We start from the raw sequence: 288,358 nt of genomic DNA on the forward strand, positions 1-288,358 counted from the left end.
ACCGCCCCTAAGGTATGGTGATAATAACAAGGATTTTACATCTATGAAAGCTGTTTCCATCCAGCACATTTATTCATAATGCTCTGTCAGAGAGTACATCAAACCTGCTGTAAAAGTTAAAGGGTGATTCCAAATGAAAGACAAAACTGAAGAAATTTTCGACATAGCTTATTAGCTTTTTGCTTATATTGGTGCCATTGCATCAACATATTGGACAGTGAGTGTGTGGGAGGGATATATAACCAGGGCAGAGACTTTTCTGAACTGTTTAAAGTGGATCTTTCAGTAACTTTAAAGATTGCATGAATTATTGACATGTTACTGTATAGCTCCACCTTTAAAAAGCAGTTCTTAACCACTTCCACACCAGGCCAATTCTGACATTTCTCACATATATGTAAAAGTCACATTTTTATTGCTAGAAAATCCTTTAGAACACCCAAACATTATATATTTTTTAAGCAGAGGCCCTGTAGAATAAAATGGTGGGTGTTGTGATTTTTTATGTCACAAGGAATTTGCGCAGCAGTTTTTGCAACGCAATTGTTTTTGGAAAAAATAAACTTTAGTCAATTTAAATGCACAAAAACTCAAAATAATACCTAATTGTTTGGTAAAATATAAAAGATGATGTTACACTGAGTAAATAGATACCTAAAATGTCATGCTTTCAAATTGCGCACACTCATGGAATGGTGTCAAATCATGGTACCTAAAAATCTCCATAGGCGACACTTTATAAGCCTTTACAGCAGGGGTGGCCAACCAGTGGCCCAGGGGCCACATGTGGCGCGTGGAGCCCTCTGATGTGGCCCGCAACCTCCTTTTGGTAACTTTTATTCCTATTACAAGTAATGTAAACATCCCTTCTAATATAAAAAAAGCATGACAGGTCCTCTTTAATGTGAGATCCGGGGTCAAAAAAATCTGAGATCTCACATTTACATTTAAATGCAGTAAAAGAAAATGAATAAAAAAAAAAAATTTTTTTATGAAACAAAAATTCCCCTTTAAGATCATTGGGCAGAAGTGATGTTTGACGTTGCTTCCATCATCCAATGGTATGGAGCCGAGTGGGGGCCATCTTTCCCTCACTCGGCAAAGGGAAAGGACCTGATCGTCTCCACCGATACCGACGGCTCTTGTAAGCAGTGGAGACCACTGGGGAGCGGCGGGGTGGGGGCACCTCTCCCCCTGCCGATTAAAGTAATCTCGTGGCGAATCCGCCACAGAGACCACTTTTATCTGAAAGCAGACCACCCACTGTTTAAAATGATACCCGGGGCTATGTGCTGCCATAACAATGGTATTCATGTTAAACAGCCGCCATATAATGACGGCGGGTGGTCCACAAGTAGTTAATCAGATGCTTGTTCAAGCCTGTAATGGCTTCTTTACATGAGACCGAAACCTGAAGTTACAAAATCCTCCTCGCTTCTGGTATCTGATGTCACATAGTGGGAGGAATAATACCAGTTCCTCTTACTGTGTCTCAGGAACTGGATGACACCAGTCACTTCCATTCTGGGCTCCCCAATTGGGAGAGCCTGGTAAGGGCGGCGGTGAAGGGAGGCGGGTGGAACCTCCTTCATCTGCCTGTAAAAGTAGTCTTAGGCTAGGATTACTTTTACATTGAAGGGAATCACCAGCCCTAAAAAAATTACATCTTGATCATTGCTGCAGCAATGACCAAGAAATCACCCTTCCAACCCAGTGACGTACCAGTACACCTAAGGATGGCATGTGGGTAAATTCTATTCAAGTGACTTTGCCTAGGCTCAAGTGATGTCATCAGTCTGCTGCAAGCAGGAGGAAGCATTTCCTCAGTCTCTCCTCCCCCAGTGGTCAGTAACTGTATAGCAAGTCACAAGGTTTGTGAACAAGAACTGTACAGGCACTGGAATTGATATGACTGTTTCATCTTTGAGCAAGAATCTCAGTCCAAGAAGATGGTGACCACCAATGATGCCTGAATAAAGGTAGCACTGTTCTTCTGGGGGGTATAGGAATTGTCAGGGGGAGTACCATGTGTTTTTTGTAAAAAGTGTGAGACCCATAGCAACCAATCAGGATTAATCTACTAGCCTAGTTTTGACTAGTAAATTGTGATTGGCTGTTGTGGTTTACTGCACTCAGCTCCTTGAGTCATATATTATTTATGGGGGGGGGGGGGGGGGTATAATGGTATTTTGTTTGCATCCCTGCCCAGCGTAGTCAGAGTTAATGTTGTCAATCTGGAGACATGTTCTAGATCAGATCTCTGCACAGGGGTTATTTATTTGACTGTACTTCGAACCTCAATTATTGCTGTAACTGCCTTCCCATCCGGATTGTCCCTGAGTAAAAATAGACTGTTTAGTTTGCTAATTAAACTGACCTTTCTATAAGCAGATGGAATAAACAGATAGGATAAAAAGCTGATTCCACCTCAGAGTGAACCCTACACAAGCCTGGAGAAAAGCCTGTTTACTTATTTATAAAGCAGAACTCCGGACTAAAACTAATGACAGAGAGCCCCTAGCATACATATGAGTGGAAAACCCTAACAAGGAACTTCCCTTATTGGCTTCTTTCAGGTCTGTTAATATACAATCAAGAGGGTTTTGTTATGTCTGTTCAATAAGTACAAAACAATTCCTGCCAGAAATCCTGTGAGCTTCATAAATTCCTGTGCATAGGGTGTGCAAAGGCTTACCGTTTGTTTTATTTTAGCTAGCAGCTGCAACTTGAGTTGACAAGCTTGTCCCCTGCTAGCATGCTGCACAGATGGAAGCAGTGGTATCTCTGTTGAGGTCTGATGCACAAGGGTGGTACAAGGGGGGGTGGCTGCCCCGGGCGTCTATAGCACGGGAGGTGGAGGGGGCTCTGCTAAGAGAGTTTCTGCAACTATTAGCTGACAGAAGTAGTGACAGTGGCATCACTACTCCTGTCAGCTTAGTGTTGTATGATATATGCCTAATCTGGAGAGGAGGAGAGAGCGGGCTGTGCTCTCTCTCCTCTCCAGCTTCACTCTCCTGTCACTGTAGCGCTCTTCCATCGGGAACATAAAATCAGGACTTTACAGTTTGCTTACCCTATAGCCCTGAGCTCCCATCCAGTGGCATCCCCGAGCCGCGATCCCAATCCCCTTCAGCAGCAGTATTTCTCCCGCCAGCACAGGCAGGTTTAGAAATCCCCCCCCCCTTTGGCGTCTCTGCCCTGGGAGATAAATTACCTTGTCCCGTCACTGCTGATGCAGCCCTGCTAAGTCAGAGCCAAAGCTCACGAATCAGCAAGGAGTGTGAGGTGTTCAGAGCTGTGAGTCTGAGGACTTGTCCACACCTGAGCGCTGGTCTGTATTCATCTCTGCATGCTTAACACAAGGGCACATAGAAAACAATTGTTCTTTAAGCATAGGTGTGTGCAGCATATTGCATTAGGGTTTACACCCCAGAGCACAAACACGCATGCGTGTATAACAGAGCAGTGGATGGTGTCAGTAGAGCAGAGATTGGTGCCACTAGGGCAGTGGACAGTGTCAGTAGAGCAGAGATTGGTGCAACTAGGGCAGTGGACAGTGTCAGTAGAACAGAGATTGGTGCAACTAGGGCAGTGAACAGTGTCAGTAGAGCAGAGATTGGTGTCACTAGGGCAGTGGACAGTGTCAGTAGAGCAGAGATTGGTGTCACTAGGGCAGTGGATGGTGTCATTAGTTTTTTATTTTTATATTTTTTTTAAATCATTTTTACAATTATTTTTTACAATATTATTTTTTATTATTTATTTTACAATTTTGTTTTTATGAGCACCATAGTTTACTGTGCTATTTACTGGCCCCTTCCCCTGCTCTCCATCCTAAAACATCCCTTGTGGCAGACGACGGGGGAGGAGGGAAGATGACAGCACTGCAGAGGGGAGACAGGGGGCACCAGAAAGCAGGGGGAATAAGTACCACACTCAGAACACCCTGTGCGCATGCCTAGGTGTGCGCAGCCTATTTCATTAGGGTGTGCCCCCCAAAGCTCAAACACAGAGCAACAGAGGCAGGGGCTGCGGGTGTACACATATCATGGATGTGATGCCATGCTTTGCAACCATGGCAGAAATTACAGAGTGCAAAGCACATGTGAACGAGTCCTTATTTTTTTTATTATTATTATATATATATATATATATATATATATATACAGTATCTCACAAACAATCTTTTCATGTGACAACACTGAAGAAATTACCCTTTGCTACAATGATACAATGTAAAGTAGTGAGTGTACAGCTTGTATACTTGTATTCCCTCATACTGGTCACTGGAAGTTCAACATGGCACCTCATGGAAAAGAACTCCCTGAGGATCTGAAAAAAAAATGTTTGCTCTACATAAAGATGGCATAGGCTATATAAAGATTGAGATTGCCAAGACCCTGAAACTGAGCTGCAGCCTGATGGCCAAGACCATACAGCGGTTTAACAGGACAGGTTCCACTCAGAACAGGCCTCGCCATAGTGGGCGTGCTCAGCGTCATATACAGAGGTTGTCTTTGGGAAATAGATGTATGAGTGCTGCCAGAATTGCTGCAGAGGTTGAAGGGGTGGGGGGGGGGGGGTCAGCCTTTCAGTGCTCAGACCATATGCCGCACACTGCATCAAATCGGTCTGCATGGCTGTCATCCCAGAAGGAAGCCTGTTGTAAAGATGGCGCACAAGAAAGCCTGCAAGCAGTTTGCTGAAGACAAGCAGACTAATGACATGATTTACTGGAACCATGTCCTATGGTCTGATGAGACCAAGATAAACTTATTTGGTTCAGATGGTATCAAGCGTGTGTGGCAGCAACCAGGTGAGGAGTACAAAGACAAGTGTGTTGTGCCTACAGTCAAACATGATGGTGGGAGTGTCATGGTCTGTGTCTGCATGAGTGTTGCCGGCACTGGGGAGCCACAGTTCATTGAGGGAACCATGAATGCCAACATTTACTGTGACATACTGAAGCCAAGCATGATCCCCTCCCTTCGAAAGACTGGGCCACAGGGCAGTATTCCAACACGATAGCGACCCCAAACACACCTCCAAGACGACCACTGCCTTGCAACAGAAGCTGAGGATAAAGGTGATGTACTGGCCAAGCATGTGCAGGACCCTATGGTTAGGTAGGTTCTAGAGTGAGGATTTTTGTTGGCAGAGTAGGTACATTTAGGCAGGCCTAGCTGGTTGCTAAGCCTGTTTTTTTTCATTCTGGGCTGGAAGTGGTTCAGGGTAGCAGTTGGTGACTCAGAGGCTGCATCACTTCACTATCACCTCCCTCTTCCTTCTAGAAAGTGCTAGAAGGAGAGGAGGGCAAGAGAGGTTGGGCTGCCTGGGGTATCTTAAGGAGCCTTGACAAATCCCCAACTTGGATTGGCAGGGGGCAGGCCTCCTTAAATACCTGGGGTCAGCCCAGCTGGGGAGGAGTTGTCGGGTGGAAGAGCTGGAGTGAGAGAGTGTGGAGGCTGTCGGGGGCCCATGCGGAGCTCCTCAGTCTGGGGGGGTGACCCTGGGCTAGGGCTCAGGTGCATCCAGGAGGAGTGACGAGATCCTGGAAGTAGAGGCACTTGAGAAAGCAAGCGGGGGACAGTGGGAGAGAATACTTCCAAGAGTCTCCAGGTAGGAATACTCGTCGCAGATGGGAGGGCTGGTGAGCACAGTCGGGAGGACTGGGGAGACACGCCTGAGAGAACTGGTAGATTGCAGTTAAGATGGGTGCAGAACCAGAAGTAAGGACTGTGGAAAGGGCAATGGAGAGAGGTCATTGCAGCCAGGCTATCTGGCAGGGCCTGAAGAGAGCTATCTGGGAGTGGTAGCTAAAAAGAGGATAGCTAGCACCAGAACTATTTCTAAACCACAGGGGCCCATCATCCCTGCCCGCAAAAGGCAGTTCATTGAGGCCTGGCTGAAGCAGTGTCAGGCCTACCCATGCAGTGCTAGCTAGCCTGAAGGAGTAACAGTCTCCAGCAAGTGAAAATGCTGGAGGAGGAACAGTCTGCAGCAAGTGAAGTGCTGGAGGAGGAATAGTCTGCAAGCAAGGAAAGTGCTGGAGGAGACTGAAGTAGTACTATGTACAGGGAGTGTACATAGTTTGTCCCAATTGATTGTTCTAAAATTCACCAATTGATTGATCTAAAATTCGCCAATTGGTTGTTCTAAAATTCCTGGGCATCCCATAATTCCTAAATCCCCATCCAAGTTTAATCCCCTCAAATAAAAAAAACAAAAAACAAAACAAAGCAAAGCAATGGACTGGTCTGTGTCTTTGAAAGACTGAGTATGGATGTCAGGCTGGGCAGTGTGACAAGTGAACCACAACATTCAGCAACCCCTACAAGGGCATGGCTAAAACCTACTGAGCATCTGTGGGGCATCCTCAAATGGAAGGTGGAGGAGTGTAAGGTCTCTAACATCCACCAGCTCTGTGATGTCACCATGGAGGAGTGGAAGAGGACTCCAGTGGCAACCTGTGAAGATCTGGTAAACTCCATGCCCAAGAGGGTTAAGGCAGGCTGGAAAATAATAGTGACCACACAAAATATTGACACTCTGGGTCCAATTGGGACATTTTCCCTTAGACCCCTTTCACACTGGGTCATTTTGCAGATATTACGCTAAAAATAGCGTCTGCAAGCCAACCCGAAACACACTGTGTCTCCAGTGTGAAAACCCAGAGGGCTTTCACACTGGAGTGGTAAAACTGCATAGCATACTAGCTCATTATGAATAACTTACCTGAGATCGAAGCCCCCGAAGCTCGTTCTTCATCTATGCCGCTGCCATGTATCCCGGAGTGACTTCCGGGTCTCGTGGCTCCGGCGCTGTGATTGGACGGAGCCGCGATGACGTCGCTCTGGCGCATGCGCATGTGAGCCGTCGTTCGCCTTCACTTGCGGCGTGCCCATATTTTTGCAAAATATCTCCTTAACTGTGTAGGTTAAGGAGATATTTCTTGGACCTACAGGTAAGCCTTAATCTAGGCTTACCTGTAGGTCAAAGTGGTCTGTAAGGGTTTACAACCACTTTAAGCCGTCCAGTCCAGAGGAGCTCTGCCTTCGCCTTGGTCAACATCACAGAAACTGAGACACTCTCCTGCAATCCTGTTCAAGACTTGCTTTGCTGACATCACTTCTGGCCTCAGATCCTGCTTGCTGTTCTCCTACATTGATCCCTGACTTCTGGCTTGGCTGACTATCTGTTCCGGTAACTGAACTTTTGCTATGTTTTGACTATGTGTGTTGTTTTTACTTTTATTATTAAACAAGTGTGATTTAACTGTACTTCTGCCTCAGCCTAGTTTCACGGTTTCTGACACCGGAGCTGTAAACTATTGCAACACATAGACAGGAAGAGGACCAGCATCCCTGCAGTGAAGATTTTCCAGGATCTAGCTGCCTGCACAGCATGAGCCATACTTCATTAAAGGTAAGTCATGTGACTAAGGCTGGAAGGTTTTGTTTATAATTTTCAAATTCAGAAACATTGTTAGGGCAAAAAAAATGTCAGTGGTACCAGTTAAATACTTGGGGTGTCACTGGGGCAGGCAGCAGTAATAGTAAACACATGGAACCCCCGGATGCCCAGCCTTCTCTAATCAGAGGTGACACCCAGCCACACTTACACATTAAGCCAAGCTGATAAACGCACTGTACATCTGACAAGGACAGAAGGATCGCAGCGGGACAAGGAATGGAAAGCTTGCTGCCTGCTTGTGATTCACAGACTGATACAAACTCACCCACAATCAGACTTTACCATATGTGTCTTGCATAGGATTTCTAAACAAGCTGATTTTCTTTGTCATTTTGTCAGCTTTCATTTTTCATATCTGAGAAGGAGAATCAGCAGTGCTCAGCAGTGCGGTGCAAATCACATGCGATGTCTAACATCGCACCAGTGTGAACCCAGCCTTAAACTTGCATATAATAATCTTTTTTCTTTTTCCTTTTGGTTTGTTAGAAGTTGTAGAGGGTGTATTTAGAGTATTGTTATTGTATTTAGTTATTTGTGTTTTTTTTTTTATTTGTTATTATTATTATTTTATTTAAAAAGGATCAATTGTTTATGATGTTTTAGCACACAAAATGCCTTTCTTTGGATCAACTGTGGGGATAAGGTTCTGTATATGGAGGTTTCTATTTATTTATTTATTTAATTGTCCTATTCATTGAACAAGATAGTCCTTTCTCTTTTTTCATCCTGACTAATAAGTAAAATGTCATCCATTTAGGTTTTACATCCACTTTAAGAACCCATTTGCACTAATGTGTATTGCAGTACCATTTATTTTGGCAGGCACCCCAATACACTAAACCCTGGTTCACACCAGTGTGGCTTTGAAATCGCACTACCATGGCGCAATTCTGAAGCCGTAGATCAGTGAAATTTGCACCTCTGATTTCATTGCTACTTCGTTTAACAGAAGCCTATGCAAGTCGCAATGAAATTGGAAAAAAAGTAGTGCAGGAACCTTTTTCAATGTCACTGCAATTTGAACGGTTCCATTGCCGGCAATGGGATACGACTTGTCATGTGATTTGGAACTGTCAAATCACATGACAAATCGCACCGGTGTGAACGAGGGCTAAGGGCTTGTTCACACATCCTTTGATCTCTGAAGGGCAATCAGAGTGTGTTCAGATTGCTCTTCAGAGAGCATATGACAGGCAGTGAGGAGGTGCTGTATCGCCTACTCACTGCCTGCTTTAACTCCTTGTACCCTGCACTACATACCTCCCAACTGTCCCTGATTTGGAGGGACTGTCCCTTATTTGGAGCAATGTCCCTCTGTCCCTCATTCCTCCTCATTAGTCCCTCATTTTGGTCTGATCTATAGTTGTATATGTAGCACTGATCTCCGAAGGAGCTGCTGGTTTTATTGGGCTTACCGTTACCTTCTTGACCTTGTCTCTATCTAGGGTTTCCCCTGGTAGATGGCCCAAAGAAATGTGGAAACTAACACTGGATCTTCTTTTAGGTTATTTATTTGAAATAGAAACAAGATCTCTCAGTTTAGGGTACAGGGTTAGGAGGAAGTTCAGGTACTTTTGGACTGCAAAAATAGAATGTCTTTATAGAAAGGAATCCAGAGAATAACCGTTTCACAGCTTGATTTTCACAACCTCTGGATAGACCTCCTCTCACTGGGTCTAGCAGCCAGTAGGGTGTTAAATAAAGAAAAATCTCTGCCACAGACTTGAATGTGAAATACTTGAGAAAAGTCTCTGCCACAGACTTGAATGTAACCGAGGGATATAGACAAATTTAGAGAACTATCATATGGTACCAGTATCTCTCAGACGGTGATACTGTATGAGAGTAGATCCATGAAATGTCCTCCAACTGAGCCTCCAGGCTCCTTCAGAGAAACCAGAATTGTGCATGGCCTTCTCCTTAAGAGTCCCCCTTCTCCAGTTGCTGGGCCTCTCCTTAGATGAGATGGCACCGGACCACCTTTGAATCCTCAGGCCTCCATATCCATTCAGGCCTGTCCCTGCACTTACTTCGTCTCCGACTATCCAGCCCCGAGACTTGGAATTGCATGGATCCACACCCCAGGCCAGGAGGGCCATGTGCGCTGGTCAGGAGGACCAGGACCAAACAGACAGAAAAATCTTCTGGGCCAGAACCCCAAAGCACATCAAGTCAGCACCTTAAATACCACCTCCCAGAGTGCACATCAGGAGAATACTCCCACTGGGCTGGTTCCAAGAAAACTTGGCACCCAATACACCCAGCTAAACTGTGTTCTACCACTTGCCGGCGGTGACAGCGACACCTGCTGCCAAGGAGAACTCAGTGCAATCCAACCAGACTGCTACTGAAGCCATAATTTAGCAAAATTAGCCCTAAAACCCAACTGTGGTTTCAGGAACATTCATTTTCAAAAACATATAGCGCTAAACCTTTCATCCAATTTCTAAATTGCTGCATTTGTACATTTTAAAGCCATTATGAAGGAATAGTAGTGGTAAAAAAAAACACTTGTGGATTTAATTAACCTTTTTTGGGTTAATTCTCCTTTAAGAGGGTGTGGCAGGGGGCATGTTCTATGCTTACATACATTTGCTAGTAGGTGTCCCTGATTCTCATCTCAAAATGTTGTATATATATATATATATATATATATATATATATATATATATACATATATTCTGCCTTAGGCAAGCAAAAACTCAATGCAAACTTTAAACGGTTAATGGTGATAGCAGCACTCCCTGATATTGCACACAAATATCAAACCCAATTGCATGAAAAAAGGGTTTGCGCTGTCACATATAGAAGCGATATTAAATCCCAACAAACAACAAAAAATAAAAGCCCAAAAGTGTTGTTTATAAGAAATCCACTTTGGGAAAATTCTTGATGAATCCAAAGTACACAAGCCACCATGTGAAAAGGAAAGCCGCCTACCAGCATTTAGATGAAACGGGATCCCATATGGATGGAGCTCCATCCTGCGTGATCATTCAGCTGTCAATGCCTCAAATATCTCCCATAAAGATATGAAACCACAGGATGACTCAATCCGGTCTCACCAACACAGTTACATACCAAGGAAAGGACAAAAACATCCGATAGTGAGTATGTTATTTTATTACAAACAAAACTAAAAAGGTACTCACAAACATAAGCGCTTATGTGCATTAAAATACCACACCACTCAGTGAAGTCATGTTGACATCTGACGTATATTTCATTCAATGGAACTTCTTCCTAGGGCATCAGAGGTGCAACCCTTTTTTCATGAGATTGGTTTTGATATTTGTGTGCAACATCAGGGACATAGAGGGACAAGGTCAATAAAGACATGGATGAACATGTTTGGGGTGGAGGACCTTGACTGGCCTGCACAGAGTCCTGACCTCAACCCGATAGAACACCTTTGGGATGAATTAGACTGCAAGCCAGGCCTTCTCGTCCAACATCAATGTGTGACCTCACAAATGCGCTTCTGGAAGAATGGTCAAACATTACCATAGACACAATCCTAAACCTTGTGGACAGCATTCACAGAAGAGTTGAAGCTGTTATAGCTGCAAAGGGTGGGCCAACTCAATATTGAACCCTACAGACTAAGACCCCATACACACTATACAACTTTTGTTGTTTGATTTCCTTTACCAAAACCATGTAGTCCGAGGGTCTTCCTGATTGCATACAACTTGAAACTCAAATGCCCTGTACACACGGTGGGACATTCCAACCACAAAATCCGTCTGATTTTTTCTGACCGATTTTGTCCAAAACTGGTGTTGCATACACACGGTCGGACAAAGTTGCCAGAAAAGCCGATCATTCGGGAACGTGGTGACGTTCGCTGCGTACGACGGGACTTTGTAGAGGCTAGTAGCCAATAGCTTTGGTCTCCTAATTTGATCTGAGCATGCGTGGCACTTTGTCCATCGGAATTCTCTACAAACAATCGGAAAAAGTCTGATCAGATTTTTTTGACGGGAAATTTTAGATCCTGCTCTCAAATTTTTTCCGTCGGAATTTCCGATGGAAAAAGTCTGATAGAGCCCACACACGATCGGATTTTCCGACACTTTCCGACCGTGTGTACAGGGCATTAGGCTGCTTTCACACTGGGGCGCTATTCAGGCGTTACAGCGCTAAAAATAGCGCCTGAAAAAAACCGGCCCCTTTCACTCCAGTGTGAAAGCCGGAGGGCTTTCACACTGGAGCGATGCGCTGGCAGGACGGTGAAAAAAGTCCTGCTAGCCGCATCTTTGGAGCGGTGAAGGAGCGGTGTATTCACCGCTCCTAAACCGCTCCTACCCATTGAAATCAATGGGACACCGCGGCAATACCGCCGGCAAAGCGCCGCAGCAGCGGCGCTTTGAGGGCGGGTTTAACCCTTTTTCGGCCGCTAGCGGGGGTTAAAACCACCCCGCTAGCGCCCGCAGACCGCCGCTAAAACGACGGTAAAGCGCCGCTAAAAATAGCGGCACTTTACCGCCGACGCCGCTCCTGCCCCAGTGTGAAAGCAGCCTAAAGGTTTGACCTCGTATTATATGGTTTTGGTAAATCTGAAGGAAAAAATCTACAGAAAATTGTAAAGTGTGTACCCAGCTTAAGATTGGAATGCCATTAAAGTTCATTGGCATCTAAAGGCAGGCTTTACAATACTTTTGGTAATATAGTGTGTGGGCGTGTGTGTGTATGTACAGTAAGTGTGTGTGTGTGTGTGTGTGTATATATATATATATATATATATATATATATGCACAGATTCACAGATGTATTTAGGACCCCATGTCCTACATCTGACCTCAGAGCATGGGACAGCGGATGTTAGATGGTAAGCTCCTTTGGCATCAATTATCTATAGAGATTTTCATCATATAATAAATAAAATATTAATACTGCCAGGACTAGCCAAAGAAAGGACTCCTTGTTCGTACACAGCTGTGCCATAGCAAATGATAATTGATTGACAGGTGGTCCTGGAAGTCCTGCATCCTCCAGAGGTACCCATGTCACCCATACCCAGAAAATGCCAGGAAACCAGAGGCAGCCCCACCTGAAATGTGGGAAAGGAAAGCAGCTTCCCTAAATAGGGGGAGTTGTGTGTATTAGGAGGGGGGAGCTGGGAGTGAATCTGGCAGCTAAAGAGACTCAGTAATTGCCCAGATCCTTCAAATCGGAGCTGTCACCGGGAGAGCCGCTCGTTAGAGGGAACGGCGCCGCTTGACCTCTCCGGTGGGTTGTGGATGAAAGGCAAAGATCGGAGGAAGAGTAGAGATCCGGGAGGAGTACCGAGCACACCGACACACATCCACCCGGGGGACGGAGGAGACAAGGAGAGGACGGAGGAGACAAGGAGAGGACGGAGGGGACAGTCCCACTGACAGCCGGATACTTTGTATTCCCCAATACAGCGTGCGGCCACCAGCCCGATCACTTCTGTGCCGGAGGAGATCCGACTTTCCTGGAATTCCTCTGACCATCTTACAAGACTGACGGCACATTCCAAGTCATCCATCTGCTCCGATCCCCATTGAATGGCTGCAAGTGGAAGATCCCCCCCTGGGCACCTCTGGCATGGGAAGGAATGACCCCCCTTCTAATCACTGGCTATGGTTTGGCTCATAAGCCTATCTTGGCATACTGGATTTAGCCAAGGATGCCTTTGCCTACCAGGTCAGGGTTCCCCAGCTCAAAGGTGAGTTGACACTTCTGGATCTGTGTTGTCTGCTGTCTCTGATTGCTAGGGATTGGACAGTCTTGTCCCTGGAAAATCGTCCAGGGTCCCGGTTTTTTCCCAGTATCATACACATGTGGCTGGAATGTGGGTTCTCACCAGCAAAGTGTCCCTGGAAATGATTAGGGATAGCATTAGGGTTCAAATGTAGAGTTATGATTACATATGGTTCAGAATGATGGAGAAATTAGAGTTGAGGTATTCAAAATGTCGGGGTGTTGATACTGGTTGGAACTACAAGTCCCACTGTGTCCTGCCATAATACCCCCCATGGTAATGTTGGAGCTAGCTGTGATCTGTGTCCAGACAGCTACAGGTTAGATCTGTGTCTCCAGGAATAGGAGTTAGACTAAAACTGTTTATTTCAACCATAGATCCTCAATGTGGTGAGGAACCACAAGTCACAGCATGACCACTACCTTATGCTTTATAGAGTATCTAATATAACCTATACAGTTTATTCTACAAGTTTGATCTATTGTCTGTAGAATAGAATTTGGACTTTAACTGTTTATTGCTTTTACTGTATATTGTTTTAAATCCTCAATGTGCTGTGGAACTACAAGTCACAACATGGCCACTACCTTATGCTTTATAGAGTATCTAGTATGTAGTATATATAGTAATCTATATAGTTTATTGTACAGGTTTGATCTAGTGTCTCTAGTAATAGGATTTGCACTTTAACTGTTTATTGCAACCATTAATCTTCTGTGTGCTGAGGAACTACAAGTCACAGCATGGCTGCTACCTTATGCTTCATAAAGCATCTAGCGGGACATATACAGTTTATTCTACAAGTTTGATCTAGTGTCTTTAGTAATGGGGGTTGGGCTTTAACTGTTTATTGCAACCATAAAGCCTCAGTGTGCTGATGAACTACATATCACAGCATGGCCCCTACATTATGTTTTAAAGAACATTTAGTAGGACTTATACAGTTTATTCTACAGGTTTGATCTGGAGTCTCGAGAAATAGGAGTTGGACTTGAACTGTTTACTTCAACCATAAAGGATAAATGTGCTAAGGAACTACAGGTCACAGCATAGCCACTACCTTACGCCTTATAGAGCATCTAGTAGAACCTATACAGTTTATTCTACAGGTTTGATCTGGTGTCTCCAGGTATAGGATTTGGAATTTAACTGTTTACGGCAACCATAAATCCTCAATGTGCTGAGGAACCACAAGCCACAGCATTGCCACTGCCTTATGTTTTATAGAGCATCTAGTAGGAGCTATGCAGTTTATTGTACAGGATTGACTGGGTGTCTACACAAATAGGATCTGGGCTGTTTATTGCTACTTTAAATCCTCAATGTGCTGAGGAACTACAGGTCACAGCATGGCCTAGTGAATGGAGGAAAGGGGATTGGATGGCGTGTCAAAGATGCCATGGTCCTTATAGTGAATCACATCAGACAACTAGAACCAGTAGAGTTCTGGACTGATCTGCCGGATGAACAGTTTTCTTCAAGCCCGCATCTGTCAAAAGACTCAAAGTCTTATCATGCCACCACTGTACTTGTACCCAGAGCCGGGACAAGGGGTGGGCAGGAGGGTAAGTTGCCCCTGGCGCAATGGTTTATTGCAAGGGTAGGGGGCACCCTGACCCTAACCCTAAGGGAAAGGGGGGCACAGTTTGGCATCTTTGCCCTGAGCACTGGATAACCTTGTCCCGGCACTGCTTGTACCCATTTGTGAATCAGAACCTCAAGTAAGATTTTTAACATTTTTGATTTGCCAAATATGCCACTGGTTGTGCCGGGCTTAATGAAGCTGAGAACAACACAATGGTACATCAGAAGTAGACCTTCCACAAAGAGGGTCACATTAACATCGGGGACTCAGAAAGGTGGGTGTGATATTGGGGTGATATACAGATTAGACGATGGGTCAGGTCTAACTGACGGATCAATGGGTCAAACTGAAAGCTTCCATATCCCTAATAACTATAGAGATCAGCATATCTTTAACATTTTCCTGACCTTATACTACCCAGTATATGACAGAGCTTCCAGCGTTCAAGATTTTGAAGACAGTTCCTCTTTTTGAAGCAACTTTCTCTGTCCCTCCTGCCTGCGTGACTATCCCTTTTAAAATGTACTGTCTACCTGTCAAAAGGATATATAGTTCTCTAAACTACTCATCCACCCTTCAGTTTAATATGTCAGTCATTTTGTAAATGTTAGCATTAAAGTAAAGTAGTAGCACTAAGAGCTCCAATGGGTTTCTGAAATGATGGCCCTGTGATTGGGGTTTCCCAAGGCGGTGTCCTTTTCCCATCTCAAAAAGTTATCATGCATGGCGGTTATTTATATTTATGTCTGAGACTCAATGAGGAATGGGATGTGCGCTGTTGCTTCTACACAATACAGTACAATCTCCTTAAAGCTGGCCATGCACAGTGCAATCTGATTGCACAGTCTCTGTACAATCTCATTTAGATTTACCAAATCAATAAAAAAACTAGGCCTGCCCAAACAACCCATTAAATTTAGATCTAGTCAGACAGGCTCTTGCATTACGCAGATGCTGCTAAATCCAAAGGATCAGAACAGATTGTAACATGTGCGTTCAGCTTTAGGTAACTCGATGCATTTGAACTCTTGATGAACTACAAGTCAGATCATTCCATGTCATCCCATGTCTTTCATATATTGTGTCTAGGAAGGAAGCATTCTTGTGCTATTAGGATGACAGGCTAAAGACAGCCAGAGCATTAGCAATTTATTGGTTTTGGATGATGGACTATAAGGCCCAGCACAACTTAACAGCTCCAGTATGTCACACATTAACCACCATCTGTGTGCAGGCTCTAGGTTAATGGAGAAATGGGAGCCACGCAGCTGCACCTGCGGAGGAGCTACAAGGTTCATCATGCCCTACTTAATCCAACAAGATGTGCATGAAGAACGGGAGTCAGCATGTTCTGAGACTTTGAATTTTGCAGTCTGTTGAGAAACTACAAATCACAGCATACTGTACCAGCACACCACCTATAAGACATATCTATAGTAAGGCCCCATGTTGACGGAGGAATCATAGTTCTCTGTTTCTGGTTTGCAGATATTGTTCTTCTTTTGGGACTAAATCCACCTTAGGCCCCTTGCACACAGAGAACCTATCTGGGCATGCAATCCTATCAATTTAGTGCTCCAGAGAGGCACAGGTGCAGCATGCAGCCCGCTCCTTGCAGTCTGTCAAAGTCTATAGCAAGTCGAAACATACTGCGGCTGAATGGGGTTGAGTGTGGAGTTTAGGGACCTATGCTTTCAGGGAGTAATGTCCAAAAAGCAGAATACCATGCATTATTCTTGAATATATAAAGCCCTAGACTGGTGTACTGTTCAGTAGCACTCAGCCCATATAGTGGCAGGATATTTCAGCCTCTCATCAACTTTGGCACACTGCAGGCAGCAACCTAAAATACAGGGAGTGCCCGCACAGCAGCTAGATGCCCCGTGTGAATGGGGTCTTAGTTGTTTTTTTTTTGGCAAAACATTTGTGTACAGATATAAATAAAAAAACACATTATAAATACGCTTTTTTCACTTTTTTATAAGTGATCACATTCCCTCTATTCTCAGCTGCATAAGAGATGGTGGGAGGAGAAGCAGCACACTGAGCTTCCCAGCGAAAGTGCTGTGCAGTAGGGGGCGCCTCAGGGCAAGTCTGATCATTGGAGGAGAGCAGGCATAGCTAGAGAACTGACCATGTGTTCTCTTGCTTAGTGTGGTCAGATTTGAATATGAAAGCAGAGGGACTAGCAGGAACTCCAGAGATTTCACAAAAAGAGAACAGGATACTTTCTCATATATGCACATGGTACAGCAGGCACATATCAGAAATATGAAGTGACGGGGTAGCAAACGCTTGCGGTAGCAAATGCTAACCACCAAAGGTATCATTGCAGTTGCTGCTTTGAAAAGCCACTATAAAGGAAAAGTAGTTGTGAAAAAGAGAATTGGTTTAACCAATCATTTTTTGGGTACTAAATTCTTTGTGGATCCATGGCTGGAGGTGTGACAGGGGTGTATGCTTTGCCTGCATGCTTTGGGCTTCCCTCTTTTACATCTTAAATAGTTGGTAAGTAGGGATCTGAGGCAAGAGGTATGTACTTGCACCCTCTATCTGCTTTCCAGCCCCTGTCCTCTGTAAACTATTCAGGGTACCATTTAGAAATCTGGATAATTGGATGAAGAGAGTATGAAGAATCTACTCGCTGCACAGTTACATAGTTCAGTTGAAAAAAACAAATAACATATCATGGTATAGATCTGCACACTCATACCAACGCTCAGTACATTCGTGTATATGGACTGTGAAGACAAAACCAGCACATAGTACTCCATCCTCCTTCTAGCACTGATGTATATAGATCAGTTTAACTTGTAAATGATTTTTTTACTGCATATTTCAGAAAAAAGTGGAGAGAAAAAAATACTTATTTCCTCTGGTTAAGTTCTTGCTGTTTGATGTCTACTGTACATCATAAATATATAAAAGTCTGAGCAGGACTATTAAAAAACAAAAACAAAACAGAACACATTTTATCTTTTTTTTGCTGATACCGGTCATTGTAGGTGTCTGTAAAATGCATGAAAATCTGGTCATTAAGCATTACTGGCTTGTCTGCTTTTCTTTTGCAACAAGTGTAAGCAGATACTGTGAGGGAGATTCGATAAGACATTTGCCGGATATTTCTGGCAGTGTGGATGTGGTTGGAAGCCTTTAGCCAAATTCATAAAAACCCGGAGACATTTTTATTGTTAGCACTGATATGTGTGACAATCTAGTCTTTTTTTTTTATCACACTTTCATATTGCAGCAGATTAATAAATAAAAACTGCTGTATCGGTGATCAGAAAAATGAAGCTAATTGAAACCTTTTCTATGTTGGAGAACTTGGAGTAAATCATTGATTGTGTTGCACATGTCATTTTTGTGTCGCATCTTTGAGACAATTCATTGACAAAATTTGTCTGAAAGTTCCTCTAGTACACACTTTCTTTACTCTCCAAACTTCTCAAAATAGCTTTTCCGCCATTTCACAGGAGAGGCAATTGCAACAGTTCTGACAGTTATCCATCTTAGGCCCCCTTGCACACAGGACATCTAGCCCTTGTGCGTGCAATGCTTGCGTCTTAGTATGCACTGGAGGCACAGGTGCAGCATCCATCCCCACTACCTGCAGCCTGTCAAAGTCTTTGGCAGGCTAAAATACGCTGTAACTGGACAAGGCTAAAGGCTCTATCTATGTTCCAGGCACTTATCCCTGAAAGCATAGGGCCCTGAATGTGTACTTCTCAGTAGAGCATTCAGCCCCATTAGACCACAGGAGAATCAGACCATAGTTATCACACACAATGCAGTAGTCCGGCACCCCATGTTCTGACCTCTGAACACTGCTCTAATCAACTCGCTCACTAAGCAGAAGGGGCTTAATGGGACTTCTAACTTTGCTATTGGAACAAAAACAAGGAGTGCTGGATGGACTTAGGAGTGTTTGGGGATCTAGGAGTTATATAGCCTACAGGTCTCCAGCTTCTAAAGAATGACAAGTCACAGCCCGACCTGCCAGCCCTTTTCACTTGCACTCTACAGTGTGTCTGATTTAGGATGGAGAGATAATGTGCAGGTCCACATATTAAGGGGGCTATAAAACCCAAAGGTGTATTTTAGTTATAGGTGGAGCTTGGCGGCCTGAGTCACTTACTGGCTTCTATATCTCTCTGTGCACAGTAAACTCAATTCCCATCCCTCTTGGAGTCTCACTACTCTTGCTATAAAAAAGACATTCCTACTCTTCTACCGTAATCAATCCAAAAGGTTAAAGCAAAGTAAATATAATTGTCTGTGTGTTCCCACCTCCTGGATCCTTTCTCCCCCCCCCCCCAGGCCATTTTAAACTGGCATCCCACAGGAATGTGCAGGTTCAAACCCATGTGCTCCAGCATGATTTCCATGCATTCCCATGCGGTGTGTTTTGACAGCCCATGAAAGGGCTGCAAAGTGCACTGGTCAGTGGAACAAGTAGTGCTTGCACTACTTTTAAAAACGCACTGCACCAAACCGCATAGTACTGCCCAACGCATTGTGTTTGGGGTACCATTAACAATACATTGGCACCACATGCAGAGAGCAAGGAGAGAACATTTGCCTGTGGTGCTGGAAATGTGCATGGGGCACACCTTTCTCATACCGCGTTCTGGTATGAACCATATATTACCTTTATACAAATTATTTTTGTTTCTCTTCATTGTTGAACAATAAGCATTGTAACATTGTAAAAGTAAACTGTAATGCTGCGTACACACGACCAGACTTTTTGACAGCAAAGGTCCGACGGAACGAATCCGCCGGACACTTCGATCATGTGTAGGCTTCATCGGACCTTTTCTGTCTAAAAATCTGACGGACTTTAGAAATAGAATATGTTTCAAATTTTTCCACCGGAACCAGTTCCTATCGAGAAATCCATTCATGTGTATGCATTCGTGTGTATGCATTCGTGTGTATGCGTGTGTATGACGGACAAAAACCAACGCTAAGGCAGCTATTGGCTACTGGCTATGAACTTCCTTATTCTAGCCCGGCGTACGCCATCACGTTCAAATCCGTTGGACTTTGGTGTGATTGTGTGTGTCCAAGTCCGTTTATTCGGAAAGTCTGTCAGAACTCTGCCGAAAGTCTGTCGGGAAGACCGTCGGACCTAGTCTGACGGAAAGTCCAGTCGTGTGTAAACGGCATAACTTTTCTTTATTTGAAAATTTCAGTAAACATGTTGAAGAGGAAGGCATTCAGAAACTCAGTATACTCATAAACAGTATGAGTATAAAATAGAAACTTAAACAGACCCTGGCACTGGACCATTCATTTTTTTTCAACTTAAAGAAGCCTCAATGTGTAGACATCCAAAAAAGAGTAGGAGTTGGGCAGCATAGACAGTAATTAGGAGAGGAGCATGGCAGACAAGGAAGGAGGGGGCTGTGTTCACATTATCTTCACATGCGGCTCCCAGCAGGGGTCCGGTGCGTCCCCATTCAACGTTTCAGGTCCGATTTCAGCACAAAGATTTGGTGGAATTCGGAACTGAAACAGACCAAAAGACGCACAGGGCTCCTGAGCAAATTCACACCGGAGCTGCTGCGGAGATATGTGAACTGGCCCCATAAAGAGCTGGTCAAAATCTCCTGCTATTGCGAATTGTGTGAAACCAGCCTTAAGGAACTGACTCTTCTGTAGTAGTCAAGTTTGCTAGCCAATTCATAGACACATTACAAGTGGATAAAACATTGTTTATGACAGGGAAAAACAGTGGAAGAGCTTAAAATACTTTTTCTGTGCATTTACCTGCAAAAGTTTGTGTCATGGTTAGCTATCCTAAATCCTGGTCTCTTGAATGTCACTCACCTATCCCCTGCCTGGCAGGGCATTCTCTAACTTGTAGTCAATTAAGAAATGGTTGATCACAGAAAAGTAGAGCCTAAATACACTTTCCAACAGTTCTGCCCAACCTACAACACTCACTATTCTACAGGAGTCTAGTTATTAAATAACTGGCATTCAGTATAGCTTCTGTAGTTATGTCAAATAACATGTAGCAGGCTTAATTCACTAAGCTGTATTTATAAAACATTTGTTGGATGAATGTCACACACATTTGTGCAGGCTATGCGTTTTTGGCTGTAATTTCTATAATAGATTAATTCCTATGATCATCAGCTACATCTAGTGGCCAGAAAGTGGTATACTTTCTCAATTGAGGTAGTTCAGAAAACAATTATGTATTCTGGCCACTAGATGGAGATGACGATCATAGGAACAAATCTATTATAGCAGTGATTCTCAACCAGGCTTCCGTGGAACCCTAGGGTTCCTCCCAAGGTTGCTAGGGGTTCCTTCAGCAATGGGCAAGATCTTTTTAGCTATCTGTAAGGAGGTAATTCTTCCCAATGACCACAAGTGTAAGGACCATTCTTCCCACTGACCATCACACTATTGTATCATGAGTTGTAGATTTCTAATTTTTAGCAGGGGTTCCTCAAGACCGGAGAACTATTTCAAGGGTTCCTCTGTGTTGAAAAGGTTGAGAAAGGCTGTATTATAGAATTGAAAGTCAAAATTCATGTAGCCTACACTAATGTGTGTGACATTCATCCAGTCAATTTTATTTTTAAATAAACTTTGAGTTATATACCATAATGATGGGTATTTTCAGCCATACTAAGCTTACATTCCTTAAAATAAATGTTTCTATGGCAAATAACGATCATTATAGCTTAGTGAATTGTGCCTAGAGTTTATCATTTTATCTCAAAGTGCAGGATTTTGTGACACACAGGATGGACCTGCATAGTAAAGCAGTTAAAGTTGAACTCTAGACATTTATAAAAGACACAAATTAATACATTTTGTAGTTATTAATACATCAGTGAAAGTATTTTTAAATATAAGAAATGTAAGTACATGAATTTGGGTCACTACCAGTCTCTTACAGTTCCTGTATATCAGAGCTCAGACTGGAAGAGAGAGAAACAGCACAAGCAGCCAATCTGTTCATTTGCTCACAAGAAGCTAATAGAAATTGGGAACAAAGTGACAGTGATGAGCTCATTACTGTGCTCTTTCTCCTTTCACTTTCCAATCACAAGATGGGGGGGGGGGGGTTCAGGATGACCTGGGCTCACAGTAGGAGGCTTGAAAGATGATGGACATTAGACTGAGGACATCTAGTGGAAGAAAAAAGTACTACAAAGAACATCTCAGTACTGAAGTGCAGCAAAAACTGTTTTATTTTATCTTTTAATGGGGTGCCATTTTAATATTGTTACTTTTGGTTGGTGTTCTGCTTAGGGTAAGCCAAGGAAACATGTACATTAGTCAACCTCTTAGCTGGAAAAAATAAATATTAAATGTTAGGTGGAAAAAATATTTAACAAGAATTAGCAAATATTTTCTTTTTTTTTCCCCTGGAACTTAGTAAATAAATACTGTGCATACAAAACAAAACATTCCATATAAAGGAAAATATTTCTCCTTTTGGGTGGAGACCAGCGGGTTTAATCTCCGCAATCTTCATTTAGATCTCAGAAACTATCAGAAAGATTTCATTGTGTTCCCTTCTGAAAGCTGGAGTCCCTGTTATTTGTTCATTGCACAATATAGATTATCAAAAGAAATAAAAGGATTGATAGATAGACAGATAGATAGATAGATATTCCTGAGCACTATGTAGTGTACATGTAGAAAGTGTTTTATAACAGAACATGGCATCCGCTGATTAGACACAAGACTGCTGCCGGAGGCACCTTCTGAACATCACCAGCCGACTTGTGTTCTAGTTTCATCCAGAGATCCAGCACTGTGCCTGCACCTCCTAACACACCTCTCCCCATATACATTGCCTTTATTTCTCTTTGTGCTTTCACACTTGATTTTACTTCTTATAGGAGGTAGCCTGTCTATCTATCTGTCTATCTATATATAGATAGAGAGCTACACTACCTATATGCAAATAGATAAACTGGATAGATCAGTAGATAGATAGATAGATAGATAGATAGATAGATAGATAGATAGATAGATAGATAGATAGATAGATAGATAGATAAGCTCCCATCTATAGGAAGTAAAATACATATATGCCACATTTTAATAATGATGACAGAAAGAAAGAAAGAAAGAAAGAAAGGAGAGCCAAAGAGAGACATACAAAGAGGGAGAAAGAGGATTACAGTGAAGGAAGTAAGTGAGAGGGGAATATAGAAAGAGAGAGAGAAAAAGAGAATGGAGAGAGATAAATAGGGATGGAGAGGAGAGAGTGATCATGGGGAATGGGGGGGGGGAGAGGTGTGAGATGGGGGGGGCAGAGAGAAAGAGCAGCGAAGGGGGAGAATGAAAGGGAGAAGGAAGGGGAAAAGAGAGGAGATAGTGAGGAGAGGAGAGAGAGACAGGAAGAAAAAAAGAGGAGATAAAGGGGGAGAAAGAAAAAGAAGGGGGGGGAGCCAAAGAGAGACATAAAAAGAGGGAGAAAGAGAATTACATTGAGAGACAGAGAAAGTGAGTGAGAGGGGAATATAGAAAAAGAGAGATAAAAAGAGAATGAAGAGAGAGAGAGAAAGAGAGCTAGGGATGGAGAGGAGAGAGTGAGAGTGGGAAATGGGGGGGGGGGAGAGAAAGGGAGGAAAAGGGGGGGAGGATTGAGCTGGTGGGGCAGATAAAGAGAGCGGGGGGTGTAAGGGAGAGGGGAGGAAAAGGAGGGGAAAAGAGAAGAGAGAGTGCGGAGAGAGAGAGACAGAAGATAGAGCGGCGGGGGGGGGGGGGGGGGGGGAGAGAAGGGGGGGGGACAAGAAGGCAGAGAAAGAAAGGTGCAATAAAAAAGAGAGAGTGAAAAGGTACATAAAGAAAGGGAAAGCTGGGAGATTAGGAGGGAAATAAAAAGACAGGGAGGAGAAAGAGTGGAAAGGCAGAGAGACAGAGAATGGGGAAAAGGAGAAGGATAGAGAACAGAGAGAGAGAGAATGGGAAGCTATATATTTTGAATCCTAATTTAGTGATTGCCTGGGTCCTCCAATGTACTATTTTTTTTGAGGTTTTCTATAACTACAAACATATTTTAGTTTTGTATACACACAACTCTGGGATTCCATATTGGCTGACGTCACAGAGCATCATTACCAAAAGGAAATTGCGCCATTTCAGGTTGTGGTCTGAGTGTAGCCAAATATATAAGTAAGCTATTACATCATGATAATTGAGTGCCTGTTAACAACCCATTGGTTGCTATGATGCTTGCTGGTGTTTTGGGTTTTGGCGTACCTTAAAGAGTAACTCCACTTTTGTTGAGAACAAAAACATTCCACTATGGTTGATCTATGTACATTGCAGGGATTTTAACAAAATATGTTGCAGAGTCCTACCGTACAGAACAGCTCCAGGTTCCTGTATTGCATTGAATCTTACAGAAAGATAGATTTATTTTTTTAAATTTTTTAGCATTTGCTATTTTTTCCCACAAAGGCAGGTGTTACACTTTAATAAACTAGGAACATCCACTATAGAAAGAAGTCTTGTTTTTCCACTTTTTACTGATTCGCTCTTCATCCATAAAAACTGAATGTCCAGCTGGGAAAATGTCATGCTGAAGGGCGCAACCTACTGGCCACTTCCATGAACATCAAGCAAGCCTTAAAATACTAGTAAAAAGCTATTTTTTGGCAAAAATAAGTAAAATCAGTGGTAGATAAAATTCAAGATTGTGGTGATGCTTTATGAAAAAAATAAAATAAATATGAATTAATTGGTTTCCTATTAAGCATGTTTGGGAAACATTATATGTGTAAAAGTATGACTTCCAGCACATCCTAAAACAAAGACTAGTCTGTATATAATGAAACAATGTGTTAATTCCAGTAAAGGAAGACAAGACAGTATAGTATAGTAAAGTTTAAAACCAAAAGCACTTCGTGTATTGGGGGGAGCTTTTAAAGGTGCGATAACAAATGATTAGTAAGTAACTCAGTTCTTCAGTCAGTCCTGTGATCCATACATTTCTGTTTTGAGCACTGATCTGTTTCTGAACAAGAATGGCATTTTACATGAACCATCAATGCAACATTGCAATTAAATAAATATATATATATTTTTATTATAATTATAATAATAACCATTTACAGCCAGAATTAAAACATTACGTTTAAAATCTATTAATTGTTCGGTATTAATTATGAAAGATGTATACCACCTATTGTATTGTTTGTCTGAGGATAACTCTCAGAGCTGGGAGTTGGAGATGACAGGCCCCCAAACAGCAGAAGTCAGGTGGGAGGCTTCTTTACTGTGTCTCGCCACCCTGAGAGCCAGCCTACTTAACTTTGTAAAAATAAATATGGAGGCAAATATATGTAGCCAGATGTAGGGTTACAGCAATATGGAGATGGAGGTATTGCCAATTATTATTTCTCCATCTAATGTGATACTGATGTTATGCTGCACCATCCTCCACCAACCAACAGAGGGAGAGCTAAAGCAAGCTCATTGCCTTCTATGCAGAATGTTGAAAATGCTGGGAGTTATAGTTTAAAGAGGAACTGCAGTCTGCTCACATAATTTGTAATAAAAACATCTTTTCAATTTTAAGCTTCCCTCCAACCACTTATTATATGGTTGCATATTATTTTATATTTACTGTGCTTCTGTATTTGCCAAATATTCTGCAGAAATCTCCCTCTACTGAATCTGGCTGCAACCATTTTAACTATGGACAGTTGAAGCTGCTACCTGTTCACTTCCTGGATTTACACAGACACACAGAGGCACACCTCCAGCTCTGTAGCCCTGCAGCCCTCATTGGCCCTCTTATGACTCCCCCCCTCTTTCTGGCAAACTCTCACAAGATTATTGTATTGGGGACAGACTGAGCTGGGGGGGGGGGGGGGGTAATTATTGTATTGGGGACAGACTAAGCCGGGGATGTAATTATTGTATTGGGGGACAAACTGGGCTGGGGGCGGGGGTGTGATTATTGTATTGGGGGACAGACTAAGCTGGGAGTGTAATTATTGTATTGGGAACAGACTGAGCTGTTGGGTGTAATTATTATATTGGGGACAAACTAAGCTGGGAGTGTAATGTATTGGGGACCAACTAAGCTGGGGGCGGGGATGTAATTATTGTACTTGGGAACAGACTGAGCTGGGATGGCTGTGATAATTGTATGCAGAACAGACTGGGAACAGGGAGTGTAATTATTGTATTGGGGGACAAAATTAGCTGGTGGGAGGTGCAATTATTGTATTGAGGACAAACTGAGCTGGGGGCAGGGGTGTAATTGTTGTTTAGGGGACATATTGAGCTGGGGGGAGTATAATTATTGTATTGGGGACAGATTGAGATGGGGGAGTTTAATTATTGTATTGGGGGGCAAGCTGAGCTGGGGGGATAATTATTGTATTGGGGGGCAAACTGAGCTGGGGGGTCTAATTATTGTATTTTCAGACAAACTGAGCAGGGGGGGTGATGTAATTATTATATTGGGGGACAGATTAAGCTGGGGTGGGGGATTACTGTATTGGAAACAGACTGAGCTGGGAGGGAGTAATTACTGTATTGGTGACAAAGTGAGCTGGGGGAGGGGGTGTAATTATTGTACTGGGGGACAGACTGAGCTACTGGAGTGTAATAATTGTACACCATATTGTACATTACATACGCCTGCACTATATACACGATATTGTACATTACATAGGTCTGACCAAAGTGTTAATTGTCTAAACGGCTGGTGGTTGCTAATCAGTCCCTGACTATTCTTCTTTATACTAGGCTCTGATAAAGTTTTTGTTCTCTGTCTTTTTACAGTATGCATAAAATCATATGTAATGGCAGGATTTACTTTTATAAAACTGATTGAGTTTTATACATGTCTGTGAGACTCTTACTTGTGGCACAGCAATCTAAGCAAATTTTATGGGTAAAAAAAGGCTTTTGTTTTTTAACCATGCCCTTTTAGGCCCCTCCCACTGTAAACATACTTTGACCACACCTACCATCCACTGCTGCTCTCGCAAAGGTGTCCCAGGTCTTTTACAACCTTAGCAGCACCTCTGGCACAATGAAAACCATGGCTACTGTTCATCACAACACATTAAGTAAACTACTAAATAAGTTTTCTCATCAGCAATATAAAGCAGTCTCGTGACTTCTATTAGTGTCTGGCTGCGCACTGGTTAAAGCTTGTAGGCAGAGTTTTCATTCCCCTCTGACTGTCCTGACTGCATGACCCCTGACCATTTGTCTGGGCAGTGCTGATTGGCCACGTGCTGATCACATGCACCCTCCAAGAAAAACAAAAAAACTATCTAGCAATACACACCAAACTGAGCATGTGCAGAGTGCCTCCTAGGACTCTGTTCTATCAGTAAAAGAAGGGGAGGATCAGAAAAGACAGGATCACACAGCCTTTTTACACCATGCGGAGTATTAACCCTTTAGGTTCCACAGTGAGTATAACAAGCGTGCTCTACTGCATATACAGACTGATTATACTGTTGTAAGTTTAGTAACACTTTAATGCAGAAAGTGCATTAAGGTAAAAAAAAAACCTTTACCGTTTAGAACAACTTTAAGGTACAAAAAAAAATCTTAGACTTTAGAATCACTTTAAATTTGAATTCCAAGCAGATAGAATAACTCCAATTTAGTCCAATTAAGGACTTATTAAAAAAATAAATTCTTAAACGTATCTGATGCTAGGATAACTTGAATCAGTTATTGCTGGGCTGTCAACAACCATTACAGCAGCACTGGCCTTTTACGTTAGAAAACCCAATGTGTTTTGCAACCTGAGCGTCATGGCTGCACTGGTTCTTGCCCCTGTCCAGTCTGCCATGCAAGACAGCATATTTTTATTGATATGATGCTCTCTTATGGTGCAAGACCCAGCTTGTGCTTTAGAAATCATCATAGCAATTTGTGTCCTCTCTTAGAGCGGACATCAAAGCCTCATACACACGGTATGATTGTTGGCCAACCAAGCGCCTGACTTTTGTCAAGAGGGCGAGTGCTTGGATCTTGTCTTGCAACATAGTGGCGTACTACAAGGAATTTCAGCTCTTAAGCGCCACCCTTTGGACCCCTTCTGCTAATTTCGTGTTTGGTGAGCATTGATTCCGAGCATGCGTGTTTGTACTTTCGACTTTTGTGTGACAGATTTGTGTACTGGCCATACGAAAATCTGATGCCAGACTGTTGTCCGCCGAAAATTTACTAGCCTGCCATCCAACATTTGTTTGGGTGAAAGTTGTACAGCAATCGTCAAAAGGAATGTACTAATGGTAAGATTTTAGGACAACAGTCTGTAAACAGACAATCCCCAGCCAACAATACAAGGCTTTAGACTCCATGGACATGTGAACTTACCATTTGAGCTGAGCTTGTGTGTGTGTATTTTGTTTTCATTTTTTATACATGATCACATAATCAATGTTCTCAGCTGCATAAGGGGTTTAGAGAACTGGGGGTGGAGACTGCCGAGTGGAGTCATGTCAGAAGGAGGCAGAGAAACAACAGCACGCTGATCTTCCCAGTGAGTAGCTGTACAGGGGTCGTGTCAGCATAGGTCTGACCACTGGAGTACAGGCAGGCTGTGCTCCAAAGTAGAATGCAAAGCAGAAACTGGACATGCTGGAATGAATGCGCTTCCATGCTTGGCATGGTAAATTGGAAATAGGAAAACAGGATCACTACATATTTCACGCAAAGGAAGCCATGCAAAGTAAACAGGATACTTTTTAATACAAGTACATGCTAACCCTGACACATATCAGAAATATGAAATGTTGGGGTAGCATACAGTTTAAGATCTACTTTATTTACTTATGTGATCTGACCTCTATTAGAACTTTTCAAGGATGAAGTACTATACATATCCTGGAATTCCAGTAATTTTTTGAGAACCGGAAAGTAAAGATATTTATGAATGTGACCGTGAATAGGTGTTCCTGGGTTGCTGTGATTATCCTTTATGATCCTCCCCCTTGGGGTGATTTTTATACCTGACAGCTACAGTATTTCTTCTTTCAGACATATGGCCCGTTACTTCTGATATTCATCCCATACCTCCTAGGAAAGCATAATTGTGTGAAACGCGTCGAGGGATATTCCTTTTTCCATGGTATGCTATGGTTAATGGATAGCATAGGATATCTCTGTATTTCTGTTGAGTAATTTTAATACTTGGCAATACAAGGGAACAGTGGCGGTAATTGGATACCTGCATATGGGGATATATGTAATGTTAAATCACAAGTTTATTCTTTACATATGCTGTAGCAAATGCTTTTTAATGTATACAGTTGATATTTTCAACCCTTATGAATAAAATATTTGTTTAGTTTTTTTATGCTATTTGTGTTATCTCAATTACACTTTAAAAAAGTTTGTTTTAAAACATTTTTAAAATGAATAAAAGCATTCATTTTTAGACAAAAAATTTTAAACACAGAATTTCACACAAATAAATAAAACTTGTATGTAAAAATGTGCAAGCTTAAAAAAAAAACATAAATAAAAGAATTATAATAAATCAAAATCAAAAAATCTCCAAACTTTCTAAACAAAGGGCCAGTTTACTGTCCTTCAGACTTTAGGAGGGCTGAACTGTGACCAGTGAGAAGAGAAAAGGTCCCAATATCAGTGGAAAGAAATAATGCCCCATTTTTTATTTCAGTGAGAGTAATTGTGCCCCATCATTGATGTTATTGGGCCCCATTGTTTGTGTAATTGATGGGAATTGTGCCCCATCACTGATGTTATTAGGCCCCATTGTTGGTATCATTAAGAGATATTGTGCCCCATCACTGATGTTATTGGGCCCCATTGTTGATGTCATTAAGAGGAATTGTGCCCCATCACTGATGTTATTGGGACCCATCATTGGTGTCATTGAGAGGAATTGTGCCCCATCGCTGATGTTATCGGGCCGCATTGTTTGTGTCATTGGGAGGAATTGTGCCCCATTGTTGGTGTCAGTGGAAGGAAATGTGCCCCCTTCATTGGTGTCAGGGGGAGGAATTAGGCCCCATTATTGGTATTAGTGGATGAAATAAGGCCAAGGGCTGGATAAAAGCAAGCAAGAGGCCGCATCTGGCCACAGTTTGGAGGCAACAGCTTTAAACCATTGGCAACTTATGTCTCTGACCATTTGCATGGAGTTCCACACCGCCAGTCCCTGGCTGTCAGTCTGGCACATGCCAGTGTTGTGCAAACAGACGGTATAAAGCCATCCTAAAACATAAAAAAAAAGAGCTAATAGACCAGTTCAATGAACCTACACAAGTCTCCTTCCCAGCACACAGCACACAACAGCTCGATAAACAGCAACAAGCCAGGACAGACGCCGCGCAGACTAATAACACGTGCCTAGAGCCAAATTTGTCATACAAACCAAATCTTAGCTTAGACGCAACGGCAAATGTTACAGTGTTCCGTGATTTCTTTCTGCTATTTTTTTTTTCTCTTCTGAAGAAATGTTACATAACCGATCATTAGTGCAAATTTACTGCAGAAGCTGACTGTTTTGTAAATATTTGTAAGCAGGGATACAAACCATCGAGGCGCATACAAGAGTCAGAAAGTCAGACACATTTTTTTTTTGCCATTCGCGGGAGCAAGACCGTAAAAAGGGGACATATTATGATAACCAGATTTTCTAGGGATGAGTCCTCATTGTAGGAGGACTTTTTAAAATAAAGAAATAACGCTCAGCATACAATGCTTTAACACAAGCAGAAAGGCTGTTATTTTAGTCATGTGACTGTAATTTTTAAATTTCATTATACTTGGGTGTGTTAGTTTTCTGAATTGAGCCATTTGTCTTTAATAGATTTGTCACTTCCATAGTTTGTGAATTGTGAAATAATTTTGCCTTGCCACCAGTAATAAGGAGCAATCCTTTAACCAATTTTCCTAATATACTTGACAATATAAACCTGAAAGATCAAAAAAAAAAATCTGACACTTGAATGTTAACATTAAGTAGTGTCACTTGGAATTCAATGGTACGTGTAGCGCTACCCCCAAAAAAGCCACTGGATTTCAGGCCTCCCCCCCCCCCCCCACAACACCCACAGCCAAGCAAAAAGGATTTTCCATACTCTCTCCAATGGCTCAGTAATCAGTCCAGGGGATTTATGTTTTAAGGTTTATTGTAGAATGATGAACTTGGATGGAGATTAGGGATATGAAAGATGTCCAGAACTGAAGAGCTCCAAACCTCAAACAAACAGTTGACCTGCTAAAGTCTCTGGTTGCTATAAACTAACTCCAAACTGAGAGCTGTACACCAGTAGAAGTTTTGCTGCAGCTGGAAAAACTAACAAAAGTTCCAAAAGTTAAGGTTGCGGATGCAGCTCCAGGCTGTATTGCAGGGCACCTGGCTGTTCTTGACCGAAGATAGAGAAATTGGGGTGCTCCTGGATGTCTTGCGCTGCACTAAAGCTGTCCTCCACCAGTCCCAGACATGGTAGGCATTGCATTTCACTGACCTCTCTGTGGCTTTTGGTGTGATGGCTGGTATGTACTTACTCAGTCCCTTTAAGTAGCTCCTAGAATACAGGAAGCTGCTACACAGGCTGACTCTGGCTCTGCTTGATGTTTGCAGCTCAGCCTAGCTGAGACTGGGCTAAATGAAGGCTTGACACTTCCAACTATTCTCTCTCTCTTGTTCTTTCTTCTGCACTAGGGGCAGAGCCCCCGAGCATAGGAGTCCCCTTCAGATGACTGGATCCTAAACTCTGCTCCCAGACTGTCAGGCTCCTGAGTATTTATGGGTTGTTTCCCCACCTTCTGGGTCCTGCCTCCCCATGGATTGGTGGAAACTTCATAAATATTCAGGCTGCAGCCTCTGTACTTCCCCCCTCTAAGTTCTAGAACTATCCAGGAAGTTTCAGAAGACAGGGGGAGGTAACAGAGCCACAGACTTTGACGCACTAGCCAAACTAAATCTGCCTACACTAGCAACAGTGAGGGTGCTACATACTTGTAAGATTTTCTGATGACTTTTTATCTAGCAACATAGTTAGCTTAAGCTCAAGTCAAGTACCTTTGCCTAGGCTGAGATATCCTTTTGCTGACCAGGCCTCCCTGCAAAGGCGGATCCAGAGTCAAGTCTCGGGAGGGGCACTGCCAAAATTCTTGCTCTTTTTCTGTTTATATTGCAAAAAATTAAAAACGCAGAGATTATCAAATGCCACCAAAAGAAAGCTCTATTTGTGGGGAAAAAAGGACATAAATTTTATTTCAGTACAGCGTTGCACAACCATGCAATTATCAGCCAGTCAAAGTAACGCAGCGCAGTATCACAAGAAATAATCATACATAATGGCACACATGTATTTTGCGATTTGTCACATGACATTCATAATGTGCATGGATGGACGGCGGCAGCAGGGATTTGGGGGGCGGTTCCCACAATACATGGGCTGCTACATTTGTATTGCTGCCCCACACAGCAGATCAGGGGGTCTGTGACTAGTAACCTGTGGCTGACCATGTTGCTGCTTCCAGAAAAGGGTCATCACCTTGCTCAGCTGCAGTGTCTTACCAGCAGGGAAAGGGGAAATAATTCTTCCCTCTCAGGCTCCCTCCAACTCGTACTCACCGCCTCATGATCCCTTCTCATCTCCCTCAATGTCCTTTGTAGCCTCCTGGTGTTCTCTCCCCTCCCCCTGTGCATGCTGCGGGCTACAATCAATTCTTAGGCAAGCACCATTTTTCCACTGGTACTTGGGACTACATATTCCATGATCCTCTCCTGCTTGGACAGCTCCCTCTCATTGGCTCTGGCCAGGGCCAATGAGCAAAGGAAGAGAGCAGACGAAAGGCAGTGTCTGTGTGAAGAGGAAAGGGAGGGGGAGGAAATCCCCCTGCAGCTGAAGGTTATATCCCTTCACCTAGCCTGTCAGTATCAGCGCCGCTGCTCTGTGGATCCTGTGGCAGCGACAGCTGGTAGTATGTCCGCATGGGGGCCAGACATGGATTATAAAGCTGCCACCTGATGGGGTTGTACTCAGCCAATTGTGGAACTACACATGCGATGTTCACCACTGGCAGCACACTAGCACATCAGCCTTTTTCTGGGGAATCAGAGCGTTGACTATCCTCTCCCCAGCTGCCTGACCTGTTCTCCAGCAGCTCCTCCTCCGTCAAGTTGGCTCAGTCTGAGAGTGAGACTCCCTCCCACGTGACTCACTCAGACTGACGTCACTCGTTGCTAGACGCCAGGCGGCCCAGGCGTTAGCAACGAGTGCAGGAGAGAGGCTCCACCCACCGCTGTTCCTCATCCTGGTCAGTGCTGGGCGTAATGACAAGTAGAGTCTCTCTCTCTCTGCGCCGCTGATCGGGTTATGTGAGAGAGACTCGGGCAGCGGAGGCAGCGCAAGGGAGAATGTGACAATGACATGTCACTGCTACTATTTCGGGGGGGGCAATTGACCTGTTGCCCCCCCCCTGGATCCGCCCCTGCCTCCCTGTGTGCTCTCCTGGTCACCCCACAGCACTGCTAACTTCCCCTCATCTTCCGCCAGCTGCTGCGGGAGATTGTTTCCTTTAACAGCCCTTTCCTTTTCAGGATGTACTTCACTGAAGTATGATAAAACTGTATTTACTATGCTCCAGTTTGTGAATGAACAGGGAAACTGAGCAGAGCTCCTCCTGTTCATTCATTCTGTGCAGCTGAGGCTGCCGAGATGGAGATTGAGGACTGTGTGCTCAATCACTTTCTCTGTCTCAAAAGTGAGACACCTGATATTTCGCCAACACTGACACCGTCCAGTGCCCTACTAACACCAGCCTCCCACTGCTCTACTGATACTGCCCACTGCTCTACTGTTTGATACTACCCACTGGTCTATTTACTGACACCGTCCACTGCCCTACTGAAACCAACCTCTGTCCTACCAACGCATCCACTGCTCTACTGACACCATCCACTGCCCTACTGACACTCTACCCACACCATTCACTGCCCTAGTGACACTGTCCACACACCATTCACTGCCCTAGTGACACTAATCACACAACATCCACTGCCATTTTTTTGGGAACATGTAAGAAAAACTCAACAGGCTAATTAGAAGATCAACTTCTGTACTATCAGCCTGCCCATACTTGGATCGAAATTCAGCTGGTCCCTACTGCCAAATGTTAATCCATGTCTGACCACCCTTAGAGTTAAGGTTTTTCTTTCACTTTAAATATATTTTCAAAGAGTACCTTGTTCCCCTCTCTACATTATCTCACAAAAGTGAGTACACCCCTCACATTTTTGTAAATAATTTTATTTCATCGTTTCATGTTACAACACTGAAGAAATGACACTTTGCTACGATGTAAAGTAGTGAATGTACAGTTTGTATAACAGTGTAAATTTGCTGTCCCCTCAAAATAACTCAACACGCAGCCATGAATGTCTAAACCGCTGACAACAAAAGCGAGTACACCCCTAAGTGAAAATGTCCAAATTGGGCCCAAATAGCCCTTTTCCCTCCTTGGTGTCATGTGATTCGTTAGTATTGCAAGGTCTCAGGTGTGAATGGGGAGCAGGTGTGTTAAATTTGGTGTTATCACTCTTACTCTCGCATACTGGTCACTGGAAGTTCAACATGGCGCCTCATGGCAAAGAAGGGCATATGAAAATAGAACTGTTGCTCTATGTAAAGATGGCCTAGGCTATAAGAAGATTGCTAAGACCCTGAAACTGAGCTGCAACACAGTGGCCAAGACCATACAGAGGTTTAACAGGACAGATTACACTCAGAACAATCCTCGACCAAAGAAGTTGCGTGCATGTGCTTAGCATCATATCCAGAGGCAGTCTTTGGGAAATAGACATATGAGTGCTGCCAGCATTGCTGCAGAGGTTAAAGGGGTGGGGGGTCAACTTGTCAGTGCTCAGACTATACGCTGCACACTGCATCAAATTGGTCTGCATGGCTGTTGTCTCATAAGGAAGCTTCTTCTAAAGATGATGTACAAGAAGGCCTGCAGACAGTTTTCTGAAGACTAGCAAACTAAGGACATGGATTACTGGAACCATGTCCTGTGGTCTGATGAGACCCAGATAGACTTATTTGGTTCAGATGGTGTCAAGTGTGTGTGGCGGCAACCTGGTGAGAAGTACAAAGACAAGTGTGTCTTGCCTACAGTCAGGCAAGGTGGTGGGAGTGTCATGGTCTGGGGCTGCATGAGTGTTGCCAGCACTGAGGAGCTACAGTTCATTGAGGGAACCAGGAATATCAACCTGTACTGTGACATATTGAAGCAGAGCATGATCCCCTCCCTTCAGAGACTGGGCCAGAGACTATTCCAACATGATAACAACCCCAAACACACCTCCAAGATGACCACAGCCTTGCTAAAGAAGCTGAGGGTAAAGGTGATGGACTGGCCAAGCATGCTCCCAGACCTAAACCCTTTTGAACTTCTGTGGGGCATCCTCAAACAGAAGGTGGAAGAGCGCAAGGTCTCTAACATCCACCAGCTCTGTGATGTCATCATGGAGGAGTGGAAGAGGACTCCAGTGGCAACCTGTGAAGATCTGGTGAACTCCATGCCCATGAGGGTTAAGGCAGTGCTTGAAAATAATGGTGGCCACACAAAATATTGACACTTTGGGCACAATTTGGACATTAAAAAAATGTGAGGGGTGTACTCACTTTTGTGAGATACTGTATGTTTGCTCCCTGTAATACTGCATTACTACTGCATTAAACAATGCTGTCAATCTAACATTGGGTGCTCACAGACAGGAGAATGCACATAGATGAGCTTATCAATGTGCTGCTGGTCTTTCATTGTCCAATCCTGGGCTAGGGTAGGTCAGTGACCAAGCTGTACTGCTTAATTATAGGGAAAATGTGAAGACAGTGTCCCACTAGATAAATCATGAATGCCATGCACATAAGGTGATCATTTTGTATTTGACCTGTATCTTACAAGCAGAGAAATTATAATAATAGGGAAACATGTGACTTTTGCCCTTAGTCCATTAGAATGGAGAATCCGACCTTCCTTGCCATGCAGACAGCTGTTGAGAGGGTAGGCTTGAGGGAAAAAGCGACAGGCAAATTATGCCTTTGCTGCCTATGACAAAGAAATGAGCAGTCATTGGAACTGGCTTTCTAACTTTTGGATTGTCATGCCTCTTCCCTTGAGAGTGATTAGCAAAAGGACATCTGTCTCACGCCATAGACATGAGTTTACTTTAACTAAATGTGAATGATGAAAAAAGCTAGATTGACTGACTATCTCTTGCTTATGGACAGCTTTGGACTGATTACAATTGTAAGATAGAGGATAGCAAATTATATTCTAACACAGTTATTGCCTCTGGCTTCAATACTTTCTGAGTCACTGACCTAGAACAAGCATGCATTAAATGAAGTCAGAGCACAATCGAATTTCAGATCTGCATACTTGTCCAGGTCAGTGACCCAGAGAGTACTGAAGCCACTGAATCAGCGTGACAGTTAGGAAACGAATACTTTCAGAAGTAAGTCAGCAGTGGCAATCTTAGCAAAAGATTCCTAGACTGACTGTGTGACTATAATATGCTATAAATGGGCACCAAAAGGTTCCCTGGAAAGAAAATAGTAAATAGTCACCTCTTCACCTGTCTACACCATCAAATAGCAATGTAATGAAAATAAACTGCTGCCCAAAGACACTTCAGATTCCAATGCAGTGGGTAGTGTCTACTTTATTGCCGGCCAAAAAACAATTCAAAATCAAACACTTAAGTGCCGATTATTTTGGTCCTCCACATTGCTCAATGCTTCAGACTGATGGCCCCTACATCACTGCTGTGTCCTGTAATGATGTAAGAAGAACACCTATGTACTGCTGCTTTACAAATACTGGGCTCCATTCACAAAGCGGTATGTTTCCCCTTAAAAAAATGTGTTAGAATACCGCTCAGCGTTTTCCCAAAAATTTTTTTGGCGTTCACAAAAAAACACTACCAAAATAACGCATGAGTTATTTTATGAAGTTTTGCAGTATTTTCGTAGTTAAAACATGTGGTAATTTATTGCCTTGCACTAGCCGGTGCATTTATTTACATTATTAATAGGTGTTTTAACAACAAAGAGCGGATGGCCGCCGCATCCTTAACAACCAATGAGTCATCAGCTGTCAGCAGGGTTCCCCGCTGACAGCTGAATGTAAACAAAAATAATTGCCGGCCTTAAAAAAATCTGAAAAAAAGGCGTGTGTTCCCCTCCCAAATTCATACCAGGCTCTTAGGGGCATGTGGCCTGGTATGGTCCAGAGGGGGGGTTGATTGTCCCCTCCTTTTCCTCGCCTGCCGGGCTATATGCTCAGATAAGGGTCTGGTGTGAATTTTGAAGGACCCCACGCCATTTTGGTGTGTGGCTTCCCTTCTAAATCCATGCACTAAAGTGGTAAATTTCCCAATATGATGTGAAAAGCAATCCTAGTAAAAGTGTACAAATATACAACACAAAAGTATACCCACTGAAGTGAGAATAAAGGCTTAAAAAGTTTGCGCATAACATATAACCAACAATGTAAGTCCAAAACCATTAGTAATGATAGTGTTATCCAATGTTCAATGAATAATCCACTCGTTGTGACCTCAGTGCAAACACCTGATGAAGTCACGTGGTTAGGGATGATACGTGTGGTGAGGAGTTAGGTGACATCATGGATGAGTTACGAGGATTAACGGCAAGTTGTGTTCCTTATATGCCGGATATGCTGATTTTAATGCAATGTTGCAAAAGTGTGTTACATGTGAGTGCAATATTTACTTTTAAATAAACTATCGGAAGTTTTAATTACTACACTATGGCAGTCTATCTGTGGTCTTCATTTCTGTCTAGGAAACACACAGGTGATGAGAGGGATTGAAAAAAGAGAGAGGAGATACTGTTGGCGAGGAGTGCTGCCCATCCCCTGATAAGTGCATAGATCTGATTATCCCCATATTGGGGAACAAGCGCCCTTAGACCTATGTTATAGGTCTAGTGCTAGTGAACAGTTACGGGTGCATCCTTACTTTCACTATTTGATGGAGCACTAGAGAAGATTTAACAAGTCTTACAGCATTGGGATTGGGGCTACATAGCACCAGTAGAGTTTTTCCTTATAAGTGCATTCAATGCTGTAGGTGAAGGAACTGTTTGCACTGAAGTCACAATGAGTGGACTATTCATTGAGCATTGGATTTTACAAGGGTCGGTTTTCACATCATATTGGGAAATGTACCACTTTTGCACATAGATAAATTACTACAAACACACAGCATGTTTTGTTGGCAGCACAATGGTTTCTGGTTATATATCCCTTCAAAATCCATACCAGACCTGAAGGGACTCAGTTTTGTTTTGTTTTTTCTTTTTTTCTTTTTTTTTAAATTATGAGAATTTTTTTTTATACTTTCAATGAATATGTGACTTCAAAGATGGGCTTTATTGGCACCAAAATCAGTTAAAACTTGGTAATTTGATTCACCTAGACAATGTTAAAAAAAACATATATGAAAAGAACACAATACAATTCACCCAATAACATCACATACAGTGGTGTGAAAAAGTGTTTGCCCCCTTCCTCATTTCCTGTTCCTTTGCATGTTTGTCACACTTAAGTGTTTCGGAACATCAAACCAATTTAAACAATAGTCAAGGACAACACAAGTAAACACAAAATGCAATTTGTAAATGAAGGTGTTTATTATTAAAGGTGAAAAAAAATCCAAACCATCATGGCCCTGTGTGAAAAAGTGATTGCCCCCTAAACCTAATAACTGGTTGGGCCACCCTTAGCAGCAACAACTGCAACCAAGCGTTTGCGATAACGTGCAATGAGGCTTTTACAGCGTCCTGGAGGAATTTTGGCCCACTCATCTTTGCAGAATTGTCCTAATTCAGTTACATTAGAGGGTTTTCGAGCATGAACGGCCTTTTTAAGGTCATACCACAACATCTCAATAGGATTCAGGTCAGGACTTTGGCTAGGCCACTCCAAAGTCTTCATTTTGTTTTTCTTCAGCCATTCGGTGGTGGACTTGCTGGTGTGTTTAGGATCATTGTCCTGCTGCAGAACCCAAGTTCGTTTCAGCTTGAGTACACGAACAGATGGTCGGACATTCTCCTTCAGGATCTCTTGGTAGACAGCAGAATTCATAGTTCCTTTTATCACGGCAAGTCTTCCAGGTCCTGAAGCAGCAAAACAGCCCCAGACCATCACACTACCACCACCATATTTTACTGTTGGTATAATGTTCTTTTTATGAAATGCAGTGTTCCTTCTACGCCAGATATACTTGGACACACACCTTCCAAAGAGTTCCACTTTTGTCTCATCGGTCCACAGAATGTTGTCCCAAAAGTCTTGGGGATCATCAAGATGTGTTGTGGAGAAACTGAGATGAGCTTTGATGTTCTTTTTGCTCAGCAGTGGTTTTCTCCTTGGAACTCTGCCATGCAGGCCATTTTTGCCCAGTCTTTTCCTGATGGTGGAGGCATGAACGCTGACCTTAACTGAGGCAAGTGAGGCCTGCAGTTCCTTGGACGTTGTTGTGGGTTTTTTTGTGACCTCTTGGATGAGTCGTCGCTGCGCTCTTGGGGTAATTTTGGGCGGCCGGCCACTCCTGGGAAGGTTCACCACTGTTCCATGTCTTCGTCATTTGTGGATAATGGCTCTCACTGTGGTTCGCTGGATTCCCAAAGCTTTGGAAATGGCTTTATAACCCTTTCCAGACTGATAGATCTCAATTACTTTCTTTCTCAATTGTTCCTGAATTTCTTTGGGTCTCGGCATGATGTGTAGCTTTTAAGGATCTTCTGGTGGACCTTACTGTGTCAAGCAGCTCCTATTTAAGTGATGCCTTGATTGTGAACAGGTGTGGCAATAATCAGGCCTGGGTGTGGCTAGAGAAATTGAACTCAGGTGTGGACAACCACAGTTATAGTATGTTTTAACAAGGGGGGCAAACACTTTTTCACACAGGGCCATGATGGTTTGGATTTTTTTTCACCTTTAATAATAAACACCTTCATTTACAAATTTCATTTTGTGTTTACTTGTGTTTTCCTTGACTATTGTTTAAATTGGTTTGATGTTCCGAAACACTTAAGTGTGACAAACATGCAAAGGAACAGGAAATGAGGAAGGGGGCAAACACTTTTTCACACCACTGTACAATGCATTGTATATAAGGATGTTTCCAAGTATAGTGACCATGAACGAAGGCCACATCAGGGTAACTTTATATTTGGGAGCCAAGGATGAATATGCTCTACGTGTTTCGTGAATACTCGCATCTTCAGGAGCTTTAGTTACAAAAATTCTAAAAGTGAAAAGGCAAATCATTACACCCATATAAAGACATATACAATATCTAATCTATAACAATGTTTGCAACTAACACTTACAAAAAATAGAGATGTGTCTGCACACATCAGGATGGCATGGATGGAGGCCCAACCACACACCATGGTCCCTAGGGAGACTGTGAGGCCCGGCTCAATGGTGGAGAGGACCTAGCTCACAGTTGGCATTTCAATTCATCTCAAAGCTGTTCAGTAGTGTTGAGGTCAGGACTCTGTACAGGACACTTGAGATCACCCACACCATATTGATTAGACCATGACTTTATGGAGCTGGCTTTGTACACAGGGGCACAGTCATGCTGGAACAGAAAAGGGCCTACTACAAGGTTGGAAGAACACAACTGTCTTTACTGTAGCATTATCAGTACCTTTACTGGAAATGCCTGACCTCAATCATTTGGAGGGGTATCCATATACTATATGTCATACAGGTAGGTATGATGGTCAGGTGTCTACAACCAATATGTGGCATTTTAGTGAGTAAAAAAAAAACAGATATTAAAAGCACAAATTTTAAAACACAAAATAAAAATATTTAAAATGAAACCATTATATTTTCCCTTTAAAGAATTAGTGTTCACCAGTTTTTATGTCAAAAAGATGCCGGAGCTACTGTACGTTTCATAAAAAATAAAATAAAAAAATACCTATCCCTTAAAAATAGCACTTAGGTGTCAAAATTGACAAAGGGGACCCTGCTTCACTAGAATGTAATGTTATAAAACGAATACAGCTATAAAACTCAGAAATACATTAATTTAAAACTGGATAGAATGATGTTCTGCAATCTGAAGAAGAGAGAATCTTTTTCTCTTATTGTCATTATGTTCACCTGTGACAGGCTCATAGTATTAGATTTAACAACGCTCGTCTCCCTTCAGTGACCTGGAGAGACTGAAGCACCAGATAACAGCTGCAGAAAGTTTTGGTCTTCATGAAATCCTTATAACAGAAAGGCCTTGTTCCATTAGAATGTCACCGCATGTTATATCACCTCTTACCTCACCGTTCTCTAAGGTCTATGTACTTGTCTTTAGTATGTCATTAATGGTTGAGCTGTCATAAACTATAGTTCTACCAACATTCTGGATGCCTCCTATAGGTTTTATCTAAAGAAGGAATCATTTATTAGAGTGCCTGACTCAAGAACTGTCTATATTGCCCCACAGCAAAATTCATATCCAAAAGTGCCCGGGAACATGACAGCTCAGGAATGAAAGTTTGAGTTTCCATGCCACGGGGCAACTGAGACAGTTCTTATGAACGGCTTCTCTAAAATGAAGTACTCTTTGAGGAGCGATACTTGTCCTTATAGATGTGATTGATTTCAGAACGTAGTGCTGAACTTGCAGAATGAATTTTCCAAAAATATCAGTAGATAGAGAGTGTATGAGAAGGAAAGAGAGGATTTTGTGTTATTAAGCGCAGTTGCCACTGTTCTAAAGAAAATAGAGATAATATGGGATTATAAATCCAGAAAACAATAAGGGGTCTAGTTATCAAAAACTTGATTTGGATCACTGGTTGTGCTCAGGGCAGCCATCACAACTGTAAGGGGACCGCCGGGGCAAAAAGAAGGTAGGACGGGTGAATGTGTATGTGAGGGGCTGCCATATATATATAGGTTTGTGTATGTGAGGTGCTGGCATATATACAGGTGTGTGGGGGGTACTGACATATATACAAGTGTGTGGGGGGTGGGGCTCTGACATATATACAGGTGTGTGGGGGGGGGCTGACATATATACAGGTGTGTGGGGGGTACTGACATATATACACGTGTGTGGGGGGGCTGACATATATATAGGTGTGAGGGGGGGCTGACATCGGGGGAGGGGGGGGGCTGAGTGCGTAAAGGTGAGGTGGCCAGTGTGCGGATTCGGTAGGATGGCCCGTGTGCCCCACCAGTGATCTGCAGAGAAAGGCTGCTGTGCTCTGCATTAGAGCAATGATCTCTGCAGTAGTCTGATATGCACCCTGCGAGTCAGATCTAGAGATCTCCAGGTAGCAAAGCTCACACTTCCCAAACTCCACACTCTTCTTAAAGGCTTTCTGCACTCTTGCTCTGAGCAAAACCCCCTGGCAGACTTAAAGTATACAGTGCCTTGAAAAAGTATTCACACTCCTTGAAATGTTCCACATTTTGTCATGTTATAACCAAAAATGTAAATGTATGTTTGCTCATTCTTCTTTGCAAAATAGCTCAAGCTCTGTCAGATTGACTAGAGAGTGTCTGTGAACAGCAATTTTCATATCTTTCCACAGATTCTCAATTGGATTTAGGTCTGGTCTTTGACTACGTCATTCTATAACACATGAATATGCTTTGATCCAAACCATTCCACTGTAGCTCTGGCTGTATTTTTAGGGTCGTTGTCCTTCTAGAAGGTGAACCTCCAACCTCGTCTCAAGTCTTTTGCAGACTCTAATGCCGCGTACACATGACCGGACTTTCCGGCAGAAAGGGTCAGACGGAATCATTTCATCAGATATTCTGATCGTGTGTGGGCTTCATCTGACTTTTTTCTTCAAAAATTCTGACGGACCTAGAAATAGAACGTGTTTTAAATCTTTCCGACGGAATCTATTCCTATCGGGAAAACCATTTGTCTGTATGCTGGTTCAACGGACCAAATACGACGCAAGGGCAGCTATTGGCTACTGGCTATTGAACTTCCTTTTCTAGTCCCATCTTATGTAATCGCGTTGGAAATGAACTGACTTTGGTGTGATCACGTGTAGGCAAGTCCGTTCCTTTGGAACTCCGTCGGAACTCTGGCGCAAAGTCCGTCAGAGTTTATTCTGATGGAAAGTCCGGTCATGTGTACACGGCATAATAGATTTTCTCTTAAGATTGCCCTGTATTTGGCTCCATCCATTTTCCCATCAACTCTGACCAGCTTCCCTGTCCCTGCTGAAAAAAAGTATCCCCACAACATGATGCTGCCACCACCGTGTATCACGGTGGGGATGATGTGTTCAGGGTGATGTGCAGTGTTAGTTTTCCACCACACATAGCTTTTTGTTTTTAGGCTAAAAAGTTCAATGTTGGTCTCATCTGACCAGAGCACCTTCTTCTACATGTTTCCTGTGTTCTCCACATGGCTTCTCACAAACTGCAAACGGGACTTATTATATCTTTCTTTCAGCAATGCCTTTCTTCTTGCCACTCTTCCATAAAGGCCAGATTTGTGGGGTGCACAACTAATAGTTGTCCTGTGGACAGATTATCCCACCTGAGCTGTGGATCTCTGCAACTCCTCCAGAGTTACCATGGGCCTTCTTGGCTGCTTCTCAGATTAATGCTCTCCTTGCTCGGCCTGTCAGTTTAGGTGGACGGCCATGTCTTAGTAGGTTTGCAGTTGTGCCATGTCTTTCCATGTTCAGATGATGGATTGAACAGTGCTCCGTGAGATATTGAAAGCTTGGGATATTTTTATATAACCTTCTTTAACCTTCTCCACAACTTTATCTCTGACCTGTCTGGTGTGTTCCTTGGCCTTGATGATGCTGTTTATTCACTAGGGGTTTCTAACAAACCTCTGAGGGCTTCACAGAACAGTCTCTATTTACTAATTAGGTGACTTTTGAAGGCAATTGGTTCCACTGGATTTTAGTTGGGAGTATCAGAGTAAAGAGGGCTGAATACAAATGTATGCCACACTTTACAGATATTTATTTGTACAAAATAAAAATTAAAAACCATTTCTCATTTTCCTTCCACTTCACAATTATGACCCACTTTGATTTGATCTATCACATAACATCTCAATAAAATACATTTACAAAATGTGGAAAATTTCAAGGCACCATATGTAAGTTTACGAACTGGATGACCTTTTGGATAGGCTTTGGCCTTATGTCGATGGCAGCAGTTTGACATCAGTTTGAAATGTTTCTGAGATCATTTAGAATTTATTGACAGGTGCATGTGACCTGCAGTTGTCCTCTTTCTGACCTGCATTTGACCAGTTTCAAGTAGGAAAATAAAAGCCTGTCAACACAGGCCCATAGTTTGTTAAAGCAGTGTGCATCAATAAAGCAGTAGTAAACTTACAAAAAAAAAAAACGTTCTGCCTGCATTGCATACTAGCAATATAAAGACTTGGGCTGCCCATACATTATACACTTCACCTTTAGATTTACCACAACCATATAATACCAGGTCAAACCTAAACGCTTTTAATTTGTATTCAACCAGGCAAGCCCTTGCACTACATAGTTGAAGGTAAATCTAAAGAAGAACTAGCTGCACAATTAGGTCATCTAAATGTAGCTTGTATTTGCTCTAGTATCTGAGGCTCTTAAAATCCAAACTGCAGCCACCTATGGCAGACCCTGGTACCAATCCACTGAATGGCTGATGCAGCTCTGGTACTCATTTCAGACATGGAGCCACAGAAAAAGGTAATGTTCCAAGGTTAGAAGTGCACCAATGATTGACATGCTGTCATGGTATGATAGATGAGAGCAGAGGGTTGACACTCCACAACAGGAACTGTCCGAAAAAAGAACCTTGAGGCAGGATCACAAGGTATTAAGATAATGAAAGCTGCATATTTAAAAACTGAAAAGAACTTTTCTAAATTACATTAGGATGTTAAAGATTCTGAGATTTTAGTGACTGGGTTTACACAGTGCCGGCTGATGCTCAAAAATTTTGGGGGGCGCAAATAAACTGAAAAAAAAACATCAATTGCAACCACTATGCCCATCAAACGGAGCTACTGTGTCCATCAAGCGCAGCCATTGTGCCCATCAAACGCAGCCACTGTGCCCATCAAGCGCAGCCACTGTGGCCATCAAACGCAGCCACTGTGCCATCAACGCAGCCACTGTACCCATAAATTGCCACCACTGTGCCATCAAATGCAGCTACCATACCCATCAATTTCTGCCAGTATGCCCATCAATTGCCGCTACTATGCCCCATCAATTGCTGCCAATGTGCCCATCAATTGTTGCCAGTGTGCCCCATGAATTGCTGCTACTATGTCCCATCAATTGCTGCCAATGTGCCCATCAATTGCTGCTACTGTGCCCTATCAATTGCTGCCAGTGTGCCCATCAATTGCCACTATTGTGCCCCATCAAAAGCTGCCGGTGTTCATCGCCCGGTAGTCGGGACTTACCTGTCTCGCCGCGGGTCATGGTGGTGTCCCCCGCGTCCATGTTCCTCGATGTCTCTGGTCCTCTCTATCAGGCGTCCAATCACAGCACCTGTTGTTTCAGCCAATCAGGTGACAGGTAACCAGACCCACGCACCTGATTGGCTGAGAGGCAGGTCAGTGTTAGGAAAGTGATTTATTCGTTTTCCTAACACAACACTAGTAAGCAGCAAACGCACAGCATTGCACCCGCTGTTTACCAGCTTAGAAGCCTATTAGAGCCTATGGCTCTAATGAGGCGCTTCCAAAAAAACTGCCGCTGTAGTTCAGATGCCCGGTGCCCGACAAGGGGCCGGACACCTGAATAGGGGGTGGCAGCGGTGACCATAGAATGCAATGCATGAATCTATCTATGGTGAGAGCGAGGTGATAGGAGAGAGGGGGCAGCGCTTCCATCTTCTGTAATGTCCAGTAAAAAGCTGGTCACGTTTAACAGTGCAGTGTGGGTTTAGCAGCTCTTCCCATTGGCTGCTAAGGCGGCCGAGGGGAAAAAGTAATGTGGAATGTTTTAAAGAGGTTGCAGTGGATTCCAGATTGCAAGTGAAGAAGGACTGCATCAATCCTGGGTGGAGATATTTAATGAGTGGACCAGGAGAACCAAATTGTTAGGTATTTGCACACCAGTCTGAGATTTTCTTTTCATTATATTTCATGTAGCAAATACTTGAGTGATTCTGCATTTGGTCTCAGATATATGGGGGGTTGGGGGGGGGGGGGGGGGGGCTCCTCCAGGCTTTACTTTTCCCTGTTGTAGGAACATGCTGCACCTGTTTGGATTGTGATATGTTTAGATCTCGGGACTTAAGACTGAGTAGTACATATATAGCATGAAGTGGTTGAGTAGCTCCGCCACCATTTGCAAGATGGAATCCCAGAATTCTGTAAACAGGTGCCTTCTTTATGTTTTTGTTTTAGTATTTGTTGCATATGCTATTGTAGCCCCTTGAGGCCTAATGGTGACCTCCAGAGTTAGGAACAGCTGACATCCTTCTGTGTAGAGTGGGTTACAAGGCATGGTGGGTGTAATGCAAGATGAACAGGTGGGCTCTAGACACTATTTGAATGTAAAGAGATTTATTGTCTCTTAAACAGAACTGTAGGAGAGAGGGTTAAGGCCAGGACACCCTTAGGTACATGCAAAGATAATTGACAGACTCTGAGACTTCTATAGGCAGACAGCTATTCAGGTGAAGGCCTTCAGCCGGACACCACTTCTGTATAGGTAGGACCGCTGTCTCCTATGGCAGCAATTTTGCAGCTGTAACTAATGACAATTGAATTCAACTATTTGCAACATGAACAGTTCTTAATTTACCCCACCATCGCTCACTGTGGGTCTTCACTTAACAAACTCCAAGTCTCTGTCACTAGACTTCAGATCCACTAGCCACTGGATCCCCTGAGCTCTTCCACTGTTAGCACTCAGTATCTTCCTCAAGTGTCACCACCCCCCCCCCCCCCCCCGCTTCCTTGCTGGGTCCCTGGCTTGACACTCACAGATACTCTTCATGTGTCACCCCCACTGAGATGTTAGGTTCCTGGCTTGACACTTACAGATACTCTTCATGTGTCACCCCCACTGAGATGTTAGGTCCCTGGCTTGGCACTTACTGATGCTCTGCAAGCATCACCTCTGCTGTCCTGCTGGGTCCCTGACTTGGCACTTGCTGAAGTTTTCCCACTTCTTCCCTGTCACCAGCTGGCGAGAAGTCTGCTCTGGTACTGGCCTCAGCTTACTCACAGTGGTCTCCGGTAACAAGGTGGTTGGTCCCTTAGTGACGACAGCTTCCCCTCTACCTCCGACCACAACTGGTTCCCTGACCAGGTGGAACCTTTACTTGTGGCTGGACTACAAGCCAGCAGTATCCTACTCTGCTTCTCCTGCTTCTGGATAGGCCCTCAGACAGCCTAGTAGTCAGATGTCCCTGGGATAGGCAGGTCCACGCAGACAGCCATCCAGGTGGCACAGAATCCCGATCACCTGACTCCACGCAAATAAATAGGCTCACTCAGCAGGCCAAGGGACCCAAGAAAATCCTTGCCTATTGGTTGAGACACCCCATTCATTCCTAGTCTGTCTTTGCTATGCCCTTATCTTATCTAATGTTACCAGCTACAATGCCACCTAGTGACAGAAGAGAGAAGTGCAGCAATTCCAGAATTAGGGGGAAATCAATTGATCTCCTAACAATTGGCCAAGGAAACAATCGCCTCGCAACTAGATTTGATAGCAACCCTGCCTAACATCAGGCTGCTACACTATTTATTTTGGTGCTGTTGTTGCTTTAATTTTTCTGGCTGGTGCTGTGGGGATCAGGTTATGTATAACCATACTTTCCCTGTCGATCTGTCACATCCTCTGTCTTTGAAGGGATATATATATATATATATATATATATATATATATATATATATACACACACATACACATACACATACACACACACACATACACACACATACAGTTACCAGCCACTTTATTAGATACACCTCTCTAGTACCAGGTTGGACCCCCTTTTGCCTTCAGAACTGCCTTAATTCTTTGTGGCATAGACTCAACAAGATGTTGGAAACACGCAGTTGCTGCAGATTTGTTGGCTGCCAAACCATTAATCTCCCATTCCACCACATCCCAAAGGTGCTCTATTGGATTGTGATCTGGTGATTATGGAGGCCATTGGAGTATAGAGAACTCATTGTCATGTTCAAGAAACCAATGATGAGATGATTTGTGCTTTGTGACATGGTGCATTATCATGCTGGAAGTAGCCATCATAACATGGGAACACTAGCCATAAAACAAAAATACTCAGGTCTTGGCAGACCAGGCAACTGTTTCCAATCTTCTATTGTCCAATTTTGGTGAGCCTCTGCAAATTGTAGCCTCCGTTTCCTGTCCTTAGCTGGCAGGAGTGGCAGCTTATCTGCTTCACGGTTCGATGTATTGTGCATTAAGAGATGGTATTCTGCATACCTTGGTTGTAACGAGTAGTTATTTGAGTTAGGCCGCGTACACACGCGGGGACTGTTCGCTGAAACTTTGTTCGTCAAACAGTTGCCGCAACAGTCCGCTCAAAATTTGCATGAGCGGACTTGCCCACACACGGCACTTTTTGAGCGGACTGTTTCAGCGAACTGTTTGCCAAACAGTTCGCTCAACTTTTGAAATGAACGGACTCGCCCACGTAAGGCGGAGGCAAGTCCGCCCATTTCGAGCACGTGTACAGGTAGGCGGGGCCCGCGAAGGAGACGTCGCGGGCACCGCCGCCTGGAATGGACTTAAAGGGACACCCAACGCCGAAAAAAATTGGCGTGGGGGTTCCCCCAAAGTCCACAACAGACCCTTGTCCGAGCACGCTACCCGGCCAGCCAGGAAAGGGGGGGCGAGCGAGCGCGCCCCCCCCCCCTGAGCCGTACCAGGCCGCGTGCCCTCAACATGGGGGGTGCCTTGGGGAAGGGGGGGCCGCGCGGCCCCCCCACCCCAAAGCACCTTGTCCCCATGTTGATGAGGACAAGGGCCTCTTCCCGACAACCCTGGCCGTTGGTTGTCGGGGTCTGTGGGCGGGGGGCTTATCAGAATCCGGGAGCCCCCTTTAAGAAGGGGGCCCCCGGATACCGGCCCCCCACCCTATGTGAATGAGTATGGGGTACAATGTACCCCTACCCATTCACCTGTGAAAAAAAGTACAAAAAAAAACACAACACAGGGTTAAAATATTTTATTGCACAGCTCCGGGGGTCTTCCGTCTTCGGGGGTCTTCTCCGGACTCCTCCGCTATCTTCTTGTAGCTCTTTTGCTAGCGGAGGAGTCCGGCTTTCTTCCTCCCCGCCGCCGGCCTCTTCTTCCGACTTCGGGGGTCTTGTCCCCCTCTTCGGTTCTTCTGCCGGGCCACCGCGCCTTCTTCTAGCTCTTTTAGAGGCGGTGGCCCGGTCTTCTGTCGCCGCCTTCCGTTCTTCTTCTTCTTCTTCTTCTTCTTCTTCTCCAGGAGATGTTGACACGTCGCTCTCTCCGGCCGGAATGCCAGAGCCGCGCTGTGCTGCCACTTATATAGTGCCAATGGGGCGGTGTCACATGGTATATGTCACATGGGTTGGTCACATGGGTTGATGTCACATGGGGACTATGACATCGTAAGGGGGCGGGGGTCACCATGTGACATCAACCCATGTGACCAACCCATGTGACATATACCATGTGACACCGCCCCATTGTCACTATATAAGTGGCAGCGCAGGGCGGCTCTGGCATTCCGGCCGGAGAGAGCGTCGTGTCAACATCTCCTGGAGAAGAAGAAGAAGAAGAACGGAAGGCGGCGACGGCGACAGCGGCGACAGAAGACCGGGCCACCGCCTGCAAAAGAGCTACAAGAAGGCGCGGTGGCCCGGCAGAAGAACCGAAGAGGGGGACAAGACACCCGAAGTCGGGAGAAGAGGCCGGCGGCGGGGAGGAAGAAAGCCGGACTCCTCCGCTAGCAAAAGAGCTACACGAAGATAGCGGAGGAGTCCGGCGAGAAGACCCCCGAAGACGTAAGACCCCCGGAGCTGTGCAATAAAATATTTTTTCTCGTGTGTTGTGTTTTTTTTTGGGGTACTTTTATTTTACAGGTGAATGGGTAGGGGTACATTGTACCCCATACTCATTCACATAGGGTGGGGGGCCGGTATCCGGGGGCCCCCTTCTTAAAGGGGGCTCCCGGATTCCGATAAGCCCCCCGCCCGCAGACCCCGACAACCAACGGCCAGGGTTGTCGGGAAGAGGCCCTTGTCCTCATCAACATGGGGACAAGGTGCTTTGGGGTGGGGGGGCCGCGCGGCCCCCCCTTCCCCAAGGCACCCCCCATGTTGAGGGCACGCGGCCTGGTACGGCTCAGGAGGGGGGGCGCGCTCGCTCGCCCCCCTTTCCTGGCCGGCCGGGTAGCGTGCTCGGACAAGGGTCTGTTGTGGACTTTGGGGGGACCCCCACGCCGATTTTTTCCGGCGTTGGGGTTCCCCTTTAAGTCCATTCCAGGCGGCGGAGCCCGCGACGTCTCCATCGCGGGCCCCGCCTACCTTCACACGCGCTCGAAATGAGCAGACTTTCCTCCGAGCGGGAACAGTTTGCTCATTTCGAAAGTAGCCTACACACGGGCGGACTGTTCGCTCAAACAAAGTTTCAGCGGACAGTTTTTCGGAATTTCCGAAAGACTTTGTCCGTCAAACTGTCCGCTGAAACTGTCCGCTGAAAGCCCACACACGGGCGGACTGTCCGCTGAAATACTGTTCAGCGGACAAAGTTGAGCGAACAGTCCGCCCGTGTGTACGCGGCCTTACTGTTGCCTTTCTGTCATCCCAAACCAATCTGGCCATTCTCCAGTGACCTCTGACATTCTCTGTAAACCCTAGAATGGCTGTGTGTGAAAATCCCAGTAGATGAGCAGTTTGTAAAATACGAGCCCGTCTGGCACCAACAACTATGTTAAGTCCCTTAAATCCCCTTTCTTCCCCATTCCGATGCTCGGTTTGAACTTCAGCAAGTTGTTTCACCACATCTAGGTGTCCAAATGCATTGAGTTGCTGCCATGTGATTTGCTGATTAGCAATTTGTGTTACCAAGCAAATTGAACAGGTGTACCTAATAAAGTGGCCGGTGAGTATATATACAGGGGACCACCCTTGGAGAGTCTAGGCCTGTGCAGTAGACCAGATAGGACCAGTGTTGTGATTTAGCTCTTTTTATTTTTTGCCCATCTCTTCAATGGGCCTATTCATGTGTATGGGCACCACCAGTTTTCAATAGCACCTATTTTGTATACCTCCAGAGACAATGTTCTAGGCAACAGCACAACCAGATGCACAGCCAATGTTTAATATTCTACCTTTGTACCAGTGGTGAGATAAGAATTGTATATTTGACTAAGCCCTTGTACACACGGTCGGACATTCCGACAACCAAATCCGTCGGACAAAGTTGTCAGAAAATCTGATCGTACTTAACGTGATGAAGTTATTTCGTTAGGACAGGACTATGTTCAGGCTAGTAGCCAATAGCTTTGGTCTAGGAATTTGATCTGAGCATGCGTGGCACTTTGTCCGATCGGAATTCTCTACATATGATCGGACAAAGTCTGATCGGATCATGTTGTTGGAAAATTTTATAGCCCAGCTGGAAAACTTGGTCCATCGGATAGTCCGACGGAAACAGTCCGATGGAGCCCACACACTGTCGGATTATCCGACAGCACGGTGCTATCGGACATTGTCCATCGGAATGTCTGACCATGTGTACAAGGGCTAAGTGTATGGGACTTGTCAGTTCATTTCATGTTTTAAGTACAGAGAAGACTTGAGTCACCAAGACCTTTTCTGTGTCAAGTGTAATTGTGTATCACAAGAACATTAACCTTGGAAGTTAAAACCATTTAACCCTCCGGGTCAAGATGTAATGTACTATTGAGGGACAATGCATTCAACCTTCTGGGTTGGGACATTGGTATCATAGGTTTAGGAGACGAGTGACTGTGGCGGATGTCAACAGCCCTGATTGTGGTGGAGGACTGGTATGCTTTTTGCCCTTCACCTTGCTTCTGGATCTCCGTCTTGGAGCATGCGACGGTGCAGTGTTAGTCTAGACCTGGCCTGTGGTTCAGGAGAGTGAAGCCTGACATATGTGCACAAGATGTGGTGTTGGGGTTAGGTGCAGTGGGCTAATGAAGAGTGTGTCATGTTCTGAATTGCTGTCGTAAATGCTATTGAGTACAGTGAGAGGCCAAGATAACAGTGTCCCTGAGCTTGCTGCAAGAAAAGGTTTCTTTTCAGAAAGTAGCAGGGTGTGGACTGAGGACTTACTACTTAATATGGCTTGTATGTATATAACCTGCCCCTAGGGGGTGACCTCCTTACAACACGTCCACCAAATGTGATTAACAAAATATCAATTTGTCTTCAACCCCCAGAGCACAAAGGGGAATAACCTAGAATGTATCCGGCAATTCTAGCTGGCAGTAGGTATCATTGTGTAAGGATTTTATACTTATTCTCCACAGCCAAGTCCTGTCTTCTTCATCCAGTTTGAATCCCATATCAGAAGCTCATTTCTGGAGGTGATTGTTTTTTTTTCAAGACAGGTTCCCATTAAGCATGGCACTTCCAAAATAAATGAAAACCATTCGCATTGCAAGTAAAGTGCTCTTCACTTCTACCCTCCTTGTTGCATCACCTTTATTACTAGCGTCCAGGTACTCTTTATTTTTATACCTGAGTGGAGAAGACTCTGATGTCACCTGTTCTCCAGCCTTTGTTATCCACAGCCTAGTAAAATCTCTTAACATGCCAATGTTGGCTATGGCAGGGAATCAGACAGTTTCAACAGTTTCTACAGACAAGCATTGCTTCAACCAGACATTTATATAAAAAGTACCCGATGTTCTCATGTTTATCAATGTTTTTGTGAGTGCAGCTCTTATGTTGCTGTACGATTACTCTTAGGGATCTTTTTTTTTTTCCTTTTTAGAACTGCAGGCTGCGTGTAGACAAGTACACTTTAATTTATTTGATGACTTGATTAGTTGATTAGTGGTGTTTCCATGGCAACCCACGATTAGCCCCATCACCGATTTCATCGCCTCCTCATACTCACACTTCGGCATACATCTGTGACACGTGAACACTTTCCGTCTAATTAAAGCTCAGATTATCGTTACACCTAGCTGTGCTTTTGAGTAAACGTAAAGAATATGGATTGTGCTCTGTTTCTGATCATGTTATTATCACTAGTATGCAGGAGGTGTCATTCTATGTTAGTCTACAGACAGTGATTATACCAGTGCATTGAGACCGTTATACCAACATTCAGAGACATTAAAAGATATCTCTAGGCAAAACTTTTTTTTCTCAAGTTTTGGATACAATGGAGAAGGGTTAAACTCTCTGCTGAGTTTTTATTGTATATGTGTCCCCATTAGGGAGATTTACCCCTCTATATGTACTGGATACCATTGTCACATAGAAAGTGTGGGTTGAAATCCATAATTTTAGAGTTGTCCCCAAAACAAGAGGTGAGGGAAAATCTTTTACTGGGGACATGTATTCTGGGGACAAATGTCTAAAATGGGAATTTGTCTCACTTTGAGAGATGTACGCTTACTGTTGTGTCTCTGGGACAGGAAGTGAACAAAAATATACATTTCCCCAATGATTCACAGACATCAAAACGAAAACAAAAAAACATGGCAGGGGTTTTACCTTAACAGCATTATTACCATATACAATTTTTATATAATAATATACTATTATAATAAGGACTAGAGCATAGGGGCAGAATATAGGGACAAACTATATGGACTAAATTACTAAAGTATAGAGACATAATACTAGAATATACAGAAAGAGTAGCGGGAAAAGGCATAGGGACTAGAGTATATAGACATAGTATTGGGACTAATCTTGGGACAGAGTATAGGCACTAGAGTATAGAGACAGAAGATTAGGACTAGGGTATAGGGAAAGAGTATTGGGACAGAGCCTAGGGAATAGAGTATATAGACATAGTATTGGGACTAAGTCTTGGGACAGAGTATAGGCATTAGAGTATAGAGACAGAAGATTAGGACTAGGGTATAGGGAAAGAGTATTGGGACAGAGCCTAGGGAATAGAGTATATAGACATAGTATTGGGACTAAGTCTTGGGACAGAGTATAGGCATTAGAGTATAGAGGCAGAAGATTAGGACTAGGGTATAGATCAGGGATATGCAACTAGCGGACCTCCAGCTGTTGCAGAACTACAATTCCCATGAGGCATAGCAAGACTGACAGCCACAAGCATGACACCCAGAGGCTTGATGCGACTTGTAGTTTTGCAACAGCTGGAGGTCTGGTAATTTCATATCCCTGGTATAGATAAAGAGTATTGGGACAGAGCATAGGGGCTAGAGTATGAAGACACAGTACAGGGACAAGCGTGTAAAGACAGAGTATAGGGACTAGAGTATAGAGACACAGAATTAGGACTAGGGTATAAAGACAGAGTACAGGGACTAGAGAATAGAGACACAGTATTTGGGACTAGGGTATAAGGAAAGAATATTAGGACTAGAGTATTGGGGCAGAGTATTAGGACTAGAGTATTGGGACAAAGTATAGTGACACAGTATAGGGACAAGAGTATAAAAACGAGTATAGGGACTGGAGCAGTGGTCTCCAAACTGCGGCCTGGGGGGCCAGATGGCCCGTTCACTTGCCTTTATCTGGCCCTTGAGGCACTATTCCACCAACTGACACCAATGATGGAGCACTATTCTTCTCGTTGTTCTAAACAATGGGGCCCTATTCCTCCTATTAAAACCAATAAAGGGGCATGGATATTAGGGCATTTTAGATTTCCATTGGCCACAGTCCAGCCCCCCTAAAGTCTGAAGGATAGTACATTGGCCCTTTGTTTAGAAAGTGTGGAGACCTCTGGAATAGAGTATAGACACACAGTATTAGGACTAGGGTATAACGAAAGAGCATTGGGACAGAACATGTGAACTAGAGTACAGAATTAGAGATAGAGTATAGGGACTACAATATAGGGCGTTATTATAAAAAAAATTCTATGCTAATTTAAAGAGACAGTGCTATCACTATAGTAGTATGTAAATATACTATACATGTACCCAAGGGCTAACTGCATTCGAGTATAGAGACAGTTATATTAGTGTACTATAAAAAGAGAGTAATAACACTATATTAATGTATACAGGCAGGAATAGTACACCTATATCAATTCTATATACACCTAAATTGCATTCAATATATAGAGACTAACTGCTGTCTACTACTGCACAGGGACCATAAGATTACTATAATAATATACACATTCTACTATGACAGTGTACAGAAGGATTCCCATAATGCTTTGGAAGTAGGGTAGTACCTGCACATTGGTAGCTGATCATTTTTAGTAGGACTTCGCCTAAGCCTTATATGGATATTATGCGCATAAACTGGAGGCACAGGTTACTGGCTTGGTGATTCAGATTTTCATCCTGACATTAATTTTGGGTACCTGCCTCTTCTTTTTGCTCATCCCTATAGAGCCCAGTATCAACTTCCTTGCATCCAAGCCTATAAAAAAGCAGACCAATCCATTACGTGGCCCTAAACCATGCCCTTAGTAGCTGCCAGAAAGGGGGAAGCATGGATCAAGTGACAAGAGGCTATAGTCCTGAAAACTGTGTTGAATTTAGCTTCAAACTCTATTAAACTCACATCAAGATACCGGTACTTGTTTTTTGAGATGCTCCTTAAAACTGATGATAGTAGTGTAAAAGTCAAGCTTGCAAAAAGGGGTAAAATAAGGAAACAGACGTCAGAATTATCTGAAGCACATAAAATAACTCAGAATCCTTTTAAAATTCTGTTTATTTGAATTTTTCGAGAGCTTTAAATGTCACTTACATCTTTCCCATAATGGCTTCAAATTTGCTAATTACTGCACAGCAGAGCAGAGAAAAAATTGTAATTTATTTTTCCCCTGTTCTAATTCAAAGGATTAGCCTCCCGCATAATAGTTATTTTAATCCAAATAACAGGCACGTTAAAAAAAAAAAGAAAAAAAAAAGAAAAACGAGGCAATGCATTTCTGTGTACACAGCAGTTAACATTAATTGCTGCCGATTCTCGTTGTCAGCAGGACAGTTACAAGCTGGACAGATCAATGACATTAATAGACCAAAGACTTAAAAACCCATGTCTGGAACTACAGTATGTATTGATTACCACCAAGACATACACAGAGCTGTCTCTATTGTCGGTGGAGCCTTGTGTGATAGAACCATAAGTTACTGTTCAGTTTATCTTATAGTCCAGCTGAAAAATGTTCATGTTTTGTAGCTATGATACATATTACATGGTTACATACTTTCTAAGGAGTTTTTTTTTTTTTTTACCTTCCACTGGATTCATTTTTTTCTTTATTTTCACCTGGGAGATCCAGACAGTCACACACACAGGACACAGGGCCAATCGGCACTGAGGGTCAGGGGTCCTGCAGCCTCATAGGACAATCAGGGGAGAATGAAGACTCCTCCTACAAGCTTTAACCAGAAACTGATAGAAGTCACACGACTGCTCTAACTGCTGATTTGAAAAGGTATTTAGCAGTTTATATTTACTAAAACTATTGGATTTCCATGTTCTGTGTAATGTGGGAGAGCAGATATAGTAAATACAGGGTCCTGGGTTTAGTAACACTTTAAAGCTAAGCTCCAGTCCTTCCCACCGGCACCCACACAGTCATTTTTAAATGCTTGTTTATTCTAAAGCCCCGTACACACGAGAGGACTTATGTCCGACAGACTTCCAAAGGAGTTCCGCCGGAGTTCCGCTGGAGTTCCGCCGGAGTTCTGACAGACTTTTCGGCCGAACGGACTTGGCCACACACGATCACACTAAACTCCGACGGATTCGAACGTGATGATGTACGACCCGACTCGAATAAGGAAGTTCATAGCCAGTAGCCAATAGCTGCCCTAGCGTCGGTTTTAGTCCGTCGGAGTAGCATACACACGAGCGGTTTTTTGGAGGGGACCGGGTCCGGCGGAGTTCCGTCGGGAAAATTTGAAGCATGCTTCATTTCTAAAGTCCGTCAGACTTTTGCGAAGCTAAAGTCCGTTGCAGCCCACACACGATCGGATAGTCTGACGGACTCGGTCTGACGGACTTTGGATGTTGAAAAGTCCGCTCGTGTGTACGGGGCTTTAGGAGCAAGGAATAAGTAGAAACATTTCCATTGGTATCCTTCCCACCTTACGACTAGTCTTTGAAGCCACTTCTCTTTAATTGTCATGCAGTCGCACCCTTTTCTACTTCATTATGTATAATGCAGGACCAGCAGTCCTGTATTGTAGGTGAGGATATTGAGAACCCGGCCAGTGCGGCCACATACTGTGGGTGGAGGAGAGCACCGGCTGTCAGGGAAAAGAGGAATACAATTTTCATTGCTCTACTTTTAAACCACCAATAGGCTAAACAAGCATTTGAGAGATTTTTTGGTGCATAGGAGGGAGGCCCACAAAACTGATACTAATATATGAGCTGCTTGGAGTTCAGATTTAATGAGCCTTGTTAAAGAGGACCTGTACTATGGAAGCTGTGTCCAAAAAGGAAGCATAATGCCTAAAAGCAGGGCTTTTTTTCAGCGGGAACGCAGTTCCGGCACCTCCAGGACTGACTGTATGTAATGGCAAGGGGTGCTGGGGTGTGCTACAGGGTATTGATGCTCACTGCTGGGGGATCTATTCTAGCTGGAGGGGATCTATTTTTGAAGGGGGGTCTATTGTTGCTGAGGAGGTCTATTGTTGCTGGTGGGGGACAAATTGTTGCTAGGGGTGGGTCTTATGTTGTTGGGGGGTCACTTGTTGCTGAAGGAGATCTACTGTTGGGGGGAGGGGTCTATTGTTCATGGCTGCCAGAGAGTCTATTAATGCTTGCTGTGCAGAAATCTGTTGATGCTGCCGGGAGTCTATTGTTGCTGGGGGGGGGGGGGGTTGTTATGGGTGGTACATTGTTGTTAGGGGGATCTGTTGTTGCTGGCTGAAGGGGATCTATTTTACTGCTTTTCTTGATATCATTACCAAATTACATACAAATTACTTAGCACCACAAAATGATACTTGATTCTGTATTGTCTAAAATGGGTGGTACTGGGAGGTGGGTAGGGGATGGAACTAAGGGATGGTGCTCGGAGGTGGGTAGGGGCGGGGAAAAGGGGTGACTCGGAAAAGGGGAGTTCCTGCACCTATTGTCTGAGAAAAAATTGCCCTGCCTAAAAGCATTAGAGACTGGTCATCAGTATTGCCTGTGGTCTCCCCTCAGCTGACAATTTTCCCACTGCTGACTTACCATGCTTTGTTTTGCACAGTGCCTCTCTGTGGAGGCAGCCATTTTGGTAGAGGCTGGGCTGTTTCCTCATGATAGAGCTACCAACCCGATTACTGGTTAATCATGACTGATGGAGGAAACAGAGCAGCAGGAGGGTTGGAGGAAGCACAAATCCACAGAATGAAAGCAGCAGAAACTGAGATATTCTTATACTGCAGGTATAGCTTCCTCTCCAGCAAGGAAAACCATGAGCATCAAAAGTAGAGACATCACCAAATCTCAGTTTTTGGAAGAATAAATATACAGTGCCTAGAAAAAGTATTCACACCCCTTGAAATTTTCCACATTTTGTCATTATACAACCAAAAATATATTTTATTGGGATTTTATGTGATAGACCAACATAAAGTGTCACATAATTGTGAAGTGGAAGGAAAGTGATAAATGGTTTTCAAATTGTTTTAACAACAAAAATTTGAAAAGTGTGGCGTGCATTTGTATTCAGCCCCCCGAGTCAATACTTTGTAAAACTACCTTTAGCAAAAATTACAGCTGCAAGACTTTTTGGGTATGTCTAGAGAGTGATTTTTTTTACCATTCTTCTTTGCAAAATAGCTCAAGCTCTGTCGGATTGAATGGAGTGCATCTGTGAACAGCAATTTTCAGGTCTTGCCACAGATTTTCAATTGGATTTAGGTCTGGACTTTGGGCTATTCTAACACATGAATATGCTTTGATCTAAACCACTCCATTGTAGCTCTGGTTGTATGTTTAGGGTCATTGTCCTGCTGGAAGGTGAACTTCCCCCCGGTCTCAAGTCTTTTGTAGACTCTCATGCCCCATACACACGTCGGACATTCCGACCACAAAATTCCTCTGATTTTTGCTGATGGATTTTGGCCAAAACTTGTCTTGCATAGACATGGTCGCACAAAGTTATTGGAAAATCCGAACGTTCGAAATGAGGTGACGTAGAAAACGTAAGATGGGATTACGTAGAGGCTAGTAGCCAATAGCTTTCGTCTCCAATTTATTTCTGAGTATGCGTGGCACTTTGTGCGTCAGAATTCTCTACACACAATCAGAAAAAGTCAGATCGGATTTTGTTGTCGGAAAATCTTAGATCCAGTTCTCAAACTTTTTCCCTCAGAAATTCCAATGGAAAAAGTTCGATAGAGCCCATACACGATTGGATTTTTCATCAACATAATCCGATCAGACTTTTTCCATCATAATTTCCAACTGTGTGTATAGGGCATAACAGATTTTCTTCTAAGATTGCCCTGTATTTGGCTCCATCCATCTTCCCAACAACTCTGAACAGCTTCCCTGTCCCTGTTGAAGAAAAGCATCTCCACAACATGATGCTGCCACTGCCATGTTTCAGGGTGGGGATGGGGTGTTCAGGGTGATGTGCAGTGGTAATTTTCTGTCATACATAGCGTTTTTCTTTTAGGCCAAAAAGTAAAATTTTGGTCTTATCTGACCAAGGCACCTTCTTCCACATGTTTGTTGTGTCCCCATGTAGATTCTCGCAAACTGCAAACGGGACTTCTTATGACTTTCTTTCAACAATGGATTTCTTCTCGCCACTATTCCATAAAGGCCAGATTTATAGACTAATAGTTGTCCTGTGGACAGATTCTCCCACCTGAGCTGTAGATCTCTGCAGCTCCTCCAGAGTTACCATGGTCCTCTTGGCTGCTTTTCTGATAACTGCTCTCCTTGCCCGGCCTGTCAGTTTAGGTGGACGGCCATGTCTTGGTAGGTTTGCAGTTGTGCCATACTCTTTCCATTTACAGATGATGTATTGAACAGTGCTCCATGATCTGTTCAAAGCTTGGGATATTTTTTAACCTAACCCTGTTTTAAACTTCTCCACAACTATATCATCCTTGACCTATCTGGTGTGTTCCTTGGCCTTAATGATGCTATTTGTTCACTAAGGTTATCTAACAAACCTCTGAGGGCTTCACAGAACATCTGTATTTATACTGAGATTAAATTACACATAGATGAACTCTATTTACTAATTAGATGACTTCTGAAGGCAATTGGTTCCACTAGATTTTAGTTAGGGGTGTCAGAGTAAAGGGGGCTGAATACAAATGCACACCACACTATTCAGTTAATTGTTTGTAAAAAATATTGAAAACCTTCTATCGTTTTCCTTACACTTCCCAATTATGTGCCACTTTGTATTGGTCTATCACATAAAATCCCAATAAAGTACATTTACGTTTTTGGTTGTAACATGCCAAAATGTGGAAAATTTCAAGGGGTGTGAATACTTTATACTACTCCATTATTTTTTTTGCTTTCTGTAACCCCTTTGATGAGATTTGACTTCATTTAAGCCTGGTACACACTATTAGTTTTTTTCGTTCAACCCTGCAGTTTGAACAGAAAAAAAAAACTGCCGCTGTATTAAAGCAGAGGTCCGCCAATTTTTTTTTTTTTTAAAGTCAGCAGCTACAAATACTGCAGCTGCTGACTTTTAAAATAAGGACAATTACCTGTCCAGGGTGCCGATGTCGGCACTTGAGGCCGACCCATCCCTCGGTCCTTGGATGCTGCCACCGCCATCTTTGGTAAGGGCGGGTTCCCATGCGCGAGTTGCTCTGCGCAATCCGATTGGTCCCTGCTGTCTCTGGGACCCGTGTGCCTCCTAGCAGACAGCGGAGGTCTATGCCCAGAAGTGGGGGCAAATACCTGTATTAGGTGCCAAATGTGACACCGGAGGGGGGGGGGTTCCTTAAGCAGAAGTTCCATTTTTGTGTGGACCTCAGCTTTAACCATGCAAGGTTATTTTAGCGATCTCCCCAGCTGAGCAGGGGAATGCCCCCCAGCAGAACACTCTGATCTGCGCTCTTCACCATTGCCGGAGAGTGCTGATTGAAAGTTGGTCAGGTTCTGGTTTTCCAGCATGCTCGCCCTAGTGGCTGGCTTCTGTCAGACAGACCAACATACAAACTGTCAAGAAAACATGATAGGGTTCTAACCTTTCCTAACCCTGTCGAAAAAGAAAAAAGAAAGTTTTGGCTGTATTTGAGCTTTAATGGTATATTGAAGCACATATTCAGGAATTTCATGTATCCCTGAGTTGTATTGCCATCCATGGTAGTGCTTTCTGGTCTGTTGTAGTTGGTAAAAAAGGGTCATGTGCTTTTTTAAGCACAGTAGGTTGTGTTGGCAGTGTATTCATTTTAAAATGGCCAGCTTTAACGCAACGCTTAAACCCTGTTTTGAGATTTGCAGGAGCCGGTGCTGTACCCTTTATTTATATTTGATTTGATCAGCAATTTTTTTAGATCCAAGCCTTCGGCGGTGTATTCAGAGGACTTCTCTAGCACATTGTGCTTAATGCGAAAAGAAAAAGGAGTTGGGGCTTTAAATGAGGCAATGAGTGGGTAGGTTCATCTGCCTCCATCCCAATTATATATCATTTAAAAGAAGGGGGTTGGGTGGGACTTTGTATGAAGCACGGCTAGGTAATAAGGTAGCCAATCACATGATGGTAATTCCAAAGTAATAACATGATAAACAATAGTAACACCTTAACAATTTATTAAACATCATTCACAGTAATGATAATAGATACATTCATGATTAGTAATTACAAGTTCCAATTCATAATAAAGATAATGATGTATTAATAATGATAATAATTGATGATAAAATTCATGTTATTGAATCTCAGGAACACACGATTGCAATGGTGTAACATAAGGCTGGGGCTCTACGTGTTTTGTGGAGATGTCCACTCGTCAGGAGCAAGAGCAATTGGGATAGATCTATAGTAGAACAGAAAGGCAGAATGAACAGGTGTTTGACACATGGGGGACTAAGGGCAGAGGAGGGATAGAAATTCCCCAATACTCTTACCTGTATATGAATCGGATATATAGCTTGTAATAATGTAATGCACGACTGAAGGCACCATGGCAAAACAGGCATCCCATGGGAGCTGAGGGCGCAAAACCATGGCTGAGGCCAAGGAAAGTATCAGTGATAGTGTGGTCCCCAATTAACAAGTATTAGCGCAGACTGTATTTACAGTGCCTTGCAAAAGTAATCCCCCCCCCCCAACTTGGCTTTTAACCTATTTTGTTACACTACAGTCAGTGCTTTTTTGAATCTGAATTATATGTGATGGATCAGAATACAATAGTCTAAGTTGGTGAAGTAAAATTAGAAAAATATATACATAAATGGATTTTTCAGAAAAAAAAAAACTGATAATTGGCATGTGCGTATGTATTCACCCCCTTTGTTATGAAGCCCATAAAAAAGCTCTGGTGCAATTACCTTCAAAAGTCGCATAATTAGTGCAATGATGTCCACCTGCAATCTAAGTGTCACATGATCTGTCATTACATATACACACCTTTCTGAAAGGCCCCAGAGTCTGCAACACCTAAGCAAGCGGACATCTCCACTAAACGCGTAGAACCCTAGCCTTATGCTACACCATTGCAATCATGTGATCCTGAGATTCAATAAGATTAATTTTTTCATCAATTATTATCATTATTAACATCATTATCTTTATTATGAGTTGGACATTTTAATTACAATACATGAATGTATCTATTATTATTATTGTGAATTATGTTTAATAAACTGTTAAGGTGTTACTATTGCTTATTATGTTATTTCTTTGGAATTACCATCATGTGATTTCATACCTTATTACCTAGCCGTGCTTCATAAAAAGTCCCACCCAACCCCCTTCTTTTACATTGTGCTTACTGTATGGAATCCGATCATAGCCAATTATCTAAGGAAAATTCTTTCTCCATTGTTCCTACTGAAACTTTGCTACCTTTGTAGTTCCCTGGTAGCCATGGCGGCTGCTGCGCGGGACATACCGGGAGTCAGCTGTGATCTCAGATCATAGCGCCTCAGCTTTCAAGACGACTTTCCCTGTAATGGCTGCTAATGATAGAATTTCTGGCTCCTCAGCTCTAGCTTCCAGCACACAATTACGTTTTTATCATTGTGTTCCATCTTTAAAAATATAACTGCGCCTTCGCAAACACATTGTTATATACAATTGCTGCACAGGTCATTTTCTCATTTAATGTTATTAAAATTCTGAAGCCAGTAAGGGAAAAATGTGAATTTCAGTTTTTTGGCACCATGGTAAAAGTGCTCTGTGTACTTTCCAGATATTTCATCTCCCTGCTCATGTGATTGGCCCGCTGTTTTTGTCAGATGTCTGCATTAAGTTTTAGAGCTCGTAAACATTGAGCTTAAAAAATTTCACTTTATCAGGCGTTTGGCTTTTTTTATTCTTCCTGTAAATGCACCTCTATGGTAACTTAGGTATCCATGCATACACAGGCGTTTGCACGCGTATTATAGAAAGAGATGTTTAGCACTTAAAGCGTAACTCCACTTTTAGAAAAAAACATTCCCCTCTGAATGATCTATGTACATTGCAAGGATTATAACAACCTTTGTTGCAGATTTCTAACTTTTGTTAATCTAAAGAAATATGTGTGTTTGTCTATGCCTCTTTACTAAGTGGGTCTAATGGGAGGGGTTTCATAATTAACTGTCAGGTGTGCAGCTGCAGGGCACTAATGAGGAAATCTGCTGGGCCTGTATCCCTTTAGATGTGTTCCTATTGGAAGTGTCTCTCCAAAAATCACATTTTTGTTGCAGGGGATGCCTGAAATCTGACTTGCATTTTATGCCGGCCATACATGGTTCGAATTTCGAAAGTATTTTCTTTCGAAAATCATATCTAAGAATTTTTGTATGAATTTCGCACCATTAGTGGGCTGCAGCAACAGACGATTTTTGTGCAGAAATCAAATTTGAGGAATCAGACATGTTGGAAATTTTTTGAAAAATGAACGATTTTCTAATCAATGATGGGTGAATCGTGCGAGAAATGTAATAAGAAAAGAAAATTTATGGAGAGAAAAGAGGATTCCCGGCCACGAAAATTCTTTTCTGTAGCAACATGAGGTGAAATTGAAGGCTTGGTCAGCCGAATTTAGAAAATCAATGGTGGCACCATCGGATAACAAAAAAGCCAAACTTTCTTATTTTGAAAAGAAAATTCGTTTGAAATTTGACCATGTATGGCCTGCCTTAGGCAAACTTCTGGGAAAATTGGTGAGCCAATCACACAAGCAGGAAATGATGTTTCTGCAGGGTGGTCAGTACACATTCTGTGTACAGAACACCTCCAGGTAGTCATATTGCAAAACATTCTCAGAAAATTACAGCGGCTGCAGATTGAAAAGGAAAGGTAATTTTTAATAACATTCAATTACATTATGATTTATTGTCACAATTATATGTGCTATATTATTTTTTCTTTATTTGCTATTTTTTTCCCCCACAAAATTGGAATTACCCTTTAAGCATTAATTCATTCAAGATCTCGCGAGCTGTCGTAGCTGTAGGTCGGCTCCTTTAAGCAGGATGCAGCGCCCGCTGCACTGCGGGGGTGCCGATGCTCACGGCCGGCTGTCGCAATGACCACCAGCCACGTGCGATTGCGGGCACGAGAGGTAGAACAGAGAAGTGTGTGTGTAAACACACAAATCCCTGTTCTGTGAGGAGAGGAGAGGCAGATTGTGAGTGCCTAATAGCTAAGATCTGTCATCTCCTATAGTCAGTCCCCTCCCTCCCTCCACAGTTAGAACATACACAGGGAACACAGGGAACACAGTTAACCACTTGATCTCCCCTAGTGTTAGCCCCTTCCCTGCCAGTGACATTTACACAGTAATCAGTGCATTTTTATAGCACTGATCACTATATAAAAGTCAATCGTCCTTAAAAATTTGTCAAAAGTGTCCGATGTGTCCACCGCACTGTTGCTGTCCCGATAAAAATTGCAGATCGCCGCCATTGCTAGTAAAAAGAAAAATAATAATAAAAATGCCACAAATCTATCCCCTATTTTGTAGACGCTATAACTTTTTCGCAAACCAATCAATATACGCTTTTTGTGATTTTTATTACCAAAAATATGTAGAAAAATCACTGCTAAAAACGGTTATTTTTAAAAACTTTTTTTTGCATTGATACATGTCCCCTAGGGCAGTACCTGGGTCCCCGTACACTTTTTATTGCAATAACTTGCATAGAAGACTTTAGACTTTATTGGGTTTGCATGTTCGCTAGAACTTTTTACCTGTTCACGGTGTTGTGGTTTGAATCAAAACGGGGGGGGGGGGGGGGGTTGGTGTTCAGACGACCATCCCTAGTTAGCATATCAGAAGAATCTCTAGAAGACATAGAGAGGTATATAGATATGAGTGAGTATATACAAATACAGGGCATAGTCAATGTGGCAAACCACACACTGATAAAAAAATAAAAATCTTACATTATGCTGGATGTCCACATAGAAGGTTGGGATGCCATTCATCAAAGTACTGTTTCACAAACACAAGGGATATATAGAGATCAACCCATTTGGCTAGGTATATGCCTAATAAATAGGTAATAAAAATATCTGAAAGAATATGAGAAGATGAAAAAATCTATATAAGTTTAAATGTAAATATTATAATTACATTTACAGTATACTTATATAATTTTTCCATTTTCTTATGTTCGTTTTTAAAAAATTGGTGCAGTTTACTACCGCTTTAATAATGTAAATAATAACATGGTATTAGATTTTTACTCCAGGAGTATATAAAGAGTTTGAAAAATCTAGAGAAATGCTTATATATTGCATTACAGTTTAACTAAACCCATTTGATTTTAGTTGACGGAATATTAATTGGAATTGATTTTCGTCATAGTTTTCATCAAATTACTTCATTCTAATTTTAGTTTAGTTTAGTTTTCGCCACTGGAAACATGCAGATGACGAAAACTATGATAAAAATATTTTCATTAAGTAGAGCTTAAAGACAGTTTAACCAATATTTTGGAGCGTATTTCACTCTCATGGTCACCGTAACGGAAGCATTGAAGGAGTATGCTCTTCACCTTTTCACATTGTGCTAAAAGGTGTCCAACTTTCTCATCTCAGAAAGTTGGGAGGTGTGCTGGTATGTGGGAGCCTGCATACTCCCCGAATAACAGATGTCTGGGCTCGGAGTCAGTGTTTTCCTGAGTGTGATTTTTTAACATAACCAAACTTTATGAAAACTGTGCAGAAGGAATAATCAGAGTGTGTAAGCTGACGCCAGAAACGCAGATGTGAGGCAGATTCCAGAAGATGTTACCTTGAGCCTGTGTTCCGGGCGTAGCATCCCTGCTGGCATTTTTAGAGTTCCCTGACATCAAGAATTACAGAGAACCATACAGATGACAGGAAATGCTTATGTTATGGGAATCTCCAAGGTCCCAAATCAGCAAAACACAACTGGAAAACAGATTCAGCAAAATATGCAGGTGGAAGATGTACTTCATCTGTCTCATCTCATAGCACTTTGGTATATGACATTACTTTCCAAGCTAAAAGAGAACAGGAGTATACCTTCAACGGTCTTTACTATAGTGAGTAATACCTATTTCTGACTCATATAGACTGAGCTTAAAGGGGAATTTAATTTCATATTTCAGCATAAAGTACCGTATTTATCTGCATATAACACGTACAGGTGTATAACACGCACATTCATTTTAAGAGGGAAGTTTCAGGCAAAAACGTAAAAGTTTGTATTGGCGTATAACACGCACACGCTATTTGCACCCGATTTTCATGGTGAAAAAGTGAATGTTATACGCCAATAAATACTGTATGTTACGTTGCAATTCATTGGGTCAGCTATCTGGGCACCATGTCTAGTACATTTGAGAGCCATTTCCCATACAATTTTCTTGGCAAATTGTTTACAAGTTACGTCGCCAGGTCTTTGCTCAACCCTCCCCAACTACTCAGCATGCGACCAGAATGCTGAATGTGAAAACACATGTATAGCCAATCTGTACATACATACTGAGGCCACTTTAGATAGAAACCAACAACCTACCAGCATGTCTTTGATGCGTTGGAGGAAACTGAAGTACCCAGGGGAAGCAACATAGGCACAGGAAGAACATTGAAATTCCATTCTGATAGTGTCCTGGACAAAATGCAAACCAAGGACCCCAGTGCTGCTAGGTGTAATTGCTAACCGCTGTGCTGCCCAATGTGCTATGTGGTATGCTACAAAATATGTATACTGTAGCTAGGAACTCAAATTATTTTTTTTTTTTTTGCTGTTTTCTAGCATGTGGTCAATTTTTAATGTTTAAAATATATTAATGGAATTAGGATATGTTTGAAGATAAAATAATCCTGTCCAGGACATTATCTGAGTTTGCATGTTCTCCCTGTGCTTGTGTGGGTTTCCTCCAAGTACTCCAGTTTTCGCCTATGACTCAGGGATATGAGGGGGTGAGGGGGCTATACAAACACTGAGACATTTTTACCTTAACCGCTTCAGCCCTGGAAGATTTTACCCCTTTCCTGACCAGAGCACTTTTTGCAATTTGGCACTACATTGATTTAACTGACAATTGAAAAAAACTCAATATTTTTACATTTAATAACTTTAACTTTAATAATAGCTATAATAAATATCCCCCAAAAGTATATATAAAAATTATTTTCCTCAGTTTAGGCTGATATATACTCTTCTACATATTTTTTGGTTTTAGCGTCAACAAAATAGGGGATAGTTTTATGGCATTTTTATTATAATTTTTTTTTATTAGTAATGGCGGCGATCTGTGATTTTTAGCAGGACTGCGACATTATGGCGGACACATCGTACACTATTTTGGGACCATTGTCATTTATACAGCGATAAGTGCTATCAAAATGCACTGATTACTGTGTAAATTACAGTGGCAGTGACTAGGGGGCGATGAAGGGGTTAAGTGTGTCCTAGGGAGTGATTCTAACTGTGGGCGGATGGGATTCCAGTCACATGACAGCGATCACTGTTCCCAATGACAGGGAGCAGTGATCTCTGTCATGACACAAGGCAGAATGGGGAAAAGCCTTGATTACATAGGCATCTCCCTATCCTGCAGCTCCATGACACCATCACCGGGAAACCGCCGGACATTGAGTCCACCGGTTCCATGGGCACGGTCTGCCCTGCTATCCTCCCCTCCTAAAAGGGACGCACAGGTATGCCCATTTTATATATATTATTTATATGCCATTGCGCCGGCATATATCGGCGTGCAGCGGTCGGCAAGTGGTTAAAGCAGGGAATGCATTAAGGTTAAAATGTCCAGGCTGGTTCCGTTAGAAGTTTGTCAGAACACACAGTGTATTTTAGTTTGTTGCATATGGTGCTGTGTAGCCACAGACCGTTCAGGTTACCCATGATGACCCATGTCTACAGCTCAATGCACCTACAATGGCCCTGTGAAACAGTTTTGAAAGATAAAAAGTGCATTTTATACACTATATAGATCAGACCAGAGGCATAACTAGAACCTTTAGGGCCCCGGTGCAAGAAACCATGATGGGCTCCTCTGCCCCCTTCCATCCGAGCCCCAGGCTTCCAATTTTGGGAAGGTGTACATGGATAGCCTTCCAAAACCGTTCTTTGTGCCTGCCCCCTGGGACATGCATCCAGCGCAGTCGCAGTGGCCCTTTACCATGTGCTCTGGTGATCACATGTAAACTGACTTGCCAGGTATCCTCAGCCCTTCCCTCCCACGCTGTATTTGTGTTAGGAAAGGACTGTAAATTGTTTACACTGATAACCAGTGCCCCAATCATCAGTGCCAGCTATCAGTGCTTGTCAATGCCACCTATTAGTGCACATCAATGCTGCCTATCAGTGCTCATCAATGCCGCCTATCGGTGACCAACAATTCCACCTACACGTGTTACCTATCAGTGCTCATTAATGCCGCCTATTAGTGCCCATCATTTCTGCCTATCAGCATCACATATCAGAGCTCATGCTGCCTTACAGTGTCCATCAGTGCCACCTATCAGTACTCTTTAATGCTGCCCATCAGTGCAGCCTATCAGTGCACATTAGTGCCTCCTTTCAATACTGCCTGAGTTCTGTCTATCAGTGTTTCTTAGTACCCATCAGTGCCACCTTTCAGTACCCATCAATGCCACCTATCAGTGCAGCCTATCAGTGCACATTAGTGCCTCCTTTCAGTGCTGCCTATCAGTGCTCATCATTGCGGCATATCTGTGCCCATTGGTGCCTCCTATCAGTGCTCATCAGTGCCTCCTATCAGTACCCATTAGTGCCTATCAGTGCCCATCAATGCCTCCTATCAGTGCCTCCTACCATTGCCCATTGGTGCCTCCTATAAGTGCTCATCATTGCCTCTTATCAGTGCCCATAAATGCCTCCTATCAGGGCCTTCTATCAGTGCTAATCAGTGAATCCTAACAGTGCCTATCAGTGCCACCTATCAGTACCTTCTATCAGTGCCCATAAATGCATCCTATCAGTGACTTCTATTGGTGCTTTCTTTCAGTAACCATTAGTTCCTTCTATCAGTGCCCATCAGTGACTTCTGTCAGTGCTCATCAGTGCCTTCTATCAGTGCCCTCTATCAGGGCCCATTAATGCCTTATATCAGTGCCCATTAGTGTCTTCTATCAGTGTCCATTAATGCCTTCTATCAGTGCCCATCAGTGCCTTCTATCAGTTTTCATCAGTGAATCCTTTCAGTGGCCATCAGTGCTGTCTGCCTTCTCAGGACAGCACGGCTTTGAGCGGAGAGCATGTCTTTCATGGAACAGCAGCACAGAGACACCAGCATTGACAGTTCTATTTCCCTCTCTGTCCATCCTCTCTTGCACGGGATGAGAGAGGACACAGCTGATCTGCTCCCCCTTCTCCCCCCTCCCCTCTTCGGTGTGCTCCGCGGGCAGTCAAGTGTGAAGCTAACGAGCTCACATTTCCCTCGGAGCACAGGGGATGGGGGAGAAGATCAGCTGTGTCCTCTGTCATTCCATGCGAGAGAGAACAAATGGAGGGGTAGATAGAACTGTCAATGCCAGTGTCTCTGCGCTGCTGTTCAATGAGAGATGCTCTCTGCTCAGAGCCATATGAATAGCAACCCAGACAGTGATAGAATGCCAGGGCCCTGCCGCAAGTGCGACTGTTGAAACCCTGGTAATTCCGCCACTGGATCAGACCAAAATGAGGGACATATGAGGAAGACAGAGGGACCAAGGGACTTTTTTCCAAATTAGGGACAGTCTCTCGAAATCATGGACAGTCTCTCGAAATCAGGGGCAGTCTCTTGAAATCAGGGACAGTTGAGAACTATGGCCATAGCTCTCTCTCTTCTGAGAGTTTCTAGTTACTCTCTGTGCTGGCCTAGCTCCACCACCCCTCACCCCCCTACATAACAATTTATGTACTAGCTGGGAGAGGAGTTAAGGGTAATACTGACATCATATCCAGATGTGCACCCAGCAGCAGTCTCAGGGCTTTTGTAATGAGGCTTTTACAAGCAAATAACATGCATAAAATAAAATAAATACACATTTAATCTTATTGTAAGATTTTTGTTGAAATAAATGGTCTGGTGACAGGGTCTCTTTAACAAAAGTAATGGAAGACACCTATATAACTGAACTCATGTATGTTGCTGTAACAGCGCTGTACTCTTCCAGTCATTTTTTCTTAGTGAAAATGACATCAAGAAACAAATCGAGTCCAGGAGGCCTTATAAACAGATCCAAGTAAGAATCTCAATGACACCGTCATGGGAGGCCAACATGTATCCATCAGGATTCACAGAACACCACAGCAAGCAGTTTCTGTTCTAAGTGAAGAGGAAAATAATTGTGCCTTAAGGAAACCTTTTACACATTCATAATAGTCAGCAGAAAATCTTACAAATACAACAGAATTTCCGAGTGACACTACTCAACGTTACATTCAAGTGTCAGATTTTATAGATCTTTCAGGTCTCATTTGTCAGACAAAGTAGAATTTATGGTTTAAACAAACCTCAGTGCAAACAACGGAATACATACATGCAATGCATATAGACACAGATCAGCCATCGCTGCAAACTTTCACCTACAGTTACAATGTTGTAGTCTCATCACAGTATCATCACTGCAGCAGAGTGATGGCATCATCTCATCCTAGGCAAAGTCACGGACTGGAGCTCAACAATGGCTTTTTAACTGCCTCCCGCCCACTGTATAGACCAGGGATACCCAATTAGCCGACCTCCAGCAGTTGCAGAACTGCAAGTCCCATGAGGCATAGCAAGACTCTGACAGCCACAAGCATGACACCCAGAGGCATGATGGGACTTGTAGTTTTGCAACAGCTGGAGATAATTGCTTATCCCTGGTATAGACAAACGATGGCAGACGTTCTGGGCCGACATCATATGATGTTACCCAGTCTTACCGCGGGACACAACGCAACCCGATCCCGGTAAAGAGCCGATAACAAGGTTCTTTACCAATGTGAACGGCTGTGTCCAATCTCAGCCGATCACATGTAAACACAGAAGTGCCTTTCATCGGCTCTCCTTGCCTCTCACTGACAAAAGTGGCATCTCCTCACAGGGGAGACCTGTACTCATCATCAGGGCACTGATTATAAGTGCCCTAATTATCAGTGCAGCCCCAATAGTGCCAAGCAGTGATGCCAGTCTGTGCCCATCAGTGACACCAATCTGTGCCCATCAGTGATGCCTATTTGTGCCCATCAGTGATGCCAGTAAGTGCTGCCTTTCAGTGCCCATCAGTGCTGCCCATCAGGGCCCATCAGTGCTTCCTATCAGTGCCACCTATCATTGCCCATCCATGCCATCTATCATTGCTCATCGGTGACACCTGTCAGTGCTAAAGCTGCACAATTAATCATCAAGAATCGTTATCTCAATCTTGACTAAGGCCTCATGCACACAAGACGCAGGTGAAAACTCTGCTCAAAAAAAGCTGAAACGCGCGTTTTGCCGCGTTTGCATGCCGCGTTTAGCTGTGTTTACCGCGTTTGCGTTTATAAGCGTTTATAAAGATAACATCATGTAGACCCTCCCCAAGCTCTCAAAGCATGTTTTTTTTAACTATTTCTGCTATTTTGATCAGAGTGAGCAGCAGCAGCATAGAGAGCAGTTGTACACTTGCATTTGCCTCTCTTTCTGTGGTATATATTTTGAAATGGATCCCATATTGAATATATGTCAGGAAATGCTCCTGATGTTGCTCTTGATGAGACAGCAACGTAGTCGCAAATTTCGTGAGAGGTCCAGAGTCAGAGCTCGTCGATATTGGACCCATCCGTTGATGGGACAGTGAATGTCTGTTGGATATTTCACAAACATGTATGTGCAGCTGCGTACCTACCCCGACAAGTCGGGTTACAAAATTCATTCTCTGATGCAGAAAAGTGCATGACATTTTGCGCCGATTTTGGGGCCCCCTATCTCGGGGTCACTTGGTGATAGGATATGTTGTAGTGCTAGTTCCACAGTGTCTGCATACCGAATTTGGGGTTCTTGGCAATAAGTGGCCCCAAGATCATGGCCCCCAAAGTCGGGTCACAAAATGTCATTTTCAGGTCCAAAAAATTAGGTTCCTTTAAAAACGCTTATAAACACAAACGCGGCTAAATGCGGGTGCTGCGTTTTGACGCGTTTTGCGTCTGAAACGTGGAAATTTTTGTGTCTGAACCCATTTTTTTGCTTCTGGAAAAACGAGGTTAAACGCAACTGCATAAAAACTGCAAAGACTGTGTGCATGGACACATAGGATAACATTGAATGAGTTCAGGGGCAGTTGAAAAAAGTGTCCAACTGCATCTGAACGCGCGTTTTACTGCGTTTTACTGCGTCTCGTGTGCATGAGGCCTAAAGTGTTTCACAATTCTTTCATGCAAAGAATTCTCTCTGCTCTCCTGAAGCCACAGCAGTCTAAAGAAAGGAAGAGAAAAACTGGGCAGTCTGCCAAGAATCATAACATTCTTTCTCAGTTGAACGTAAGTATAAACATTGTAACAATTTGTCAATGGAATAGACTTGGTGTGCAAGTGAAAAAAGTTTAACCACTTAAACACTAAACCTTTTTCTGACATTTGTTGGTTTCAAGTAAAAAATCATATTTTTTTTTTGCTAGAAAATTACTTAGAACCCCCAAACATTATATATGTTTTTTAGTAGACACCCTAGAGAATAAAATGGTGATTATTGCAATATTTTATGTCACACTGTATTTGAGCAGCGATCTTTCAAATGCAATTTTTTTTTTTTAATTCATTTAATGAATTAAAAAAAAAAAAAAAACTAACCAGTAAAGTTAGCCCATTTTTTTGTATAATATGAAAGATTTTATGTCGCGAGAACTGTGAGAGAATCGTGGACTTTTTATTCTAAGCAAAAAAATTGTGATCCTCATTTTAACCAGAATTGTGCAGCTCTAATCAGTGCCCATCAGTGCTGCATATCAGTGCCTCATCAGTGCCCATCAGGGAAGCCTATCAATGCCCATCAGTACAGTCTATCAGTGCATATCAGTGAAGCAGATGTTTGCAAACTTTTCTGACAGAAACTAAGAAAAACTTTTTTTTTTCCCCCAAATGTTTGGTCTTTTAAACAATAAAAAACTCAGCAGTGATTAAATTCTACAAAAAGAAAGCTCTATTTTTGTGAAAAAAATTTTTTAAAAAATTAATTTGAGTACATTGTAGATTGACCACGCAATTGAAAGCTGAAAATTGTCTTGGGCAGGAAGACTGGATTCACACCTATGCATTCTTTGTGCTTTTTGCATTTTTGCAGATTTGCACTACAGAAATGTTCCATAGGAAACCATGTTCAATGGACTGTAGTGCAAATCTGCAAAATGCAAAAAGCACTAAAACTGCATAGGTGTGAATCCAGCCGAAGAGGGTGAAAGTGCCCGGTAAGCAAGTTGTTTACTAAAAAAAAAATGTAGCTTTTTGAAAAGTTATACTGTTGCTGTTGTATATTGTGACACATGAAGAATCTGTTCAGGCTGACTGGTAAAGTTACTAAAAGGTCCACTTTAAAACAGAATTACACCTTTTGCAAACAAATAATAAATGCACCTATTTTGCAGAAAGCATTTGACCATTACACATAATTTGGAGACTGGAAAGCAACTGCATTCAGTGGATTGCTCTGCCTCCTGCATACTCTTCCTTCAGCCCCTGCTCCTTTACAGATATTCAGCTACAGAGCTGGAGGAAGTATCAATGAACTACAAGCATGGTGACGTCACTATACTTGTGCTTATTTCAGAACTACAGTCCCTCTGCCACAGCGGAAGAACACACTTGTAGATTTTTTATTCACAGATTCAAATATGCCAGGAGCCAGCAGGGAGAACAACACACTCCTGGCTGAAAAAGTGTGTGTATGTGGGGAGAAGGGCATTTGGTGGGTGTGTAGCTGTGCATGCTTCCCATGTTTCACGAAACGTGGTGTGAAATGTGGAGTTGGCTTTGAAAAAGGACTTCAGCAAAAAGAAACATATAAAATCGAATAGTTTATTAAAATATAAAATAGAACCAGCTTTTGCTGCTATATTCACCTTCAGTCCAGAGATTTCCTCCACAGTACTTTTCTTCTGTCGCGAAATGTCCTCAATTTAATGGTCAACATCATTTAAACCAAGTTATCGTGATGGGTGCAGTCTACTTTCTATAGTGCAGGTGGAGCTTAACGGAAGGAACAGTGCAGAGGGAGAGGAAGTCAAGAGGAACATGCTGTCTCTATGGTTTATCCAATTGGATGCTGCCGCCCATCGGTGTGCGCAGCCCATTGCATTAGGGTGTGTACCTCAAAGCTCAAACACACATGCCTTTTTCTGCAGCCTCAGCTGCACTAGACAATGAATGAATGTGAGGTGCTCTGTGCTCAGAGGCTTCCTGTTCATTCACAAACTGAAGCATAGTAAACACAGTTAGCTATACTTCAGTTACAAATGGAAATGGTGAGCGAATGTGTTCACTGTGTTCATTTAGAAAAGGAAAGGCCAGTAAATCACATATTTACTAGCTACTTCCCCCACTCTCCATCCTGAAACATCCCTGCAGCAGCTATGAGGAGAGGTGAGGAGGGAAGCCAGCAGCACTGTGGAGGGTAGCCCAGGAAGTAGAGGGAATCTGCATCCCACATAGTGATTAGGGTGTGCCAAGTATTAACGGTATTAACGGTAGGGAGAGGTTCCATGTGAGCAGGGAAATAACAGGGACATGTTGTCCCTTCTGGAAACTTCCCTGTTTGGGCAAAGACTGGTCAGGCTGCATTCCATCCCTTGAGACAGATGCTGTCGGAGCATGCGAGCCCCGCTGTTATACTTTACCGCTGCAACATTCTGTAAGTGCGCCCAGCGGGAGTGACTTCCCGCTGGGTAGTTATGTTTGTTTGAACTTCATTTACATTACAGTTCTGTTACTGCATCCGGACTCTGATGCCCTCGATTTGGACAGTGTGTTTAGTTAATGCAGAGTTCCACCCAAAATGGGACTTCCGCTTTAAGGGATGGTGACCCCCTGACATGCCACATTTGGGGGGGGGGGGCGGAAACCCTCTTTTTAGAGGGCTTCAGGTCCCATTTCCTCTCGGCGCACCGCAACGCCTGAAGCAAGTTAACCTCTCCACCTTCCCTCTCAGCAATCATCTGGGACACGTCACAGGTCCCGGTGATTGCCCAGCCAGTCACGGCGCGCCGCTCAGCTCTTGCATGTGCAGTGCGTGCCCGGCCCTGAAGCCACAGTTGGGTGCCCACAGTGACAATGCTGGCGCCGGAGAGAGGAGGGGGAGACGAGCAGGGCTTCATTCCCTCGCATTGCTGTACCCTGGGACAGATAAGTGTCCAATTATTAAAAGTCAGCAGCTGCAGTATTTTTTTTTTAAGCGGAACTCCGCTTTAATCTCTATCGCTCTGCTCTCTCCTCCTATCAACATGAGTCTTGTCAGCACAAATGATGTACTAACGATTACAGAGCTGCAATAATTTGTCTTCTCATCTGTCAGGAGCTCAACTTTAAGTGACACACACCAGAACATTCTTGAAGAGCACTGACTTACAGTATGTAAAGACTGTTTATAGAATACAATTATCTTAGCATGTCCCAAAAGTTATGGTGGTGACATTTTTTTTATAGCGTTCTGAACATGTAACCTGCCATCCCACAGTTCCCAAATTAAAGTCATAATTCCAGAGGCTCTAATGTCTATGCATTTTATGGTTTCTCTTAAACATTTTGAGAAAAGGCCAAAAACACCATTATATACCATTTCATTGCCCTCAGGACTTAAACTTTCAGGAAGCACTCTATCCATTATAGCAGATTGTTTAAACAAGTCAATATAACAAAAGGAAAAAATAGAAGTGCCTGCTCAGATAGAACCAGTGAGCTGTATGTTGGCAATTGTTAGACACATCGATTCAGGCTGCACATGGTAAAGATATATATTATTGATCCTTGTACAACATTAGTTGGCGGAGAGAGAGAAGCTTAGAGTTCCAATAGCTATTCATCCTCTTAATGGAACAAGATCAAGAATTACCGTAATGTTTTGCTTTTAGGAGAACATATTGTCTTGCTAATGGAGTCTACTGTCATCTTTTGCTTCTATACCATTAAATGTATGTTGGAGTCCTGCAGCCTAGAGTTAATGTGGATAATTTTTTTTTATAGTCGCATTTTTTTATTAGAAATAAACACATTTATATATAAAAAAATGTTTATTTTATCTGGCATTTGTTTTCTGCATATGGCAACCATACTACTTTCATCCTTTTAGGTATGTGTGCCTATCTTTTAAATTTGATCTCTGTAAGGAAAGGGCATTAGCTAAAACTGTGGAAGCATGGCAACCAGAGCTGGCTCATCCACAAGGCAACCTAGGTAGGAGTCTAGGGCTCTGTTGATTTCCATGGGGCCCATTACAGTTGTCAGGCTCCTGCAGTAGACCAGGGATATACTGTAGCACAATTGGCCAAAACTGTTCACAGGGCTGGGACAAGGGGTGGGCAGAAGGGATGGCTGCCCTGGGCACACACATGTATTACAGGGATGGAGGCGCCACAAGTTCCTTCTACTATAAAGCTGACAGGAATAGCGACAGCGGCATCACTACTTCTGTCAGCAAAGTGCTGTGCCCCCCCTTCTCTGTATAAGCTTGTGCCATTACAGACAAGTGGGGTGTTTTTTCTGTGTCTATTTCAGTCCTTATTAATGTCAACTAAAAGGGGGGGAGGGTTAAGCTACTCCTTTTGATAGGTCTTTTTATGCCTTAGTACATCTCTGATGGTCTCATCACACTATAGGTCTATCTGCCAACGTCTGGTAAACTTCATGTGTTTTGCCTTGTACTAAATGATAACTAAACCAAAGATCAAAAATGTAATAAACTGCAGTTCACCAGTCCTTCGATGTGGTGGCTGCATTATTTTCCTTTTTTTTAGGAAGTACATAAAAATACTGGTCAGTCTTGCCAGAAATGCAATGTTCTTGTCACTTCCTGTGAGAACAACTGGAAGCAGTGGTGTAATTACCAGGGTCGCAACAGTCACACTTGCAATGGGGCGCTGGCATCCATCACTGTTGAGGGGGCCCAGCGGGGTTGCTGTTCACGCGGCTCAGAATTTGTCTCTCCTTGAACAGCAGCAAACAGACACTGGCATTGACAGATCTATCTCCCCCTCTGTCCGTCTTCTCGCACGAGATGAGAGGGGACACAGCTGATCTGCTCCACCTTCTCCCCCCTCCCCTGTGTGCTCCACAGGAAATGTGAGCTTGTTAGTCTACCAATGGAAGGCACTGATGGGCACTGATAGGCAATGATAGGAGGCACTGATAGGAGGCACTGATGAGCACTGATAGGAGGCATTGATGGGCACTGAGAGGAGGCACTGATGAGCACTGGTAGGAGGCATTGATGGGCACTGATAAGAGGCATTGATGGGCACTGATAGGAGGCACTAATGGGCACAGATAGGCCACATTGATGAAGACTGAAAGGCAGCACTGATAGGAGGCCCAAATGTGCACTGATAGGTGGCATTGCTGGGAACTGATAGGTGGCGCTGATGAGCACTAAGGAACACTGATAGGCAGAACTCAGGCAGTATTGATGGGCACTAATAGGCGGCATTAATGAGCACTTATAGTTAACACTTGTAGGCGGAATTGATGGACACTGATAGGCGGCATTGATGAGCACTGATAGGCAGCCTTAATAGGCACTAACAAGTGGCATTGATGAGCACTGATAGATGCCACTTATGATTGTGGTACTGATTATTAGTGTAAACAATTTACTGACATTCTTGACAGTTAACAGCAGTCCTTTCCTAATACAGACACAGCGTGGGTGAAAAGTCTGTATACATGTGATCAGCTGATCACATGCTAAAGGGTCGCTGTAATTGCGCTGGATGCATGTCCCAAAATTGGAAGCCTGGGGCGCAGATGGAAGTGGAGAGCAAGAATGAGGGGAGGTTGCGCTATGGAGCAAAATTATATGATTATGGTATGAGCGGCCTCTATTTAATTTCCCACCCTGTATGGGTGGAAATACTGATAAGATAGAGGGAGAAATAGACTTGGCGCTATACCTTTAAGTTGAAATATTGGATGGTGAAAAGCAAAATATGTGAAAAAAAAACTATAATTTAGCTGCTGTATAAATTTTCCAGCCTGCTGGTAAGTGATAAAAAAATAGAATTGTTTATGTTTTTTTATCACTTACCAGCAGGCTGGAAAATTTATACAGCAGCTAAATTATAGTTTTTTTCACATATTTTGCTTTTTACCATCCAATATTTCAACTTAAAGGTATAGCGCCAAGTCTAGTTCTCCCTCTATCTTAGCAGATGGAAGTGGGGCAGGGGGCCCATCATGGTTTCTTGCACCAGGGCCCTGAAGGTTGTAGTTATGCCTCTAACTGGAAGCATAGAGTAATTTTATATTTTTCTGTTCTACTGATGCCCTCATCCTTATGTCATAGAAATAAACAAAGGCAGACATGTCTGAAGTTCAGTCTGGGTGGCAATCGTGGCTCCTTCCATAGATACGGTGGAGAAATGAGTGTAGCCACCCAAGGATAGGGAGTACGTTATTTGCAGGATCACCAGGTAAAAAAAAAGATAAAAAGCATAAAAAAGGAAGCAAATGCAACAACATTATCTAAAGATTGGTAAGCTACAATATATGAGACATTTTTGTTAGGTTTTAAATTTAAATAAAAAACTTGTCAGGGTGTCCGCAGCCCAGAGGGGACAGGCAGATGCATGCTCTGGTGGTTAAAAAGCCTGGAGTCAAACCAGAGAAAACAGTGCTATGATATATCATAGTAAGCACGAGTAAAAACCAGCCAGGCGTCACCAAGGGATGAGACACAGTCGAAGTTGGGAGCTGTGCCAAAGGTCATCAGCAGCGAATCCAGAGCTGTGCGTCAGAGTCAAAACATAGAATACAGGGACAACTGAAAGTCACAGCAGGGAGTTCAGGAGAGGTCAAATGAGCAGCGTGAGCAAAAGTATCAATCCAAGAACAGCAAACAGTCACTCACCAGCTACATTTTTTTAAATGCTATGACATGCAATAAGAGTGGAGGTTTTAGTACAGAAGCAAAGGAATTGGTTAGGACTGACTTCTTGTCTGACATCTTGTGTCTAATGCACTCCCTGGCTGGATGACCATATTGCAATTACTACTGAATACTCAGCTGGATCATTCCATAGCAAGTAGAACCCTCAGTTTTTGGAACAAGCCTCTAAATCTTCTCCGTATGAGTGCTGCCAGTGATCAGCAGAAAGTCATCATGGGTGCCTCATCCTGCAAGAAACAATCAGTGACGTGACTAGCCCCAGGTGATACACAGAGATGAAACAAATCATCCTACATAAGTTGTACTTGTTTATCTGCAATCTTCTCCTCTCTCAAAGTGCAGAATGTATATAGGTTTGTCTGAGCTTTGGGCGGGGGGGGGGGGAGGGATCCTGCGGCATATAAGTTTTTGTTTTGTTTTTTGCCTTAAGGCATACAATGCTTTAAGGTTAAAAAATGTTAAGGCTTTAGAACCACTTTAATTTAGCTGTCGTGCTCCCATTTATCTTCATGCCAGACATATTATTGCATAGTTGAGTGGTGTACACAGTTGTTCATATAATCACTGTGAAAAACAAAAACTCCAGAGGCCCGATTCTAAACAAGTGGTGTACTAAAACGTATATGCCATTTTCTTTTATCAGCCTATATGACTGCCATTTCCAACCACATTTAGTCTTTAAAGGATAGGTTTACCTTTGTAAAAAAAAAAAAAAAAAGAATAAATGCACATCTTTTTGCAGGTAATATTTATTTTTCTACTAGGAGCTTGCAAAGCATTGCACCCATGATCAGCAGATTACGGGTGCAGTGCAGGACTGACTGCGTAAGCTGTCTGCTTGTACCTCATATGAGTAGTCAGTTACATAATGACAGGAAGAAACAATTAATGTTGAGCGCTCTAGGTAGTTCATTGAAAACGACAAGCCGATAGCCGCGAAGGCTGTTGGTACATGTAGTGCTCCCATTCACAATTAAAAATTGTGACAGCAAGTTCGGGGAGAAGATCCCCAGCTCATTGTCACTAGAAGTGGTGGGTTGGGGAGTGGCTGCAGCAGTGGGAATAAACGTGTGGAACATGTAACATGTTTGTTTTCCAAAATTGAACTTAACCTTGAAAAAAAAATCCAAAAAATGCTGTGTTTTCATGGCACATTCCATAAACTAAGGACAAACCTGCCAAACTTAGGAGAGGAAGAGTAAACTTCTATGGAGCCAAGTGGTGCCAAAAGGGAAATTTGAATGACAATTGATCCCTGTATGGACAGACATAAGCCCCATACACTCTATCAGATTTTCTGCTGATTTTTGTCTTCAGATTTACCAAAACCATGTAGTGCAAGGGCCTGCCTGATTACATACACATTGAAACTCCTAAAGTTTGACCTCATATTCTATGGTTTTGGTAAATCTGAAGGAAAAACTCAGCAGAAAATCTGATGCGTATGGGGCTTAACACTAACAAAATGGTTTGACGCTGGTGGAGATTGGAGTAGGCAATAGGCAGCACCATCGGGATAGAAATATACTGAGGTGCTCATGGGGATAAGGGAAGAATACTGTGGAAAAAATGCACAGGCCTCCGGATATACTCTGTATATATAAGGGTTCTTCAGAAAGTTTGCACACTTTTTTTTAACTCTATTACCAGGACAGGGAGTGATGGTCAATTCAAGATCTTATGGCTGTCAACAGAACAGGAGATAAGGGACAATTTCCAATTGGGACATCTGTTCAAATGACATTGAAGGGCAAATTTCCTCTCAGCTCCTATTATATTTCCAGGTCAGCAAGAGAAAGGAAATCTCTTCAACAAGACACTGACAGCAAATCAAAAAACAGTTGCTTTGGATGAGTCTCTATGAGCTTGCCACATCTTACCACTCTGATTTTTGCACATTCCTCCTTGCAAAACTGCTCCAGCTCCTTCAAGTTGCATGGTTTGTGCTTGTGAACAGCAATCTTTAAGTCTGATCACAGATTTTCTATTGGATTGAGGTCTGGGCTTTGACTAGGCCATTCCAACACATTTACATGTTTCCCCTTAAACCATTCAAGGGTTACTTGCAGTGTGTTTGGGGTCATTGCCCTGCTAGAAGGTGAACCTCCGCCCTAGCCTCAAATCACACACATAGTGGTACAAGTTTTGTTCAAGAATATCCCTGTATTTAGCACCATCAATCTTCCCCTCAACTCTGACCGGTTTCCCAGTCCCGACTGCTGAAAAATATCCCAATAGCATGATTCTACCACCACCATGTTTCACTGTGGGTATGGTATTCTTTGGGTGATGTGATGTGTTGGGTTTGCCCCAGACATAGCGTTTTCTTTGATGGCCAAAAAGTTACATTTTAGTCTCATCAGACCAAAGCACCTTCCTCCATACATTTTGAGAGTCTCCCACATGCCTTTTCGTAAACTCAAAACGTGACTTTTTTTTTTTTTGCTGAAAGTAATGGCTTTCTTCTGGCCACTCTGCCATAAAACCCAACTCTATGGAGCGTACAGCTTATTGTCGTCTGTTGTAAAGATAATACAGTCTCTGCTGTGTAACTATGTAGCTCCTCCAGAGTTAGTCTCTGTGCTGCCTCTCTGATTAACAACAATGTCCCTTACTTGTTTGAAGAGTTCCTCGGTCTTCGTGGCACTGTTTGGTTAGTGGTGCCTCTTGCTCAGGTGCTACAGCCTCTGGGGCCTTTCAAAAAGGTGTGTATATATAATGACAGATCATGTGACACTTAGATTGCACACAGGTGGACATCATTTCACTAATTATGTGACTTCTGAAGGTAACTGGTTGCACCAGAGCTTTTTATGGGCTTCATAACAAAGGGGGTGTATACATAAGCACATGCCAATTATCAGTTTTCTATTTCTGAAAAATAGTTTTATGTATATATATTTCTAATTTTACTTCACCAACTTAGACTATTGTGTTCTGATCCATCACATATAATTCAGATTTAAAAAAAACATTGAACTAAAGGCTGTAATGTAACAAAATAGGTAAAAAGCCAAGGGGGTATGAATACATTTGCAAGCCACTGTAAATGGCAAAACTGGGTTGTAAAACACTTTACTAAGCCATATAGAGCTGGTCACACACTAGTAGATTTGCAAACACTCCTAGGAATATTTCATATGAACATCTGAGCGAAAATTCCTATATTAGATGACTTGAGAAATGTTGCTTGAGAGTTTGCTTTTAATATTTGAGTTTGGAATGAATGGACTTTCCCAAATGAAAACCACTTTCACTGTTAGAATTTAGTTTATTTGAGAATAATTTTCCATCTTGCTCCCTTGAATTTTTTTGTACTGTGGTCTATAACACACATCAGTTTGACCCCACTAACAATTAGAAAACTGAAGTAGTGTTCTTAAAATTAAAATGTTCAGATAAAATTCTATTAGTGTATAGCCAGCTCAAGGCAAAAATGATTTTCAGAGATATTTGACCCTTTACAAATTACAAGCAGCAGCTAAAACGTACATACAGTATATGAACACATTCAAAAATTGCCCCCTTAACATTTGAAATTAGAACATTGGACATCCCTGCTGTTTAACAAGTATTTATTCAGATCTCGTCAATTCAATAACAATTTTTTTTCCTTCCATTAGTCCTTTTCCTCAAAATCAAACCCAAACCAAATATTTCATTTTGCATCTGCCAATTTTGTAGTTTTCCTTTCCAAGTGTTTAGAGCCAATGAAGGTGTCAAATCCGATATATTGTCCAAATCTTAGAAGCAGTGGAGACCTCAGCCATCTAGTGTTACTTGAACCACAAAACTGCTGGTTCCCTTCTGCATCCATTGTTTATGTGGATGGGATACGCTGACTTGTAGTAAGATGAATTTTATTAGTGCTTGGGGACTAACCCAAGTGAGTACTGTTTAGAAAAGTTGGGTGATGCCTACACCAATGTGTAATAGAAACCATACTATATAAGAATTGCTTGCAGGAGTAGCACTGCATATTTGGCCAAGAACTGAGTTGGCCCTTCAAAAACATGTTCTTTGCTCACAAAAATGTTATCATCCAGAAAAAAAAAAGAAGAAAAACGATAATTAATATGATATGTTATTGTGCATACAAATGGACACAGCACAATCCAAACCTCAAGAGTTTCAGTTTCCGAACTTCAATATCAAAATTATTTTCATACTCAACAATATGTTATACTTTACACCAGAAATGGAAATCTAAAACTCAGTGTATAATATGTGGATTATTTGTTTTTAGCACTGAGATTCTACCAATGTTACATATTACATGGGACTGGTGGCTTTTGGCACCTATGTTTGCCAGAGGCCTGCTACACATCTACTCATGCCCCAGATAATCAAAGATGGTGGCGCCAAAGACAAGTGGGTGGAGGTTTGAGTTATAGGGGAATAAGACTATCCCCGGGTGATGTTCTGCTTTAACATCTCTTCCATATAATAAAATTGTCCTCTGCTAATGTACATGGCCACCAGTGATCTAACCATACACGCACATCTGTTTTATCATCTGATTGATATGCGTTTTGATGAGAATTATGAAATCAGCAAACAGCAGAACAGGATAACTTCCCTTCTAACTGATGAACCCAGCCCCTTTCACAGCTCACAGGCCAGCCTGTATCGTATTCAGCTTCACTGTATTCCACAATCCAAATTACAGTCTGCACACCGAAGATGGCCAAGGTTTATTGCAATGACAGCACACTGCTCACTGCTACCCAAAGCCATGTCCCTGGCATGTTTCACACACAGCAAGGCCTAATCATGGGGTTCACAGTGATGGGGATTTTCTTCTGATCAAAATAAACTTTTTTTTTAGATCTGATTCAATCAAACTGAGTCGATTGAGCAGAGCAGAAAAATGATCAATTATGTAGCATCAGTCGGGATTAGATGCTTTGTTCATTAGTTTAATCATATTTTGATTGTTTGGTGAAAACAGAGATGCGATTGAGGGTTTGCAATCAAATCTTCCAACTATCAATTGAAATCCACTTCCGTGTGTCATATTGATTGAATAGGTTGTCAACTATTGATCAATCATTCCAACCGGGAGAGATTGATTGGAAAATAAATTGATCATTTATTGAAGCGTGTATGGCAACTATTAGTCTGTGTCTTGGTCATAGGCTACATTCACAAAAATATTCTAACAAACAACCGGATAAGACTGGGGCCTGCTGAGGAGAAGACATATTCCTCCCTTACCACCTTCTAATGGAGCTTTCCATGGTTCTGCTCTGTCTATACACCAATATTATACCAGCTTCACCCCCAGTATACAGTATATACCCTTCAAGGGAAAAGGGAGACTGACTAGAGACAGGGCTGAGCCCCAACTTTATCTGGAATCCGATAGGCATATTATATTAACACAATTACTTACTTCTCCCAGGGAAATTCCAGTGCTGAAGCTGGCCAAAAATGGTTCCCTTTTATTCATTCAGCAGGCCGGCTGAATAAAGATAACTGAACCAATTTCCATATCCACACACTTGAGGCGGATGGGGTCCTCCCCTCTGTGTCAATGTATTCCGATAAAGGGACTTCCTAGTCAGAATACACCGATCAGTGCTTCAGTGCTGCAGTCGTATGGCCATATGTGTGGATCAAAGCAAAATTTCCCAACAAACCAGTTCATGAGAAGTCATTCAATAGATTTGTTTCTCATGAACAGGAACTACCATACATGGTACTAAATTTGGCTGGATCCTGCTGAACCTGACGAATGTTGGTGCATGTATGTTTAAGAAGTACAGCGGTAATGTGCGCATCTTTATCCACTTCCAGACCAGGCCTTTTCTAGCACTTTTTGTTTACATGTAACAATTAGTATTTTGTGCTAGAAAACTACTTAGAAACCCCAAACATTATATATATTTTAAAGCAGAGGCCCTAGAGAATAAATTGTCAGGTTTTGCATTTTTTTATGTCACACAGTATTTGCGTAGCGGTTTTTCAAATGCATGAGAAAAAACATGCGCGTTCGCCATTGCACACGAGCACAGGGGGGCGGGGCACTTGAATTTTTTTCTTAATTAATCATTTATTTTTACATTGTTGTTTCAATTTTTTTTTCATCACTTTTATTGCTGTCACAAGGAATGTACCAACCTTGTGACAGCAATAGGCATGTGACAGCTACTCTTTATGGAGAGATCTGGGGTCTATAAGACCCCAAATCCACCCTTTGCCCTTAAAACCATTCAAAACACCAAGATTGGTGTTTTTGAATGCTTTTCATTTTTTAAAAATGGTGCCATTGACATCAAGGTAAACCATACGTGATATCGGGTTATCACTTCTGGGTTGCCATAGTGGAGAGGCAATGAAAGCAGATCCCGGTTATGCTCGGCTTTCCGACCAGCCAGTGAATGTGCCGGCTGGTTGCTCGGGTCTCCTGGTGGGACAGGAGAGCCAGAGCAAGCCACAGAAAGTGGCTGGGGGGGGGGGGGGGGGGTCCCTGTCTCCTGCTGTTGCTTGTAAGTCCAGAGGCTAATTAGCAGCTAGGATTCTTTTTACAAAAGAGCCAACCTGCTGGCTCTAAAAACCGGTACTGGGGAGATGCCTGCAGCTGCAAGCATCATCCTGGGATAACCACTTGAGGTCCTTTGATGCATGGGTTCGTCTCTGGCTCGGAAGTGGATAACTAAGTGCTGAAGTGGTTAGGAATTACCAAGTAGTTTTCTGGTAATGTTTATTTCTGGTAATCACAGTGTGTCCTCCATTGTCTTAGTGTCTAAGATAATAGCACAGGGCCCCTACTGCACCACTGGCTGAAACAAGATGGTGGCATTCCAGATCTTCCTCATCTGTTTTTATCTTCCTCTATGTTTTGGCCACCCTGTTCTATTTACAACAGTGAACGGCGGTAAACACTTCCCTACCTATTCATTCCCACTGAAAAGACATTTCGCTTGAACAGGCGCCAGGGACATCAGCCTTTCAGCTGTGCTTGACAGAAGCCGAGCGCAGACAATTCATCCTCCACCTCCCTTGTCTTATTATTCCTAAATGACATGTCACTCAGGCGGAGTGCTAGCAGCTGTGTACAAAATGTTATTTGTTTTCATCCAAGCTTTGACCAGGGTTCTGCAAACAGTGTACATAATGACTTTAAAGTGACAAGTTTTTTCAGATCAGTGCCTTAGTGGTTAGCACGCCTACCTTGCAGCACTGGCGTCTTTGGTTCATATTCCAGTCAGGACACTATCTGCATGAAGTTTGCATGTTCTCCCTGTGCTTGGGAGGGTTTCCTCCCACACTGCAAAGTCATGCTGGTTGTTAAATTGGCCCTGGTGTGTGCGTTTATGCACGTGAGATAGGGACTTTAGATTGTAAGCTCTTTGTGGGTAGTTATTAATAAATTCCCTCCTATTCTGCAATAAGCCAAACTGAGTGTCATTTTGAAGCTTTCTTAACAAAACAGGGTGGGGTGAAACTACTGAGAAAAAACAAATACAGATACGTATAATCAGTATATGAAATATACAGAACTACAATGAATAAGCTAGGCTGTAGATGGCGATAAGACAAAACAACTTAAAGTGATTGTAAAGGTTCTTTTTTTTCCCTCTATAAATAATAAACATGTTACACTTACCTGCTTTGTTGCAGTAGAATTGCGCAGAGCAGCCCAGATCCTCCTCTTCTTGGGTCCCTCTTCTATAATCCTGGCCCCTCCCTCCTGTTCAGTGCCCCCACAGCAAGCAGCTTGCTATGGGGCACCCCAGGTGAGTCACAGCTCCTTGTGTCCCTTCAGACATGGAGCCCCGACCCGGCCCCACCACCTCTCTCCCAGATTGGCTAGCTGACTTTGATTGACAGCAGCGGGAACCAGTGGTGCTGCTGCTGTGTCTCAGCCAATCAGGAAGGAGAATCTGAGTGGCTGAGACACAGGTATCAGGTAATTATTAGGGTATCTGAGGGGGGCTGCTGCACACAGAAGGCTTTTTATCTTAATACATAGAATGCATTAAGATAAAAAATAACCTTCTGCCGTTACAACACCTTTATATTAATATCCTGCTGGAGGCAGAATAATTACTAAGCAGGAAACAAGCATGAGTAAATATAACTGCTACCTTTTGTACCACCACCCCCTCCTTTTAGAATGTAAGCTCTACGAGCAGGGCCCTCCTGTACCTTCTGTATTGAACTGTACTGTAATTGTGCTGACCCCCCCCCTCTACATTGTAAAGCGCTGCATAAACTGTTGGCACTATATGAATCGTGAATAATAATAATAATTATTTACAGTATATTATAATATATGCAGTTATTACTAACTATAAATACAAAGCATAAAGCACCAGCTGTTGTTACAATAATTACATCACAGTGAACCTGTAGGCAATAAAACTACTATAAAAATGTGGTTCTGTAGTAGAGCAGGGAGCCATTAGATAATATGATCAGGGCTTTTTTTTGAGCAGGAACTAGGGGGAACTCAGTTCCACCACCTCTGGCTCAGGTCTTCTGCTCCCTGCTCACCACTATCAATTGGTAACACTGAAGCCCAGCTTCTGAGTTTACAAGTGATAGCTTATCTTCCAGTAGTTGTTGATGCTCCTACTGCATGATCTCCCTTGCAAGTGACTGTAGTATAGTATAGTATGCCAGGAGGTACTACAGCCGGATAGGGGCTTCAGCTTAATATAGCAACAAAGGTAAGATATATGACAGATGGTGGATCTTTTAAGGAGGGGGGAGAAGATGAGGACAGTGGAGGGAGGGGGTTGTACGCAGAGGAAAGAGCTACTATTTTATGTCATTTTGTGTGGCGGGCATGGTTGAGTTCCTGCACCTATTCTCTGAGAAAAAAAGCCCTGAATATGATAATATGGTATCTTTGAGATAGGGCTTTCTTTATCAGGAACACCATACAAGTAGAGGCACTTCATTAATATTTGAAATCAGGTTTGCAGCAGTACTGCTTGCTCCATATACTAATGGGTGAGAGGTGGAGGTACTCAGCGAGACTTAAAAGTAGGAGAGAACCAAGGATGGCTATCATTAGAATGGGAAGGGGGCGAGGTAGTGTCATGGGGTCTCTCGAAGTACACACTCTTCAAATGTCAGCCTTTAAACACAAAAAGGGTATTTTATTCTTAAGAATGTGCTCCTTACTTTACTAATCTTTGGCCCGCTAAAACAATTTTCTTATTTACAGTATGTTTTCATTGGGGTATTTAGCTATTTGGCTAGAGGATCCCTTTAGCATGAATGTTCCAAGTGTTCCTGCTTAGCCTTTTCAAGTGATAAATATTGTCTTGTACTGAATGACAGGGAGCTTGGAAAAGTCCTGAAAGGATAAAGAGTTTCCAGTGTAGTTTAAGGTCACTGCTGTTTTAATGGCTGACTGGTTTACAAATGTAGCGGAGACAAAGAAAAGTCAGATTGATTCCTCAGTTTACAGAGTTCCAAAGTACTTGGGATACATTTTACAAAACACTTTTAGTAATGCGTTCTTAAAGCAAAAGGCATTATTTCTGTGAGCCTTCCATGAATATTAAGTGCAGAGATTCCCATAAAAGCCTTGTTAAAGAACCTGACGTAACATCTGTAATGTGTTCCAGGCTGGAAGAATATATCTTTATCCAGGACAGCTGTGAATCCTAACCAGGGTCTGGAGGAGTGTGTCTTTTGGCCACCTTTAATACTAGCCATTTTTAGTCATTTAAAGCAGCAGCCCCCAACCTTTTGGGCACCTGGGACTGGCTGACCGGAAGCAAATTGTGCCAGTGCCACCAGATGTGGATTGTTACTTGCTACGTCACCTGCCACCACTCATGGATTGTTGTTGGCCACATTGCCTGCTACTCTGCCAGTGCCACCAGATGTGGATTGTCACTTGCCTCGTTGCCTGCCACCAGATGTGGATTGTCACTTGCCACATCGCCTGCCTGGCCACCAGATCTGGATTGTCGCTTGCCAAGTTGCCTGCCACCAGATGTGGATTGTCACATGCCACATCGCGTGCCAGTGCCACTAGATGTGGATTGTCACTTGCCATATCACATGCCACCAGATGTGGATTGTCACTTGCCACGTCTCCTGCCAGTGCCAGCAGATGTGCGTTGTCAGTTGTTATGCCCCTTGCCAGTGCCACCAGATGTGCATTGTCAGTTGTTACGCCACTTGCCAGTGCCACCAGATGTGCATTGTCAGTTGTTACGCCGCTTGCCAGTGCCACCAGATGTGGATTGCCACTGCATTGGTGGCAGCACTGGTCCATTTAGCACAGAGGCAGGTATTTGTGCAGTGTCAGTTCTGAGTGAGGGGAGGGCGGTGAGAAATGATGTAATCTCTCTGCTCCCTGCCGCACCTCCAACATTGAAGAGGCATATGAACTCGCACAACATCACCTCAGCTACAAATATCCCAACATTTGGTTCTGTCAGTATTTAAGAAAAGTGTGGAGAGTCTCTGCTTTGCTTAACTCTAAAGTGGACATTAATTGTGTAATATATAGCAGTACAATGCACATGAACGTATATTCTTGGATCATTGTTTGAACCCATATGTAATATAGGAAAGTGATGAGGTAAAGCAAGGAGCAATTGTAGACCCCCCACTACCATATCATTCTGCTGTTCTAGACTTAAACCTATATTCTTTTTCCACAAAGGATGGTCTTTAAATTCTAAAATGTATCCCAATATGTTATCTAACCAAATCTCTGATGCTCTCTTTCTGTTTTATACATTTCCAGACGTCGGTGAAATGAATGTATGTTTGCTATTGCTATGCATTGCTTGATATGAATATCCCCCTGGCTGTCCAGATGACCCACTTATCTGCGTGACATGTGGACTGAATTCTATGTTGTCTGAATGCCCCAGGTTTCCTACATGGAGGAATTTGAGAATATATTATATATATTATTTATTATCTTCCTATAAATCTATTTATCTTACTATTTATTTATCTATCTCTCTACCTCTGTGAAGCCTAGAGTTGGGTAACCTTTCCTTGTAGTGTGGTTACTGATGCACGTTACCTAATTCTGTACATAGCAGCCGCACTGCCTCCAAAATCTGTTATACTTCAGAAGACGTTGAAAGCCTGTGTTGGATTACAGATATGTTGCTACATTGTGTACCTATATTTTCCAATCTAATCAATTTATTTATTTCTTCCTGCCTATGAAATGATCTATCTATCTATCTATCTATCTATCTATCTATCTATCTATCTATCTATTTATCTATCTATCCATCTCTCTATCTATCTAACCCTTTATCTATCTATCCAATATACATACAGATTATAAACTCAAAATGAAAGAAGAACTATACAAACACCATTTACATCTACAATGACTATACAACATATACCTATTCCAGTATTAAAGAATAAAAATCCTTCTAAAGATATACATTATTTATGAAGCTCCAAGTAAACCCTGGTGGGTTTTACTTCCTCTTTCATTCCCTGCAAAGGTAAAGCATAATGGGCTACAATGCATCACATAGTAGCCTATTATGTGTCACTTACCTGACACAGGAGCCAGCGATGTCACTGCTGTCCCCTCTTCCACGAAGCATCCATCTTCCTTCCGGGTATCGTGGCTCCGGCGCTGTGATTGGCTGGAGCCACGATGAGGTCACTCCTGTGCGTGGCGTGGGAGCCGCCACTAACTGCATGTTTGGTGTTAGCAGCGGCACGCTCAGTGCGCCTGTGCGCCGCAGACAGCAGTGCCTGTCTTTTGCAAATATCTCCTAAACCATGTAAGTTTAGGAGATATTTCTTGCACCTACAGGTAAGACTTAATCTAGGCTTACCTGTAGGTAAAAGTGGTCTGTAAGGGCTTACAACCACTTTAAAGAATATGTCAACCCAGCATTTCACATTCCTAATATGTGCCTGCTGTACTATGTACTTGTTTGAAAAAGTATCCTGTTCTCTTTGTATTGCTTCCTTTGTGTGAAATCCCTGATGCACCTGCTAGTCCCTCTGCTTTCCTATTAAAACTGACCACACTAAGCAGGAGAGCACAGTGTAGTCAGTTTTCTGTCTGTGCTGAGAACTGAGCTTGCTCTCCTCTAATGATCAGACTTGTACTGACACGCCCCCTCCCCCCCAACCATTAACCATAAAGACCAGTGTGCTGCAGATTCTTCTCCCCCAGCTCTCTGAGCTCCTTTTGCGGCTGAGAACAGAGGGCATGTGATCACTGATAAAAAGGAGAAAAAAGGTATTTATAATGTATTTTTTTTTATAAATGTATACTCAAATGTTTTACCTTTCATTTCTATTTTACCCCTTGGCTCCAGAGCCTCCGGTCCCTTTAATGGGTTTCAAATGCTGGGAGGCGGGGCTTGTGATCATGTGACCGCTTTGATTGGGTGTGAAGGTACAGTTATCCGGGGAAAGTGATCCGGAGCTTTCTGTTAGCCTCTGGTAACTGTGCCGGGAGCGCGCTGTCTGCACAGCCATATTTTCAATTGGGTATGCAAATATGCAACTGCTCAGTGCCAAGGCCCACTTGCCGGGAGGCCTCATATTTGCATGCCATCAACGCCAAGAGGTTAAACTGAATTGGTTGTTTTACAAGGTGAGGATTTACATATACTGTTTTTTATTAAAGGATTCATGTATTAATAATGATATCAATGTTTGTTAATCTCAGTGCAAGTCTACTAGACAGGCCAGTTCTTTATGACTGAGACTTGGTTCACACTACAGTATTGCGAGCTTCCCCACATCTGATTGCATGAGAGGAGACTGTGACCAGCTCTCAGCGGAGAGCTGCGGAGCGCACAGCAGAGTCCTGTGTGTCTTTGGCTCCGTTTTAGGTCCGAATTCAGCCAAAAATCCAGATCCAATTCGGACCTGAAACGGTGAACGGGGACGCACCGAACCCCTGCTGTGCCCCCGGCCACACATAGGTGTCCGTTTATGAAGCAGTGATCAGTGGCGATCCAGAGGATCGCCGCTGATCACAGCCCATAAACAGTTTATAAACCAGAGATAATCAGGGGGAGAAGTCTTTGAATTTGTTCTCCCTCCGATTATCTCCACACACTGAGAATCCTCATTGAATGACACAGTAACGGCCAGTTTATGAAGCTGGGATCTCAGCCCTTCACTGGCGATCTGTGTCAGAATTCACACTCCCCGATTCACCAGCTCAGAGGTGGAAAACCGGGGAGTGAAGAGAGCATGTGGGGGGATCTGAGGAGGAAAGAGGAAGATAATTAACTTCCTTATGCCTCGTTCAGACCCCCCAACACTGTAACCATGTCCCCCTGTCATATTTATGTGTATACATATATATATATATATATATATATATATATATATATATATATATATATATATAATGTGTATATGTATATACATGTATATATAATGTCTGTGTGTGTATACATGTATATATTATGTAGGGGGACGCTTTATTTTACTAACATTAATCGCACCACATCTCTGTGTATCGGTGAATTTCTAGTACTGTAATCTCGTAAAGTCTCACGAGATTCCAGTATTAAGGGCCGTTCTCCAGTGTTAGAAGCGTTTGTAGATCGCTTCACTTCTCCAAGGGTGAAGCGATCTACTCTGCTTTATAAACTGGCACACAGAGGAGAAAGATCTCCTCTGTGAATGCCGGAGAATGAAGTAGTGAATAGATTTCACTGCTTCATAAAAGGACATCATTGTGTGAATTGAGCCTGAAAGCTCAGCAGTCTCTAATAAGGTCCAACACATACAATGCTCCTGGTAGCCAGACACCCTGTGATTTGTGTCTTGGTTATAGTTTGCATAAAAAAAAGCTAGAAATCATTTTGAAAAGGGGTACTTTTTTTTTTTTTTACTCAGATATTTGAATTGTGATATGTACCGTATTGATCCACATCATATGCAAAATTTTATGATAAATTCAGCTCAATGTCCTTTACTAGCTTTGCTTGTTATTTTAATATATAAAGACTGAAAACATTTGGGTTGGGTTCACACTATTGCCGCATGCGGCACACAGCAGGGGTCCAGTGCGTCCCCGTTCACCATTTTAGGTCCAATTGGACCCCTGTACAAATTCGCTCCGGAGCCGCAGCAGTGATAAGTGAACCGGCTCCATAGAGAGCTGGTCACAATCTCCTACCATGCAAATTTAATTCGCATAGGTGTGAACCTAGTCTGAAAGACTAAAAAGCACAAACACGAAAAAAAAAAAAACACAACTGGATCTGGCAGCGTTTAATATTTCTGAAAATGTTGTTGATTTCATGTTACTTAATAAGCCAATGAATATTCTGACAGCTGGTGAACTTCCAGGCGCAGTCGTTTTGTTTTTCCAGTGCTTCCTTGTCTGTTGCTGTTACTCTGCATAAATTGACAATGAAGATGTAATTGGAATGATATACAGTTCTGAAATCCCTTGGCGTCCAGTGAGCTTCCATACAAATTACTATGCGATTGCCTCTCCGTATCTGTCCTTTACGGCTGGTCTGTATCTGGAAAACGGGCCACTCTTGGCGCGGGATGGCGCACTTTTGGAAAGCTTTGTTCTTTTTGTTACCTGCTTTGGTTTCTGTTTATTATAAAAGCTCAAATCTGAAATCCAAAACTATTGGTAGTGTAATGTTTGATTAAGGGGCCGTTTGCGTTTTACAGGCGTTTTTGGGGGGCGTTTTTTCACTTGTTTTTGCAGAGTTTATGCAGAGTTTTTGTACAGGCATTTTCAAGTTTAAAAGGTCACCAATGTAAAAGCAGTAAAACGCCTGTAATCTGCCAAAAAATAAAGCTCATGTACTTTTTTGAGCGACAGGCATTTTGCTTTAGGAGACAAAATGCTCAGATGTGAACAGGGGCCATTGAAATGAATGGGATTTGTCTTGTTGGGTGTTTTTAGAGCTGAGGCTTAGAGCAGAAAAACGCCCAAAAATGCTTAGGTGTGAACAGAGCCTTATCCCCCACTGCAGGTTCATCTTGGAATAAAAACTACTACTTACTTACTTATTTACCTCTTTCTGGTGGGTCCTGTTGTATTTCTAACCTCTTATCCAACACTACCCATGCCTGCACAGTAACTTCCCAAAAACTTGAATAGGACCTTCTACCAATGGTATAGGGATGGCCCATTCAAGTCTATTTGAAGTTATATGTGGGCATGATGAGGTGAATTTCTGCAGAAATCCCTGTACTCCAATGCAGTTTCTTCACCTAGGCCAGGGGGTCTCCAAACTGAGGCCCATGATATGACCCTTTGCTTGGCTTTAGCTGGGCCTTGGGGCACTATTTCTTCCACTGATACAAGCCACTATCCCTCCCACTGACACCAATGATGGGGCTCCAATCCTCCCACTGACACCAATGATGGAGCAATATTCCTTCCATTGACACCAATGATGTGGCTCTAGTCTTCCCACTAACGTCAATAATGAGGCACTATCCCTTCCATTGACACCAATGAGGGGGCACTAGTCTTCCAACTGACACCAATGATGGGGCACTATTCCTTTCATTGACACCAATGATGGGGCTCTAGTCCTCCCACTGACACCAATGATGGGGCACTAGTCATCCCACTGACACCAATGATGGGGTACTAGTCCTCCCACTGACACCAACAATGGGGCACTATTCCTTCCATTGAAACCAATGATTGGGCACTAGTCCTCCCACTGACACCAATAATGGGGCCTTATTCCTTCCATTGACAACAATGATGGGGCATTAGTCCTCCCACTGAGACCAAGAATGGGGCACTATTCCTTCCATTGACACCAATGATGGGGCACTATTCCTCCCACTGACACCAATGATGGGGCAATAGTCCTCCCACTGACACCTATAATGGGGCACTATTCCTTCCATTGACACCAATGATGGAGCACTAGTCCTCCCACTGAAACCTATAATGGGGCACTATTCCTTCCATTGACACCAATGATGGGGCACTAGTCCTCCCACTGACACCAATAATGGGGCCCTATTCCTTCCATTGACACCATTGGTGGGGCACTATTGCTCCCATGGGCACCAATGATGGAGCACTATGCCTCCCACTGATGCCAAAGATGTAATTCTTTTACTCCCATGGATCACCAAGCCTTTGGCATGGTTTAATCATACGGATGTCAAGGCATTTTCTATTCAGGCTCTCCCTAAAGTTTGAAGGGCAGTTAACTGGCCCTTTGTTTCGAAAAGTTTGGAGACCTCTGGCCTAGGCTGAGATGATGCTATCAGTCCCCTGCAGCCAGGAGGAAGCATTTTACAAGTAAGTCACAAAGAGGGTGGTTGCAGCAGGTGTCGATCAGTGTCAGACATTTGTAAATACAGCCAAGAACAGGTAGCAGGATCTGCATGATTGTGTCATCTCTGAGCCGGCATCTCATTCCTGAAAATAGATGCTATGACGTATACAAGACACTTAATTTTTCTTTCTGGGGTACTGCTCTTAGATTTTTGGAACCAACAACTAATTTCTATGGCTGTTGGGTCTTCCAGGGAAAACGCATTCTGAAGATCTCTTTTGGATTAAAAAAAACAAAAAACTCCATTAGACCCTGTCTGCATCCAAACTCAGGGCTGTATTGAGATTAAGGGCTTTATTTACTAAAGGCAAATAGAATGTGCACTTTGCAGTTGCTCCAAAGCTTAGTAAATGAGGTAAAGCTTCACTTTGCAAAGAATACCCAATCACATACAAGGAAAATGTAAAAAAAAAAAAACAGCATTTTTGTGCCTGCACATGATTGGATGATGGAAGTCATCAGAGATTCTGCTCATTTACTAAGCTCTGGAACAGCTGCACTTGCAAAGTGGAACATCTATTTGCCTTTAGTAAATCCACCCCTCATACGGTAAAATCTTATTAACTGTACAGACCAACAATGTAAGGAGAGATGCCTTCATATTTCAAGAACTTTAACCACTTCCCGACCAGCGCACGACGATGTACGTCGACAGCATGGCACGGGCAGGCATATTGGCGTACATGTACGTCCAATATTCGTTGCCGCTGTGCCATCGGGAGCGCGCCGCGCTGGTCGGGACCCCCGTGAGTCCGGTCGCGGGACCCGCGGACTCGATCGCCGTGGGCATCCCCGCGATCGTCTCACGGAGCGGCCGAATGGAGGAAATGCTGTATAAACAACATTTTCCCATTCTGCCTAGCAACTAGTGACGCTGATCTCTGCTCCATGTGATTGGAGCAGAGATCAGTGTACACTAAATGAAAGCCCAACCCCCCCACAGTTAGTAACACACCCCTAGGAACACTTAACCCCTACACTGCCACCCACTGGTTAACCCTTTCACTGCCAGTGTCATTTACACAGGAATCACTGCATTTATATAGCAGTAATTACTGTATAAATGACAATGGTCCCAAAAATGTCCGATGGGTCCCCGACAATGTCGCAGTCACAATAAAAATCGCAGATCGCCGCCATTACTAGTAAAAAAATAAATAATAAAAAATTATTAATAAAAATGCTATAAAACTATCCCTATTTTGTAAACGCTATAACTTTTGCGCAAACCAATCAATAATCGCTTATTGCGATTTTTTTTACCAAAAATATGTAGAAGAATACGTATCGGCCTAAATTGAGGGAAAAAATGTTTTTTTATATATTTTTAGGGGATATTTATTATAACAAAAAGTAAAAAATAATGCGTTTTTTTCAAAATTGTCGCTCTATTTTTGTTTATAGCGCAAAAAATAAAAACCGCAGGGGTGATCAAATACCACCAAAAGAAAGCTCTATTTGTGGGAAAAAAAGGACGTCAATTTTGTTTGGGAGCCACGTCGCACGACCGCGCAATTGTCAGTTAAAGCGACGCAGTGCCGAATCGCAAAAAGTGGTCTGGTCTTTGACCAGCAAATTGGTCCGGTCTGAAAGTGGTTAAAGAGTCTTGCAATTCCTCTCAACACCCCCTGTGCCCCCCTTATCCTACAGAAAATAATTAAATAAGTAAATGTTATAAGCATTTGTAACATTGGGGGCTTGTTGCTGCCCCCTCGTCCCCTGTTGCCCGAGGCACTGGTTCATTAACATAAACACAACCTTTAACTAGACATACATATAGTATAAAAAATTACTTCAGTAAACATGGCTTTAATAGCAATCCCAGACATGCAAAAACTGCATAAAATTAAGACTTGCGTGTGGAACAATTCCTCCTAAGCATTTCACGGCTGAACACTTCTGAAACCAGAGAGAAAAGTCCTATGATAAAATAATAAATGATAAAAATCTTGAACTCCAGGCAGATGGGAAAGACATAAAAGAACGAAGATTTTTATTCATTAATGCGTTCTGTAAAAGCTAAACCCAGGAATAAAAATGTAACATGAAAAAGCCTCACAATCTTTAGATGTGATGGCTGCATTAGTATTCTTTTTTCAGGTTAAGAACATTTTTAACATGTACAGAAAATTCCATGTTGATCTTTCCCAAAAAAGTTGCATCTTTGTCACTTCCTATGAGCTGAACTGAAAGAACAAAATGGAATTGTCTACTTTATCTGCCCTACTAATTTCTCCATTCCCCGTGTAGTACAGGCAACCAAAGGCTTTGCAGACCAGCTTGGGTGGCAGCTGTGGCTCCCTCCATAATGAAGGAATAAGCATTGCCAACCAGGGACTGGAAGTGTATTATTCTCAGAATCATCCAGTTCAAACAAGGGAAAAAGGCCTAAAGTCATACCTCCCAACATTTTGAGATGGGAATGAGGGACACCTAACTAACAAATGTATGTAGGTGTAGGACACGCCCCTTGCCACACCCCCTTAAAGGAGAATTTCACCCAAAAAAAAGGTTAATTAAATCTGCAAGGACTTTTTTTTTACCACTCCTATTCCTTTATATTGGCTTTTAAAATTCTGCAAATGCAGCAATTTAGAATTTAGATGAAAGGTTTAGCACCGGGAAAGAATTTTTGAAAGATAAAAAGTGCAGTTTATACACAACTATATACATCAGACCAAAATGATGGACAAATGAGGGGGACAGAGGGACATTGCTCCAGGTTGTCCCCGAGCCATAAAAGGAGGGGAAACCTTCTAATTGGGACACAAGTTCTGGTGACCTTGGAGTCCCCAATTACTTCTCTTAATTTGCAGGCATTTCCTCTCACTTACTATTTGTCTATGGGACAGGAAGTGAGGAAAAATCTTTGCAATGGGACACAGATAGCTAAAAAAAAATTGACAGACCAGTCAATTCACTGGGTATATGGAAGGGTTTACAACCAGTTTAAAGTAGAACTGTGGGCAAAAAATGTATTGTTTTCATTTTCATCTAAAATGAAAACAATACATTTTGCCCATAATTCTACTTTAAACTGGTTGTAAACCCTTCCATATACCCAGTGAAGTGACTGGTCTCAGCTGATGCACAGAGAAGAAACAAATTGTACCCATTTATCTGCAAATTCTGCAAATTCTCTTATTTGCAGCCTCCCAAAGCACACATTTTACATTCATTAGCTCTAAATTGCAAGGGGCGGGGATCTGACATCCCACACTGCACCAGGGAGCTGAGTGTAATCCGAGATCTGAATGGAGGGAATGTACACACCCACTCTACAGAGTCTCATAGGGAGACGTGCGGGCAATCTCTGACCGTCCCGTGTGCCATGTGTGCAATTTCTGACCGTCCTGTGTGCCATGTATGCAATCTCTGACATCCCATGTGCCATGCGTGCAATCTCTGACCATCCTGTGTGCCATGTATGCAATCTCTGACATCCCATGTGCCATGCGTGCAATCTCTGATTGTCCTGTGTGCCATGCATGCAATCTCTGATGTCCCTGTGTGCCATGCATGCAGTCTCTGACTGCCTCTTATGCCATGCATGCAGTCTCTGACCATCTCTTGTGCCATGCAGTCTCTGACTGCCTCTTATGCCATGCATGCAGTCTCTGACCGTCCCTTGTGCCATGTATGTAATCTCTGATGTCCCTGTGGGCCACGCATGCAATCTCGGACCTTCTCTTGTGCCATGCCCGCAGTCTCTGACCGTCCCTTGTGCCACGCCTGCAGTCTTGGACCGTCTCTTATGACCTAGGTGCAGTCTCTGATCGTCTCTTGTATCATGCCCGCAGTCTCTGACCATTTGTTGTGCCACGCTTGCAGTCTCTGACCATTTCTTGTGCCACACCTGAAGTCTCTGACCATCTTTTGTGCCATATATGTCATCTCTGACCATCCCATGTGCCATGTATGCCATCTATGACCACCCCATGTGCCATGTTATATAAGTTAAACACACACTATAAACACTAGAACCACCATAGCTTAATGGAACACAAATAAAATGTATGCCATATTGGAGAGGGCACCAAAATAGACCGTGCCTGTGTAGTCAAACATCCTTGCTTCGGCCCTGGGGAGACCAGATATAATGAATGCCAGCTCCTGGGTTTTGTAACACTTTAATGGGGGTACAGACCGCAATAAAAACTAACAAGTGTTTTAATCCCTCTCCACTCTATCCAAAGTAAAAAAAAAAATGCTTTGCTTTTAGTTATACTTTAAGGCTATTACATACTATAGAACAGTGATGGCGAACCTTGGCACCCCAGATGTTTTGGATCTACATTTCCCATGATGCTCATCTATACCACAGAGCACAGGAGCATCATGGGAAACGTAGTTCCAAAACATCTGGGGTGCCAAGGTTTGCCATCACTACTATAGAGGGATAAGCTTTGTTTATTTTCCAATTTAAAGGTTTACAACCACTTTAGGAGGCATAGGAAGAGCTGATTAAATCTCAGGACTGGATGGATAGACATATAAATCTTTTTCCAGGTAAAACAATTCCCAGTAGAAGTATTTTATTTCTTTTTTAGCTGTTTCATATTCTGTGATTTCAGCAGCTCCTCTTATTGAAACGATACTTTACTTTTCTATGTTAACGTTATCAAATCAAAAACTTCTATGAATGCGACTCGGGTTTCTCCATGTGTGGAATATATTTGGAAATAGGAAAATCAGGAAAAGCCTTAACAAGCAGACTGGAGTTAATCAGAAGGCACTCCGGATGTTAGAATTATGAATTTCATGGAAGTGAGAGCAAAGATCTATTTATAGTATAATAGACGTCGTCAGTATATTTCCCCCGCTGCTTAAATATATATTCTACTGCTGGAAGTGTTTAATACTGAAGTGAGGCTGTCATTAGGAAATCTTGAAGCCAGTCTCTTTTCTCTGGGAATGAAAAGGTTTTTTTTGTTTTTTTTTTATACACAGAAGCTTTTTTTTTCTGAATGTTAAATAGGGTAAAGGAGAAGTCATTCTTCCCGCTAGGAGGCATAAAGTCATAAAGTTTAAAGTGTATCTAAACCCAAATTAAAATGTGATATATTGGGGCTTTCTAGATGTGGTGGCTGTTTTATTTTGTAGACTTATTTTTTCTTTATGTTTTTCTGGGGATCCTGCCAATAACACACTTCCTATCCTAGGGTGACAACGCTCATTTACTATACTGTATCTACAGAGGGAGCTATGGTTGGTAACAGGGGCATTGCTAGGTCTACAAAAGATCTGGGGCTAGAGACCATAGCAGTGTAGTAAAGAAAGTCATACGCTTGGGTGGGCATACACATGTATATACAGTAATATAAATATATCCCCAGAGAGTCCCCCCCCTCCTTACATCAGGGTTCCCAGAGAGCCCCCCTTACATTAGGTTCCCCAGAGAGCCCCCCCCTTAAAAACAGGGTCCCTAGAGAGCCTCCCCCTTGCATCAGGGTCCCCAGAGAGCCTCCTCCTTGCATCAGGGTCCCCAGAGAGCCTCCTCCTTGCATCAGGGTCCCCAGAGAGCCTCCCCCTTGCATCAGTTTCCCCAGAGAGCACCCCCACTTACATCAGGGTCCCCAGAGAACCTCTCCTGCCCTTGGAGACCTCTGCAGAGACTCGTGGCTATAGCCCCAAAAGCCACCCCCTAGCGATGCCACTGGTTCTTAATTATACAAGAAGCAGTACTGGAATCTTCTTCATTATTTAAAGTGTTTGTAAACCCTCACATGCCCAGTGAAGTGAACAACATCAGATGATACACAGTGATGAAACAAATCCTCCTAAAGAGGTTTCACTTGTTTATCTGCAGTCTTCTCTACCCTACAACCCTTCAAAAGGGCAGCAAAGTGTTAAAATATTTCTTCATCTGTCACAGCACAGAGGAGGGGGTGGAGAGACCACAGTTACAGTGTGTGAGAGTTGATTGGAGGAAAGGTACACACTCCCTCCACACAGCAGAACTGTGTTCTGAATAGTCTGACAATATTCTCTATTGGTTTGTGGCTTCTCAGGACAGGAAGCGGATCTAAAGAAGACTGGGTTGGCCAGAAGGAGAAGCTGGGGAAGTTGCATTCCTGGAGGGGTGAGTGCGGACTGAGGGGGTTGTTTGCCGCCCCCCCCCCCCCCCCCCAAAGTTTAGCACCAGTTGCCACTGCTCCCGACACAAATTTATCTCATGTGTCTGGAAAACTTCTCAGGAGTGAACCAGAGAAACGAAGCACCAGAGAGAAACCACACTTAGAGCTTTGAAGAGAACTAAGTAAACACTACAGATATATGTGCTTTGCTCGGATTCCATGATTGAGGTTTACAACTATTTTAATCCTTGCCTATGTTCCAGTTTAAACTGGTATTGACTGTAGCCCCAGATTTCCTGTTTAATGGTGGCTCCTTTCCCTTCCAGTGTCCCATGGAGCCACCCTTACATGTAGGGACTAGCGTTGTTTCTCCCTACATTGAGGACATCAATGGAAACACACAAACCAAGGCCTAGAATGGCAATTTACTCCCCTGCTCCTCCCTCCTCCTCCCTCCCTTTTCCCAACTAATAGACTGACTGGAGACTGCACTGTCCACTGCAAATTCTTTCCTTTGAAGACCAGAAGTTTAGGGAAGGAGCAATGAGAAAGTAGTTGCCAGCAGCATGTTGCCAGCAGCTGTAAATTGCAAGTGTTGGGGTAAGAATTTGATCACATGGTTTTCTCTTACCCTCCAAATTTTCTGAGATGGGAATGAGGGAGAGTGACTGTATTAGCAAAATTATGTAGGCATAGGACACACTCCCCTGCCACAGCCCCCTATAGGAGAATTATACAAACAAGATGATTATTTAACCCAGAGAGTGCTTTTTTTTCCTACTACTATTTCTATATACCGTTTTTTGAAATTTACAAATGCAGCAATTTAGAATTTGGATGAAAGGTTTAGCACTGGGAAACACTTTTTGAAAGATAAAAAATAAATTGTATATACAGCTATATAGATCAAACCAAAATGAGGGACAAATGAGGGGGAAAGAGGGACAGAGGGACTTTGTTCCAAATCAGGGACAGTCCCTCAAAATCAGGGTCAGTCCCTTGAAATCAGGGAAAGTTGAGAGCTATGGGTTTACTGAGGAATGTTTATTTTAGACCCCTTTCACAGCACACTGCCCATAGCGTTGTAACTATTTTTAGCGTTGTTTTACTGCCGGATTTGCGGCGCATTTACCGCAATACCGCCGGCAAAACGCCGCTATTGTGGCATATTGCCGGTGGTTTTAACACTTTCTCGGCCGCTAGCGGGGGGTAAAAGCACCCCGCTAGCGGCCGAGAAAGTGTTAAAACCGCCGGCAATATGCCACAATAGCAGCGTTTTGCCGGCGGTATTACAGCGCTGCCCCATTGATTTCAATGGGGAGCAGCGGTGGAGGAGCGGTAAACACACCGCTCCTTCACCGCTACAAAGAAGCTGCTGGCAGGACTTTTCCCTGATGTCCTGTCAGCGTAGCGCTGTAGTGTGAAAGCCCTCGGGCTTTCACACTACAAACATTTATAAGGGAAATCGAAGGAAAAGGTAAGTGAACCAATAATGCACTAGCTTAAAGGAACCTATTTAGAAAATAAAAAATGAACCTTTACAACCCCTTTAAAGCTAAGTGCAAAGATGGATACCCACATGCCAATGTATTTGTCACTGACCAGACACTTCTCCCAGAGAGTGTAGCCAGGAGCCTGCACCTCCACACCAGCAGCTGCTGAATAGCTTGATAAAGAACACAACCTGCCAGACTGAATTATCAAAACAAAACCCTTGCGCACATTAGACACGTGCACTGCCGAAAAATTTGTTTGTTTTCGTTTCATTTGGGTTTGTTTTTTTTTTCATTTTTCGGGTCATTCATTATGATTGCAATTCGTGTAAATTCGAAAATCTGAAAATAAGAAAGAAAATCCAAAAAGTTAAAAGAATAACTAATAATAACAAACTGTTAAATTATAGGTATTGGAATTTCCTTTAAATTTGGCTGTTAGTGAACGTAGCGAATATGAATTTATCCGAAGTTACGAATTATCTGAAATAACGAATTCCTCATCTAATCAAATGGAAATAATAATAATATAAATAATAAAAAGTTATTATTATTGTTATTTATTATTAATAATTTGTTACGTTCCATTACAGCCCAATTTGAAAGAAAATTCCAATACCTGTAATTTAATAGTTAGTAATAGTTAAGTTATTATTAGTTATTTCAGATTTCCGAATTTTTGGATATTCGAATTTACGAATATTCACAAACATTTTTTAAATGAGTTTTCATCAATACGGATATTTCCGAATTGACAAATTTGTTGAAATTAGTTAAAAAACTAATTTGTAACGAAACTAATTGCACATGTCTAGCGCAGAGGGGACCACACATTCATCTAAAGCTTGCCAGTTCTTAAATGTCTTGCAGGACAATTTCATGGTTCAGATGGTAGACGCACCAACTAGAAATAAAGCGTTATTGGATCTACTGATTACCAACAATACAGACCCGATCACGAATGTGAAAATACGTGGCAATATAGGAAATAGCAATCACAGGTCAATTGGCTTTAGTATAAATTCCACTAATAGGAAAAATAAGGGGAATACAAAGACACTGAATTTCAAAAGAGCCAACATCCTTAACCAGTTGCCGACCGCCGCACGACGATGTACGTCGATAGCATGGCACGGGCAGGCATATTGGCGTACATGTACGTCCCTTGCCTCCCGCGGGTCGGGGGCCCGATCGGGCCCCCGCCCGGTGCCTGCGGCGGTCGGTATTCGTGCGGGAGCGATCCCGGACGAGGGGACGGCCATTCGTTCATGGCCACCCCCTCGCGATCGCTCCCGACGAATAGGAATCCCCCGTGACATCACTTCCTCTCCTGTAATGTAAACACAGGAGAGGAAGTGATGTATTCTCTCCTCCGTGTCGGTATTTTCCGTTCCGACACGGAGGAGAGCGGATCGGTGAGTTGCACCAACACTCTACACACACAGTAGAACATGCCAGGCACACTCACACCCCCCCTTTACCCCCCGATCACCCCCCCAATTACCCCTGCCCCCCAGTCACAGTGACACCAATGTCATTTTTTTTTTTTTTTTTTTTGCATTGGTGTCATTTGTGACTGTAATAACTGTTAGGGCAGTTAGAGTTAGCCCCCTTTAGTTCTAATGTACCCCCCTAACCCCCCCAATAAAGGTTTAACCCCGTGATCACCCCCCGTCGCCAGTGTCACTAAGGCTGGGTTCACATTGCAGCGGTTTATGAGAACGAATGTGATTCGCACCGCACTGCAGTGCAAATCACATCCGATCTCTGTGCGATTCGAGTTCAGCCATTCGCCGCACCCGCCGCACCCGCCACACCCGCCGCACCCACCGCAAATTCGCACGGGACCCTTTTTTTGGCCCGCAGCAGAATCGGATCGCATGGGTGTTCACACCATGCGATCCGAGTTTGCAGATCGCACTGCGATATGCGAACTGATCTGGGGGTGTCAGTAACATTTCACTGACACTCCCAGCAGTTCGCATAGGGCAGTGTGAACTGCCGCCGGGAGGCATGCGATGCGGGAACCCGCCGCGGATTTGCGGCGTTTCCGCATCGCTCCAGTGTGAACCCAGCCTAATAAGCGATCATTTTTCTGATCGCCGTATTAGTGTCACAGGTGACGCTAGTTAGGCAGGTAGGTATTTAGGTTCGCCGCAGCTTTTTATAGCGCCAGGGACCCCCATATACTACCGCATAAAGCCCCCTGATTGCCCCCTAGTTAACCCTTTCACCAGTGATCACCATATAACTGTTACAGGTGACGCTGGTTGGTTAGTTATTTTTTATAGTTTCAGGGCACCCGCCATTTATTACCTAATAAAGGTTTAACCCCCTGATCACCCGGCGGGTGTCATTTGTGACTAATAACTGTTAGGGCAGTTAGGGTTAGCCCCCTTTAGTTCTAAGGTACCCCCCTAACCCCCCCAATAAAGGTTTAACCCCGTGATCACCCCCCGTCGCCAGTGTCACTAAGGCTGGGTTCACATTGCAGCGGTTTATGAGAACGGATGTGATTCGCACCGCACTGCAGTGCAAATCACATCCGATCTCTGTGCGATTCGAGTTCAGCCATTCGCCGCACCCGCCGCACCCGCCACACCCGCCGCAAATTCGCACGGGACCCTTTTTTTGGCCCGCAGCAGAATCGGATCGCATGGGTGTTCACACCATGCGATCCGAGTTTGCAGATCGCACTGCGATATGCGAACTGATCTGGGGGTGTCAGTAACATTTCACTGACACTCCCAGCAGTTCGCATAGGGCAGTGTGAACTGCCGCCGGGAGGCATGCGATGCGGGAACCCGCCGCGCATTCGTGGCGTTCCCGCATCGCTCCAGTGTGAACCCAGCCTAATAAGCGATCGTTTTTCTGATCGCTGTATTAGTGTCACAGGTGACGCTAGTTAGGCAGGTAGGTATTTAGGTTCGCCGCAGCTTTTTATAGCGCCAGGGACCCCCATATACTACCGCATAAAGCCCCCTGATTGCCCCCTAGTTAACCCTTTCACCAGTGATCACCATATAACTGTTACAGGTGACGCTGGTTGGTTAGTTATTTTTTTATAGTTTCAGGGCACCCGCCATTTATTACCTAGTCTCACTAGTGTACCCCTAAATTTAGGGGTGTCTACTTTCCAAAATGGGGTCATTTGGGGGGGGTTTGTGCCATCTTGGCATTTTATGGCCTTCAAAACTGTAACGCCCTTAGAAAGCCTGAAGGCGGTGCTTGGTTTTCGGGGCCCCGTACGCGGCTAGGCTCCCAAAAAGTCCCACATATGTGGTATCCCCGTACTCAGGAGAAGCAGCAGAATTTATTTTGGGGTGTCATTTCACATATGCCCATGGCATGCGTGAGCAATATATCATTTAGTGACAACTTTGTGAAAAAAAAAAAAAAAAAAAAAAAGTTTGTAATTTTCCCGCAACTTGTGGCAAAATATAAAATATTCCATGGACTCAACATGCCTCTCAGCAAATAGCTTGGGGTGTCTACTTTCTAAAATGGGGTCATTTGTGGGGGTTTTGTGCCATCTTGGCATTTTATGGCCTTCAAAACTGTAATAGGTAGTGAGAAGTGAACTCAAAAATTTACGCCCTTAGAAAGCCTGAAGGCGGTGCTTGGTTTTCGGGGCCCCGTACGCGGCTAGGCTCCCAAAAAGTCCCACATATGTGGTATCCCCGTACTCAGGAGAAGCAGCAGAATTTATTTTGGGGTGTCATTTCACATATGCCCATGGCATGTGTGAGCAATATATCATTTAGTGACAACTTTGTGAAAAAAAAAAAAAAAAAAAAAAAGTTTGTAATTTTCCCGCAACTTGTGGCAAAATATAAAATATTCCATGAACTCAACATGCCTCTCAGCAAATAGCTTGGGGTGTCTACTTTCTAAAATGGGGTCATTTGTGGGGGTTTTGTGCCATCTTGGCATTTTATGGCCTTCAAAACTGTAATAGGTAGTGAGAAGTGAACTCAAAAATGTACGCCCTTAGAAAGCCTGAAGGCGGTGCTTGGTTTTCGGGGCCCCGTACGCGGCTAGGCTCCCAAAAAGTCCCACATATGTGGTATCCCCGTACTCAGGAGAAGCAGCAGAATTTATTTTGGGGTGTTATTTAAGATACGCCCATAGCATGTGTGAGCAATATATCATTTAGTGACAACTTTGTGTAAAAAAAAAAAAAAATTTTTTTTTTTGTCATTATTCAATCGCTTGAGGCAAAAAAATAAAATATTCAATGGGCTCAACATGCCTCTTATCAATTTCCTTAGGGGGTCTACTTTCCAAAATGGGGTCATTTGGGGGGGTTTTGTACTGCCCTGCCATTTTAGCACCTCAAGAAATGAGATAGGCAGTCGTAAACTAAAAGCTGCGTAAATTGCAGAAAACGTACCTTAGTTTGTAGATGTGACAACTTTTGCGCAAACCAATAAATATACAATTATTGACTTTTTTTTTACCAAAGACATGTGGCTGAATACATTTTGGCCTAAATGTATGACTAAAATTGAGTTTATTGGATTTTTCTAATAACAAAAAGTAGAAAATATCATTTTTTTTCAAAATTTGCGGTCTTTTTACGTTTATATCGCAAAAAATAAAAATTGCAGAGGCAATCAAATACCATCAAAAGAAAGCTCTATTTGTGGGAAGAAAAGGACGCAAATTTTGTTTGGGTACAACATTGCATGACCGCGCAATTACCAGTTAAAGCAGCGCAGTGCCAAAGTGTAAAAAGACCTCTGGTCATTTACCAGCAAAATGGTCCGGTCTGAAAGTGGTTAAACTACGAACCTTGCTAGAAGGCATGAATTGGGATAAAATCTTAGGAACAAAGAACACGGAGGAGAGATGGGTTTGCTTTAAAAGCATATTAAATACGTTTAGCCAATGCATCCCATTGGGTAATACATTTAAAAGAGTGAACAAAAGCCCTGGATGGCTTAACTCCAATGTAAAAATGCATATAAAAGCAAAGGAGAAGGCCTTAAAGGCCTTCCTCTTTGATTTCCTGCAAAGGTAAAGCATAATCGACTACTATGCATCGCATAGTAGCCCATTATGTGTCACTTACCTGACACAGGAGCCAGCAAAATCACCGCTGTCCCCTGTAGTCCGGAGCATCCATCTTCTCGGTGGGTCTCGCTGCTCCGCTGCTGTCATTCGGCGAAGCCGCGATGATGTCACTCCCGCACATGCGCACGGGAGCTGCCACTCACGGCATGTTGCCACTGACAGCGGCGCGCTCTTTCAGCAAATATCTCCTAAACCGTGTTGTCATGAGAGGCCTGGTTCAAGCAGTTGTAGGTTTATCACGTTTGTTATAACACTGTAGTTAATTTTTTCACAAATAGGAGACACATGAGTTTAGTGCTGGTTCATTTCAGATTGTGATATTTCTCTGCCAGACAGAAAATGCAGAAAATGCAGAACCATCAGCACTCAATCATCAATCTGTTCTCTAATTCTATCAGCATATACCCTGCTTGCGCATGTACACAGTAGAAGTGTTCTGATTGGTTCAGAGTGCTTCCCTGCCATGTAGGGTACTACATAGGTTGATGTCAAGAAAGATTGAAGTACTTATGTTCTAAGTAAAAGTATATGTGAACTCATTTCCTAGGGATACTTTAATTGCTCTTGTTTACTTGGAATTCAGCTTCAGTTTGTCCTTATTGACATCATGCTGATCCCTGGTCAGATACCCTCTGCCCTCTCTGTCTGCAGATTTGGGATTGGTGGTAAATGGCACATAGAAACTTTTCAAGCTGTACTTGCTTTCATTTCTAGAGAAGGTCACTCTCTCGCTATGATTTTGCAATCCTATCTATACGTTTTAGATTTTTGTCTTGTCATAAAAACAATTTTAGAAGATGAAATCCTATCTTTTCCAAAGTGCTCCTCAAGACCAATTTAAAGGAACACTAGGATTTTAACTCTAGTTTCAAAAAGAATTTCTAAGTTCCAAAACCATATTACTGTAAGATATCGGCCATTTGTAAAAGTCTTCCTGTCTTTTCCCATAAGGAATGGCACAGATCTGTTATGCTGTATCTGCTTTGTTACTACATCAAATGTTAAGGGTCCATTTACTTTGTTGTTGTGCACTAACGCACGGCCATTCACTAAAACAAGAAGTGAAGTGCTTTAACCTTAAACTGTGTAGAGGGTTCTTTACTGTAAGAGCGGTAAGAATTCTCTTCCACAGGCAGTGGTTTCAACGGGGAGCAATCAATAATTTCAAAAAACTATTAGATAGGTACTTGAATGACCACAACATACAGGGATATACGATGTAATACTGACATAAAGGCAAACACACAGGTTGGATTTGATGGACTTGTGTCTTTTTTCTTTTTTTTTTTTTTTTTTTTGCAATTTAAGTCTATTTATTTATCCAAGAGAAAATGTAAAGAATACATTTCTTTGCATTCCCTCAATTAGATAGATGTACATACATATACATTTGATAGTCAAACTAACTTAATATTCACAATATGTACCGCTATCTTATCCCCACACCATAGTCCTACTATTTAATATTTTTCTCACCAGTATCTCATGTAGGTCAAGATTCTCTATCTCTCTCCTTGATTTTTATCCTCCAACCAACCCCCCCCCCCCCCCCATACGACAATGTCAGAAAAAAGCGGAGAGCATTGATAATTTCAAAAAACTATTAGGTAGGTACTTGAATGATCACAACATACAGGGATATGCAATGTAATACTGACATAAAGGCACACACACAGGTTGGATTTGATGGACTTGTGTCTTTTTTCAACCTCACCAACTATGTAACTATGTGTAACTATGTAATGCACAATATGTCGCAAGTTCATGTGTGTTGCCTAAAGGAAGCCTATTGAAAATAATGGGCTGCCAATGCACCAAAACATCCCAAACATCATATGTGTCAACATTGTATTGTCATATTGTAACAAACTGCAATGCACTACGGTGTTTTGTCCTATGTTGTGATGTGCTGCAATGGTCTGCGACACATATGCATTGCCCTAGTGCATTGGGGTGCCATTCAAAATGCATAACAATGCAAAGCAGCAAAAAAAAAGTAATGTTACTACCCTGTTTACCCGAAAATAAGACCTAGCGTGATTGTCGGTGATGGCTGCAATATAAGCCCTACCCCCCAAATAAGCCCTACCCCATTTCCCTGAAAATAAAACCTAGAAGGACTTTAACTAGGGCTTATTTGGGGGGTAGGGCTTATATTGCAGTCATCAATCACGCTAGGTCTTATTTTTGGGGAAACAGGTTAGGGATGCACCGATACCATTTTTTTTCATGAGTACCGATACTTTTTTTTAGTACTTGACGATTTACCAATTACCGATACAATTACCGATACCTACCACAATTGTTTTGTTTACACTTCAGCAGTCAGCAATGGTACAAAGCATTTAAAAGTTATTTACAAATGAAATAAATAAAAAAAAAAATTGCGCTTTTTCAATGTAAAATGTGTAAATATATGTTAAAGGTGTAAAAATATTAACAAAGTAAAAAAAAAGTTTTAATTGTTAATAGTTTAAAATAGAAGTGAACAACAAAAAGTCAGCAAGAAGATAATAAATGGAGGAGAATAAGGAGTTAATTAAGGTTGATTAGAGTAAATTAGGGATTATTAAGGGGTTAAACAGAGAGACATTTAATAAAAAAAATTTTTTTTTTTAATTGACAGGTTGCTTTAAACTGACTTCATCTGCAGATCGAAGTTCATCTCTTTTACCTATAAATGAAGAAACAGAAAGATACAAATGTTTCTTTTTATCTTAGTGTTTCAGTGGCTGAGCAATGTTGTGACTCAACCACTCCATACGCCTTATTCCTATTGGATGCTGCTACTGGTTATCTCTAACTGCACCGATTTTGATTAGAATATATAATTTGGAGGTGTTATCTGAGTCATCGGGGTCATATAATATTATAATGTTTTCTTTTTTAATATATGTTTGTAAACCATGATTTTAACTCTATCCAATTAAAATTTCAACTTATTTTTACAAATTCTATGCGTGTGCCTATAAAGTCAATTTTTCCAATTTTCAATTTCCTTCGGCTGAGCAATGTTGTTGATAAATATTGCCTGCTTTTTTTATTTTTTATTTTTTTGATGAATCCAATTGCCGGACTTCTTTAATACTTCAGCTGTCAACAGGGGAACCCCACTTTACTAACAGTTGAATGAGTCATTGGTTGTTAAGGACGCGGCGACCCTGCTCCTTAACAACCGATAATTGCCAGCTTTTTTTTTTCTACATTTCAGCTGTCAGTGAGAAAACTGACAGCTGAAAGAACCAAGCCTGAAAGTATCGGTTTTGGGTATTGGTGCATTTGCATGAGTACCAATATGCGTGTAAATGCTTAGTATCGGCACCGATACAGGTATTGTGCAACCCTAAATGTTACATAGTTAGTCTGTTTGAAAAAACACACAAGGCCATCCACGTGCATTGCTATGCATTGCAGTAATGCAAACATCACTGCAACACAATAGTCTAAATGCGCCATTAAATGTTTTTAAAACCAAGAAAAAAAATGTACCAGTCCTTAGATGTGGTGGCTTTATTAACATTTGTTTTAGGCTTTATATTCCTTTATTTTCACCTGGTGATCCTGCCAGTAATACACTTCTTGTCTTGGGTGACACCACTCCACAACGCAGGGCAGTAGCTCTGTGGTTCACAAAAGAAAGCTGGGAAGGCTGAAAGCATTGCTTTGAGATTTCAGTTCAGTTTACAGGAAGTTACAATACACTGAATTTCTGGCAAGATCTATGGGTATTTTTTCTGTATTTGCAAAAATATTACATAACCTGAAAATAGAAAATGTATGCACCGACCACAGCTAAGGAATGCAGACTCCATGAAGATAGGGTCCTGATTGAGATTTGATAAGATAACTGACAGCTGAACACCAAGCAAATTTGTTTTTCCACATGCAGTGGGGCTGTGCACGGGTTAACGAGTCGATTTTGTCCACAGGACTGGAGAGTGGAGATATACTTAACTAATCCTTTGATCTTCCCAGGACAAGACTGGTCCTTGGGGCTCCTGCCCCCCTTTCAAGTTTTAAAGTCTTGTGTAGTGGACTGTTCCTAATGTTATTATGTCCAAAGATCTGCTCTGGACGTGAATACGTCAGGAACAGTCCATTGCTGGATTGTAGGGGAGCACCATTTGCCACTGGGACGGAGGATCAGGTGAGTATACAACTTTCTGGTCAACCCTTGGCAAAACATGCCGTTAACCCATGAAGTGCAGGTAAAGCCCCACTACATGGGGGAAAAAATGCCTGGAGTTCAGCTAATGAGATGAGTTGCAATTTTTAGCACCAGATATTTTGATATTATGCTGTTAATTAGTACTTACAGAGTTTGCCTCCTTCACAGGAAGTATTCTTAATAGGTAGCCTTCACATATAGTATTGATTTCCAACATCATTACTGAATCCAATTACTGACAAACCCGGGTCTTCCAACCCCACTGGCTGTCATTTAAAAAGAAAGCCGCTAAGTGGATGGGATTTGTTCTGCTGAGCCTAAATCAAAAACCTGTGTCTGAGGTGTATCTGTACACACGGATCACTTAAATTATGAATCTGGGGCTTAGCATTGCTCCAAGTCTGCCAATGCAGTTCTGTAGCAGCGAAGGAGTTAACTGTGTTCATGTTGTTTTTGGCCAGGAAGGAATATGATGGCTTTGTCTCCTGGCACCCAATCCCATCATCTGATTGCAGGGCACAGTGCTAAGCCTTCTCAAAGATCTCCGAAGAGTATAATAGCTATTTACCATTTCACAAACAGCGGGGATAAAGAAGTAGCTGCACATTGGCAAGCGGACTTGAAAATGTGCACGGCACAGGAACACCAGGCTGGGATGGTTAGAAAAAAAATGCATGTACATATATATATATATAATATACTACATTTTACTTGTTTGTATTTTCCTGTTCTTTTGTATACTAGACAAACTACAGGTGATTGTAGGTTCTCTTAGCCCTTGTACACACGGTCGGACATTTTGACAACCAAATCCGCCGGATTTTGTCCGAAACTGTTGCATACACACAGTCCGACAAAGTTTTAGAAAATCCGATCGTACTGTAACGTGATGATGATGATATTTCGTTAGGACGGGACTACGTTCAGGCTAGTACCAATACCTTTGGTCTAGGAATTTGATCTGAGCATGCGTGGCAGTTTGTCCGATCAGAATTCTCTACACATGATCAGACAAAGTCTGATCGGATCATGTTGTCAGAAAATTTTATAGACAAGTTGGAAAACTTGGTCCGTTGGATACTCCGATGGAAACAGTCCGATGGAGCCCACACACTGTCGGATTATCCGACAACACTGTCCTATCGGACATTGTCCATCGGAATATCCGACCGTGTGTACAAGGGCATAGAGATTGTGATCCCTGAGGCTGCCAGCCCAGATACCCGTTCCAGAACACGCTGACAAACACAGGCTCAGTCTAGGGGTGTCTTTTAAAGTTTATTGCAGTATTTGAACAGCAGAGAGGGATGAGGGTGCAGGATACTCCAAAACACACGCTGGTATCAGAGGCGAATTTCTCAAAGTTCTCCAGTAGCAGCCATAGGTACTGCTGGAGGTAGAGGGGACAGTCAACTAGTCTGAGACTCTGTTAGAGCAGTCACAGTTCATGTTGCCACCTCTGGATTCTGACCCTGAAAGTACAAGCAACCTGGAGCTCTAGGAAAGGTCCTACTCACAATATCCAGAGACAGCTTCCTGAACCACTATCCCTGAGACTCTCCTCAGTGAAAGGGATCCCAAATCCATTTGGGCTTCACAGGTAGTGTCTTCCAGCAGATTAAGTCCAAGTTCCTTCAATACCCTCAGCCAAGCACATGCTGAGGCCAAACTGCAACAGATGTTCAGTAGCATAGTCTGCCTCCCACGGCCAGAGGTGAAGAGACCTCTCAACAGGCCCCCCAGTGGCTAACCCTCCTACTCTTTTTCTGGAAGCTTCTTCCAGAGATAGTCAGCTGAGTATAGCAGAGCCAAAAAACTAAATTTATCCAGCCTAGGGCAGGACGCTACATTGCTTTCATCTTTTTTTTTGTATCTCAGTGCTCTCATTTTAGCTACTTACTAAAATTAAAGTGCATGTGGCATCCTAGGTGGAATATAAAAGTTGTAAGTTCCTTCAAATCAAGGTTTGAGTTGTGACCTTGGGGCCCCCCAAGCCAGTTTGTCTTGCGAGGATGTACTTTACCTCCATTTGCATCCCACAGTTAAAGAGATGCAGAGGAATTCTGGTTCTCTATTCCATTTTTTTTCATACTACTTTTTACTTTTTGTTTTACCTAACCGCCTGTTGCAGGGGACACCATGTTGAGCTGCATACTTCTCCCCCTGAACTACGTCTTCACTGGAAACGCTTGCCTCATACATTTGCACACACAGAATGGCGTATGTCACCACCCTCTGTGGTTATATCTGACACTGAGAGTCTTGAGAGGGTCTATAGTTTTCTTTGGGCAATCTTATATGTAAACTATGTATAGCGGTAACTTATGGCTACTACCTGTAATCTAATATCATAGAATGCGAGGGGGCTGGGGGATGGACTGAAATGAGTGGCTTTGTTTTCTACCCTAAAAATGCATCTCGGCAGTGGTCTAATTGCAGCAAATGCACTTACAACTTGCTACGACATCTACTCTTAAACATGGTCGATTCCGCACTCAGTTCCACTCCACCCACACAGCCTACTCCAGAGAAGTCAGCATACTGATATCTAATGTGATACCATTCCAACTTTTGCAATCCTTAATTGATGAACAGGGTAGATATATTTTCTTGCTTTGTAAACTGGCAGGTGTATTGTGTATTATTGCTAAAATATATGTCCCTCCACCCTTCTCTCCAGATGGCTTAAAGCGGAAGTAAACCCATCGATCTAACAGTTTGAGAAAACAGTTACATTCCCGGCATGCCGGAAATGCTAACTGTCACATTGGTTGTGCTCTCAACCAAACTGTCAAACCATCCAATGGCTGGTGTCATAACTGATCACATGTGCAGCTTCATGGCAGTTAAAGATTAAATGGAGGCCAAGATGGCAGCTTCCTTGGCTGAAAACGATAGGAGGGTTTACTTCCACTTTAAATAAGCTGGTACAGTTTATGGCTTCTCACTCCAATATACCTATTTGTGTACTAGGGGACTTCAATACAACGATGAACAAAATTAAAGTGCATTTTTTTTAGTAGAGTAGGGGAAGTCTAAGCCCTTGTACACATGGTCAGAGATTCCGACAACCAAATCCGTCAGAGTTATTCCGACGGATTAATTAATTATTCAGATTCAGATTATTCGGATTAATTAATTGTTCAGATGGGTGGCCAGGGGCAGTAAAAGCAGGCGACAGAGTACTGGTTTTATTGCCACCTGTATGTCTACCAAAAGAGGTGCAATGCAGTTGCTAAGGGTTGTAAACATGCTGCAGCAAGAATTAAATTGCAATGGCATTTGGTGGATGGTACACCACACAAAGCGATCTATTTAGGTGTATGGGGTTGTGCTGGATTTACAGAGGAAAAACAGACAGTGAGGATGAGACATATCACCTCCTTACTGTCTTTTCAGAGGGACAGCAAGGGCTGAATTATCGAGTGCTTAGTGTGTTGTGGTGCAATGCAGTTTCAATCACACCGCAACATATTAAAGCAATACAACTGCATTGCACCGAACCTCAATGTACAGTAACGGTCTGTTTTTCAGTGGGTCGGCAGTCACTTTTCCTGAATGTACTGCTTAATGCTCGACATATCGTGCGTGAATGCGTGTTTATCAATGCAGCACAATAATCTGAACGGGCTCTTAGTGAAATAGGGATATCTCACTAAAAAAGCCCAGATAGCAGATAAGACCAAACGGGGGCACTCATCCTTCCTTACTTGTCAAAAAGAAAACCAAAACATTTAAATATATCTTTGAAGGCCTCTTGCATCTGGTACTGATGTTTGAGCCTCTACTTTTTTGGATGTAATTTTAGGTGTTTGTTTTGCATAAATTTGCGTGTATATGCGCACTTATGCATTTGCACCCACAATACCTTCCTAGACAAAAGTCATTCATATTTATGCTCATATGCGAGCATTTGCACAAACTGGCGCAAAATACTGACCGGGAACGCAGATTTTCCTATATTTTTATTTTTACTGAGGAATACTCAGCACTTGTTTACACGCCTGCACAGGCACATTGTAAATAATGGGCTACATTTTAGCTCAGTAAAAAAAAAAAAAAAAAAAAAAAACTCTGTACTGAACTTTTTCAAGCTATAGTGTGCAAGTTTCATTTTTTTCTGTTTAATAAATGCAATAAAATACCTTTTGATCCTGCCAGAAATATTGTCAGCTGATTATAAAGTTTTGTGCTGTCCGCCTGTGGCTATCACTTAGCAATGTTCCCAACTATCTGTGTTGACTATACCCCCCCCCCCCCATGTTATGGATATAAGAACAGGGGTGGTGTTCTAAAATCCTAAGACACTTCCTGTCCTAGTATGATGACGCTGCTCCCCCATAGATATTGTACAGTGATTGAGTGTTGTCATCCTAGGACAGGAAGTGTGTTGCTGGTAGGAACACCAGGTAAAAATAAAGGGGTCCAGAAAAAGAAATAATAATGGATTTCACCTCATCCAAAAACTGGTAAGCTGCAGCATATTACATTTTTGTTCTTGGGTTTACATACACTTTAATCATCACTTTTGGACCAAGGAATATTCAAAATCTAAAGATACTAGCAACCACAGGGGCTTAACGCAGAGGGCAGCCAGTGGCAGAAGAAGAATGCCAGGAGCAGCTAGGCTTTGCCCCACAAGTGAACTAAATACCCCCCCCCAAAAAAAAATCATGTTAGACCAGAGAACTTTAAGAAATCCATTTATTGAAATGTTCTTTGTGAACTCCTAGAACATGTCTCCCTCTTATCCAAGTTCTTAGCCCTCTTCTGATCTTTTCTCCCATTGTGCCATTAATCTTTTCATGCCACGGTCTCCATCTTCTCTCCAACCTTCCTATTATTATTTCTTTCTGCTCTGACCTTTTTTTTTTTTATCTAGTATTTTAAATCTGAAAAGTTAGTTGGACTTTTAATTCAGTTTTCATAGCTTAATAAGATTTATGCTCCACAGTGGTGTGTCTTGGTCCCCTGTCGTTTCTCATTATTAATTGCCATTGTGTCATTTCAGTCTTGCATTGCGAAAAGTTGGGTCTTTACCAAGAGAACAAATTCTAGAAGATGGACTCTGCTAGGCTAGGTGTGGAAATTGCACACATTCATCATGAAAGGGCATCTCCAGTCAAGCAGAAGAAAATCAGAATTATAGATTTTGTTCCTTACTTTTTAAAGAGAACCTAACATCAAATAGCATACATGTGCTTAACATGGTAGTACCCCTCACAGTACCCATAGCACCCTCTACTTAGTAGTTCTTGGCCAAGTTTACAAATATTTTACACAGGTCTGCTGTAGCTTCTTAACTTGTGACTTGGTACAAAATGGAGAGGCTATGGGTAATGCAGTCTGATTACTGGAGGAGAGATGACTAAGGAAATGCTTCCTCCTTCTTGCAGCAAACTGATGACATCATCTTAGCCCAGAAAGAGTCACTGACTAGAGCTCAAGGGAGTTAAATTACTCAAAGGTCCACTAGAAGCGTCAAAAAGCACTACTTACATACTGTATACTTGTGCTATGTGGCAGGCGTGCAAACAAAAACGGCTGACACCATTATTCAGAGACTGCTATTCTATAGATTTCAGCAATTTGCTATTTTCCTTCATAGTGTAGTAGAGTATCGGCACACTGGAGACCCCGAGCTCCCTTCTTTATCTAAGCCTTTAAAAGTGAATCAGTGCCCATGCATGATAAAACAGGTTGACTAAACATGGATCCCGGGCCTAGAGTCCCTGAGTCTGTGTGTCTTGGGGAGACATGGACTTGAATCCAAAGTAACATTACTCCAAGGGTCCCCAAGACATACACCTCATAAAGAGTAGTGTACCCTTAAAAGACAGGGCATATAGTCAGTGGGTAAGAGGCTTGCTCCTAGTCCTCTCCAAAAGCCCCTGTCCCGGTTAGGTCTGTCACAGTGCTTCTTCCTATTTTCCTTGTTAAGGGTGAAAGAAAATGTATAATTGGTATGTTTTACCCTCATAAACTATGTATCATACTACTCTTTTCTAGTACAGGCTGTACAGTACATCTTTAAAAAGATCAGAGCAGAAAACTCTCCCACTGCACCATGAGACATTTTGTTTCAGCTTCAAACCTACATACTGAAGGTGTGATTCTCGTTTCTGCAACAAGACACCATAAACACGGATTTTTCAGACATGAGTTCTCAAAACTGCCTCCTATATCAGCCGTGTAATAGTGCTGTCTACTGCCCTAGTTTAGCAACTGATGGCCTCAGATAAATGGGCACTCCACTGCCAACTTTGGATCCACTACTGACGTCACAGGATGTGATAGCAAAAGTGGCAGCTGGGCCCCAGGTTAATGGAAGACTGGAATTTATCAAGACTCCTGTAGTTAAACTGGGTCAATCCACATATTCAGTAACCTGATTTTATTTTTAGCCGTGTTACCCAATTACATGACAGCAAAGTTCATCAGTAAGAGATAAGCAAAGAGGACCTAGTTCACATATATATTTCCCTACCTTAAGGTGACCCCCCAACCCCCCCCCCCCCCCCCCCCCAGGAATTCTAGAAATAAAAGCTCCTTGCAATGTGAATACTTACCATTCTGGTGAACAGCAAGTCAGACCACCATAATCTTCCACCTTCTTCAGCATTCTAAATATCTGGAATTGCCGAACATATGCATCCCCTGCCTCTTGCCATCGTTCCTTCCTCTAAAAATTTTTGTCACTAAAAGGACTGAAAAGTGATGCAGGGGTCAAAATAAGGGACCACGAGTGGCATTGGTGTGCACAGTACGTACTTACACATCTCACACATCCAAGCCATGATTATGTGCCACAAAGATACAATGGGGTGGATTTACTAAAGGCAAATAGACAGTGCACTTTACCACTTTACAAAGTACAGTTGCACCAGAGCTTAGTAAATCAGGGGGTGCTCTACTGACTTCCATCATCCAATCATGTGCATGCAAAAAAAAAATTTTTTTTTATTTTCCTTGAATGTGATTGGGTATTCTTTGCAAAGTTAAGCTTTGCCTCATTTACTAAGCTTTGGAGCAACTGCACTTGGCAAAGTGTACAGACTTTTTTTCCTTTAGTAAATTAACCCCAATGGGTTGATTTACTAAAAACAAATAGATGGTGCACCTTTCAAAGTGCAGATGCACAGAGTTTAGTAAATGAGCAGAAGCTCTGCTTACTTCCATCATCCAATCACATGCAAGCAAAAATGCTGTTTTTTTTTTCCTTGCGCGTGATTGAGTATTCTTTTCCAAATGAAGTTTTACCTCATTTAGTAGGATCTGAAGCTCTGGAACAACTGCACTTTGCAAAGTGCACAGTCTATTTGTCTTTAGTAAATCAGCCCCAATGATACAGTCCCATGAGCGCACGCCATAACCCACACATATATAGCATAAACCAAAAAATAAGACAAAAAAAGGAAACTGGAGTTTAGATAATGTTGAATAGAAGACTATAGTTTTCTATCAATCAAATCCTTATAAATAAGAAAAAAATAAACAATTGCAAAAAACACAGCAATCTCCTGTCACTTGCTGAAACATTGACATAGGGGATTATTTACGAAAGGAAAATCCACTTTGCACTGAAAGCACACTTGGAAGGGCAGTCGCTCTAAATCTAAGGGGTAGATCTGAAATGAGTGGAAGCTCTGCTGATTTTATCATCCAATCATGTGCAAGCTAAAATGCTGTTTTTTATTTTGCTTGCATGCCCCTTCGGATCTACAGCGACTTTACTTTCAAGTGCACTTGCCGTGTAAAGTGGACTTTCCTTTAGTAAATAACCCCCAATGTTTCATGTATTTGTATATACAGATGCATGCTGCAATATCATGCAAAGCAATTATGTCTGTGGCAGGTGATTCATGCATTTATGGTGCTTTTTTCTTATTTTTGATACTGATGTTTTGCGGGAATTTAAAGGAGGCTGATGTCAAAACAGGTTCAGGCACCTAAAACTGAACTTTAGCAAAAAAAACTTTACCCTTGAAGTAGGCCCCCCTCCACACTGCAAGGGTTTACTGCTAGTTTGCCTAGAGGGTGGTGTATAAGGTGATATAGTTACCTTATTCCTCACATCCACTGGCTTGTTGCATGACCAGTCCCCTGAATCTGCTTCACTCTGCTGCTCAGCCTGTTGCAGCTCCCTAGCCTCATCTTGTATGATGCAGGACCAGCAGGCCAGCATTGTACATGCAGACACTCATAGGACTATTTACTAAAACTGGAACATGCAAAATCAGCTCTGCACAGGTGTAAGGATTTTTGTCTACTCAGGCAAAGGTGCATTTTAATCTGCCCACTTCCCCTCACTGGCGAAGGCTAGCTGGCAAGTGAGGCAAACTAAAATTTCCATGCTGCACCCGGAAGGCGAGAGGGTGCAGTGTTAAGCCTGGTACACACGTTTGGATTTTCTGCAGACAAAACCGCTGACTTTTGTCCAAAGGGGGTTGGCACCCAAACTTTTCTTGCAAACAAACTGCACACAATTGTCGGCCAGACATGAACATAGTGACATACTAGGTGTTTTTTCAGCTCTTTAGCACCACCCTTTGGGTTCCTTCTGCTAATTTCATGTTAGTAGAAGTTTGGTGAGTGTTGATTCATGCTTTTCATTCCGCGCTTTTCATTTCGTGGTTTTCAGTTAGTTTCTGAATGGCCGTTCGTCAGCCAGCCATGTTGCGGAATCAGAGGGGATAACATGTTATTTATTATTGGCCTTGGAGTTATTGCTTTGACCCAAGTCCAGTCAGGGAACAGGAGGAGGATTTCTTGAACCAAAAATTGGTTGCTTTATTAATCGTGACCAATTATGTCATATGCCTTTGCTGTGGGAGCTCCAGGAGAATAATCTGCATGATTTTTGGAATTAACTCTGGAAGACGGACCCCTACTTTCACCAACTCTTAGCATTGTTCACCCCCTATATTAAAAGGTCTATTAGACCATGGATGTCTTCTTTCTACTCCATTGTGCACAGTAAGGAGGCTGAGTGGACAGATGTCTGTTGAGTTCCCTCCGCCCTTCCCAATGACACGCGCCATGATGTGAACATGACCGAAGGGGGGGGGTGGCACATCGTGGAAGTAGTTGTGAAAGGGATAAGCAACTTCACAGCCACTTAAGAAAGCTGCCACCCAGCTTTACTAAAGTACACACACTCCCGGGCGGTATAGCGGCCAGGAGTGTGTAAAAAAAAAACACATTTCTGCAGATTGATAAAGATGTGAATCCTCAGCAAGTGTCTGGGAATTCAGGTTTTAAAATCTTCCTGCTCCCCAGGTGTTAAAAACTTTTCAACGAGACACTAGAGCAAGCGGGAAGGGGTTTATTATGCATTAAGTACCTGAATTTCAACTGGTGTCAGCCTCTTGCAATCCCTGTTTCAGCAAAGCCCAGGCTGGGAGAATCAGTTGTGAGAGAGATGGGCTCATCAGTCTGCCTCTTTTCCTTTCACTGTCCAGTCACAGGCTGGGGGAGGGACAAGACCTGTAAGTGTTACTTTAACTGCAGCAAAGAAAACGTTTTCTTGCACTGTCGGACTGTGCTGTGTGACAGAGTTTTTGATGAGTGGACAGAAATGCAAATCCTCTGGAATGAAAAACAGCTCAAATATATCTATTTCATCTGTCTGTTTATCTGTTTACCTGTTTAGCATTTTTAGTGCTTTAATGTTTTTGTAGTCAATATAGAGCTGTAATAGTTTGTGTGGTTATATCTACTCAGAGTTGGGTTTTCAAAGTAGGTAGTTGTAATGGAGTTGTTGTCCGATTATAGTCAGCCCTGGAAATATTTTCCCACGGTAATTAGGAAATAACGTGTGACGAATGCATGGTATTTTTCTGCAGAGAATTCCTATTTACGAGGTAATTAGCGGACGCTCATACCACTGATTATCTGGTATTGTAAGGGAACTTCACATGGGAAGACTGGGAGAATATATGGCATTCCTGAGAATTTCACATGCTTTATCTTAAAAAATATAGAGATGATTGTGTTTCTGTAGAACTACTTCAGAGAAATATGAAGGGTATCCAAAACATGTCTATAGGCATTCGGTGACCTTTATGGATCGCTGCCAGGGCAAATTGTAATGTTTAGATATGTAAAGACAGATTTATTTAGCAGTCTTTAAAGCCCTGCCATTATAAACTATGGAAACGCTTTTGTGGGGACCTCATTTTTACTTATCAAGCTCAAAGTGGTTCTAAAGCTCCCCCCCCCCAATACTTACTTGAGCCTGATCTTCCTCCAGTGCTGTGTACAAGAGCTCTCCGGGAACTCTCCCCCCTCATTGGCTGAGACAGCTGCTCCCGCTGCTGTCAATCACAGCCAGTGAGCCAATGAGGAGAGAGAGGGAGTGGGGCCCGAGCCACGGCTCTGTGTGTGAATGGACATGCAGAGCAGTGGTTCAGGAGTGAGTATGCTTGGGTGCAAGCAGGCTACTCTGGGGAGCACTTGGCAGGAGAGAGGGGCCAGGAGCATCAGCGGGGGGGAACCCGAGAAGAGGAGGATCCAGGCTGTTCTGTGCAAAACACTGCACAGAGTAGGTAAGTAGTACATGTTTGTTTTTGTTTTTTTAAATTTCCCTTTAATATCACTGTAAAGTGTACTTATTATGATATGACTGCTATTCATTCTTGGCACAGATGAAATTTAAACCCAAGAATAAAATATTAATAGATTGCAGCTTAACCTTTAAATGTGGTGTCTGCATTAATTTTCTTTTTTTGAAGACTTTTTTTCCACCTGGTGATCTGGCTGGAAACACACTTCCTACCATAGGGTGTCTCCACTGCACCTGAGAAGCAACCTGAGAGCCCCACGTTCGGGCGCCAAATTGTTTTGGATCCAGACAGATGTCTGTTCGAGTATCTGCCGCTGGCCTAATTCAAATGTATATTCGTGCATGAATTGAGAAGGAACACACTGACGCAAACTTGTTCAGTTAAAGGGGTGTTCCAGCCTTAAAACATTTTTTTTTAAAGTCAGCAGCTACAAACACTGTATCTGCTGACTTTTAATAAGAACACTTACCTGTCCAGGGAACCCACAATGTTGCCCCCCCCAAGGCCAATACGTCCCTCGTATCGTGTTCCGGCGCCGCCATCCTCACTAAGGCTTCACTGCCTGTTTCCTACTGTGCTTGCGTGTGTCGCGCGGCACTTTGTGAATGGCCCTGTTGTGTTCTGGGACACACACATGTCCCAGAAGGCAACGGGGCTGCTCTCCGAAGAGGAGGAAATGCAGCGGAATAGGAAGAGGCAGATTAGGAAGACTGTATAGCAACAGGGGTTTTGGTAAGTTAAAAAAAATAATTTTTTCAAATGTTTTTTTTTTCTTTTTTAAAGAATATTAATGCTATTTTTATTTTTAGGGTGGCCCTCCACTTTAAAGTGAAACTTCCTTTATTGCTCTGATGCGTATAGCCCCCTTTATAGTAAGAACACGAGCCATTTTTTGCAAAGCAGCATCACAGCTGCAATCCGTGCTGTCAACTATGGATTGGATAAACCCTTATCTAAGGCTCTCCTGGCCAGTTTCATCCAGGCTTTCTGCTGATGTGAAGGCTTGTGGACTCCTGGACATTTATATGTATACATAATATAAATAGTAATTTTAGCAAAGCATTAATCAATCCATAACACTATCATAGGGTGTCTCCAGGAGCAATGGAGGCATCTTCTCAATCTGGAGAGAGTGTAGTGTTATGCCCTGTACACACGGTCGGACATTCCGATGACAAAATCCGTCAGATTTTTTCCAACGGGTTTTGGCCCAAACTTGTCTTGCATATACACGGTCGCACAAAGTTGTCGGAAATTCCAATCGTTCAGAACGCGGTGACGTACAACACGTACGATGGGAGTATAAAGAGGGCAGTAGCCAATAGCTTTTGTCTCATAATTTATTTTGAGCATGCATGGTACTTTGTCTGTCAGAAATGTCTATTCACGATAGGAATTGAAACAATCGGATTTTGTTGTCGAAAAATTTTAGATCTTGCTCTCAAACTTTGTGTGTCGGAAATTCTATCGGATTTTCCTACAAGATCTGATCGTACATTTTTTGTTGGAAAGTCCGACCGTGTGTACAGGGCATTAGACACACTAGCAGATTTATCTGGACTTGACTAACAAATTGAAGCCAAACTCTTGCTAACACTTTTTAAAGCCGAAGGCTGGCAATAGACGGCTCATTTTTTTGATCAGTGGGCTGATTGAAAAAAATGAATGGATTTCCCCATCCACAAATGTGAGGTGGATGGAGGAATCCTCCCAGCTGAGTTATTATTATTTGACAGTGAGACTTGCATTGACTGCAAGCCGCTGATCAACAAATGTTTTCTAACAGTCATTAGATTGACTTTTGTTGAGCGGGAACGGTTATAGATGGATTGAAATTCAGCTGGTCTCTGCTGAACTGGCCAAATTTTGATCCATTTATGGGCAGCTTTAATTGGTTCTAAAATCTTCATGTTTTTTACCTAAATGCATTCCCTGCATTAAAGGGGTTGTAAACCCTCATTGTTTTTCACCTTAATGACTTCTATACATTAAGGTGAAAAACCTACTGTGGTGCTGCAACCCTCTGAGCCCCCGTTTTACTTACCTGACCCCAATATTTTTCCAGCCGGGAACGAACACACCAGCACTAGCTGAAAAGAAGTAGGTCTAAATAAAATCTCAGAAGATAAACTAGGTGTCTTAGAGGACCCCATAACAGAAGAAGAGTTTAATAGGATCTTAAAAGACTTACCTTCAGGGAAAAGCCCAGGCCCAGATGGGCTGACGACATTACAAAAAGTTTAAGAATATTTTAACCCCCAAACTATGCTCCTATACGAATGGGATAGGAACAAGTTGGGAGGTGAGAAAGCAGGCTTATTATTTGCCAAATTATATGCCAAGGTATTGGCTGGTAGGATAAAAACGGTAATGAACGACTTGGTACATGCGGATCAGGTTGGAATTATCCCAGGAAGAAAATGTAGAGATAATGGAGTTAGAATGCTCCTAGTAGTGCAGAAAATAAAAGAAGGTAAATCCCCAGGACTGCAGCTTTCAATTGAAGCCGAAAAAGTGTTAGACAGAGTAGACTGGGGATTTATCCAGAATACATTATTGGTAATGGGAGTAGGTCCATTGGCCCAAAGATGACCCACTGGATCAAAACATTGTACAACCAGCCCACCGCAAGGGTAAAGGTAAGGGTAGGTCTTTGGGCCTTTAGAGATGTACAACGGGACGAGAACGGGGTGTCCCCTGTCCCCCCTGCTGTTTGTTCTGGTGATGGAACCAAATTTGGCAGAGATCAGATAGAACTCAGACATATGGGGGATTATGATAGGGGACAAGGAACACAAATTGGCGGCTTACACTGACGATATTCTGTTTTATATAACTAGTCCCAGGATAACCCTGCCCAACCTAATGAAAGTATTAAAAACATTAAAACTTTAAAATTAACCCTTCGAAATCAGAGATCCTAAATATTATCATGAGGAAACAGGACGAGCAGATATATCAACAAGAGTCTCCATTTATTTGGAGAAAAACTAAATTAAAATACCACCATCCACTGAGACAATATACCAAACAAATTTGATTGCGCTACTGAACAAAATAAAAACAGAATTAAATAAAACCGCAACAAGATATCTGTCTTGGTTAGGCAAAATAAATATTTTTTAAATGGTAATTTTACCAAAGATTATGTATAAGATGCAAATGTAAATACCGCGAATGCTAGAAATACCGCCATTTATCGGAAAGTGGGAAGAAAAACTAGGAAAGCGAGAGAAAGATCTAGGAAAAATACTGAGGCTAGCACACACTACGGCAATAGATAGCAACACTATAGAAATGAACTACAAATGCCTAGCACGCTGATATATGACACCGGATAAGGCACACAAATGCCAAAAGGAGGTTTCCCAGTTATGTTGGAGGGGTTGCAAAGTATTTGGAACCATGACCCACATATGGGGAAGGGGGGGGAAGATATATATTTTTTGTAATATGTGATGGTGATGGCAAGAATTGTATTTCCTTTTTTAAATATTTGGATATAAAGAAAATGAATAAAGAAATAAAAAAAATAATAAATAAAAAAAAGGTCTGTAATTGATTCTAAGTGTGGTATTTGCATTTGGAATTGATTTCTGTGAACCTAACTCGTGCGTTCAAATGAGCTGTCCATGCAAGTGAAACAGGCCATTGTATGGCTTCAAAAACAATACAAATCCATCAGAGGGATAACAGCAACATTAGGAATGACCAAATCAACAGTTTGTTGCATTCTGAGGAAAGAAGAACACACTGGTTAGCTCAGCAACATAAAAAGGCCTGGACGTCCATGGAAGACAACAGTGGTGGATGATCATAGGATCCTCTCCATGGTAAAGAAAAACCCATTCACAACATCCAGACAAGTAAAGGACACTCTCCAGGAGGTGGGCGTATCATTGTAAAAGTCTATAATCAAGAGAAGACTTCATGAGAGCAAATACAGATGGTTCACCATAAGGTGCAAACCATTCATAAGCCTGAAGCATAGAAAAGCCAGATTCGACTTTGCCAAAAAACATCTAAAAAAGCCAGACTAGTTCTGAAAAGCATTTTTTGGACAGATGAAACTAAGAATAATCTGTACCAGAATTACGGGAAGTGTGGAGAAGGCTTGGAACAGCTCATGATCCAAAGCACACCGCATCATCTGTAAAACATGGTGGAGGCAGTGTGATGGCATGGACATGCATGGCTTCCAGTGGCACTGGGTCATTGGTGTTTATTGATGATGTGACAGAAGCAGATGAATCCTGCAGTGTTTAGAGATATACTGTCAGCCCAGATTCAGCCAAATGCAGCAAAGTTGATTGGACGGGACTTCACAGTACAGATGGACAATGATCCAAAACACACTGCAAAAGCAACCCAGGAGCTTTTGAAGGAAAATAAGTGGAATATTCTGCAATGGCCGAGTCAATCACCTGATCTCAACCCAATTGAGCATGCATTTCAGTTCCTGAAGGCAAAACTAAGGGCAAAAAGACCCACAAACAAAGAACAACTGAAGACAGCTGCAGTTAGAGCCCGGCAAAGCATCAGAAAGAAGGAAACCCAGTCCTTGGTAATGTCCATGGGTTCCAGACTTCAGGCAGTCATTGCCGGTAAAGGATTCTCAACAAAATATAAAAAAATTTAATATTTTATTTACGACTATATTTATTTGTCCAATTACATTTGAGCCCTTAAAAATGGGAGGACTGTGTATAAAAATGGCTGCCGTTCCTAAAATTTGTACTTAATATTTATGTCCCTTGAATTAAAGCTGAAAGTCTGCACTTCAAATTCATTTAGATTGTTTCGTTTTATTTTGTGGCATACAGAGCCAAAAGTATGAAAATCGTGCCTGTGTTCAAAAATACATGGACCTAATTGTTATCTATTACATTTTTCATGCTTTGTTGCCTCACAACCTGGAATAAACATGGATTGTTTGAGGATTTGCCTCATTTAATTTAACTTTGAAGATTTTTTTTTTTTTATTGTGAAGCAAACAACAAATATGACAAAATAACAGAAAAAGTTAATGTGCATAACTATTCTACCCCCTAAAGTTAATACTTTGTAGAGCCACCTTTTGCGGCTATCACAGCTCCAAGTTGCTTTGGATAATTCTCTATGAGCTTGCCACATCTTACCACTGGGATTTTTGCCCATTCCTCCTTGCAAAACTGCTCCAGCTCCTTAAGTTGGATGGTTTGAGCTTGTGGACAGCAACCTTTAAGTCTGACCACAGATTTTCTATTGGATTGAGGTCTGGGCTTTGACTAGGCCAGGGATATGCAATTAGTGGACCTCCAGATGTTGCAGAACTATAATTCCCATGAGGCATTGCAAGACTCTGACAAGCACAGGCATGACACCCAGAGGCAGAGGCATGATGGGACTTGTAGTTTTGCAACAGCTGGAGGTCCGCTAATTGCATATCCCTGGACTAGGCCATTCCAACACATTTACATGTTTCCCCTTAAACCACTCAAGTGTTGCTTTAGTTTGTTTGGGGTCATTGTCCTTCTGGAAGGTGAACCTCCATCCTAGCCACAAATCAGACACAGAGTGGTAAAGGTTTTGCTCAAGAATATCCCTGTATTTAGCACCATCCATCTTTCCCTCAAATCTGACCAGTTTTCCAGTCCCGACTGCTAAAAAACATCCCCACCATCATGTTTCACTGTGGGGTGTTCTTTGATCTGATGTGTTGGGTTTGCGACAGACATAGCGTTTTCTTTGATGGCCAACAAGTTAAATTTTAGTCTCATCAGACCAGAGCACCTTCCTCCATACATTTTGGGAGTCTTCCACGTGCCTTTTCGCAAACTCAAAACGTACCATTTTGTTTTTTGCTGAAAGTAATGGCTTTCTTCTGGCCACTCTGCCATAAAGCCCAACTCTGTGGAGAGTATGACTTATTGTACAGATACTCCAGTCTCTGTTGTGGAACTCTGCAGCTCCTCCAGGGTTACCTTAGGTCTCTGTGCTGCCTCTCTGATTAATGCCCTTCTTGCCCGATCTGTGAGTTTTGGTGTGCGGCCGTCTCCTGGCAGGTTTGCTGTTGTGCCATGTTCTTTCTATTGGGTTATGATAGATTTGATAGTGCTCCTAGGGATCATCAAAGATTTGGATATTTTTTTATAACCTAACCCTGACTTGTACTTCTCAACAACATTGTCCCTTACTTGTTTGGAGAGTTACTTGGTCTTCATAGTAGTGTTTGGTTAGCGGTGCCTCTTGCTTAGGTGTTGCAGCCTCTGGGGCCTTTCAAAAAGGTGTGTATATGTAATGACAGATCATGTGACACTTAGATTGCACATCATTCCACTAATTATGTGACCTCTGAAGGTAATTGGCTGTACCAGAGCTTTTTATGGGTCCATGCCAAACAGGAGGTGAATACATACACACAAGCCAATTATCAGTTTTTTATTTCTTAAAAATTGTTTTATGTATATATGTTTCTAATTTTACTTCACCAACTTAGACTATTGTGTTCTGATCCATTACATATAATTCAGATTAAAAAAAACATCTTTAGCTGGACAAAGTAGCTTTTTCAGAAGGAGCCCAGCAAAGCTGCCTACATATTTCTCTCAGTACAGGCCTTCCTTTAAATTCTCAGAATAGTTACTGCCAATATAGTAATATTCATTTATGAAAATCGAGGTTTGCACTTTATTATAACATGTAAATGACTTTCCTCCAGATTCAGTGAGATCATTAAAATGCCTCCATTAAATAGTTTGGTAATCAATCAATTACAGGGCCAACCTGGAGATTGTCCATTAATACTCTGGAAAGTCACTCGTCATTCAGACTCCCTCGAGAGAGACCAGTGTCACTTCCAGTTTTATATTTAACTCTGATGCATGTGCCACTAAAAATAATCCAGATTCTTCCAGGTCATTCTTGGAATACAGAGTAGAATATTTTAAACGGTGCACTGTAGTGAAACCATAAAACTTAAAGTAGACCTGTACTCACATGTTAACGTGAAGCCAGTGGCGTAACTAGAGCCTTCAGGGCTCCGATGCAGGAAACCATGGAGGCCCCCCCCCCGACCTCTGGACAGGGCTCTTTTCTCGGAGCCCGATGGTGGAACACCAGGGCCCAGTCCCAAGTGGGTGGTCGCATATAAAGGAACCGATTTAAAAAACATCAATTACAGCCACTGTGCCCATCGAATGCCACCACTGTACCATGAAACGCCACCACTGTACCATCAAACGTCACCACTGTGCCCATCAAATTTCACCACTGTGCCCATCAAACTCTGCCGCTGTGCCCATCAAATGCCAACGCTGTGCCCATCAAATGCTGCCAGTGTGCACATCAAATGCCACCACTGTGCCCATAAAATGCCGCCACTGTGCCCATCAAATGCTGTTGGTGTGCCCATCAAATGCTGCCACTGTGAATCCCCACCGCCCGCTCGCTGTCTGCCTGCCACTTACCCTGTCTTGGTGGGGCAGCGGGTAACGGCCATGAGCGGGGTCCTCCGCATCTCTTGCCATCCTCATCTATCATCCGCTCCTCCTGATAGGCGTCCTGCGCCTATCGTTTCAGCCAATCAGGTGATGGATAACAGACCCGCACACCTGATTGGTGGAGAGGCGGTTCAGTGTTAGGAAAGTGAATATTAATTCACTTTTCTAACACACCTGGGTAGACTGTGAGCGTCAAGCATAGCTCTAATCAAGTGCTGCAAAAACACCCCCCCGCCGCTGTAATTCAGGCGCCCGGCACCCCAAAAGGGACCAGACACCTAAATATGGGGGTGGCAGCGATGGCCATGGATAGATTCAAGCTATGCTATGCATGAATCTATCCATTGGTCATAGAGGGGGTGGCTGGAGAGAGGGGGCGGCACCTGTGCGCCCTTTTGGATGCACCGCCACTGATGCATATATGAACACACACACACATACAAGCATGCTCACACACACACACACACACACACACACACACACACACACACACACACACACACACACACACATATACAAGCATGCTCACACACACGCACATACAAGCATGCTCACACACACACATGCAAGCATGCACACACACACATACACATACATACATACATACATACATACATACAAGCATGCTCACACACACACATACAAGCATGCTCACACACACACATACAATCATGCTCATACACACACATACAATCATGCTCATACACACACACATGCATGCTCACACACATACATGCATGCTCACACACACACACATACAAGCATGCTCACACACATACAAGCATGCTCACACACACACATGCATGCTCACACACACACATATAAACACAAATACAGTAGCTAGTCTTATAAAAAAAAACAGCAGACATTTACCTTGGCTCTTCCTGCCAGGTACTGCACTGTAGGGGGAGACAAAGAGCACACACTGTGCTTTCACTTTACCCTAATGTGAGGAGCTCCCTGCATAGTGCCCGGTGCCGATTTCAGTTGGGCTGATGACTGGGGGAGCTCTTCTCAGCCTCCCCTCCTATGGAAGAGTACAGGGGGCCCTCAAGGGCCCCCCTGCAGCAAGGGGCCCGGTCGCCATGGCGATCTTGGCGACCCCTATAATTCCGCCACTGTGTGAAGCTACAACAGTATTTATGACTTGGGTAAATGAGGAGAAAAAAAAAGCTAAAATATTTTTCAGAAGAAAATGCTGCTGTAGATTCCCAACAGTGTTGATCACAAGACCATAAACTTAAACCTTTGGTCTCATTATCTCTACTGAAGGGGTTGATTAGAGTTTAGTTTGGCTGAGACAAGGTGAACAAAAGCCTAGGCAGGTAAAGCTGCCTATACTATATATACCGGTAACAAGTTTCAGGCTGTCCTAATGGAGCCTGCTCCCGCCCCCCACCTTCTACATATTCCTATTGCACCATTAGGCCTCATGCCCATGGATGTTTTTACTGCCGCTTTTAGGAGCATTTTTCACAGCTTAAAAACACCTCTCCATGTTAGACTATGGCCTCATGCCCGCCAAGGTGTTTAGGAGCTGTAAGTTGGCATAAGCGTTTTTAAGCTCCAAAAAAAACCCAGGATCCGCGCGTACTGAGGCTCCAGCACTAGAGCACTAAAAAGTGTTAAACGCTATTTAACAAGGCTTAATGCTGTATACACCGCGTTAAGCCTCGTCTGGCGTTCCTTTGTCTCTATTTAAAATCAGTGGTTTCCTATGGGAGCCCATCGATTTGAATAAAAGTTGCGCCAGAAGTTTGATCAATATGATCTGACTTGCGGTGCAATTTGTGTGCTGAGAATCTTAAAAGGGAAACCTACCAAAATGTAATATAAAAATTTGCGTGAGGTCCCCCCCCCCCCCAAGACTATAGCAGACCCTTCAGTCTGGTACGGATATTAAGAGAAACCCCCCACACCCAAAAAAATGGCATGGGGGTCCCCCCAAGATCCATACCAGACCTTTATCCGAGCACTTAGCCTGGAAGGTCAGGAAAGGGGGGGGCGAGTGAGCTCCCCCTTTCCTGAACCATACCAGGCCACATGCTTTCAACATGAGGGTTGGTGCTTTGGACAGTGGGGGCCCTGCGCCCCCCCAAAGCACTTTGCCTTTTTCTGACAACCCTTGCCCGGTGGTTGTCGGTGCAGGGACTTACTGGAATCTGGAAGCCCCTTTTAACAAGGGGAGTTTCCAAGCTTCAGGTCCCAGCCCCCATCCTAGGTGAAGGAGTATGGAGTTCATGGTACCCCTATCCATTCACCTAAAAAAAAAAAAGTTTAAAAAAATAAACATACTACACAAGTTTTTAAAGTATTTTATTAAGGCAGTTCCAGCTCTTCTCCCTCTTCTGGCCATGTCTTCTCCCTCTGCTGGTCCTTCTCCCCTCTGCGGTTCTTTTCCTCTCTACGCTGTCCTCTCTCTCTCTCTGCTATATTCTTGCTCTTTTGCAGTGTCTTCTCCCTCTGTTCTGTAATGCTGGGACCGCCATGTGCAATGATTTATATTGACATTGGGCGGGGCCACCCGATGACGTAAGTTGGAGGCCATGCCCCTTGTGATGCCATCACCACATCATGCCCCTGACAGTGACGTCACAAGGGGAGTGGTCTCGAACTTACATCATTGGGAGGCCCGCCGCATTCCAATATAAGTCATTGCAAACGGTGGACCCAGCATGACATCGGGAGATTGCGTCGCGTCAACATCGGAAGAAGAACAGAGGGAAAAGACCATGCAGAAGAGCAAGAAGATTGCGGAGAGAGAGGACAGGACAGAGAGGAGAAGTACCGCAGAGGGGAGAAGGGCCGGCAGAGGGAGAAGACTTCGCCAGAAGAGGGAGAAGAGCCGGACCTGCCTTAATAAAATGCTTTAAACCTGTGTAGTGTGTTTATTTTTTACACTTTTTTTTTAGGTCGCTCACTCGTCCCCCCTCCCCCTTTTCTGACCTTCCGGGCTGCATGCTCGGATAAGGGTCTGGTAGGGATCTTGGGGGTGGGGGACCTCACGCAAATGTTTTTATTACATTTTGGCAGGGTTCCCCTTTAAGATTCTCAGCACACAAGTCGCATCGCAAGTCGGATCATCTTGATCCGACTTCTGCTGCGACTTCTATTCAACTCAATGTGCTCCCATAGGGAACCATTTATTTTGAATAGAGACAGGGAAACATGGCTTAAAGCTAGTGCAGTTAAACGCGCATTGATGCCAATGCAAAATGCGGATAATATTGGCGCTTTTTTCCTGCCGTCGGTATTAGTTTTACAGCTCGTATTTTAAAATGCCCGTGGGCATGAGGCCTTACCATAATGAATTGCCTCACTCACCAATGTGATTGTATTGGAGGCTTTGTCGAATGAGCAGGAAATAATGGGCAGTGATAAAATAAAATATCTATAGTTCCCACCCATTCTTACTCTACTAAAAATTTATTTTTGTCTGCATCTCAAAGAGAGATTTCCCTTTATGCCATAAACCTGAATGGAAGTGAGGGGAAAACTCTCCAAAAATAACACAGATGGAAACATTATTTGGTAGAGGTTATAACCCTTTCCCTCTATATTAAAAACAAACATTTGGCTGGAGTGGAGCTTGAAACAATAGGGCAGATTGCAGCATTACCAAATCGCATTTTATTTTGAATATTTAATACCTGTGTCAGGGCTTGGATCTGAACCCAGGATGTTGACCCCAGATTGTTCCTGTTGGGGTGATCCTGAGGACCGCAACCTTGTACTAACATGCAGAGAAACCCATCGCCACCATCAGACGCTCTAGTGAACATTGGTTAGTACTTATACTCCGCACCTCGGGTGAGCCTGCTTCATCAGCCAGGGTGACCTGCTTGTTCACTCATCCAGCTGATCTGTGGGAACCTCTCTACTGCTATAGCTACTGGTCTCTGAGCCTGTCCCCTGACCGTGACAACCTGTTATTTTCTGAATTATTAAATTGGACATTTTACTCAATTTACCTAAATCTTTGGTAATGACTTACTGCATCCTACATGTGTAATAGGAGTGCATCCATTTGTGGAACAACTTTGTTTTCAGTTTGATGAATACTGTTGAGCCCTAGAATGCACTCTTGTGGTGGTGCAATCCTAGCTTTCTTAACCACTTTCAGACTGGACCAATTTGCTGGTCAAAGACCAGACCACTTTTTGCGATTCGGCACTGCGTCGCTTTAACTGACAATTGCGCGGTCGTGCGACGTGGCTCCCAAACAAAATTGACGTCCTTTTTTTCCCACAAATAGAGCTTTCTTTTGGTGGTATTTGATCACCCCTGCGGTTTTTATTTTTTGCGCTATAAACAAAAATAGAGCGACAATTTTGAAAAAAACGCATTATTTTTTACTTTTTGTTATAATAAATATCCCCCAAAAATATATAAAAAAACATTTTTTTCCCTCAATTTAGGCCGATACGTATTCTTCTACATATTTTTGGTAAAAAAAATCGCAATAAGCGATTATTGATTGGTTTGCGCAAAAGTTATAGCGTTTACAAAATAGGGATAGTTTTATAGCATTTTTATTAATAATTTTTTATTATTTTTTTTTTTACTAGTAATGGCGGCGATCTGCGATTTTTATTGTGACTGCGACATTGTCGGGGACCCATCGGACATTTTTGACACATTTTTGGGACCATTGTCATTTATACAGTAATCACTGCTATATAAATGCAGTGATTCCTGTGTAAATTACACTGGCAGTGAAAGGGTTAACCAGTGGGTGGCAGTGTAGGGGTTAAGTGTTCCTAGGGGTGTGTTACTAACTGTGGGGGGGTTGGGCTTTCATTTAGTGTACACTGATCTCTGCTCCAATCACATGGAGCAGAGATCAGCGTCACTAGTTGCTAGGCAGAATGGGAAAATGTTGTTTATACAGCATTTCCTCCATTCGGCCGCTCCGTGAGACGATCGCGGGGATGCCCGCGGCGATCGAGTCTGCGGGTCCCGCGACCGGACTCACGGGGGTCCCGACCAGCGCGGGAGCGTGCCGCCGGCGGTGCGCTCCCGATGGCACGGCGGCAACGAATATTGGACGTACATGTACGCCAATATGCCTGCCCGTGCCATGCTGTCGACGTACATCGTCGTGCGCTGGTCGGGAAGTGGTTAAAGCGGGGTTCCACCCTAAAGTGGAACCTCCGCTGATCGGAACCCTCCCCCCCTCCGGTGTCACAATTGGCACCTTTCAGGGGGGAGGGGGGGGGAGATACCTGTCAAAGACAGGTATTTACACCCACTTCCGGGCATAGACTCCCCGTGGGAGTCTACGCCATTTCCTGTCCTGCCGCGCTGTCTGCTGGTCTCAGAGACAGCGCGGACAATTCCTATTGCGCTGCGCGACTCGCGCATGTGCAGTAGGGAACCGGGAAGTGAAGCCGATTCGCTTCACTTCCTGATTCTCTCACCTAGAATGGTGGCGGCAGCAGCCGAGAGCCGAGCGATCGATCGGCCTCGGCTGTCGGCATCGCTGGAACCCGGGACAGGTGAGTGTCCATTTATTAAAAGTCAGCAGTTGTAGTATTTATAGCGGCTGGCTTTTTTAATATTTTTTTTGTAGGTGGAATCCCTCTTTAATTGCATTATGTCAGCTATGACATAGAAATCACATTCAAGCTAAAGGCTTCATTAGTAAAACAATGGTTTCACCTTACAGAGACCTTTGCATCTGGACGTGTGGCTCTGTTTAATACTGCAATTGCCCGATACATTTATAGTATTAAAAAATGATTCATATATAAATGTATATACACTATATTGCCAAAAGTATTGTGAAACCTACCTTTACAAGCACATGAACTTTAATGGCATTCCAGTCTTTAGTCTGTAGGGATTAATATTGAGTTGGCCCACCCTTTGCAGGTCTAACAGCTTCAACTCTTCTGGGAAATCTGTCCACAAGGTTTAGGAGTGTGTCTATGGGAAGGTTTTACCAGTCTTTCAGAAACGCATTTGTGAGGTCAGGCACTGATGTTGGACAAGAAGGCCTGGCTCGCAGTCTCCTCTCTAAATCATCCCAAAGATGTTCAATCGAGTTGAGCTCAGGACTCTGTGCAGGCCAGTCAGGATCCTCCACCCCAAACTCACTCATCCATGTCTTTATGGACCTTGCTTTGTGGACTGGTCCAAATCATTTGGTGGAGGGGGGATTATGGTATGGGGTTGTTTTTCAGGTGTAGGGTTTGGCCCCTTAGTTCCAGTGAAGGAAACTCTACTGAAGGTGAAGGGGAGGGCCACCCTGAAAAACAAAAAAATGTTAAAAATTACAAAAAATCTAAAAAAAAAAAAAAGAAAAAAATTATTTTTTTTTACTTACCAGAAATGCCTGTTGCTAGGCACTTTCTCCTAATCTTCCTCTTCCTCCTCCGCGGAGATCTTCTGTCTTCTGTCTTCGTCGCGGCGTCTTCTGGGTAATGAGTCGCGCTGTGTTCTGGGAACTGTGTGTTCCAGAACACAGCGCGTCCCATTCAGAAAGCGCTGCGGGACTCGCGCATGCGCAGTAGCTGCGGGACTCGCGCATGCGCAGTAGGAAACGGGCAGTGAAGCCATAAGGCTCTGCTGCCTGTTTCCCTTACAAGGGATGGCGGCGCCGGGACCCGAGAGCCGAGGGACGGGTCGGCCTCGGGCGGCCGACATCGCGGGCGCCCTGGACAGGTGAGTGTGTTTATTAAGTCAGCAGCTGCAGTGTTTGCAGCTGCTGACTTTTTTTTTTTTTTTTTTTTATAACTGGCCCTCCACTTTAAGGTGACAGCATACCAAGACATTTTGGACAATTTCATGCTCCCAACTTTGTAGGAACATTTTAGGGGATGTCCACTTCCTGTTCCAACATGACTGCACACCAGTGCACAAAGCAAGGTCCATGAAGACATGGGAGTCCTGAACTCAACCCGATTAAACACCTTTGGGATGAATTAGAGCATTTAATAAAATTAATCTCAGTATAGATGTGTATATATTAATAACAGTATCCAAAAATTCATTAATATTGATAAGATTGCATGTCAGTCTCACATAAAACACATGCGTATTTCCCTCCACCAATTTCAGTGTTCAGAACGTCCGGAACACTAAAAAGTGGGGTCTCCAGGAAAAGAAGCCCCAAACAGGGGCTTATCATCCTTTCAGCCCGATGCAGTGGATTTCCAAATTTGTCTGTATATCCTCTGAGGTAATCAAAACAGCAACATAATGGAGACTGGGGGGTCCCCCAACCATAACGTTAAGAAGGAAAGATCAACTTGACCATTGCATACAGACATTGCTAAGTTCGGCATAGACATCTAGCCTTCAATGACTTCTAGGTTTAAATGGATTAAAAAAAAAATGACAGTTCTTTATTAAGGCATGATGATTTGGATATTTTCAAACAGTGAAATTTTGCCATCATTTAATGGGCAACCCTAAAATATGTATACTGACTGAATACATTTCAAACAATGCATTATCACATCGGTAAGCCTTTACCAACTCACTCAATCAAATACAGGAATACATCCACTGACAGCTCCGGCCAGAAGGAAATCATTGATTAGACTTGCTGTCAGCTGTTAGATGGCAGTGTCATCCTCATGACAGAATATCAGTACTGAATGTTACACATTGGTTCAGACAATTCATCCCAATTTCTCAAGCAAGCATCTGTCACCTGAGTATTCCATTGGTTTAGAATGACTACAGGTGGCAATGGGAAGCATAGGAGAGTTTTTTCTCTTTTTTGTGAGTTTTTCACTCCCGCATTTTCTTTATATTGGCTTTTCAAACTAACAAATTCAATCATTTAGTGGTTGGATGTACAGTTTACCTCAGTATAACACTTTTAAATTGTACATATGTTTCTCTTGTACATTTCCTTCTATACATCAAACCAAAAAGAGGGACCGAAGAGAAGGATAGAGGAATGGAGGGACTTGGTTGTGAAATCTACAAAGCAGAGACAGTTGGGAGCTATGTAGGATTTACTACTTTCTCTAAAGCCCCATACACACTTAGATTTTCTGCAGATTTTTGTCTTCAGATTTACCAACACCATGTAGTTCAAGGACCTGCCTGATTGCATACACATTGAAACTCTTAAGGTTTGACCTCATATTATATGGTTTTGGTAAATCTGAAAACAAAAATCTGCAGAAAATCGAATAGTGTGTATGGGGGCCTTATAGGTAAATTCCAACATCAGCAATATTCAGGGGAGGGCTGGCAGCCTTAGGCCTGGGGGGCAAGTCTAGTCAAGTGGCCCATTCATCCACGAATCAGCTCACCATCAACAGTGCCCATCAATGCAGCCTCACCAATGCCTATCAATGCAGCCTCACCAATGCCCATCAATGCAGCCTTACTAGTGTCTATCAATGCAGCCTCATCAGTGCTCATCAATGCAGCCTTACCAGTGCCCATCAGCTCAGCCTTGTCAGTGCCCATCAATGCAGCCTCACCATAGCCCATCAATGCAGTCTGTTCAGTGCATGGGGATTAGAGAGAGAAAAGCTGCTGGATAACACAGAGCGGAGATCTCCCGCTTACCCAGTGCGGCATCTGTCATACGAAGTCGTGCCTCCTGGACCAGGTTCTATGATAGATGTCACCAGTGTGCTCTTTATCATAGGACATCCTTGGCTTCCTGGCAGTACACTGAGGTACACGTCACAGAGGAGCCGATGCACGTACCCGGTTGCTGTGATGTCTGCCGGGCACCCGCAATCGCTCATGACAGAGCAGGAATGTGGATCTGTGTGTGTAAATACACAGATTCACATCCTGTCAGGGGAGAGGAGACAGATCGTATGTTCCTAGTATATAGGATTGGTCTCCTCCCTAGTCAGTCCCATCTCCCCCACAGTTAGAATCACTCCCTAGGTAACACATTTAACCCCTTGATTGCCCCCTAGTGTTAACCCCTTCCCTGCCAGTGATATTTATACAGTAATCAGTGCATTTTTATAGCACTGATCGCTGTATAAAAGTCACTGGTCCCAAAATAGTGTCAAAAGTGTCCGATCTGTCCACCGCAATGTCACAGTCACAATAAAAATTGCAGCATTACTAGTAAAAAGAAAAAAATTATAAAAATTCCATAAATCAATAACAGATTTTGTAGACGCTATAACTTATTACTGCTTATCGCAATTTTTTTTACCAAAAATATGTAGAAAATTACACATCAGCCTAAACTGTTAAGGCTTAAGTTGGCATATTATACCAACCACAGGCAGGCATATTGGCGTACAGGTACGTCCAATCTGGTCGGGACCCCTGTGAGTCCAGTCGCGGGTCCCGCAGACTCGATCGCCGCGGGCATACCCGCGATCGTCTCACGGGGCGGCCGAACGGAGAGATGCTGTTGTAAACAGCATCTACCCGTTCTGCCTAGCAACAAATAACGCTGATCTCTGCTCCATGTGATTGGAGCAGAGATCAGTGTTCACTAAATGAAAGCCCAGCCCCCCCCCCCAGTTAGTAACACACCCCTAGGAACACTTAACCCCTACACTGCCACCCCCTGGTTAACCCCTTCACTGCCAGTGTCATTTACACAGGAATCGGTGCATTTGTATAGCAGTGATTGCTGTATAAATGACAATGGTCCCAAAAATGTGTCAAAAATGTCCGATGTGTCCGCCATAATGTCGCAGTCACAATAAAAATCACTGATCGCCGCCATTACTAGTAAAAAAAATTATTACTAAAAATGCCATAAAACTATCCCCTATTTTGTAAACACTATAACTTTTGCGCAAACCAATCAATAATGGCTTATTGCGATTTTTTTTTTTACCAAAAATATGTAGAAGAATACATATTGGCCTAAACTGAGGGACAATTTTTTTTTATATATATTTTTGGGGGATATTTATTATAACAAAAAGTAAAAAATAATGCGTTTATTTCAAAATTGTCGCTCTATTTTTGTTTATAGCGCAAAAAATAAAAACCGCAGGGGTGATCAAATACCACCAAAAGAAAGCTCTATTTGTAGGAAAAAAAGGATGTCAATTTTGTTTGGGAGCCACGTCGCACGATCGCCAAATTGTCAGTTAAAGAGGGAGTCCGCCGGGAGTCCGAGTTTTTTTTTTTTAAAAGCCAGCAGCTACAAATACTGCAGCTGCTGACTTTTAAAATAGTGACACTTTCCTGTCCAGTTCGCCCGCGATGTCGGCACCCGAAGCCGATCACACGATCGTCTCTCGGGTGCTGCCGCCGCCATCTTGGGTATGGGAATCAGGAAGTGGAGCCTTTCGGTTTAATTTCCCAGTTCCCTACTGCGCATGTGCGAGTCGCGCTGCGCAATAAGGATGTACCCGCTGCCTCTGGGATCCGTGTGTTTCCCAGCAGGCAGCGGGGGACTGCGCAGCGGGGAACTCCGCAGAGAGCTATCCCGGAAGTGGGTGCAGATACCTGTACTGTACAGGTACCTGCACCTCCCTCCCCCCTGAAAGGTGCCAATTGTGGCGCCGGAGGGGGGAGAATTCCAATGAGCGGAAGGTCCACTTTAGGGTGGACCTCCGCTTTAAAGCGACGCAGTGCCCGAATCGCAAAAAAGTGGTCTGGTCTTTGGCCAGTAAAATGGTCCGGGGCTGAAGTGGATAAAGTTGGCACTCTTTTTTTGTTTAAAGTCCAAATAATAAAAACCGCAGAGGTGATCAAATACCACCAAAAGAAAGCTCTATTTGTGGGAAAAAATTAATTTGGGTACAATGTTGCATGACCGCACAATGAAAACTGACCTGGGAAGAAAGGGATGAAAATGCCCGGTATTGAAGTGGTAAATTAATGAAAGTGTATTTCTTCCCAAAAAAATTGTATTTGAAAAACAGCTACATAAATACTGTGTGACATAAAATATTGCAACAATTGCCATTTTATTCTCTAGGGTCTCTGCTAAAAAAAAAAAAAAAAAAAAAAAAAATTATATATATATATATATATATATATATATATATATATATATATATATATAATGCTTGGGGGTTCTAAGTAATTTTCTAACAAAAGATTTGTTACTTGTAAACAAGTGTCATAAAAGGTTTAGGCATGAAGGGGTTAATAATATCAGCTCCCAGCTTGAAACAATGGGAAAGAAGTGAGAAATCTTCATAGTGTAAGACTTTTCTTTTTAATAAAAAATAAAAAAAACACATTCACCAAAAAACTTACATTATCTGTGCTCTGTCCTCAGGATCAGCCTCATGGGGTGACAGTCTGCTACCCCACAGCCTCTCGTTTGTTCTCTTCCTGTGGTCAGGCTAGGGAATTTTTTGCGCCCAGGAATTGCTATTAGGCCACCAGGACTACATGTCCCATGATGCTTTGCAGCTGCTGGAGGCTCTGATGGGCTCCCTCCCTCTACCAATGAGGAAGCAGGGGAGGGAACAGAGTGGGCGGACACTCACACAGGCTGCAGTGTTCGGAGGAGGAGAGAAGAGGAGAGGAGAGGAGGGGGGGGAATCCCCCACACGAACTGACAGGTCAGGTTGGCTCTCACTCCACTGTCAGTGGATTAGTGTGAGCGCGACCGACGGGAGGTGCGGGAACAGAGCGGCCTCCACTACATAAGTGAGTGTGAGTGCCCCTCCCTCTGCCTCAGCTGGCAGCCCCTGCCCTGACCCGAAAAAGAAAAAAAATCGTGAGCAGTGGCCGCCGGCCATTATGTGTATATTGTTAGGGCAGCCTAGGGGGAAATTGCCACCCTGCCCCCCGGCCCAGCCCGCCCCTGGCAATATTATAGAGTTTACATGTATTTTAAGGTACACTAGATTGTGTTGCTGTGTCTTTTAGGTAAATTCACAATATCTTCTATATAGGCTGAGCCTTAGGAGGTATATCACGCAAAGCAAAATTACAATAGAATGTAACAATGCCCAAAAGTGAGCTGTCTTTCTCATGGCTGTAGATTACCCCAGAGCTTGCCTACCAGGGGGCCACTAATTAGAGATCTCAGTGACCGAGCTAATTAGAAATCTTCACTCTGCTCTCTTCCACGCCCCATTTTCCACTTACCACAACATGCAACTGCGGCATAGCTGAGCAGACAACTTTGTGGACTTCTGTGTCCTCTTAAGATTTGGTGCCCTGCATGTGATTACATTGTCCTGGCATGTCTTATCATCCTAATGCTTGTGGACATTCAAAATGAATCTGTAATGAGATAACATGGTGGCTATCATTCCTCCTCCTAAAAATGTCAGTTGCCTATAATGTGATTTCACCTGATTTCAATTTGTAGTCATTGCCCTGGAACTAGACAGATTAGAAAAGTCAGAGAAAAGTTAGAAGTTCTTTTTTGCATACTTGTTGCAAGGGAGTAACTCAAAGTTTCAAAGCAAGAGGGCGCGACAGCCAGGCAACTAGCCTTTTGAAGGAGACGTTGGCAGTAACAGCTTCATGCTTCTCTTGTGACAGGTTTGCTTTAAAGTAAACACTCTAAAGCCCCATACACACGATCGGACTTTGTAAAAACTTTCCTGTGGGCCTTTGGGGCGTCGGCCGTAAGTTTGTATTGCATACACACGATCTGACTTTTTATGCAACAAACACGAACGTAGTGACGTTTCAATGTACTAACGACACTTTAAAAGAGGACATTCAATTACTCCAGCGCCACCTTTGGTCATCTTCTGTATTGTTGTCTGATCTTTTGTGTACACACGATCAGACTTTGCTCCATCGGACTTATGATTTCAAAAAGTTTGTCCATTCACACAGCCAACAAAAGTCAGATGAATACCGAAAAAGTTTGTCCGATGGAGCGTACACACGGTCAGATGTTGCTCCAAAACAGCTAATTTGCATGTTTGTTGTCAAAAAGTCCAATAGTGTGTACGGCCTTAACTCCTAAAAGGAGATTGGCAGAAGGGGAAAGATTTTTTTTATTATACAAACTTACCTTATTCAAACTGAATGCTCAAGAACTGTCTTAAAGAGGGATTCCACGTAAAAAAAAAAATATTAAAAGCCAGCAGCTATAAATACTACAGCTGCAGACTTTTAATAAATGGACACTCACCTGTCCCGGGTTCCAGCGATGCCGGCAGCCGAGGCCGATCGATCGCTCGGCTCTCGGCTGCTGCCGTCACCATTCTATGTGAAGGAATCAGGAAGTGAAGCGAATCGGCTTCACTTCCCGGTTCCCTACTGCGCATGCGCGAGTCGCGCAGCGCAATAGGAATTCTCCCCGCTGTCTCTGAGACCCGTGTGTGTCCCAGCAGACAGCGCGGCAGGACAGGAAATGGCGTAGACTCCCACGGGAGTCTATGCCCGGAAGTGGGTGTAAATACCTGTCTTTGACAGGTATCTCCACCCCCCTCCCCCCTGAAAGGGGCCAATTGTGACACCGGAGGGGGGGGAGGGTTCCGATTAGCGGAAGTTCCACTTTAGGGTGGAACCCCGCTTTAATTGTGCTTCATGCTCCTAACTGCAGGTGCCAGTCCCTGCAATGGAGCAGCCAATCCAGGACCCTAATTGAGCAGTGGATGCTATTCCAATAGTGGTGTGGGCAGGTCTTAGTACAGGGTGACACTGACAACACCCCCAGCATAGAGCCACACTGAGTGAAAAGTGTCACCCTAAAGCAGGAGGCACATTGACAGCCATTAACTGGCAGAATTACTAGGTTTAAACAACAGTGAATGCAAGCTTAATGCAAGAAAAGGCTATTGACACCATGTTCAATCGGGGGTAAGTTATGAGGATTTACATTTTTATTTTTAGGGTTAACTCTTTTTTTGGTGGTTAGAAAAAAAACACCACTATTATTTTTGGCATACTGGTCCTGATGAATACAATTGGCAGAAGCTTAGGCGACCACACATACAATGCAAATGATGCAAAACTAAATGTGTTCATTCAGGATCTCTAAAACTGTGTTCTTAGTTACCGGCAAAAAATAAGCACAATAGCTCTATTTAAAAACTGGAGGTTATTAACGTCATCTTTGTGCGAAATTTCTAGTCTAGATCATCTTTAATAAAATGTCTGCGTCTGTTTAGCTTACCTCTGACCTGAGAACAGATGCCTGGCACCAAAGTCTTATAGATACAGTGCAGGCTGCTGACTGGGCACATCACCCATCCAGCTGTGGAATTAAAGTATGAAGATGATATTTTATTTGTGAGAACGCAAACAAACAATGTAGCAAAATATCTGTAATGCAACACAGGCTTCAGCATCTTCTCAGAAATAAAAGCTGGAGGCAGTGTGGCTGGTATGTGGAGCATTATATTAAGGCCACATGCACACTGGGCATCTAGCCTGTCTGTGGCCAATATGGGCTTTTTAGGATAACCAGGAGGCACAGGTGCAGCTTTTAGCCCTGCAGCCTGTCAAAGTTTATGATAGGCTAAAATAAGCTGCAGGACATGTTTAAGCTAGGTTTTTATTATTATTATACAGGATTTATATAGCGCCAACAGTTTGCCAAAATAAAGGCAGCCAATACAGTTACAATACAATTCAATGTAGGAGGAAACAGAAGGCCCTACTTATAAGAGCTAAGAAGGTCATTAAGTGATACAAAAGGTAATAACTGTGGGGGATGAGCTGGTGGAGAAGTTAAAAGTACAGTTTATTTCTTAGAAGCAGTATAGGCTTCTCTAAAGAGATGGGTTTTTAGGGATCCCCTAAAGGTGGATACAGTCGGTGATTGTTGGACAGATTTTGGTGAGGAGTTCCAGAAGATGGGGGAGGCTTTGGAGAAGTCCTGAAAGCAAGCATGGAGGGAGGTGACAAGGGAGCTGATGAGCAGAAAATCTTGTGGGGACCCAAGAGAAGGGTTTGGTTGATATTTTGAGACTAGGTTGGGGATGTCGCTGCGGGGCAGAGTTGTGGATGGCTTTGTAAGTTATTGTTAGTATTTAGAATTTTATTTGTTGGGTGAGCGGAAGCCAGTGGAGGGATTGGCAGAGAGGGGTGGCAGACATTGAGCGGTTGATAAGGTGGATGAGACTGGCAGCAGTATTTAAGGTGGACTGAAGGGAGGATGCAGTAGTTGCAGTAGTTCAGTTGAGAGATCGGAAATGTGTGCAAAGTCGTGCATTTTCCCAACATGAACAAAAACAATCTGCCCTTTCGCAAACGTGCAGCACCATATGGTGCAGTCTTTTCTGCATTTCTCTTGCATGGGGCAGCCTATTGTAATTAATCAGCTGCCCTACACGTGACCCCTGGAACACATGAAAAATGCATGGAAATGCACTTGCCATTGCACCTGTATAGTAAGAACTTGACCTTAGGACTGTAGGTGTTCAGTGACATATGTCTATATGGAAGAAAAATAATGCTAATATAAACATTGTTTTTTAAGAGCTGTCGCCCTCGCAGTGTTTTACGTTCCTATGCTATGAACAAGCTGAGATTTAGTATTCAGCTCTTTCCACTGTGTCCTGTGCAGCACGTGTGACTATAGTTCCTTTGACATTTGCCACTGTCTCCTGAAGCTCCTCCAGGGGAATAAAATCTGCCAGACTGGGAGATAACAGACTGCGTGTGGCATCAACATCCCCAGTGCCAGAGAAAGGCTTTGTACAGAGCACAGCGGCTGATTAATATAAAGCAGAGGCCAAAACTGCATTTATTGCCCAAAGTGCCCAGCCAGCTTTCAATATTTATTCCTATTCTTGGCATCTTCAGTTTTTGGTTTTGTTCTATTTTTTCATATTGGGTTTGCAGTACCTGGAACAATATGGGGAGCCTCAAGCTTTAAGTAGTAAGTATTTTTTTTTTTATGGATATAAATCCACTTGTGTGTGGGTCCCTTTAAAAGGTTATCCCTCCTTGCAGTGGCTATCGGTGATGCTCAAAATAAAAAAAAGGACTGCAAATAGTGTGAAACTGTTCCAATATATAAAGCTTCTTTATTTTTAAAAATGTGCTCACATTAAAATAAGACATGAATGCAGTGTACGTATCCATGAAAATACAGCTACAGTAGATCCTTTCACCAAACTTCCGACCTCCGCCAAAACCCGACTCCTTCCGACGTATTGCGTCCACCACTCACATGGCTTCTTCAGGATTTGTACATTCACTTCTCTTTCTGTACAGCATTTCTGAGCCAGTGAGTGACAGACAGGTAGTGTGCACCAGGCTCCACCAGCTCTTTCACCTTATACCAGTGACCAAAGTGATGGGAAATATTCCCAATGGGACACAAACAATAAAAAAAAAAACTAAATCTAAAACTAAAAAAAAAAGGTTTTGGCTATGCATACAGAACTTGAGTGTCACACTGAACAGAGGCAGTAGAAGCCAGAAGCAGTAGCAGCCAAGAACAGTTGCATTGAACTACAACTGGTATCTAGAAGGAGAACCTTCAACTCTGGATTCCCACCCGCTAACTTAAAGTAATTGGAAAGGCTGAATCATTTTTTACCTAAATGCATTCCTTGCATTAGGGTGAAAAATGTTTAGGCATCAGTATCCCCCCCCCCTTTACTTACCAGTTACCTGAGCCCTCATTCGATCCAGTCCTGTGCACATCTGCAGCTCTTCTCTCCCATCACTTCCTGGTCTCACTGGCCTTGTTGAGGCAGCGGGAGCCATTGGCTACCACTGCTGTCACTCAAAGCCAGTGATGGGGGGGCAGGGGTGAGTCCCACTGGCTGTGCCAATAGACGCAGACAGCTAGGCTCAAAGCCAGCCTGCACAAGTGCCTCCATAGAAAATGGCTTTTTATGAGGCCCTCGCCAGAGGGGAGGAGCCAGGAGAGCTGGCATAGGACCCGAGAAAAGCACAGAGATGGTAAATATAAGCCTGTTTGACCTGTTGTTATTTAAAAATAAAAAAACTCGAAGCTTTACAATCACTTTAAATTTAAAAGTCAGTTCCAGATACAAGCTGAACATTGAACAGTATCTCACAAAAGTTAGTACACCCCTCACATTTTTGTAAATATTTTATTGTATCTTTTCATGTGACAACACTGAAGACAACCTCAGGATATGATGCTGAGCATGTGCACTCAACTTCTTTGGCCGACTATGGCAAGGCCTGTTGTGAGTGGAACGTGTCCTGTTAAATCTCTGTATGGTCTTGGCCACCCTGCTGCAGCTCAGTTTCACGGTCTTGGCAATCTTCCTATAGCCTATGCCATATTTATGTAGAGCAACAATTCTTTTTTTTTCAGATCCTCAGAGAGTTCTTTGCCATGTGGTGCCATGTTGAACTTCCAGTGACCAGTATGAGAGAGTGAGAGTGATAACACCAGATTTAATACATCTGTTCCCCATTCACACCTGAGACCTTGTAACACTAAGGAGTCACATGACACTGGGGAGGGAAAATGGCTAATTGGGCCCAATTTGGACATTTTTACATAGGGGTGTACTCACTTTTGTTGCCTACGGTTTAGACATTAATGGCTGTGTGTTGAGTTATTTTGAGGGGACAGCAAATTTACACTGTTATACAAGCTGTACACTCACTACATTGTAGAAAAGTGTAATTTCTTCAGTGTTGTCACATGAGAAGATAGAATAAAATATTTACAAAAATGTGAGGGGTGTACTCACTTTTGTGAGATACTGTAAATCCCACTGAAAGAGCATTTATCATGACCCCCCACCGCCCACTCTGAAATCCTGCTTAGCCAGGGTCTTCACAGCCTAAACCGACTTCTAATTAAGCCTTGTCGTAAGCTGTACTTAAAAGAAGTCTGGACAACAAGAGCATTAATAGTGTCCGTAAATCTTCATCAAAGTGGTTTTAAAGTGGTTGTAAAGCCTAAACATTTTTTACCCTAATGCATTCCCTGCATTAAGGTAAAAAATGTTTAGGTGTCAGCCTCACCCCTTTTTACTTACCTGAGCCCTCATTCGATCCAGAGCCAAGCACGTCTGCAAATCTTCTCTCCCCTCTCTTCCGGGTCTTGCTGGGTTTGCTGAGGCACTGGAGGTTGAGTCCCACTGGCTTTGTCAATGAACGCAACAGCACGGCTCGTGTGCGAACACGGGAAGTGACTTTCCATGGAGGCACTGGACATAGGGAGAGGCCAGGAGTTCTGGCAGGGGACCCGTAAAGAAGAGGTTTGCAGCAACTCTGTGCAATTTCATTGCACAGAGCAGGTAAGAATAGACATGTTTGTAATAAAAAAAAATAAAAAAAAACCTTTACAATCACTTTAAAGGCTCAAGGATTTTTACCTTCCTGCATTATATTCATGAAGGTAAAAAAACTTCTGTGTGCAGCGGCCCCCCCCCAGCCACTCCTAATACTCACCTGAGCTCTATCTCGAACCAGCGATGTGCACAAGGGCTGAACACTTATTCCTTATTGGCTGAGATAGCAGCTGGAGACATTGTCTCCTGCTAATGGCAATCACAGTCAGTGAGCCAATGAGGAGAGAGCAGGGCTGAGCCATGACTCTGTGTGTCTTATGGACCCATAGAGCAGGGTTCAGTAGCGAGTACACATGAGTGCCCCTAAAGCAAGTGGTTTCCTATTTGGGACACTGGCTGAAGACGACGGGAGTAGAGGAGCAATACAGATTTGATATGATCTTCCCTTCCTTGGGTCCCTCGTTGGCACTCCTGGCTCCTCCCTCCTGTCAAGTGCCACCACTGCAAGCAGCTTGCTATGGGGGCACCCGAGCCAAGCCGCTGCTCTGTCCATTCAGACATGGAGCATGGATTGGCCACGCCCCCTCTCTCACCTGTTTGGCTAACTGACTTTGATAGCAGTGGGAGCCAATGGAGCCACTACTGTGTTTCAGCCAATCAGGAGGGAGAGTCTCGGACAGCCAAGGCACTCATGCAGATCGCTGGAGGAAGATGGGCTCTGGTAAGTATTAGGAGGCTAAGGGGGGCTGCTGCACACAGGTTTTTTATCTTCATGCATTAAGGTAAAAAACCTTCTGACTTTACAACCACTTTAAGCTAAATCTCTAAATGCTTTAATAATAAAAAATAATAATCCTTACCTCTTTGAACAAAGATACCAAATTTTAAACTGTTATATTCCTACCTGGCGTGGCAGTGAGTTTCACAGATATTTATTTCAGGTCAGAATAATTACTTTGAACAGTGCATATTTCCATTATAACATGTGCTGGCAGCCATTGAGTGTATAAAGTATTAAAGGAGACGCATAGCCAAAGCTATTTTGGTTGTACTTCTCCTATAGGTCCCAGGATTGCACATAGTTTGGCACTCCTGTGACCTGTTTTCAGCCAACAGCAGGCTAAAGTGCGCTGCCGACTGATGTCACAGAGTCGGTCTAGGCTCTGAAAAGATCCTGACCAATTTGTTGGATCCACTCAGATGACTGGACTGGCACCTGGCTCAGCCTCGTAGTGAGCCTCTAAGAGCCTAAGCCAGTTACTCCCACCCTCTGCACAGCTCAACATTCCAGTGAGCACTGGAGGGGCAGAGCAGAGAGACGGTGACTGGCAGCTACAGCTCTCTGTTCAGAGGGGAGGGGAAGAACTGAGCGATCAGTGGTGTTTGTGCTGGTGGGGTCGGATCAATGCTGCATCCACCTACAGTAGGTGAGTATAAATGTCTGTTATTTTTTTTTAAGTCCATACTTCTCTTTTAACTCGTCAGTTATCTGCCCCAGCTATGATTACTCTCAGCCTGCTAGCACTTTGATGCACTTAGTTGTGCCACAAGGTGGAAAATCTCTAGTTAAGACTATCACTTTCAAATATTGGTAGTAGTGGTGGGATTTGAGACTGCTTCCTTTAAAATAATAAACAAGTCGCAAATGCAACATGCAACATGCAAACCTGCTGTGTGCAATGGTATAGCACAGAGTGGCTCCAAACCTCCTCTTCTGGATGCCCCTGCTAGCACTCTTGGCTCCTCATCTTCTGTTTCTGCCAGTATGGCAAGCACTTTCTATGGGGGCAGATGTGCAACCTCACTCCTGAGCCGTGCTCTGTTTGTCCACAGGTCCCAAAAGGCCGGGGGTGGGGGAGAAGGAGGAGGGGCCAGACATGATGGAGATCGTCGTGTGGTGATCTCCCCAGGAAGTGGGAGCGGGTACCTATCAATCTGTCAATATAAGGTACCCACTCCCCCCCCCCCCCCAAAAAAAAGTACCAAATGTGGCAGTGGAGGGGGATGCGAACAAGATGAGTTTTCCCTTTTGGGTGAAGCTCACTTTAATGCTCTAAATCCTTACGGCTTTGAAACCAGTTTAGGATTTTAAACAAGTTATGAAAAGTCACACAAACAACCATTATGAAAAAACATGTAAACAAAAGAAAATAGTTCCACTTTAAGTTTTAAAACTTTAAAATCAGCCCAGGACGAAATGGCGTATATAGTAGTATTTGGCATAACTGAGTGTTTTTTCCATATGCAAGTAATAGCTGTTTTCTGTCAATAAACATGGAACAATTGTGTAGTCGGCTTGTTTTGCAATCCACCCAAGGACATTTTCTGGATGAATCCAGTGTTATTAACAATGAGTCACTCTGTTGTGTGACTCCCGTATTTCGTAAAATAAAGACTTAAATAGGGCACTGTGCCTGAAAAATGCTCAATCATCTCATCTTATATCACAGGATTTTTTACATTGTACTTTTCACATTGTAAGAGCAAAAGCTAGAAATAATTAGACTATCGTATCAGAGAAAAAAAGTGCATTATATAAAGATATTCGCAGATGGCACAAGATTGGAGCCAATCTATTCTTAAAGTGCCCTGTCACCTTGCCCATGCAGCAAAGAGTGACAGATGCTAAGAGCAACACACATTATGCTGTTTAGGGAGAGCTACAACTACTGATTGCCTTCTGTAGCATGCCTGTCATCAGTACTTTGAGTTTTTGACCCAGGACAAAGACGTTAGAAAGAAGTCAGAAGTCAGAGCATAAGGACATCTTTTATTTTCATATTCCACAAGAGCCACGGTTTTGGAGTTGCTCTGACCCAGTTGTCTAGCCATCACAATTTGGCCCTTGTCAAAGTTGCTCAAACTTGCCCAGTTTTTCTGCTTTCAACATATCAACTTCAAGGACAACATGGTCACTTGCTGCCTAACCCACTTTCAGATGCCATTGTAATGAGATAATCAATCGTATTCACTTTACCTGTCCATGGCCATAATGTTATGGATAATCAGTGCATATACAATATTTTTCGATCCATAAGATGCACCTGACCATAACATGCACCTAAGTTTTAGAGGTTGAAAACAAGAAAAAAAAAATATTCTGAACCAAATGGTGTACTAAAATATTTTCCAGTGCCCATGAAATGAGTGACCATTACTATAGAAAATGCAGAGTGACCATTACCATAGAAAGTATTGGCAGGGTATGGCAGAGTATTGGCAGGGTATTGCAGAGTATTGGCAGGGTATGGTAGAGTATTGCAGAGTATTGGCAGGGTATGGGGGGATGGCTGTGACTGCACTTGTCACAGAGCAGCGCTGTGGACACTACAGATGCAGCCCACAGCACTGCTGCCATCCGATCTCTCCTCTCCACTGTACAGATCTGTACACAGAGGGGAGAGAGGAACCAGCGTCATCATGACGCAAGTTTGATTACAAGTGATCGCTCCGTCATTTGACAGAGCGATCACATTGCAAACGGCGGGTGCACCAAGATGGTCACCGCTGTGGAGCTAGGCCGAAGCCATGGCCTTTCCTAAGGCCGAGGCCGCGGAGCACGGCGTCAAGCGTATATTCCCACCATAAGACGCAGGCACATTTTCCCCCATATTTCTGGGGGAAAAAAGCGCATCTTATAGTCCGAAAAATACGGTATTTGTTAGACTCAGTTTACTACCAATCATAGCTCTCAACTGTCCCTGATTTCGAGGGACTGTCCCTGATTTGGAGCAATGTCCCTCTGTCCCTCATTCCTCCTTATTTTGGTCTGATCTATATAGATGTATATAAAATGCACTTTTTATCCATCAAAAAGTGTTTCTCAGTGCTAAACCTTTCATCTGATTTCTAAATTGCTGCATTTGTAAATTCCAAAAGCCAATATAAAGGAATAGTAGTGGTAAAAAAAAAAGCACTTGTGGGTTTAACCAATCTTGTTTTTTTGCACAATACTCCTTTAAGGGGGCATGGCAAGGGGGTGTGTCCTATGCCTGCATACTTTTCTGATAGGCGTTCCTCATTCCCATCTCAAAAAGTTGGGAGGTATGCCAAAAATCCTGTTTGTTTCAGTAGTCATACAAAGCTAAGGCTTACCTGAAACATGTTTATGTCGTTTTCACTAATTCATTTAAAAAAAAGTGTGTTTGCTGTTTGTGTACTTAAAGAACTGCAGTATGCTCACATAGTTTGTACTAAAAACATCTTTGCCATTCTGAAGCTTCCCTCCAACCACTTTGCATATTACTTTATATACACTGTGATTCTGTACTTGCCAAATATGCTGCAGAAATCTCCCTCCACTGAGACTGGCTGCAGCCATTTTAACTGTGGGCAGCTGAAGCTGCTGCCTGCTCACTTCCTGGATTTACACAGACACTCAGAGCCACGCCTCCAGCTCTGCGGCTCTCATTGGCTCTCTTATGGCTCACCCCCCTCCCTTCCTGGCAAACTCTCACGAGAGTGCGAGAGAGAGCTGTGCATGATGTCATAAGCCTAGACTTTTTACCAGACAAGAAACAGGAAGTGGGTTGTATAAGGTATTTACTGGCGGAATTTTTTTTTTTTTTACTATCCAAAGTTAAAACAACAAGTGCAGAACATTTAACAGATGGAAAGTTGAAAACATGACTGAAGGTCTGCTTTAACCACTTTAAGACCAGCTGCCGCAGTTGTACTGCAGCAGGTTGACTCTCCTGGGCGAATCGCGTCATTGTACATCGGCCACTTTAGAGGAGAAGTCCATCCTGAGCTTTTTATACTGGGTTTCTCCTCTGGATCACAGGAGTGCAATTAGTTTTGCACTTCTGTGACCCATTTTCAGCAGAGAGTGGTCTGAAGTCCGCTCTCCGCTGACATCACTGGAATCAGTCAAGGCAGCGCGTCATCCCGACTTCCAAGTGTGAATCCGGCAGCTGCCTTGATTGATGGCAGTCTCAGAATCTCAGCGAACTGCTGAGACACTCAGATGGCCACTCCCCTCCCCTCCACAGCTCAGTGCTCCAATGAGTGTTGAGAAGCAGAGAGGAGAGGAGAGACGTTGACTAACAGTCAGCAGCTTTCCTCTCTGGGATCTGTGAAAACCGAGCCATTGGTGATGTTTGGTGGCTCGGTTCTCAGTGCAGAGACAACGGGGGACAGATACAGCATTGGTGTGATGTTGCATCCCCATAAGTTAGTATAAATCAAACATAAAAAAACAAAAAAAAAATACTCCTCTTATTAGAGCTCTAGGGGGCAGCTGCGATGTTCGTAAACAGACGGATCCCCGTTCTGACAGGGGAGGAGAGACAGATCTGCTGTTCCTTGTAATTAGGAACAGCGATCTCACTCCTCCTCCAGCCAATATACTCCACACCACAGTTAGAATCACCTCCCTAGGGAACACATAACCCCTTGATCGCCCCCCTAGTGTTAACCCCTTCCCTGCTAGTAACATTTATACAGTAATCAGTGGCTATTTTTAGCATTGATCGCTGTATAAATGTCACTGGTCAATATATGTTTTATTTTTTATTTTTTTTTACTAAAAATATGTAGAATATATATTGGCCTAAACTGATGAAATAATTATTTTTTTTACATTTTTTTGGGATATTTATTTTAGCAAAAAGTAATAAATGTTGTTTTTTTTTTTTTTTGTCAATATCTTTTTGTTTATAGCGCAAAAAAAAAAAATGCAGAGTTGATCAAATACCACCAAAAGAAAGCTCTATTTGTGGGGAAAAAAGGACATACATTTTGTTTGGGTACAGCGTCGCACGACCACGCAATTGTCAGTTAAAGCGTCCCAGTGCCGTATCGAAAAAAATGGCCTGGTCATTAAGAGAGCATGGTGTTCTGTCACCACCTTCAGAACAGGAAAGAAATCACCATCCCTGCAATTTGTGTTAGGGTTACAGGGAGAGTTAGTGTGAAGAATAATGTTAGGGTTACAAGGAGGGCCAACATTAGTGTTAAGGTTACATGGAGATAGAGCTGGACGATTCTGGCCATAAGGAGAATCACGACTTTTTTGCTTAGAATAAAGATCACGATTCTTGTGGCGTAACATCATCTTACACTTCATACAAAAAAATTGGGTTAACTTTACTGTTTAGTTTTTAAAAAATTCATCAAAGTGTATTTTTTCCCAAAAAATTGCATTTAAAAGACTGCTGCGCAAATACAGCATGACGTAAACTATTGCAATCACCATTTTGCTCTCTAGGGTGTCTGCTAAAAAAAAAACATAATGTTTGGGGGTTCTAAGTAATTTTCTAGCACAAAATAAGGGGTTAAACCACACTCATCTACAGACAGAAGTTCATTCGCCTTGAGCTAAAAGTAAGTGTTACAATGTTTCTCTTTATCTCCGCCTACCCGATGTTGTGATAAACTTGGCAGACTGCCTGGATTCTTTCTTTCTTTTGACAGCTGTCAGCAGAGAACTCTCTGCATTGAATTGGGTAAATGCTGTTTTAGAATCGCAATCTTGATTCTTTAACGATTAATTTTGCAGCTCTACATGGAGGGTTGGTTTGAGGGTCAGTGTTAGGGCTACAGACTGGGGTTAAACAAAGGTTAGTAGGTTAGTATAGTAAGTATTCGAAGAAGAGCTAGTATTAGGATTCATGTTAGTTTAAGGGTTACGGGGCAAGTTAGTGTTGGGTTTATAGGGAGGATTAGTGTTAGGGCCACAAGGAGGCTTGTAGTTAGTGGTAGGGTTACCGGAAGGGTTATGTTAAGTATGTTAAGTATACAGATGACCCCTGATGACGTCAGAGTGTTACTAACGAAACTGGTAGGGTATACTGAATGTGACACATCACTTCTGCCTTAGCCACGCAGCTGTATATCAGCGGCGCTTTGTTTGTGTAAAGACTGTCTGCACAATGTGTTTTTTCACTTTGTTTTTATTACGCTTTTAATACATTTTTGACATGTTGACATACTTTACTATGGGAACATTACATTTTTTCTCATTGATGGCATTGATGATTTAATGACCAATCTAGCATCGAGGGTCCTACAAACAAGTCCATGCAGCGTCCAGGCAGGTCACAGCACTTCTAACTACACAGCATTTGGATCAAGCCGGCGGTCGTGAGATTTCATCTGGCATTTCTACATAAGCGCGTTTGACTCCTGTAATGAGGGTCACTAATTTCTGGTGAATAGACTGTGTGACCGGTGACGGTGGTGGAAGATTAACCCTTATGATGATCGCTGAATATTAGGAAGATTCCATCCAGAAGTCATTCAGATTTTGTTTGCCAAGTTTTGAACACTACTTCACAATTTTGCGTTCTTGATTTTGATTTTTCTGAACACTAAACACCTATGTTGGTGTCTTCACATTTGGACTTTAGTTGAGAATGCATTTATGGTGTTTGCCATTATTAGTACTCTCATTCGTTTTTGATCGTTTTTGCACTTGCACTTTGTAGAGAGCACGGTTTTAACTAACTTGTTAATTTTATTCATATATTTTTTTATACAACGTGCTGCTCTCATATAAATTTCACGTCATTCATTAATTAATTAATTATTTCACTTGCGTGGTTTGGTGGTATTTGCATTTAATTTATACAGAGAGGGTTCATGTTAGTATTGAGGTTGCAGGATGGGTTAGCGTTAAGGTAAGGCACTAGCACAAAAATTAATCCTGATATCTTAGTGCCGAAAGTTTTTAGTTAACCTGTAAACATTATTTTCTAATATGCATCTGCAGTAAAATGTCAAGATTGTTTTACCCCCCGCTACATATTCACACTAGTTTTCTTGTTGAAGAAATAGTTTGGAAATTGCTACTGTCCTATGATGGCCGCAGTCCTCTCTTGACTTGACTGTACTTTTCTAACTTGAGTTGTTGTTTTTTTTTGTCTGGCTTTTCATCTGGAATACAGATGCTCTCCTGTCTCATAACACAGTTAGTTTGCTGTTGTGGTTTTCAGATGTCACGGTTACTCAACATGGACACTGCAGCCAGATTGTGTAGTGTTAGGTTCCTTTCTGTTGTGCAGCCATAATGCTGCACAAAATAAATAACTCTCATTAAAGCTGAAGTTTAATCTGCTTATATTTTGCATTCCCTGGTTCCTCCTTTCCCCCTTCATCAACATGCTAATTACATTTAAAATAAAACCTTTTCAGTTTTCATTACATACCTTTTTTTGGACACATGATTTCATCACTCGGTCTCCGATTTTTTCTGTGCAATGCAAGTAGATCATGACTGGTAGAAATGCTGTACATAGCACCCTCAAAATACCACAGCGAGTGCAACTAAACTAAAATCTCAGATTTGCGGTTGTCACCAGAACAGTAATATAATTTTTTCTTTTTTCTTTTCTCATTCTTTCTCTTTCTCATTCTTTTTTTTTTTCTATTTGTTTTCCCTGTTTTTTTTTCTGGAAAAAATATACATTTTGGAAAAATGTAAAATGTGGACTAGTTTTATAAATTGAAAGTCATTCTTACACTGGGAAGGTGAAATGCAACTTACTATTATGTTTGAAATAAAGTGCAGCTTATTCAGTAAATAAACTAAACTTGCTTTTTAAAATTGTATTTTTATAACAAATAGAATAACAAGGACTGTATATGTTAAGAACATTGCAACTATACACATGCATGTGTATGTTGTGTATTTTGGGAGGCAGTAGTTTGTAACACTTCCTCACTGAAGATGTTGCTGGTGAAGAAACACTTTGTGATAATCCAGAAGCAGCAGAAAGAGTGTTTCTGGAATGCGAATTCTGGGGGGAAAAGCTACTCGCACTTTCATTATGGTCCTCATCATTTTATTTCATAAAGTATTTTTAATGTCTTTAAGGCACCTCTAGCGTGCCAGGATGTGTTGTGTCATCCTTGTAGCATTTAGAAAAGAATATTTCTTGTCACAATATTTGCAAATTGCAGCCAGCAGAAAATGCGCTGTGGAAATGTTTCCAAACTCTAGATGTTGGTCTCACTATTTTACTAAGAGGAGGAAAAGAAGCACAGATTTACTGACTAGATTATAGGTACAGATTTTGCTGTGATGGTGGAAAACATAACAGGAATCATTTAAAGGTTATAAAGATAAACTAATTTGTCAGAGAAATTTTACCTCTTACATTTCAATTTAGGCCTGAGTGAATATAAACTATCATCTACTGTATCCCAACAATCACTCAAATGTAGAAGGTGAGGTCTCCCCTGGAATGATTCTGATGCCATTCCAATGGTGGTTTAACAAGGAGCTTTTTAGGATAGATGACTACCTCAACAGGGATCAACCATACTCATAGCAATTATTTAAGGATACGTTTCAAATGCCCCCTAGTGAAATATTTTGGTACAATCAGCTTATCTCTTTTGTATGATCTAAACATAGTTTGCTAGAGGGACCCCTTACACTCACAAATTTAGAATTATCTTATCAAATGAAAGCCCTTCTACAAGAGCGGGTATCGACAGTATACACCACCCTTACTGACCCGACGACTACGCTCCATTATATGACTCAAAGGGAACACACTTACATTTTCTGACTGGCAAGAAATTTCCTATGCTTTGTCCAAAGTTTCTATTAACACAACAGTAATTGAAGCCAACTATAAAATACTCCTACGTTGGTATTTGGTCCTGACCAGAGTTGTGAGGATGCATCCATCTGCATCCCCCACTTGCTTTAGGTGTTGTGGCAAGATGGGTACAATATGTCATGTTTGGTGGCAGTGCTCTGTAGTCACCAGATTTTGGATTCAAATATTTAATTTGATATATTCAGTGACAGGGGTTAATATCCGTAGATCCCCGAAACTAGCACTCTTTCAAAAGTTTCCTGATGAGGTCCCCAAAAAATCAATACAACTCATTACATACTCTATACATTTTTCACAGCTAGAATAACTATTGCTAAATATTGGAAGTAGTTGATGATTACCCTTGAATACATGTAGAATAAACTTAACTGGATCATGGTTAATGATAGACTTACCTGTATTCTTCGCAACTCTACTAAGAAATTTGATGCAACATGGGACCCATGGCTACAATACTTATCTGTAACTTAATAAATTTCTTGCTGACTACTCCCTTTTTCCTCTTTTTCTTCATATATATATATATATATATATATATATATATATATATATATATATATATATATTTTTTTTTTTTTTTTTTTCTTCTTCTTCTTCTTTCTTTCCATTTTTTGGAAGGTTTGTAATGCTGTCTCTGTCCCACCTGGAGTGATCCAAACTTTTACATCTGTCACCAGAACAGGAAAAAAAAGGGAAATGTTCCATTAATGACACCTTTTCTAGTGACAAGAAAGAAAAACTGATGGGCCTAGACCCTCCAATACTTTATATAAAAAAACAAAAAAAACAAACATCACTGATTTTGTTTAGTGTATAAAAATCTATCTGGTCACATTATAGCACTTTCTTATCAATGTAGCTGCAGTTTGGCTTTGGGATTGTGTTTTCAGCACTCAGGAGAACAATAAATCCTTAAACTGCTTCCCTACACTCCCTTTACATGGTAACGAACAGCTGGAAAATATTTTACAATGTTTTTGCAGCATAATTTATGTTCTTCTAGCAGTAGCAGTAGTTATGCCTGGAAGACCCTATAACTTCAGCAGTTTTGTGGTGTAAGTTGTTATGAGACCAACACAATTTACTCTGTTTATGAGCTACACACACGTGTTACCAATTTAATTATGAGCCTTCAGAATTTTCATACCACAACAAAAGGATTGTTTATGAACTAAAACTCAGATACATTTTTATTTGCATTATACATACATGTGTATGCTAGTGTTATGATGCATATATACTGAAGGTGTTGTGTTCATTTCTTCCCAGGTGATTCTCTAGTGGACAGATGAGAACAAAAGGATGACTAGCTGGGCCAGCCGCTTTCTCAACTGTCTTATGTTGTTTCTCTTGGTCATGTCTTCAAAAGGTAAATCCTAATATTATTTGAGATATGATACAGTATAAGAGCTGCTTTTAAAGTTCTCTGATGCCTTTTATCATACCAGTTCCTGGTATGAATTAAAGCATGGCCCTCATCTCAGGTAGCAACTTGGGATCTGAGAGGTTCCTAGTTTGCCTCTTGGAATCGCACTGCTTCACTGCTGTGTCCTCAATGTTGGCATTAGTCTTGCGAACCTTCATTTCAAAAAGGAAGTTTTGCTCCCTGCAACATCCCTATCACTTTTCTTTTTTTCTTAAAAACATTTTTACTTTTTTTTACCGGCCTAGGATGGAATGACGTGTCTCTGCTCCCACAACCTCTTGGGATATCCCAGTCACATATTCCTGGTGGCTGCGGGAGCAGGAACTCACAGCACCTGTGGGCTGGCCTGGCACTCGTCATTGGGGACAGGCTCCAGCAACCCAGGAGAGGCACCCAGGCTCCCAATGGTGTCAGTGGGACCCATGGTGAGGGACCTAGGCAGTGGATCGAAGCAGGAAATGCTAGATTTGCTGGTCAGGTGAGTATGTGAAGGACACCCCTGAAAAACAGGTAAGAGGGGAATGAAAATAAAGCATCAGCTACATCTAGACCTGGTAGTCATGGATGGGATTTAATAAAGTAGGGGCAGTACATGGGAAGCACTCTGATGTACAAGCATGCACAACTCTTCTGGCTGTGATTTATGAGAACATAAATGTAGTATATTAGCACTGGCAAACCTCTTGCAGTTCTTAACATCTAGTAGGCAGCACAGCGGCTAAGTGGTTAGCACTTACTTCTGGCAGAATTATGATATTCAGTTTGAATCCCAGACACGGCACTTTCACGCAGTTTGCATGTTTTCCCTGTGCCTGCGTAGGTTTCCTTTGGGTGCTCCGGTTTCCTCACGCACTCCAAAGACATGCTGGTAGGTTATTTGGCTCCTGTCAGAATTGGTCTTAGTATGTCTATGTATGTGAGTTAGGACCTTAGATTGTAAGCTCCTGTGTAAATTGTCAGTTGTTAGCTCCTTGTCAGCATTATATACAGTAAATACCTTTAAATAATACAATAATAATAAGCCTAAAGCAAATAACCTGTGTAAGAAGCATCTGATAGGGGTTGCATAATATGAATGGATAATGATGCTATTCATAAACCCATGCTCAGCTTTAGTGCTCAAGCTAGTGTAAGTTCAAAGAGTCAGATGGTTCAAATGGTTTCCATTTGAGGCTTCTTACATAGGTATTTTGCTTTCTGACAGATTCTTTGAAAAGATAATTAAAGTAGTTGTACATGAATCATTTTGACTTTAGGGGTACAGTTATGCTATATATGAGCTTTCTGCATAATTGAAGACTACTGGCCACTACCAGGAGAAGAGGTGAAGTAGACCCCGTGCGTTATATGACCAGCCTGTAAACCTCTAGAAAAATTAAGGTTTAAAGTAACTAAATCATAAATTATAGCTAATGGGAGCCTCCGGGTGGAGGGGGAACCAGAAGGCAAGTACAGAGCCCCGAAATTTGGCTTTAACTTGTTAACATCACATGAGAGCCTGGTCATTGCAATTCATTGCATCACACCCGTTTTCTATACATGATAACAACAAATAATGAACCATTAACATTTGTAATTTGAGGTGCATAAGGGCAGACATGAAAAAAAAACAAAAAAACATTTTTGTAAAATCGACAAATCTCTAAAATAAAAAGATCCCTGTGCTATAAGGAGAAAAAAGGCTATTATCTACAAATGGTTAAATATCAGCCCACTGTTCTTTGTATCTCCATATAGGTATAAAAAGTACAACTGCTTTCTCCACAGTGCTGTAATTAAGAGTATACCTATTTATTAAACCCAGTCTAGTTAAACTTAGGAGAAAGAGAGCGTATGCTATGTATCATTGTGTGCATGGCTCTTTAAGACAACTATACCATAAAGAATATACTACCATTGTCTATGATACAACCTCTACTATGTCATTCCACATTCCGGGGGCTTTACTGACAACATAATAATAGCGTGTCAGTTCCTACTCTAAGCCTCTTGTGTCAACTGGTCCTCTTTGCTGTTCAGAATTAACCTTCACATCCACAGATGTTGAATCCCATTACACTTGAAATATAAATGTCTCATGTACAAAGAGTTGTGTGCCACAGCCTGACTCAATTACATCCGTTTACTGGCAAACTATAGTGAGTTTTCAGCAAACACCCCTTTTAGTATTGAAACATTAACTTAAAAGGAATGTTTGATGTGAATTTCACAATTGTACTTGCTTGCCAATCCGTAATTTGATTATTGTATGTCATGTGTGGCTTAGATACACCATCTACTGGTCAGGGGGACCTGCAACCAATCACATATAAAATGAGTGCAGCTCTATATTAATTGATACATTATTACATTTATTTTTAAGCAAGCAGTATAAATACCTGAATTTGATGTGGTGTTAGTGTCTTTAGGCCTTGTACAGCAGAGCTCAGACTGGAAAAGGCAGAAGCAGCAAAAGGAGCCAATCAGGAGCCTCATAAGAAGTTCTCTCTAATTTTTCATTTTTTGCAAGGAACCAGCAGTCCTATTGCCGTCCCAGTCCACCATCTCACTTGCTTTATCCTCGGCTGCATGTTAATGGTTTTAAAAAATGCAACTGTCACTAAATTAGAAGAAAGGACATGGGACTGGGATGAGCCACAGTGTGAAGTGATGGTCTTGTCCTTTATACCAGTGTAGGATAATGACATGCTAAGAATGAGGTGTGGAAAGCATATGAGCTGTCTGTGAAGCAACTGTAGCAATTAGGGGAGTGATGTCATTGTGGCTCCGGACACTCATACAGCTGGAGCTCGCGAACCTGGAAAAAAAAAATGAGGGGGTTCAGGGGAAATGGAAGCCCTGTCAGCGCCGCATACCATACCACCGATGCATACCAGCACATTATGCAATTGCCTTACAGGTGTTTTTTTTTTTTTAAACTGCCACAGTTAACGACCGCTTTAAGACAGAACAAAATAACAAGCTTATAAGCTTGAATTGGACCTATACTTTGTGCCAAAAAAGGCAGACAGAGGGCAAAGGACTAGCTTATAGTATTGCCTGTAGGCTCCATGCAGCTGATCTTTTCCCCAATACTGACATACCATGTTGTGTCTACAGTGACAGGGCTTCACTTCCTCATGTAAATGCTGACACTCTGATGACGTGTAAGGTACTGATCAAAAAGCAGCTAGAGAGATGGAGGAAACAGATCAACAGAATGGATGAAGCAGATGAAGGGAGATCCTTGCACTGCAGGTCCTCGGTTGCAGCTTCCTCTCCAGCAAGGAGAACACTGAGCAGAACAGTAATCTAAATCTCCTGAGAATGGCATTTAGAGTCATTGATGCAGATATACAGCTGTGAGGCTCAAGGCACAGGGATGCCAAGGCACCAGAAGACAAGTTCAATTTTTCATGAAACTGCTTAGGTGCAACAAACTTTTCTAGCTGTGCCCTATAACATAGCAATTTTTCACTTTTTGAGTTGGGCCCACTTTAACATAATAACCATAAACCATTATAGTTTCCCTTTAACCACTTTTATGATTACTCTATAGGGTGATGGCATCACAAGTAATAAGTTCTAGCATACATCATTGGAATTGTCTTTGGCGTGCTATTCAGTAAGGTCCAGAGCAGCTGAAATGTTCTTTCTTTTTTTTCTCTACAAAACCAAAAGCCTCATGAAAGAGCCAATTTTGACATTTTCCTTCTAAGGAAACAACACAAAGGAACATCATTCCACGAGCACTATTGGAACATACTGGCTTTGTTTCTGAAAATACCCTGACAAGATTCCTTTTTTTCATGTCCTCCGCTTTGCCTTATCCAAATGGGAAATGCATGAAATGGAGCAGACGTCGGAGGCTGAATTAATTCTGGTGGAGAGGAAGAAGCGGCATTTTTATTTTAATTATGATTCAGTCAATTAAATGGTTCACACCAGAGAAAAAAAGGATTTTTTTTCTTTCTTCTCTATGACTTAATAATACACTAACCTACATACAGCTTGGCTTGCTTTGGCTTTTTTCCTGGAAACTCTAGCTCTGAATGCTTCTAATTTTGTAGTAAGGTTACCTTCTTGCTGCGTCCAAGAGATTGCTTTGTTTGATGGATGTGATACAGTATGACTTCATACCACATTAACTTCCAATGTTTTATTCAGCATTGGTCTATTTCAGACTGAAAATACATTATGACCTACAGGATTTCTAAATGATCAAACAGCTCATCAAGTGTTCCCCTAGTAATAAATAAGAAAATGAAGCCTTGGTCAGGACGTGACGTTTTGAAGGACAATCGTTTAATGATACCCTATTAGACAGTGGTGGAAATTAATTAAAGATCTTATAGCTATCTCCTACAGTCAGTGCTTTAATTTTTTTTATTGACCTAAAACATAGTTGCTAGGAAATAGTGGAACATTATTTGTATAATGCATATTTATTTCAGGTATCCAGGTAAAGAGGCCATGGATGTCTCACAGGCTGGACTTCAAAAAATGTCTGCCATTTTTCATCTGCGTAATGTGGTGGATTGATGGGACTAGTAGTTTAACCACCTAAATACTGGACACGTTAACACCCTTCCTGTCCAGGCTAATTTTCATCTTTCAGCGCTGTCGCATGATAATTAGTCATGTAACACTGTATCCATATGAAATTTTTATCATTTTTGTCACACAAACAGACCTTTCTTTTGATGGTATATAATCACCACTGGGTTTTCTTATTTTTTGCGCAACAAAAAGATACTTTTTTTAAAAAAAAGCACACATTTCTTATTCGCACTTTTCTGATATAAAATTTAGCAAATAAGTAATTTTTTTCATACATTTTTGACCAAAATGTATACTGCTATATTTCTTTGGTAAAAAATAACCCTAAACGGTATATATTATTTGATCTGTGTGAAAGTTATAGAGTCTATAAGCTATGCTACCAATCAATGAAAAATGATCACACCTGATGTACTGACAGCCTAATTTCTTGAGGCCCACATCCCAGGACAGTACAAATACCTCCTCCCCCCCCCCCCCCCCCAATTACCTTTTCTTGGAAAGTAGACACAGTAAGAGTAAGTGGTGTTTTTTTTTTTAAGTTGTCATTTTATTATTTGGAAATTAAATTTAAAAAATTGTATTAAAAAGGCATAAGCATACTTGCAAACATTATATATTGCCTAGCAGAGGCCCTAGAGAATAAAAGGATCGATTTTGCAATAATTTATGTCCCATAGTATTTTGCACAGCAGTTTTTCGAACGTATTGTTTTGGAAATAAATACATTTTAATGCACACAAACACAATATAATACACAATTTTTTGTTAAAATATGATATATGGTATTGTGTCGAGTAAATAGATATCAAACATGTCACGCTTTAAATTTGCATGCTTTACCCTCAGCTTCTTTAGCAAAGCAGTGGTAGTCTTGGAGGTGTGTTTGGGGTCGTTATCATGTTGGAATACTGCCCTGCGGCCCAGTCTCCGAAGGGAGGGGATCATGCTCTTCTTCAGTATGTCACAGTACATGTTGGCATTCATGGTTCCCTCAATGAACTGTAGCTTCCCAGTGTCGGCAGCACTCATGCAGCCCCAGACCATGACTCTCCCACTTTAGGCAAGCCACACTTGTCTTTGCACTCCTCACCTGGTTGCTGCCAAACATGCTTGACACCATCTGAACCAAATAAATTTATCTTGGTCTCATCAGAGGTTCCAGTAATCCATGTCCTTAGTCTGCTTTTCTTCAGCAAAATGTTTGCGGGCTTTCTTGTGCATCATCTTTAGAAGAGACTTCCTTCAGGGACAACAGCCATGCAAACCAATTTCATGCAGAGTGCTTATGGTTTGAGCACTGACAGGCAGACCCCCCCCCCCCCCCCCCAACCCTTCAACCTCTGCAGCAATGCTGGTAGCACTCAGCACTCATACATCTATTTACTGGCAGCACTCATACATCTATTTCCCCAAACAACCTCTGTATATGATTCTGAGCATGTGCACTCAACTTCTTTGGTTGACCATGATGAGGCCTGTTCTGAGTGCAACCTGTTCTGTTAAACCGCTATATGGTCTTGGCCACCGTGCTGCAGCTCAGTTTCAGGGTCTTGGCAATCTTTGTATAGCCTAGGCCATCTTTATGTAGAGCAACAATTCTTTTTTTCAGATCCTCAGAGAGTTCTTTGCCACGAGGTGCCAAGTTAAACTTCCAATAACCAGTATGAGAGAGTGAGAGCGATAACACCAAATTTAACACACCTGCTCCCCATTCACAACTGAGACCCACGTAACACTAACGAGTCACATGAATCCAGGGAGGGAAAATAGCTAATTGTGCCAAATTCTGACATTTTCATTTAGGGATGTGCTCACTTTTGCTGCCAGCAGTTTAGACATTAATGGCTGTGTGTTGAGTTATTTTGATGGGACAGCAAATTTACACTGTTATACAAGCTGTAAACGTACTACTTTATATTGTAGCAAAGTGTCATTTCTTCAGTGTTGTCACATGAAAAGATATAATAAAATATTTACAAAAATGTGAGGGATGAAATCACTTTTGTGAGATACTGTAGGTGCTAGTCCCAGAACACTGAAAGATAGCTACATCCATGTCAATGAGGCTTAATGCAGCCACTACAGCTAAGGACTCATAAGGTGCAATGAATTACATTTTTGTTTTTGCATTGCGATAGACTTTCAGTGGTCAATCCACCCAAAATTTATAGTTTAGCTTTTGGTAGATGTTGTAGAATTAAACCTCCCAACGGTTTCTTCTACCTCTGGAGACTCTACTGGTGAGATACCTGTGGTGAGTTTGTGGGTCTACACACCTCCTATGGCCATTATGAGGGCTGAGGGAATGCAACAGAAGGCCCTGAAACACTCAGAGGTAGGTTGAGAACACCCAAAACTCTAGCAGTCAGGAATTTATGGCAGGGAAATCTCACAGTGAGAATTTTAAGAAAAAAGAGATTGCATCGCTCCAAGTCTCAAACTTGCTTCTCAGGTCCTCCACTGCTCCAGGTGTCGGTCAATAAAGAGCTCATCCAGTTTAACAAATGTAGCAAGAGTAAAATATAAAACCACACTCCATCAAAATCATCCAGTTTTTTTTTTTTTTTTTTTAATATAACCAATTTCCAACACAGTTTCCACCTTAAGCCATGCCCCTCCTGATGCATTATGCTTATTAGTGGAGGTGACCCTCTATGGCTAAGCCCCTTCAGTGTCAAACGCATCAGAAGAAGTGGGGCTTAGGCCGCGTACACATGGGCGGACTGTTTGCCCAACTTTGTTCGTCAAACAATCCGACAAACAGTCCGCTCAAAATTTGCATGAACGGACTTGACCACACACGATGAACGAACAGTCCGTTGAAAGCGTGCGCGATGACGTGAACGGCACGTACGACGGGACGAGAAATTAGACGTCCAATACACTGCAATGCAACCTTCGCCGTGTAAATCCTTTCTGAGCATGCGCAAAACTTAGTTTGTCGAACAAGCCTACACACGAGCGGACTGTCCGCTGAAACCAAGTTTCAGCGGACTGTCTTACGGGAATTCCGAAAAACTTTGTTCGTCAGACTGTCCGCTGAACCTGTCCGCTGAAGCCCACACACGAGCGGACTGTCCGCTGAAACACTGTTCAGCGGACAAAGTTGGGCGAACAGTCCGCCCGTGTGTACGCGGCCTTAGGGTATGGATTGTATTGGAAGTTGAATACATTGAAATAAATCTAACAGGATGACTTTTATGGAGTGAGGGAAATTTCATTATTGAAGCATTCAAGGCTCATAAGAAGCAAGGCTAAAGCTATAACGTGCATATCAGTTTTTAATGGACTGAATCTTTAATGAAATGGTTAATTGTCTAATTAACACACTAGCCACCACTAATGTATGCACCTTTATAGATGCATCCCAATGTATTCTCTTATTACACTTTTCTGTCTTTGTATGGTCTGTGACCAATGTGCTACTGGTAGTTAGTCTACTGGTGTGACCACATCAAACATCTCCATGCAGGATATGTGAGCTGCAGCTGAAACTCAGGCCAGATATCTTTTGTGGATGCCCGCCAGTCTTACAGGCACATGCTCACCGGCTGTGTGGAATCTGGATGAACTTCTGGGTCATTTTGCATATTATCTTTGCAGAACACAGTGTCGATTTTATAGGTTCTTTCTGCATTGTATTTGCAGTGGGTAATCAAGGATAGTTGCCAGCTGTTGCAATATATAAGGAATGATGTCACTAACTCCTAATACGTAAAAAGGCTTCCGCAAGCAATGAATTAAACAGTATAACTCTGAAACCAAGATAACACTGTCTCAGGTGGCTACTCATACAACCCCAGTGATGACCATCTCTGACGCCTTAGTGGTTTCACTAATGGTTGCATGGCAAGTTTGAAGGGTAGGGGGCAATTTTATGAATATCAGTGCAGGATGTTAGGTTCATAATGTTCAAGTATGCACATGTAGTTGTACTTTAATAATAGCCTATTTTGGAATGTGGAGGGCAGGTAAGCTTCTGAGGCTTCTTAGGGTACATGCACTCCCCCCGAAGATAGCACACATCATTGGAATTGTCTTTGGCAATGCTGAGGCTTTTAAGTGCTGGAGTATATGCACTCCCTTGAAGACCGCACACATCAATGAACAGGTTTCCTGTCCCCCTCTGCAGCATTTTACTTTGCTACAGCAACATTTTCAGTTACTTACATTATGGGTGGGCATTCATGTTAATGTTCATGCATTGTTCAGCTGCATAAAGTTTACTTGTGACTGACACAAGTTCTTGATATTGCCCATAGCCATTTGAATAGTTAAAGTGCCCAACTTCAAAAAAATCTGTGGCCTTGCCCTCCTTCACCTTGAATTCTCTTTCATCTCATATTGTGGCAAGGCTATTGCTGTTAAGAAGCCTTTTCAGCCATTGCTAAAGTGAGGAGTTTAATAGTAAATTACACTATTTGCCTTATCAAGCAAAAGCCAAACAACATGTTGCCTTTGTTACTACTGTGTACCCCACTGGTGGCTGAAAACAATCACTATCAAGATCACACAATTCTCAGGATAAGGAACAGCTAATCTATAGTGCTATATGCTATGGCCAGTGGTTATCCAGCTTAAAGTGGTTGTAAACCCTTTTTAAAAAATCCTGAAAAAAAAATAATCCTGCAAGACAAAGACATAATGAGCTAGTATGCATAGTATACTAGCTCATTATGAATAACTTACCTGAGAATGAAGCCCCGGAAGCGGTCCTCCGTCTTCCTCTTCGCCGCTGCCATGGATCCCAGAGCTACTTCCGGGTCTTGCGGCTCCGGCGCTGTGATTTGCCGGAGCCGCGATGACGTCACTCCCGTGCATGCGCACGGGAGCCGGAGCTCGTGGCATATCGCCGCGATCTGTGGCCTGCCCCAGTGCGCCTGCGCGCCTCTGTCTATCATATAGGTTTAGGAGATATTTCTTGGACCTACAGGTAAACCTTAATCTAGGCTTACCTGTAGGTCAAAGGTGGTTGTAAGGGTTTACAACCACTTTAGAGTGGTTGTAAATCCTTACATATTCCCAGTAAAGTGACTGGCCTCAGGTAATACACACAGATGAAGCACATCCTCCAACATATGTTGTACCTCTTTATCTGCTGTCTTCTCTTCTCTACAGCCATTCAAAGTCCACATTTTTTTAATGCTTGTCTGAGCAGAAAAAAGGGGGTGCAAATGACACTCTGCAGAGCTTAGTGAAGAGAGCTTTTAGAGCTGATTGGAGGAAAAGGACAAATCTATACCAATCAGGAACAGAGCTGAGGCTGTTAATCTACTGGAGGTCCCTCCCCTGTAACCATTTTTCTCTTGGTGTCAGGAAAACTTGTTAGAAGTGCTGATAGCAGAGGAATGAAGAAGCAGAAATTACACTTATGCCCCTTACACACCATCTGAAAATCATTTCTACAAATACCGCTTTCGAAGTGGTCGTATGATAATCTGATCATTCGCACACAGCTTTCGATACGATACCAGATCATACTATTTTCATTTAATCAGTACACTTGTCCAAAAATACACATTACATCACTTCCAATTTTGTTTTCTGTCGTACGAGAATTTCGTAACATTAATAATAACCTCTTAATTTTCTACTTGCAACTAGCAAGCAGAAAAAATCAGACAATCTGTCATCCGATTTTTGGATCGTATGTACAGGGCATTAGGGTTTTATTTACTAAAACTGGAGTTTTGTGCTCAAAATTTGATCAACTGTGGGTATGGGATTGTGTATATGGGATTGTATGGTGTTTTTTTTTTCTGTTCTGTTTTTTGTTGAAATGGATGGACTTGTGTCTTTTTTCATCCTGACTAACAATGTAACTATGTAACTATGGAGCATGCAAAATCTGCAGCAGCTCTGCACAAAAAACAATCCGCTTCCAGATTTTTTGTTGAAGCTTAATTAAACAAGCTAAAGCTGATTGGCTACCATGCATGGCTCCATCATAGTCTGAGTGTTCCAGTTTTAGTAAATCTCACAGTGTTCCTATTTGAGAGAAGTGCACACTATAGAACAGGGGTCTCAAACTGGTGGCCCTCCAGCTGTTGTGAAACTACGAGTCCCATCATGCCTTTGTCTGTGGGAGTCAGGCTTGTAACTGTCAGTATTGCACTGCCTCATGGGACTTGTAGTTTTGCAACAGCTGGAGGGCCACCAGTTTGAGACCCCTGCTATAGAAGGATATGCTTTGTTCATATTTCACATGTTTGAGATTGACAACCACTTTAAAAGATGATACCAGAAATAGCTGGTGTGGTGAGTTTGGTCTCATCTGTTAAGCTGGATAACAACTTGCTGGTCTCTCTGCCTTTGAAAAGCAATCTTGATACTAAGCACCTGACATCAGAATAAACTTAATGGTACTAAACCTCATCTTTATGACCTTTTGTGTACAAGTACAGACAGTTCTCCTATTGGTGTCTTTCAATTAATTAAACTTGCCTAAAAAACTTCAGTTGGTGCCATGATTCCAGTTGCAGTGTGGGCTTGGCTGTCCATAAATCCAATTAAAATTGAGTGTTGATAAAATGTTGGCCATGCATATTTCTTTTTTCATTTTTTTTAACAACACTTGTATCTCCCACAGCCTCCTCTGCCCATTTCCGCGTCTGTGAGCCCTATACAGACAGTAAAGGGCGATATCACTTCGGGTTCCACTGCCCGCGCCTTTCAGACAACAAGTCGTATGTCCTGTGCTGCCACCATAACAACACCGTCTTCAAATACTGCTGCAATGAGACGGAGTTCCAAAGCGTCATGCACTTGAACCTCACCCTGGGCTCAGATGGATATATGCACAAGTAAGTGAAGCAGGACAGTTACACTTTGTCATTTTTAAGCACACCATGTGGACATCCTGCCATATTACTAAGTTCAGGTTTTCCCCACTAAAGGACATTTTAGCACTACAGAATACAAACGTGGCATATATTTTTAAGTCCCAACTCCAGGCTAATATTTATTAATAATGCCCCCGCAAGTTTTTAAAACAAAAGCTCTGAATGCAATACTTACCTCCTCTCCGATACTGTTCCCCACAGTAGTTTATTTTCACCACTAGATGTCCTCAGCTACCTGGGTTGAATGATACCCAGCATCGCTCAACCTGAAAGACTGGGAACACCTTGTAAGAGCAGAAGGTCATAAACCTGCCCTCTGAGGGAACGTCATCATTGGAGAGTGGGGAGGGGTGGCACGGCCAGGGTGCACTGGGGACAGTCCACCTCTCCCCACCCTGCTTCCCCTTCCACCAGAAGTGGCCCACTAGGCGCTCACATCCTATGCCCAGCTCAATACCAGTGAGCTGGACTACTTACCCATTTAATGCTGATCTCTGCATAACTTTACAATAAAGTTTATATTACCCAAACCTTTCATCTTCCTGATATGTGCCTGTTGTACTATGTAATTGTAATAAAAGTATCCTGGTCTCTTTGCATTACTTCCTTTGTGTGCAAAACCTGGTGACCTAACCAGTTCCCCTGCTTTCCTATATTGCAAACTGGCCATGTTAGACATGAGAGTATATCTATCTCATCAATGTGGTCAGTTTTCTTCCTGTGCTGGGAGCACAGTCTGCCTGTCCTCTAATGGCCAAGACATGTGCTGAGTTTGACAATTCCCCCCCCCCCCCCCCATACAGTTTCTTTACTGGGAAGATCAGTGTATTGCTGTGCCCTCATCCTCCTGCTGACATGCCCCCCTGCAATCTCCACCCCAACCTCTCTAAGTCCCTTATGCCGCTGAGAACGGGGACTATATTTGATCACTTACAAACAAATGCAAAATTATTTCTAATGTGTGTATGTGTGTATATATATGTATATTTATACAGTGCTGTGCAAAGGTTTTAGGCAGGTATGAAGAAATGTTTTAAAGTAAGAATTCTTTCAAAAATATATATTTTAAATGTTTTTTTATCAATTTACAAAATACAAGGTGATCGAAATCACAATTTGGTGTGACTAAACTTTGGCTTCAAAACAGCATCAATTCTTACACTTGCATACTTTGTACACTTGCACAAAGTCAGGGGTTTTGGAGGTTAAAAGTCAGGTGTATGATTAAATACAGCAGGCAGGTTCTAATGATCATCAATTTCATATGTAGGTTGAAACACAGTCATTAACTGAAAAAGAAACAGCTGTGTAGGCTTAAAACTGTATGAGGAACAGCTACCAAACTCTGCTACTAAGGTGAGGTTGGGAAGACATTTTCATGTCACGGGTCATACATGATGGCAAGACAAGAGGTAGTTACACTTCATCAGCAAGGTCTCTCCCAAGCAAAGATTTAAAAGCAGACTGGCCTTTTAAGATGTACTATTCAAGCTCTTTTGAAGGGGCACAAAACAACAGGCAATGTTGAGGAACGTAGACGCAGTGGTCAGCCAAGGAAACGTAATGAAGTAGAGGAAAGACACATAATGCTTACTTCCCTTCAACATTAGATGTCCAGCCGTGACATTAGCACAGAACCAGCAGAAACTGGTAAGGCCCAGGTACGCTCATCTACTCTTTGGAGAAGTCTCGCCAGAAGTGGTCTTTATGGAAGAATTTGAGCCAAAAAGCTATATCTCAGATGTGGAAACAAAGCTAAGTGACTCAACTATTCACAAAAACATAGGAACTGGGGTTCAGAAAATGGCAACGGGTGCTCTGGACTGAGAAGTCAAAATATGAAATATTTGGCTGTATCAGGAGCCAGATTGTTTAACCACTTCCCACCCGGCCAATGCATATATACGGCCGGGTGGGAGCCGTCTACTCCTGATAGGACGTTCAGGAACGTCATTCAGGAGTAGCGGGATCGCGCGCGCGCGCGTGCCCGCGCAGCGGCGCGATCCCGATGTGCTCGTGTCACCCGGACACGGCACATCTCAGATCGGCAGGAGGGCTCTGTGATTGGCCCTCCTGATCACATGACGGCCGTGTCCAATCACGGCCGTCATGTGATGTAAACAAACAGCCGGTTGCTAGGCAATCGGCTGTCCTCTCCTCACACGGAAGTCACCGCTGAGGAGAGGAGAGCAGAACGCTGCAGCCGGCTGATGATCAGTGAGTATGGGCTGCTTTTTACAGCTTTTTACTCACTGATCATCAGTGTAGTGTAAACACACAACACACCACACAGTACAAACACAGTCCCCACATATGTCCCCAAAACACACATGTCCCCAAAACATACATGTCCCCAAATAATAAAAACACATGTCCCTAATAATAAAAACATGTCCCCCACATATGTCCCACTAAAATCACATGTCCCAATGATTATCTGCACACATATGTACGTGATCACCTGCACACATATGTACATGATCATTTGCGTACATATGTCCGTGATCACACAAACCAATTATTATACACTTAACGGAATTTTTTTTACCAAAAACATGTAGCAGAATACATTTTGGCTTAAATTTATGACAAAATTTGATTTTATTGGATTTCTTTTCAAATAGAAAAAAGAAAATATAGGTTTTTTTCCAAATTTCCGCTTTTTTTGCGCTTATATCGCAAAAAAAAAAAAAAACGGAGTCGTGAATAAATAACACCAAAATAAAGCTCTATTTGTGCGAACAAAATGATAACAATTTCATTTGGGTACAGTGTAGCATGACCGCGCAATTGTCACTGAAAGCGCTAGAGCGCTGAAAGCTGAAAATTGGGCTGGGAAGGAAGGGGGTGAAAGTGCCCTGTATTGTAGTGGTTAACAAAGAGCTGGAGAGAGGTACAATAATGAGTGTCTGCAGGCAACAGTGAAGCATGGTGTAGGTTCCTTGGAAGTTTGGGGCTGCATTTCTGCAAATAGAGTTGGAGATTTGGTCAGGATCAGTGGTGTCCTCAGTGCTTAGAAATAGAGGCAGATACATACTTCTTCACACCATACCATCAGGTGATGTGTGATTGGCCCCAAATGTATTCTGCAGCAGGCCAATGCCCCCAAACATACAGCCAATGTCATTAGGAACAATGTTTAACGTAAAGAACAAGGACTCATGAAAATGATAGTTTGGCCCCCACAGATCTCAACATCGAGTCTGTCTGGGATTACATGAGGAGAAAGAAGGATTTGAGGCAGCCTACATCCACAGAAGATCTGTGGTTTGTTCTCCAAGATGTTTGGAACAACCTATCTGCCGAGTTCCATCAAAAACTGTGTACCAGTGTATCTAGAAGAATTGATGCTGTTTTAAAGGCAAAGGGTGGTCACATAAAATATTGATTTGATTTTAATTTATCTTGTATTCATTTACTTTCCTTTTAGGTAATTGATAAAAAATAAACTATTAACACTTTTATTTCTAAAAGCATTCCTTATTTATATCCTACATGTTTACTTTATACAGTGATTGGCCTCATTTAAAGTCCCGTTGACCACTTTCCCTTTTCTTTGTCTAAAATTTGGGATGGAGGCCAATTACTTTTGGTGCCTTGGACCACATCATTCTTTGTTTACCGCTTTTTTTACACCTGCCTACAACTTTTGCACAGTAATGTGTGTGTGTTTATATGTGTGTGTGTGTGTGTGTGTGTGTGTGTGTGAGTGTGTGTGTGTGTATATATATATATATATATATATATATATATATATATATATATATATACACAAATGTTTTCCTTTTGCATTTCTATTTAAAACTGAATGGGTTATTTTAGCAGGTAAGGGTGTAAGGCCGCGTACACACGCGCGGACTGTTGGCCCAACTTTGTCCGTCCAACAGTTTGAGCGAACAGTCCGCTCAAACTTAGCATGGACGGACATGGCCACACACGACGGACGAACAGTTTGCTGAAACCGTGCGCGATGACGTGAACGGCACGTACGACGGGACGAAAAATACGACGTCCTATACACTGCAATGCAACCTTCCGACGTGGAAATCCTTTCTGAGCATGCGCGAGACTTAGTTGGCCGAACAAGCCTACACACGAGCGAACAGTCCGCTGAAACCTTGTTTCAGCGGACAGTTTTTCGGAATTTCCGTAAGACCTTGTTCGGCCAACTGTCCGCTGAAACTGTCCGCTGAAGCCCCACACACGAGCGGACTGTCCGCCCAAACACTGTTCAGCGGACAAGGTTGGGCGAACAGTCCGCGCGTGTGTACGCGGCCTAAGGGTGCACATAAAATGGAATCACTGGTCATGTGATCTCAGACTGAAATTCTAATATGTCATATGCTCATTGACTAAAACTATAGCATTGGGCACTTTATTTTATCCAATGGGGCTTACAGTTGTTTATTGTAGCCAGAACAGCCACTCAGCAGTTTTATATGAAATCCGAGACACACTTTGAATAAAAAGAATGTGACCGATTTTACAGCATTGGACACGTGATCGCAATTAATGTAAAAAAAAAGTAGGGTAAGTATTCTTGACTTGTCTATATCTCTTGTTCTCCTTAGGTGGATGAAGAACAAGTCTCCAGTGTAGATTGTAATACAGCCTAAGAAATACCATTGAAAGTCCAGCTCACTTCTAGTCTATTCACATGGGTTCAATCAAGACCTGTTGAAGAGGGAGGTTTTGAAATCCCAAAAAGAGTTGGCTATTCTTTGGATGGCCCACTTGACTTTTATTGTTATAAAGTTATATCTGGTCCACTAAGCAGTGGTATGGCCCTTCAATATCCATTTGTGTTACATTATGTTCAAAGAAGCTGTCAGGATTGCATGAAAGACAACTGAAAGAGTCTAAGTGTATCTAAACAGAATAACAAAAATGGAATATATTGCATTTTACCAGTCCTCAAATATGGTGACTGCATTTATTTTCTTGTTTCATGTTTAGTTTCCTTCATGTTTACCTGGTGATCCTGCCAGTAAAGCACTTCCTGTCCTAGGGAAACAATGCCCCTTTACTGTATTTATAGAAGTGCAGCATTGTCATCCTAGGACAGGAAGAGTATAACAGCTTCAGAACATCTCCCCCTCTCCTCACCTCTATAACATAGCAATTCCAAATTTCATGGCAATTCGTGCAAAACACGCAATATGCGTATTCACTCTAAATGGGACCCCAAATGTGGCGCGATTTTTTAGCGATTGTCAAGAGACAAAATCACGCTGCAATTTGTGGCAAAACGCGACTTTAAACATTGCATGAAGCTTGTCGCCAAAAAAGGAGCAGGAGCTTATTATGGGTGACAAACATGCATATTGCCCATTGAAGTGAATAGGCTGCCCTATGCATGACACATGGGTTCACATGAAAATCGCCCACAAAAAATCACGAGCTATGCAAAGTGTGAAAGGGGCCCAATTGACCATTTTATCCTCCTCCAGCTGCACCCAGGCAAACGGCAGGGTAGACTCTATGTGGGCGTTACAATCTCACACTGGGCTAACCTGTGGACTCTGACAAGGAGAAAATGCAAGTGAATAACAGAACTCGCAGCTATTGCTAAGAAAAATAGCTGCACTAATAATACAATTTGGGTGGGGATTTAGATTCTTTCAAATGGTTTACTGATTGTTCTTTTTTGAAGGAAACCTTAATATAGATTATAAATCCACTTCAGTTCTTCAGCATCAACAAAAAGTGTAAAATTTAGGGTGGACATCCTGCCAGGAGGAAGTAGACACATACGTGCGTTTCTGCTGGCTGTCCCTTTAATATCACTATGTCTTGGCTGTATAAGTTTGGGAAGCAGAGAGCCAGAACAGGGCAGAGAAAAAGACATTAAGATGAAAAGGTTATAGATCAAACGACTGCTCTGGTCCATTGTTCTGCATGACAATACTTCTGACAGAAAGTCCCTCAGCTGTGTCTGGATGGCGGCTGCTTCATATGCAGATGAAGGAAGAGTGGTACCTCGCCTGGACGTGCAGTCTTTCATTTCCATTTCAATTCTGGAATCCAATTAATACCATTTATAAATAAATCTATAATCCATCCATTAGGCCATCTCCATGGCAACTGTGTGGAGCCTAAATAACAAGGAAGAATCAGAAGACGGGTCCCCGAGAAGCTGTTTGCTGGGATTCCGCTTTCATCCTCCCGCGAGTAGGAAGTAACCCTTTACAGACTGACTCCCATCTGGGGAATATTAAAGTGAACCTGTAGTTTGCCTATACAGGGCAATAATGTGACAAGTCTGCAAGAATACATTTCTTATATATCAATATATACAGAAACAAAACCTTTTTTTTTTCAGGAAAGCGCCCTCTTTAATCATAAAAAATTGACTTTTGATTCCAGGTCAGGGATTTTGTCCAGGCAGTAGTTAAAGGATAACTAAATCCAAGAAGAAAATATAATATATTGCAGCTTACCAGTACTTATATGCAGTGGCTGCATTACTTTTCTTTGCTCAGACATTTTTTCCTTTTTTGCATCTAGTAATCCTGCCATAACACATGTTCATATTCTAGGGTGACAGCACTTACTCAATGGAGCAAATGAAGGAGCAGCTTTGTAACCCTAGGGCACATATGTCAAACACAAGGCCTGTGGGCCAACTACGACACACCCATTTTTGAAGCTGTAATGTATGAATGAACGAATGAATTCCATTCTGCCACCTCTGGCTCTCACCCTCTGCTCCTGCCTTCTGTATTTACAAGGGACAGCTTTGCTCAACTACTCCTGGATCTAAGAGATTCCTGCACATGCTCACAGCGGGGACAGATCTCCAGAGAAAGAGAGAATGACCCCCCTGCAAGGCAAGCTGCCTACACATCGAGCTACTAGAACCAGGTCAAGTAGGAGAGAGAGATTTGGGGAAGTTTTGAGGGGAGTTGTGCACTTTGTTCACAGCACACCTCCGAACTCTGCACTCTCTACATAGCACACCCCTAAACCCTGCATTCTGCTTATAGCGCGCCCCTGAACCCTGCACTGTGTATATGATGCACTCCTGAAATCTGCAATCTGTATACAACGCACTCCTGAACTCTGTCCCCTGTAACAGCACACTTCTGAACTCTGTACTCTGTATATAGCCCACTCCTGTACTCTGCACTCTGTATATAGCCCACTCCTGAACTCTGCGCTCTGTACATAGCCCACTCCTGAACTCTGCACTCTGTATATAGCCCACTCCTGAACTCTGCACTCTGTACATAGCCCACTCCTGAACTCTGCACTCTGTAAATAGCCCACTCCTGAACTCTGCACTCTGTACATAGCCCACTCCTTAACTCTGCACTCTGTACATAGCACACTCCTGAACGCTGCAGTCTGTATATAGCCCACTCCTGAACTCTGCACTCTGTACATAGCCCACTCCTGAACTCTGTATATAGCCCACTCCTGAACTCTGCACTCTGTACATAGCACACTCCTGAACTCTGCACTCTGTAAGTAACTCACTCCTGAACTCTGTATGTAGAGCACCCCAGATACAACCCTTTGAGGGCAGCTGTACTGCTGATGTGGCCCATGATGAAATTGAGTTTGACAGCACTGCCCTAGGGTATGACTGCAGAACACCTATCCCTCTCCTGTACTCCATAACCACCTCTACTCCCATAGGGGGAAGTGTTCTGTAGCCTACAGAAAGAACTGAGTGCAGCACAGGCAAAGAGCAAAGCAACTTTTCAGTTGAAAAGATTCCTGGCAGGATCGACAGCTATTTTTTTCACTTATGAAACATATTGCAAAATGCTTTTCATAGTATATTATAAAGACCAGTGGTGGCTGGTGCTCAATCTCCTTGGGGGGCGGCCCCCTAGCCAGCCAGTCCCCCCAGCCAACAAACCAGATAACCCATAAACCCCCCCTGTCACTCACTCGCCCATCGCCCGCCAGCCTCTGCACTTACCCCATCCAGGTGATGGCTTCCCACCCTGCTTCTCCTCCCGAGTCCCGGCGGTCACTTCTCCTCCCAGCCAATCAGGAGTTAGGACTCGTGACCAATCGGGTCTTAGTACTCCCGGCCAATCGAGACTCAGGACCTGCTTCCTAATTGGCCAGGAGTAGAAACAGGAAGACATTAGCGAATATCAATTTGCTAATGTAACACAACTGGGTTGGCTCGAACCCACCCTTTTTGAAGCCAGTTAGAGCCTCTGGCTCTAATCATGTGCTTCTGAACAAAAAAAAACATTGCAATCCATGCATCCGGCACTCTGCATGTAGATTAGGGGCCGGACATATTGGATTAGGGGGGTGGCGCCACTGCTCCCCGAATCGACGGGCCACCACTGATAAAGACTAGTGTGTGCATACACATTAAAGCAGAACTAAAGTTCTCCTGTTACATAATGTGAGCAGGCTTGTTTTTTATTGCAGAAGAGAAATGCAATGGGGTTGATTTACTGAAACTGGAGAGTGCAAAATCTGGTGCAGCTGCCCATGGTAGCCAATCAGCTTCTAACTTTAGCTTGTTCAATTAAACTTAAAAAAAAAAAAAAAAATGGAAGATGATTGGTTTCTGTGCAGAGCTGCACCAGATTTTGCACTCTCCAGTTTTAGTAGATCAACCACAATGTCTCTTCTGCAATAAAATACACTTACCTGCCTGCTCACAGCGATGCTCACAATGCAAACTGCAGCCTTCAGTGGCCATCCCAATCCCTATGTGCTAGAATGGCTAGCTCCTGCACATGTGCAGAATTGACATTATCCTGCACTAGCCAATGAAGAGGGCTTAAAATCGGCGCACAAGAAAAGATGCTGGAATGATTGGAAAAGTGAGTATTTGGGAACATGAGTTATATAAACATAGGTCAGAGTTAGAGCTGCACAATTAATTGTCAAAAATCGTTATCACATCTCGACTAAAGTGTTTCACAATTCTTTCTATACAAATAATTCTCTCTGCTTTTCTGAAGCCACAGCCCTCAAAAGAAAGGAAGAGAAAAACTGGGTAGTCTGCCAAGAATCAAAACATTCTTTATCAGTTGAACTTAAAGTGGTGTTGCCACCAAAAAAAATAAAAAAATTGCTTAAAATTCATAAAAAAATAAAAAAAAATAATTGGAAAAAAAAATAATTTTTACTCACCCCTAAATGCCTGTTGCTAGGTTGTCCCTCGTAGTCTGCCTCCTTCAATGCCTGGGCTGGTGACATCACTTCCCCTCGCGCTGTCATCCGGGACCTGTCACGTGTCCCTGATGACTGTGAGCCGTAACACGGCGCCCGACGCCACCTGCGCATGCGCAGTGGGTGCCCGGCTGTGGCTTCACAGCCCACAGTAAGAATGCCGGCACCGCGAGCGGAGTGGGGAACGAGAAGGGGCTTCGTCCCCCCTCATCGCTGGACCCTGGGACAGGTAAGTATCCAATTATTAAAAGTCAGCAGCTGCAATATTTGTAGCTGCTGACTTTTAAAATTATTTTTTTTAGGGGGCACCCCACTTTAAGTGTAAACATTGTAACAATTTGTCAATGGAATAGACTTTGTGTGTAAGTGAAAAAAGTTTAACCACTTAAACACTAAACCTTTTTTGTAGGTTTCACATTAAAATAATTTTTTTTGCTAGAAAATTACTTAGAACCCCCAAACATTCTATATATGTTTTAGTAGACACCCTAGAGAATAAAATGGTGGTTGTTGCAATACTTTATGTCACAATGTATTTGCGCAGAGGCCTTTCAAATGCAATTTTTTTTTTATTACTTTAATGAATTAAAAATAAACTAACCAGTAAAGTTAGCCCATTTTTTTTGTATATTGTGAAAGATTTTACGTTGAGAGAATTGTAAGAGAAATGTGATCTTTTTATTCTAAGCAAAAAAATTGTGATTCTCATTTTTGCCAGAATTGTGCAGCTTTAGTCAGAGTCAATATGAACGTTTTCAATCATTATGCATTTCAATCACGGACAGGTAAATCCCTACATTGCAGGAAGAACTGTATGCATAATGAGCAAATCAAGACCACTGCAATGTACTTATATAATTAGAGATTATAAATAGAATCTATTTTAATCAACTAGCTAATGGTAGTCAGTCACAGTCAACTGGACTTGTTCTGTAATGTTGAAGACATTTTGTAGCTTCTCCAAGCCCCTTCTTCAGGTCTAATGGGTTTCATGAAGATAAACCACAATTTATATCCATGCAAGTAGCACAAACACGTTAATCTATTCACCATATTGTGGAGCGACCCGGGTCTAGCTGTATGGTGTCTGTCTGTATGAGTGTTAATCCTTTTATTTACATAGCTGAAGGTGTGAATTGTCAAATCACCAGGGTATTTTATGTGGAAGACAGATGGTGTTGAATGCCTCGACCCTTGTTCAGGGATGGTTGTTATGGTTTGACACAGACGGCCTCTTGCAAATGTCTTGCAAACCAGTTGTCCACTCTGTCCAAAATGTAAACCTCATTATCTTTGAAAGAATGTCCGTTTCCCTTAACATGTAGGAAAACTGGGAAACTGTTGAGTCCTGGCCTGTAGAATATACCCTTCTATGTTGGGCCGTTTGTTCAGCAATGTTGTCTTTTCAATGGCCAGATCTTTGTATTCTTCACTACACTACACTGCATACACCAAGTTACTTTATTTGTCTTTGGATGCTGGGTTTTGGATATACAAGCTTCTGTCTCTGTGTATTGATGGCCTTCAGAACACAGGGATGTAATGTTTGATATAGACCCCTCCAAGATTTTGCTACATTCTAGCTACATACTGGATGACTTTATTACTCCGTGTGGTTGATTTTCTAAAGGCAAATAGGTTTCATTTAGCTTACTCTGCTGGCTTTCACCATCCAATCATGAACAAGCAAAAATAATTTTTTAACATTTCCCTTGCATATGAATGGGTATTATTTAAATAAAGTTTCACCACATTTGCTAAGCTAAGGGAACATTCCCTTCCAAAGTGAACTGCCCTAAGTAAATCAACCCCACTGTGTTCTATCTCTCTACTTGCTTCAGATTGGAATGGTATTATGGAACTAGAAAAGGAGCTTTCACACATCTTATCCTGCTCTTGGACAATCAACATCTGCCTTGACACATTCCATGGTAACTAAATTAAGGTATCTGGGTTATCTTCCTGCCACTCATTGGAACTGAAGAAGTCGATTTTGAGAAGCTATGAAATGTCTTCAATATTACAGAACAAGTTCAGATGAATGTGACTAACTACTGCTATCTATACCCTGGCCTGGATTGATAAATGAAAACCTTCTGATATAATTTCTCACATGACCCTTATCACACTCACAAGCCTATAAATGAGCCCATATAAAAGACGGATTTAAAGCAGGTGGGATTCTGAAGAGAAAGTGCAAAGTTGCTTGGTACAGGCCTCTATTGGTAAGAACCATCTGTGCAATGAGTGTAACAGAGTGGGACAGTTCGAATTGAGCTATGTATGGGCAGTCTGAATGTACCAAGTTGATCGATCAATCAACTTGGGTACAACCTGCATGTCGAATTTTACATGAGATTATCACTAGTGACTGTTATAGCCACTAGCAATAATCACTGTGGTTCAGTGTTGATGGTTGAATCTAGCGATTTTGTTTCCTGCAACCCGTGGTTGCAGGAAACAAAATTGCTTTGTCTATGCCCAGCCTTACTAGGACATGTCGGCGCACATTTTTCAGCGATGGAAGCTTGGCTCTGGCCTATCAGCTATGAAAACCGTCTCGTATGAAAGACAGATGCTATTTACAAGGAGCAGATGGAGAAGCCACAGGCTGGGAGATGAAGACATTCTTGTAGATTGTATTCAACGAGAATGGCTGTTTGTTTTAGCTTTGCGTTTAATTGGCGGTTTTCGCATTGACTGTGACCATGACCAACAAAACAAATTACTGTACCAACTTTGCCACTGTAGATGTAAAAACTGTTATATTAAAGCAATTAAGAACAGAACTGACTCCGGCATTTATTGTGACATGTTGTGTTAAAACAAACTTGTAAAACATAAAGCCAGATTTAAATTGCTTTTTAATGTCATCTGTGTGTTTTGGGAGGACGTGTGGTTTTAAATAGTTATTTTTGGTCTTTAAAATCCATGCATTGGCTTATTCACATCTATGCACTTGCAGTAGTATCTGTCTTTATTCCACCTTGTGGGCAGGGCCCAATCGCTCTACATGCGAGGATTAGACATGTGCATTCGTTTTCGTCCGAATGCATTTTCGTCCGAATTTCAGCTATTTTCGTTTTCGTTTTGACAAACGATAACGAAAGCACAAAATCCGAAAAACGAAAGATCCGACATAAATAAATGCTTTATTTTCGTTTTCATTGTTACAACAGTTCGATATAGAATAGGAGATTCAACATGACAACAATCTGTGTCTATAGAACCTGTGTTCGAATGTGCCTAACCTTACCTCTATTAGTCCAAGATTATATAGAGAAAATATTCGACAGAGAAAAAAGATTTGACAGAGAGAAAAGATTCTGCAAGATACTGTCCTAAAAAGTGTTTGGGGACCCGGGTCCTGCCCCAGGGGACATGTATCAATGCAAAAAAAAGTTTTAAAAACGGCCGTTTTTTCGGGAGCAGTGATTTTAATAATGATTAAAGTGAAACAATAAAAGTGTAATATTCCTTTAAATTTCGTAGGGGGGGGTTGTCTATAGTATGCCTGTGAAGGGGCGCATGTTTCCCGTGCTTAGAATTGTCCCTGCACAAAGTGTCATTTATGCAGGAAAAAAAGTCCTTTAAAATCACTCGCAGCTATTATGAATTGTCGGCTCCCGTAATACAGAGAACACTCATTGAAAGTCATTGATAAAAAAATAAATAAATAAATAAATAAAAAAAGCGTGGGGGTCCCCCAAATTCAATTACCAGGCCCTTCAGGTCTGGTATGGATATTAAGGGGAACCCTGCCTCAAATTTAAGAAAAAATTTGACGTGGGGTTCCCCCTAAATATCCATAACCAGACCCTTCAGGTCTGGTATGGATATTAAGGGGAACCCCGCATCAAATTTAAAAAAAAATTGACGTGGGGTTCCCCCTAAAAATCCATACCAGACCCTTTATCCGAGCACGCAACCTGGCAGGCCGCAGGAAAAGAGGGGGGGACGAGAGAGCGGCCCCCCCTCCCTCCTGAACCGTACCAGGCCACATGCCCTCAACATTGGGAGGATGCTTTGGGGGTCTGTGACCCCTCAAAGCACCTTGTCCCCATGTTGATGAAGACAAGGGCCTCATCCCCACAACCCTGGCCGGTGGTTGTGGAGGTCTGCGGGCGGGGGGCTTATCAGAATCTGGAATCTGACATGTCTCATGTCATCCAGCGCAGCTCAGCATCCTTCTTCTGTCTCCGTGTAGGAGACATAGCAGGCATTCCGGCGGCTGACGTTTGTTATATACGGAGGGCGGGGCCACCCGTCACCTGACCCCGCCCCCCTCTGACGCAAGGGGAAACCCGGGGTTCCCTGTGACGTAGGGGTGACCCGCACCCCTCTGATGTAACACAGGCAGGTTTCCGTTACATCAGAGGGGGGCGGGGTCACCTATACGTCACGGGGAACCCCGGGTTTCCCCTTGCGTCAGAGGGGGGCGGAGTCAGGTGACGGGTGGCCCCGCCCTCCGTATATAACAAACGTCAGCCGCCGGAATGCCTGCAGTGTCTCCTACACGGAGACAGAAGAAGGATGCTGCGCTGCGCTGGATGAGATGAGACATCGCTGGAGATATGACCGTCCGTCGCTGGATAGCAAGAGTGGATTACCGCCGCTGGAATCTTTTTTTTATTTTTTTATTTTTAATAAAGGAATTTTTCAAAAGTGTGTTTGTTTTATTTAAACATTTTTTACACTTTCTTTGTGAAATGGTAGGGGTACTTTTGTACCCCCTTACCATTTCAAACAGGGGGGGGGCGGGATCTGGGGGTCCCCTTGTTAAAGGGGGCTTCCAGATTCTGATAAGCCCCCCGCCCGCAGACCTCCACAACCACCGGCCAGGGTTGTGGGGATGAGGCCCTTGTCCTCATCAACATGGGGACAAGGTGCTTTGAGGGGTCACAGACCCCCAAAGCATCCTCCCAATGTTGAGGGCATGTGGCCTGGTACGGTTCAGGAGGGAGGGGGGGCCGCTCTCTCGTCCCCCCCTCTTTTCCTGCGGCCTGCCAGGTTGCGTGCTCGGATAAAGGGTCTGGTATGGATTTTTAGGGGGAACCCCACGTCAATTTTTTTTAAATTTGACGCGGGGTTCCCCTTAATATCCATACCAGACCTGAAGGGTCTGGTTATGGATATTTAGGGGGAACCCCACGTCAAATTTTTTCTTAAATTTGAGGCAGGGTTCCCCTTAATATCCATACCAGACCTGAAGGGCCTGGTAATTGAATTTGGGGGACCCCCATGCTTTTTTTTTTTTATTTATTTATTTATTTTTTTATCAATGACTTTCAATGAGTGTTCTCTGTATTACGGGAACCGACAATTCATTATAGCTGCGAGTGATTTTAAAGGACTTTTTTTCCTGCATAAATGACACTTTGTGCAGGGACAATTCTAAGCACGGGAAACATGCGCCCCTTCACAGGCATACTATAGACAACCCCCCCCCTACGAAATTTAAAGGAATATTACACTTTTATTGTTTCACTTTAATCATTATTAAAATCACTGCTCCCGAAAAAACGGCCGTTTTTAAAACTTTTTTTTGCATTGATCCATGTCCCCTGGGGCAGGACCCAGGTCCCCAAACACTTTTTAGGACAGTAACTTGCAAATTAGCCTTTAAAATGAGCACTTTAGATTTTGAACGTTGGAGTCCCATAGACTTTAATAGGGTTCTAAAGTATGCTATATACTAGCTCCGTCGAATCTTCTTTATACATTCGACAGACACCATAAGCCTTCAAAGACAGATTCGACCGTGATTCATGTGGATTTTCGGACGAATGCAATTTTTGAACGAAAAACGAAATAAATAAAAACGAATTTCGGGAGTAACTAAATAAATTAAGTTTTCAGACGAAAACGAAATTCCGAAACGAAATATTTTACTCTGCACATGTCTAGCGAGGATACCCTTCACCGTGAACATGCTCACCAATGCCCAGGACCAGTCGGAGACTGTGGTCATGTGAAAGTCTCACATTAGGGGAGTTCCCCAGCTTAGAGATGAGCCGTATCACTGTGTGCAGTAATAAAAGTACAGAGTTCCTCTAAAAAGTTCTGTCACTACACACTGTACCTTCATGTATGTTGCATTAGGAGGGACGCTGCTGAACCTGAGCCCTCTTCACCAGTTCAGTGTAAGTCTGTTACCTCACTCCCAGTAACAGTAACTCAGTAACTCCCTGCCGTGCACATAGCATGGACCTCATGAGTGCACCAGGCCATGGTTCTCCGTAATGCGGGTTCAGTTCCGGCTGCTACTGGAAAGCGACCGCTAGGGAGTGAGCTAGAACATTGCCCCCCTCGCTACCGGAGGACCCATCACATTTACCAGGTACCATGCTTAATGAACTGGTTGCATTGTAACTTGACATAATGCTTGGTTACCCAAAGCATCTGTACTGCTCCTTTTGTTAAGAGGCCTTTTTGTAGCAGTAGAGCTTAGTACTGCACATGGGCCTTACTGAACCAAGTTCTTTTGATACTCCAGCATCAATATGCACTCCTTGAATAACCAGACCAGGCTCAGGAGCAGTTGTTGCAACTTTACTGAAATGCTTTGTAGTACGACCTAACATGAACATTAATGTCATAATGTCCCTATCTACCTCTAGCTGACTACCCATGTGTACCTCAAAAAGACAGTGGTAGTCCATATTGGCGTTCTCCGGGTCTTGGTTGTTCTCCGGAAAGTCCAGTGCCTCCGACGGACTGCAAGGCACAGCAGTCCCTCTTCACAGTAGTTCCAGCATGTCCTTCCCGAAGTTGCCCATCTGACCAGCCCCAAACCCAGCCTTCCTCATATTTATACTACTGGTATGTAGGCTGGATCAAAAAAACAGGGAACCGTAGCACACACATTAACTTATCCCCCCCAACCTGGGCCAACCACTAGATAAACCAGACTCCTGTAGGCAACCTGACTACAAACTTAGATGCATTAGTGAAAATGTATCCAAGAAAGTAGATTAAAGGCAGATCTTAGCTGTGCTGAGCTTCCCTTTGTATTTTGCCCTGTGCATGTGTACTTTTCTGCTTTTTGCTAGTAACTACTTTTCTATTGCTGTACCTTTAAGGAAGAAATGTTTTCCTCTTGACCCCCCCCCCCCCCCAGCATTTTCTATCTGTGACCATTTTGAGTAAGGGCAGAAGATTCATGTAGCATTTACTCCCAGGAATCCATCAGCCCTAAGCTCAGGCATGCAGGCAGGAGGGTGTGCTTAGCAGGGAAAGACCATCCTCTTCCTCTCCAGATGTAAGAAAAATAAAAAGCTCCTGGGATATATGGCATCATTTTGGCCAAGGTCAGAATCCAGTAAAAAACTGAAGAAGAAAAGTTTAAAGTTTAAAACAAGTAAATATAATATACCTTCCTATCTATTTACTAACACTAGCAGCATAAGGATTACAAATATTTGATATTGATTTGAGACAATGTAGGCATTTTAAAATGGAACTAAAGAGTGTATTGTTGATTTGGCTGATAATTCTTTTTTTTTTTTTTCAATGAAAGTAGAGTTTCACTTTAAAGCAGTATTAAACCTAGAAGCAAACATTTATTGTATTTGCAGTTTACCAATTCTTAGACATGATGTATGTATTAGTTTTGTTTTTTAGGCCTTCTTTCTTTTATTTTCCTCTGGTGATCCAGCCAGTAAGTGCCGGTTCACACTGGGAGGACTTGTCAGGTGACTTAGCCGCCTGACAGGTCGCGCTCCGTTCTGTACTATGGAACCGTTCTATCAGGAGCGACTTTATAAGTCTCTCCAACTTAGAAAAAGGTTCCTGTACTACTTTAGGGGCAACTTGAGGCGACTTGCATTGACTTCTATATAGAAGTCGTTTTGCAAGTCGCTGCTGCTGTCGTGTGCAGGTCGCCGGAGGCAGTCGCGCTGCAAGTCGTGCCGCCTCAGTGTGAATCGGCTCTAAGTCTGTTGTTTTTCAAAAGAATAAACTCTCTTCCAGATGTATCAGTTTACAAGGATGAGACAAACCATTTACCACTGACAGGTGGATGTTACAATGACTAGCTTTTATTTATATTTGTAAAAGCTTTATCCCAAAAGGAGAAAAAAAAAACCTTCTAATGTAACTACTAAAGTGGGAGCTGGAGTTCAGCTTCAATTTTTTAATGTATTTAAATCTGCTAGTACATGTAATACTATCCTCCCCCAATGCTGCTATCCAAAGGTGTCCCCTGTGCTCCTTCATCCAGAATGGGAACACTCAAATACAATAACATGTGTTACTGGGCAGATCACCAGGTGAAAACAGAGGGGAAAAAGAAAAAAAAAGAAAACGAAAGCAGCCACCATATCTAATGATTGGTAAGCTGCAATATATTACACTTTTGGTTTTGGCTTTAAAAATGCTTTACAAAGGAGTCTTCAAATTCCTGATGTTCCTGAAAGCGTCACAGCAGTATGTCTCAATGGTATACATATTATTCACAATCTATACAGCATAGAGAAGCATGCTTTGCGGTCAAATAATTCAACACCAGCATATATTATGGTGAAGTTTTTTGTTCTCTAGAGTCTTCTAAATACCTTTCCCCTTCTATAAAACCTTCATTTTCTGAGCTATGATAATATGTAATGAGCCTTCTGAAAATTCTGCTGTGTAGTGGGAATTGTTATGAGTGAGCGTTTCTTCCTTGTCACGTTAATATTTTTTTTTCCTGCACATCTGGGAAGCAAATTTTTAAAGAGCCAGAGTTACCAAGACAAAAAATGTGAAAGATCTATTACCATACATAATTTTATCAGGGCAGCCATCACCCTCAATATGGTAAAATGATAATTGTGCATTGCAGTTTGCAGAAACACTTTGTTAAACAACAATTATAAAGTGTGTCCCTTGCTATAACATTTTGCTGTAGTTATGGTTGGAGTTTGTTGCCATCTGTGTCTCTGCAGGGTAAAAAGAAGAAGCCAAGTTTGTACCCTTATGCCACGTACACACGATCGGAAATTCAGCCAGCAAAAGACAGATCGTGTGTGTGCTCCATCTGACTTTTTCTAGCCGAATTTTGTCCAGCAAAAGATTAAGAGAATGTTCTCAATTTTCCTAACCCGAAAATGCGTTCATGTGTATGCAATTCCGACACGCAAAAACTCACCCATGCTCAGATTCAACTATGAGACGGAAGCTATTGGCTAATGGCTATTAAACTTCCTTTTTCTAGTCCCGTCGTACGTGTTGTACGTCACCGCGTTCCTGACAGTTGGAATTTGGTGTGACCGTGTGTATGCAAGACAGCTTGAGCGAAATCCCGTCGGAATAGCTTTTTTTGACCAAAATTCCGATCGTGTGTACGCGGCATTAGAGACACTGAAACGGTCCTACGGGGCCTTCCCCATGGACTCATGGAGATACCGACAACTTTTTGATTTTCTGGGAAAACTGACTGCCAGGCTGTGGGCTTCCACTGACCTGTCCCTGTTTGAGTCCCTCTGTGCAGAACCCCTAAAAAAGAAGCAATTTCTTTCCCATATGTATAAACTTATACTCAAGACCCAATCCAAGAGTAAGAAACCTTTACTGCGTCAATGCCACAGAAAAGCCTGGTGAGGCATGTCAAGGTGTTGTCGGGCATGTTGTAACCAGGTTTTTTTTGTGGCATTGGCACAGTAAAGGCTTCTTTCTGGCAACTTAACCATGCAGCTCCTTTTTGTTCAAGTATTGTCGAATTGTGCTCCTGAAAACAATCACACCATCTTTTTCCAGAGCAGCCTGTATTTCTCCTGAGGTTACTTGTGGGTTTTTCTTTGTATTCTGAACAATTGCTTTGGCAGTTGTAGCTGCAATCTTTCTTGGTCTACCTGACCTTAGTATCAAGAGATGCCGGAATTTTCCAATTCATAATAAGTGATTGAACAGTACTGACTGGCATATTCAAGGCTTTGGATATCTTTTTATATCCTTTTCCATTTTATTAAGTTCCATTACCTTGTTACGCAGGTCTATTGACAGTTCTTTTCTGCCTGCTCAGTGCATCCATGTAAGCTAACAAACTCATTGACTATTTGTACACAGATGCTAATTGCAATTTAAAAAAACTACAGATGTGGGAAATTAACCTTTAACTGGCATTTCAATCTGTGTGTGTCACCCTGTATGCCTGTACCAAGGGTAAACATTCCAGGTTATGTAAACATTTTTTCAGGGCCATTTGGGTGATTAATGTTTATCATTATGATTTAATAAGGATTTAATAAAAAGCCAGCGCACTATCTTTAACCACTTCCCGCCCACCATATAACAGAATGACGTGTGCAAAGTAGTTAAGTTATCCGCTTCAGGGATATGTGAAGCGGCTCCATAGAGAGTTGGTCACAATCTACTGTCATGCAAATTGGATACAGAAAAATCCGCATCCAATTCGCACTAGTGTGAATCCAGCCTTAATGCTTTTTGGATCTGTAAACATTCATTGCATGTACTGATTATCTGTTGGTTCATGTTAGTGCATTGCTGGTTTATATTTCTGGTGTCTGTTTTTTGAAACCCAGTAAACGTTGATCACAAAAAAAAAAGTAAAGCCAAGCGATTTAGCAAAATTACTGTTGAAATTACAGAATTTGTCACCAGTAAAAACTTTCAAAGCAGAAACTCCCAATTTCACTCACTGAGTTGCTTGGATGAAATTTGCTAGAAAAAAAAATCTTTTCTTTTTATGCTGTTTTTAAAATTTTTTAGGGCAGTTTAGTTTATTTCATTAAGGCCTCATGTACACTGCTGCTGATAAACGGATGTTTAGGAGCAGTTGGGCGTTTTTTTTCAGCAGCCCCTGAACTCTCCTCTGGTATCTTATCAGGACTTGTACACTGAGTCGTTTATAGTCATTTAGAGGCAGTTCAGTTTAGTGCCGTTTTTTTTTTTAAAGCAAAAAATTGCGTTCATGACGGAACTTTATTGGCATTTGAAACGCCAAATACTTGTAACAGCGTGCAAACGTGTCTAAGCCCGGTAACTCGTGTTTGCCCGTGTTTAGTTTCATTGGCGTTTTCAATAGAGATACATTTCTGACCATTTACAATGTAAAAAAACGCTTCTAAGCGCAAATGTGGCTAAACACGCATTAACATGGCACAACAGAGATTTTTAACCGTCGGTTACTAGCTGTCAAGTTCCAGCATTCAGGAGAGGTTTTTAAACGTCCCATGTACATGAAGCCTTAGTGTTCATGGTATGTATGTTTTTTTCTTTTTTGTACAGCTTATCAGTATTTGGGGGCTATTGCCTAACAATTGTTTTATTTTTATATGTTCCTGTCTGTTATTTTCTTCTTGTATAAAAAACAAAAACATAAATGCAAAAGGCCTAAAGAGGGGCTGTTTGTTGAAAGGAGCTTTTGTAACCCTAAGCCCTTGTATACACGGTCGGACATTCCGACAACCAAATCCGTCGGATTTTGTCCGAAACTATTGCATTCACACAGTTGGACAAAGTTGTCAGAAAATCCGATCGTACTTAACGTGATGACGTTATTTCTTTAGGACGGGACTACGTTCAGGCTAGTAGCCAATAGCTTTGGTCTACGAATTTGATCTGAACATGCGTGGCACTTTGTCTGATCGGAATTCTCTACAAAGTCTGATCGGATCATGTTGTCAGAAAATTTTATAGTCCAGCTGGAAAACTTGGTCCGTCGGATACTCCGACGGAAACAGTCCGATGGAGCCCACACACTGTCGGATTATCCAACAACACGGTCCTATCGGACATTGTCCATTGGAATGTCCGCCCATGTGTACAAGGGCTAAGAGGAGCCATTTAATTCCCATTACACCTTTTAAAAAATCAAACCAAAACCACCTTTCCCATTGACTTTAATGCATTTGCCATAATGGTAAAATATCTCCAAATCTCATAATTTTTGTTGAAGTTTGGAAGGAATGAAAACTCAATTTCACTCGTCCCTACAGCAGAGATTCACCGTCTACATTCATTCTGGTGACTTTTGTTGCTGATAGAGAACGTAATACAGCTGTCCCTCCAGTATTCGAAAAAAGGTCATTTGATTTTTTCTTGTGGAACGTGTTTGAAAACTACCCCTAATTAACATTTCTTATTTCCCGCAGCAACTACAGTGCCCTGGTTGGCGTCTGGGTGTATGGATTTTTCGTGGTGGTCCTGCTGGTCCTGGATCTGCTGTATTATTCTGCAATGAACTATGACATTTGCAAGCTATACCTGGCAAGGTGGGGGATCCAAACCAAATGGATGAGGCAAGGACAGAGGCGGTGGGACAAGACAACACAGGAGCCTTGCCAAGCACAGACTCAGATGCCACATGCTGTACACACATTAAAAGGAGACACTGTTAGCCCAACAATGATGTCCTTTCAGACTTCTACAGCCTGGTAAGACAACTGTTTTCTTTAATGACAGAACCGGACTTGAAATTTGCCCACTCTGGTGCTTTGCCCAAAAAAGAATATTCTTTGTATATGCTGTTATGTCGCAGGATATATTTGCTAATGTTGAACCGTGAACTTCTTCTAACCTCTTTCCTCAGAATGGAATTTTTTGCTGTAAATTACAAATCCAGCCAAATTGAGTTTGCTTCTTTTTTATAGAAGGTGAAACCTCTGTGAATAATTATGTTGCTGGGTTCTTTGTAGAATAGAGAACCTCTGAATTCAAATGCAATTTGGATATTCAGGGTGGACAGGGTCCTGTTATGTGTGTACTGCTTTGACTTTGCTTCAGCACCTGTCTAACATGAATGGGCTTCAAATATGGGCCATAAAGGGAGATCAGGGGTTGAAGGAAAAGCAGGAGCTTTTTTGAGTCCAAAAAATATTTATGACATCATAAAAATGCAGGAGTACAAACCAAGAACTAAGTTCATCCTTCATGTTGAATGTTGCATGTGGAGGAATAGTGGACTTGTATAAGCCCCTGTACACACGGTCTGAGATTTCGACAACCAAATCCGTCTGATTTTCTCAGTCGGATTTTGTCCGTCGGATCTTGTCCGAAACTGTTGCATACACACGGTCGGACTAAGTTGTCGAAAAATCCGATCTTTCAGAACGTGATGACGTAATTTCATTACGATGGGACTACATTCAGGCTAGTAGCCAATAGCTTTGATGTAGGAATTTCATCTGAGCATGCGTGGCACTTGGTCCGATCAAAATTCGCTACACATGATCGGAGTATGTCCGACCGGCCCAGTTGGTCGGGAAATATTTCCAACATGTTGGAAAATTGGGTCGGACGGATATTCCGACGGAATCAGTCCGATGCATACCACACACAGTCGGATTATCCGACGACACGGTCCGATAGGACACATTCCGACGGATTCTCCGACCGTGTGTACAAGGGCTAAGGCAGGCTTTTGGCAGGCTTTGGCAGCAGATTTTCTTTGCTTTCTGTGTCCACTTTGGGACAATTTCCACTCCCTTTCTGCTATGTCAACAGGTCAGAATGATAGGAGAAATCCACCCAAACGGGACTTAGCATCAAAAACCTGACTGGGCTTTAAAAACCCTTGGGCTGGCCATAGATTGATAGAATTTCGAACAAAAATTCCTAGGGAAAGTCTTAAGAATTTTTTTTTTACGATTTGAACATTCTAAAAACATTTGAAAGATTTTGTTTGCTTTTAACATTTGAGAACATTTTTCTATCCTGCTCCTTCACATTTTCTCATCACTGTGGTCAAAAATGATCATTACTTTGACCCACTTATGATTAAAAAAACAAACATTCTTTTCCTAAGAATTTTCATTCGAAATTCCACCCATCTATAGCCAGCTTAATGCACTATATTTTTTATGATTATTACTGTTTTGTTTTATTTCAGGTACTTATATAGTGCTGTCAATTTATGCAGCACTTCGCATATACAGTATATGGTAAATTTAAATCAGTCCCTGCCCTCAAGGAGCTTACAATCTAAGGTCCCTAAATGACATACATACATACACATACTAGGGCCAATTTTTAGACAGGAGCCTATTAACCTACCAGTATATCTTTTGAGTATGGGGAAACCAGAGTTTTCACAACTCATGGGAGCTGGGGGCAGGGCCAAGTCCTGCTGTTGTGGCAGTTGACCCAGCAGCAGGACTCTGGAGCACGCCCGCACGAGTGCCCCCATGGAATGCAGCTCTTTGTGGGGGCACTTGAGAAGAGGAGGAGCCAGGAGTGCCATGGGGGGTGCCCCGAGAAAAGGAGGATCAGGGCTACTCTGTGCAAAATCCTTGCACAGATGTGGTAAGTATAATATGTTTGTTATTTAAAAAAACAAAAAATGCTTTACACTCACTTTAACAGTGCTGGAAGAGGAGGTCTAAGCAAAAAAGTTAGGGAATCCTGGAATTATAATTTTGAAAACAGCTTAAGGTCCTGGCATCAAAAACAATGTTTAGAGGGAGAATCTAGATTATAAATGTGTTTTTAAAAATGTAGGAATTTTTGTGCAGGCCATTTAAAAGAATGCACGTGATCATCAATATAATTTATAAATATATTATGGTCCAAAGTTTGTGGACACTTGACCATTACAATCATATAAGCTTGTTGGACATCCCATTTGAAAATCACAGCCATGTATATGGAGTTGGCAAGTATAGCAGCCTCTACTCTTCTGGGAAGAGCCTCTACAAGATTTTGGAGTGTGTTTTTTCAAAAGAATTTCCTTTAGTTATTGGGAGAATTCATTAAAATTATTTTGTACTGTAATTCGGCGATTTTGATATATTGAATAACGAAAAATGTGTCCAAATATTTATTCGTAATGAAAAAAAACACATGTCTAGTTACAGTAGGTGACTACGATATTGTGTTAATCTCGCTGAGCTGGCTCGCATCGGGAAAGGAAAAATGTGTTTTTTTCTTTCCCAATGAGCGACAAGCATTGCTGACATTGAGGCCCGGTTCACACTGTTGCGGGGATATGACTTGGATCCCTGCTAATACCAGGTACTGTGTTTGGTATGAATCTTCAGGGAGAACTCCACGCCAAATTTAAAATAAAAAAACGGCATAGGTTTCCCTCCAAGAGCATACCAGGTCCTTAGGTCTGGTATGGATTTTAAGGGGAACCCCCCTACGCCAAAAAAACGGTGTGGGGGTCCCCCCAAAATCCATACCAGACCCTTATCCGAGCACGCAGCCCGGCCTGAACCATACCAGGCTGTATGCCCTCAACATGGTGGTGGTGGCCCCCCCACCCCAAAGCACCTTGTCCCCATGTTGATGAGGACAAGGGCCTCTTCCCGACAACCCTGGCCGTTGGTTGTCGGGGTCTGCGGGCGGGGGGCTTATTGGAATCTGGGAGCCCCCTTTAATAAGGAGGCCCCCAGATCCCAGCCCACCCACCATATATGAATGAGTATGGGGTAAATCGTACCCCTACCCATTCACCTGGGGAAAAAGTGTCAATAAAAAAACACACTAGACAGATTTTTTAAGTAAATTATTAGGCAGCTCTGGGGGTCTTCCTCTGACTTCGGGGGTCTTTTTCCGACTCCTCCGCGCTCTCCGGCCTTTTCTCCCGCTCTCTGGTTCTTCTGCCGGCTCATCTGCTATCTTTTTCCAGCTCTTTTGCTAGTGGTGGCCTGGTCTTCTGCATCCTTCTTACCTCTTCTCTTCTTCCGATTTTGACACAATGCTCTTTCCCGCTGTAATGTCGTGTGCGAGGTGCCCGACCACTTATATAGGCATGCGGCATGGTCACCGGGTGATGTCACGTGGTGACCCCGCCCCTTATGACATCACAGTCCCAGCATGCCCCGGGATTTGATGTCACAAGGGGCGGGGTCACTGTGTGACATCACTGGGTAACCACACCCCATGCCTATATAAGTGGTACACCTCGCACATGTAGAAGACAGGGCCACCGCTAGCAAAAGAGCTGGAAGAAGAGAACGGAGGAGCCGGCAGAAGAACCAGAGAGCACTGAGAAGAGGCCGGAGAGCGCGGAGAAGAACTGGAGAGTGAGGAGAAGAACCAGAGAGCATGGAGGAGTTGAAAGAAGACCCCCGAAGATGGAAGAAGACCCCCAGAGCTGCCTAATAAATTACTTTGAAAATCTGTCTAGTTTGTTTTTTTTTATTGACTTTTTTTCCCTCAGGTGAATGGGTAGGGGTACGATGTACCCCATACTCATTCATATAGGGTGGGGGGCCGGGATCTGGGGGCCCCCTTATTAAAGGGGGGTCCCAGATTCCGATAAGCCCCCCCCGCCCGCAGACCCCGACAACCAACGGCCATAGTTGTCGGGAAGAGGCCTCATCAACATGGGGACAAGGTGCTTTGGGGTGGGGGGGGTGGGGGGGCCACCCCCATGTTGAGGGCATGCGGCCGGGTATGGTTCAGGAGGGGGGGCACTCGCTCGTCCCCACTCCCTTTCCTGACCGGCTGGGCTGTGTGCTCGGATAAGGGTCTGGTATGGATTTTGGGGGACCCCCACACAGTTTTTTGGGTGTAGGGGGTTCCCTTTAAAATCCATACCAGACCTAGGGGCCTGGTATGCCACTGGAGGGGAACCCATGGCAGTTTAATTAGAGAGGCGACATTGTCGCTTCTTTCTAGCGCTCGCTGCAATAAGAAAATGTGAAATTTTCCTATTGCAGTCAGCACGAGATGTGCAGTGCCCTGTCGCCAAGAACCAGCGTGATGGGATCGCTTTGGAAACACACTTTCGCGGTCAGGTACTGTATGAATAGTTCTTTTAAGGCACTGTAGTTGTTGGTAGATCTAAAGGAGATTTAATCGTATTGTAACATGTGCTAAGCTTTAGTTATTTAGCACAGTGAACAGAATCGGCCATAACCAGTGATAATAATTGTCACTGTGTCCTTGCTTGACTTTATCCCACGTTTAAAGCATCTTGTCTCTCTCCTCCTTTACTGCAACTGTGCAACTGTAGAAACATTAGCATGATGTCTAGTTGACAGACAAAGCTTTCATCTTCATGAATATTGAATCAATTAAATATAATAGAGGAGTGGTTATTTCCAAGGGGTCAAGTTCACAGAGTGAATGAAAAAGATCAGTCAGAATGCAGAGCACTGGTGTATAGACCTCAGGGACATGAACAGGCTTTTATCCCTCTATTTGTAGCTGGCGGCGATGATAGCTCCACTCAGACTACAGCACAACGATACAAGAAGACAGCAGCTATTGTTACTATTCAAGCTTTTTGTTTACTCATCTGTAATGTGAGGTGTAAAAACATGACCTTGAGTAAATGAGATTCATTGCAAGTACAAGGTTTCCAGGTCTCTTTCACTGTAAGTACAATAAACCTGCAGTATTTTTTGGTTGCTGAATAAAAAAAGAAAAATGAAAACGGAACATTAGACAGATATAGGAGGCACATTAGGCTTCATGCACACGAGACGCAGATGCAAACTCTGCTGGACACATGTTTTTAAAAGCTGAAACCGGCGTTTAGAAACGCGCGTTTTGCCGCAATTTTTACCGCGATTTAGCGGTGTTTTACCGCGTTTTACCGCGTTTGCGTCTAGAAGTGTTTAGTTAAGCTAACATCATAGACCCTCCCCAGCTCAAAAAACAGTATTATTAACTATTTCAGCAATTTTGTAAGACCAGAGTAGGTAGCAGCAGCAGCTGTGAGAGCTGCAGTGTACTTGTATTTAGCGTGTCACTTGCCACGGCACCTGCCACAAGTTGTGGATTGTCCACTTGCCACGTGACTTGCCACATCACCTGCCACGTCACTTGCCACGTCATCTGCCACAAGTTGTGGATTGTCCAACTGCCACGTCACCTGCCACAAGTTGGGGATTGTCCACTTGCCACGTGACTTGCCACATCACCTGCCACGTCACTTGCCACGTCACCTGCCACAAGTTTTGGATTGTCCACTTGCCACGTCACTTGCCACGTCACTTGCCACAAGTTGGGGATTGTCCACTTGGCACATCACCTGCCACGTCACCTGCCAGAAGTTGTGGATTGTCCACTTGCCACGTCACTTGCCACATCACCTGCCACGTCACTTGCCACGAGATGTGGATTGTCCACTTTCCACGTCACCTGCCATGCCACCTGCCACAAGTTGTGGATTGTCCACTTGCCACTTCACCAGCCACATCACCTGCCACAAGTTGTGGATTGTCCACTTGCCACGTGACTTGCCACATCACCTGCCACGTCACTTGCCACATCACCTGCCACAAGTTGTGGATTGTCTACTTGCCACGTCACTTGCCACATCACCTGTCACGTCACTTGCCATGTCACCTGCCACAAGTTGTGGATTGTCCACTTGCCACGTCACCTGCCATGTCACTTGCCACAAGTTGTGGATTGTCCACTTGCCACGTCACCTGCCACGTCACCTGCCACAAGTTTTGGATTGTCCACTTGCCACGTCACTTGCCACATCACCTGCCACGTCACTTGCCACAAGATGTAGATTGTCCACTTTCCATGTCACCTGCCATGCCACCTGCCACAAGTTGTGGATTGTCCACTTGCCACGTCACCAGCCACATCACCTGCCACAAGTTGTGGATTTCCACTTGCCACGTGACTTGCCACATCACCTGCCACGTCACTTGCCACGTCACCTGTCACAAGTTGTGGATTGTCCACTTGCCACCTGCCATGTCACTTGCCACAAGTTGTGGATTGTCCACTTGCCACGTCACTTGCCACGTCACCTGCCACGTCACTTGCCACAAGATGTGGATTGTCCACTTTCCACGTCACCTGCCATGCCACCTGCCACAAGTTGTGGATTGTCCACTTGCCACGTCACCAGCCACATCACCTGCCACAAGTTGTATATTGTCCACTTGCCACATCACTTTCCACGTCACCTGCCACGTCACCTGCCACAAGTTGTGGATTGTCCACTTGCCACGTCACCAGCCACATCACCTGCCACAAGTTGTGGATTGTCCACTTGCCACATCACTTTCCACGTCACCTGCCACGTCACCTGCCACAAGTTGTGGATTGTCCACTTGCCACATCACTTGCCACGTCCCCTGCCACGTCACCTGCCACAAGTGGATTGTCCACTTGCCACATCACTTGCCACATCACCTGCCACAAGTTGTGGATTGTCCACTTGCCACGTCACCTGACACAAGTTGTGGATTGTCCACTTGCCACGTCACTTGCCACATCCCCTGCCACAAGTGGATTGTCCACTTGCCACGTCACTTGCCACGTCCCCTGCCACAAGTGGATTGTCCACTTGCCACGTCACTTGCCACGTCACCTGCCACAAGTTATGGATTGTCCACTTGCCACGTCACATGCCAGTCACCTGCCACAAGTTGTGGATTTTCCAGTTGCCACGTCACCTGCCAGGTCACTTGCCGCATCACCTGCCACAAGTTGTGGATTGTCCACTTTCCACGTCACTTGCCACTTCACCTGCCACGTCACTTGCCACAAGTTGTGGATTGTCCACTTGCCACATCACTTGCCACCTGCCATGTCACTTGCCACAAGTTGTGGATTGTCCACTTGCCACGTCACTTGCCACCTGCCATGTCACTTGCCACAAGTTGTGGATTGTCCACTTGCAATTGCAATTGTTTAAAATATTTTTCTAATGGTTTTTCATCATTTGCAATCATTTTTGAGATTTTTAATGTAAAAAAAAAGGTCACCTTTAAAAACGCTTATAAACGAAAACGCGGCAAAACGCGGTAGCGGCGTTTTGCCGTGTTTTGCGTCTGAAACGTGGAAACTTTTGCGTCTGAACCCATTTTTTTGCTTCTGGAAAATCGAGGTTAAACGCAACTGCATAAAAACGGCAAAAAACGAGACTGTGTGCATGGACACATAGGATAACATTGAATGAGTTCAGGAGCAGTTGAAAAAAGTGTCCAACTGCCTCTGAACACGCGTTTAACTGCGTCTCGTGTGCATGAGGCCTTAAGTGATAATAAACCTGGCTATCCTGAGGTGATACACAGTGATCAATTCAATCTTCCCATGTAAGCTGTACCTGTTTATGTGCAGTCTTCTGTCCTCCACAGCCTGCCATAGTACTTAGTTTAGATGGCATTTCTCAGCTTCTGGGAGGAAGGAGGGTGGTATGGAGAGGAATCTGATGTCACCCACTGCACAGCACAGAGCTGAGTGTAATCTGAAACCTTAGGCCCCTTTCACACTGAGGTGTTTTTCAGGAGCTACAGCGCTAAAAATAGCGCCTGTATAGAGCCTGAAAAAAGCGTCTCCTCTCACTCCAGTGTGCGCTAGCAGGACGATAAAAAAGTCTTGCTAGCAGCATCTTTGGAGTGGTGAAGGAGCGGTGTATTCACCGTTCCTAAACCACTCCTACCTATTGAAATCAATGGGGCAGCATGGCTATACAGCCGGCAAAGCACCACTGCAGCGGCGCATTGCGGGCGGTTTTAACCCTTTAAAACCACCCCGCTAGCGGCTGAATAGCGGCGCTAAAACAATGGTAAAGCGGCGCTAAAAATAGCACCACTTTACCGCCGACGCCTGCACCTCATCAGTGTGAAAAGGGCCTAAGTCAGAAGAAGTAGAGGGTAGAAAGGATCCACACTAACTGCTATTGACTGAGGCAAGTACGTACTATATGGGGATATGCTTCATTATTCATTTCGGAGGTTTACAACCACTTTAAGGTATATGTATAATTTAACAAACCATTTCTCTTATTTGTTTCCCTTTGGCCAGTTAAATACACCAATTTATTATATTTATATATGGGAAAAAAAGGGGGGCTGCTCATCCAGCCAGAAATCCTGTGAGCAGATAACTTCCTTTACCCTCTGCCTCTGGACTGTTATCAGTTAGCATTGTTCCTTGCTATCTCCATACACTACAAAACACCTTCCCCTGTTGTGGAGAAAAGGAAAATGTGTTATGTAGACCTAACTCGATGTTTTGTGGTTGTAACACTCCTTTTCCAAGGTTGACAGTGCTGCTTAGTATGGTTGTCACTCTAGAAGGGAAGTGTATTAATGGCTGTATTACTGGGTTTAATCAAGGGAAAAAATGTGAAAAGAAAAAGAATGCAACTACCATACCTAAGATCAGTAAGCTGCAACACTATCAGTTTTTGTTCTTGAGAAATTAATATTCTTTAATGCAGCTAGGTATTCAATAATAGATTACTACATTTACTTTTTAGATGCCTCTAGTGTAAGTACCAGAATTTTACTTGGTATCAACCTCTATACAGCAGCACTGGGAGAGGTGGGGCCATGGTGGGAGCCAAGCAGGGGTGCTGCATGCACATGTAATGGCAAAGTGCTGTAGTAGAGAGCAGAGTGAGTAGACAGATGACCTTACCAGTCTCCTGTTGCCCCTTCACTGTCCAGTCAGCAGACTGGGGGTAGAGAGAAGGCACCACTGTATCCCTTGTATAGTCTATAACTGTAACCAAGAAAGTGGTGTCATCGGCTTGGCTGTTATTTATGCAATTCTCAGGACAGGATGGACATAAATACAGTTCCATTGTATGTACTGTATGTTATCTGTTTATTTAGCTGTTTACCTGGATTTTCAACTTTGAAGATGTGTCGCGGTCTAGGCAAAAAATGTATCAATGAAAGTACATTAGTGAAAGCAAACTGTCTCCCAGGGCTTTGTTTTTTTCTCCATGGTCATGCTCAAACACACCAACATACCATTGTGGGGCATACAATCCTCTGGTTAGTGGGACTTCCAAATTTCAAGAGACGGAATCTCAGTGCAGACATAACTTTGTATCAGTGGGGACATTTATACTTTATACTTTGCAATGCCTTGGAAGCATTGATTGCAGGGAGCTTTGTGTGGAAGGTTTCACAATTCAAAATGGTCAGTGAAAAGCCACAGGGCTGCATAGAAAAAAAAACGAGTAAAGAAGGCTACAAGGAATCCTGGCAAATTTATGTAAAATTCTTATATACAGTAGATAACTCATGGGCTGTGTTAGAATTTTACATTAAAGTGGTTGTAAGCCCTCACATATACCCAGCGAAGTGGACAGCCTCAGATGATACACCAAGATTAAACCAAATCTCCCTATATAAGTTTTACTTGTTTATCTGCAGTCCTCTCTTCCCACAGCCATTCAAAAGGGCAGAAAAGTGTTAAAATCTTTCTTCATCTGTCAGGAGCACAGAGGAAGGAGTGGAGAGACTGCAGTAATGGTGTGTGAGAGCTGATTGGAGGAAAGGCACCCCCCCCCCCCCCTTCACACAGCAGAACTGTGTTCTGAATAGACAAGCTGTCTGCTGAGCTCTCTCTCCCCCCTCCCCCTCCTCTTTCACAATACAAATTTATTTCATGTGTCCAGAAAAGTCCTCAGAAATGCTGATAACAGAGCAAACCACACGTAGGCTTTGGGAGAGATAAGTAAACACTACAAATATATATGCTTTGCTCAGATTCCTTGACTGATGCCCCTTTCACAAATACAGACCATTTAGGTCCACCTGTCAGTTTTTCAGACACTCCATGTACCTATATGGAGCGAAGGATGTCAGCGCTGACATATCCGCTGACTTCCGATCCACTAAATGCAGACGGACAGAAGCCCTATTTTCCATTCATCTGGCCGATCAGATTGGATGAAAACGGGCAAGCGTTCTGTTTTCTTCCGATCCCCCATAGAGGAGAGCGAGGCTCTGACAGGTCCGTCCCTGCACAGTGAGCAGAGACGAACCTATCATCCACTGGCTCAGCGGGGATTAACGGGTCAATCTCTGCTGAGCAAGTGGAGTCTGTCAAAAGGGACATATATGTGTGAAAGAGCCCTTAGGTTTACAACCACTTTAAAGCATATCAAATGGTACACTAAGATCGTATTCTCAGATGTGACTGAAAATACATGCAGATATCAATGCTGTTCGGCAGGACAAGGCCCCTACACTATGTGTCAGACCCACGTACCTGACAGGTGAGCCCGAAATAGCAGGGGAAGGTCTCCCTTACGGGTCTGGTTCACGGCCCCTGATAGGATGGACAGGAGGCACGGGAGCGCAGACGGGTATGAGAGCCTGGCGGGTTAGATGCTGAAGGAGGGATCCGACGGCAGGGTTCAGACAGGTAGACAGACTCTCACAGCTGGATGCAGGAGCAGATGCAAGCAGAAGGTGGTGAGCAGGTCCAGCCACAGGCACAGATGACAGCAGGCAGATAGTGCAGAAAGGGATAAGCAAGTTCGAGTCTGGGTCACAAGCAGGACGAGCCGGGTAAACAGGAGTTCAGGAACACAAGCAAAGTCACAGGTAACAGGGCACAGGAAGCTGCAGATCGGGCAGCACAGAGCACACCACGGGGGAACACTTAAGTAGGCCGATTGGTGCCAACGCGCACGCACAGCCGCGTGCCCAGCAGCGCCAGCGCGCACCAGCATACACCGACGCCCCGCAGCGCGCCCAGTGACACGTCCGCTACGGGCAACTCTCTGACAGTGCCCCCTCCTCAAGGGCAGCCTCTGGATGCCCATCCGGGCCAATCTATCCAAGTGGGCACTTTTAAAAGCACTGAGCAGTTCCTCCGCATGTAAATTGCTTTCAGGTTCCCAGGAGTTATCTTCCAGACCGTACCCCTTCCATTTGATTAAATACTGAATTTGGTTACCCCTCCTTCTACAGTCCAGTATCGCTTCCACTTCGAATTCCTCTTCATTATTAACGATTACGGGTTTAGGTGGGCCCGAGTTCCGGCCAGTGAAAGGATTAGGAGTAACAGGTTTTAACAAAAGATACATGGAAGACTGGATGAATCTTTAGGGAACTGGGTAAGTCCAACTCATAAGTAACATCGTTAATTTTCCTCCTGACTGCAAAGGGACCCAAAAACTTAGGACCCAGCTTCCTTGAGGGACAAGCCATCTTCAGATTAGCCGTAGAAAGCCAGACCTGATTGCCCGGTACAAGGATGAGTTCTCCTCACTTCTTCCTATCAAACATCCTCTTGTTATAATCCTGGGTCTTGGCCATAGCCTCCTGTAGCAATTTGTTGTTGGTCATGAAAAAGTCAATTGTCTCTGAAACTGCAGGAATGGCACACTCAGGAACCGAACCGGGCAAGAAAGAAGGATGGTAACCATAATTTGCGAAGAAAGTGGTCTGTTTGATAGCAGAATGCAATGAGTTATTATAGGCAAATTCGGCTAGAGGCAGAAGAGAGACTCAGTCGTCTTGTGAGAAGGCAGAGAAACAGCGGAGGTATTGTTCCAAGGTCTGATTAGTCCTCTCCGTCTGCCCATTCGTCTGGGGATGATAGGCAGAAGAAAAAGCCAACTCAATCTCAAGGGAACTGCACAGAGCCTTCCAAAACTTGGAGGTAAATTGGACACCCCGGTCGGATACAATGCTTGAGGGAACTCCATGCAACCTCACCACTTCTTTAATGAACACCTTTGCAGTTTCAAGGGCCGAAGGTGTGCCTTTCATGGGCAGAAAATGGGCCATCTTAGACAGTCTGTCGACCACCACAAAGATGGTAGAGAAACCTTCCGCCAGGGGCAACTCCACGATGAAATCCATTGAAATATTCTTCCAAGGTCTTTCTGGAACTGGCAAGGGTCTTAGTAGACCCCAGGACCTTGTCCGGCTAGTCTTGTTCCGGGCACAGGTGGTGCAGGACTCTACGTACTTCTTGCAATCACTACTTAGCTGCGGCCACCAGAATGCACGCTGTACCAAGTCCGCCGTCTTCAAAGTTCCAAAGTGGCCGGCAAGTTTGTTGTCGTGGCAGAGCTCCAGAACCGCCATCCTCACATCATCCGGGACTAGAATTTTGTCCCTGTACCGGAACATGCCATCTTGTGACCTCACAACATTCTCATCCGGTGGGGACCACCCCACAGAAGCTTGTCTAATCCGGGACAGGAGGTCCCCCTGAAGAAGCAAAAAATTTCCAGCAGAGAGGATGATATCTGGAAGCAAGGTATCCTGGGAGTTATGAAACATGCGGGAGAGGGCATCTGGCTTGATGTTCTTGGAGCCGGGTCTGTACGTGATGTGGAAGTGGAATCTGGAGAAGAACAGTGCCCACCTCACCTGCCGTGGTTTCAATCTCTTAGCCGTTCTCAGATACTCCAGATTCTTATGGTCGGTATAGACCAGGATTGGATGTGCAGCACCCTCCAGTAAGTAACGCCACTCCTCCAAAGCTGCCTTTATAGCCAGTAGTTCCCTGTCCCCCACATCGTAATTTCTCTCCGCTGCGGAGAGCTTGCGAGAGAAAAAGGCCACAGGGAAGAGAAGAGCCTTGGTACCCTGTCGCTGGGAGAGTACAGCCCCTACCGCGATTTCTGAAGCGTCCACCTCAAGGACGAAAGGCAGGGCAGGATCCGGGTGCTTTAGGATGGAAGCAGAAGTAAAAAGTTCCTTCAGTTTCTGGAAAGCAACTTGGGCCTTAGGGGACCAACAGAAATGGTTTCCTTGCTTGGTTAATTCAGTGATGGGGGCGATTATAGCAGAGAAGCCCCTAATGAACTTCCGATAAAAATTGGCAAAGCCAATAAAACGCTGGACACCCTTTTTATCGGTAGGAGCGGGCCAATCCAGAATAGCGGACACTTTCCGAGAATCCATCTTGATATCATCAACAGAGATAACCAGGCCAAGGAACTGTATGCTTTGGAGCTCAAATTCACACTTTTCCAACTTGGCGTAAAGTCTATGATGCCTAAGGCGGGTCAACACATTTCGGACGTGCCTGCGATGGTCAGAGACTGAGGAAGAGAAGATTAGGATGTCATCCAAGTAAACGATAACATATAAATCTAACAGGTCACGGAAGACGTCGTTTATAAAGTGTTGGAAAGTGGCGAGTGCATTACACAGACCAAAGGGCATAACAAGGTATTCGAAGTGCCCGAACCGCGTACGGAAGGCAGTCTTCCACTCGTCCCCCTCACGAATGCGGATCAAGTTGTAGGCACCGCAGAGGTCTAACTTGGTGAACACAACAGCGGATCCCAGTCTTTGGAAGAGTTCAGGCACTAAGGGTAGCGGGTAGCGATTTTTTATGGTAATCTTATTTAGCTCCCGATAATCAATACAAGGTCGAAGAGAGTGGTCTTTTTTTTCAACGAAAAAGATGCCGGCCCCAGCTGGGGAAGTAGATGGGCGAATGAAGCCTTTCTTGAGGTTTTCATCCAAATAGCCCTTCAGAGTTTCCAGCTCTTGCTCAGTTAACGGAAAAATTCTTCCAAAAGGGACCTCAGTTCCGGGTAGAAGCTCTATCGGGCAGTCGTAAGATCTGTGCGGGGGTAAGGTTTCTGCTCCTTTCTTGCTAAACACATCCGCAAAATCCCGATAGGGCTCAGGAATTGCTTGAGGTGACTCAGGATCAGAGTCCAGACTGAGAGGCTGAGTGGACGTGGAAGGGACTTCAAGAAAGCAGTGCTGTTGGCAGTAGCCGGAAAGAAACTCGACCCTCCCAGTGGCCCAGTCGATGTTGGGGTTGTGGGCTTGTAGCCAGGGCATTCCCAAGATAATGGGAAAAAGAGGGGAAGAGATGGCGTCCAAGCAAAGGAGTTCACGATGGTTAGGACCCATGGTGGCCAGCAAGGGGATGGTTTCCTGGGTGACAGGACCAGAACTTAGGATGGAGCCATCGGCAAGGTGCACCGCCAGGCTCTGGGACTTCAGTCGGAGGGGAATGCGGTGATTGGCAGCAAATGTCTGGTCAATAAAACAACTACAGGCTCCGGAATCAATTATGACTGGAACTGGGATATCCTTGTCGGGAAGCTGTAGAACAACAGAGAGAGCAAGGTGAGAAGTAGACTTAGGCAGATTAGGAGCATGCTTGAAAGGAATCGGAAGAGACTTACGTGTCTTGTTAGGACAAGATCTCACGTAGTGACCTGGTTCCCCACAGTACATACACAGGTTACTGGCTCTTCGACGTTGCTGTTCCTCCAGAGTGAGGGAAGGACGGATGAGACCCAGCTGCATGGGTTCAGGGGGTTCAGGTCCCGGAGTTGGAGGAGCTAGGGTGGTCGGTCTAGAAAAGCTGGAAGCACTAGGAACCTTGGGGAGGACCCACGTAGGCCGAAACTGGTTGGAGGACCTCTCAGAACGACGTTCCCTAAGGCGTCGATCGATTTGGATGGAGAGGTTGATGAGCTCTTCCAGAGACTGAGGAACACTGACCCGTGCCAGTTCATCCTTGAGTGAATCAGACAAACCCATGCGGAACTGGTAGTGCAGGGCGGCATCATTCCATTCTGTATCAGAACTCCAACGTCTAAAGTCCACCACATAGTCCTCAACCGCCCTGCGCCCCTGCTGTAGGGCATGCAAGGCAGCCTCTGCAGTTGCTCTCAGCTGGGGATCCTCATAGAGCTGGGACATAGTGGCGAAAAAGGTATCCAGACTGTCAAGAGAGGGCGACTTCTGTTCTAAAAGACGATGGGCCCAGGACTGGGGTTCACCAGACAGAAGAGAAATCACGAAGCCCACTTTAGTGCTGGTGCTGGTCCGGCAGCGGAAGCTCCTGATTGGTGTGCAGGAGATGACAGTACCTGGATTTGGCCTTCCAGTCTGGTGTAGCCTTCTTGCAGACTCTTCACGGCTTGAGTGAGACCCGCCAGGTGTCTGCACAATTCCTCCATGGGGGAGGCTCCCCTCTCGGGCTCAGACATGGCTGTCCGATACTGTCAGACCCACGTACCTGACAGGTGAGCCCGAAATAACAGGGGAAGGTCTCCCTTACGGGTCTGGTTCACGGCCCCTGATAGGATGGACAGGAGGCACGGGAGCGCAGACGGGTATGAGAGCCTGGCAGGTTAGATGCTGAAGGAGGGATCCGACGGCAGGGTTCAGACAGGTAGACAGACTCTCACAGCTGGATGCAGGAGCAGATGCAAGCAGAAGTTGGTGAGCAGGTCCAGCCACAGGCACAGATGACAGCAGGCAGATAGTGCAGAAAGGGATAAGCAAGTTCGAGTCCTGGTCACAAGCAGGGTTGGCAACAGGCGGGCAGCGTGGTACAAAGGAGCAGGCAGATTCGAGATCAGAGACAGGCCGAGGTCAAAGGCAGGCAGCAGACAGAAAAATCCAAGGGACGAGCCGGGTAAACAGGAGTTCAGGAACACAAGCAAAGTCACAGGTAACAGGGCACAGGAAGCTGCAGATCGGACAGCACCGAGCACACCACTAGGGAACACTTAAGTAGGCCGATTGGCGCCAACGCGCACGCACAGCCGCGCGCCCAGCAGCGCCAGCGTGCACCAGCACACACCGACGCCCCGCAGCGCGCCCAGTGACACGTCCGCAACTCTCTGACACTATGTAGCATATTTTCAAAATGTATCAAACTCACCTCAATACATTGCTCTTGCATAACCAGGCCAGGTGGATATAAATGAAGCATGCAGTTTCTTACATTGTGAAATGTGGCAGATAATAATGGGTCACATTTAATGGGAATGTAAATGTTCCCTAAAGTTTATTCAGGAAGGCAGTACAAGGAGCAATGATAATACAGTAAAACCTTGGATTGCCACTATAATTCGTTCCGGAAGTATGCTTGTAATCTAAAGCACTTGTATATCAAAGCAAATTTCCCCATAAGAAATAATGGAAACTCAAATGATTCATTCTACAACCATTTATTCATAAGTCCTTCCATTTATAGTCCATATAAAAAAATTATAGCAATGTGATAGGTTGTGTAACCATAAAATGTCCATCCACAAATGGAAGCCTCCACAAGGGGATTAGAAGAAAAATTAATCAGGAGCTACAGAGTATAAAAGAGAAAAGAGGCACCTCTAAGTGTAGCAACATGGTTACATTTAATGAAGGTACAATATGTAGAACTCACATGGTTCATGTTCAAAAGAGGCACATCTAAGTATGCAGGTATCCGGGATAAAACTGTCTGCAATTGTGACTGGGAAGACTGCCCTGCAGTAGAGCCTTCTGAAAACGCGGCTTGAACCACTCGTGGAGCGCAGCGTGGAAGAGATAATGTCAATGGCAGTGCGGAGGATGGTCCATCTGGACGTCTTTACCCTTGATACCTGCATACTTAGATGTGCCTGTTTTAATCATCAACCATGTGAGTTTCTAAATGTTGTTCCTTCATTAAATGTAACCATGTTGCTACACTTAGCCCTTGTACTCACGGTCGGAGATTCCGTTGGAATGTTTCCTATCGGACCGTTTTGTCGGATATTCCGACTGTGTGTGGTCTGCATCGGACTGTTTCCGGCGGAATATCCAACCTTTTCCAACTTGCCGGTAAAATTTTCCGACAAAATGCACCTATCGGACATACTCCGATCATGTGTAGCCTACTCCGACGGACAAAGTGCCACGCATGCTCAGATCAAATTCCTAGGCCAAAGCTATTGGCTACTAGCCTGAACGTAGTCCCGTCGTAACAAAATAACGTAATCACGTTATGTACAATCGGATTTTCCGACAACTTAGTCCGACCGTGGGTATGCAACATCACTTCCGGACATCTTCCGGAATTAATCCGTCGGAATTACTCCGACGGATTTGGTTGTCGGAATCTCTGACCGTGTGTACAAGGGCTTAGAGGCACCTTTCCACTTTTATACTCAGTTGTGACATGACACTACTTGTATATCAAGACATCACTTGTATATCAAGTCAAAATTTATTTAAAAAAATTAGCTTGTCGCAAAACGCTCTCAAACCAAGGTTTTTCTGTGTTTAATGTGAATCACAATATCTAAAGTCAATGATAAACAGCTAAGTGCCAATATAGCATGCATGCATTATAAATGTGTGATGAAGTGTAATATATAACAAATACATAAACAGTGTTGAAAAGTGGTGGCTGGTGCTCCATTTTTTGGAGGGGGTGGCCAACACACCACCTGACACCCCCTGGTCGGTCGATCGATCAGCCAAACCCCCCCCCCCCCCCCCAAACGCCAACTCATCCACTCAAAAGCCCCGCACTTATACCCAATCCAGGTTGCAGGCAGCTTTGGCTCCTTCAAGGCGGCTTCACCCTGTGTCTCCTCCTCATCTGCGGCTTTACGGCCACTTCAACCTGTATCTCCACCTCCTCGGCAGCCAATATGATCACTTCTTCTCAGCCTCAGGCTCTAATCATGTACTACAAAAAAATAAAATTGAAATCCATGCGTCCAGGACCCTGCATGTAGATCAGGGGCTGGGTGCATGGATTGGGGGCAGCGCCCCTGTGTCCCTTATGGACGGCCATCACTGGTGATGAATAAAGAAAATCTATTATTAAAGCTTATCCTACCCCAAAAAACAAAAAAGTTATAAATTGCAGGATATCAGTCCAGTTGTGGTGGCTGTCTCCTGATTGTAAAGTATTGCAGCATCAGCGCACATAAGCGATTGTTGTAACTCTGCTCTCTCTCCTCCTAAAATGTTTCCAGTGTTGGACTGACAGCAATGTACAATGCAACCAAGCCTGACTCACTCACAGTACTTACTACGTCCTTTTTCAAATTGGCCCTGCTGTTCAGGGGCCTACTGGAATCTAACATAAAGACAGATTCAACTCCTAATACTAACTGTATTTAAAATACATGTACTGATCTTTATTAAATTTATAATAGGATTAAATAATGTTATACATGCCTGGGGTTCAGGATTAAGCTAATTAGGATCACAGGTATAAAAATGAAAAAAAAAAGACTAGTTTTCTGGTAAAGTAAACCTCTCATTTGAGTAAGAAGGGGAAAGCATAAGATCAATTTATTGTCATGCCCCACCTTATATATACCGTATATCCCCAGAAAAAAAATGAAAGTGAAATTAAATCTCTGCAAATAAAAAAAAAATTACAAATTTAATAAATTGGACCCCATGAGCTTTTATCCATAATGTTTTAGAATGCACCGCACATCATGGTAAACTTACCTGGCTAGTGATCCCTTCTAGCATTGCAATGTCAGTGCTCCCATCGGTTACTGGTGCTGCCATCTTCTTCCAGTCTTCCTTCTAGGTTCCAACTCTTTGGTCTCTTTCATGGCTGGGCCGCAATGGATGGCTGGGCCGCGATGGATGTTACTCCCATGCATGTGCATGTAAATGCATGCTGAGCTGCGCAACTCTGTGCACACAAACGCTGACAGGTAGGGAGAAGGGTTTATGACAGAAGAGACCAAAAGGGTCTCTTCTGCCACAAAAATACTACATGTTTTTTGTTTGTTTTTTGTGTTTAATTCAACTTTAAATATCACAGGGCACAAATGCTCATTTGTATTGGAGAATTGGGTCTAATAACTGTAAGCTCTTTGTACCAGTGGTCACTCAAGCCCAAGAATTGGATCCTGGAAGTAAGGAGAGACAGCCACATACTCCCCATACCTGGAAGTACTGGGCATTTTGGAAGGCTCCAGGAGGCAAACAGAGCAGCACTGGAAAGGTAAGTATCAGTGGGTGTTTCCCATCCAAGAATTGTCAGATATCAGATAGGGAAGGAGGTAGCTTGCTGCTAGGGTTAACAATAGTTTGAAAAAAAGACCAATGTAGAACTGAGGTATGTGCATTGACTGATATAAACTACCCAAGGTAAGTCAATCTGCACTGGAAAGGTAAGTATCAGTGGGTGTTTCCCATCCAAGAATTGTCAGATATCAGATAGGGAAGGAGGTAGCTTGCTGCTAGGGTTAACAATAGTTAGAAAAAAAGACCAGTGTAGAACTGAGGTATGTGCATTGACTGATATAAACTTCCCAAGGTAAGTCAATCTGTTCCCTGAGAGTCAGGTCAACCACGTCTAGAAAACTACCATTTTGGCATATAAAATACCTCGGGAAATTTCAATAGTGAGAGACTGATAGAAAAAATTGTATTTCTAAGGGTAGAGGTCCTCTTGTGATACGGTGTGTCCTTCCGCATATCTTGATTGGTAGAGATAGGTTTGTAACATGGACACTTTTTATCTAAAGGCCAAATCTGTGATTAGTCATCCTTTGGCCTGTCTGGTCAATAGCTGTTGACAATAGGATTGGTATCTATAAATTGGGTATACTATAAAATTAGTTCTCGTGGGGATATAATTGGGTAGAAAAACACATTTTCACATTGTTAAGCTATCTCTTTGCAATATACTCTCCCTGCTGGGAGGTTTGTCAGTTTTACAAGATGCAGTAGGGCAGACAGTATAATTAGACAGTTACATAAGAACACATGTTTATTAGCAGAGTCAGGTTTCAGATGACCCGTGTGCTTTAAACAGACACAGAGGGTCTGATACTGATAGACTTTCATTAGAACATTAGCCTTTGTGCTTTTATTAAAATCTAAAGAAAGGGCACAAAAATATATTTACAGTTGTGCTCATAAGTTTACTTATCCTGGCAGAATTTAGGATTTCTTGGCCATTTTTCAGAGAATATGAATGATAACACAAAAACTTTTCTTTCACTTATGATTAGTGTTTGGCAGAAGCCATTTATTATCATTTAACTTTGTCTACTCTTTTTAAATCATAATGGCAACAGAAGCTACCCAAATGACCCTGATCAAAAGTTTACTCCTGTTCTTAATACCGTGTATTGCCCCCTTTAACATCAATGACAACTTGAAGTCTTTTGTGGTATTTGTGGATGAGGCTCTTTATCTTCTCAGATGGTAAAGCTGCCCATGCTCTTGGCAAAAAGCCTCCAGTTCCTGTAAATTCTTGGGCTGTCTTGCATGAACTGCACATTTGAGATCTCCCTAGAGCAGTGATGGCGAACCTTGGCACCCCAGATGTTTTGGAACTACATTTCCCATGATGCTCCTGCACTCTACATCGTAGTGGAGCATCATGGGAAATGTAGTTCCAAAACATCTGGGGTGCCAAGGTTCGCCATCACTGCCCTAGAGAATGATATTCAGGTTAGGAGACAGAGATGGCCACTCCAGAACCTTCCCTTCATTCTGCTGTAGCCAATGACGGGTCGACTTGGCCTTGTGTTTTGGATCATTGTCATGTTGGAATGTCCAAGTACATCCCATGCGCAGCTTCCTGGCTGATGAATACAAATGTCCCTCCAGTATTTTTTGATAACATACTGCATTAATCTTGCAAACAATTTTTACTAAATTTCCTGTGCCTTTGTAGCTCACATATCCCCAAAACATCAGCGATCCACCTCCGTACCTTTCACCATAGGCCTTGTTGACACCTCTCCAAATGTAGCATTTAGAGTTGTGGCCAAAAAGCGAAATTTTGGTCTCATCACTCCAAATGACTTTGTGCCAGAAGGTTTGATGCTTGTCTCTGTGCTGTTTGGCGTATGGTAAGTGGGATACTTTGTGGCATTTGCGTAGTAATGGCTTTCCTCTAGTGACTCCACCATGCAGCCCATCTTTCTTCAAGTGCATCCTTATTGTGCATCTTGAAACAGCCACACCACATATTTTCAGAGAGTCCTGTATTTCACCTGAAGCTATTTGTGGGCTTTTCTTTGCATCCTGAACAATTTTCCTGGCAGTTGTGGCTGAAATTTTAGTTGGTCTACCTGACCATAGTTTGGTTTCAATAGAACCCCTCATTTTCCACTTCTTAGAGTTTGAACATTGCTGATTGGCATTCTCAATTCCTTGAATATCTTTTTTTAATCCCTTTCCTGTTTTATACAGTTCAACTACCTTTTCACGCAGATCCTTTGACAATTATTTTGCTTTCCCCATGACTTCGAATCTAGAAACATCAGTGCAGCACTGGATGAAAGATGCAAGGGTCTGTCAGGAGTCCAGAAACTCATTGACCTTTTATACACACACACTAATTACAAGCAAACAGATCCCAGGTGAGGATGGTTAACTTTAATAGCCATTCAAACCCCTTTGTGTCAACTTGTGTGCATGTTATCAGGCCAAAATCTAGAGGGTATGTAAACTTTTGATCAGGGTAATTCGGGTAGTTTTTGTTGTTATTATGATTTAAAAAGCGTAAACACAGTTGATTGATAATAAATGACTTCAGCCAAACACTAACCATGAATGAAAGAAATGTTTTTGTCATCATTCATATTCTCTGAAAAATTGCCAAGAAATCATACATTCTGCCAGGGTATGTAAACTTATGAGTACAACTGTATAATAAATACAGTATATTGTCTCTTTGTAAAGTGCCTTCTAGTGCCTAGTCGCATGTCCCAGTGCCAAGGTCATTGCAGAGAAATTAGTAACCTCTAACTTAGGCCCAGGGGCATTACTAGGATTGTGAAGGACCTTGGGCACCCTGGAGGAAACAATGATTCAGCGTGCCTAGTGCACTGCAGCGAATAGAGGATGTGGTCACCTTGCGCTAACAGTGGGAGGGGCTTAAAGAGGCATTTTTAAATAGAACCTAAGCCTACTTCCACATAAGCCACAGTCTTTATGCTGACAAAATATAAAGTATGCAATGCATAGCATATAGAGTGCAGGGTTCAATAGCACATAATGCACTCAATCCAGGGGTCATAAGTATGTAATGTACAGCATACAGGGGTATGGAGTATGTAACACACAAAATGCAGGGGTCAGGAGTATGTAATGCACAGCATGCAGAAATTGAGGTTATGTAACACAAAATGCAGGAGTCAGGAGTATGTAATGCTCAAAGTGCAGACATTGAGGGTATGTAACACACAGCTTGCAGTAGTCAGGAATATATAATGCACAAGTACATGAGTCAGAAGTATGTAACAGATGGAATGCATGAGTCAGTAGTATGTAATTTACAGAATGCAGAAGTATGGAGTGTGTAATGTACAAAGTACAGGGGCCAGTACTATGTAAAGTACAAAGAACAGGAGTATGTAATGTACAGAGTACTGTACAAGGGTTTGGAGTATGTAATGTACATGGGTCTGGAATATGGATTCCTCCCCCAAAGCACCAGTCTCCTAACCTCCCCAAGAAAAAATCCTATCCTCAGAACAATTGTTCTGCTGTCAAGGAAACCAATCCTCCTCATAAAATTCTCTTTTTCTTCCCCCTTTCATCGCCAATCCCCCATCCCCAAGAAAACTCTGTTAACCCCTATTGGCAAATAACCCAAATCCCCCAATAAACACCCCAACCCCCCCAATAAAACTCAACCCCTCAGTAAAAATCCCCCACCCTACTAAAAAATCCTCCACTCCAAATAAAAAGAAAATCACACAAGTCCCAAGAAAACTGCATCTCACCGCTGTCAGCAGAACCTCCCCCCATCCTCCAAGAAAACCCTTTCACTTCAGTCTGTGAAAATTACCCACCCCCCTAACAAAAAGTATACATACCTTTTTTTTTTTTTTACGGGTCTTCTTCATTTTCTTTCAGTAACGGGCAGGTCCTGAATACTGCAGGAAAGGGTGCCAGTAAATGATATGATGCAAATTCATTGTGTGAACCCCTCAGTGGCTTGAAGACATACCCCCAGGGGTCAAGACCTTTCTGGGCTCACAGGAAGTGGGTTGGAAGATGCTGGCCAAACATCTGTCAGATTTCATTGCTTTCTGTGCTCCGATTGGGGAGATTCACTTTCCCCGTGAAGCCTAATGTCCATTGAGGCCATGACCAAACATTTTATGCTTTATACCCTTTAACCAAAACAAAAATATAGAGATAACATTTTGATTCCATTCTTTGTTAACCACTTAAGGACTGGAAGAACTTACCCCTTAATGACCAGGCTGTTTTTTGCGATACGGCACTGCGTTTATTTAACTGACAATTGCTCGGCCGTGCAATGCTGTACCCAAACAAAATTGATGTCCTTTTTTTCCCAGAAATAGAGCTTTGATCACCTCTGCGGTTTTTATTTTCCTTGCTATAAACAAACAAAGAGCGACAATTTTGAAAAAAAAAACACATTTTTTTAAACTTTTTGCTATAATACATACCCCCAAAAAATATAAAAAAAACTAATTTATTCATCAGTTTATGTCGATATATATTCTTCTACATATTTCTGGTACCAAAAAAATTCTATTAATTCTTTTAATTAACTGTATTGAAGATGTCAATTTATTTTCCCTTTTTGGCTTCACAAACAACTGAATTCTGATGGTCAATCAAACTTGTAGATGGTAGATGTAGATGTAACTGTGACAGACAAAAATAAAAACACATTTTCAGTAGAGGAGGAGGGTAGACATTATTATAATATTAATTATTTATGCCAGGATTTTTTGTGCTGGTGACCACGGTTTCCCCAATGTCTTGTCCTGGTGTCAGTGACAGTAAGTGAGGAAAAATCCAAAACAGAAATAAAAATCTAACAGAGACCCTAACTCATCTCTGCTCTATCTGAAACAAAAACAAAATCTCATTTTTTTTTTTATGATCTAAATCAGGGGTCTCAAACTGGCAGCCCTCCAGCTGTTGCAAAACTACAAGTCCATGAGGCTTTGCAAGGCTGACAGTGGGATTTGGATTTGTGATGGGATTTGTAGCTCCTCAACAGCTGGAGGGCCACCAGTTTGAGACCCCCGATCTAAATGAATGTACCACAAAGAGTGTCTTCCAGTAACATACATTTTACCAAATATTACTGCAACTTATAGCTGTGAAGCTAGCCTTAAAGCACACCACCTATCCCAAACTAACAGGATAAAAGTGAAAAGACATTTAAAAACTAAAATAAAAAAAAGCCAGACTTTGCAGAAACATTCACATGCCATCGAAAAGTTTCCTCTGCAGTACTTTTTTTTGCCTCTTCATGTCCTTTAGATGGCCAGCATCATTCAACCCGCTAACTTTGAGTTCAGGTCATCCTATCCCCAACCCCAGCCTGTAACCGGACAATAAAAAGAGCAGCAGCACGATGATGAACTCATCCCTCAGTCACACTGCTTTCCCCTGCTATCAGTATGATGCTTGTCAGCATATCAATTATCTCCTTGTGCTGCTTCTCCCTCCCACACTTTAACCCTGCTGTACAGGCCCACTGATATCAGGTCATATTTAGGTACTTATACTGTTTGCCTTCAAAAAAGCTAAACTTAATTATGGTTGTATACCCCCCGATTTTAACTTTTACCTATTGGTAGTGGAAATATCTCCTAAACGTGCACCATTTAGAAGATATTTACCTTGTAGTGCGCCGATGATGTCATCGGCGCATGCGCTGTGAAGAAACGGACCTCCAAGCCGTTTCTTCCCAAGCGTGTGCCGTGACAAACATACATTCGCGGGAGTGATGTCACGCTGCTCTGGCCAGTTGTACAGCTGAAGTCTGTGGCCCCGGAAAGAAGAGGGGCAAAGATGAATTCTTCCTGCAGTGGGGACAGTGCATGCTTCGTTTGCAGGGAAGTGCCAGATAATAGACTAGTATGTAATGCATAGCCCATTATGCTTTTACTTTGGAGGGTTTGCAGGAAAAAAAAGAGGACATAAAACCCATCAGGGTTTACTTCCTCTTTAACAATAAATTAATGATTACAGAGTTGAATTAATTTGTGTTTTTAAATAAACCTTTTCAGCATAAAGCTCACATTATCTTATGTGATTACTCCTCCCTTTCCCTAACAATCTCTCTGACACTTGTAACATTCGTTTTGTCAGGGCTGTGTTCAGCCCTTCCTTTTCAAAGCTGAACGCTCAGCTGTCAGCTAATTGCCAGCTCCTTTCTCTCCACAGTGACTCACCTGTTGATGATATCCTGCTCGCCAGTCCTGCCTACTTAAGCTGTCCATGATCTCTGCCTTTGCCTTGGAAAACATTGCTAGAGATTCCTCTCCTGTGGTCCTGTTAAAGACTTGCATGGCTGACATTACTTCTGGCTGCAGATCCTGCTTGCTGTTGTACTACGCTCATCTCTGGCTCCCTGACATTTTCGCTAGTCTGACTATCCGTTCCGGTTCCTGAACTCTGGCAATGTTTTGACTACGTTTACCTTTTTATTATTATTATTAAACCTCTGTACTTCTGACAAGTTTCTCCTATGAATATCTTTTTTCCACTTATACAATCTGTGGCCCTTCCCATCACCTTCCTACCCCCCACTGCTCAATGCCAGTGGCCTCTAGGGATGTCCATATCTCCATATTACACATCCCAGGAGGCATTGCAATACTTCTTTCCTGCCTAGATGACAGCACTTTCATCATCTTTGCAGGCAACAACTAAATTTTCATATGTAAACTGGCACAAAGAACATGGCGCCAGTCTCATACCTACAAACTTTTTGAGATGGGAACGAGGGACGCTTATTATTAAAAGTATATAGACATAAGACACACTCCCTGTCACGTCCTCTTAAAGGAAAATTATACAAAAAAAATGTATTAGTTATACCACAAGTGCTTTTTTACCACTACTATTCCTTTATATTGGCTTTTGAATTTTACAAATGCAGAAATTTAGAACGTGGATGAAAGGTTTAGCGCTGGGAAACACTTTTTTGGAAGATAAAAAGTGCATTTTATATACCATTATATAAATCAGACCAAAACTGAGGGACAAATGAGGAGGAAAAAGGGACAGAGGGACTTTGTTCCAAATCAAAGTGGAGAAATGTCATCAGCACACCACATTTTCGTGGTCACATGATAAACATTCAGCAATGTTTCGGAGCCACGTGGGGGCCCCTTCATCAGGCAAGTCGCTTGCCTGATGAAGGGGCCTTGTTGTGGCTCCGAAACATTGCTGTATGTTTATCATGTGACCACAAAAATAAATCTTTGGATGCTTTTGAGGAATCCTTGGTGTGTTGATGACATTCCTCAATTCTGTCTACGGTTTCTAGCATGTGGTCATTACAGAATCCAGCATTACTGAACAACCAGTTTCTTGAATGCGTGCATGGGGAATAATGCATTTGTTCCAAATCAGAGACAGTCCCTCAAAATCAGAGACAGTTGGGAGCTATGCAGTCTGTACATGTGCAAGATCTGGTGTTGTATCATCAGGGGTCACCAAACACCAGGAAGAAAACACTGGCTCCTAATGATGGCAAAAAGATGGTAGCAGAGCGTGAGCAATATGGTACCAGAACAATTGTTGCAGATAAGACAATGAATGTTGGCATGGTCTCATAAGTATATTTTTTTCATGACGTTTACCAGAAGATATTTTATAACATTTTGGATTTGGAGGAGTAAGGTTTGCTTTAAAATAAGGGATACTAAAGTTTTTTTTTATCAGGGGTGATTACAATATATTATAGGAGTTGCTTACCCTTGCCTGAATTTTTATTGTAAGTGCAATGCTTAACAAATATATTAATTTTCTTACTGATTTTGCCTGTTGTAACTCCAAAGAACTGCATACAACCCAAGGATGTTTGAGTAAGCTACAAACTACACTAGGCAATGCAGATGGTACAATTAGAGCCCAAAAGCAGCCCCACCTAAATGCCAAAATAACAGTTAGTATAATAGCTGCTCCTTTCAAGAGTGACCTTACTGACAGATAGGGAGGCTGAAGAAGGTGGAACCAAACTCACATTTTATGGGCAAATTTAAGGCTTACTTACAACTTCAGTCTTTTGTCTCTGGATCCACTGATCATTTTAGCATGATTTTTTATCAAATTCATATGAATCAAGTGTACCTCTTTCACCCTCCATTTTTAAATTGGCCCCTGCCCCTCATATTTCACAGAATGCCCCAATAAGCAGCAAAAACGTTTTAATGGCAGGCATTGCTCCCATTTTTTTATTTTTTTTTGTGAATGTTGGCAACCATACATTCTATATGCTCAATTTCTGTCTGCACGCTATTGCTACCTGCATATGCCAGACAGTTCTAGGCCAACCTTGCTTTTGGGCTACTGCACTTTGCACATTATTGAAACTCCTTGTACTACCTAAAAGTAAATATATTTCAGTAATCCAATATATACAATTTTAGCATATATATTTCATGACAGCACAAATAATTTTCCCTTTTACTCTGTATTATTAGTTTCAGAGAATTTGGCATTCACAGGTTTTCTCCCATTTTAAAGGTCTGGGGAGAAGAAGAGGGTGTTAATGGTTTTCGGTGAATAATGGATTATATGCAAGAACTTGTCTAAAGAAATCTTCAAGGGAGGAAACCTATTTGATCTGCAATAATTAAACCGGGAAGGAAGGCGAGGGAGCCACCGAGGAATTATCTAGGGCATGTTTTTATTCTTCAGAAAAAAAAAGAAAATTATTCAGGGGATACATTTTTATGTACGTGGCTCAAACCGGCATCTAATCTTGCGGCACGCACAAAATACATAATATAAATGATACAATGATGACTTCAAAGAGTTCACAGCATGTGGTGGCCGAAGGCAGTGCTGAGCTATAACAGGAGTCATGGAGATTAAACAATTTAACGGGTCAGTCTGTTCAAATTTAATTTTCCTCTGATGGACAGTTGCTAGTGGACTAAAACCATTTTCTTTCTTGGGGGGCTCTACCTACATGTTTCCCTGTCCAATTTGTTTGTACAATGCAATAAATTATAAGTAGTTCAGCCAGCCTACTACTTTGGCCGGGCTGAGTCTTTGACATAAATGACGATGTCCATGGTGTTTGAGAAGTAGAAAGAAAAAAATATTGTTGTCCATACCAACCAATTTCAAATATAATTTCTGCTTTTCATGTGTGAAAATGAAATCAGAGGTCCGACTGACGTTACAAGAAATGTTCTGGTTAGAATATGCTGAAAATCAACATATTTATTACTTTAGATTAGCCACCAGGGCAATTGAGAGTTTGAATTCCCCTACAAAAAAATCTCTGGGCTAAAATCAGGACATTTTGCCATTTCCATGGAAAATGCATTGGAGTCAATGGGGAAAGCCAAATGGGGGTTGGGGTTTGGTTTTGGCACTCCAGACTAAACAAATATTGCCTAAATACAAGGTCCTTGTGTTTTTTTTACTTAGAGAGATCCGTCACCACCTTAAAAACTTTCAGGGATAAACACAGAAAAATCAAGCTTTTTCAGTACTTATGAGCACTGTGTTTTTTTTCTATAAATTATTTTTTATTTACCTGAATGTGAACTTGATAGAAAAATTGATTTGTTAGTTCCCCAGTATTGCCCCCTCTGACCTTGCATATCATAGCCCTCACTTCTTCTAGGAGGGTCTGATTACTGTCTGTGCTGGCCCAGCTCATTTGACCTTCCCATCACCTCCCTACATGTAGTAGGGAGGAATTTCATTTTAGTGAAAGTTCAGGATCTGCTTGGGCTGCCCTAACCACATCCAAGATTGTGGCATTTTCAGGGCTTTTGGATGCCTACACAAGGGAGGTTTTTACAAGTGAATAGCATGCATAAAATATGTTCAATGCACATGCAATCTTATGGGAAGATTTCTGTTAGAATAAATGGTCTAGTGACAGAGTCTCTTTAAAGTTTAGTGTCTTTTGTGTGTTGCCAGATCTATACACTAATTCAACATGAAGATTCCAACACTATGCCGCTGTGCAGGAGCTTCCTGTAAAACAGACTGGTCACTTCTGTTTCCTCTCTTTGTACAGATGAGAGTCACTTGTACTTTTACAAAGGCCAGGAACATATAGAGTGTATTTATATTTTTTATTGCTAATGAAAAATATATCTAAATTAATGTTTTGTGCCCTGAATTCAGCTTTAAGGATTTTAAATGGCTCCTAGAGGTTACAATAGCTCCTTTTGCCTATCCTAGACATGTTTTTATGCCAAAAAAGTAGATTCTCTTTACCCTCGTATTTTTTTTTTTTTTTACACAGAAAGGAAAATTTTCGCAGCAAAAAAACAAAAGTAAAAATTTAGAGCAACACTATATAATAAAATGTATATGTATATATTGCACAGCATGCCACGGTTGGGTCCTGAATGGGTGCTATGTAGTACCAGTGTTCGGGTTATGGTCCCTTTAAGGGAAGTGTGTGGGTACTCAGGGATCTCACCTGTGACGGATGAGAAAGTCCAGGGTAGCCATGTCTGTATTACTGAGGTATTTGGGACCCAGAATTTCAGAGGCCCTGAAGTGACATTCGGGTGGGAAAAGGGCCTCCACAGGGACTCCAGTCCACACAGGGTTAAGAGTCTCCAGGAAGCAGTACTAGGTGTGGTGGTGTGAGTAGGAGTTGGAGAGAGACACCTATTTGGAGTGCTACATGTATGCTGTAAGTAGCCAGATTGGGACTGTGCTAGCCTTGGGGCAAAGTCACATCTATGATCTGTGTTTCCGTATATTTCATTTATGCTGTTGTGCTGACGACAAGTAGACTTTTTGTGTTGTATTTTCTTTTTGCTTTGTGTTTGCCTTAAGAGAAATAACCTTTTTGTTTAAAGTTAAACGGCTTTGCACATGGTCCCCTGAAGATTTAACCCCAAAGATTTACAATATATACGGTAAACACCAAATCAACCCAAAGTACCACTCAATCCAAAATTTTTATTTTATATATATATATATATATATATATATATATATATATATATATATATATATATATATATATTTTTTTTTTTTTAAATTCTTGTGCACGCCAAGCTTTCCAACTCGTTAGTATAGTAAAAGTCAACTTCTCCTGTCCCTAGGAGGTTCTCAGACCAGGCTGTGATTATACAGTACTGAAGATTGCATGTTCAAAGAGGGGAGGTAGCTGTGTGTAGCACGGTGCACAGCATCATGTTTCAGAGTGTCACCAATTTAAAACTTTCACACTGAGGCGCTTTTCAAGCGCTTTTGCGCTAAAAAAACATCTAAAAAGCTCACGAAAACCTATTACCATTGAAATTAATGAATGCTTTCACACAGAATCGGTGGGCTGGCGGGGCGGTTAAAAAACCCTGCAAGCAGCAGCTTTGAAGCATGTTTGGAGCGCTTAAAAAGGGCCTCAAAAACACCCCTCTCCATTAAAAAGAATGGAAAGCACCTCAAAAGCTCTTCAAAAACATCTCCAAAGCCCTGAAAAGCTCTCCAAAAGCACCTGAAAAGTGCCGAAAAGCACCACAAAAGTGCTCAGTGTTTTACTGTGCCTCAGTGTGAAAGTACCCTTAAAGTGGAAGTAAACCCTCCTATCTTTTTCAGTCAAGGAAGCTGCCATCTTGGCCTCTAATAATTCTTCAACTGCCAAAATGCTGCACATGTGATCAGTTATGACACCAGCCATTGGATGGTTTGAAAGTTTGGTTGAGAGCACAACCAATGTGAAAGTTAGCATTCCTGGCATGCCAGGAATGTAAGTGTTTTTTTGAAACTGGGTTTACTCCCGCTTTAAGGGCTGCCTGAATGTAAAGATTACCCACAGAAATCAACATAACCTTACAGAATTTGGTGAGGGCCCTGAGTACATAGAAAAGTGAGGAATAATGGAAATAAAGACATGGGACCTTACAAAATTACATTATCATTTATATGTACTTAGGGCAGCATGAAAAGAAAACTGCATTGGACTGCATTGGACTTGCAATTGCTTAGTCTCCTTCTTTCAGACCTGGAACACGTATGCAGATCTGAAGTTTCCATTAGCCACACTACCATAACAGTGATCTTTAGCACCATTGCTGCAGACAATGACATACTCGCATAAATACTGTATTTGCGTGTATAATTTATATTTATATATTATAAAACACATACAGTGCATTTTCAATCTCTCTCTCTCTCTCTCTCTCTCTCTCTCTCTCTCTCTCTCTCTCTCTCTCTCTCTCTCTATATATATATATATATATATATATATATATATATATATATATATATATATACATATATTTGCTTTGAAGTATTTTTAAATTTAGGTTTATGCTGCTCTGAAAGTTTTTTTTTGTTAGGAAAGACAATTTTGTGACTACGTTTAATCATTCTGATATTTTGATTGCTGCATTTGGTGTCTGGTCCCTCACCACTCGCTTGCCATGAAATAGAATTTTAAATGAGTACAGAGAAGGAAGGCAGTGCCTTTTATGTGACTGAGATGTAAATAAAATAGGAGAATAATAAAAAAGCATTTCACTAAATAGAGAAATTGTTACATAATGTAAAGTTTTCACATGCTGCAGGATAAAATGCTTATGTTCTCAGGAATTTTCTATTGGCTTCCAAATTAAACTGTGGTTTAAAGTGGTATTTGACTTTTTTAAATACTCTGATTTTAATTTATGTTTTAGATATCTGGATATTTACAAGGAAAGATTACCAGTGGATTGTGTCAGTGTTTCAATGTGAACCAAAAAGCTCTCCACTTCACCCTAGGTTCACCACATTTCTGCATGTTTGCGCAGACACGGCAATCCATTCATTCCAATGGGTTGCCATGTCTGTTTCTGTTCATCTTTTCAAAAATGCAACAGCAGAGAAATTGCAAGGTCTTTTTTTGCAGTTCCCACGCACACGCACAGCAATTTTACATGCGTTGGGGTGCCCTTACCCACAGCCTTAGCTGAGAGCAGTAGGAGTCATTGGCTCCTGCTGTTGTCAGTCAGATCCTGTAATAAGGGAGCAGGGGTCCAAGCCATGCTGTCTTTGTCTATGAATGCAGGCAGAGCAGTTTGGGAGCAAATCTGTAGCTATGGGGGCACACAAAGATCAGGAGCCAAGAACACCAGCGGGAGACCTCAGAAGAGGTGGTTCTGACATCCTCTGTGCAATTCTATTGTGCTGAATAGGTAAGTATAGCATGTTTACTATTAAAAAAGAAAAACAAAGAAGACTTTATAATCACTTTAATAGTCAGTATAGGAAGATGCCTTACACTATTAGTCAGTGGAAAGTTTCCCCCTTGCATTGGTGGGCAGTGTAGGTGTTCACCACTGCTTATTACTCAAGTAACCCCCTTAAAAATCTGAGGAGTAACCCTAGAGTTACATGGAACCGTGGCTGGGAAAGAGCAAATAGAGAGTGGGATGGGATGTTTTTAAATCTGCAGCTTTCATTAAAATAATCCCAGGTAATCGTGCCATGAATTGTTCAAGCACTTCCTCTTAAAGGGTGAAAACGCTCTTTTCCATCTCCCAATTGTTCTACTGCATGGTCACCTGGTATTATTATCTTCTTAAGGCCTCATGCACACTGAGCTCAAAAAACACCCCTTTTACGGCGTTTTGCTTTTTTTTAGCCTGTAAAAGCACCTCTATGTTACTCTATGTGTCCATGCACACACAGTACTGTAAGTGTTTAAGGGCAATTTAAAAGAGGAACGTTTACAGACTGAAAAAAAAAAGCATTCAGGAGAGGAGCTTTTGAGGAGGAAAAAACTGTTGATGCTCCTAAAAACGTTAGGCGCCTTTAGGCCATTTTAGCGCTTGAACGATAATGCATTCCAATGCCCTGAATAAATTAATATTAATATTTTGGCCAACAAGAACAATTGACTACTGACCTTAATACTTTTTTTTATTTGCACTAGCATCCAAATTTTCAGGACAAGCTTTTGGGGTTTACCCCCTTCTGCAAAGTCCAAGTATCAAGGACAGTATTCGATTGTTCTTGCAATAGCCCTAATATGGCTACAATTACTTCAAGTATTCTGGCCAAGGGAATCCATTACCGCTCGCACGATGCAATGTGCAGCTTTAGGCGGGTTAGCTTTTCTCTGGCGTAGAGAGGAAAAAAACAAATGTCCTGTGCAGGAAACCCAAGGAGACACAAATTACGTGGACATTGCCCACTGCTGTTGCCATTATTCTATTTTAAAAATTGGCAACTGTTTATGATTCACAGCATTTTAGCAATCAAAATATCGCTGAGACAGGGTTTATGCCTGCCATAATAGATCCATGGTGCCCTAGGCACTGTAGCCCAGTTATTCAAATGGATATGCAGAACAACATACCAGTTAACTTTTCAGAAAGGTGTTCTTATTCTTTAACCTCAACAGTATTTTTTCCCTTATTATTTACAAACAGATTCCAGTTATCCAGTTTTGTAGGAAGCTCTTTATTATTTTGGGCAATAACCTTGACTGTTAGTGCACAAGTGTATAGAGTGCTTTCCTCAATGCATTCCATAACCAGCAATAAACCTCTAATGACCTCTTCTCTTCCCTTCTCTTGTAGAATAACTTCAGTGCCTAAAGACAGGAGAAGATTATCACCCAGGTGAAGAGTGTGTGATGAGAATGCCAACTATGGCACAAGAAGGACTAAAAGTGGAATGACATTTCTGGAACCGCGCTAAAGGCGCTTCAGCGAGACTGACTTTTAAGGTCATTTGCGCATACTTTCTTAGCTGTTTGTAAGCAATATTTTTATTTCTAGTGTGGGAAGATTATTTTTTAAATGGACTGTCGACAAGGAATACGCGTGGTCTCAAAGCGGACAAGAAAGAAGAAAATGGGACCATTTAATAAAAGCAATGGCAGGGGCTTAGACTCCCTGCCTTCTCTGTCGATTCAGTGTCAAATATCTAGTCTATGTGTGACAATATGTATGGGCTGGCCTCAGTGCTTTACTGAAAAGGTATATATTATGAGGTAGTGGTGTATAAAGTAGATTATACTGATGTTAAAGGAGACCTCCAGGTAAAAGAGAGCATCTTCAGGTAATAGAGAATTATGAACATTTCATAATACCATCATAAAGGATGGCTATGTTTTTCTGCACACTAGCTGAAATTGCCAATCGGGCATAAAGAATAAGTAATTGCACTGGGTGGTACATTAAAAGTCTAGGGAAAACACAGGAATGAGAGGCACTGTGGTCTCACTGAGGGTTTCTTACACTGCAGCTCTTACAGTTTAATATTGTAGGTATAAATCTGAAATCTGGGCAGATTGCTATTTGCTAAATGCACAGATCTTCAACGTCCAATGTATATTTTCCTCCTTGCCAAACAAGGGCAGGTCCTAGACTGTAGACCAGGGATCTGCAAACTGCGGCCTTCCAGCTGTTGCGAAACTACATGTCACATGAGGCATTGTAAAACTCTGACATTCACAGACATGACTAGGCATGATGGGAATTGTAGTTCCTGAATAACTGGAGGGCTGTAGTTTGGAGACCCCTGCTGTAGACCTCCTTACACACTGCATTGTAGTCTTTATTACAGCAAGTCTAAGATCTCCCCCTAGCCTGCAATTTGACAGTGAACAAGGCAACAATATCAAGACTATGTTCTTTTCTCTTCTGTGCAGCCAGTCTTGTGACCCGTGTTTAACTGTATGTCCTATACACTGGACCTCCAAGTACACTACATGGAGGGCCTGCTCCCAGTCTGTGATTGGATAGTGAAAGAGCAGCAGTAAACTGATGAAGCCCACCCGCCCTTCCTCTCTCTCTTAATTAATCCATAAATACCTGGTTTTATAATTATACCTCCTTGGAGTTCACATAAAGAACTTGGACATATGTCAAGAGGCAGGGCTGTGACACATAGAATAAGAACATTTACCTTTATGTGTTACTAAAAATGTTAATAAACTAAAAGTTTAAAAAAAGTATTACAGTCTTTACAGCAAAACAGCTATGTAATATGGAGAGGTTTACAGCACCAAGGACTAACTGGCAGAACAAAATAGAATTCATGGGTGTATAATGGCCATTTTAAAGGATTATTGAATGTACTTATTCAATCTTCCCCCTCCCTCAGTAGCAACATTCCTAATATAACTACACACCTGAAATGCAAGAAAGACTTAGGTATACATTGTCCACCCTGCGCAGAGCCAAAACAGTGGTTGTATCCTCTCTCATTTTGCTTTGTAATCAGGTGCATGAGCTAAAAGACATCATAAAGCCCTCGTGAACGTTGCTTAAAATTATATCTACAGCTCATATTTCATTAGCATTATCGGTGAGTTGTAGATATAGTAAAAAATACCCGCTCTATACAACAACATTATTTTCAACAGTAAATAAAACTGATAATGTATAAGAAGTAATCACAGACAATGGAGACTGTAGCATCCCTTTGAAACCTGTAGCAATGAAAACTGTAGCATTAGTGGTCAATAGAGAACCTTACATTGTCAGTGTCATGCGGCTTTACATTATTGGTTGGCATTGATGTGCTTCATTACATTCTAATTTGTGCACCCTTACATTGGTGATCAAGAGGGAAGGGCTTCTTTATATTGGTGTACAGTTTGAAAGAGCCCTCTTACATTGGTGGTTAGTGGTGAAGTGCCCCCTTTCAGACAGGTAAAAAGATCATTGGCGACAGTATACACTTGCCAGAGAGGCATCACTGGCCCCATGTTGCAGTGGGAAGGAATAAGCAGTCAGAAAAAATATCAATTCATGATTGCTCAAGGAAACCTTGGCAACCCCTGGTGGAACCCTAGTTGGGAAAAGTGACCCCCAAACAGTAGTAGCCACCTGTGTCTTTAGCCCAACATATGTATCAAGATTGCAATGCATGATGGGATAGTCGAATACATAGGCCAGACTAAAACCAACTCTTACTGACATCTGGAGGATGTGGTATGTTGTTTAGCAAGAAAGTGCATTGGCTCTTTAACTTGTTCATACCTAGACCCAGGGATAGTTACCTTGTCTTTAGCAGCATATCTTGAGCATGGAGCCTCTGAGATGAACTAACATACTCTCCTTTGTATGTGATGACAGCTACAGTGTGACCAGTCATGGTTTGGCTTGATTGGCTGTTGACAGCCCTCTGCACACATGTTTAAGGCCTAACACCAACAAACCCCACTCTGGTACTTGAGCAAGTACCCCTGAAGGTGTCATCACTCAGCATTAAGGGTACAGCATAGTACAGAGAGATATGGACTGAGATGAGAAACGGGAGACCTATCACTTGCAAGAGGGTGTCCCAGAGTTCAGCAGCCAATTACAGGGGGGTGCAAGTAGTTCCAGAAGATACATAAAGTCTTTGTGCTACTCCCAACTCTTCAACCCCCCCCCCCCCCCCCCTCCAGGGTTAGCTACAAAAATTGAGGCCCAACTGCCTAAATGAAGGTCCAGGCTGATCCACTCACAGAGAAACGAATAATTATCTCTAGCTTTTCACCAATATATATTATATATGTCCAAAATCCCTTGCCCCACTAATGGCAGGGCACGGCTGGTATTCAACCTCAACCACTCCCATAGCCGTACTCCTGGCTATCGGGGACATCTAGTGGCCTAAGAGATAGTTACAATGGACCGCCTCTGTGCCCTACTCTACAGTTACATTCGGAAAGTTGCTTCAGAGGGTGGGGCAAATTTGTAAAGTGGAGTTAAAGGTAGACTAATTATTTGACTTATTTTTTAATTGGATTTTATTTTTTAAGAGCCAGTGAGGAGTCCTGTTACTTTATGATGTCACATGTCAAGTACTTTTGTAGAACACATACAGGTGACTTAGTAAATGTTTATAATCTAAAGTAGGGAACTCAATATCGTTATAATACATGAGTGTTCCTTTACAACTTGCTGTTTATATACATATATTTTCATGGAGATTCTAAATATATTAGCACCACTTGTGTATTATGACTCATTGTCATCAGATATGCTTCTGGTGAAAGTAAATGAGATTTTTTTTTTATGTTTTCCACGCAAGTATATGCATTAAGAAGAGCTTTGTGTTTTTTTATGCTTTTCTACAAAGATTTAAGATTCACTTACAATCACTGGAATATCTACAGGTAATGACAAGCGCATCCAAAGTCTGTGGTATCTGCCACAGCCTTCTACCAGCATGCTGGATATAATTGTCTTTCAGGAGCCAGAAATCACTAAAAGTGTCCTTGTATAGGGCAGTCCGCCATGTATTCACTTTAAAGGAGAACTCCAGTCAAGGCTAAAATGATCAGTAAAATACAGTACATAGGGTCGGGTTATGTCCACTTGGAACAAAAGTTACAGATGTTTTCATAATACATTTTCCAAACTTCTTGATTCTATTCATTAAAGTTGGTTGGGTCTGCTTTTGACTCAGATCACACAGTTTCCATTGGATCGTGTGGTTTAAAACATACTCAGGAATGCCAGTAACATTTGGGGTCATATGCTGAAACATTACGTTTATAATTTCTTGCTGAACAGTGGATGTCTAGCTATTCCTATAGCTTGCTACTAAATGTGTTCTTTGGAGTTGGCTTTTAATATTAGAATAAAATGTGAACAAGACTTGATATCTGTATCTACCCAGACATTCAAATGAGATTGTCTTGGTTGGTATATAATTTCTTCTCTACATCAGTGATTGCCAAGTGTATATGAAGCTGTGAAGTCACTTTAAGATGTACAAAAGAGGTCTAATAGGCTACAACCAATATGGCAGGTCAACAGTCCATTCATTGTCCATTGTTTGGAAACTTTTACCTGATCACTAAAGTTGCCTTCAAACCGTGCAATCCTTTTGCCTTCATCCAGCCAGGGACAAATTCCTCAGTCTATGAATTTGTTAAATGAGAGACTGCAGAATCTACTAGAAATCCCCCTTGGTCCTGATAGAAGCTTATACCTCAGGTCAGGGGAATGTGGTTCTTGGGGGGAGCTATGTAGAACTGGTAAGAGGCTCAAAGGACCTCTTTATCAGTTCACAAATATTGGGGAGCTTTATTTGTTGAGGAGATGCTGAAGTAGGATTGTCTTTCACAGCAAAAACAAACACATTTTCATAATGTCTCTTTGTGCAGGGTTTGGAAATACATAAATAAAATTTACATTGAAACGAAAGAAATTTACAGCAGGTATCTGACAACTTGGCTGATGCTGAATAGGGTACCTTAGTCAAAAAGATTGAGAAGTTCTTTTGGAGGTTGGGCATTTATCAAGTATTTTTGGGCACAGTACAAATTGGTGGGTGTGGAGTAGACCTATAGACCCCACCTCCCAATTTAATAATTGAAAAAAACAAGATTTTAAAGTACCTTATATAGTGAATCTGATACCCTGCCAGATATAATGTTGGAAGGTAGATCTCCGCATTCCCATAGCACGAATGTGACCAAGTTTGGCTTTTCAGGCAACCCATTCCTGTTACCACCCCCAAGTCCTAGGACAATCCACCTAAGGATACAAAGACTAGAAATACTGCATTATGTGCCCTCTAGTAGATTTTCTATATGAATATATACAGAAATCATAGACCAGCTACATAAATAGTTCAGCTGAGAGGCCAGGCTTTGCCTGCGATGAATATGCAAGGGATAGGTGATGTTTCCCATAAGGTTCAGGGTCCTGGACAGCCGTGAGGACCAAGAAGAGTATTAGGCTCTGCCCCTTCACTAAAAAAAACTATTATTCCATGAGATTTATCCTTAAGCTTTTCTTGATACTAGAATCTCACCTGAAATAAACACACATTTTGAAAAATCTCCACTTCTGCAAAATCACATTGATTATTAAGATCTAACACAGAGACACCTGATTATTTTGATGCATTATAAAACAGACCATCACCTGGATAAGTTAAAACCTTCACATACCTGTAGACTGTCAAGCATCCAATGGGTCGGAATGGATTACAGTGCAAGATATACCCCAACAGATGGGTGACATAAAATGCTGGCATTGTACCCAGAACCCTGCTCTCAGGTCAAGTTGAGTCTGACAATTTGTTTACTTGGCATTTTCCAGAAGGGACTGTGTGTCTGATGTTAAAAATTCAAACCAACATATGAAATTTGGTCTTGGCTTCTGTAAAAACTAAAAATATCACCATCCAATAAGAATGCTCCTATTGGCCATGGAGGCACTCTCACTGGAAAGTGGAACAGAAGATTGATGTGGTTGGAGCTTATCTCCGGGAGGAAGGTTCCAGAGTAGTTGGGGTTGTTAGTCATAGAGTATGCCTTGGATCTTACTGGAAAAGAGAGTTTGCTAGCATCATACATCATGTGACCAGGGGACCAAAATATATGTTTAAAATGGACTGTCCTAAGTACGCATTTAGACATTTTCTATATGCATATGTAAAAAACACTGAGAAATACCTACTATCAGACTACATGCAGAATGATCACTCTGTATTTGACCTCCTTATCAATCTTCAAACCTGAAGTCTTGAAGTACACTTTTCAAAGGTAAAAACTGGCACAAAATGTAATTGAACTCATAAGTGACTCACAGACACAAACATCAAACTCACACAACACAGGTCTTTGCATGTAAAAGAGTCTGAAAGAAAAGTGTGTTGCTCTTTATAACATCCGTTTCTTCCTTTTTCTTTTCTAACCTCTCCTAGAAACATGAAAGTGGGGAGTTAACTGATGGCTTTGGGCAAATCAGACTTTTCTTCTAACACTTCCATACATGAGGGTCCAATTTTCTCCTTAGTACAAATAAGACTTACATGATGTCCTTAGGATAGCTCTGTTCAAAGTGTTGAATAAAGAAACATAACCATAAAGATGTTTGTATGTGGCAAAAAGTCACAATTGTCATCTTTTAAATTTGATTAAATATTCCTTTTGATAGAACAAAGAAAATGTTGTTTGATTTTGTCACAGTTAACAAAAGAAATTGTGGTCATGTATAAAGGTGGCATGAACCCTTGACTGATGGTAAGACATGCAGGCAATATTCAGGTGTCTGAAGAGGTTTTTTTTTTTTTTTTTTTGTGGATGCATAAATGTGAACTCTTGGTTTAAGGAAGGGGTTATAGAAGCATGGGTCCAGTATTTGGTGTGCCCCTACCATAGACTATGCTCCTAGGGACATAGCCTGGTTTCACACTGCCACATTTTTCACCCATATTGTTGTACTGACCTTAATGTTTGGGTAAAATTATCTTATTTTGATTGGTCCCCGGGGGGCGGGGGGACTTATACTTGGTCTGGGCCCCTCCAAGATCAAGAGTCTGGTTACAGCTGCAAGTGCTGCTACCTTTATTTAAATGCCACTGACTCAGCCACTTCCAGTGCTCATGTTATGCCTGTGGAGGTAGAAGAACCTACTGTCATCATTTGCCTATCTCTGCAGGGAACGGAAGCAAACAGAAAAAAACCTTCAATGTGTTCTTATAACCCACTCCCACTCTGCTCCCTCTAGCCCCACTGCCATGACTAATTCCTTACTATTCACAATTCCTGCCATCCCTGCCAGCATAGACATCTAGGTGTCTATTTATAAGGGTTCATATGGCAGATTTACCCCAGATTTTCCATATATTTGCATATCACTGGTTTCTGAAACACATTCCACCAACAATCATTTTTAGAAGATTCATTGACTGGATTTTGATATGCATTTATTCTAAATGTGGTGTTTCTATTTATATGTAGTAAACTTACATTTTCCAAAAACATTCACCTATTAACGCGGGCCACGTTTAAAGAGTACCTGTACTGACTAATGCATTAAGTAAGACAGTGTTGAGTAAAAAAATAAAAAAACAGAAATTGGTACAGTATACTTTTAATTTGCTATGTTGCTCCTGATGGAATCTCCAAAGATCTTATGCAAATGCCAGCTTTCTCAAAATCAGAATTTGTGTGGTCTTTAGCATACCCCTATGTGACAATTCAAGGATCTGGCTTTTGGTGCTCAGGTGCTGGGAGATGTAAGGGACCTGCCCTTAGATTGCTGATCAGTCCTTAAAATGCCCCTTACATCGGTGGTCAGTCGAAAGAATACCTCTTACATTGGTGCTCAGTGAAAATAATGTCCCTTACAATGGTGGTCAGTACAAAAAATGTTGCTAACATTGGTGGTGGGAAAAAATGTCCTTATCCGACTGGTCATTTTGCATTTCCCAGCATCTGCCCCTTACATGCAGTTCACAAATATTTTATTCCTCCCCTAAAGGATGGATGGTTGATGGTCAAATAAGACTTTGTAAAATGGAAATTTGGGGCTAATTACCAGGCAAGTTGTGCACCTTGGGTCCAATTTAATAGCATATTTTTATGTTTGACTGGAGTATAACTTTTTAGTAAAAAAAATTAAAATAAAGGAGAGAACACCCTCTTGAATGCCACCTGAAGGACAGACACTAAAACATGACAGTGTAGAGAATAAATCAATGTCATTTCTCCTTTTATTCTACAAACATTGACTTCAGAAGGAAAAAGCTTACCAGAGATATGGGTAAAACACATATATTGGCTATTATGTGTGATCAAAAGGCAGCACTTTAAAGACGAGAAATCCTTTTATACCCAGCCCAGCATCACAGAACATACCGTACAAGCGCAGCAAATTGAGCCAGGAAAATGAGTTTACAGAAAGAGCAAGAGAAACAAGTATGTATATGCTTTTACTGGTTGGAAAGGGCTTGTGGGTGTACTGTAATTGCTACACAGCTCAGGCCAAGAACAATGTTGCCCGTTTATGTTGGAAGAGTTAAAAAATGAGCTGCCAGCTCTAGAGGCCTTTATATAATGGTAAGCACAAGGTAGATAGGAGCATTCTCCGCTCAGAACTGCTTTGGAGACCCAGCCAAGCTGGTAGGAAATGTTTGTGCTGGTAACCACTGCAGGTGTATTTTTTCATGTGTTCAGATGTGCTGTTAGCTCTTTCAAACCGAACCAGGTTGAGGGGTAGGGAAAAGAGGAGACCAGCTTGGGCACTTCAGCATTAGGGGGTGAAAAAAGGGCAGGACTTGCAACCTACACTGCTGAAGTGGTTTATGACATCATGTGGGGGCAGACTATGGCTTCATCAATTTGGATGCTAAAAGACTGTGTCCCAGCACTGGGCTGTCCCAGTGAAGGGCACCCCAATGTATGATAATATCTATGTTAAAATTCATGCGCAGGTGTGAAGGGTCTAAAATCTAACAAAGGTTCTAACCCTTTATTAATATTATAATAGTGCAATCTATGCAATATCACTTTAAATGATGATTCTAAGGTGCATATACTATGATCAATAAAGGTGCAATACAAATACTTATAACAAACATAAACAAAGTGCAGTTTCTAAATGTGAAAAGATAGATAATGAATATTAAAACAATAATCCAATCAATCCAGGGCAAAAAAATATATATATAGAAATAAAAAAATAATATAGTCACTCCAAATGTGCAAAAAAGTTGCATAAAGTGCCCAAACGCAAAGAAAATTCAGGGTAATGTGATTAAACTTGTAGACCCTTTTCACAATCCACATGTATTATTTGAGTCACATTAGTGTATACATATAGCGCTGCTAAACCCTACTTTTTTTATTTTATTTTATATTGGTGCTGGTGAAACTATAGGAGTTCAGCAGCTATATATCCAGCAATACACTGTTTTTGATATCTTTGTAATTTGCACATTGAGTAGGGCGCAAGTACATTTCCCCATATATATTGTCTGTGATTAGCCTTTATGTTTTGAGGCTCTGAGCACCATCGTATGCAGTTCTTTGACTAGAAGGTTGCACAGAACAAAATGATGTGAAAAGTGATCAGAGTCCCACCTAGAAGCCTTCTAAAAGGCCTACTAAGTTTGGCTGCAATCAATTACACACAATAGTGCTGGGACAAGGTCCTTTAAGCACCCAAGGTGAAAAGACCAAAGCGCACATCCTCAAGAGCTGTTCTCTACTTCAGTAGTATAGATTGCAGGTTGAGCCTTTTTTGTCCCCCCTCCTGCTAAAATGCCCCAGGTGACCACCTTTTCTGCATATCTCTCAGCCTTGCCCTGACAATAAAACTCAATATTTAAAGCTCATCTTCGGATAAAGGGGACCCTCCCTAAATGACAGCAGGTGGGAGCTGATTACTAATCATTTGCTATGGGTTGGTTACAGTACTTTGCACTTCTCCTGGCTCCCTCCCTTGCTGAGATAAAGCAGCACATAATGAGATCTGGTTATGTCACCGCAAGACGCTGGGCACTGGGATGAGTGTGTATGGATCGTGTCCACTTGGCTACAAAATGGGCATGTAATTCCTCATTAGGCTGGTACACTTTCCAGGATACGCTGACAGTCTGAGTGATTATCTGCCAGGATTTACCCGCTATCAAATACACCATTTAGCATTAACAATTGCATTCTGATTTATGTACTTTTGGAGCAAGGAAAAGCTTCACAAGCCCCGAGACATAGCATTAAAATGAATCACCGTCTGTCTAGCTAATTAAGAGAAGCAGAGCTGTACAAAATGATGTAAGCTAAAAGAGCCAACTACATTTAAGTTTACAAGAGGGGGCATCATCAGTGATGGTTTCTGATTGGTTGCCATAATAATGTTGTTCGCAACGTATGAACACCTAAAGTTCTAGGTGACCCACTCACCAGGGAGAGAGTAATTCATCTATCTGATGACAAAACCTGATGACAATTCTACCTTGTTTTTTACAGTATCAGAATAGAAACATTTGCAGTGTCTTTTTTTCTCTCAACAAAAAAGGTTTGAGACATATATTGCAGAGAGTGGCACCACATCCAATGATAATTGAGCAAAAAACACGAAAAAGAGGAAAAAGGACTTTGAAGGTTGCCACAATAACCCTAAATAGGAAAGAAGAATGGTCTCGTATTGTAGTAAAAATATATAATTTATTTGAATCTGAAGTTGGAGTTTAATTGAGATCAATCTCACAAGTGTTACTTTATTACAAAGAAAAAAAACTGCACCAATTATAAGTGTTTCTATTAAAAAAACACACGCCTTACCTTATTCTGGTGGCAGGACTCTACTCAATCATCTGAAAAGGATCAGGCTGGTCTTCAAGGGTGCCCCATAAAGCAGAACTTGAGCAAATAATATCAAAATTAAAATGAATAGTCTATTTGAAGATAAAATAACAAAACAAACTTTTGCCGCAATATTCATGATTAAAGTGTCACTAAACCCAGGACCCTTTCACGATATCTGGTATCCCACAGTACAGAGAACATGGACATGCAATTATTTTAATAAGTATAAACTGCTAAATACCTTTTCTCAACAGCAGTGTATAGCAATCTTGTGATTTCTATCAGTTCCTGGTGAAGCTTCTAGGAGAAGTTCTCATACTACACTGAGCTGTCCTGTACTGCAGGGCTCCTGACCCTCTGTCTGGACATGTCTGGACAGTGCCGATTGGCCCTGTGCTGATCACTCTCCCAAGAAAAAAAAAAACTCTTTAGCAATACTCACCAAACTGAGCATGTGCAGCCTGACTCCAAAGGCTCTGTCTTATCTGGACATGTTTTGGAGTCAGTGGAAGAAGAGGAAAATCTGTACATATGGGGTTAACCCCTTAGGTTCCACAATGAGTATAACTGCTGTGGAAAATATGAGCTTTGCTATAAGAAAATAATTCTGCTTCGCTAATAAGCACAATTACAGCTCTTTCATATAATACTGGAAAGCACGCTTGCATAAAGCCAAGTAACACAGATACAGAGGCTGGTATCACGTTGGGAGGTCTACATAAAAATCCTAGTGAACTAGGGCGGGTCCCGTTTATTTTTAGGGCTGAACAGGGATAACAAAGAGAGGTTATGGCTTCATAATCAGCCAATCAGACACTTGTATACCTTCAAAAAGGACTCAGGTAGTGACGTATGCGATTGCTCATGTGCAGAGCAACGTGTGCAGTTTCCAGCCAAGACAATGTGTCTCACATTGTGCCGGGTGCATCGTTGCTCTGATCAGGGGCGGGCTGGGCCGGGGGGCAGGGTGGAAATTTCCCCCCAGGCCGGTGCCTACATTATCTTTAAAACGGCCGCTGCGCTGGCTGGATGTTCATTTTTTTTTTTTCAGGCTGTGATGCGCTGCTGCATTATGGGAGTTGTAGTCCGGCTGCACTAAAGCTCCTGGAAGTGTGAGCGCAGCAAACTACAACTCCCACCTCCCATGAGTCTCAGAGGCAGGCCAGGTGAGTCACGTCAGGGGAGGGGCTCCTGGGCTTATGTAGCTGTCTGTCTGATCCTGCACTGTTAGATTAAAAACAGACTGATTTGTTCCGTCCATAGGACAGAATGATCAGTCTGTACATTTAGGGGCTGGTGGCTGCAGCTGAGCCGTGTGTCTCACACACAGCCCAGCCAAGTTCACTCCCCCCCTCCTAGCAACGGACTAATGAATGTACTGCATACAGCTACAGCCCCTCCTCCTCTCTCTCCCTGTGTCTGCCTGGCCCGCCCACTCTCCTATCCCGATGTACAGCTGTGAAGAGGAGAGAGGGGGAAGAGAGGAGGGAGAGAGAGGAGAGAGGGGGAAGAGAGGAGAGAGGAGGGTGCGCGGGAGATATGAACAGCAGCAGCCACACATTCCAAGCTGTGAGAACTTCCAGCCTCCTCCCTGAATCAGTGAGCTCTGCATTTTTCATTACACATTGATAACTGATCTGTTCCTTTCTCTCCTCTGTCTGTCTCCCTCCCCCGCTCTGTTCTTCCAACATCCACTTACCACTAAGCCACTTATGCAGCCCATATATTGATCCCTTTTTTTTGTCATTACACTGGAAAAAAATATGATCCAATTCCCCCATCTACACATTCCAGGTGGATGGGGGAATCCTCCGACAGCGGACCAGTGGGGCGAACAACCAGGGGTGCTTTCCCAGCACCTAAATTTGATAGCACTGGTCTCTGTCTCCATGGCAACAGCGCATTAGGACCTAACACTGGCTACTTGGCACATTATGTCTGCAGTCTGATCACCTCCTGTACTACGTCTGCAGTCTCTGATCATCTCTTGTACTATGTCTGCAGTCTCTGATCATCTCCTGAACCATGTCTGCAGTCTCTGATCATCTCCTGTACTATGTCTGCAGTCTGATCATCTCCTGTACTATGTCTGCAGTCTGATCATCTCCTGTACTATGTCTGCAGTCTCTGACCATCTCCTGAACCATGTCTGCAGTCTCTGATCATCTCCTGTACTATGTCTGCAGTCTCTGATCATCTCCTGTACTATGTCTGCAGTCTCTGATCATCTCTTGTACTATGTCTGCTGTCTCTGATCATCTCCTGTACTATGTCTGCTGTCTCTGATCATCTCCTGTACTATGTCTGCAGTCTCTGATCATCTCCTGAACCATGTCTGCAGTCTCTGATCATCTCCTGTACTATGTCTGCAGTCTGATCATCTCCTGTACTATGTCTGCAGTCTCTGATCATCTCCTGTACTATGTCTGCAGTCTCTGATCATCTCTTGTACTATGTCTGCTGTCTCTGATCATCTCCTGTACTATGTCTGCAGTCTCTGACCATCTCCTGTATTATGTCTGCAGTCTCTGATCATCTCCTGTAGTATGTCTGCAGTCTCTGATCATCTCCTGTAGTATGTCTGCAGTCTCTGATCATCTCCTGTAGTATGTCTGCAGTCTCTGATCATCTCCTGTACTACGTCTGCAGTCTCTGATCATCTCCTGTACTACGTCTGCAGTCTCTGATCATCTCTTGTACTACGTCTGCAGTCTCTGATCATCTCCTGTAGTATGTCTGCAGTCTCTGATCATCTCCTGTAGTATGTCTGCTGTCTCTGATCATCTCCTGTACTACGTCTGCAGTCTCTGATCATCTCCTGTAGTATGTCTGCAGTCTCTGATCATCTCCTGTACTATGTCTGCTGTCTCTGATCATCTCCTGTACTATGTCTGCTGTCTCTGATCATCTCCTGTAGTATGTCTGCAGTCTCTGATCATCTCCTGTACTATGTCTGCTGTCTCTGATCATCTCCTGTAGTATGTCTGCAGTCTCTGATCATCTCCTGTAGTATGTCTGCAGTCTCTGATCATCTCCTGTAGTATGTCTGCAGTCTCTGATCATCTCCTGTAGTATGTCTGCAGTCTCTGATCATCTCCTGTAGTATGTCTGCAGTCTCTGATCATCTCCTGTAGTATGTCTGCAGTCTCTGATCATCTCCTGTAGTATGTCTGCGGTCTCTGATCATCTCCTGTAGTATGTCTGCAGTCTTTGATCATCTCCTGTACTATGTCTGCAGTCTCTGATCTTCTCCTGTAGTATGTCTGCAGTCTCTGACCATCTCCTGTAGTATGTCTGCAGTCTCTGATCAACTCCTGTAGTATATTTTTTTTTTTTTGGTGGGGGAGGTTGGAACTGGAACTAAGTTGTCTGCTGTGATTAGACTTTGCTGCATGCACGGAGTGTTGTTTTTTTTTTAAGAACATATAAAATAAGAAAATTAAGTTCTCCTGACTGCTTGAATTTTTTTTTAAGAAAACCGCGCACAGTAACCATGATGCATTGCGGAATCGAATTGTTGACATGATAATCGTAATCGAATCGTGAGGCCAGTGAAGATGCGCACCTCTAATAGCATAGCCATCATGACAATTTAAAATTTTGGCAGTGGCTGCTTTTGGTTTTTCTCTAGCACCCTCTCCCCACCAGCGGACTTATCTAACACCCTCCCCCCCACCAGCGGACTTATCTAACACCCTCCCCCCCCACCAGCGGACTTATCTAACACCCTCCCCCCCACCAGCGGACATATCTAACACCCTCACCAGGGGACTAGCCCAACCAATCCCCCCCCTCCGGCACGCACGGCCAGCAGCACAGACACACACAGCCACCTCCTAGACCCCCCGGTCAGTGGTGCGGACTGATCTGGGAGGACACCCGCCCTCTGCATGCCTGCCACTTACCCCATCTTATTGGTGGGTCAGGCAGCAGGTGAATTGCAGCACGATACATATAGGGGGTGGAGAGGAGAGAGGGGGCGGCGCCCTGGTGCCCCTAATGGGCCTGCATTGCATTTTGGTTTTTCTGCTTTGAATAAGGCCATCAGTGAGCTGATTCGGTGGTTCAATGGGCCACTTGACTGGACTTGCCCCCCTGGCCTAAGCCTGCCAGCCCTCCCCTGGCTCTGATCAGGACTGTGTGTATATTCCCACCGTTTACTATTGGCTCAAACCATGCTTTGTACAATTATATTATTGTTCCCATGTACGTAGGTCTGTTTGCTGGGAGTGTTGATGCAGTGAGGTGGCCAGTCTCTTAGTGAGGCATAAACGAACATCCCTTAAAACAGCGGACAGATCTGTCGCGCCCACGGGAAAGTTTTTGCAACCAAACGTCTTTCACCGGTTTCTGTATGTGCGGACACGCTCCCCTGAGCAGATGGCAGCAACACGGACACTGGGAGACATCTGACAATATACATTAATAAAAATTTCCAAAACATAACAAGCATGCTTTACTACATATATAGACTGATTTTACTGTCGTGGATTTAGTAACATTTTAATCTAGAGATTTTTCTGGTGCTAGGTGTTCTGGCTGGTTGCAAGCATCTTTCAACCCACTTCCACTGAGCCCAAGTCATCCTAGAGCTGAGTTTGGATGAAAGGTTTAGCACTGGGAAACACTTTTTGATAAAGAGTGCATTTTATATATAACTATCAGGGCTTTTTTTCAGCGGTAACACGGGGGAACGCAGTTCCGGCACCTCCAGCACTGACTGCATGTAATGCTAACAGGTGCTGGAGTGTGCTGCAGGGCCTATTGATACTGGCTGCTGAGAGATTTATTCTACCTGGAGGGGATCTATTTTTGCAGGGGGGGGGGGCTATTCTTACTGGTGGGGGACCTATTGTTGCTGGAGGGGGGTCTTATATTGATGAGGGGTCAGTTATGGCTGGGAGAGATCTACTTTTGAGGGAGGGTACTATTGTTGCTGGCTGCTGGAGAGTCTGTTGATGCTGGCTTTGAGGAGATCTGTTGTTGCTGCCGGTGGATTTTGTTTCGGGTGGCCAATTGTCAATGGGGGGATCTATTGTTGCTAGAGGGGGCTTTATTGTTATTGGCTACAGGGGATCTATTTTACTGCTTTACTTGTTTTCATTAACAAATTCCATACAAATTACTTATCACCACAAAATGAGGTTCTGTATTCTCTAAAAGGGCAGTAATGGGAGGTAGGTAGAGGGTGCTCGGAAGTGGGTAGAGGCGGAGAAAAGGGGTGACTCAGAAAGAGGGAATTCCTGCATCTATTCTCTGAGAAAAAAAGACCTGATAACTATACAGATCAGACCAAAATGAGGGACAAATGAGGAGGAAAGGGGAACTTTGTTCCAAATCAGGGACAGTCCCTCTAAATCAGGGACAGTTGGGACATATGGAATTCCCTACCCTTTCCTCCCTTGTGTTGCTGCGTGGAATTACATTTTTTTAAACAGTCCTAAAGCAGTGTTAAAACCCTTATTGTTTGTTTTATTTTATTTTTTATCTTTGTCTGATTAGCGAGATATCCTTTCCTTGCCTGTTCCAGACATAAAAGGAGGCTGTATTCCCCTATTAGACAATTCTCCCCAGTACAGGTGTCCCTATCAAAAAATGTCACCTCACATCCAAATTGCGCGCTTTTGGAGTCACGTTAGTGTGAATTGTACATCTGTTCATTTTGAATACAAATAAAACTTTATTGTTTCATAAAAAATACATAGCAGGAGAGAGAGAGGACACTCAGAAACATAAACCAATCAGAATCTTTTTCTTAAAGGTGAACACTATAAAAAAAAAGACACAAAATAATGAAATTGTGAAGGGCTAGCAAAAGTAAGCTTCAGGTATTTCCCAAAAAATATTTTAAACAATACATATAATATTAACATTTATAATACAAATGCAGCTCCGTTTCCTAAGCCAACCTTTCATTTATTATTTTTAATGCAAACAGTGTAAGTACTTGAATTTGATTTGGTATCAATCTTTTTTCCCTGTGTAACAGAGCTAAGACTGTGAGAGGGAAAAGCAGTACAAGGAGCCAGTCAGGTGTGCTGCAGTGACCATGTAGTAACAAGGAACATGCTGATAGGAGGAGAAAGCAGAGCGATACGCTCATCAGTCTACTGCTTTTCCTTTCACTGCGAACCATAGGCTGGAGGAGAGACAAAACCTGTAAGTGTTGCTTAACCTCTGTATCCTTCAGTATGGAATTTAAAATAAACCTCAACTCCTGAACCCAGCTTTGCGACTTTGGTATGTGTTAGTAAAACTTTACATATATTTGCAACTACTTAGTGGTGTGTCTTAAGGATAGGTTGAGCCTTCATTTGGTGGTACATTTTAATGGTTATCTACTGATTTTTCATTTTTATTATTAAAGGAAAATCAGCCCAAAATAGTAAAACACAATTTGTAGCTTTATATTTCTTGCCATTACCATGACACACAAAAAATAAAAAAATGAAAATAATTTTTCCTACTCCTATTTGAGGCAACACCATATGTGTATATTGTTTATTGTTTGTAGTAGGGCCATTTCAAGGGACTTTCGCTGATTTGGAGCAATGTCCCTCTGTCCCTATTTCCGCCTCATTTGTCCCTCATTTTGGTCTGATCCATATAGTTGTATATAAAATGCACTTTTTATCTTTCAAAAAGTGTTTTCCAGCGCTAAACCTTTCCTCAAATTTCTAAATTGCTGCATTTATAAATACAGTATAAAGTAATAGTAATGGTAAAAAAAAAAACACTTGTGGGTTTAACGAATCATTCTGTTTATATAATTCTCCTTTAAGGGGATGTGGCAGGGGATGTGTCCTATTTGGGCCCAAAGTTAATAGAATGCTCATGTAAAAGTAGATCCCACAGTACAGGCGTAAGAACCCAAATGATATCCCAAGTTGGGGGTAATACTGTCACCCTAAGCGATAGGCTGTGAATCTGTGACCTGCCGCCTCTCACCACCAAGAAGTCTATGATTATGACTCTCCTCTAGTATGGAGACCTAATGATTTAAGGACAACCCAGAACCTAGTGATCTCTCACGGGACAGGTGAGTGACGCTCTCTGGGAGCTGTGACCTATGTGCAGATGTGGCAGTCTAGTCTCTCGGTGACCAAAAACCATAGACTTTGGGCACCGCACCAAGCAGTGGTCATGTGATACTGCGGTGGCTCACATTGGTTGTTGGTGTCAGCGTTAGGGGAGGCCATGCCAGTTCAGTGTACACATGTGGGGAAGAGGAAGATGAAACACTACACAGCCCAGATGTGTAGGAGAGTAAAAGCAGCTTCCTCCCAGGCCACATTCCCAACACATTTTACCCTGCCCAAAAGGCTCGTTAGGGGCGCCCCCCCCCCCCACCTAATCTACATGAAGAGCGCTGGATGCTTGGATTTCAGTGGATTTTTTTTTAGAAGCACATGATTAGAGCCTGAGGTGGCCTGGAGCGGCCGGGGGGCAGCACTGGCCATCACTGGAGAGAAACTGTGTGGGCAGCAGCAGCATTAGTATTGAGCGTCCATGTGGCAGTGTGTGGGAAGCGCTGTGGACTCAGGGGGCTATACACTCACCAGCTACTTTATTAGGTACACCTTGCTAGTACCAGGTTTTGCCTTCAGAACTGCCTTCATCGTTCATGGCATAGATTAAACAAGGTGTTGGAAATTCCTCAGAGATTTTGGTCCATATTGACATGATAGCATCACGCAGTTGCTGTCGATTTCTCGGCTGCACATCCATGATGCGAATCTCCCAATCCACCACATCCCAAAGGCACTCTATTGGATTGGGATCTGGTGACTGTTGAGGCCATTGGAGGACAGTGAGCTCATTGTCATGTTCAAGAAACCAGTGGTGAGATGATTTGAGCTTTGTGACATGGTGCATTATCCTGCTGGAAGTAGCCATCAGAAGATGTGTACACTAGCCATAAAAGGATGGACATGGTCAGCAGAAATATTCAGGTAGGTCGTGGTCGTTTAAACAATGCTCAGTTGATACTAAGGGGCCCAAAGTGTGGCAAGTAAATATCCTCCACGCCATTACACCACCAGTCTGTACTGTTGATACAAAGCAGGATGGATCCATGATTTCATGTTGTTTATGCCAAATTCTGACCCTACTATCCGAAGGTCATAGCTGAAATCAAGACTCATCAGACCAGGCAACGTTTTTCCAATCTTCGAAGTCTACCCATTCTCCGCTGACCTCTGACATCAACAAAGCATTTTAACAGGTGTACCTAATAAAGTAGCCGATGCATGTATATGATTGTGCATTTTAGACCATAGACACATTTTAAAGTGGTTGTAAACCCTTACAAATCACTTTGACCTACAGGTAAGCCTAGATTAAGGCTTACTTGTAGGTCCAAGAAATATCTCCTAAACCTATATGGTTTAGGAGATATTTGCCCGAAAACGGGCACCGCTGTCTACGGCGCATGCGCCGTAGACAGCGGCGCGCAGGTGCACTGAGCGCGGCATTCTCAGCGACGGAGCTGCCGCGCGTATAGGCTCCCATGCGCATGCGTGGGAGTGACGTCATCGCGGCTTCGCCGAATGACAGCGGCGGAGCTTCGAGACCCTACCAACAAGATGGATGCGGCGGACTACAGGGGACAGCGGCGACTTCGCTGGCTCCTGTGTCAGCTAAGTGACACATAATGGGCTACTATGCAATGCATAGTAGTCCATTATGCTTTGCCTTTGCAGGGAATGAAAGAGGAAGTAAACTCATCAGGGTTTACTTCCTCTTTAATGCTGACACTAAATATAAAACCTTGTTTTGTACTTACTTTCTTATGCTTCGCCAATCTCCAGTGTGCCATTTTCTCCATTCAGTGAAGAAACGGAGTATAGGAGTGGGTTATGTTTGCAAGTTGAGCATGATCATTGTGATAACCAATCACAAGTGATCGAGTGAATGGGAGCTGGTCCTCCTAGCTCCCAATTATTCATTTTTTCCCCCGGAGCTGATCTCTGTTCTGGGATTACTGTATGGGTAGGCGTCCAGTACAAACACAGGAGCACATACATGGGGTGCCTTGGAAGAAAGCCCACCTTCATGATGTGTGAGCTTGACATCAATGAATTAAGTATGTAGAGAAAAATCTGGTCTCCTGCCCTGCCAAATAGGACTGCACTGTGTGGCCCAGCTGTGTACATTTCAGAACTGGATGGACACAAATACAGATCTTTTTGGAGGTAAAGCAATTTCCTTATACAGTATGTATTACATCTCTGTATTTCGCTGCTTACCCTTAACTGTAATAAGGAAAGTGGTGGCTATGCAGTGTAGTAGGAGTGTCTGAATCACAAAAAAGGCTAAACAGCAAATTTTTGGCATTTAAAATATTTCACGTACATGTATTTCAACTGTAATTTAGCTGTTTGGCCGGGGTTCAGTTCTAGGTGTGTTATATCTCATTCTTCTGAGAGTCAATTAGTTTTAACCAGAACTTCACTCTCCTCTTTCTGAACTAATGAGCAGACTGTTATTCTCCCTTCTGACAAGCCGATAACATTTCATACAGTTTCTCCTCCATATTCATATTTTGTCACTTGAAGTTCAGACATACTTTGTTTCACTTGCAAGATGTGTCAATATATGTTCCCGGCTATTTATAAAGTGTGACAATGTGTACAGAATTTACAGATCTTAAAAAATTGTAATAAATCAAACCAAATCTGTTTCAAAATTAAAAGAAGAATAACACACCATCCTAACTGAATTTTATTCCAAAACATTACAAGCAGAAATCAGAACGCTTTATTAGAATTCAATGAAAGCTGAGACAGCTCTTTTCTGTTAAAAAACAAAACAAAAAAAACCCCTGAGACAGTTAAATATACAGATGAAATACATATAGCTATAGTGGCTGTTTTACCTGTCGATAGATTTGTGTATCTGACATACAAAGATTTACACAGTTCTGCCAGCACAGCATTGTCTAGCAGATGAACAGACTTAAGTGGTTCTAAAGGCTCAAGGTTTCTTTTTTAAATCAAACAGAACTTTATTGAAAAAGCAATTAAGGAGAAGCAGTAGAGAATTCCAGCGCATTACACACTAGGCATAAACACTTAGCATTCGGTATGTAGCACTATTACCTATGTTTGTTAAGTATAAAATCTCATTCACTGCTAGCTCCTCTAGTAGAGGCTGGCATACCACACTATGTAAGTCCTTTGTAAAAAAGAGCATTATAAAATACCTCTTTAGAGCTTACTTCAAGCCGGTCACATGACTCACGGTCGCTTTACAGCTCTGAGACATTGCTTCTGCAGGAGGGGCGTGATCTGCCTCTGATGTCAGCTGGGGAGATCACATGACCTTCCGCAGAAGCAATGGATTGGAGCTCTAAAGAGCCGGTCATGTGACTGGCCTGAAGACAGTGCTAAAGAGGTATTTAGAACACTCGTTTTTACAAAGGACTTACATAGTATGATATGCCAGCCTCCAATAGAGTTGCTGGTAATGACAATTGTAGGTTTTTTATTTTTAATAGTAGCGGCGGGGGGCGGAGACAAAGATAGAGAGAGGGAGCTGACAGGCAGATAAGGAGTGTGAAGGGGCAGAGAGGAGAGCAGATAGGACAGCTACGTATAATGGAGGGGCGTACTCTGACCACAGTGGTCAGGGTTGAGCAGCCCTGGTTATTGTGGTCAGTATAGAGAGGGCTTACAGGATGTGGTAGGTTCAGGGAGTTTTTTTTTTTACAGTTTAGAGGGGGGCAGATTACACAGGACAAGCATCTGCTTTAAGGGACCAGAATCTGAATCTGGTTCTTTCTCTGATCTTTTGTAAATTCTGTCTTATCAAGGACACTTCCTCCTTCAAACCACCAGAGTTCTTGCAATGTTTTAACTGAGACAATACCTTTATTGACTGCTCTCAGGATCTCAGCTAATGTAGGCTGTGCAGAATCTTCATCCCCACTGCCACCCTCCACCTCCTCTGGCTGCGTTTCCATGAGGTCTGCAGCTGTGCCCCTGTTATTTCTTCCTCCATCTCCACTTGCTCTGTGGCCTCCCCCTCAGGCTCTTCCCCCACCTCAGCCAAATCAGCAATAACTAGGGAGCCAGACAGTTTCTGGGCATAATAGCGTATGTCCTTAGGGGGGTCCCCGATAGTGTTCTTGTGGGGGCTTGAGAGATCTACTCACAGAGTCCTTAAGCTTCTCTGTGCCACACGACCGGCTGAGGCTCTTCCCCCACCTCAGCTAAATCAGCAATAACTAGGGAGCCAGTCAGTTTCTGGGCATAATAGCGTATGTCCTTAGGGGGGTCCCCGATAGTGTTCTTGTGGGGGCTTGAGAGATCTACTCACAGAGTCCTTAAGCTTCTCTGTGCCACACGACCGGCTGAGGCTCTTCCCCCACCTCAGCCAAATCAGCAATAACTAGGGAGCCAGCCAGTTTCTGAGCATAATAGCGTATGTCCTTAGGGGGGTCCCTGATAGTGTTCTTGTGGGGGCTTGAGAGATCTACTCACAGAGTCCTTAAGCTTCTCTGTGCCACACGACCGGCTGAGGCTCTTCCCCCACCTCAGCCAAATCAGCAATAACTAGGGAGCCAGCCAGATTCTGAGCATAATAGCGTATGTCCGTGGGGGGGCCCCGATAGTGTTCTTGTGGGGGCTTGAGAGATCTACTCACAGAGTCCTTAAGCTTCTCTGTGCCACATGACCGACACTGCTGGAGACCCGTGGCAGTGCCATTTTGGAGCTCCAGGTGCTGCACATCTTCCTTTCCCTTTCCCTGGTAACCATCATGGATTGGATCAAACTGGGTGTCACAGCAGGGTCACAAAAGGGGGTTGGAACCGTCCATTGTCAGTAAAACAGTGCTATTGGGCTGGGAACAGGATCAATTCAGGGTAACCTGCAGGAGTTCTGTGAGAAAGCAGCTATTCACATGCCAATCCTGGCCACACCCGTATTTTTTAATATTGCCGCTCAAGGTTTTTTACCTTCATGCATTCTATGCCTTCAAACCTTCTGTGTGCAGCAGGCCCCCCAATCCTTACCTGAGCTCCCTCCGATCCAGCATTGTTCACGATAGCCTTGGCTGTTCTGGAACTCTTCCTCCTCATTGGCTGAGACAGTAACGGGAGCCCATTGGCTTCCACTGCTGTCAATCACAGCCAGTGAGCCAATGAGCAGGGGGGCCGGCTCTATGTGTCTAATGGACACATATGAGAGTGGCTCAGGAGCAAGCCCGCAGCAGTGTCCCCAGGGCAAGCGGCTTTTTCTGAGGGTTGAGGGAGAGGAGCCTGGAGCACCGGCTGGGGACCTGAAAAGAGGAGAATCGGAACTACTCTGTGCAAAACCACTGCATAGAGCAGGTAAGTATAACATGTTTGTTATTTAAAAGAGAAGTATGGGATTTTTTTTTCCTATAATCATACTTACCTATGTGGATGCAGCATTGGTCCGATATTGTATCCGTCCCCCGCTGCCTCTGCACTGAGAACCGAGCCATCGAACACTGCCGATGGCTCGGTTCTCACCGCTCCACGAGCAGAGAGCTGCTGCCTGTCAATCAGCAGCTCTGCTGCTCTGCTCCTCCGCACTCAATGGATTGCTGAGCTGTGGAGGGGCGGGGAGTGGCCGTCTCAGTGGCTCACTGAGTGGCTGAGATGCCTATCAGTCCAGGCACCTGGCAGATCCAGACTTCCAGAGTCGGGATGACACAGTGCCTGGACTGATCTGTGTGAAGTCAGAAGAGAGCGGGTGATGTTTGCTAAAAACAGGTCACAGGAGTGCAAAACTAATTGCACTCCTGTGACCCATAGAAGAAGCCCAGCTATACAAGCCCAGGCTGGACTCCTCCTTTAAAAAGAACAACAACAAAGCTTTAATACAACTTTAAAGTGGTTCTAAAGGCTCAAGGTTTTTTACTTTTATTCATTCTATGCATGAAGGCAAAAAACATTCTCTGAACAGCAGCCCCCTTAGCCCCCCTAATCTTACCAGAGAACTATGGCAATCCAGCAATGTGCAGAAGAGTCTTGGCTCCCTCATTGACTGAGACAATCAGCCAGTGAGCCAATGAGGAGAGAGAGGGGGCGGGCTGAGATGTGGCTCTGTGTGTGAATGGACACGCAAAGCAGCTTGCTTTGGGGGCACTCGGTAGGATAGAGGGGCCAAGAGCACCAGCAAGGGGGACCCAAGAAGGGGAGGATAGGGGCTACTCTGTGCAAAACCACAGCAGGTTTGACATGTTTATTATTTAAACAGTAAATTAAAAAAATGTCTTTCACTTATAGGCCCCTCTCCAACTCCACTCTGTGAGTGGACATTGGAAGAAGAAAATGACTGATGATCTTATGTTCATCGCTCTTCTCTCAATCCTCCTATTAGGATACTCCTTGCACTACAGCACACTCGAAGGTTCATTGTGTTGCCCCCCCCCCCAGTCTTTGAGCTCTGCTATAAAATGGACTGCAAGTCAACTTTAGGTGCTTACACTTATATAATTTAAAATAATGTTTCAACAATTACAAAACTGCCCAATTCCTCCTGCATCACACTCTTCTCTGTGGGAGAGCGTACTTCAAATCACTGGCAATTGATATGATGAATACAGCCAAGCCTTGGGGCTCCACTCACGTTCCAGTGGTCCAAAATTGGTTCCTGAGGATCAGCAACATAGCAGAAATGAAAGAATTTAGGCAATCTTTCCAAATTCACCAAAATCTGGTCCCGTTGAAACCACTTTTAAACCACGGTGGAATATGCCCATATTATGTCTACTTCCTTTTGAGCCATTGTTTAGCCAAAACTGTCTCCATTGGGACATTTGTACCTTCTTCTTTTGTCAACTGTACATGTATCCGGATACCTGCTGTGTTCACTATGGCAGAAAGGCAAAGGCATGGGGGCAGAGCAGAATACCAGTCTACCTACCAAATAAGAACACCTTCAACCCCCCCCCCCCCCCCCTTGCTGTTTCGGTCTTGCCTAATCTAATATGATTGAGACCCTTTTCACCCTACCCCTTCTTATCCCCCCACTTGTCTTGTCTGAAATCCTATACCTTTTCAGCACATTTGATTTTACCTTACTGCCCTTAGCACATTGACTTCAGTCTCTGTTTTGGGAATTTTCTCATGTATTGAGGGACAGATTTGTTCACTATTGTCTGTGTGCCTTCTTATGCTTAAAGCAGAGCTCCACCCAAAAGGGGAAGTTCCGCTTTAAGCATCCCCCTCCTATGACACATTTGGCATGTCATTTTTTGGGGGGGAGGGGGGGGGCACTCTGCACATGCTTTGGTGTGTTTTGCTAGAGAGTTGTTGTTTTTTTTTTCTTGGGAGAGTGCATTTGATCAGCACTGTCCAGACAGAGGGTCAGGGGTCCTGCAGCCTTATTGGAGAATCGAGAGAGAATGAAAACTCCTCTTACAAGCTTTAACCAGACACTGATAGTAGTCACAAAATTTCTATAAACTGCTGATGAGAAAAGGTATTTATCAGTTTATATTTACTAAAATAATGGCATTTCCATGTTCTTTGTACTGTGGGAGTCCAGATAAAGTGAATGCATGGTGTGTTTAATAATACATTAATCTTGTAGAATTAAGTGTTTGTGTTTTACAGACCATAAGCCTTGTCAAGCAACATTTTTTTAAACATCCTTTTCGTTCTTATTTGTTGTAACATTTGTTATGGCCCTCAGGCCCTTTATGTACATGATCCAGTAACTCCACATCTCCCCCCCCCCCACCTCCCTATATATGCTTTTATGTAGCTGCTGGGGAGAAGTTAAAGGGAATACTATAGAGTTCTGAGTCTGCTGGTGCTGTTGACTTCACAACCAAGATGGCGGCACCCAGCAGCAGTCGCAGGGCTTTTGGTTGTCCACACAAGAGATTTTTTTACAGGTAAATCATATTAATATAATATGTTAAATACACATCTAATTTTATGAGATGCTTGTTGCTAAAATTAAAGGTCTGGTGACAGGGTCTCTTTAAAAAAAGCCTCAGCGCTGTAAAATCCAAATAGTTTTGTCCACCTTTGTAAATAGGCTCATCAACAAACCAGCTTTACTCCCTTAGGCCCCTGCCTAGATATCCGACAAATCCAGGCCAGCAGATTGCATTAATGTGTACAGAAAGAACTACTCAGGGAATTTAGAGAACTTTCAAGGAAAGAGGAAAACATGGTAGGTGTTCAGAGTTTTGATGTGAAGCCAGGGGAAGGCTCACAAGTGCAGCCATCTGTCTGAGAAATTGAAATAGTTTTGGCCTGGAAATCCTGGACTGACTGCAGAGGAGAAGTTTTCAAAGCAGGAAAACCTACGAGTAGTCGTCTTAAACCCTTCCAGATGTCAGTGGCTGAAAAACAGGATTAGCTGTATGGTGATAGCAGACGTGCCGGGCAAACTGTGACTGCATGTCCTTCTCTGTAATTAATATTAGGCACTGAGAATAGGATGGCAAATGTTACACTTTATAAAATACACAAAAATGGGAAATGTTTAATCCTGATATGTATACATCCACATTGTATATATTTTTTAAAATGGTCTAAAAATTATATCAATAAATAGAACAATGTCTTTTTAAAGGTGTCCATTTGCATTGGTGTAGTGGTGCATTTTTTGTTGTTAGGCTGTCATGCGCCAATGTGTGTTTTTATGTGCTTTGACATGCGTTGTTTAGATAAACAGACAGGACAATTTAAAGCAGAGCTACACCCAAAAGGGGTTTGCTTCCTCCCCCCCTCCGCTGCAACATTTGGCACCTTTTTGGGGGGGAGAAAGGTACCTGATTTTTGCCGAGGTCCCCTGGAAGTTTGGCCCCACTTCTGCTTTCCCTGCCGCCAGGCCATTCACAAAGCACAGTGCGCTTCAATCAGCTGGGGTGCTGACAATGCGGGGTCGCTAGACAGGTAAGTGTCCTAATATAAAAAGTCAGCAGCTACAGGACTTGTAGCTGCTGACTTTTAATGTTTTGGTGGGGGGGCTGGATCTCTGCTTTAAAGGGATTGTAAAGTGAATTTTTTTATTTTTTTTAAAATAACAAACATGTTATACTTACCTCCACTGTGCAGCTCGTTTTGCACAGAGTGGCCCCGCCCCCGGCGCTCCGCGTCAGTGGATGTGATTAACAGCAGTGCAAGCCAATGGCGGCGCTGCTTTCCATCCATCCACTCCAGCCAATCAGCGGCCAGGCTGAACGGTGGAAAGGACGTCGGGGTACGAGCGCGGGACTTTTGAGGGGTGAGGTAAGTAAAATGGGGGGGCTGGGGGCGCAGGCACTGTCAGATGTGTTTTTACCTTAATGCATAGAATGCATTAAGGTGAAAAAACATTTACCTTTACAACCCCTTTAATGTCATCAAAATAAAGTAGTGACGTTTCAAGGCTACTTTCAAGGCCACAAGGCCACCCACTTACAGTAGGTGGGTATTACCAGTCACTGTCATTGCTGCCTGAGGAAGAGGCCCTGAAACTTTGCTGCTTTCTGTTGGTGACATTAAAATGTTCTGTTTCTCCAATATGGTGTGCTGGTGAAACCTTGATTGGACTTATGCTTTTGCAGCGCCATCTGCCATTTCAACACAGCACCGTCCTATGGCACGTTCCAAGCTCTATGGCCTGCACTAGACTCTTTGGGGGAGTTCACAAAAAGTGGTGCATGCTTATGCTTGTAATGTTCTAAACATAGACGCCCCTTTGGTAATTAGGATCAATCAGTTCTCTGTTCAGAGGCTGTGACATGTACAGCATACATGCACAGGTGCTCAACCTGTGGCTCTCCAATTATTGTGGAACTACTAGTCCCATGAGGCATTGCTAGCCGTTGTCAGTTACAAGCAGGACTCTCAGAGGCATGATGGGACTTGTAGCTCTGCAACAGCTAGAGGGCCACAGGTTGAGCACCCATGGACAGCACAAAGAGAGAAGAGCTGGAGCTGCACACATGTCCCTCCAACACCACCCCAGGGAGCTCAGAGCGGGACAGAAAAGGGGTGTTGGTGAACCTGCAGGCTCTGTTTGTTCAGTGTGATCATTGTATGAGTAGATGCTGACACATCTTGTATGAAAGGGTCATACCTGACGGGAATCTGCGGCAGTTTTCTATATGGAAAACTGACACATTCTTTTTTTTGTTAATGAGGTGCAGAAATCCTTCCAATGGGGACAGGTTGCAAATAAAAAATAGAAGATAAAACAAAGTTTTGGCTAGATTTCTGCTTTAAAGTGGCTCTTTCAGTTCATAACATTAAAGTATCATTAAACCCAAACTATAAAAAACGCTCCTTACATGCTATATAACACAGTATTCATAAAAGCATTCATTTTGTGTATAGTGAAATATAATATGCATATAATATATATAACATAACATACATCATAATCTCTCTGTCTCCACTGCAGACTGAAAGTGTGTAGATAAGCTGGTGTCCTCTATGGAGCATGTTCAGCTTCAGTTCCCTTCTAAGCTCTTCATTTCCTCCTTTTTCTAATCGGTGCAGCCCACATGACTATAGAGCAGCCTTTTTCAACCAGAGTGCCTTCAGGTCTCTTCAGGAGTGCCTCCCTCACTCAGCTATTGTAACCCCAGTGCGGATGGAGAAGGGCAGGAGAGGGGTAAACAATGATGCTGTACAGGTTCCAGATGTCCTCCTTGTCAACCAATGGATGTTGATGACATCATTGATTGATAAGATGCTGGCAGCTGGAAGGATAGCTCCTAACTGTCCCTGATTTCGAGGGACTGTCGCTGATTTGGAACAAAGTCCTTCTGTCCCTCTTTCCTCCTCATTTGTTCCTCATTTTGCTCTGATCTATATAGTTGTACAGTATATAAAATGCACTATCTATATTTCAAAAAGTGTTTCCCGGTGCTAAACCTTTGATCCAAATTCTAAGTTTCTGCATTTTTAAATTTCAAAAAACAATATAACGGAATAGTAGTCGAAAAAAAGTACTTGTGGTTTTAACTAATGTTGTTTTTGTACAATTCTTTAAGGGGGCATGGCAGGGTGTGTGTGCTATGCCTGCATACTTTTGCCAATAGGTGTCCCTCAAAAAGTTGGAAGGTATGCTGGAAGGTTGTAATGGTACCCAATGAAAGCTTGTGATTTTGTGTAATTAAAAGGAAAGCTTGAGCCACGCACTGGTTTATATACAATTTTTGGACAATTTTTAAAAATTGTCCAAAAATTGTATATAAACAGTCCGTCCTACTTTCGAATGAACGGACTTGACCACACACGGATGCACAAACAGTCCGTCGAAAGTTTGCGCGATGACGTGTACAGCACGTACGACGGGACTAGAAATAGGAAGTCCAATACACAGCAATGCAACCTTTCGCCGTGTAAATCCTTTCTGAGCATGCGCCATACTTAGTCCGTCGAACTAGCCTACTCACGAGCGGATTGTCCGCTGAAACCAAAGTACGACGGACAATATTACGGAAATTCCGAAATATTTAGTCCGCCAGACTGCACGCTGAAAAAGTCCGCTGAAGCCCACACACGAGCGGACTGTCCGCTGAAATGTGTTTCGACGGACTAAGTTGGCCAGACAGTCCGCCCGTGTGTACGCGGCTTCAGAGCACCGCATCTTCAAACTTCAAGGAAGGGAAGCACATGTCTTGAGTATCTCACTAGCAACGTTCAGAAGGAACAATGCATGCACAAGAGGGAGATAGGAAGGGAGAGAAGAAGAGAGGCTTGCATCCCAGCTATCTCTGTGGACCCATGCAGCATTCTGCAACACAAAACCCTACAAAGGAAAGAAATCACCCTCAATCTGTAGATCCCTGTCAGCGCTAGGAAGACCAACTGATACAAACACAAAGGAACACTTAGAAAAGTCAGAGAAAAGCATACCCTATAATGCCGCGTACACACGATCAAACAATCCAGTGGAAAAGTCCGGCAAACTCAAGTCCGCCAAACAATCCCCCCGTGTGTAGCCTCCGGCATACTTTTTTGACCCGACAGTACGGCGGACTTAGAATTTCGGTTTGCACAACAATCTGCCCGCCGTACTCGCATTTCGGCGGACAATCCGGCCGTGTGTATGCCAGTCCGCCGTACTTTTGAAATTAACAGACTTTTCCCGCCCGGAGAAAAGTCCGCTCATTTCGAGCGGGTCTCCAGGTAGGCGGGGCCCGCGAAGGAGACGTCGCTGGCCCCGCCGCCTGGACTTAAAGGGGAACCCCAACGCCGAAAAAAATCGGCGTGGGGGGCCCCCCCAAGTCCACAACAGACCCTTGTCCGAGCACGCTACCTGGCCGGCCAGGAAAGGGGGGCGAGAGAGCGCCCCCTCCTTAGCCGCACCAGGCCGCGTGCCCTCAACATGGGGGGTGCCTTGGGGAAGGGGGGGCCGCGCGGCCCCCCCCACCCCAAAGCATCTTGTCCCCATGTTGATGAGGACAAGGGCCTCTTCCCGACAACCCTGGCCGTTGGTTGTCGGGGTCTGCGGGCGGGGGGCTTATCGGAATCCGGGAGCCCCCTCTAACAAGGGGGCCCCCGGATACCGGCCCCCCACCCTATGTGAATGAGTATGGGGTACAATGTACCCCTACCCATTCACCTGTAAAATAAAAGTACAAAAAAAAAACACAACACACGAGATAAAATACTTTATTGCACAGCTCCGGGGGTCTTCCGTCTTCGGGGGTCTTCTCGCCGGACTCCTCCGCTATCTTCTTGTAGCTCTTTTGCTAGCGGAGGAGTCCGGCTTTCTTCCTCGCCGCCGGCCTCTTCTCCCGACTTCGGGGGTCTTGTCCCCCTCTTCGGTTCTTCTGCCGGGCCACCGCGCCTTCTTATAGCTCTTTTACAAGCGGTGGCCCGGTCTTCTGTCGCCGCTGCCGCCTTCCGTTCTTCTTCTTCTTCTTCTTCTTCTTCTTCTTCTTCTCCTTCTTCTCCTGGAGATGTTGACTCGATGCTCTCTCCGGCCACAATGCCAGGGATGCGCTGCGCGGCCACTTATATAGGGACAAGGGGCCGTGTCACATGGCTTTATGTCACATGGTGACCCCGCCCCTTACGATGTCACAGTCCCCATGTGACATCAACCCATGTGACCAACCCATGTGACATAAAGCCATGTGACACCGCCCCTTGTCCCTATATAAGTGGCCGCGCAGCGCGTCCCTGGCATTGTGGCCGGAGAGAGCGTCGAGTCAACATCTCCAGGAGAAGAAGGAGAAGAAGAAGAAGAAGAAGAACGGAAGGCGGCAGCGGCGACAGAAGACCGGGCCACCGCCTGTAAAAGAGCTATAAGAAGGCGCGGTGGCCCGGCAGAAGAACCGAAGAGGGGGACAAGACCCCCGAAGTCGGGAGAAGAGGCTGGCGGCGAGGAAGAAAGCCGGACTCCTCCGCTAGCAAAAGAGCTACAAGAAGATAGCGGAGGAGTCCGGCGAGAAGACCCCCGAAGACGGAAAACCCCCGGAGCTGTGCAATAAAGTATTTTATCTCGTGTGTTGTGTTTTTTTTTGCACTTTTATTTTACAGGTGAATGGGTAGGGGTACATTGTACCCCATACTCATTCACATAGGGTGGGGGGCCGGTATCCGGGGGCCCCCTTATTAAAGGGGGCTCCCGGATTCCGATAAGCCCCCCGCCCGCAGACCCCAACAACCAACGGCCAGGGTTGTCGGGAAGAGGCCCTTGTCCTCATCAACATGGGGACAAGGTGCTTTGGGGTGGGGGGGCCGCGCGGCCCCCCCTTCCCCAAGGCACCCCCCATGTTGAGGGCACGCGGCCTGGTACGGCTAAGGAGGGGGGCGCTCGCTCGCCCCCCTTTCCTGGCCGGCCGGGTAGCGTGCTCGGACAAGGGTCTGTTGTGGACTTGGGGGGGACCCCCACGCCGATTTTTGTTGGGGTTCCCCTTTAAGTCCATACCAGGCGGCGGGGCCAGCGACATCTCCTTCGCGGGCCCCGCCTACCTGGAGACGCGCTCGAAATGAGCGGACTTTCCTCCGCGTGTGTGGGCGAGTCCTTTCATTTCGAAAGTACGGCGGACTTAGTACGGCGGACTTAGTACGCCGTATTAGTCCGCTGAAAAAGTGCCGTGTGTGGGCAAGTAGCCCGTTCGAAAATTCCGACGGACAGTTTGGCGGACGTCCGCCAGACTAAGTACGTCGGACAGACGGCTACGTGTGTACGCGGCTTAAGGTATTGCAGCAAAATTTGAAAAGAGGGAAAAAAAATCTTTCAATTTCACTTTCACATGTTAAGGCAAAATGTAAATGTCATTTTTTGTCATTTTAAACCTGCAGCATTTGTTAAAATAACAACTGGTGATCCTGTCAGGATGGATGACACACTTCCTGTTATAGGGTGTCAACATCACTCCATCCCTGTCTCGCAAGTGTGCTTCTATGTAGACACCCTATGACATGGGCTTCCAATGGACACTACAAATGGCCTTTCAGTCCAATTTACACAGATATGGCCTGCTTTTGCAAATGTACATGAAGGGGCTGCAAAGAGCTTGCAAGCTGGAGAGAGCATGGGCAATTAAGCTCTCTGACATAAAGAAGTTCATAAATGAAAGTTCATAAAATACAGTTTCATAAACCGGTATAGTCTTTGATTAGCAAAACTAAGATTTGACAAAGGATGAATAAATGGTGAAAACTGTACAGTAAAACCTTGGTTTGAGCATAACTTGGTTTGAGAGCAAGACTAGCAAAATTTTAACATAAATTTTGACTTGATATACAAGTAGCATCATGTCACAACTGAGTGTAAAAGAGGAGAGAGTCACCTCTAAGTGTAGCAATATGGTTACTAGGGATGAGCTTTCTGAGCTTTTTTTTATTCATGTTCGACTCGAACATCAGCTGTTCGATCGTTCAATGAAGATCGAACATTATGGGGCATTCACGCCAAATTCAAGCGGCACGTCATACCCCATAATGCACTGCGCCATCGCAGTGCATTGCTGGCTTATGATTGGCCAAGCATGCACTATCACCCGCATGCTTTGGCCAATCACAGCGCCACCAGCAAAGAGAGCCATAAAGGGTGCCTTTGGCCAATTATGGCTCAGGGGTTAAGTCCACGCCCCATACTATATAAGGCCACCTGCATGTCAGCTTTTTGTAGTGTGTTCTTGGCAGAGAGAGAGAGAGAGAGTGTGTCATTTCATTTACTTTGAGCAGGCAGTTTATTCAGTTAGCTGCAGTGTATTTATATATATATATATATATATATATATATATATATATATATATATATATATATATATATATATATATACACCGTATCCAGTTTAGCTGGATCTCACTGCAGACCATTCCTCCTGGTGTGCTGTTTCTTATATACTTCAGGCAGGCAGTTGATTCAGTTAGCTGCAGTGTATTTAGTATACATATACATCCCAGCTTTGTATATATATTGTAACCTGGGGGACAGGTAGCAGGTACAAAGCTCCCTGGGATGAGCAGTTTCTCAGGCACAGATACCAAGTCCAGAGATAAAGTGACAAACAGTCACTTATTTGTTTATTTGTGTTATATACAAGTCCAAATACAGGTGCTGTACAGTGTTCCAGAAAACAAAATAAAGGACAGAATAGCAAAACACAAGTCCTAGCCATGTCCCGGCTCTAACTATACAATCTGCAGGCCCTCACTACCAGGCTGTTCAAGCCTAACGCTTGTCAGTCTCTACAAAAACTGTTTAACAGCTTTTACCAACCTTACTCTCTTCACAGACCAACTGTGTGTATGTCCCAGGCAGAGAGCAAAGGCTGTCTGCTCAGTTGAGCTTAAATTAGTTTGGGGAAGAGGACCAAGACCCGAACTGGATCATAGATCACAGATTTCTGAACGTGTATGAGAGGAGCCTGGGAGAGGTATAAACCCCGAACAGGACTTTTCCTGGCTCTCTTTGGGATGCTCTGCTACATATCCTCCCCCCTTGTTTCAACTCCAGGGTTGGAACACCTGTGGCCCAACAGGAATGAACACGGGACAGGGCATCTACATTCCCCATCTCAACACCTGGCCTGTGTTTTACGGTGAAGGAGTAATCCTGTAGAGCCAAAAACCACCAGTTCACCCGTCTATTAGTCTCCTTCTTTTGGGCCATCCATTTCAGGGGAGCATGGTCAGTTACTAACTCAAACTGGCGCCCTAACAAATAGTATCTGAGTGCATCCATGGCCCACTTTATGGCTAAACATTCCTTTTCAATGACTGCATACTTTTTCTCATGGTCCTCATGCTTCCTGCTTAGGTATACCACAGGGTGTTCTTCCCCATTGTGTACCTGCGATAGTACTGCCCCGATACCAACATCAGACGCATCCGTCTGAACCAAAAAATCTTTAGAGAAATCGGAGGAGTACAGAACTGGCTGTGCACAAAGAGCCTTCTTCAGGACTTGGACAGACTCCTCTGCTATTGAAGACCATTTCACCATTACAGAGTCTTTACCTTTCGTCAGGTCTGTCAGAGGGGCAGCTATGGTTGCAAAATTTGGAATAAATCTTCTATAATACCCCGCAATGCCAAGAAAGGCCCTGACCTGCTTCTTGTTTGCAGGACGTGGCCAGTCCTGGATGGCTTTTATTTTACTCACTTGAGGTTTTATGACACCATGGCCAATAGTGTAGCCCAAATACTTGGCTTCCTCTAGACCAATGGCACATTTTTTTGGATTTGCCGTAAAACCTTCTTTGAAGAGGGAATCAAGGACAGCCTGGACACGAGGCAAGTGAGACTCCCAGTCAGTGCTATATACGACTATGTCATCTAAATAGGCTGCTGCATATCATCGGTGGGGTCTTAGGGTCCTGTCCATGGCCCTCTGAAATGTCGCGGGGGTATTTTGCAACCCAAAAGGCATTTTTTTATTTTAAAATGAATCCTCCGGGGTCACAAATGCAGTCTTCTCTTTGGCGCTACCAGTCAGGGGTATTTGCCAATACCCTTTTGTCAAGTCCAAAGTGGTAATATAGCGAGCTTTGCCAAGTTGGTCTATAAGTTGGTCTATAAGTTCTACTCTGGGTATTGGGTATGTGTCAAACTTTGTCACTGCATTAAGCTTCCTGAAGTCATTACAGAACCTCCAAGTGCCATCCAGTTTTGGGACTAACACGATGGGGCTAGACCGGTCACTATTGGATTCCTCAATAACATCTAGCTCCAACATTCTTTTAACTTCATTGCTGATGTCTTTTCTCCTCGCTTGAGGAATTCTGTATGGTTTGAGCTTGACACGTACCCCAGGTTCAGTAACAATATCATGCTGAACTGCTGAAGTCATGCCAGGCAACTCTGAAAATTTCTCTCTATTCCTTATCAGGAACTCTCTAGCTTCCTGTTTTTGGGAACAGGACAAGGTATCTGGAATTGTGACCTCAGGGATCAGAGGGGACTCAGTACCCTTAGGCGTTACCGGGATGGACCTCGCAGTTAACGCCAGTCTATCCTTCCAGGGCATTAACAGGTTTACATGGTAAACCTGCTCGGGCTTCCTTTTTCCTGGTTGATACACCTTGTAGTTGACTTCCCCAACTCTTTCAATTACTTCGAAGGGACCCTGCCACTTAGCCAGGAACTTGCTCTCAACAGTAGGAACCAACACCAGGACCCTGTCACCAGGTGCGAAAACCCGGAGTTGGGCCCCCCTGTTGTATATTCTCTGTTGGGCTGCCAGGGCCTGCAGTAAGTGTTCCTTTACCATTGGCATGATTGCTGCAATCCTCTCCTGCATTTGAGTGATGTGCTCAATGACACTTTTATGGGGTGTCTGCTCCCCCTCCCAAGTTTCTTTGACTATGTCTAAAAGTGCTTTTTTTTCGACAGCTGGCCGTGTTGAGCCACAACATGCAGAAGAGTTGGTAGAGTGGATCACAAAGCCATCCTCATCCTCTGTCACCCAGGCTAAGAGAAGTTTGGCTGCCAATGCAGCTGCCAAAACGGCCTATTCCATCGGCTCAATGGCATCAGTCACTCCTTCCCTAGCCCCACCATCATGTCCTGAGGAGTCCCCCGAACTGTTTGACCACAGAGTCGGGTACATGCTGCAGGAGGATGCACAGCATTTTGAAGGCTCTGATGATGGTACCCAGGTTGAGGTTGAAGGCAATAACGTGGGTGCCCAAGAAGGAAAAGAAACTGGCAGTCATGTTCCTCCAGCTGCAGCATACTGCCAGGTTTCCTCCAGTGGCGAGAAGGGAGGGGATGATGAGGTCACTGACTCTACATGGTTGCCTGATAGAAGAGAGGAGGAGAAGGAGGACGAGGAACATTTTCCAACGAGGCAGAATGCCCTCCAGGGGCCAGCTTAAGGACAGCCAACCGACTGCATCACACCGCAGAGCTCCTTATGTGCTGCTGACTCCGCACGTTTTTTCAAAAGTTCTTTGGTGTGGGCATTTTTTTAAACATGTACAGCATATCGCACCGTTGCTGTTTGCAACATATGTCTGAAGCGCATCATGACCAAAACAGCAGCCGCTTAGGGACCATATGCTTGACCAGACATATGTCCAGCTCCCATGCAGTCCATTGACAACAGTACTTAAAAGACTCACACCAAAGAACAGGGCAGACTTCTCCATGCACCTCATCAGTTGGGATCTCCAACCGAACTATACCTTCAGTCCTCTCAGAGTCCTACACTGAGAGGAATGAAGGTGTAGAATTAGTCCCAAGCACTTGCGGGCAATCTGCTAGCGGTACACCTAAATCTGATTGTAGCAGGTTAATTTCCCTAACCCAGTTGCTAAACCGTCTAAAGAAATTTGGTCCCAGCCATCCACATGCTCAGTGGCTGAATGCTAGTTTGGCTAAATTGCTAGCACTCCAACTGCTGCCTTTTCAGCTTGTAGACTCTGCTCCCTTTCGAGAATTTGTGGAATGTGCGGTACCTCAGTGGCAGCTTCCCAAACACAATTCCGGCTCTCTACTGGCATGTTGAAGGCAATGTCTTGGCCTTGTTGGAGAGAGCGGTCAGTGGTAAGGTGCATATTAGCGCTGACTCATGGTCCAGCAGACATGGACAGGGACGTTACCTTTCGTTCACAGTGCACTGGGTAATTCTACTGGCAGCATAAAAAGGATGCAGGACAGGGTGCAGTAATGTTGGAGCTTGTTCCGCCATCATGCCTCCAAAATGCTGGTAGTTGTGATTCTGTGATTCTTCCTCTATGGCCTCTTCCTGTGCAGATTAGTCCTCTGATGTGCTTTGTAGGGGCTATGCAAGCACTCAGACAAAAAGATGCCATGCGGTGTTTAAGTTGGTCTGCTTAGGGGAAAGGAGCCTCACTGGGGCAAAAATTCTGTCAGCTCTGCAGGGGCAGGTTCAGAGGTGGTTGATGCCACGCTAGCTTTAGCCAGGAATGGTGGTTTGCGACAACGGCACCAGCCTTCTCTCAGCCCTCTGACAGGGACACTTGACCCATGTTTCCTATTTGGCTCACATCCTTAATTTGGTGGTGCAGTGGTCCTTGTGCAGGTACCCGGGCTTACAGGATCTCCTGAGGCAGACCTGGAAACTCTGTGGTCATTTCCGCCGGTCATATAATGCCAGTGCTCGGCTGGCTGACCTTCAAAAGGAATGCAACCTGCCCAAGAACCACCTCATCTGTGACATGCCCACCAGGTGGAACTCAGCATTGGCAATGCTGCAGTGGCTGCACACGCAGCAGAGGGCAATCAATGAGTACCTGTGTGAGTATGGCACCAGGACAGGGTCAGGGGAGCTTGGCTTTTTTTCGACACGCCAGTGGCTAATGATCAAGGATGCATGCGCTGTCCTGTCACCATTTGAGGAGGCCACGAGGATGGTGAGCAGTGACAGTGCATGTATCAGTGATACTGTCCCTCTTGTCTTCCTGTTGGAGCACACACTGCGTGGAATAATGGACAGGGCACTTGAGGCAGAACAGAGGGAGGAAGAGGAGGACTTCCTTGCATCTCAATCCCCCCTTTATCCAGACAGTATTCCTGCAGGCCTGCCTATCACACAGGAAGAGGAGGAGTAGGAATATGAGGATTGTGTAAGCATGGAGGTGGAGCCCGGCACTCAGCATCAGCAGCAGTCTTCAAGGGATCATTTTCAGTCCCCAGAAACCCATGGACTTGTACGTGTCTGGGAGGAGGTGGCTGCGGATCATGTAGTTCTTAGTAACCCAGAGGACTCCAGACCGAATGCCTCAGCAAACCTATGCTGCATGGCCTCCCTGATCCTGCAAAGCCTAAGCCAAAGCATGTGAAAGGACCCTCGGATTCATGGTATCAAGGAGAGGGATCAGTACTGGCTGGCAACCCTTCTTGATCCACGTTACAAGGGTAAGGTTGCGGAACTTATCCAGCCTTCGCAGAGGGAGCAGAGGATTAAACATCTTTGGGAGGCCTTTCAAAAAGGTTTATGCAATGCATTTCCAGAGCCTGGAAGGTTACAATTTCCTGGTGTTGCTGAGGCTTCAGTCAGTCACAGAAGGAGCGCTGGAGAAGGTGGCTCTCTGACCGATGCATTCAGACAATTTTTTAGTTCACAGCCCCAAGGTCTGATTAATTCCAGCAACCATCGCCAGCATCTGATTTACATGGTGCAGGAATACCTAGGGGCAAGATCAGACTTTGAGACCTTTCCAACCGCAAATCCACTGGGTTACTGGGTCTTGAGTATGGATCACTGGCCAGAGCTTGCACAGTATGCAATTGAGCTACTGGCCTGTCCTGCATCCAGCATTCTATCTGAACGCACATTCAGTGCTGCTGGAGGCTTTGTAACCGATCACAGAGTGTGTCTGTCCACAGACTCGGTTGACCGATGAATCAAAAAAAAATTTATCAGTCTTGGATCACCAGCTACCAAGCACCTGATGCTGATGTAACCGATTCATTTTTTATGAATGTGAGATTCCTTGAAGACTGCCTATGCTGATGCTGAGTGACTATCCTGTTATGCTGAGTGACTATCCTATTCCTCCTCAATGTTCATGTTGATAGCTTCTAAGAACATTTTTGGTTCTGGGCACCACCACCAGTGCCTAAAGCCCAATTTTCTACCCCTGTTTAACAGGGGCATGTAATTATAATTTTTGCTGTAATATTTTGCAGCAGGGCTCGTTCCTGTGCTCAACTAGATTATCTGTGAGGGGTTACATTGTTGTGGCACCACGACAGCCACTTAATGCCCGATTTTTCTGCCCCTGTTTAACAGGGGCGTGGAATTACAATTTTTGCTGTAATATTTTGCAGCAGGGCTCTTTTCTGTGCTCAACTAGAGTATCTGTGAGGGGTTGCAGTGTTGTGGCACCAGCACCACCACCGCCGCCTAAGGCCCAATTTTTCTGTCTGTTTAACAGGGGAGCTTAATTACAATTTTTGTTGTAATATTTCATCGCAGGGCATGTTCCTACTTTCAACTAGAGTATCTGTGAGGGGTTTCAGTGTTGTGGCACCAGCACCAGTGCCTAAAGCACAATTTTTCTGCCCCTGTTTAACAGGGGCATGTAATTACAATTTTTGCTGTAATATTTCGCAGCAGGGCTCATTCCTGCGCTCAACTAGAGTATCTGTGAGGGGTTGTAGTGTTGTGGCACCAGCACCAGTGCCTAAGGCCCAATTTTTCTCTCCCTTTTAAACAGGGGCACGTAATTACAATTTTTGCTGTAATATTTCGCAGCAGGGGAAGTTCCTGCGCTCAACTAGAGTATCTGTGAGGTGTTGCAGTGTTGTGGCACCACCACCAGTGCCTAAAGCCCAATTTTCCTGACCCTGTTAAACAGGGGCACGTAATTAAAATTTTTGATCTAATATTTCACAGCAAGGCTCACTCCTGCACTCAATAACAGAATCTGCGAGGGATTACAGTGTTGTGGCAACACCACCACACCAAAGGCCCAATTTTTCTGCCCCTCTTCAACAGGGGCATGTAATTACAATTCTTGGTATAATATTTCACAGAAGGGCCCACCAGCACCCACCAAGAGTAATGCCCTGTACACACGGTTGGATTTTCTGATGGAAAATGTGCGATCGGATCGTGTTGTCAGAAAATCCGATCTTGTGGGGGCTCCATCGGACTTTTTCCATTGGAATTTCCGACACACAAAGTTTGAGAGCTGGATCAACATTTTTCCGACAACAAAATATGATAGATTAAATTCCGTTCATGTGCAGACAATTCCGACGGACAAAGTGCCACGCATGCTCAGAATAAATTACAAGATGAGAGCTGTTGGCTACTGCTCTCTTTATAGTCCCGTTGTACATGGTTTACGTCACCTCATTCTGAATGATCATATTTTCTGACAACTTTGTGCGACCGTGTGTATGCAAGACAAGTTTGGGCCAAAATCTGTCGGAAAAAAGCCAACGGATTTTGTCATTGGAATGTCCGACCATATATACAGGGCATAACTGTGAGGGCTTACAGTGTTCTGGTACCACCAACACCTAAGGCCCAAATTTCTGAAGAGTATATAGGGCATTGTTGTGGAACAAATCATTTGAGTTTCCATTATTTCTTATGGGGAAATTTGCTTTGATATACAAGTGCCTTGAATTACAAGCATGTTTCTGGAACAAATTATGCTCGCAAGCCAAGGTTTTACTGTATTTAAAAAAAAAACATGGTAATTGTTTGATACACAGCACTTTAGAAAATGTATTGTCATACAGTTGGGTTTATATTTACTTTCTAACACTCCAGAGTTTCCCTTTAACAAGCACCCCAACCCCTTTCCCCCACTCCCCTGCTCCCCTTCTGTGAGCTGAAGGAATCATAGCGCAAGCCCCTTATGTCACTAAGATAAACATGCCACTTTCTAGTCTAGCACATTTCCTTCACTATTTTATTTTGGTTCCATTTTATTAGAAAAGACTTGAAAATTAAAAAAAAATAAATAAATAAAAAGGCAAAGTCAAATTGGCTGCAGAGAGAGCATTTTCGTTATAAAAAGAGAATGAGTTTTCTTCCAGATGGAAAAAGGGGATTGTCAGTTCAATCCTTAGGATGACAGATGACAAGAAAATGATACTCACACTGAGCTCTCAGTAAACATTGCAACAGACTTCCAAGCTTGTAAGGATTTTTCCTTTTTTTTTATTCCTAGTGCAAAAATTAAATAGTCAGTACTTAAATGACATTAAAACAGAAGTACAGCCCAAAATATCAAAATAAAAATGAATAGTCAATCAAAAAAATTAAATAAACCAGCTTTTGCTGCAAAATTTATCTTCATTGCAGAGATTTCCCCCACAGTACTTTTTTTTCTGCCTCAGTCAGATGGCACATCGTTTAACCCACTCTCTCTGAACCTGGACCATCCTGAACCAACCTCTAGCCTGTGACTGGACAGGGAAAGGAGAAGCAGCACAATAATGAGCTTATCCCTTGGACACTCTGCTTTTTCTTCCTATCAGCATGCTACTTCTTCTCACATGCTAGACTTGCTGTACAAAGAGGCAAATACCAGGTCACATTGAGGTACTTACACTGCTTGTATTTAAAAAAAAAATAGCTTTCATTTGTGTCTTTTGTATCAGCTTTAACAGAAAATTCTATAAAACACTGTTTACAGCTAATTAGTCCCTTTTATTAAGGTTCATCCAACCCCCCTTAAATTAAAGCCACCTACCTAAGTACTTACTTTCAGCTCCCCTCCAGAAATCCTCACCGTATGGTCCTGCCTGGCACTGCACATCCATTGCAGTAAAAAAAATCGCTGGCACGTGACAGAGAATTTAACCTGATAATCGGATAAAGATACATATCTAGAAACTAAAATAGGCCTGCCTGGTAAGTGAATCATGGTACGCATCTGTTATGAGCCCTCCTGATTATTAGGAGTGTGTGAAGGCTTTATGACCATGACCATCTGGAATCCTATGTAAAAGGTCATCCTGTACCTTTTTGTTACTGTGAATTTTTGTAAAGAACCCTCTTTGTGCAAGTCTTCTTCAATTGTGACCACATGTCCTCGTCAAGGACCTCAGGTTAAACAAGTTGTTACAGGCTTGACAGTACTAATTTGTATATAGTGATCATATCTTCTTTTAAATTCCTCTTTAACCACTTTCAGACCGGACCATTTTGCTGGTAAATGACCAGAGGTCTTTTTACAATTTGGCACTGCGCTGCTTTAACTGGTAATTGCGCGGTCATGCAATGTTGTACCCAAACAAAATTTGCGTCCTTTTCTTCCCACAAATAGAGCTTTCTTTTGATGGTATTTGATTGCCTCTGCGATTTTTATTTTTTGCGATATAAATGGAAAAAGACCGCAAATTTTGAAAAAAAATGATATTTTCTACTTTTTGTTATTAGAAAAATCCAATAAACTCAATTTTAGTCATACATTTAGGCCAAAATGTATTCAGCCACATGTCTTTGGTAAAAAAAAAAGTCAATAACTGTATATTTATTGGTTTGCGCAAAAGTTATCACATCTACAAACTAAGGTAAGTTTTCTGGAATTTACGCAGCTTTTAGTTTACGACTGCCTATCTCATTTCTTGAGGTGCTAAAATGGCAGGGCAGTACAAAACCCCCCCAAATGACCCCATTTTGGAAAGTAGACCCCCTAAGGAAATTGATAAGTGGCATGTTGAGCCCATTGAATATTTTATTTTTTTGCCTCAAGCGATTGAATAATGACAAAAAAATATATATATTTTTTTTTTTTTACACAAAGTTGTCACTAAATGATATATTGCTCACACATGCTATGAGCATATGTGAAATGACACCCCAAAATAAATTCTGCTGCTTCTCCTGAGTACGGGGATACCACATGTGTGGGATTTTTTGGGAGCCTAGCCGCGTACGGGGCCCCGAAAGCCAAGAACCGCCTTCAGGTTTTCTAAGGGCGTAAATATTTGACTTCACTCCTCACTACCTATTACAGTTTTGAAGGCCATAAAATGCCAAGATGGCACAAAACCCCCACAAATGACCCCATTTTAGAAAGTAGACACCCCAAGCTATTTGCTGAGAGGCATGTTGAGTCCATGGAATATTTTAGATTTTGCCACAAGTTGCGGGAAAATTACAAACTTTTTTTTTTAATTTATTTTTTTCACAAAGTTGTCACTAAATGATATATTGCACACGCATGCCATGGGCATATGTGAAATGACACCCCAAAATAAATTCTGCTGCTTCTCCTGAGTACGGGGATACCACATATGTGGGACTTTTTGGGAGCCTAGCCGCGTACGGGGCCCCGAAAACCAAGCACCGCCTTCAGGCTTTCTAAGGGCGTTACAGTTTTGAAGGCCATAAAATGCCAAGATGGCACAAACGCCCCCCAAATGACCCCATTTTGGAAAGTAGACACCCCTAAATTTAGGGGTACACTAGTGAGACTAGGTAATAAATGGCGGGTGCCCTGAAACTATAAAAAAATAACTAACCAACCAGCGTCACCTGTAACAGTTATATGGTGATCACTGGTGAAAGGGTTAACTAGGGGGCAATCAGGGGGCTTTATGCGGTAGTATATGGGGGTCCCTGGCGCTATAAAAAGTTGCGGCGAACCTAAATACCTACCTGCCTAACTAGCGTCACCTGTGACACTAATACAGCGATCAGAAAAATGATCGCTTATTAGGCTGGGTTCACACTGGAGCGATGCGGGAACGCCACGAATCCGCGGCGGGTTCCCGCATCGCATGCCTCCCGGCGGCAGTTCACACTGCCCTATGCGAACTGCTGGGAGTGTCAGTGAAATGCTAATGACACCCCCAGATCAGTTCGCATATCGCAGTGCGATCTGCAAACTCGGATCGCATGGTGTGAACACCCATGCGATCCGATTCTGCTGCGGACCAAAAAAAGGGTCCCGTGCGAATTTGCGGCGGGTGCGGCGCGAATTCAGCCATACTATCTGTATGGCTGAACTCGAATCGCACAGAGATCGGATGTGATTTGCACTGCAGTGCGGTGCGAATCACATTCGTTCTCATAAACCGCTGCAATGTGAACCCAGCCTTAGTGACACTGGCGACGGGGGGTGATCACGGGGTTAAACCTTTATTGGGGGGGTTAGGGGGGCACATTAGAACTAAAGGGGGCTAACCCTAACTGCCCTAACAGTTATTACAGTCACAAATGACACCAATGCAAAAAAAAAAAAAAAAAATGCAATTGGTGTCACTGTGACTGGGGGGGGCAGGGGTAATTGGGGGGGTGATCGGGGGGTAAAGGGGGGGTGTGAGTGTGCCTGGCATGTTCTACTGTACGTGTGGTGTGTTGGTGCAACTCACCGATCCTCTCTCCTTGGTGCCGGAACGAAAAATACCGACACGGAGGAGAGATTACATCACTTCCTCTCCTGTGAGGAGAGGAAGTGATGTCAGGGAGCATTTCTATTCGTCGGGAGCGATCGCGAGGGGGTGGCCATGAATGAATGGCCGCCCCCTCATCCCGGATCGCTCCCGAACGAATGCCGACCGCCGCAGGCACCGGGGGGGGGCCCGATCGGGCCCCCCACCCGCGGGAAGGCAGGGACTTATATATACGCCCATATGCCTGCCCGTGCCATTCTGCCGACGTATATCGTCGTGCGGCGGTCGGCAAGTGGTTAAGGAACATAGGTTTGATTTACTTAAAGGAGAAGTCCAGCCTGAGCTTGCTTGGGTGGGCTTCTCCTATGGATCACAGGAGTACAATTTGTTTTGCATTCCTGGCACCGTGTTATCCCAACTGGAAGTCTGGATCTGCTAGGTACCTGGACTGATGGCCGTCTCAGCCTCCCAGCGAGCCGCTGAGGCGGCTGCTCCCACCCCTCCACAGCTCAGCACTCCAATGAGCATGGAGAAACAGAGCAGGAGAGCTGCTAATTGACAGGCAGCAGCTCTCTGCTTGGAGAGCTGAGAGAACCGAGCCCTCAGTGATGTTTAGATGGCTCAGTTCTCAGTGCAGAGGCGGCATCGGTCCAATGCTGCATCCACCTAGGTAAGTATACTTCTCTTTTAAGGTGGTTCTAAATCCTTGAGGTTTTTTACATTCATGCATTGTATGCATGAATGTAAAAAACCTTCTATGTGCAGCAACCCCTCTCAGCCCCCCTAATACTTACCTGAGCCCCATCTCTCTCCAGCATTGTGCACAAGAGACTCGGCCTTCCTGGGAAACTCTCTTCTAATTGGCTAAGCCATTGGCTCCCTCTGCTGTCATTCACAGCCAGTGAGCCAATGAGGAGAGAGAAGGGACGGGGTCAAGCAGTGGCTCTGGGTGTGAATGGACATGTGGATCGGGAGCAAGCCCACATTGTAAGCTACTTTCTGTGTGGGCACTCAGCAGGAGGGAGGGGCCAGGAGCACCAACAAGGGACCCAAGAATAGGAGGATCCAGGCTGCTCTGTGCAAAACTACTGCTTAAAAATAAACAATAAAGCCTTTAAAGCGGGAGTCCGCCTGGAGTTCCGCCGTTTTTTTTTTTTTTTAAAGCCAGCAGCTACAAATACTGCAGCTGCTGACTTTTAAAATAAGGACACTTACCCGCCCAGCGCGCCCGCGATGTCGGCACCCTGAAGCCGATCTCTCGATCGTCTCTCGGGTGCTGCCGCCGCCATCTTGGGTATGGGAATCAGGAAATGGAGCCTTTCGGCTTCATTTCCCGGTTCCCTACTGCGCATGCGCGAGTCGCGCTGCGCAATAAGGATGGACCCGCTGCCTCTGGGATCTGTGTGTTTCCCAGCAGGCAGCGGGGGACTTTCAGAAAGGGGCGTAGATTCACGCCCCTTTCCGCAGAGAGCTATCCCGGAAGTGAGTGCAGATACCTGTACTGTGCAGGTACCTGCACCCCCTCCCCCCTGAAAGGTGCCAATTGTGGCGCCGGAGGGGGGGAGGATTCCAATGAGCGGAAGGTCCACTTTAGGGTGGACCTCCGCTTTAATATCACTTTAATTGTTCCTCATTGTACAACATTTACAAATGTTGTGTCACTCTTCTAATAAACAAGAGTGTGCTACACATGTATGTCAATAAATGTCCTTGTTATACCACTGTTAGACAAGTGATCTTGGCTGAATTCCACAACACATGTCCACCACCAGCTCCATTCATTCCAGAGGCTGGAGCCATACTCTTCCATAAGGTTGGGGGGCACCGTGACTACACACCATTGCATATTTCACCTAACCCAGACTCCTTTTAAGGGAACCTGTGCCTTCCTCGTGCAGTCCTAGCAACATATACTCTCCTTTCCTTGTCTCTCCATTGATTTAAACCTAATACTAAACTTTTTTTTCCCTTATTCATGGTAGATGGTTCCTCAAATACAATATTCCAAGCACAAGTTCAATCATTCAGCAAATGATAGAACATAGTACTTCTGGCAGAGAATTTTTCTTTTTGCCCACTGTGCACCACCCATTGGTGTCCATCTGCTCTAGGTGATGTTTTGAGCAGTCCATTTTTTTCATCAAAAGAAGCTGTGTCTTTTCCTGCTAAGCCATGATATGGTAAGGCCGATGGTGTTACACAGAGTATGAATAATTCAAATTTCTGTAAATGTACATGGCTGTTACAGCAGGGGAATATATTTAAATCAAAGTATTTGTAAGTTTTTGGGGGAAAAAATTAAGTGGTTTGTGTGCCTAGCAGAGTTCTTTAAATAAAACTTGGCTACAAGGTGTTTTTCCAAAAGGCCAGGTTAGAGGAATATTACAGGCATATGGATGTCCAAGATTTCTCTTGTAAAGTTACCATACAACCCTTTCAACATGTTTCCAGGCGCTGATGCATTTTATTGGGTAGGATACAAACCAATAAAGATGGGCTGGTTGCTGCAGTAAAAAGTCTGGACAGGCTCTGAGATTTGACGCCACATAATTGATGGAAATATGAAGCAGGTCTTGTGGGTTGAAGAGAACCAGTCATTACAACTTTTATGCAAGAACCTAAAGATTCAGTCTACTTAAATACTCAAATAGTACATGCTTACCTTTGAAAGACTCACATTTACCCCATGATTTTTTGTTTTCCGTTTTGACTTTTAGGTCTTACATAGTTACATAGTTAGTCAGGTGTTAAAAAGCCAAAAGTCCACCTAGTTCAACCAATAAAAAAAAAGAAAAAACATACAACCTATACACACAGTTGATCCAGAGGAAGGCAAAACCCCCCAGCAAAGCATGATCCAATTTGCTACAGCGGAGTATAAAATTCCTTCCTGATCCCCCAAGAGGCAATCTGATTTTTCCTGGATCAACTTTACCTATAAATGACAGTACCCAGTTATATTATGTACATTAAGGAAATAAATAAGGCTTCTTTTAAAGCAATCTGCTGAGCTGGCCGGAACCACCTCTGGAGGGAGTCTATTCCACATTTTCACAGATCTTGCTGTGAAGAAACCTTTCCTTATATGGTGATGAAATCTTTTTTCCTCTAGACGTAAAGAGTGCCCCCTTGTCCTCTGTGATGACATTAAAGTGAAAAACTCAACACCAAGTTCAGTATATGGACCACCTATGTATTTGTACATGTTGATCATATCACCCCTTAATCTCCTCTTCTCAAGAGAAAATAAAGTTCCTCTAATCTTTCCTCATAGGTGAGATCCTCTATGCCTCTTATCAGTTTGGTTGCCCTTCTCTGAACTTTCTCCAGTTCCCCAATATTCTTTTTTGAGAACTGGTGGGTCTTGGTGAGAGGAATATCAACTATGAAACCAGAATTTTTTAGGAGCTATAGTTATGAATGATTTCTGAAGAAACTGTAATGAAAGTGATTTCTAGAAGTCTTTTATAACGTCTCATGTCTCTGACTGTTTCCAACGGCAAAGTGCCAAGCATGTAGTATGTCCAGTTTTTCAATCATTTTCTGTAGCATTACATGCACTAAATGTTATGTGAAAAGATTTTGATGGTACCATGGGCTGCATTAGAGGCCCCCTATATCAACTAAGTTGTCCATCACTGCTCTAGAGCAAGCCTGGAGTTTGGAGCCCAACTGCTTGAGCTAGACTGTGCTGGTGAACATGGTGGTCCACTGCCAACTCAAATCTGTATCAGGAAGCCATAGATTACATTCATTTGTTCAGCAAATGTTTTCCTCATCCCCCTGTCTGTGAGTTCTGCTCTCTAGAAGACCTCGGTCTTAGATGTATCGCGTGATAGGATGATGGAGGGAGTCCATGAAAAATGTCAATTCAGCACTCAGCTAGCTGAATGATCAAAGCATCCTGTCTGGCTTCCTTGTGTTCCCTTTAAATAAACACAAAATGACTGATTAGATTGGGAGTGCCTGGCTGTTTATTTTGAATCAAGTTCATATGTTAGAATCATAAAATGTACAGTATTGCTTTTCACTTTGGAATTGCCATTCCTTTTTCTATCTTCTTTTTCCAGTTCTATGGTCCACCCAGATAACAGAGTTATAAGCAGACATAACAAAGGCTGAACAGGAAGGTTTGGGAAGACAAAAGAAAAGGGGAAAGTGGGCCTGAAACATCACCCTTAACAACCAAATAGATTCAAACTTTCAGATCCCCGCAAATTTCCTACCACAAACGGGGCCAGATATACACTTCTTGCTCTCTTCACAGCCCATTTTCCTGGCTAACCTAAGACCCATAATACCCAGCGAAGAAACACCGATAAAGCAATACCTTGCTGGTTCAGGCTGTATTCATGCCTGAGCATTGCGTTTTTGAGTGTTTTTTTAGGCGTTTCTTTTTTTTGCGTTTGTATGCATGTTTTTGAGCGTTTGTGTACAGCAGTTCTTAATTAGGCAATAGAGAAAATTATTATCTGTTTCATCATTTGTTACTAGGTTTTTCAGCCTTTTCTTATTCTCTTTTATTATTTATTTATTTATTAATATTTATTTATTTATTTTGTTAGGTTAGGGGTTCATATTAGGGTTAGGGTTTAGGGATAAGGGGTTAATATTAAGGTTAAAGATTGGGGTTAGGGTTTTTTTTTTTTTATTTATTTATTTATTTTATTGTTTATTTATTTTCATTTAATAAATGCATTTGAGCAGGAAAACACCTGACAAAATGCACCAAAACAATCAAAAATGCTTGAATCGAGCGTTTCCGTGCATTTCTATTTTTTCTTCTCCAGCATTTTGGAGCTTCAAGCTACAAAATGCTGAGGTGTGAATGGGGCCTTAGAGAGAAAAAGAATGATGTAATTCTCTCAAAGTGTTCCACAACAGCGGAGATTCACTTGAAAGGCTCGTGTTCGGCAGCGGTTATGCTGCCTAAAGCTGGATATACACTATACAATTGTCTTTAGATTTTTTCCTTTCAATTTACCAAAACCATATAATATAAGGTCAAACCTAAACACTTTCAATTTGTGTGCAATCAGCCAGGCACTTGCACTACAAAGTTGAAGGTAAATCTAATGGAAATCCAACCATGGGGTAAGTGCAGGGCTGGCGGGGAACCTGGCAGGCGATGGGTTAGCGAAGTGGTGATCAATTGAGCGGCAGGGGGTTTTGGGGAAGTGGTGATCGACAGGGGGTTTGGGGGTGGTTGACTGGCTGGGGGAGAAAATTGAGCACCTGTTTTTGACAGGTATCTGCTTCTCCACTTCCAGTCAAATCACTGAGGCGATCCAAACAAAAGTTCAGCCCCCCACATCACAGGTCCCAGAAAGCTGCAGGACCATTCAGATGCAGTGAGGCTCGTGCAGTGAGCAGTCATCTGTGACGCCAGTAAGCAGTCAAAACCGGCTGCCCACAGTTAGTATGCCGGTGCCGGGGAAAGAAGCCTGATGAAGAAATCGGCCGGGTGAGGAAATCGCTGGATCCTGGAACAACCACTTCAATAAAAAATAGCAGTAAGTTCAATAAATATAGATCAATTAGAAACAATCATTTAAATTGACCTGAATTTTGCTTGTTTTTTCTGACACAGATATTTGATAAATCAGAAATAATCCCGCCGCAGCCATTGAACAGTTTACTAAATCAATCATATGGGTGATTTTTAGTTTGTGTTTTTCATTCACTTTATTTTAGTTGCATGTTCTTCTGTATGATTATAGCAATACGTAGTATATGGTTAGCATCAGCAAAATCTGCTGCCACTGGCGAGTTGTTGTCATCAGTAGAATCATTAGTGTGATATTGACCTTAGTATTGCACTAACAAGCTCAGATGTCATAACCACATGAGGCATGTCATGTCTGGAGGTGGAGAGGCTGTAAAAGAAGATTTGTCCAATCTGTGTCAGCACACCTAAACCTGATCACTAGAAGAGCTGGACAGATGGTTACCTTACTGTGCTAGGAGCTAAAATCTAGATGTACAGACCCAGAGTTGGTGAACTGGAATAACACAATGCATCAAGGAAATCACATAGACTGTGCAGTGCCTGCAACAACGAGGACCAAAATGTGTTGGACAGGCTGGCAGGCTGGAGCCTACTACACTAATTAATGGTTTACATGTGTAATGGATGACTGGTTTCTGCCTCTGTAAGCCTTGTCTACCTAGGCCACATGTGGCTATTCAGGAATCTTGCCCTAACCACATATTTCATGTAGAGATTTCTACTTTTAGACACTTTTATTAATGAGTCTCATTAGGATATCTGTGAGTAATGTGAAACTTGAGCTACATATTAAAATGAAAGCCCAATTACAGAACAGTAAAATTAGCCAAAAGACAATCAAAATAAAGAATTACGGTACAATTTTGGGACCAGTGGTCAATAGCTGAGGCTTTGTCTGTTGCAAAATGCTGAGGGATGGGAGGACTTCAATAGCGTTATCTAAGCCAATAGCTAGTAACATAGGCTAGCCACACAAACTACAATTGCCAGGAAGCATTTTGGAACCAGTGGTCGATAGCTGAGGCTTTGCTTGTAGCAAAATGCTGAGGGATAGGACTTCAATAGCGTTATCTAAGCCAATAGCTGGTAATTTAGGCTAGCCATACAAACTACAAGTCCCAAGAACCATTGCAGGGCATTTGTGTCAAATAATGGTGGTCTGGGAAGATCCATAGAGCAGGACATGTCCTGACATCAGACGGCAAGCGTTCCATGAGATTGGAAATGGAAATGAGCGGCACCAGGATTGTCATCACATCTTCTATTCTACTTAGTGTCACCCAGGCCCTAATAATGCTTCATCCAAAGTAGGGACACTGAGTGATGCAAAAGAATCCCTTATGCCGCGTACACATAATCAGACCACCGGATTTTGCAGAGGTGGTCCGCCGGACTTTCCGAACGAGTGGACCTGCCCACACACGCCCACACATGACCGGACTTTTCCGGCGGACTAGGTCCAGCGGACAACCCGCCGGACTATGGCGGGAGTCTCCGCCAGACTTTTGAAATGAACGTACTTGCCCACACACGGAGTAAAGTCCGTTCATTTTGAACGTGGCTCCAGGTAGACGGAACTAGCGAAGAAAGTCAAGGTCGCCACCTCCATCGGTGAAATTGACACCTTGCTAGCCTCGTCCCCTGATATGGACTTAAAGGGGTCCCCCCAAAGTCCATAACAGACCTTTATCTGAGCACGCAGCCCAGCTGGTCAGGAAAGGGGGTGGGGACGAATGAGCACCCCCACCCTACTGAGCCCTACCAGTCTGCGTGCCCTCAACATGGGGAGTGCTTTGGGGAAGGGGGGCCCTGTGGCCCCCCCACCCCAAAGCACCTTGTCCCCATGTTGATGAGGACAAGGGCCTCTTCCCGACAACCCTGGCCGTTGGTTGTCGGCATCTGCGGGCAGGGGGCTTATCAGAATCTGGGAGCCCCCTTTAATAAGGGGGCCCACAGATTCCGGCCCCCCACCCTATGTGAATGAGTATGGGGTACGATGTACCCCTACCCATTCACCTGGGGAAAAAAGTGTACATAAAAAAAACACAACGCAGGTTTTTAAAATACTTTATTAGAAAGCTCTGGGGGTCTTCTTCCATCTTCGGGGGTCTTCACACCGAACTCCTCTGCTATCTTCTGCTCTTTTACTAGCAGAGGAGCCCGGCTTTCTCCTTCATCGTCGACCGGGGGTCTTCTTCCATCTTCAGGGGTCTTGTCCCGCTCTTCGGTTCTTCTTGCAGGGCCTCCACTTTCTTCTTCCAGCTCCTTTACTAGCGTTGGCCTGGTCTTCTGTCGCCACCGCCTTCTGCTTCTTCTGCTTCTTCTTCTCTTCTTCTTCCTTCTGATGTTGACACAACGCTCTCTCTGGCCGTCATGGCAGGGACGCATTATGCGGCGACTTACATAGGGACAAGGGGTGGGGGCACCGGGTGATGTCACATGGTGACCCCGCCCCTTATGATGTCATAGTCCCAGAGGATGCTGGGACTGTGACATCATAAGAGGCGCTCTCTCGTCCCCCCCTCCTGAACTGTACCTGGCCACATGCCCTCAACATTGGGAGGGTGCTTTAGGGGTAGCCCCCAAAGCACCTTGTCCCCATGTTAATGAGGACAAGGACCTCATCCTCACAACCCTGGCCTTTGGTTGTGGGAGTCTGGGGGCAGGGGGCTTATCAGAATCTGGAAGCCCCCTTTAACAAGGGAACCCCCAGATCCCGCCCCCCCCATGTGAAATGGTAAGGGGGTACAAAAGTACCCCTACCATTCCACCAAAAAAGTGTAAAAAAATGTAAAAATGACAAGAGCCAGTTTTTGACAATTCCTTTATTAAAGTCTTCTTCTTTCCATCTTCTTCGGGTCTTCTTCCTTCCTTCATCCTTCGGTTTCTTCCTCCATCTTCTTCTTCCTCTGCTTCTTTCTCTGATCCTCTGCTTCTTGCTCTGGTGTTCTCGTCCGGCATCTTCCTCCACGGTGTCTCTTCTTCCCCGCTTCATTCTCGGGAGGCTCCCACTGTGTGACGCTTCTCTTCTTCTGACACTCATATAACGGAACCGTGCATCAGAGGGGGCCGGGGTTACTGGGTGGCCCCGCCCTCCGTTATATAAGAACTGTCAGAAGAAGAGAAGCGTCTCCCAGCGGGAGCCTCCCATTGAGCAGAGCGGCCCGGGAATGAAGCGAGGAAGAAAAGGAAGATGCCGGACGAGAACACAGGAGCAAGAACCAGAGGATCGGAGGAAGAAGCAGAGGAAGAAGAAAGAAGACCCGAAGAAGATGGAAAGAAGAAGACTTTAATAAAGGATTTATCAAAAACTGGCTCTTGTCTTTTTTTAAATTTTCGACACTTTTTTGGTGAAATGGTAGGAATACTTTTGTACCCCCTTACCATTTCACACGGGGGGCCGGGATCTGGGGGTCCACTTGTTAAAGAGGGCTTCCAGATTCTGATAAGCCCCCAGGCTGCAGACCCCCGCAACCAAAGGCCAGGGTTGTGGGGATGAGGACCTTGTCCTCATCAACATGGGCACCCTCCCAATGTTGAGGGCATGTGGCCTGGTACTGTTCAGGAGGGGGGGCGCTCTCTCGTCCCCCCTCTTTTCCTGCGGCCTGCCAGGTTGCGTGCTTGGATAAGGGTCTGGATTTCCATATCAGGCCCTTCAGGTCTGGTATGGATTTTAAGGGGGACCCCCATGCCATTTTTATTTTATTTTTTGGGGCAGGTTTCCCCTTAAAATCCATACCAGACCTGAAGGGCCTGGTATGGAATTTGATGGGGACCCCCACACCAATTTTTTTTTGGTGCGGGGTTCCCCTTAATATCCATACCAGACCTAAAGGGCCTGGTATGCTCTTGGAGAGGAACCCATGCCGTTTTTTTTTTATTAAAAATTAAAGTCGCCTGGCCTGGGGGCGACTTAAAGTCGTGTTGAAGTCGCCCCAAGTCGCACTGTGATTCATACTCAAGTCGTGTCCAAGTTGCCTCCCAAAGTCACACTGGAAGTCGTGTATGCCCCTGTGTGAATGAACTGTTAATGATACGGCGTGCGCTGTTATCAATGGCATATTATTATCGCTCAATTAATAATTTTTCTGGTGCACAAATTAGGGTATGAACCGGCGCAGCGCATTCATCTTAGTAAATGACCCCCTATGTGTGATGACCAGTGTTAGCCCTTAAATACAAATTCCATCATTATATTTTAAAACAAAACTGTGTTCGTATTGATGTTGATTTTATAGATGTTTTAAGCAGTTTTACGGCCCAATTGAACTTTCAACTTAAATTAGCTAAACACATTCAAAATGCATTAAAACAAAATGTGTGAAAAGTTGTACACAGTGTGTTCAATCTTAGGCAGGCACAGCCTGGGTAGATACTGCATTTTCCCGAAAATAAGACCTACCCCGAAAATAAGACCTATCATTATTTTCCAGGAAGGCTGCACTATAAGCCCTACCCTGAAAATAAGCCATAGTTTAAAATGCTTGTAAAATCCTATAATCTACTGTAATACAGTAGTATATAATGTACAATGTGTATGTTTCTGTAATATAATTGCGGGGAAGAGAGCTCCGGCGTGTCACAGAAGCACAGAGCAGTGCTATAACAAAGGTATTTGGCAGAATTGCATTGCAGAAATAAACACATTGTACATTTTATACTACTGTAATAGAGTGGATTATTATATTTTACAAACATTTTAACTCAGTTTACACTGGAGATTCCTGTCCAGTAGGGAGGGAGAGGGAAAGAGAAGACAGATCATTACATGGTAAGACCTACCTGAGACCCTGAAACACTAACAAGTCAAATGACACCGGGGAGAGAAAATGGCTAATTGGGCCCAATTTGGACATTTTCACTTAGAGGTGTACTCACTTTTGTTGCCAGCGGTTTAGAGATTAATTGTGTGTTGGGTTATTTTGAGGGGACAGTAAATTTACACTGTTATACAAGCTGTACACTCACTACATTGTTGCAAAGTGTAATTTCTTCAGTGTTGTCACACGAAAATATATAATAAAATATTTAAAAAAATGAGAGGGGTGTACTCACTTTTGTGAGATACTGTATATATATATAATGTTTGGGAGTTCTGAGTAATTTTCTAGAAAAAACATTATGATTTTTACATGTAGGAGAGAAGTGTCGAAATTGGCCTGGGTGGCAATTATTATATATTGTTTTTAGGGTAATTTACTATATTTTCAAAAACTGCACTCAAGCAGGTGGCACAGTGTGGCACAGCATCCAATAATAATTGAGCAAAACCAAAAAACAGGAAAAAGAGGAAAACTAAGGTTGCCCCGATAAACCCGCATAGCAAAGAAAAATGGTCTTATTGTGTTAAAAATATATACAATTTATTGGATCACATTAAAAAAACACACATTTTGAAAAAAAAGGGGTGTATATACATATGAACATATCTAGGAAAGTACGCTGTCTCATACAAGAGAACAGATAGGGAGGCTGACACATAGACGTAGCATGGGTGGCCTATGGGACTAGGAGACCAGGTAGTCCTAGAGGATTCCTTCTGGGTCTGAGGCCAAGTATACAGAACTTCAAGATCAGCGCCAATGGATCGCTACACATTTTGACTTTAGCTTCTTCAGGAGATCCTATTGGTACTAAGAAATATATCAAAATATATCATAATCACTATTAGGTTCATATATAGATATATCATACTGAATTGTTATACATCATACAAAAAATTATAGATACATATTTATTTAGAGACCATTTTCTAAACAGAAGGCATTTAATTTTTTCAGTTATATGTCACTCAGAAATAAAAAAAATGCAACATCATAGAGCAGAAAAAAAGGGGGGGGGAATCAGAAAATGGAACAAAAACAGCATCTATTGAGGAGCCTATATCCAGATGAATGACAGCCTGCCAAAAAAGATAAGAAAAGATATGTATAGAAATATATATAGATAGAGAGAGAGAGAACACAAAATATGAAGATGTGGATTACCATAAAAAAATGGCAAATATGACAGCAATAGTGATGGCCGAACGGTTCGCCCGGCGGTCGTTTCGCGGCGAATTTCGGACGTTTGCGGTCCGCTCGTTCGCTCGCCTATTGCCGTCGTTCGCCCCGGCGGACTTACGTGTTTAATGTGTAAAAGAACTTTGACCTATGATGACACATCCATCATGGGGTACAGGACAGCCAATTGAGACATGACAGCACATGGACACTTGGACATTCCCCCTAACTTATAAATACACCCGATCCGGTGGCCATTTTACATTCTTTCTTCTGTCACTATAGGGAAAGGTTGCTGTGTGGAGTAGGGAGAGATAAATCGCTAGCTATTTGGTACACAAAAGTTCTTTTCAGGACTGGTACAGGTGTTAGGTGTATATAGGTTTGCTGTGCTACTGATTGTTGCAGCAGCCTGAGTGTCTTTTGTGAGTTTAGAGAAAGGGACAGGACGGTGTGTGCTACAGGGAGAGTCAGATTAGTCATCATCATCATCATCATCATTAGCTGTTACTATCAGGTCCACAAAAGAGCTATTCCAGTAACCACTAAGGCCGCGTACACACGAGAGGATTGTCCGTCCAACTTAGTCCGCTGAAACGTGTTTCAGCGGACAGTCCGCTCGTGTGTGGGCTTCAGCGGACTTTTTCAGCGGACACTCTGGCGGACTAAGTCTTTCGGAATTTCCATAATATTGTCGGTCCAACTTTGGTTTCAGCGGACAGTCCGCTCGTGAGTAGGCTAGTTGGACGGACTAAGTATGGCGCATGCTCAGAAAGGATTTACACGGCCGAAGGTTGCATTGTAGTGTATTGGACGTCGTATTTCTAGTTCCGTCGTACGTGCTGTACACGTCATCGCGCAAGCTTTCAGCGGACTGTCTGTTCATCGTGTGTGGTCAAGTCCGTTCATTCAAAAGTAGGACGGACTGTCTGTCGGATTGTCTGACGGACTTAGTTGGCCAGACAATCCTCTCGTGTGTACGCGGCCTAAGGCTGCGTACACACGGGCGGACTGTTCGCCCAACCTTGTCCGCTGAACAGTGTTTGGGCGGACAGTCCGCTCGTGTGTGGGCTTTCAGCAGACAGTTTCAGCGGACAGTTGGACGGACAAAGTCTTTCGGAAATTCCGAAAAACTGTCCGCTGAAACTGTGTTTGAGCGAACAGTCCGCCCGTGTGTGGGCCTGTCCGCTGTACTTTCGAAATGAGCGGACTGTTCCCGCTCGGAAAGTCCGCCCATTTCGAGCGCGTGTACAGGTAGGCGGGGCCCGCGAAGGAGACGTCGCGGGCTCCGCCGCCTGGAATGGGCTTAAAGGGGAACCCCAACGCCGAAAAAAATCGGCGTGGGGGTTCCCCCCAAGTCCACACCAGACCCTTGTCCGAGCACGCTACCCGGCCGGCCAGGAAAGGGGGGCGAGCGAGCGCGCCCCCCCTCCTGAGCCGTACCAGGCCGCGTGCCCTCAACATGGGGGGTGCCTTGGGGAAGGGGGGCCGCGCGGCCCCCCCACCCCAAAGCACCTTGTCCCCATGTTGATGAGGACAAGGGCCTCTTCCCGACAACCCTGGCCGTTGGTTGTCGGGGTCTGCGGGCGGGGGGCTTATCGGAATCCGGGAGCCCCCTTTAAGAAGGGGGCCCCCGGATACCGGCCCCCCACCCTATGTGAATGAGTATGGGGTACAATGTACCCCTACCCATTCACCTGTGAACTAAAGTACAATAAAAAACACAACACAGAGAAAAAATATTTTATTGCACAGCTCCGGGGGTCTTCGGGGGTCTTCTCGCCGGACTCCTCCGCTATGTGTGTAGCTCTTTTGCTAGCGGAGGAGTCCGGCTTTCTTCCTCCCCGCCGCCGGCCTCTTCTCCCGACTTCGGGGGTCTTGTCCCCCTCTTCGGTTCTTCTGCCGGGCCACCGCGCCTGGTCCGGTGGCCCGGTCTTCTGTCGCCGTCTTCCGTTCTTCTGTCGCCGCCTTCGGTTCTTCTGCCGGGCCACCGCGCCTTCTTGTAGCTCTTTTACAGGCGGTGGCCCGGTCTTCTGTCGCCGCTGTCGTCGCCGCCGCCGCCGCCGCCTTCCGTTCTTGTTCTTCTTCTTGTTCTTCTTCTTCTTCTCCTGGAGATGTTGACTCGACGATCTCTCCGGCCGGAATGCCAGGGACACGCTCCGCTGCCACTTATATAGTGACAATGGGGCGGTGTCACATGGTATATGTCACATGGGTTGGTCACATGGGTTGATGTCACATGGGGACTATGACATCGTAAGGGGGCGGGGTCACCATGTGACCAACCCATGTGACATATACCATGTGACACCGCCCCATTGTCACTATATAAGTGACCGCACAGCGCGGCTCTGGCATTCCGGCCGGAGAGATCGTCGAGTCAACATCTCCAGGAGAAAAAGAAGAAGAACAAGAAGAAGAACAAGAACGGAAGGCGGCGGCGGCGGCGGCGACGACAGCGGCGACAGAAGACCGGGCCACCGCCTGTAAAAGAGCTACAAGAAGGCGCGGTGGCCCGGCAGAAGAACCGAAGGCGGCGACAGAAGAACGGAAGACGGCGACAGAAGACCGGGCCACCGGACCAGGCGCGGTGGCCCGGCAGAAGAACCGAAGAGGGGGACAAGACCCCCGAAGTCGGGAGAAGAGGCCGGCGGCGGGGAGGAAGAAAGCCGGACTCCTCCGCTAGCAAAAGAGCTACACACACATAGCGGAGGAGTCCGGCGAGAAGACCCCCGAAGACCCCCGGAGCTGTGCAATAAAATATTTTTTCTCTGTGTTGTGTTTTTTATTGTACTTTAGTTCACAGGTGAATGGGTAGGGGTACATTGTACCCCATACTCATTCACATAGGGTGGGGGGCCGGTATCCGGGGGCCCCCTTCTTAAAGGGGGCTCCCGGATTCCGATAAGCCCCCCGCCCGCAGACCCCGACAACCAACGGCCAGGGTTGTCGGGAAGAGGCCCTTGTCCTCATCAACATGGGGACAAGGTGCTTTGGGGTGGGGGGGCCGCGCGGCCCCCCCTTCCCCAAGGCACCCCCCATGTTGAGGGCACGCGGCCTGGTACGGCTCAGGAGGGGGGGCGCGCTCGCTCGCCCCCCTTTCCTGGCCGGCCGGGTAGCGTGCTCGGACAAGGGTCTGGTGTGGACTTGGGGGAACCCCCACGCCGATTTTTTTCGGCGTTGGGGTTCCCCTTTAAGCCCATTCCAGGCGGCGGAGCCCGCGACGTCTCCTTCGCGGGCCCCGCCTACCTGTACACGCGCTCGAAATGGGCGGATTTGCCTCCGCCTTACGTGGGCGAGTCCGTTCATTTCAAAAGTTGAGCGAACTGTTTGCCCAACCTTGTTCGTCAAACAGTCCGCTCGTGTGTGGGCAAGTCCGCTCATGCAAATTTTGAGCGGACTGTTTGATGAAACTGTTTGCCGAACAAGGTTGAGCGAACAGTCCGCCCGTGTGTACGCGGCCTAATCGTTCCAGTCTCCTCTTTTTTGCCACTTTAAAGAGTTGCTGTTACTATTAGTTCCACAAAGGTTCTTTTCAGGACTGGTATCAGTGGTATGGTAATAGGCTTGTACACATATAATATTCTTTCTTTCAAATATAGAAAGAATATTATACTTGACTGCTGCCCTTCTGCTGCAGTCTGCTAATCATTCAAAACTCACTTGTTCCACAAAGCTCTTTATCAGGACTGGTAACTTGGTCTGTGTAGGGTGCTACAGTACATAGGGTTGAGTGAGGTACAGTCTGCTGTTCTGTAAGGACCGCTATCGGTCCACAATAGATAGGGTTGAGGTGCACCACTGCTGACCGCTGCCCTATACTGCAGCAGTCCTTCATTGGTATAGGGACTGACGTACAGTCTGCTAATCACTAACACACAACCTGCTTGGTCCACAAAAGTTCTTATAAGGACTGGTAACTTGGTCTAGGGTGCTACAGTACATAGGGTTGAGTGAGGTACAGTCTGCTATTTTATAAGGACTGTTATTGGTCCACAATACATAGGGTTGAGGTGCACCACTGCTGACTGCTGCCCTATACTGCAGCAGTCCTTCATTGGTATAGGGACTGAAGTACAGTCTGCTAATCACTAACACACAACCTGCTTGGTCCACAAAAGTTCCTATAAGGACTGGTAACTTGGTCTAGGGTGCTACAGTACATAGGGTTGAGTGCGGTACAGTCTGCTATTCTGTAAGGACCACTATCAGTCCACAATAGATAGGGTTGAGGTGCACCACTGCTGACCGCTGCCCTATACTGCAGCAGTCCTTCATTGGTATAGGGACTGACGTACAGTCTGCTAATCACTAACACACAACCTGCTTGGTCCACAAAAGTTCTTATAAGGACTGGTAACTTGGTCTAGGGTGCTACAGTACATAGGGTTGAGTGAGGTACAGTCTGCTATTTTATAAGGACTGTTATTGGTCCACAATACATAGGGTTGAGGTGCACCACTGCTGACTGCTGCCCTATACTGCAGCAGTCCTTCATTGGTATAGGGACTGAAGTACAGTCTGCTAATCACTAACACACAACCTGCTTGGTCCACAAAAGTTCCTATAAGGACTGGTAACTTGGTCTAGGGTGCTACAGTACATAGGGTTGAGTGCGGTACAGTCTGCAATTCTGTAAGGACCGCTATCGGTCCACAATAGATAGGGTTGAGGTGCACCACTGCTGACCGCTGCCCTATACTGCAGCAGTCCTTCATTGGTATAGGGACTGACGTACAGTCTGCTAATCACTAACACACAACCTGCTTGGTCCACAAAAGTTCTTATAAGGACTGGCAACTTGGTCTATGGTGCTACAGTACATAGGGTTGAGTGAGGTACAGTCTGCTATTCTATAAGGACTGTTATCGGTCCACAATACATAGGGTTGAGGTGCACCACTGCTGACTGCTGCCCTATACTGCAGCAGTCCTTTATTGGTATAGGGACTGACGTACAGTCTGCTAATCACTAACACACAACCTGCTTGGTCCACAAAAGTTCCTATAAGGACTGGTAACTTGGTCTAGGGTGCTACAGTACATAGGGTTGAGTGCGGTACAGTCTGCTGTTCTGTAAGGACCGCTATCGGTCCACAATAGATAGGGTTGAGGTGCACCACTGCTGACCGCTGCCCTATACTGCAGCAGTCCTTCATTGGTATAGGGACTGACGTACAGTCTGCTAATCACTAACACACAACCTGCTTGGTCCACAAAAGTTCTTATAAGGACTGGTAACTTGGTCTAGGGTGCTACAGTACATAGGGTTGAGTGAGGTACAGTCTGCTATTCTATAAGGACTGTTATCGGTCCACAATACATAGGGTTGAGGTGCACCACTGCTGACTGCTGCCCTATACTGCAGCAGTCCTTCATTGGTATAGGGACTGACGTACAGTCTGCTAATCACTAACACACAACCTGCTTGGTCCACAAAAGTTCTTATAAGGACTGGTAACTTGGTCTAGGGTGCTACAGTACATAGGGTTGAGTGCGGTACAGTCTGCTGTTCTGTAAGGACTGCTATCGGTCCACAATAGATAGGGTTGAGGTGCACCACTGCTGACCGCTGCCCTATACTGCAGCAGTCCTTCAGCGGTATAGGGACTAAGAGTTTTGTCACAGGGTGATTTAAAAAATGACAGGCAGAGGAAGAGGCAGGCCCTTCCGCAGGGGTGGTAGGGGTAGGGCAGGAGCAACAGCCTTGAGCCAAAGTGGGAAGGTGCGTTCAATTACTTTAAAGGACGCACCAGACTTGGTTGAGTGGCTCACTCAGCCTTACTCTTCTGCACCCTCCTCATCCTCTCGATCTGCACCCTCTTCTTCACTCTCTGCTATGTGCACCCCCAAAGACACTACCACCAACAACACCACCACCACCACCACATACCTTCCGCTTGAGTCACAGGAATTATTTTCCGATCCATATCAAGAGGACATTTCTGATGCGCAGCCACTCTTGGTATTGGATCAGGAAGAGGAGGTAGCAACAACCGCTACTCAGCAGTCTGACGACAGTACCCAGATCAGCCCAAGGAGGAGGTTGGTCCCCGATGTTGCTGCCTACTCCGAGATCTCTACTTATAGCGGTGGGGAAGGTGACGTTGATGATGACGTGTCTAGTGATGTCACGTGGGTGCCCACAAGAGAGGAAGAGGAGGGGAATTCAGAGGGAGATATGGACCAGCAGATAGGGAGGAGAAGCAGGAATAACTTACATTGCACAGGAGGGACAAAGCAGACTGCAAATGTATCAGGAGCGAGTCATCGACCATGTACGGTCACATCTGGCGCTCCCAGGACACCGGCACATGGCTCCGCAGTGTGGGCTTTTTTTAACGTGTCCGCTGCTGACAATAGCGTTGCCATCTGCAATCTTTGCAGTCAACGCATTAGTCGCGGTAAGCCCAACACTCACCTAGGGACGACCGCCTTAAGAAGGCACATGAGCAGCCATCACCGAGCCCAGTGGGAGCAACGGAACACACAAAGCCACACTGCAGGCTCTCACCGTCCAGCCTTGTCTTCTACTTCTCCTTCTCCTCTCTCCTCACAATTGTCCTCCACTTCACCTTCCATCACGCCAAGCTCACGTTTTTCTGCAAAAAGGCAGGCTTCCGTGGGCCTAATGTTCGAGCGTAAAAAAATTATGACGCCGGATAACCCTCTTGCCCAACGGTTGACGGCTGGCTTGTCAGAACTGATAGCCCGCCAACTACTGCCATATAAACTGGTAGACTCGGAGGCCTTTCGCAAATTTGTGGCCATTGGAACACCACAATGGAAGGTCCCAGGAAGGAAGTATTTCTCGGAGAAGGGCATCCCAGAGATATATGGCCATGTTCAGCGGCAAGTGAATGTATCTCTGGCACACAGTGTCGGTGCCAAGATACATCTGACCACAGACACGTGGTCTAGCAAACACGGGCAGGGA

General features: G+C 43.3%; 1 protein-coding gene across 2 annotated transcripts; it reads left to right on the top strand.

Moving 5' to 3' along the window:
* The first annotated feature begins 12,312 nt into the window (after positions 1-12,312).
* Positions 12,313-231,575, top strand: SHISAL1 (shisa like 1). Of its 2 annotated transcripts, XM_077469381.1 has the most exons (5): positions 12,339-13,168; positions 159,682-159,781; positions 170,970-171,183; positions 192,468-192,749; positions 226,220-231,575. In XM_077469381.1, coding segments are annotated over exons 2-5 (564 nt in total). In that variant the 5' UTR covers positions 12,339-13,168; positions 159,682-159,714; the 3' UTR covers positions 226,221-231,575. The 2 variants fall into 2 exon arrangements, with proteins under 2 accessions (XP_077325506.1, XP_077325507.1); XM_077469380.1 differs by lacking the exon at positions 226,220-231,575 and having other exon boundaries at positions 12,313-13,168; positions 192,468-192,753.
* Positions 231,576-288,358: the final 56,783 nt, after the last annotated feature.

Source organism: Lithobates pipiens, unplaced genomic scaffold (assembly GCF_037356315.1).
Source record: "Lithobates pipiens isolate NorthernLeopardFrog02 unplaced genomic scaffold, aLitPip1_a1.2 Scaffold_8, whole genome shotgun sequence".
NCBI lineage: Eukaryota > Metazoa > Chordata > Amphibia > Anura > Ranidae > Lithobates > Lithobates pipiens.

Excerpts from the sequence above, each read along its gene's own strand:
- SHISAL1 (XM_077469380.1), top strand. The coding sequence starts at position 159,715 with ATGACTAGCTGGGCCAGCCGCTTTCTCAACTGTCTTATGTTGTTTCTC. Across the intron at positions 159,782-170,969 it reads CTTGGTCATGTCTTCAAAAG|CCTCCTCTGCCCATTTCCGC; the intron begins GTAAATCCTAAT and ends TATCTCCCACAG. Across the intron at positions 171,184-192,467 it reads TCAGATGGATATATGCACAA|CAACTACAGTGCCCTGGTTG; the intron begins GTAAGTGAAGCA and ends TATTTCCCGCAG.